This window comes from Amia ocellicauda, chromosome 12, assembly GCF_036373705.1.
Source record: "Amia ocellicauda isolate fAmiCal2 chromosome 12, fAmiCal2.hap1, whole genome shotgun sequence".
NCBI lineage: Eukaryota > Metazoa > Chordata > Actinopteri > Amiiformes > Amiidae > Amia > Amia ocellicauda.
The window spans coordinates 19001064-19287962 of NC_089861.1; the positions used below are offsets into that span (position 1 = coordinate 19001064).

General features: G+C 43.7%; 16 protein-coding genes and 1 long non-coding RNA gene across 28 annotated transcripts; 10 read left to right on the plus strand and 7 right to left on the minus strand.

The window, feature by feature from the left end:
- Nucleotides 1–5809: 5809 nt before the first annotated feature.
- Nucleotides 5810–9537, minus strand: pold4 (DNA polymerase delta 4, accessory subunit). Of its 3 annotated transcripts, none has more exons than XM_066718605.1 (5): nt 9451–9537; nt 8024–8124; nt 7773–7862; nt 7493–7604; nt 5810–6218 (listed from the first exon to the last, which is right to left on the minus strand). In XM_066718605.1, coding segments are annotated over exons 1-5 (330 nt in total). In that variant the 5' UTR covers nt 9453–9537; the 3' UTR covers nt 5810–6193. The 3 variants fall into 3 exon arrangements, with proteins under 3 accessions (XP_066574702.1, XP_066574703.1, XP_066574701.1); XM_066718606.1 differs by having other exon boundaries at nt 9395–9494; XM_066718604.1 differs by lacking the exon at nt 9451–9537 and adding an exon at nt 9191–9388.
- A 10033-nt stretch (nt 9538–19570) lies between these two features.
- Nucleotides 19571–28929, minus strand: clcf1 (cardiotrophin-like cytokine factor 1). Its single transcript, XM_066717838.1, has 4 exons — nt 28914–28929; nt 24291–24445; nt 21239–21570; nt 19571–20155 (listed from the first exon to the last, which is right to left on the minus strand). Exons 1-4 carry the CDS (start codon nt 28927–28929, stop codon nt 20038–20040), a joined length of 621 nt encoding a protein of 206 aa, XP_066573935.1. The 3' UTR covers nt 19571–20037.
- A 7373-nt stretch (nt 28930–36302) lies between these two features.
- LOC136764484 (sarcoplasmic/endoplasmic reticulum calcium ATPase 2) lies at nt 36303–51199 on the plus strand. The gene is made up of 22 exons (XM_066718607.1): nt 36303–36669; nt 38052–38174; nt 38628–38645; nt 38899–38981; nt 39110–39214; nt 39446–39584; nt 39977–40143; nt 40448–40603; nt 40699–40840; nt 43056–43222; nt 43833–43921; nt 44283–44385; nt 44552–44683; nt 44849–44974; nt 45581–45799; nt 45959–46336; nt 46460–46680; nt 47589–47791; nt 47942–48027; nt 48963–49096; nt 49203–49320; nt 49614–51199. The coding sequence occupies exons 2-22, from the start codon at nt 38057–38059 to the stop codon at nt 49944–49946; spliced, it is 3237 nt and encodes a 1078-aa protein (XP_066574704.1). The 5' UTR covers nt 36303–36669; nt 38052–38056; the 3' UTR covers nt 49947–51199.
- A 7510-nt stretch (nt 51200–58709) lies between these two features.
- Nucleotides 58710–61856, minus strand: LOC136764101 (uncharacterized protein KIAA1671 homolog). Its single transcript, XM_066717922.1, has 5 exons — nt 61737–61856; nt 59773–59911; nt 59424–59656; nt 59220–59329; nt 58710–59051 (listed from the first exon to the last, which is right to left on the minus strand). The coding sequence occupies exons 1-5, from the start codon at nt 61848–61850 to the stop codon at nt 58976–58978; spliced, it is 672 nt and encodes a 223-aa protein (XP_066574019.1). The 5' UTR covers nt 61851–61856; the 3' UTR covers nt 58710–58975.
- Nucleotides 61857–67551: 5695 nt separating this feature from the next.
- LOC136764485 (ferritin, middle subunit) lies at nt 67552–72369 on the plus strand. The gene is made up of 4 exons (XM_066718608.1): nt 67552–67882; nt 69444–69590; nt 71500–71625; nt 71737–72369. Exons 1-4 carry the CDS (start codon nt 67781–67783, stop codon nt 71890–71892), a joined length of 531 nt encoding a protein of 176 aa, XP_066574705.1. The 5' UTR covers nt 67552–67780; the 3' UTR covers nt 71893–72369.
- Nucleotides 72370–79900: 7531 nt separating this feature from the next.
- On the minus strand, nt 79901–85117 carry LOC136764486 (182 kDa tankyrase-1-binding protein). Its single transcript, XM_066718609.1, has 7 exons — nt 84195–85117; nt 83861–84018; nt 82976–83393; nt 81310–81448; nt 80961–81193; nt 80757–80866; nt 79901–80594 (listed from the first exon to the last, which is right to left on the minus strand). The coding sequence occupies exons 1-7, from the start codon at nt 84552–84554 to the stop codon at nt 80519–80521; spliced, it is 1494 nt and encodes a 497-aa protein (XP_066574706.1). The 5' UTR covers nt 84555–85117; the 3' UTR covers nt 79901–80518.
- Nucleotides 85118–86474: 1357 nt separating this feature from the next.
- LOC136764102 (uncharacterized) lies at nt 86475–90322 on the minus strand. Its single transcript, XR_010821137.1, has 3 exons — nt 87277–90322; nt 87023–87109; nt 86475–86889 (listed from the first exon to the last, which is right to left on the minus strand). It is a non-coding gene; the product is annotated as an uncharacterized LOC136764102 (long non-coding RNA).
- A 1684-nt stretch (nt 90323–92006) lies between these two features.
- Nucleotides 92007–95032, plus strand: LOC136764487 (ferritin, middle subunit). The gene is made up of 4 exons (XM_066718610.1): nt 92007–92337; nt 93899–94045; nt 94163–94288; nt 94400–95032. The coding sequence occupies exons 1-4, from the start codon at nt 92236–92238 to the stop codon at nt 94553–94555; spliced, it is 531 nt and encodes a 176-aa protein (XP_066574707.1). The 5' UTR covers nt 92007–92235; the 3' UTR covers nt 94556–95032.
- A 4476-nt stretch (nt 95033–99508) lies between these two features.
- rad9a (RAD9 checkpoint clamp component A) lies at nt 99509–109882 on the plus strand. Of its 2 annotated transcripts, none has more exons than XM_066718613.1 (12): nt 99509–99720; nt 101860–101936; nt 102048–102118; nt 102257–102379; nt 103337–103451; nt 103593–103692; nt 105710–105816; nt 107258–107364; nt 107473–107537; nt 107800–107889; nt 108008–108290; nt 109248–109882. In XM_066718613.1, exons 2-12 carry the CDS (start codon nt 101903–101905, stop codon nt 109386–109388), a joined length of 1236 nt encoding a protein of 411 aa, XP_066574710.1. In that variant the 5' UTR covers nt 99509–99720; nt 101860–101902; the 3' UTR covers nt 109389–109882. The 2 variants fall into 2 exon arrangements, with proteins under 2 accessions (XP_066574710.1, XP_066574709.1); XM_066718612.1 differs by lacking the exon at nt 99509–99720 and adding an exon at nt 99810–99856.
- Nucleotides 109883–110136: 254 nt separating this feature from the next.
- On the minus strand, nt 110137–122442 carry tbc1d10c (TBC1 domain family, member 10C). Its single transcript, XM_066717839.1, has 11 exons — nt 121324–122442; nt 119617–119762; nt 116324–116423; nt 116089–116196; nt 115887–115993; nt 115549–115663; nt 115369–115434; nt 114085–114274; nt 113836–113990; nt 112812–113742; nt 110137–111023 (listed from the first exon to the last, which is right to left on the minus strand). The coding sequence occupies exons 2-11, from the start codon at nt 119754–119756 to the stop codon at nt 110137–110139; spliced, it is 2799 nt and encodes a 932-aa protein (XP_066573936.1). The 5' UTR covers nt 119757–119762; nt 121324–122442.
- A 131-nt stretch (nt 122443–122573) lies between these two features.
- On the minus strand, nt 122574–125966 carry ndufs8a (NADH:ubiquinone oxidoreductase core subunit S8a). Of its 2 annotated transcripts, none has more exons than XM_066718615.1 (7): nt 125883–125966; nt 125035–125082; nt 124791–124856; nt 124493–124582; nt 123758–123930; nt 123534–123662; nt 122574–123424 (listed from the first exon to the last, which is right to left on the minus strand). In XM_066718615.1, the coding sequence occupies exons 2-7, from the start codon at nt 125075–125077 to the stop codon at nt 123293–123295; spliced, it is 633 nt and encodes a 210-aa protein (XP_066574712.1). In that variant the 5' UTR covers nt 125078–125082; nt 125883–125966; the 3' UTR covers nt 122574–123292. The 2 variants fall into 2 exon arrangements, with proteins under 2 accessions (XP_066574712.1, XP_066574711.1); XM_066718614.1 differs by lacking the exon at nt 125883–125966 and adding an exon at nt 125674–125876.
- Nucleotides 125967–129855: 3889 nt separating this feature from the next.
- LOC136764011 (beta-1 adrenergic receptor) lies at nt 129856–133170 on the plus strand. Its single transcript, XM_066717840.1, has 6 exons — nt 129856–130017; nt 130628–130826; nt 131114–131252; nt 132444–132605; nt 132692–132770; nt 132961–133170. The coding sequence occupies exons 1-6, from the start codon at nt 129856–129858 to the stop codon at nt 133168–133170; spliced, it is 951 nt and encodes a 316-aa protein (XP_066573937.1).
- Nucleotides 133171–134365: 1195 nt separating this feature from the next.
- On the plus strand, nt 134366–143363 carry ran (RAN, member RAS oncogene family). Of its 2 annotated transcripts, none has more exons than XM_066718617.1 (7): nt 134366–134449; nt 135217–135313; nt 135643–135727; nt 135940–136065; nt 136486–136673; nt 136809–136979; nt 143018–143363. In XM_066718617.1, the coding sequence occupies exons 2-7, from the start codon at nt 135281–135283 to the stop codon at nt 143060–143062; spliced, it is 648 nt and encodes a 215-aa protein (XP_066574714.1). In that variant the 5' UTR covers nt 134366–134449; nt 135217–135280; the 3' UTR covers nt 143063–143363. The 2 variants fall into 2 exon arrangements, with proteins under 2 accessions (XP_066574714.1, XP_066574713.1); XM_066718616.1 differs by having other exon boundaries at nt 134403–134449; nt 135246–135313.
- A 1806-nt stretch (nt 143364–145169) lies between these two features.
- On the plus strand, nt 145170–162680 carry LOC136764498 (syntaxin-3). 4 transcript variants are annotated; one of them, XM_066718623.1, is made up of 11 exons: nt 145170–145611; nt 151759–151836; nt 151957–152056; nt 153075–153149; nt 153666–153733; nt 153934–154042; nt 154141–154214; nt 154375–154509; nt 155303–155413; nt 159576–159653; nt 161600–162680. In XM_066718623.1, exons 1-10 carry the CDS (start codon nt 145582–145584, stop codon nt 159651–159653), a joined length of 858 nt encoding a protein of 285 aa, XP_066574720.1. In that variant the 5' UTR covers nt 145170–145581; the 3' UTR covers nt 161600–162680. The 4 variants fall into 4 exon arrangements, 3 of the variants coding, with proteins under 3 accessions (XP_066574720.1, XP_066574719.1, XP_066574718.1); XR_010821208.1 differs by lacking the exons at nt 155303–155413; nt 159576–159653; nt 161600–162680 and adding exons at nt 154850–154960; nt 156269–156487; nt 157419–158906 and having other exon boundaries at nt 145172–145611; XM_066718622.1 differs by lacking the exons at nt 159576–159653; nt 161600–162680 and adding an exon at nt 157419–158906 and having other exon boundaries at nt 145171–145611.
- A 1196-nt stretch (nt 162681–163876) lies between these two features.
- On the plus strand, nt 163877–185086 carry LOC136764506 (lysine-specific demethylase 2A). The gene is made up of 22 exons (XM_066718636.1): nt 163877–164758; nt 170081–170219; nt 171324–171402; nt 171678–171724; nt 172124–172302; nt 172646–172752; nt 172836–172929; nt 173404–173557; nt 175758–175873; nt 176059–176185; nt 176423–176724; nt 177792–177869; nt 177971–178225; nt 178374–178508; nt 178665–178745; nt 178858–179196; nt 179410–179442; nt 179609–181011; nt 181447–181610; nt 181690–181836; nt 181943–182158; nt 183452–185086. Exons 1-22 carry the CDS (start codon nt 164723–164725, stop codon nt 183631–183633), a joined length of 4413 nt encoding a protein of 1470 aa, XP_066574733.1. The 5' UTR covers nt 163877–164722; the 3' UTR covers nt 183634–185086.
- A 3499-nt stretch (nt 185087–188585) lies between these two features.
- On the plus strand, nt 188586–199748 carry ankrd13d (ankyrin repeat domain 13 family, member D). The gene is made up of 15 exons (XM_066718625.1): nt 188586–189691; nt 190372–190507; nt 190598–190722; nt 191168–191213; nt 191330–191473; nt 192091–192280; nt 192424–192490; nt 192702–192783; nt 192891–192952; nt 193269–193399; nt 193520–193677; nt 196656–196775; nt 197079–197251; nt 198794–198873; nt 198966–199748. Exons 1-15 carry the CDS (start codon nt 189608–189610, stop codon nt 199345–199347), a joined length of 1980 nt encoding a protein of 659 aa, XP_066574722.1. The 5' UTR covers nt 188586–189607; the 3' UTR covers nt 199348–199748.
- A 46237-nt stretch (nt 199749–245985) lies between these two features.
- Nucleotides 245986–269598, plus strand: LOC136764500 (gasdermin-A2). Of its 4 annotated transcripts, none has more exons than XM_066718626.1 (16): nt 245986–246033; nt 250695–251010; nt 251329–251536; nt 251706–251862; nt 252122–252230; nt 253107–253151; nt 253530–253580; nt 253961–254005; nt 259686–259730; nt 260903–260956; nt 262041–262094; nt 262544–262627; nt 264708–264743; nt 265595–265648; nt 269072–269149; nt 269378–269598. In XM_066718626.1, the coding sequence occupies exons 2-16, from the start codon at nt 250800–250802 to the stop codon at nt 269392–269394; spliced, it is 1248 nt and encodes a 415-aa protein (XP_066574723.1). In that variant the 5' UTR covers nt 245986–246033; nt 250695–250799; the 3' UTR covers nt 269395–269598. The 4 variants fall into 4 exon arrangements, with proteins under 4 accessions (XP_066574723.1, XP_066574724.1, XP_066574725.1 ...); XM_066718627.1 differs by having other exon boundaries at nt 269099–269149; XM_066718628.1 differs by having other exon boundaries at nt 262577–262627.
- Nucleotides 269599–286899: the final 17301 nt, after the last annotated feature.

A 286899-nucleotide genomic window follows, 5' to 3' on the forward strand; every position in this document is an offset into this window, starting at 1 on the left:
GAGTCCATACTTCAGGGTCACCGTACTTATCAGACATGATCACCTTTTATTTACTTTTCCTTTGTTCTATTATTAAGAATTTATAATTCAGCTCTGGAATACATATAGTCATAAATTAATCAATTTATACTAAGAAATCAGTGCCTGTGAGATAAAAGTAAAATATATCACTCCTTTACTATCAAGAAATTAGGCTACAGAATAGCTACTATGCATCGAGTGATTTTAAACCATCTCATCTTGATCTTGACACCATACCAAAACTGAACTGAACTAGTTATGCTCAGAATATCAAGATTACAGTCTTTCTTTTTCAATGTAGGCAAATCTAATAATCGTTCTCTATAGAAACATTATTTTTTCACTGTCTCAAATTCCCTGAAACCATGCTGTCCGAAAATATATGATATGACTGAATTACAAAAATGGAAACATGATATTCCCTACTTTTTTGTTTATTTTGTTTTAGCAGTACAGCATATACATAATTACATCATAATTAGGTGCAGTGTATCATTTATGACACTGTTGTTCAAAAATAACAAATGAAAGGGCAAAAGCCTGTCATTGACCTGTGAAGTTGAAGTGTTTTGCTGGACCAGCTTCCTGTTTGATGCTTACCACGCCAGCTTTTATTACACCATGAGTTTTTGATGAATAATGAAACATTAAATAAAGTTTTTTATAAAACTTTACAAAATACATTCACGTCACAAAATACCTGATTCCAATCAATGCTTTGCAATGGTCTACAGTATTCTCAACAGCGCCCTCTAGGGTAGGACCATAAAACCGCAGGATGATAATATCCATTTCTGCTCTAAGCTGTATTTCTACATTACTATGGAGGCTTGTGGTTACTCCTCCCTTCCATACAATTACATAGTAAAAATGTGCCTGATGGAGGATGTCCTCTGAGGCATCGACCTGTCAGATCTGTTTCAGAATTAACAGACTTATTTTCCATCCAATTAAAGGATCCAGAATGAACAAGGAGATACATATACACTCACCTAAAGGATTATTAGGAACACCATACTAATACTGTGTTTGACCCCCTTTCGCCTTCAGAACTGCCTTAATTCTACGTGGCATTGATTCAACAAGGTGCTGAAAGCATTCTTTAGAAATGTTGGCCCATATTGATAGGATAGCATCTTGCAGTTGATGGAGATTTGTGGGATGCACATCCAGGGCACGAAGCTCCCGTTCCACCACATCCCAAAGATGCTCTATTGGGTTGAGATCTGGTGACTGTGGGGGCCAGTTTAGTACAGTGAACTCATTGTCATGTTCAAGAAACCAATTTGAAATGATTCGACCTTTGTGACATGGTGCATTATCCTGCTGGAAGTAGCCATCAGAGGATGGGTACATGGTGGTCATAAAGGGATGGACATGGTCAGAAACAATGCTCAGGTAGGCCGTGGCATTTAAACGATGCCCAATTGGCACTAAGGGGCCTAAAGTGTGCCAAGAAAACATCCCCCACACCATTACACCACCACCACCAGCCTGCACAGTGGTAACAAGGCATGATGGATCCATGTTCTCATTCTGTTTACGCCAAATTCTGACTCTACCATCTGAATGTCTCAACAGAAATCGAGACTCATCAGACCAGGCAACATTTTTCCAGTCTTCAACTGTCCAATTTTGGTGAGCTTGTGCAAATTGTAGCCTCTTTTTCCTATTTGTAGTGGAGATGAGTGGTACCCGGTGGGGTCTTCTGCTGTTGTAGCCCATCCGCCTCAAGGTTGTACGTGTTGTGGCTTCACAAATGCTTTGCTGCATACCTCGGTTGTAACGAGTGGTTATTTCAGTGAAAGTTGCTCTTCTATCAGCTTGAATCAGTCGGCCCATTCTCCTCTGACCTCTGGCATTAACAAGGCATTTTCGCCCACAGGACTGCCGCATACTGGATGTTTTTCCCTTTTCACACCATTCTTTGTAAACCCTAGAAATGGTTGTGCGTGAAAATCCCAGTAACTGAGCAGATTGTGAAATACTCAGACCGGCCCGTCTGGCACCAACAACCATGCCACGCTCAAAATTGCTTAAATCACCTTTCTTTCCCATTCAGACATTCAGTTTGGAGTTCAGGAGATTGTCTTGACCAGGACCACACCCCTAAATGCATTGAAGCAACTGCCATGTGATTGGTTGATTAGATAATTGCATTAATGAGAAATTGAACAGGTGTTCCTAATAATCCTTTAGGTGAGTGTACATATTAGGAGTGTAGAGTCAGTGAAGTTGGATAGAGAGAAAGATTGACATTGAGATAATTATATATATTTATTTTTTTAGCCCTCTGATAAATTAGCTGGCTAGCTACTCCTCAGATGATCCTACCTTGTCTTGTTCATTCTTTTGATCTCTGGTGTGATTCCTCCCTGCTCAACACTGTGAGGACTCTTCTCATTTGACTGTATGACAGCATAACATTATCACGTATGTGTTGGCTGTTAACTGCACATCCTTACGGTGTGTGTCTTATAGTACTATACATTCCTGTCCTACCGCAAGTCTCCTGTCCTCCTCAGTTTTTAGAGCCACCAGCTGCCACCGATGTCCACCGTGGTATATGTGCCATTGTCTACCAACAGTCAAAGAAGACAAGCAAACAACTGCAATCGTGTTTATTTCATACATGGTGATTTAAAAAGTTTGAGAGCAACAAAAAATGTATTTTTTCTGGGTTTGTCCCATAATGCGTGCAAAGCATCATGGTATACAGGAATTGTGGATACTTATTCTGTTACAGCACCACTGGTCTGTGTGTATATGTTTGTGTCTATACTATACTTTCCCATATTTTTCCCATGCTAGACCACCAGGTTTGGGGTCAATTCCACTAATTCAATTCCACTAATTCAATTCCAATTCAATTCTTTATCCCTTTAAATTCCATCAAATTAATTCATTATCCAAAACACTTTCCTAAATTCCTTTTCAAATCAATTAATCTCAATTCCAAATTCGGATCAATTCTTCTAGCTCAATTCCAATTCAATATTTCTCCCACACCAGTTCCTTAATCCTTAATGGTTTCCTTCTTTGTACCATCACTTTTTAAAGTGATCAAACACCAGAGGCTTCTCTGACATGTGAAAGTGTTTGTCCAAATCGGTAGGCAGTGGGTCCTCAGCCAGTCCAGGTTCAATCACAAAATCAGGGTTCTCAGTAACAGTCCAAGTCAAAAACACAAACAATCCTTAGAAAAATGATATGCTAACACAGTCAAAACTCAATTCAAATTCTGAAGTATGAGATATTGACAATTACAAATTCAATTCCAGCTTAAAATGTCTAAATTCCAATTCAATTCCAATTCCAAAGACTGAAACATTCACAATTCCAATTCAATTCCAATTAGAAGAATCAGAATTCCAATTCATGAATCTGAATGACAAGAATCATTAAGAATTTAAATTGGAATTGCTCAATCATTTTTTAACACGTTTCTACTAAGATTTTACCATGATTTTATATTTGTTTATGATTATTTTCATTGTTACACTATAGTGCACTTTACATTACCATGGTACACCACATTTTACCATATTTAGTTTACCATGGTAAACTATATTTTAGCCACGTGTTCACCATCACTACAGTGCACCAAACTACAATTTTCTCCTTTAGGGGACCAATGTGACACAGCATCTTGTTTGGCCCTTGGTCCTTTAGACATTTCTTGTCCCCTTATGACACTCTTAAGCTGCCTTCTACCACACTATGTATTTTTCTTATTGGGCTGGTATTTACATATTATAAGAGGATTAGGATGTAATAAAAAAGCTTGATTACTCTTGGGGCTATCTCCATTTTATGATAAATAATAGTAGCAGTAGTAATAGGAATGATGATAATAAAAATAATAATAATACTGACATATTCTTATAGTAACTTACATACATGCCTGCTGTTATACTACAACTACTTACTTTTACATACTATAACAGATGCATATTACTTTTAACCTGAATATTACAATTGCTACTACAGCACATAACTCACTCTAATTTACATACACTAAGACAACACTGCAAATTTACTTTTAACTTTTGGCCAGCATAACGATGCCTCACGATACCAACAATTATGGGTGAATGTGAATTTATTTAATAACAGAGCTCACTAGAGCCGTGATTGGCTGATGTCATCCAAATATTGCAGATCTTTTATGGGACATCGGGTCATCTGTTGGGGCAATGACAGCATACAAGCACCAGAGGGCGCCAAAGGTCCTCTCAGGGGGCAAAGATACCAAAACTACTGAATCAAAAACTAAGTCCACAGTTTTCTTGGCAGATTTAAAAAAAAACATACACAATGCCAGGCATACAACGGAGCACACCAGAACCCTTCACCCTACCCCAATCACTGCAGGAAGTGGGCAGAGAAAGACATAAAATGATAAATTACAGGAGGAGAGAGTAAGAGGCAAAGATACAGAGAAACGTACAGATGTTAACGCACATGAGGTAGAAAAGTTTCATAGAGAGGAACGACCACAAGAATGGACAATTTCACACAGAGAAGGAGTGTAAACGATCTGACAGAAGATTATAGCGAGAGAAAGGTAGAGAGGAGGAGGGGGTGATATTTTCACACACAGAGATACTCAGTATTTACTCAGCTTACGAGGGATTAGTCTTGTTCTAACACAGAGAATGAGAGAAAGAGGGAGAGAGAGGGAGGCATGGAGAGGGGGAGAGACAGAGCAGTGGAGAGGGAGAGGAGGAAGAGAGGTAGGGAGGGAGGCAGAGAGACAGAGAGGTGAAGATAGAGATAGACAGTTGTACAATGGGGGAGAGAGAGTGTGCAAGGGGAGAAGGGGGAGAAAATGAAAGCCACCGCAGAAGACAGAGAGAAAGGGGGGAGGCAAGATGAAAGAAAGAGAGAGGATGTAGTGGAGAGAAAGAAAACCATAAATTCTAAATAATAACATACTAGACTGGTGACCAAGGGCGACAGATAGTGATTGATGACAGAGAGAGAGAGAAAAAGAGGGGGGAGATTGAGAGAAAGGGGAGGGAGAGAGGGGGGGAAGAGGGACAGGGTTATGAAGCATAGAGAGGGAGCAATACAGAGGGCTAATACAGTACAGTAACGACTGACCGACTGACTGGACACTACAGTACATTACCAGAGAGAGAGATGGAAGAGAGGGAAAGAGCGATTGAGAAAGACCAGGATGGGTGTTCCCCTGCCTCGTATAGTGTTTTTCCTTTTTTTATTGTTTTTCTTTCTTTCTTTCATTGAAGCCGTTCCTTCCTCTCCCCACCCCCCCCCTTATGAGCCATAAAGAGATAAATCTGAAGTACTTAATGAGTGCCTCGCAGCAGCACACCTTTAATACAGAGAGCGAGAAGATAGGATTACAGAGGGAGAGAGAAGGAGGGTTAATACAGTACAGACACACTGACTGACTGGACACTACAGTACATTAACACTGCACTGAGAGAGAGAGGGTTAATACAGTACAGACACACTGACTGGACACTACAGTACATTAACACTGCACTGAGAGAGAGAGGGTTAATACAGTACAGACACACTGACTGACTGGACACTACAGTACATTAACACTGCACTGAGAGAGAGAGGGTTAATACAGTACAGACACACTGACTGACTGGACACTACAGTACATTAACACTGCACTGAGAGAGAGAGGAGAGAGAGCGAGAGACAGAGTGTCCACACAGTGCAGTGTGAGTGTGTCAGAAAGAGAGAGACTGGTAGAGAAGGCAAGATTGAGGGAGGGGGGGAGTGAGTGCATTTTAATGATCGACACAGATTGTTTTCTAGCCAAGATCACATTTTAATAAGACTATCAAATACACAAGAAAGACTGCTGTAATAGACACACTCTCAAACACACACTCACACCCTCACCCTCTCTCATGCATGTGTGCGCGCGCGTACACACACACACACACACACACACTCATTCTCGCTCTCTCCCACACAAACTCAGACTCATTCTCCCTCACACACATACTCTCACTGCAGTAAAAAAACACACACAAAAATTCCCACTAAAAATAAAACATTAGTAACCTATACACCTGCGCCATCCCCCCAATTCCTTACTTTCTCTTTCTCCTATTTTAAAAGAGGGGATCACAGCAGCTGGCTAAAATTGAAAACATTCTTTCTTTCTTTATCTCTCAGGTCTTCTTCACAAAGGATAGTCATGCCACAAGCTAAAAGACAAAATCAAAGAAATATATTAATAATAATCATAACATAATCAATGTTAAAATATGGAGTTGTCAATTTGGTTTCTAAATACAATTTCTATATACAGTCTACACATTGTCTATATACAATTTATATATGCATTCTGTGCAGTATCTATATTAAGTCCATACAGTGTCTATATACATTCCATACTGTGCCTACAGACGTCTTTACAGTATCTACATACAGTCTCTATAGTGTCATTATATAGACCATACAGCATGTTTATAAAGTGTATTAATACAGTCTACATAGTCGTAATATATAGTCCAGACAGTCTACGCAGTATCACGGTGTAGAGAATTACAGTTTAGGCAGAGCAGTCAGTACTGTGTTAGTGTGTGTGCAGTATTACAGTACAGTCTTGTAGTGTGTCAAGTACAGTATTAGTATGGCTGTGTGTAGGAACTGTGTGTTGAGAGTGTGCAGTGTCGGAGAATGTTCCCGTGCTGAGTGTGAGTGTGTTTAGCGAGTGTGTGTTCAGTGAGAGACTGCTTGTGTTTATATGAGTGTGTGAGTGTGTGTGTGTGAGAGGGACTGTTTGTGTGTGTGCTCAGTATCAAGGCAGGTGTGCTCAGTGGGGTGTCTACTGGAAGGTATGCCAAAAATTTCACACAAGCAGATGTGGGATTAACTCTCTCTCTCTCTCTCTCTCTCTCTCTCTCTCTCTCTCTCTCTCAGTGCAGTGTTAATGTACTGTAGTGTCCAGTCAGTCAGTGTGTCTGTACTGTATTAACCCTCTCTCTCTCAGTGCAGTGTTAATGTACTGTAGTGTCCAGTCAGTCAGTGTGTCTGTGCTGTATTAACCCTCTCTCTCTCAGTGCAGTGTTAATGTACTGTAGTGTCCAGTCAGTGTGTCTGTACTGTATTAACCCTCTCTCTCTCAGTGCAGTGTTAATGTACTTTAGTGTCCAGTCAGTGTGTCTGTACTGTATTAACCCTCTCTCTCTCAGTGCAGTGTTAATGTACTGTAGTGTCCAGTCAGTCAGTGTGTCTGTACTGTATTAACCCTCTCTCTCTCAGTGCAGTGTTAATGTACTGTAGTGTCCAGTCAGTCAGTGTGTCTGTACTGTATTAACCCTCTCTCTCTCAGTGCAGTGTTAATGTACTGTAGTGTCCAGTCAGTCAGTGTGTCTGTACTGTATTAACCCTCTCTCTCTCAGTGCAGTGTTAATGTACTGTAGTGTCCAGTCAATGTGTCTGTGCTGTACTGTATTAACCCTCTCTCTCTCAGTACCAGTGTGTGTATTCCATGTCTTCGGGGTGATTCTGCACTAAGTGTCTGATGTCTCGGGGGGGCTGTAAGCCCCTCAGCTCCGCCCGCTCCCAGCGCTGCAGACGAGTAATGCCTAATGAGCAAGGAAAACAGAATTGATTAATTGGCAATCAGCCCCTCCTCCCCCTGCTTTTCTCTTTAAAAATCTCATTAACCAGAACTACTGTTTTATCAGAGAAAAACACACATGCATTCTGACTGGGGGGAGAGAGAGACAGAGACAGTGAGAGGGAGAAGTTACCTGTACACGGTCCATAGTGCCAGTCCAGGTCGAAGTCTCTGAGGTGCTGCAGCTCTCGCTCTCTCTGGGAGGGAGGAGGGCTGGCAGAGTCTGCAACACAGCAAAAAACACAGCCTGAGCTGCAGAACCACATACATGTGTGTGTGTGTGTGTACATGCATGAGGGTGTGTGATTCTGTGTGTTTATGAGTGTGTGTAGGAGTCTGTGAGTTTGTGTGTGCATCTGTGTCTCCCCTCATTCCCTCTCTCACCTCTTTCCTTCACGGGGTTTTCCTTCCTCTCCTCCCTCTTGAATCTCTTCACCACCTTGAAGGAGTCTGTGATCAGCCTGTGTTTGGAGGACATCTCTGACCTGAGAGAGAGAGGGTTAATACAGTACAGACACAATGACTGACTGGACACTACAGTACATTAACACTGCACTGAGAGAGAGAGGGTTAATACAGCACAGACACACTGACTGGACACTACAGTACATTAACACTGCACTGAGAGAGAGAGGGTTAATACAGTACAGACACACTGACTGGACACTACCGTACATTAACACTGCACTGAGAGAGAGAGGGTTAATACAGTACAGACACACTGACTGACTGGACACTACAGTACATTAACACTGCACTGAGAGAGAGAGGGTTAATACAGTACAGACACACTGACTGACTGGACACTACAGTACATGAACACTGCACTGAGAGAGAGAGGGTTAATACAGTACAGACACACTGACTGGACACTACAGTACATTAACACTGCACTGAGAGAGAGGGTTAATACAGTACAGTACAGACACTGACTGACTGGACACTACAGTACATTAACACTGCACTGAGAGAGAGAGGGTTAATACAGTACAGACACACTGACTGACTGGACACTACAGTACATTAACACTGCACTGAGAGAGAGAGGGTTAATACAGTACAGACACACTGACTGGACACTACAGTACATTAACACTGCACTGAGAGAGAGAGGGTTAATTGTGTGTATGTGAGTCTGTGCATGTGTGTGTCTGGCTATGCACATCTACCACCTTTGCTAGAAACTGATTCCAAACACAGAGCTCAGCTGTGAAAGAGAGGAATGTGTGAAAATTATAATACACTAACAGAGTGAGATAACATATTTATCAGACATATGCAGTCTATATATATAATGCAACCCAATGCAATTAAGTTATGTACAGAGTTTATTAGTAGTCGCAGCTACCACTGCCAGTACAACTCACAGTAGCTCCTATCTGAACTGATGTTGTACAGGGTATTAGGTTGCTCTTATTAGACTGTGGTTGTTGATGTGCAGACATTGTGAAAACTATTACGAATTTATATTATTATTAATAATAATAATAATACTATAGAAGTGCTAGTAGTCGATGCAATACGATCTTCAGCCAATTTGACGATACTCACTCGGTGCAGTTGCGCATAGCGATGCATTCAAAAATCAAATACAGCACAACACAATGCACAGAAAAACACAGCACAGCGCAGCACAGCGCTACACCGAGGCACACAATGCACAGCACGGTGCACCGATTATCGCAGGATAGGATTGGTACATTTTTTAATTACAGAACCGGCACATCGAAATTAATTCTAGACGGAGTGCCGCACCTGCACGGCAATACACAGCACAGCGCCGTGCACTATATAAACCACTGCTGTCTTACATGATCAAAGCACCGAGCCGCCGCTCACTTCCTGTTCGAACACCGAAAAACAAAACACGGAAGGGCGACCACGGCGCGGAAGTGACGTCACTACACGTCTTTAAAGAGACACCAACCGCTTTATGTTATCAGTAACAGTAACAGTACTAGCAGTAGTAGTAGTCGTACAACATATAGTGGTTATAGTAATAGCAGTACCTTCTTCCTGTCTTTCGCTCACCCTGCTTCACCCCATCTCCACCTCTCCCTCTCTTTCTGTCCCTCTCCTCCTCTCTCTTACTCCCCCTCTGTTCTTTCTACTCTCTCTCTGTGTTCCTCTCTTTCTGTCTCTCTCTCAGTGCAGTGTTAATGTAGTGTAGTGTCCAGTCAGTCAGTGTGTCTGTACTGTATTAACCCTCTCTCTCTCAGTGCAGTTAATGTACTGTAGTGTCCAGTCAGTGTGTCTGTACTGTATTAACCCTCTCTCTCAGTGCAGTGTTAATGTACTGTAGTGTCCAGTCAGTCAGTGTGTCTGTACTGTATTAACCCTCTCTCTCTCAGTGCAGTGTTAATGTACTGTAGTGTCCAGTCAGTGTGTCTGTGCTGTATTAACCCTCTCTCTCTCAGTGCAGTGTTAATGTACTGTAGTGTCCAGTCAGTCAGTGTGTCTGTGCTGTATTAACCCTCTCTCTCTCAGTGCAGTGTTAATGTACTGTAGTGTCCAGTCAGTCAGTGTGTCTGTACTGTATTAACCCTCTCTCTCTCAGTGCAGTGTTAATGTACTGTAGTGTCCAGTCAGTCAGTGTGTCTGTACTGTATTAACCCTCTCTCTCTCAGTGCAGTGTTAATGTAGTGTAGTGTCCAGTCAGTCAGTGTGTCTGTACTGTATTAACCCTCTCTCTCTCAGTGCAGTGTTAATGTACTGTAGTGTCCAGTCAGTCAGTGTGTCTGTACTGTATTAACCCTCTCTCTCTCAGTGCAGTGTTAATGTAGTGTAGTGTCCAGTCATGTATTGCAGTAATGTATTACGCTGCTATGTCTGCTATGTGTGCGTCCTCATCCAGCAGCATGGCCAGACTGTTGTCCCTGCTTGGAGTGAGGTCCAGGATCAGGCATATTGAATATTGATGTGTCAGCCCCTCCCCTGGACTGTGGTTACTGACACACTGTGTATTTCAGGGCTCTCTTGTGCACAATGAGCAGCAGTGGGAAGCAGCCCAGTTTGGTCCTGTTGGTGGCGTTCCTGTGCAGCTGGAGCAGGTGTGTTCAGAGCTCCCAGTGAGGGCCCTCGGCTGGGCTCCTGTCCCACTGGCTGTGGTCAGGGCAGGATGCTGGGCCCCACTCCGCACTGCCATACATACTTTTGTGCCAGGGCTGTCAGAGCTTGCAGGAAGTCCGCTGACTGTCAGGCTGAGGGAGGTGCAACTGTCTATGTGCTGGATTATGTTGCTGTCAAGGTTGAATTGGAATTTGTGCTCCTGGTTCTTGGCTTTCTTCTGGAAGAAAACGACCCTGGTGTTGTCCAGGTTGACAGCGAGGGCCCAGTCCTGGCATTGTTGCTCCAGGATGCTCAGGCTGAGCTGCAGTCCCTGCTGTATGCATAGAGCTGCAGTTTGCCTGTGGAGCAGTGTGGGGGGGCCAGCGTGCTGTGCACTGATCCAGCTTTGTGGACAGTTGGGTGATGTAGATGTTGAAGAGTGTGGGGCTCAGGCTGCAGCCCTGTCTCACTGCGCGGCCCTGTCTCACTCTGTTTCACTCTGCAGCCCTGGTGGAAGAATTCTGTTATTTTGTTGTCCACCTTCACGCTGCAGTGGCTGTCCTCGTACATGCACTTGATGATGTCATAGGTCTTGCCTCTTATGCCACTCTCAAGGAGTCTGAGCAGCTGGCCGGGGGTCAGATGGAGTCGAAGGCTTTTCTACAGTTGACAAAGCAGGCAAACACTTTCCCCTGCCTGGCGCCATGGATGTGGTCAGTGTCTGTCCAGCAGGCTGTGAAGGGGGTAGCTGTGATCTGTGGTGTGGTGGTTGGCAGTGGCCACTCTGGCTCTGGTGCACGCTGTACTCTGAGAGGAAGCTCATCACTCTGCAGTTGATGATACTGTGGATCACTTTGCCCCAGGCTGCTGCTCACGCAGATCCCTCTGTGGCTGGAGGGTCCAACTTGACCTCACTCTGGTGCAGGGCTGTGGTGCTCCAGCTTCTCAAGTCTCCCTCTGAGATTTCTTGATAGAATTTGGGGAAATAGATTTTCCATGTTTCCTTGCTGCACCAAGTGTTAGTGTCTCTATGTGGTGTTTGGATCTCTCCCGGTTTCCCAGAAGGAGTTTGTCTCTTCGACTGTGTCAAGTCTCTGTGTGTCGTGGCTGTTTCTCCTCCTCCTCAGGGTGTGTTTGGATGTCTCAGGGCCTGCTGGCAGTCCTGGCGCAGTGCTGTGTTGTGTGGGTCTCTGTGTTTTTGGGTCAACAGTGAATGCAGATCAATAAGAAAAGACCTGTGAATTCTGATGAACCCATTTTTCTTTCTGTTGGTTGTTTGTGCTGGTCTTCTTGGGTTTTTTTTTTTTCCAGGCTGGTTTGTGACGCTGTTGCCCCCAGTATGCAATCTGTCTGTCTGTTCTCTGCGGTGCTGTTTGCTCCGTTGCAGCTGGTTGCCAGGCTGTGGAGGTGAGAGGTAGAGTCCTGGCTGCTGCTGGGTTGTTTTGACCAGTGATGGCATAGTCCACTACACTGGTGCTGAGTGCTGACCTATAGGTGGACATGCCAAGGGAGTCCTCTCTGGGTTGCCCGGTGACAGATGTTCAGCCCCAGACTTTTGCACATGCTCAGCAGCTCTTCAGGTACCAGGATCTGTGTCTGTGTCTGTTTGCCTCTGTGGGGGCATAGTCGGGATCTTGGCTGGGCCTTGGCGTCTCCATGGATCAGCATGCCGCCCTGTGGCTGGACATGAGCTGCCTGCAAGGTGGTGAAACTCTCTGGGCTGGCAAAAGGGATTATCTGTCTCTTTCCTTCTCTTTCTCTCTTTCTCTTTCTCTCTCTCTCTCTCAGTGTGTGGTCGGCTGTGTGTTAGCCAGTCTCTCAGTGTTGGTACAGGCTCTCTGTGTGTACAGACACTAATCCAGGGCTTTGTGCTTCTATAGACACTAAAAGCTTTTCTGTTTGCTTTTGCAACTGAGACAATATTGACAGAGAGAGACAGAAAAGGAGGGGGGTTAATACAGCACAGTACAGACACATTGACTGGACACTACAGTACATTAACACTGCACTGAGAGAGAGAGGGTTAATACAGTACAGACACACTGACTGACTGGACACTACAGTACATTAACACTGCACTGAGAGAGAGAGGGTTAATACAGTACAGACACACTGACTGACTGGACACTACAGTACATTAACACTGCACTGAGAGAGAGAGGGTTAATACAGTACAGACACTGACTGGACACTACAGTACATTAACACTGCACTGAGAGAGAGAGGGTTAATACAGTACAGACACACTGACTGGACACTACAGTACATTAACACTGCACTGAGAGAGAGAGGGTTAATACAGTACAGACACACTGACTGACTGGACACTACAGTACATTAACACTGCACTGAGAGAGAGAGGGTTAATACAGCACAGACACACTGACTGACTGGACACTACAGTACATTAACACTGCACTGAGAGAGAGTTAATACAGTATGACTGTGACTGACTGCTAAACAGACAGGGAGAGAGAGACACATAGAACCACAGAGAGGCACACACACATATGTCAATCAGCCACATCAATACAGCCAGCAGACACCACAAGACTCCCCCCTCTGGGCGGTTTTAGTGGTAGCAGCCAACCTAGTGCCCTCCAGTAAAGTGAATGGAGGTGGGGAATGTTCCATTGGCAGTCAGTGGCCCGAGGCGGGGGGGGGGGGGGTGGCAGTAGCGTGAGTAGATTAGGTAAGACTTTCTTAACAGAGAGAGGGAGGGAGGGAGAGTGTGTGAGAGAGAGAAAGAGAGAACGGAATGCACAGGAAACAGGTCCCTAGGCTACTAAAAAAAACTCTCTGTCTCTCACTCCCTCTCTCTTTTTCTATTTTTTTTAATAAAGCCAAGGTAAGGAAAACAGCTGAGAAGAAACTGAGAGCTAGAATGAGTGAATGAGGACATGAAAGAGTGTGAGAGGAGAAGAGTGTGAGAGGAGAAGAGACAGCAGGGCGGTGCTGAGACAAAGGTTTTGGACGAAGACGAAGAGAGAGCGTATCAGTCAGTGTGTCAGTGTGTCAGTGAGTCAGTGTGCAGAATGCTATCTGGCTTCATTACAGCACAGATATTATTCTTATTACTGACTGACTCACCAACACACCTACTGTACCACTGACCGCCACTGGCACTCTCACATACTGCACTGTATTGTACTGCAGTGTAGTATATTGTACTGTACTTTGCTGTACTGTACTGTTACACTGTCCTTCACTGCACTGCACTGTACTGTACAGTTCTTCTAAATACAGTATACAACTATGCGGTATTACACAGCAAAGTAGTATACTGTATTTAGAACTACTGTATTTTGCTGTGCCCAGCGATGGACTGGTGTCCCGTCCTGGGTGTATTCCTGCCTTGCGCCCTATGCCTGTCAGGATCAGCTCCAGCTTCCCCACGACCCTCACCAGGATAAGTGGTTTCGAAGATGGATGGATGGATGGATGGATGGATTTTGCTGTTTTGCATTGTACTGTAACAGTTCTGTTGTGTACTTAATTGTATCAAATTGTACGGTAGTGAATATTATAGTATATTAATTCTGTGTTGTCAGACATATAGACAGACATATACAGAAAGACATATAGACAGACACATACACACACAGACATACAGACAGACACATAAACACACATACAGATACACAAACTCACACTCTCTCTTCCCAACATGATGTCATTGGGGGTGTGGTGGAGGTGGGGGGGCGCGCCCAGCAACAGTTGTGTTTGTAGGTGCGGGTGTGTTTGTAGCACAGTGAGTATGAGCTTCTGGCAGCTCTCTCTGTCTCTCTCATTCTGTCTACATTTTGAGCTCTCTGTCAATCAGTATATACAGTTAGGTCCATAAATATTTGGACAGTGACACAGTTGTCATTATTTTGGCTCTATACGCCACCACAATGGATTTGAAGGAAGCAAGATGTGCTTTAAGTGTAGACTTTCATCTTTAATTTGAGGGTAGTTACATCCAAATTGGCTGAACGGTGTAGGAATTACACCCATTTTTATATGTGCTCCCCTAGGGAATATGTGTCCTTTCAAATCCATTGTGGTGGCGTACAGAGCCAAAATGATGACAACTGTGTCACTGTCCAAATATTTATGGACCTAATTGTATATCTATTAGCCTATAATTACTACTACTACTACTAGTAGGACTTCTGAGCCGAGGGTTGTGGGTTTAATCCCATATGGGGGACTCTCCTGTTGTACCCTTGATCTTATGGCAAACAAAGTTATCATTTAGAGATATCTTCATTTGCATTTTAAGATATCTTTATATTTAAATCTTTATATAATTTATATAATCTCTACATTAATTTGAGATATTTCATTAAACTCAATTTGCAGATATCTTGAAATTATTTACAGATATCTCTAAATTACCAGGAAAGTAATTTGCAGATATCTGAAAATGATTTGTAGGTATCTCAAAATGTATTTCAAGATGCTATTTAAAGATCTGTACATTTATTTACGATATTAATTCCAGATATCTTCAAATGCTTTGAAGATATCTTCCAAACATTTAAAGATATTTGAAATTAATTTAGAGATATCTAAAATTAATTTTAAATATACATATCGTAAATAAATGTACAGATATCTTTAAATATCTTTAAATAGCATGTTGAACTGAAATTGAAACCCACTGTATAAATAGTGTGATATTGTAATTTGGCCTGGATACAGGTGTCTGCTAAGAAATGTAATAATAATATAGATAATATATAGAAAATAGATAATATTCAGTTGTGGGCCGACACCTGGCAGATGAAATTCAATGTGGACAAGTGCAAGGTATTACATGCAGGTAACAAACATGTCCACTATAATTACACTATGGGAGGAACAGAACTAGATGAAGAAACGCATGAGAAAGACCTAGGAGTCTACGTGGACTCCTCACTTTCTCCATCCAAACAATGTGGGGAAGCAATAAAAAAGGCAAACAGGATGTTAAGATATATTGTCAAAAGTGTAGAATTTAAAATGTGAAAATTAAAAAAAAAGTGAAATAATGTTAAGACTGTACAGTGCAGTTCAGAGGAGAGCAACCAGACTTATTCCAGGTCTGAAGGGAATGTCCTACTGAGAGACTGAGGAACTGAACCTTTTCACCCTGGAACAGAGGAGACTACGTGGGGACTTGATTCAAGTCTTCAAAATCATGAAAGGCATCGAACACATGATACCAGAGGAGCTTTTCCAGATCAGGAGGGACACATGGACCCGGGGACACAAATGGAAATTGGGCTTCAAGGCATTCAAGACGGAAAACAGGAGACACTTCTTCACACAGAGAGTTGTCACAATCTGGAACAAACTCCCCAGTGATGTGGTTGAAGCCATCAGTTTGGGAACATTCAAAAATAGACTGGACATCATCCTTGGATCACTAAGTTATTAATGGACACCAAACGAGCACGAAGGGTTGAATGTCCTCCTCTCCTTTGTAAACTTTTTTATGTTCTTATATTCTAATAATAATTACTTCCAATATTTCTACTATTACTGTTGTTATTATCTACTATTAACAACAACTTACTTGTTGCTATTACTACAGCTGTTATTACAACTAATTATAATGTGAAAACTACTACTACACTCAAATAATAATATAAGAAGGATAAAGACGAGTCAGAGGCAGTCAGTCAGTGAGTGTGTGACTGACGGCTGTGTGACTGGACACTGGACAAAGACTGGATTGTGTGGTCACTCTCTCTCTCTGTCTCCTCCTCTCTCTCTCTCTTCTCCTCCCCTCTCTCTGACTCACTCACGCTGGACTGTGTGGTCACACTTTCTCTTCTTCTAGCTCTTTTGCTCTCTCACTCTCTGTCTGACTCACTCTCACAGTTTTGCTGATTCAGGATTTATTTACTTGCCTGCAAAAAAAGCAATGTATATAATTTGTTGTAAGTGACATAAAAGTCTCTATCTACAATACAGCACAATACAATATATTAAATTACACAACAGTACAGTACTATAAAACACAATACAGTACAGTACAACACAATACAGAACGGAGCAATACAGTAAAATACAAAAAGAACAGTACAGAACTCTTCTGCTACGATCTCATAAGAATCTTTAACTATGGCAGGTGGCTAGGTCGCCCTGTTATGTATGTATTTAATGCAGTATACAATAATCATCATCATCCTCATGTTTGTTTGTTAATTGTGCACAGCCTGGAGACACGTGAGTGTGAGTCATTTGGTAATTCGTTTAATGCTGCAGCTCGTTTAGAGCGCCGTGTAGTTGTTCTTTGTAGAAAAAGTGTCTGTGTTTTGGCAATCAGTGAAAAGTCCCTTGATAGAGTGTCATCATTCTTTCACATAGACTGACCACAACATCACTCACTTCCTGCTCTTTCTTCTCCCTCTCTCTCTCAGTGCAGTGTTAATGTACTGTAGTGTCCAGTCAGTCAGTGTGTCTGTACTGTATTAACCCTCTCTCTCTCAGTGCAGTGTTAATGTACTGTAGTGTCCAGTCAGTCAGTGTGTCTGTACTGTATTAACCCTCTCTCTCTCAGTGCAGTGTTAATGTACTGTAGTGTCCAGTCAGTCAGTGTGTCTGTACTGTATTAACCCTCTCTCTCTCAGTGCAGTGTTAATGTACTGTAGTGTCCAGTCAGTCAGTGTGTCTGTACTGTATTAACCCTCTCTCTCTCAGTGCAGTGTTAATGTACTGTAGTGTCCAGTCAGTCAGTGTGTCTGTACTGTATTAACCCTCTCTCTCTCAGTGCAGTGTTAATGTACTGTAGTGTCCAGTCAGTGTGTCTGTACTGTATTAACCCTCTCTCTCTCAGTGCAGTGTTAATGTACTGTAGTGTCCAGTCAGTCAGTGTGTCTGTACTGTATTAACCCTCTCTCTATATTATTATTATTATTATCATCATCATCATCTATCCACGTCTGTTTGCGAAATTAATAAATATCATACTATAAAATGTATGTGTAATAATAGAGGAACACGCGGTCGTACTGAGAGGTGTTATGGGTGTAATGTACTTTCGCGACGCTCCCTTACCTCCCCTGCATCGCTATCGCCGCCGCTATTGCTCAACACAGACACTCCCTAGCGGGCGACCAGGTGCGTGTGTGTGAGGCGAGTGGAGAGGGGTGCAGGTGTGTAGCTGGGAGGGAGCCGGGCGCGTCTCTCTCTCTCTCTCTCTCTCTCTCTCTCTCTCTCTCAGTGATCTCTCCTTAATTCCATCGTATTTTACGACGTTCACACCTCTGTTATAGCCTGGGGATTGAGAGAGAGAAAGAGAACGAGAGAGAGGGAGGGAGACGAAGTAGATGAGAAAGGTGGGAGTTTCTGGCACCTTTCTTTTCATAGTTAAGTCCGTTTGTTTTTCTTTAATTCTGACGTTCTTTCTTTCTCTCTATCACAATCCCTTAATTTTTCTTTCACTCACTTTCAGTCTCTCTCCAGTTTTCTGTTTTCGTTAGTCACTTTATTTTCTTGTGTTAATCCCTTTCTTTCTTGTTTTCTCTTCCACTTTTCTCTCTTTTTATAGTTTTTTCTCCTTTAATGCTTTATGACTTTACCCCCCCCCCCCCCCCCAGTGAAAACAGAGAACAGTTTCAAAGTATCAGTTTATTGAGACTGCCTGGGATGTATAACAAATATAAATACAAAATCTTAACCACAATAATAATAACAAGAACAATAACATCAATAATAATAATAATGCAACAAAACACAAATAAATTATATTACATCATAATACTGTACAGCAATAAATACACAACACTGTTCCACAATGCACAACCTGCTACAATACACACTCTCACACTCTCTTACACACACACACACACACACTTCCCATTGACTCCCACTCTATTCTAATACATTATTTCCATAGTACAGTCAAACAGAACTAACAAAATATTCAGGCACTTGTTCTCATTATCATCATTATGATTATTTTGTTGTTGATAAAAACAGATTCAGTTGTTTAAATGCTGGTTTATAAAGTGGGTTCACCCTCACGGTGTCATTTTGGCAGGAGTCACTGTCACTGTTAGGACAATTACACACACTGAGAGACAGACAGAGACACACACACACACACACACTGACAGCAACAGAGACACGCCGATACAAACACACTTACATACACACAAAGGCACAATGACAGTCACACAGTCAGTCAATGAGTCAGCATGTGTTTGTATTGTACACAGTACTAACCTCTGGCCCACTTTCTCTCCATCTCTCTGTGCCCAGTCAGTCAATGAGTCAGTGAGTCAGCATGTCTACAGTGCCCTTTAGCCTCTGTCCCTCTTTCTGTCTCGCTCTCTCTCAATGCAGTGTTAATGTACTGTAGTGTCCAGTCAGTGTGTCTGTACTGTATTAACCCTCTCTCTCAGTACAGTGTTAGTGTACTGTAGTGTCCAGTCAGTCAGTGTGTCTGTGCTGTACTGTATTAACCCTCTCTCTCTCAGTGCAGTGTTAATGTACTGTAGTGTCCAGTCAGTCAGTGTGTCTGTACTGTATTAACCCTCTCTCTCTCAGTGCAGTGTTAATGTACTGTAGTGTCCAGTCAGTCAGTGTGTCTGTACTGTATTAACCCTCTCTCTCAGTGCAGTGTTAATGTACTGTAGTGTCCAGTCAGTGTGTCTGTACTGTATTAACCCTCTCTCTCAGTACAGTGTTAGTGTACTGTAGTGTCCAGTCAGTCAGTGTGTCTGTGCTGTATTAACCCTCTCTCTCTCAGTGCAGTGTTAATGTACTGTAGTGTCCAGTCAGTCAGTGTGTCTGTACTGTATTAACCCTCTCTCTCTCAGTGCAGTGTTAATGTACTGTAGTGTCCAGTCAGTCAGTGTGTCTGTACTGTATTAACCCTCTCTCTCTCAGTGCAGTGTTAATGTACTGTAGTGTCCAGTCAGTCAGTGTGTCTGTACTGTATTAACCCTCTCTCTCTCAGTGCAGTGTTAATGTACTGTAGTGTCCAGTCAGTGTGTCTGTACTGTATTAACCCTCTCTCTCTCAGTGCAGTGTTAATGTACTGTAGTGTCCAGTCAGTCAGTGTGTCTGTACTGTATTAACCCTCTCTCTCTCAGTGCAGTGTCAATGTACTGTAGTGTCCAGTCAGTCAGTGTGTCTGTACTGTATTAACCCTCTCTCTCTCAGTGCAGTGTTAATGTACTGTAGTGTCCAGTCAGTCAGTGTGTCTGTACTGTATTAACCCTCTCTCTCTCAATGCAGTGTTAATGTACTGTAGTGTCCAGTCAGTCAGTGTGTCTGTACTGTACTCCCTCTCTCTCTCAATGCAGTGTTAATGTACTGTAGTGTCCAGTCAGTCAGTGTGTCTGTACTGTACTCCCTCTCTCTCTCTCTCACACTCGCAGCCTCTTCTTCAGCCGGTTGAAGTCCTTGGCAGACCTCCAGAGCCAGCTTTGCAGTTCCCTCAGCACCCAGAAACTCTCCACCTTCCGGGAGAAGTCATTGAAGCCCAGGGCAGAGGGGGGTGAGGAAAGAGGGGATGAGAGAGTAGAGGAGGAGGATGAGGATGAGGAAGAGGAGGAGGAGGAGGAGGAGGAAAGGGGGGAGAGGGAGGAGAGGGAGAGGGGAGTCCCAGAGAGAGAGAGGGGCCTAATGGGGTCCAGCCTTCCCAGCCCTGAGAGTATTGTGTGGTCACTGCTGTCACTCCCTCCCCCTCCAAAGTCATATAGGGAGAGGGAGAAGGGAGCGAGAGGAGGATGGAGGGTGGGGGAGAAGAGATCTGGGGGGGAGGGGGGCAGCAGCGGTAAGGGCAGGGGCAGGGCCCTGGAGAGACGGCGGGGGGGGCGGGAGGTGGGGAAGGGATGGAGAGAGGAGGGGGGATTTGGAGAGGTAACCTGCACCGATCGGCCTTGGGAGTCTGTGCTGTTCCGTCTTCCTCCATCTCGCTCTCTCCCCTCCTGACGCTCTCTCTCCCTCTCCTTCTCTCGCTCCCCCTCCAATTCTCGTCTGCTGTGAGAGTGGGCTGGGCTCTCTCTAGTCTCCCCCCTCTCTCTCTCTGCTGCCTCAGGGCTACTGTGACTGTAATAGTTGGCAGTCATGTATGTGTCTTCCAGGCTGGACAGCAGCTCTGTGATCTCAGCCACCTGAGCGTCAGCCAACCCCCGTGAGCGCGGATTGTAATCTGGTAGGTTGACTTCGGGGTACCCCTCGCTAACGGTGGCCCATTTTTGCGGGGCCAAGCCAGGCGCTCGCTGCGGGGACTGGGAGTCGCCTGCGCTGTACTGGTGTGGCTGGGTGCCCGGGAGGCTCTCTGAGACTGGGGAGATGCTGAGCAGTCGCCTCCTTCCCCTCCCCTTCCCTCCCTCTCCCTCTCCTTCTCCCTCCCCTTCCCCTACCCCTCTCCTCCCCCTCCCCCTCTCCCACCCATCTCTCCCCTTCCTTTCGCCCCTCCCCTCCTCCTCCTCCCAGGCCCACTCCACTTCGGAATCTGGATCCCATTGTGAACGCGAGCCAAGAAGTGACTCCGGATCAGTGGAGTCCAGATTCAGGACCTGCCTTTCCAAATCCGGGGGGTGGTGCTGGTTGGTGCGGGGGGGCCCAGGGGAAGGAGCAGGGGCGGCGGTGGGGGGCAGGGGGTACCCCAAAGAAGTCATCAGCCCCGAAATGCTGCCCAAAAGCCCGTCCAGCCCAGTGCAGAAGTGGAGCAGTGACCGTTGCAGGTAGGGGCACAGGGTGGACCGGGCCAGCTCTCGCACTGAGCCCAGCAGCAAGCTATAGGCCCTATGGTTCTGGAGTAGCCGGACCCGGTTCTCCAGCCCCTTCCACAGCTCGAAGCGGGTTGCAGCACTAGGCAGGGCCAGGGCACTGCAGTTGGGCCGGGGTGGGGCAAAGTCTGGATCACTGAAGGGGGGGCCCAGGTAACTCAGCTGCAGTGCAGAGACAGAGAGAGACAGAGTTAATACAGTACAGCACAGTAATTACTGACTGACTGACTGACTGGACACTGCTTCTAGTGTTTTACAGTCCAGGTGGTAGTAGTATGGTGGAGTATTATAGTGCAGTGTAGTGGACTGTATTATACTGTACTGTACTGGAGTAGAATTGATTAAACTGCACTATAATACCCCACCCCACTCCACTCCACTATACCCCACTATACTCCACTATACCTCACTATACTCCACTAAACCCCACTATATCCCCACCTCACTTCACTCCACTCCACTATACCTCACTATATTCCACTATACTCCACTTCAATGTACTCCAGTCCACTGCACTACAAACCACAATACTCCACTATACTCCACAGTATACTCAATTTTGCTCCACTCGAATATACTCCACTATACCTCACTATACAGTACTGTGGAAAAGTTTTAGGCAGGTGTGAAAAAATGCTGTAAAGTAAGAATGCTTTCAAAAATAGACATGTTAATAGATTATATTTATCAATTAACTAAATGCAAAGTGAGTGAACAGAAGAAAAATCTACATCAAATCAATATTTGGTGTGACCAGCCTTTGCCTTCAAAACAACATCAATTCTTCTAGGTACACTTGCACACAGTTTTTGAAGGAACTCGGCAGGTAGGTTGGCCCAAACATCTTTACTAACCACAGTTTTGCTGTGGATTTAGGCAGCCTCAGTTGCTTCTCTCTCTTCATGTAATCCCAGACAGACTCGATGATGTTGAGATCAGGGCTCTGTGGGGGCCATAGCATCACTTCCAGGACTCCTTGTTCTTCTTTACGCTGAAGATAGTTCTTAATGACTTTCGCTGTATGTTTGGGGTCATTGTCATGCTGCAGAATAAATTTGGGGCCAATCAGATGCCTCCCTGATGGTATTGCATGATGCATAAATATCTGCCTGTACTTCTCAGCATTGAGGAGACCATTAATTCTGACCAAATCTCCAACTCAATTTGCAGAAATGCAGCCCCAAACTTTCAAGGAACCTCCACCATGCTTCACTGTTGCCTGCAGACACTCATTCGTGTACTGCTCTCCAGCCCTTCGGCCAACAAACTGCCTTCTGCTATAGCCAAATATTTCAAATTTTGACTCATCAGTCCAGAGCACCTGCTGCCACTTTTTTGCACCCCAGTCCCTGTGTTTTCATGCATAGTTGAGTCGCTTGGCCTTGTTGCCACGTTGGAGGTATGGCTTCTTGGCCGCAAGTCTTCCATGAAGACCACTTCTGACCAGACTTCTCTGGACAGTAGATGGGTGTACCAGGGTCCCACTGTTTTCTGCCAATTCTGAGCTGATGGCACTGCTGGACATCTTCCGATTGTGAAGGGAAGTAAGCATGATGTGTCTTTCATCTGCTGCAGTAAGTATCCTTGGCCAACCACTGCATCTACGGTCCTCAATGTTGCCTGTTTCTTTGTGCTTTTCAAAAGAGCTTGGACAGCACATCTGGAAACCCCTGTCTGCCTTGAAATGTCTGCCAGGAAGAGACATTGCTGATGCAGTATAACTACCTTGTGTCTTGTTGCTGTGCTCAGTCTTGCCATGGTGTATGACTTTTGACAGTAAACTGTCTTCAGCAACCTCACCTTGTTAGCTGAGTTTGGCTGCTCCTCACCCAGTTTTATTCCTCCTACACAGCTGTTTGTTTCAGTTAATGATTGTGTTTCAACTTACATATTGAATTGATGATCATTAGCACCTGTTTGGTGTAATTGTTTAATCATTCACCTGACTATATGCCTTCAAAATCACTGACTATGTGCAAGTGTATCTAGAAGAATTCATGCAGTTTTGAAGGCAAAGGGTGGTCACACCAAATATGGATTTGATGTAGTTTTTTCTTCTGTTCACTCACTTTGCATTTAGTTAATTGATAAATATAATATTTTAACATGTCTATTTTTGAAAGCATTGTTACATTACAGCATTTTTTCACACCTGCCTAAAACTTTCCACTCCACTCCACTATACTTCACTATACCACATTATACTCCACTATCTGCCACTCAACAACACTCCACTATGCCCCACTATACTCATCTATGCCCCACTATCCTCCACTATACCCCATTCCACTCCACTATTCCACACTCCACTCCACTATGCTTCACTATACCACACTATACTCCACTATACTTCACTGTACTCCACTCCACTGTACTTCACTATACTCCACTATTCTTCACTATACTCTACTTCACTCCACCTCACTATACTCCACTTTATTCCACTATATCCCACTATTCTCCATTGCACTCCAATATACTTCACTATACTCCAGTATATTCTACAATACTGCACTCCAGTTTATTCCAGTCCACTCCACTCCACAACACAATGCTGCACTACACTCCACACTATACTCCACTATACCTCTCTATACTTCATTATACTCCACCATGCTTCACTCTACACCACTCCACTATACCTCACTATACTCCACTGCATTCCACTGCACTTCACTATACTCCACTATATTCCACTATACCTCACTATACTTAATTATACTCCACCATGCTTCACTGTACTCCACAGTATACTCCACTCCACTCCACTATATTCCACTCCACTACACCATACTCCTCTCCACTCCAGTATATTTCACTATACTTCACTATACTATAGTATACTGCACCATAATAATTCACGCCTATCCTCTCGGACTCACGTAGGTGTGTTTGATGTCTTTCAGCTGGTGCTCCAGGTACTTGGTGAGCTCATAGGTTCTCTCGAGGGTGGAGCGGTCCCCCCCCACCCCCAGGGCGGGCACCCGCACTGCGCCCACTGCTACAGCCAATAGCAGTGCCAGCGGAGCCGGACGGACTGTGGGGACAGCCAATCAAAGGAGAGGGCGTTAGGATTCAGATTCCTGATCATTCATTCTTTCAGAGAGACAGGATAGAGAGAGAAAGGGAGGGAGAGGGAGAGGAGAGAAAGAGATGAGACAGGGAGAGAGGCAGATGGGAGACAGAGTGAGAGAGAGAAAGAGTAGGGGAGACTGAAGAGAGTGTGGGGAGAGAGAGAGTTAGGGAGGGGAGATAAATGGATATTGAGAAACTACAAAGGCAGACAGAGTATAAGGTAGAAGGACAAGGAAGAGAAAGATGGCAGAGAGGGAGAAAGAGGGAGAGAGAGAGAAAACATCCAGAAAGTGGTGGAGAGAAAAAGGGCCTGGAAGGAATGAGAAGCAGAGGGAAAGAGAGAGTGAGAGAGAGGCATAACAAGAGACAGAGATGCAGAGCGTCAGCTCCCACTCGCTCCCACTGTGACAACGATATGGCCAGTGCTGTATTAGTGCAGCCTGGCAGGACACTGTGTGAGTTATAATAGCTCTCTCATCTCCAGGGCCCCAAATCCCCATTACCTGCATTAGCTACGGGGCAGTCGGTGTGTAATACTGTGTAATGCAGTGTAACAGAGGGTAATACCACTGTTCTGACACACACAGGCTGACCCGCGCCACGATTACTTGTTCTGTACTGGATTGAATTATCACAGTGAGAATCCTCTCTCTCTCTCTTTCTTTTTCTCTCTGACGGCTTTCTTTTCTCTTTTTGTCCCCCCCATTATCTATCAAATTATTGATCTATCTATCTATCTCTCTCACTCTCACTCTCTCTTTCTGCCTTAAAATAATGTGTTAAATGTTTGGAGTCACACCCAGGCACACGCATGCACCCTCCCTCCCTCTAACCCTCTCTCTCTTTCTCCTTCCTGACAGACAGAAGGCAGGATGATTTGTAATTACTTGTCTGTTGCGTGCTGTCTGTTTAACAAGCGTGAAATATGACAACCTCATTAGTCTCTCTCTCTCTCTCTCTCTCTCAGTGCAGTGTTAATGTACTGTAGTGTCCAGTCAGTCAGTGTGTCTGTGCTGTACTGTATTAACCCTCTCTCTCTCAGTGCAGTGTTAATGTACTGTAGTGTCCAGTCAGTCAGTGTGTCTGTACTGTATTAACCCTCTCTCTCTCAGTGCAGTGTTAATGTACTGTAGTGTCCAGTCAGTCAGTGTGTCTGTACTGTATTAACCCTCTCTCTCTCAGTGCAGTGTTAATGTACTGTAGTGTCCAGTCAGTCAGTGTGTCTGTACTGTATTAACCCTCTCTCTCTCAGTGCAGTGTTAATGTGCTGTAGTGTCCAGTCAGTCAGTGTGTCTGTACTGTATTAACCCTCTCTCTCTCAGTGCAGTGTTAATGTGCTGTAGTGTCCAGTCAGTCAGTGTGTCTGTGCTGTATTAACCCTCTCTCTCTCAGTGCAGTGTTAATGTACTGTAGTGTCCAGTCAGTCAGTGTGTCTGTACTGTATTAACCCTCTCTCTCTCAGTGCAGTGTTAATGTACTGTAGTGTCCAGTCAGTCAGTGTGTCTGTACTGTATTAACCCTCTCTCTCTCAGTGCAGTGTTAATGTACTGTAGTGTCCAGTCAGTCAGTGTGTCTGTACTGTATTAACCCTCTCTCTCTCAGTGCAGTGTTAATGTACTGTAGTGTCCAGTCAGTCAGTGTGTCTGTGCTGTATTAACCCTCTCTCTCTCAGTGCAGTGTTAATATACTGTAGTGTCCAGTCAGTCAGTGTGTCTGTACTGTATTAACCCTCTCTCTCTCTCAGTGCAGTGTTAATGTACTGTAGTGTCCAGTCCGTCAGTGTGTCTGTACTGTATTAACCCTCTCTCTCTCAGTGCAGTGTTAATGTACTGTAGTGTATTGTATTGTATCAGTCAATAGTGTAGTGTACTATGCAGTGCAGTGAGCTGGATTCTACTCCTGGACAACACACAGACTGCCTGCTGTATTCAATAAAGAGCACATTCCACAACACACACACTGGCACTGATACATACACACACACACACACACATACAAACAAACACTGGCATGGACACTGACACACTGACACACATACACACTGGCACTGACACTGAGACACACACTCACACACTTGCACTGAAACACACACACACACACTGGCACTGAGACACAGATACACAAACAGACATACACACTGGCACTCACATAAAGGGCAGAGAGAGAGAATTAGCAAGCAAGTGAGGAACAGAGTGAGGGAAAGGGAAAAAATGGGGAATGAAGAAAGAAAAATCACAGATCATAAACACAGAGGGGGAGCAAAGAGAGAGAGGAAGAGGGGGAGAAGAGGAGGCAGAGAGGGAGGGAGAGGGAGTGGGAGAGGCGGAGGGATGTACAGAGGCCATGAGAGAGAGGAAGAGGAGGAAAGACAGATCGATGGGTGGAAGAACAGAAGATAATGAATAAAGCCGCATGGAAAAGTAAATTAATATTTATCTGTGTGCCTGCATTTACTGACCCTTCCCTTTCTCTCCCTCACTCTCTCTTTCTCCTTCTCTTTTCTTTCTAAAGAATTGCTCTCCATTGAAAGAGAGAGAGAGAGAGAGAGGGAGGGTTAATACAGTACAGCACAGACACACTGACTGACTGGACACTACAGTACATTAACACTGCACTGAGAGAGAGAGGGTTAATACAGTACAGACACACTGACTGACTGGACACTACAGTACATTAACACTGCACTGAGAGAGAGAGGGTTAATACAGTACAGACACACTGACTGACTGGACACTACAGTACATTAACACTGCACTGAGAGAGAGAGGGTTAATACAGCACAGACACACTGACTGACTGGACACTACAGTACATTAACACTGCACTGAGAGAGAGAGGGTTAATACAGCACAGACACACTGACTGGACACTACAGTACATTAACACTGCACTGAGAGAGAGAGGGTTAATACAGTACAGACACACTGACTGACTGGACACTACAGTACATTAACACTGCACTGAGAGAGAGAGGGTTAATACAGTACAGACACACTGACTGGACACTACAGTACATTAACACTGCACTGAGAGAGAGAGGGTTAATACAGTACAGACACACTGACTGACTGGACACTACAGTACATTAACACTGCACTGAGAGAGAGAGGGTTAATACAGTACAGACACACTGACTGACTGGACACTACAGTACATTAACACTGCACTGAGAGAGAGAGGAGAGAGAGAGAGAGAGAGAGAGAGAGAGACCCTCTCCAACTTTTAATTTAATCCAAAGGAGGAAAAAAGGAAAAAAAGGAAAGAAAAAAATGAACAAGGCTCCTCAATTCTTTCAATCTGTCGCTCCTTTTGAAAATGAACGAGGGATGGGAGGGAAGGAGGGAACGAGGGAGCGGGCTGGCCGTGGGGCCGCGCTAATTCGGCAGAAATGTAAACAGCATGTGTAACTGCTCAGACCGTGACCAGAACACACCGCAGCCCCTCTCCCTCCCTCCCTCTCTCTCTCTATCCTTTTTCAGTCTCTCTCTCTTCCTCCTTCTCTCTATCCCTTTTCAGTCTCTCTCTCTCTATATTTCTCTCTCCCCATCTGCTTTTCTCTCTTCTGCCTTCCTCCTTTCTCGTTTTCTCCACTTCTCTGTCTCTCTTCCTCTCTTTTTCAGTCTCTCTCTCTCCATCTTTCCATCTCTCCCACTATACCCCCTCCCTGTCTCTCCCTCAACCCATCTCTCTCTCTTTCCTTCTGGGTGTGTCCCCCTCTTCCCCTCCCTCTCCTTTTCCCTTCACCTCTGTCCATATCCCTTTCTCTTCAACTTTTTCCCTCTCTCATTCCGACTGTGCCACTCCTCTTTCTCTTTCCCTCTGTCTCTCCCTCCTTTCATCTCTCTCTCCCCTTCTCTCTCTCTGCCCCCCTGCCCTCTCTCTCTCTCTCTCTCTCTCTCTCTCTCTCTCTCTCTCTCTCCCTCTCTCTCCCTCTCTGTTTCATATTAAAAGATGCTTTCCTGGCATGCCTGCACTGAAGAATTTGCCAAGACCATTACAGCATGCAATCAGCCAGCAGTCTCACAGTACAGACACTGCACACGAGCACCAGCCACCTCCGAACCTCCCCCAGTCCCTGTCTGTATGTGTCTGTACTGGATTGTGCCCGACTGACACACTAACTGACTGACTGACTGTTACACTGCCTGACTGACACATAGTAACTGATACACTGACTGACTGAATGACACACTGACTAATTGACTGACTAACTGATTGCCTGACTGACTGACACACTGACAGACTGACACACTGACTGACTGATGCACTACTACTTCTGCCACTACTACTAATGCTACTGGTACTACTATTTCCAATATGACTACTACTACTGCACTATACTACTACTACTACTACTACTACTACTACTAATAGTAATAATAATAATAATAATAATAATAATAATAATAATAATAATACTTTGACCCTACCTTGTCCGGTACGCATCTTTCTCTTCAGTCCGGATCCGGATAATTAAAGTCGGGCAAGTATTGACTTTCGGTAATTGTTCGTATAACTGTAATGCGTCAATAACAGAAAACTTATTATTTATTTTTTTAATGTATTTTTCTCTTTAATGTACTAGTTATCTATGTTTCTTGTTCGTTTCTTTTTCTCACTCCGCACTACGTACGGGGACCCCCCTCTCTCCTCCGCACCGGGGTATCTGTCAGTCTCTGCCCGGGCTGGAGCGCTCCAAACCTGGCGTGAGTCGTGCTAAGGTCCCGGTACAGCGTGCGTTGTATGAGAGTATAATGCTCAGTGCGTCTTTCTCTCTCTCTGTGGACTGAGAGAGACTGAATTGGTTAAACTGCGCTCCTTCGGTTTATAATACCCGAGGGAGAGAGAGAGAGAGAGAGAGAGAGGGAGGGAGGGAGGGAGGGAGGGAGGGAGAGAAAGTTTTTGTGTATTACTCTCTCTCTCTCTCTGTCAGTGATTCAGTCCGTCAAATATCTTACAGATGGTTGACACACCGGCAGAAACCGCGCTGTGTACTGACTCGGCTCTCTCTCTCTCTCACACACACACACACACACACACATTCCATTATTCTCCTTTTGATCATTCTTTTCCTCTTTCTTGCACCCCTTTTTTTCTTTCACTCACTCTGTCCCTCTTTTTACACCCTCAGACCCTCTCCCCCCCTCTCTCGCACACAGTACACTCAACACAGTGCACTCTTGGTGTACTGTAATGTCCTTTGGTGTCCAGGCAGTGTGTCTGTACTGTTCGGTATTAACCCTCTCTCTCTTTTCCTCTGTGTCTCTCTCTCCCTGCCTCCCTCCATCCCTCACTTACTCACATCGGCAATTTGCCCTTCCTTTTGCCTGTTGATTCTTTCTTTCCTTCGCTCTCTCCATCTGTAACACCCACCCTCTCGCCCTTTCACTTACTCTCTCTCTATAATCTCTCTCTCACTCTCACTCTTTCTCATTCTTGCTCTCTTTCACACCCTGGTTTCCCATTGGATCATTTTCCATAGACCCAATTTTTATTAGTCTGTTCCTTCTCTCCATCTCTCTCTCACTCCCTCCCTCACGTCCCCTATTCTGTAATCCTCTGTCAGTGTTCCTGTTTCTGTCTTTCTCTCGTTCAGTTTGCTAAAGGACTGATGTGTCACTTAAGATATTGACTCAGTGAATCAGCCACAGCACAGTACAGTAAAATGCTATACAGTACAGAACAATAGAATAGTATACAGTTTAGTACAATCTTTACTTTACAAATTGGTACAAGACTATACAATATAATACAATACAATACCATATAATACAGTGCATTACAAACCATTACAACACAGCACAGAACAATATAATGAAATACTATACACTAAAATAAAGTACAATGCAAACCTTTACAATACAGGACAGTAAAATATAACACAATACTATAATATATAGTACAGTACAATACACAATATTGTAGAATATACAATGTAGTATGTGTATAAGTCTATCCATACAGGCTATAATACAGCAGAGTACAGACACACTGACTGACTGGACACTACAGTACATTAACACTGCACTGAGAGAGAGAGGGTTAATACAGTACAGACACACTGACTGGACACTACAGTACATTAACACTGCACTGAGAGAGAGAGGGTTAATACAGTACAGACACACTGACTGACTGGACACTACAGTACATTAACACTGCACTGAGAGAGAGGGTTAATACAGTACAGACACACTGACTGACTGGACACTACAGTACATTAACACTGCACTGAGAGAGAGAGGGTTAATACAGTACAGACACACTGACTGGACACTACAGTACATTAACACTGCACTGAGAGAGAGAGGGTTAATACAGTACAGACACACTGACTGGACACTACAGTACATTAACACTGCACTGAGAGAGAGAGGGTTAATACAGTACAGACACACTGACTGACTGGACACTACAGTACATTAACACTGCACTGAGAGAGAGAGGGTTAATACAGTACAGACACACTGACTGACTGGACACTACAGTATTATTATTATTATTTTTATTTTTTTTATTTCTTGGCAGACACTCTTATCCAGGGTGACTTACAACATAAGTGCAATACAAAGTGGAAGAATACAGTTAAGTACAAGGCATCAAACAGTACAAATTCAAATTTACATTATACAAAGCAATTCAAAATATAATACATTTTACAAATTCCAATTTACACAGGCAAGTACAGTAAGTGAGGTCATACATCCTGGACAGTAAAAGCTAAGTGCTGTCAAGATGTCAGGTCACAGTCAAGGGCTAGGGAGCAAGGAGGAAAACAATCAATAATACAAGTATTAGTAACGCAAGAAGCATGATAGAATGCTGTGAAGTGCTATCTAACGGGGATTAAAAGGACTAATATTACAAGTACTGTTTGAAAAGATGTGTCTTGAGTAAGCGCGGGAAGGAGGTCAGGGACTTTGCTGTTTTGACTTTGTTGGGAAGGTCGTTCCCCTACTTAGAGGCCAGGGATGAGAAGGAGCGCCTCTGGAGGAAGGGGAGCGGAGAGGAGGCAGAGTCTTCTGGCACTGGAGGAGCGCAGTGGTCTGGAGGGGATGTATGGAGAGACGAGTGTCTGAAGGTAGCTTGGTGCAATCTGGTCGAGACAGTGGTAGGTGAGGGTCAATGTCTTGAACTGAATGCGTGCCGCTATCGTGAGCCAGTGGAGGGAGCGGAGCAGTGGAGTAGCGTGTGTGAATCGGGGCAGAGAGACACCAGACGAGCCGCAGAGTTCTGGATGAGCTGGAGCGGCGGGTAGTAGTTGCAGGCAGACCGGCCAGGAGGGAGTTGCAGTAGTCCAGGCGGGAGAGGACCAGTGACTGGACGAGCAGCTGAGCCGAGTAGTCTGTGAGGAAGGGACGGATCCGGCGTATGTTGCTCAGGAAGAATCTACAGGTGCATGTCAGCGTGGTGATGTGCTGAGTGTAGGAGAGCACAGGATCGAGGGTGACTCATAGGTTTTTAGCGGAAGAAGACGGAGAGAATGTGGTGGATTCCAAGGGGATCGAGATGGAGAGGTCAGCAGAAGGTGAGGAAGAATGGGGGAAAAAGAGGAGATCCAATTTGGAGAGGTGGTGCGAGTGCATCCAGGCGGAGAGTACATTAACACTGCACTGAGAGAGAGGAACATGACCCACCTGCTTGAGCTCCCAGGCTGAAACTCAGTCTCCCTTCTCTGACCTCACTCCCTCACCACCGCCCCCCCACTGCCAAGATCCTGGACTCCCGGTCTGAGCCAACTGCCCTCTACACTTCACCAGCTGTGTGGACGGCCCCTCAGCACCCCATCTCCATTCGCTCTGATCTTCCTGTGAAGGACAGTTTTGCCTGGCCCAGCAGGGATTGTGCAAGTGTACCTACAGAGAGAGAGGGAGAGAGAGAGAAAGGATGAGACAGGGGGAAGGGCCCAGAGAAAGAAAGAGAGAGAGAGAGAGAGAGAGAGAGAGAGAGAGAGAGAGAGGTGAGTTTGGGGGATTAGTGTAGGGAATGTTATTGTTAGACCTGTCAGTCACACTGATTCCATTCAAACACACACTGACACTCACTCGCGCACACACACACACACACACACACACACACACACACACTGACACAGACACTCACACACACACACTGACACTGACATTCACACACACACACTGAAACTGACACACACTGACACTCACACACACACACACACACACTGACACTCACACACACACACACTGACACTCACACACATATACAAACATACACATCACACTGACAAACACACACACAGACTCCATTCAGACAGAGACACACAAACACTGGCACTCACACATTGACTGAATGATACACTGATATAGTCATTATAGTCACTCAAACAGGAAAACACAGGCAGAAAGAAAACAAGAAGGAAAGAAAGAAGGATGAGATTCTAAATGATACGGTAAATTGAAAGTGAAAGAAGTAAAAGAACCAAAACAGACATCAGGAAAGAGAAATAAAGTCAGAAACAGATCAATCTGTGGCCACAGCAGCGCAAACAACCCGCTCTTCCGGTGATTGAAATGCGGTATTTTCCGCCCCCATGCGGTGAGAGTCGGAACTGCCGCTCTGCGCTCTCCGTCAGGCATCTGCGCCGACAATGACACGTCTCTCTCTCTCTCTCTCTCTCTCTCTCTCTCTCTCTCTCTCTCTGTATGTCTGTTTTCAGAGGTATGTGTGTGTATCTCCCTCTGTCTGTACATTTCTCAGATTTTCTCTTTTTTCTTTGGTTCTTTCGTCCTTAGAGAGATATGGACAGTGACTCTGTGAGACTATGCTAATTAACACTCTCTGATAATTGACCTAATTATCAACTTAAATACAAAAAAAAAAAATCTAATTATAGAATTACTACAGAGACCAGGAGTAATTGTGTGTGTCGGTTAGAGAGGGGGTTTAGCACTACAGTACATTAACGCTGCACTGAGAGAGAGAGGGTTAATACAGCACAGACACACTGACTGACTGGACACTACAGTACATTAACACTGCACTGAGAGAGAGAGGGTTAATACAGTACAGACACACTGACTGACTGGACACTACAGTACATTAACGCTGCACTGAGAGAGAGAGGGTTAATACAGCACAGACACACTGACTGACTGGACACTACAGTACATTAACGCTGCACTGAGAGAGAGAGGGTTAATACAGCACAGACACACTGACTGACTGGACACTACAGTACATTAACACTGCACTGAGAGAGAGAGAGTTAATACAGTACAGACACACTGACTGACTGGACACTACAGTACATTAACACTGCACTGAGAGAGAGAGGGTTAATACAGTACAGACACACTGACTGACTGGACACTACAGTACATTAACACTGCACTGAGAGAGAGAGGGTTAATACAGTACAGACACACTGACTGACTGGACACTACAGTACATTAACACTGCACTGAGAGAGAGAGGGTTAATACAGTACAGACACACTGACTGGACACTACAGTACATTAACACTGCACTGAGAGAGAGAGGGTTAATACAGTACAGACACACTGACTGACTGGACACTACAGTACATTAACACTGCACTGAGAGAGAGAGGGTTAATACAGTACAGACACACTGACTGACTGGACACTACAGTACATTAACACTGCACTGAGAGAGAGAGGGTTAATACAGTACAGACACACTGACTGACTGGACACTACAGTACATTAACACTGCACTGAGAGAGAGAGGGTTAATACAGTACAGACACTGACTGGACACTACAGTACATTAACACTGCACTGAGAGAGAGAGGGTTAATACAGTACAGACACACTGACTGACTGGACACTACAGTACATTAACACTGCACTGAGAGAGAGAGGGTTAATACAGTACAGACACACTGACTGACTGGACACTACAGTACATTAACACTGCACTGAGAGAGAGAGGGTTAATACAGTACAGACACACTGACTGGACACTACAGTACATTAACACTGCACTGAGAGAGAGAGGGTTAATACAGTACAGACACACTGACTGACTGGACACTACAGTACATTAACACTGCACTGAGAGAGAGAGGGTTAATACAGTACAGACACACTGACTGACTGGACACTACAGTACATTAACACTGCACTGAGAGAGAGAGAGAGAGAGAGAGAGAGAGAGAGAGAGAGAGAGAGAGAGAGAGAGAGTGGGGGGGTAAGGAGATCTCTGAGATCAATTTAATATTTAAAAAATAGATTAATTGGAGTTAATTATATCTCCATAACTGGGTCACATCTCCCACTGAAACAGAATCACATCTTCTTCTCTCTCATTGTCTTTCATTGTTCCCTCATTCCCTCTCTTTATCTACATCTCTTCTCCTGTTGTCCCACACTCACCCTCTCTCAAAATAATATAGTCAATCTTTATATTAATAGTCTAAACAGCAGTCATAACAATATGAATACAGAATCTACACACACACACACACAGACACACACACACATATATATATATGATCTATCTTTCTATATTCAATTCAACTCAATTCAATTCGTATATAATGTACTGCCAAGCATTATGAATTGAGATATAAATTATAAACAGAAACAGGAATAATACTAATAATAATAACGTGATATATATATATATATATATATATATATATATATATATATATATATATATATATATATATATATATAACAAACATATCCTTGTAATTACAATAACAACCATAAACAGGACAGTAGAAAAACTAGAAGAAACAAGTCTTTACAATAATATTGTTGGAGGGCTCTCTTCTCCACTGTGCCCCTATGGAGGGAGCTCACTGGCACCCCCCTCAGTCTGTGGCAGGGCTGTGTGTCCCTCGCTCGCCTGTGTGAAGCATGGAGGGGGGGGGCTGCTGATTTGCTTTCCCTGGTCAGGGAGTATGCTGTGCAGTGTAGGAGAGAGTGCGTCTCTGTCTCCCCCTCTCCTGTCTCACAGTGACCGCAGCGCCAGTCCTCTCTGGGCAGCCGGCTCTGCCTGTGTTGCCCGTTTCTATAGCCAGGCTGTGGTCACTGAGACAGGGTCTCTGACAGTGAAGAGAGACTGCCAGCGTCTAATTTCTCTTCAGGGCCAGATAGCAATCCAGTTTTTTGGGTGATTTAGTTTCATTGTCCCAGTGTTGCAGATAGGAAGCTTTGGATTGGTTTATAATTGGGATGAGTCTGCTTTGTGGCTGGAGGGCAGTGCTGGTCTGAAGCTGCTTGGTGATGTGAGGGGTCAGTGCCAAGAGCTTCAGGGCCAGCTGGTGGAGGGGGCTCTGCTCAGTGCTGAGCTGTTGGTTTGCAGGCACTTGTACTCTAGCGGGGGGGGGGGGGGTACAGACATCGAGACAAATGCACCTTATTGCTAAATCATAGTAAACTCTTATTGATAGAGAGGCATGCCACTCAGGCACCGGCGACCAAGTCAGCAATCTGATTGGCGTAGTAGGAAAAGAAAATCTCCGCATTCCCATTCCCGTTCCGACCCCGCCTCCGCCCCGCCCTCATCGACATCCCATAGAATACGCCTTCTGTCACTCAAACATATCGCACCTCTTATTGGTGAGATGGCCTGTCCATCTCTTCGCTCGTCAGGGTGCGTCCTGGGAGGTGATTGGCCAGCGTCGCCAGAAAGGGGCCAAAGCTCCTCCCTCTTGCGCCAAGGCAGAGGGGGAGGGAGGAGGCGGGACCTCAGGGGGGTAAGTAGAGATCCGATTCGTCCAACGAGTAGTCGCTCACCTTTTCCAGGTCTCCCATTGGCCGCAGCAACCCCCTTCAGGTCAACAATGGCCTAGAAAGAAAATCGACTAGGTCTGTCATTCGTGAGATAACGGCCGCGCATCGGGAGCCCGGAGCCAGCGACGCGCAGACGATTAAATACAATTAAAATTAGCCCGTGTATTGGTTTAGGCTGTAGTCTTTCCTTTGGCTAGCGGAGAAAACAATACATTGCCGAACAATTTACATACATCGACAAGTATGGGTCAAAACCTGTTACAGTTATGTGACATTTAGTTAAAAAAATAATAATAATAACATCAATAGAGACGGGCTAATATGACCAGTGGACAGTAACGCGCAGCTCCGTTATCACAGACTGCCGTGTCGCTAGTGTGGCGATTATTGTAGTAAACGCGTTTACCGAGTTTGGTGCTAGAGGTGGGTGTATAGGAGTGAGGACGGACACATACCGGTAAGTATTGTTATTTATTTATTTACTGTGAGGATGCATATCTCTAACCTTGGTGTTCATTGTTGTATGCATTAGTAGTAATAGGGTACTAGTGATATGAACTAACTAGTCTGCGTTACCGCGTCATTGACACGTAACGGATCGCACACTATCGATACACTGTATTTGTATCGCTGTTATTTATGGCGGAAGTGCCCTGTGCAGAGCCCCGTTAGGCCCAGTGTGAGCCGGCTGACGGCGTGCTCAGCGCCGCGGCTGCGCCACTCCAGCGGCCCCGGCCCGCCAGCAGCGCACAGCCCGGGAGAGCCGGCACAACGCGGCACAGACGACACGCGTTTGAGCGCCATTGCTTGTGCGCTGCCGTGTGTGAAATGATGGAGGCTGTGGGTTTTCCGATGTGGTCTGTCCGTCTGTCTCTTCTCTGATCTGCGTCTCTGTCATGACGGTGTTGTGGTAGAGGGCGCTCTGTGGCAGTGCATGCGTACTGTCAGTCAGTGTGTCACTCAGTCAGTGTCAGTAGTGCATTGTGTGAACCTCTCTCCTGCCTCCCCTGCTTGATCTTTCTCTAAGCCCCACTGCCACCCTCTTTATCTCCCCCTTCTCTCTCTCTCTCTCAGTGCAGTGTTAATGTACTGTAGTGTCCAGTCAGTCAGTGTGTCTGTACTGTATTAACCCTCTCTCTCTCAGTGCAGTGTTAATGTACTGTAGTGTCCAGTCAGTCAGTGTGTCTGTACTGTATTAACCCTCTCTCTCTCAGTGCAGTGTTAATGTACTGTAGTGTCCAGTCAGTCAGTGTGTCTGTACTGTATTAACCCTCTCTCTCTCAGTGCAGTGTTAATGTACTGTAGTGTCCAGTCAGTCAGTGTGTCTGTGCTGTATTAACCCTCTCTCTCTCAGTGCAGTGTTAATGTACTGTAGTGTCCAGTCAGTCAGTGTGTCTGTACTGTATTAACCCTCTCTCTCAGTGCAGTGTTAATGTACTATAGTGTCCAGTCAGTCAGTGTGTCTGTACTGTATTAACCCTCTCTCTCAGTGCAGTGTTAATGTACTGTAGTGTCCAGTCAGTCAGTGTGTCTGTACTGTATTAACCCTCTCTCTCAGTGCAGTGTTAATGTACTATAGTGTCCAGTCAGTCAGTGTGTCTGTACTGTATTAACCCTCTCTCTCAGTGCAGTGTTAATGTACTGTAGTGTCCAGTCAGTCAGTGTGTCTGTACTGTATTAACCCTCTCTCTCAGTGCAGTGTTAATGTACTGTAGTGTCCAGTCAGTGTGTCTGTACTGTATTAACCCTCTCTCTCAGTGCAGTGTTAATGTACTGTAGTGTCCAGTCAGTGTGTCTGTACTGTATTAACCCTCTCTCTCTCTCTTTCTCTGTGTTCAGTGGAGATGGACAATGCCCACACTAAGACAGTGGAGGAGGTGCTGCAGTGCTTTGGGGTGAACGAGTCCACAGGACTGAGCTGTGAGCAGGTCAAGAAGGCGAAGGAAAGATGGGGTCCTAACGGTCAGCACACTCCTACTGTCAGCTCAAATACACTAGTAGTGGTATCGGTAGTAGTAGAAGTGATAGTAGCAGTGCTAATATTGTTAGTGGTGGCAGTAGTGCCACTATTATTTTCATAGAGGTAAAAGTGTATGTTATATTGTTTGATTTAGTGGTGGTGATTGTAGCAGTGTTAGTAGTAGTATAAATTTACTAGTCATTGTACTGTTAGTAGTTACATGATAAAGAGGTGAGGCTCAAATGTTCAGCACACACTGCCATCATTAAGTATAACAATAGTAATAGTACTGGTAGTGTTAGTAGCCTATTACTAATATTAGTTATGGTATCAACATCTTCTGTGAAGACATTCACTGCATGTTTTAGTAACCTCTCTCTCTCTCTCTCTCTCTCTCTCTCTCTCTCTCTCTCTCTCTCTCTCTCTCTCTCTCTCTCTGGGTTTCTGGTGTGTAGAGTTACCTGCAGAAGAAGGTAAGGGAGTCAGTCTCATTGGGATTTAAAGACGCACACAGTCCAGATCAATCACGTACAGTACAGACACACACACACGGTACAGATTGACAGTACAGTACACACAGTACAGTGTACAAACACACGTGCACGCACACACACATGCACACACAGTCCAGTCCAGTGCAGAGACACAGTACAGTACACATCATTTTTTAATTGGCATTAATTTAATTGTCTGCTCTGTACTGTATCAATTCTCTCTGTCTCTCAGTGAAGTCTCTGTGGGAGCTGGTGCTGGAGCAGTTTGAGGATCTCCTGGTCAGGATCTTACTGCTGGCTGCCTGCATCTCCTTTGTAAGTGTCTCTCTCCCTCTCTCTTTCTCTCTCACCCTGACTGTTGCTCTATGTGTCTGTTCTTTTCTCTCTCCCAGTCAGTGTGTCTATACTGTACTGTATTAACCCTCTCTGTCTCTCTTTCTCAGGCTCTGGCCTGGTTTGAGGAGGGGGAGGGTACCATCACTGCTTTTGTGGAGCCCTTTGTCATCCTCCTCATCCTCATCGCTAATGCCATCGTGGGAGTGTGGCAGGTACAGAGGGAGAGATTGTACACAATGACAGTCTGAGTGGAGTGTAGCTGTGTCAGTGTGTCGTGACTGTGTAGCCCAGTGTCATTGTGCTGGGACTGTGCGGTGACTGTGTTGTGCAGTGTCAGTGTGTTGTGACAGTGTGTGGGGTGTTTTGACTGTGCTGTGCGGTGCTGTGTAGTGTGCAGTGACACTGTGCGCTGTGTCCTGACTGTGTGGTGTGGTACTGTGTAGGAGCGCAATGCGGAGAATGCCATTGCAGCGCTGAAGGAGTACGAGCCGGAGATGGGAAAGGTGTACCGGCAGGACAGGAAGAGTGTCCAGAGGATCAAAGCCACGGACATTGTGCCTGGAGACATCGTGGAGGTTGCAGGTACTGACCTAAAATATTGATATTTGGATTGATTTCTCTCCTCATTATGTTAATAAATATAGTAATGATCAATAATTAAAGAGCATCCTCAATAATGGTTAATTTTTTTGATTTTATGAAGAATACGCTGAGCAAACTTCTTATTTTGTATTTTACATGACGCTAACCCAGGTGGGTTTTGAAAAAGTGATGACAGGGGGCATTGTGCTCCTGAGTGGACAGTTGTTAACACCGCCCAGAACGAAAAACAAATACTGGCGCCATTTTGGGTTTTGGAAACATTTAAAACATGCACATTTAAATGCACACTTGGGTGGATATCCATAGTTCTTGTTTCTTTTTGAACTGTTACAGTGATGCAATGTACTGTATTAACCCTCTCTCCCCCCCAGTTGGGGACAAGGTACCGGCCGACATCCGCATCACCTCCATCCGCTCCACCACACTGCGGGTGGACCAGTCCATTCTGACGGGGGAGTCCGTGTCCGTCATCAAGCACACGGACCCTGTACCCGACCCCCGTGCCGTCAACCAGGACAAGAAGAACATGCTCTTCTCTGTGAGCCACTGGGGGGGGGCTGTGAGGGAGGGGGGAGTGAAACAAGAATGTTTGCGTTTGTGTGTCAATCCTTATGCTGTTTTTCTATTTTGTCATATGTGTGTCTCTGTCTCTCTCTGTCCCCTTCTGTCTCACCCTGGCTCTCTGTGTTTGTGTTTCTTTGTGTGACTTTATTTTTCTGTGTGTCAGTCAGTCAGCCAATATACTAACCTCCCTTTTCTCCCTCACCTTCCCTCTCTCCTTCTCTCCCTCCTTTGCCCCTTCCCTTTCCTCCGCCCACTCCCCCCACCCCTCTGTGTCCCAGGGCACCAACATTGCAGCGGGCAGGGCAATGGGAGTGGTGGTGGCCACTGGGGTGCAGACAGAGATCGGAAAGATCCGAGATGAGATGGCGGCCACCGCCCCCGAGAGGACCCCCCTGCAGCAGAAACTGGACCACTTTGGGGAGCAGCTGTCCAAGGTGGGGTGTGTGTGTGTGTTTGTCTGTCTGTGTGTGCCTCTCTGTCCCTGTCTGTGTACTGTACTGTATCAACTCTCTCTCTCTCTCTGTGTCAGGTGATAACTGTGATCTGTGTGGCCGTGTGGGGCATCAATGTGGGACACTTCAGTGACCCAGTCCACGGCGGCTCCTGGTTCAGAGGGGCCATCTACTACTTCAAGATTGCTGTGGCGCTGGCTGTTGCGGCCATACCAGAGGGTAACATAGTGGGCTGGGCTGTAACTGGACTAGGTCGTGTGTGACTGGACTGGACTGTACCGTATTGTGCGTCTCTGTAGTGAGCTGTGTCTGCACTGGATTGTACTGTGTGTGTGTACTGTTTTGCATTTTTTACTCTTTAGAATTCACTTTTAAAGTACTGCTCAAAACAACTATCTGTGTAGCTCACCGTCTCTTAGGCTGTTTTGCTGCATTAGCGCTAACGAAAACATGTTACCAAACAATAATAGTAACACACCCAGGGGACAGGTACCATGGTAAATAGGTATATTATATGGTTGCATCCAGGTATGTAACAACAGCGTCTCTGCATTATTAAGGCCCTAATAAACTTAGTGAAGAAACGAGAGACAAGCTATTTTGTAGAGGATTCTTTGTGATGTGCTGGTCTGTAGGGCTGCCACCCCGCAATCCCAGGACATTGAGACAGACAACTTTAAAATTAGCTGCTAAATTGAAATAAATGAACATGTTAACTCTAGAACCACCAAGATTTCGTACTACATACAACCACCGCTGCGTTATGTGCATAATAAAACTCCTGGATAAAACTGTTGGATAAAACTTCATAGTTTTATATATCTACATTTTCAGCATTTACATCGTTCTTTCTAAACGTTCTTTCTAAACATGAAAAAACGAATAATAAAATAAACTTTACACAATAAACTGTGTAAACTGGTGTATAAATCAGTGTGCACATATCTAAGCAGACTTGTACGATTATAAAACCTAAATAACCAGTTATAAAAATAGCCTAAAACTGAAATATGACGTTATGCAACGAAAGCGCTTTGAAATGGCTCCATCTATTACAGCTGTGTATCAATGCAGAAAATGTGCTTTTCAACACTACAGTGCCCTACACTAATACAGAAGAATTCAAATTCATGATCAAACAGGTGACTGATCAAGGCATTGATCCAGAGACCTGGGTTTGCAATGAGACCAAGATTGAATTCCACAGGAAAGTTAGAAACTTGCTGAGCCGATCAGGACATACAGAGTAGAGCTATAGCGGGTATGATTCTTCAGTTGTGTACATTGTGTGACATCTGCTACAAATATAATAATAATAATTGATGAATATATAATGTGTAGAAATTCACATGTTTCTGAAGTCAATATGATTATAACTCTTTCACAATGACTGATTTTAATTACAAAGCCCAGATTATCAACTATATTATATTCAGTAGGCTAAATATCCTACCGCATAAACTGCGGGTCAGGCAGTTTGGAGAAGAAAGTATAACTTGTTAATTTTGAGAAGTTGACAGTTGAAAATTCATAGGTCCCCATATGTATTCCATTCAAATATTTAGTAACACATAAGAACGGATATGCAAGAGAAATTCATATACGCAAAGATATTTACTTGCAGAAGCCGCACCAAAAGCGGCTATGGTGGTAGTGTTAATTAAACGAACACCTTTGCTAAATTGAATCCGATTGCTGAATGACAAGTTGTTGTGATGATCAGTTCAGCATCCTGCTTCCGAACATCCGAGCAGTGTTATTGATTGGGAGAGTAATTGCACGTTCTGGCAATTTAATACAGTATTAACTTTACAAACGAAGTAAACTACTTCAACATACTCGTGTCTGCATATGAAGAAAGCACATATTATGATTAATAATAGTGAAATACAAGGTATATTGTAAATACGTTGTATCCATTATTATTATTATAATTATACCATTGTTTGCCATACATGATAATTAAGCACTTCATTAGCTCCTACACCTTCGCTCAAATTAATTATCAGGTTAATTTCTCTCAGTTAAGGAGTCTCAAACCTCTGGGATTACAACAGCGGCCCACCGCATATTAAACAAATAAAATAAAGTGTATATGTCATCCTGCTCTCCTGTATCTGATGTGGAGAACAATTCACCTCCACAGTCCCCCACACTTTCACACAAAACATCCGACCCAGTAACATTGCTTTCACTATGAAATACCTGGTGTGACAACACACTCGCGCTCTTCCGGGTACAGGAGTCGAAGGGTTGTTTTTTTGGGGGGGTGGGTTTTAAGACGGTCGAACAACAGATTCGCTTTTTTTCCATCTTATAACCAACAGATGTGAATGAAACTTTCAGGACATATTTAGAAGGTATAGGTACAACTTTTAATGTAAACAAATGAAAATAATGAAACCTTTAACCGTCTCCCTCTCCTTCTAACAAGGTCTCCCTGCTGTCATCACCACGTGCCTGGCCCTGGGGACGAGGCGCATGGCAAGGAAGAACGCCATCGTGAGGAGCCTACCGTCCGTCGAGACGCTGGGCTGCACCTCCGTCATCTGCTCTGACAAGACCGGCACCCTCACCACCAACCAGATGTCTGTGTGCAGGGTACGGCCCACCCCCTGGTGCTTCGCCCCACCAATCACAGCGCAGGCCCCCCTCTCCTCCACACTGCACTGTAACACACTCTGCTGTACTGCACTGTACTACACAACACAACACAACACCCTGAGCACTACTGTGTTCAGGCCCTTGTTCTCTGCCTGCTGTGTGGGAGTTTAACCCTGATCCCTGCATGTCAGATACTAGCACTGTTGTGACCAGGTCAGTCTAGACCGTGTCCACTGTCTCTCTCACTCCTTTCCTCACCTGCTGTTGTGCTGCGTCTGCTGAGCAGTGGGTCATTGCATAGATATTCATCAAACAGTCACTCTAATTCCCATAAACATTATTATTATTATTATTATTATTATTATTATTATTATTATTATTATTATTAAGGGACAGGGAGTGCAAGCAGGAGAGAAATGTTCACTGTTTAAAAGTCATAGTTCTTTCAAATATAGCTATTGTTATATCTGTTTTCTCAATTTGTAAAGATCAAAAACTATGTATTTCTTTGCAATTGGACCTCTGATGCATAACAGCAGCGCAGACAACACTGTGAATGCACCCCTGGCTGCACTGTTGGTAAGAGGGACTATTTCTCTGTGTGTAGATGTTTGTGGTGGAGAAGGTGTCAGGGTCGCGCTGTGCCCTGAGTGAGTTTGCAGTGACCGGATCTACTTACGCACCAGAAGGGGACGTGTGAGTGGACTAATTTCTAATTTTATTTATTAATTGATCCTACTGATTTTACTAATGACTGACTAATTAATCACCTCATTAGCTGCCCGATTAATGATTGTTTTGGAGCCTTGATTAACCCAGGTCAGTCAGTCAGTTAACCAGCCCTGGTTAGTGTTATTAACCAGTGCTCTGATTTGTCCGTTAATGAGGGAAGTTCTTGCAGGGTTAGAGGGACTTTATTGTTAATTGATGGATGGTTGGAATATATTTAATGCCCACCCCCCATCTCCTTTTCTATATCTCCTTATGGGTCTGTTTTTCCCTCTCTCTCTCTCTCTCCCTCCCTCCCTTTACCTTTGTCGCTCTCTCTCTCCCTCAGTGTGAAGGATGGTGTGTCGGTGCGCTGCTCTCAGTACGAGGGGCTGGTGGAGCTGGCAACCATCTGTGCCCTGTGCAACGACTCCTCCCTAGATTACAACGAGGTAATGAAAACTACTTCTCTCCAGCGCGCAGTAGCTCTGGCACTGTGTTCTCAGCCAGCCCCCGGGCAGTGTCGGTGCCCACAGCGTCCAGTCTGCGTCAATTCACGCCTCTGTGCTAAAACCACTCTTCCTCTCTCTCCATCCCCCCCTCTAACCCATGCTGCAGTCGAAGGGAGTGTTTGAGAAGGTGGGCGAGGCCACGGAGACGGCTCTGTGCTGCCTGGTGGAGAAGATGAACGTGTTCGACACCGACAAGACCAGCCTGAGTGCAGCCGAGAGAGCCACTGCCTGCTGTTCTGTGAGTTTGACCCTGAGAGTGTCTCTGTCTGTCTGTCTGTCTGTCTGTCTGTGAGTCTGATGGTGAGTGTCTCTGTGTGTGTCTTTCACAGAACTCATACTCTGTGAGTCTGTCTGTGTGTATTTATTTCTCTTTCCATCCGACCCTTCTCTCTCTCTCTCTCAGGTGATCAGACAACTGATGCGAAAGGAGCTGACCCTGGAGTTCTCTCGGGACCGGAAGTCCATGTCCGTGTTCTGCTCCCCCAACAAAGCCAGCCGCAGCGCCACCGGAGCCAGGATGTTCGTCAAGGTGAGCGCCTGTCAAACCCCTGATGATCCCTAGTATTGTATTACAGCTCTGACAGTCAGGGTGCTGAATGTATTAACCCTCTCTCTCATTACTTGGTTAGGTACCAAAGCAGTTCATCCATCCATCCATACATACATACATACATACATACATGTAAGATATACTTTTTCTTGGTGTTTTATAAAACACTCTGCTCGTGTGCAGTGTGTCACAGTGTGCCCTCCCATATTGAGAGCTACTGGGGCTGTGCGCAAAAATTGATTCTGTATTAAAGAATACCTCCATGTTCAGGGAGTATTCCGGGCCGTGCAGAGAAAGTGCGTCTCTGTGTCCCCCTCTCCTGTCTCACAGTGACCACAGCGCTGCTCCTCTCTGGGCAGCCAGCTCTGCCTGTGTCAGCCTGTTTCTGTGGCCAGGCTGTGGTCACTGAGCCGGGACTGGGTCAGGATCCGTATCTGCTTCGTGTCTCTGACAGTGAAGAGAGAGACTGCCAGGGTGCACTCTCTGTTTAGGGCCCGATAGCAATCCAGTTTACTTTGGGCTTTAGTTTGTGTCCCAAGGTTTTGGTTTATAATTTGCTTGACTCCCTCTCTCTCTCCCTCTCAGGGGGCTCCAGAGGGCATCCTGGAGCGGTGCAATTGGCTGAGGGTTGGCGGGACGCGGATGCAGCTCACCCCGCCTCTTCGGGAGCAACTGCTGAGCGTGGTGCGAGGGTGGGGCTCCGGCCGGGACACCCTGCGCTGCCTCGCCATGGCAACCAGGGACAGCCCGCCCCGCCGGGAACAGCTCAACCTGGAGGACTGTGTACACTTCGCCCAGTACGAGGTGAGACTGGGAGACCTGGGGCACGGTGTGTCAGTCAGTCTGTGTGTCAGTGTATCGATGTTTCAATCAGTGTGTCTGTGTCAGTCAGTAATAGAGTAATAACTCCTCTCTCTCTCTCTCTCTCTCTCTCTCTCTCTCTCTCTCCGTTCCCCCCCCCAGTCAGACCTGACCTTCGTGGGCTGTGTGGGAATGCTGGACCCCCCGCGCAAGGAGGTTGTGGGGGCCGTGCGCATGTGTCGGCAGGCCGGCATCCGGGTCATCATGATCACCGGCGACAACAAGGGCACCGCGCTGGCCATCTGCCGGCGTGTGGGCATCATCTCCCCGGAGGAGGAAGAGGAAGAGGGCGCGGCCGCCGGGATGGGCCGGGACGGGCGGCGCTTCATGGGGGGCCTGACGGGGCGGGAGTTCGACGAGCTGCCCCCTGCTGTGCAGCGTCAGGCGTGCCAGAGTTGCCGTTGCTTTGCCCGTGTTGAGCCGACACACAAGAGCCGCATCGTGGAGTACCTGCAGAGCCTGAGCGAGGTCACCGCCATGGTGAGGGGGCGGCTGGGTGTCACTCTGTGTTTGTGTCCGTCTCTCTCTCAGTGCAGTGTTTCTGTACTGTAGTGTCCAGTCAGTATTAATCCTCTCTACTCTCTCCTTGTCTGCCCCCTGCAGACGGGCGATGGGGTGAACGACGCCCCCGCGCTGAAGAAGGCCGAGATTGGCATCGCCATGGGCTCAGGCACGGCAGTGGCAAAGTCCGCCTCTGAGATGATCCTGGCAGACGACAACTTCTCCACCATCGTGGCAGCAGTGGAGGAGGGCCGCGCCATCTACAACAACATGAAGCAGTTCATCCGCTACCTCATCTCCTCCAACATCGGGGAGGTGGTCTGGTGAGTGTGTGTGTGTGCGTGTTATTGTGTCTGTGTTTCTGTCTCTGTGTGTGTTGTAACAGTTCCCTTGAAACACAAGGGTAACTCTGCCCCTATAAAAAGTGGTAACAGACACTTAAACACGGTGATGTACTTTTACCATGTTGCATCAGTGCTGTCCAGGTATTCTGAAAGAAGTGGAAACAGGTCTTTGACTTTGAGTTTTCCAAACATTAAGCTTATTGTGAAAAGCTTTCAATTTATCATGCAAAGTAAGAGTATTTGTGAGAAGTTGTTCCCTAATCGTGTGAGGTTTCTTGATATTTGCTATCCTCAACTATGCAAAATAGGATGCCTTAAACGCTGATTCTAACAGTGTTGCAGCTTTAAGTAAGCAATACTGCGGTTTGTTTTTTCCTTGCCATTTGCATAAAAAATAACTTACTGGTTTATCGGCTAAATGTGGATGCCTGATGTTCAAATGATGCTGCCATTTGAATGGCTTAATTGATGGATTTACTAATGTCTCTACAAATCAGCCACTGTGATTTTGGATTATCGACAGGCCTACAAAATCAAAACCAAATTTTACATTATCATCATACCCCCTGATTTAAGATTTTGTGCACTGGGTTCTGTGCTGGTGTGATCCGTATCGGTGGGTGGTTTACTCGAAGCAGGTCCTCTTAAGAAAACAATCCATTTTGGAAAAGGTTGTAACTGTTCAGCTGCTAGTGTTTGCGTTTAGGACTACAACTGTCAAGAAGCTACACGTGAGCAAGCGCAACAGCGCACACGAGCATTAAAGGCACAGTACAACTTTCAACACATCAAAACGATATTTTGTTCTTACAATGGCAAATTAAATATGTACATTAGAACAAATGAACCAATATGTCCGTGTGTCCTGTACTAACCCCCTCTCGCAGTATCTTCCTCACTGCTGCGCTGGGCATGCCCGAGGCCCTGATTCCAGTGCAGTTGCTTTGGGTCAACCTGGTTACTGACGGTTTCCCGGCAACGGCGCTGGGCTTCAACCCTCCCGACCTGGACATCATGAGCAAACCACCCCGCTCCCCCAAGGAGCCCCTGATCTCAGGCTGGCTGTTCTTCAGATACCTCATCATCGGCTGTGAGTCCATGTGTCTGTGTGTCTCTCTCTCTGTATCTGTGTTTGGCTCGTCGTCTCTGTGTGGCTCCATACTCTGTTAGTATTAAAGTACTGTAGTCAGTTTGCCTTTACTGTGCTGTATTCAGTGTTAACTCCCCTCTCTCTGTGCAGGTTATGTAGGAGCTGCTACAGTAGGTGCCGCTGCCTGGTGGTTCATGGCTGCTCACGACGGCCCCAAGGTCACCTTCTACCAGCTGGTGAGACAATGACACTCAGTCCCTCTCTCTCTCAGTGCAGTGTTAATGTACTGTAGTGTCCAGTCAGTCAGTGTGTCTGTACTGTATTAACCCTCTCTCTCTCAGTGCAGTGTTAATGTACTGTAGTGTCCAGTCAGTGTGTCTGTACTGTATTAACCCTCTCTCTCTCAGTGCAGTGTTAATGTACTGTAGTGTCCAGTCAGTGTGTCTGTACTGTATTAACCCTCTCTCTCAGTGCAGTGTTAATGTACTGTAGTGTCCAGTCAGTCAGTGTGTCTGTGCTGTATTAACCCTCTCTCTCTCAGTGCAGTGTTAATGTACTGTAGTGTCCAGTCAGTCAGTGTCTGTACTGTATTAACCCTCTCTCTCTCAGTGCAGTGTTAATGTACTGTAGTGTCCAGTCAGTCAGTGTGTCTGTACTGTATTAACCCTCTCGCTCAGTGCAGTGTTAATGTACTGTAGTGTCCAGTCAGTCAGTGTGTCTGTACTGTATTAACCCTCTCTCTCAGTGCAGTGTTAATGTACTGTAGTGTCCAGTCAGTCAGTGTGTCTGTGCTGTATTAACCCTCTCTCTCTCAGTGCAGTGTTAATGTACTGTAGTGTCCAGTCAGTCAGTGTCTGTACTGTATTAACCCTCTCTCTCAGTGCAGTGTTAATGTACTGTAGTGTCCAGTCAGTGTCTGTGCTGTATTAACCCTCTCTCTCTCAGTGCAGTGTTAATGTACTGTAGTGTCCAGTCAGTCAGTGTCTGTACTGTATTAACCCTCTCTCTCTCAGTGCAGTGTTAATGTACTGTAGTGTCCAGTCAGTCAGTGTGTCTGTACTGTATTAACCCTCTCTCTCTCAGTGCAGTGTTAATGTACTGTAGTGTCCAGTCAGTCCATGTGTCTGTGCTGTATTAACTCTCTCTCTCTCTCTCTCTCTCTCTCTCTTAGAGCCACTACCTGCAGTGCAGTGAGAGTCGCCAAGAGTTCGAGGGGGTGCAGTGCTCTGTGTTTGAGTCGCCCTACCCTATGACCATGGCCCTGTCTGTGCTGGTCACCATTGAGATGTGCAATGCCCTCAACAGGTGGGGAGAGGAATTGCGTCCAGGGGAATGATGATAATGATAATCTAGTCAGTCAGTCACTGCCTACTGTACTGTGTGTAACGCATGTGCTGCGCTGTGTCCCCAGCCTGTCGGAGAACCAGTCCCTGCTGAAGATGCCACCCTGGGCCAACCCCTGGCTGGTGGGAGCCATCTGCCTGTCCATGGCCCTGCACTTCATCATCCTGTACATCGACCCCCTGCCGGTCAGTGAGCCTCTGTGTCTGTCAGCGTCTTCCTCAGCAGTTTCCAGTTCAGACCAATTGTATGCATGGTGGTTGTCAAGTGTGACGACAGCTGCACAAAATACTGACTTCTAATTGGCAATGGACTAGCGGTCGGCTCTAAGCGCTGTGATTTGTTATTCCGGGGGTTTAGATTGCAGGGGGCAAAAAGTCACATAACTTTAATTGACAAGAATGGAATAAATAAACAAACCAAAAACCCCAACAGTTTTATGTATTAAATCTCTCTCTCTCTCTCTCTCTCTCTCTCTCAGATGATATTCCAGATCAGGCCCCTCTCCTGGCTCCAGTGGGTGACCGTGCTGAAGATGTCTCTTCCTGTCATCCTGCTGGATGAGGTCCTGAAGTTCCTCGCCCGCAACTACATCGACCCCCCCACGGAGCTGGAGGATGTGCCGGAGGAAGAGGAGGAGGAAGAGGAGGGGAGAGGGGCAGGGGCAGAGAGGAGCAGGGCCCAGCGGGGCAGGTTTGGGAAGGTTGGCAGAGCGCTGGCTGGAGTGTCCTGGGGGTTTGTGCTGGTGGCCACGCCCCTGCTGCTGTGGATCTATAGCCTGGACTCTGACATCACTAACATCTTCTGGACATAGGAAGGGAGGAGAGAGAGAGAACGAGCGAGTGAGCGTGAGAGAGGAGGGTAGGGTGTGAAGGAGGGAGAGTGGGACATAGAGAGGGGGTGGGGGACAGATGGGGTGGGTGGAACCGAGGGATGGGGTGGAGGGGTTTACAAGAGGTTGAAAGGTGGGGAGAGGAGGAGAGAGATAGAGGGAGAGATGAGTGTTACAAGGTGGAGCATTTGACTGGGACAGAGGGGAGGAGGGAGAGGAGAGGAAGGGGAAAGAGATGGAAGAGACTGAATAGAGACTATTACACTACACACATGGGGGGGTAATAGAGTACAGACACTGACTGCACACTACAGTACATTAACACATCTTGGGGGGGGGGGGTTAATACAGTACACACACCACAGTACATTAACACAGAGGAAGGGACCGTCTACTCTGTCCTCTCGCTGCCTCTCTCTCTCTCTCACACAGAGAGGGGGGAGAACTGGGGACGGGGAAGGTAGATTGCCCATTACACTTTCACGATTGATTCCTCAGCGCCACCTATAGGTTATATTTGAGCACCACATTCCAAATATGTATTTATTATTTGGGTATTAATTATTATCATTATCATTCTTATTGTTATGGTTTTATTTTGTTTTGCATTCGAGACACTGAATATAATTGTACATCACAACGGTCTTTTAAATTGCACAACTTTTTATTACAATTATTATTTAATAGTATTATGGGGACTAAGTGCAGATCTTTCTCTAGAGTAGATTGAGAGGGGGATTAAAGAGGGATGGGGTGAGGGGCAGTGGCTGATCTAGAGGGTGGGAGAGGAGGAGTGGGGAGAATAGGGGAGGAGAAGTGATGAAGCTTAGAATTTAGATGAGAGCAGGAGTGCTGTAGAGAAGAGGGAGGGAAAGGGGGAGTAGTGGAGGAGAAGAGGGTGGTGTGTCCCTCTCCCTCTTTCTCTCCTATCACACATTCTGTACAGTTCATTCAGTTCTTCATTAAAACCATAGAAGCAAAAAACTAAATGGCATTATTATTGTTATTATTGTCCTTTTTTGTTATTGAATTGATGAAGGGATACATTTTGTACCATTATTATTACTGCAATGATGATGATGATGATGATGAAAATGCTGATTACGATTCTTATTAATGTTACTGTTCTTATTTTCAGTCCAAAAATGAAATGTTGGTGACGGAAACAAATCTTTTGAATTTTTGGAAACAAAGACGAAATCAATAAACCTGAGTTCAATTTAAAAAAAAAAAAATCTATTGGTTCTCATTTTCATTTATTTTATTTATTTGCAAGCATTTCTGCTGCATTTTGGCATACATTGAAGACCAGAAGATAGGGTTATACTTAAGTTGTTAAGAATGATACACAAGAAAAAACCCAGCTCCTAACTGAGCAATAGCAGTACTAGGGCTTTTCAGTCATTTTGGTGGCAGGGGAACTACCTGTGTCACTGAGTACCTTCAAGAAATCCAAATGTGTGCATGAGAGCTTGAGCTTTTGTTTGTGTGAGTGTGTGTGTGTGTATTGAGTTTGTGTATATGCTGTGTGTGTGTATGTATGTAATGTGTGTGGCTGAAAGTTAGTGTGTGTGTGTGTGTGTGGAAGAGTTCATAATTGGGTGATTCCAAATAGGGGGAGAAATAATTAGATATTAATGAATGATTATGAATGTAACAAAAATAATTAGAAAATCATTTCCAAACTGCTGTTATGCTGTGTGATCTCTGCCCCTCTCCCACCCCTCTGTACACAATACATGAGAGGAAGAGCAGTGTCTTCTCAGGATTTCCTAGTTTTGTTTAACTGGATGATATTGGGAGCATGAATCCGTATCTCTTGCTTGGTTGTCTTCATGGGTCTGTCTTTCTAAGGGGTCTGAGGTGGCGAGGCAGTCCAGAACTGTGATCCTCAGAATCTGCACTGAGCTTTTTCAGGGGAAGATACAGTTATGAGAGAGAAAACGCTGTAGTTTATTATTGATTGTAACTTGGGAAGGCAACTACCTGACCAGTATCCAACAAGAGGTTTGTGAGCCACAGATTCAGTGGTCACCATTTATAGAAATCTCTGACCGCCTTCTTACACTCACATCTGAACCTTACTGTTTCAGTTTGTGTTGTTTCCTTGAGTAATTTCTGTTTGTTGGGCACAATGTTCATTTCTGTCGATTTTTGCTCGAGCTCGTCTGTTCTCTCCTGGCATTCGTGGGTTTTGGCACGGTTTCCTCGGTGGCCCGCAGAGAATTACAGACACTGCACAGGGCAGTAAATAAAACGTCTTTAACTTGAGAAGAAGACCATCCTGGTTTGGACTGTCATTTTATTTTTATTTTTTTATTACTATACAGCCCTGCGAAGACATGGATATGTGCTCCGATTACATTTTGCCGCAGGTTTTATCTGACGTTAGGCTCCCATGTGCACCATGTAGGACATATAAAAGGACTTGGAATCAAAGCACTGTCAAAGCTTGGACCAAGAAAGGTAAGTTTACCCTGCAGAAGTGGGGCCTGTACTTACAGATGTATTCTCAGTTTCTCTCTTCTATAGAGTGAACCAGAACGCATCTGTAACTACACGGCACTCTCACTCTATACAATTCATAGTTTGCTTTATTTAATTTACTTTTTGACTGCTCCATAACTAATGGTGGACACGTCACTAAGCCGCACCGCCGTGGCTCTGTGCTGATCTCCGAATTTTTAGTTTGTTGTTTGTATTTTTTTTCTTTAAAATATACACTCACCTAAAGGATTATTAGGAACACGTGTTCAATTTCTCATTAATGCAATTATCTAACCAACCAATCACATGGCAGTTGCTTCAATGCATTTAGGGGTGTGGTCCTGGTCAAGACAATCTCCTGAACTCCAAACTGAATGTCTGAATGGGAAAGAAAGGTATATTTAACCAATTTTGAGCGTGGCATGGTTGTTGGTGCCAGACGGGCCGGTCTGAGTATTTCACAATCTGCTCAGTTACTGGGATTTTCACGCACAACCATTTCTAGGGTTTACAAAGAATGGTGTGAAAAGGGAAAAATATCCAGTATGCGGCAGTCCTGTGGGCGAAAATGCCTTGTTGATGCTAGAGGTCAGAGGAGAATGGGCCGACTGATTCAAGCTGATAGAAGAGCAACTTTCACTGAAATAACCACTCGTTACAACCGAGGTATGCAGCAAAGCATTTGTGAAGCCACAACACGTACAACCTTGAGGCGGATGGGCTACAACAGCAGAAGACCCCACCGGGTACCACTCATCTCCACTACAAATAGGAAAAAGAGGCTACAATTTGCACAAGCTCACCAAAATTGGACAGTTGAAGACTGGAAAAATGTTGCCTGGTCTGATGAGTCTCGATTTCTGTTGAGACATTCAGATGGTAGAGTCAGAATTTGGCGTAAACAGAATGAGAACATGGATCCATCATGCCTTGTTACCACTGTGCAGGCTGGTGGTGGTGGTGTAATGGTGTGGGGGATGTTTTCTTGGCACACTTTAGGCCCCTTAGTGCCAATTGGGCATCGTTTAAATGCCACGGCTTACCTGAGCATTGTTTCTGACCATGTCCACCCCTTTATGACCACCATGTACCCATCCTCTGATGGCTACTTCCAGCAGGATAATGCACCATGTCACAAAGGTCGAATCATTTCAAATTGGTTTCTTGAACATGACAATGAGTTCACTGTACTAAACTGGCCCCCACAGTCACCAGATCTCAACCCAATAGAGCATCTTTGGGATGTGGTGGAACGGGAGCTTCGTGCCCTGGATGTGCATCCCACAAATCTCCATCAACTGCAAGATGCTATCCTATCAATATGGGCCAACATTTCTAAAGAATGCTTTCAGCACCTTGTTGAATCAATGCCACGTAGAATTAAGGCAGTTCTGAAGGCGAAAGGGGGTCAAACACAGTATTAGTATGGTGTTCCTAATAATCCTTTAGGCGAGTGTATATATATATTAACAAAAAGCGATATGATATGTGCGGGTCAATTGCAACGAAAGTTCAGAGTTAGTAGGGAGCTGTGGCCTAAGATGCATACTAGCCACAGTACAGTACTGTCTCAAGGTCAACCCCAGCCATGGGCTTAGTTTGAGACAGGGGGCAAGTTTTTTCAGATTTTTTTGATGAAAGTTACGGTTGAACTGCTGGCGAATTATTTAATGTGGCATTTACATTACATTTTGGTAAGAACAGTATTTATATTCAATTATTTAAAGGCCATGTTTATGTGTACACCAGGAAGATATGATTTATGATTAAAGTGCTCAGTTTAGTTTATTTAAGAAATCTTTGTTATGCTAATGTTCATAAGGTAGCTGAATAATGCCAAATTAAGTTAAAAAAAAAAAAATTAAGGGTAATTTTATGTTTTTGGGGAGGTGGCAATAGATGTTCGGTAATTCTAAGCATTGTAATCAATCGGATATGATCTTAATTTGCAACAATCTGTGCGTGACCCACCCCACCCACCTTCCACAAATCGGCAGCACCCCCCCAAACACCCCTACCACTGCACCCCCCAAAATAAAAATGACAAACCTCAGCCTATGACCCCAGCTGCCAGGTTCTTTCCAGTGAAATACCATGAGGAACAAAGATGGAGCCCCACTGATCTCCTTCTGTTGTTTCGTTTTACCATCCTGGGAATGGACGGGGTGCAAGGACATGATAATAAAATAAATGTTTAGTCATAATTATTATTTAATGCATGCTAAAATACTCCATATCAGGACACACTGACAATCTGTACCATACTGTATGACAGGGGTAATCAATTATTTTGTGTCAGGGTCCAAATTACTTGGTCAAGGTGGTCCAGACATGGGGGTCACACCTTCAAATGACCCTTTCCAACACACACACAATTCTGTGAATTAGTAATATAGCCCATTGCTTACATTTAGTACATTCATTTGACAAAGTACAAAAATAAAACGTTGAAATAGATGTAAATATAAGTATTAAATCGCTTTCAGAACACTTTTAATTGTTTTAATTATTGTAAAGATTATTGTAGGCATATAGATAAACATAATAGAAACTTCTCAAGCATTTTGTGAATTATTAGATTCAAGTCTACCACTTCTCTTGATCATTGTCCACTGTTCAAAATTAATGTTGCAAAATGAGGGCAAAGATGACAGGAATTCAGGGTCTTCTGGGTCCCCCAGAAGATTTGGACAATTGGAGACCTGAAATGCGATTCTGAGTCAGACGCGGTTTCTGGTGCTGGTCAGTCCCGGATCTGTGTCGGCGGGTCTCTGATTGAAACGGGTGAGGAGCAGCTCTCGCCGTGTCGCCGCTAGAACTGCGCGTCTGCGCCGGGATGAGCTGTTCGCTCCGCTGACGTAGGCGTTTCTAGGTGAACACGAGCTATGGCACCGCGAGCCCCCCTCCCCGCTCGTGTGCGCACTTTTATATTTTGGAGATGAGGTTGAAATATGTCCACACGTCAAACGATCCGCAGTTTAGCTGTTATTTATTTATTTATTTATTTATCTTTATTTATAGAAATCAGGAACACAAACCGAATACATGTGTTTTTGGCGAGTACAAGGTGCCCTCCTGCCCCAGTGCAGACGTGTATAGAGACGCTCCTGCCTGAACCCGGGCTCTATAGGACTCCCATATTAATACTCGCATCCTATAGGCTGACAACCAGGAAGGGCTGCTGGTTCCACACAATAACAAGCACTGAGTGCCACTCACCTCCATAACAATACATTTAAAATAAATAAATAAATAAATAAATAATGATAATAACTTAATTAAAATTATTCTCGCGGTCCAGTCAAAAGCGTCTGGCGGTCCAGATTTGGCCCCTATTGACTACCCCTGCTCTATGAGATGCCATAAAAAATGAATAAAGTGGTTTTAAATTAACATATGGCATGAAATTAAGTTAAATGACCATTGTTTGTCATTGATACGGAGACACAAACACTAGCAAACACCTTGGCAATTGGTTTTATTTGGAGTTCATGTATGTGTGTGCTATGAAAGCAAGCTTTATGGACTTTTACATGTTTTATCTGTTGCACTTCATCTGAGAATATTTGTGTATTTTTATTTTGACCTTTACCATTATAGTCTGGTAGCTGCAGGCCTTACAATTGGTGCCTGAGTTGCTTGAGACAGACAGGCAGTGGCTGGTCACTGTGGCAGCCCAGGAAGAAGTAGTATCATGCATAGCAAATTAATTGTAGTTATATATTTTATGTGTATTATTTTATTAAAATTCAAAATCCACTATGTAACATTTATTGATCATACATTTATATATTTGTGTAATTTTCCCATTGTAAAACATGGCGATACTGTCAATGTTAACCACCATGAGCTGGGCACTAATTTCACCAACCCAGTTTGTGGCAGCTAGTACTTGGGTGTAGTACAGAGCTCTGTGCTGACCGGGACCAGGCCCCGTTAGTGTACTGCTTTCAGTTAGTTGCCGTCGACTCTCTGACACACTGACACTCTGACTGTCTGATCTCACAGCACCATCATGTATTCAAAGTTTGCAAGATACATCACCAAACAGCAAGACCCCAGTGGCAGGCTGGTTCCTGTAGACTCTGCCTATGACAATGACAAATACAGTATTTTGAGGCTGATTCATATGGAGATATCACACTGGCCATGGAAAACCATCAGATACCAGCCTACATATACAATGTGTATTCTTATGAGCACAGGTGAGCAACCTCATTTAGCACTGTCATCATTATAGCTCTCTCTCTCTCTCTCTCTCTCTCTCTCTCTCTCTCTCTCTCTCTCTCTCTCTCTCTCTCTCTCTCTCAGTGCAGTGTTAATGTACTGTAGTGTCCAGTCAGTCAGTGTGTCTGTACTGTATTAACCCTCTCTCTCTCAGTGCAGTGTTAATGTACTGTAGTGTCCAGTCAGTCAGTGTGTCTGTACTGTATTAACCCTCTCTCTCTCAGTGCAGTGTTAATGTACTGTAGTGTCCAGTCAGTGTGTCTGTACTGTATTAACCCTCTCTCTCTCAGTGCAGTGTTAATGTACTGTAGTGTCCAGTCAGTCAGTGTGTCTGTACTGTATTAACCCTCTCTCTCTCAGTGCAGTGTTAATGTACTGTAGTGTCCAGTCAGTCAGTGTGTCTGTACTGTATTAACCCTCTCTCTCTCAGTGCAGTGTTAATGTACTGTAGTGTCCAGTCAGTCAGTGTGTCTGTACTGTATTAACCCTCTCTCTCAGTGCAGTGTTAATGTACTGTAGTGTCCAGTCAGTCAGTGTGTCTGTACTGTACTGTATTAACCCTCTCTCTCTCAGTGCAGTGTTAATGTACTGTAGTGTCCAGTCAGTCAGTGTGTCTGTACTGTATTAACCCTCTCTCTCTCAGTGCAGTGTTAATGTACTGTAGTGTCCAGTCAGTGTCTGTGCTGTATTAATTTCTGTAACTCAAAAGTGTCTTAATATTTTGCATTTTATTAAAAAATACAAATCAATTAAACCATAGGTGCTGCCATTTGGGTGCTTTTTTTGTTAGTGTCTGGGGGTGGGAGGAAGAAATCATATTGGTATCTTAACTATTGTATAATTATTACAGAACTTGATCTATTCCTAATAAGTTGCATTTCAGTGTTCGGGAGCGCAGGATGACGGCACAGTGAGGATGACTTCAATACGTGAGCGGTGCTCACAATGCACATGTTTTCATTACCTTCAGCTTTTAAAAATGAAATGACATCATCACTGGGACATGATTTTTCTGTCTATTAATATTCAAAAGGATGTCGCTGTGAAGTTTCAATCTAAAAATCTCTTACTGCCCAACTCTAACCATGGTGCTTCCAGTTTTTTTTTTTCATTTGTGTCAAATGCTCTTGATCTCAAATCTGAAGCCAGGACTCCTTGTGACATGATGAAGAATTATTTTTGATGTACATCCATTGGCGACATGGACATGGACAGCCACCAAGTGGCGCCATTATAAAAGCTTAATATCAGGGCAGTTTTTAACAAAACAGAGATGATTACTTTTATAACATGTACACGTGAAATCCACTATTTTTCTTTTGGTGGGTACTTGAGCGCTGGAGTACACAAAGTCAATGCCTATGATTTAAGGGCAGCTGTATAAATTGATAATTGTATGTGATATATTGTAACAATTGTAAGACATATGATAATTACGCTGATTTAAATTAATTCTGTCATGTTTCTGACATAACATGATCTGTCATGTGTCATCTGTAGTTGCTCTTGGGTCAGGCTGTTTACTGGATATGCATTCAAATAGGAATCAGGCAATGTTTTACTAACAAGTATGCAAAACTACCCATCATTCAAAGCAATGGCAACAAGAAAATAAGTTAAATTTAAGTTCTATAGGGGCTGCAGCTAAGGGCTCTGCACAGATGTAAATTAAAACACATTGCAGCATAAAACCATATTTTATTTACATCCAACATAAATGTTTAAATGACAATTAAAAAACATGTTATGACATATATATAACACATATAATATACCTAATAGAATAGTGCTGTTACAATAGGGGGCTGTAGTAACAGTGCAGTAGAATAGTGCTGTTACAATAGGGGGCTGTAGTAACATTGCAGTACAATAGTGCTGTTACAATAGGGGGCTGTAGTAACAGTGCAGTAGAATAGTGCTGTTACAATAGGGGGCTGTAGTAACAGTACAGTAGAATAGTGCTGTTACAATAGGGGGCTGTAGTAACAGTACAGTAGAATAGTGCTGTTACAATAGGGGGCTGCAGTAACAGTACAGTAGAACAGTGCTGTTACAATAGGGGGCTGTAGTAACAGTACAGTAGAATAGTGCTGTTACAATAGGGAGCTGTAGTAACAGTACAGCAGAATAGTGCTGTTACAATAGGGGGATGTAGTAACAGTACAGTAGAATACTGCTGTCACAATAGGGGTCTGTAGTAACAGTACAGTAGAACAGTGCTGTTACAATAGGGGGTATCAGTAAATTTGTGTTACCACAGTGAAATATAGTTACAGTACAGTATCAGTGTCATTGTCTCAGGGTTTCTGGGGGACAGTCGTCTTTCTCTTTGTCCTCAGTGCCTGAATCCAGTTGGGTGCAGTGGCCTGGGCCCTGTGAACACAGACAGCACCTTGTTAGCTAATTGATTCATTGGGTCTGCTGAGATAGTTGGGTGCATGAGCAGCATATTTGTCAGCAAACTTTGGGACAGAGACATTATTTCCAATCTCTCTCTCTCTCTCCCTCTCTCTCCCTCCCTCCCTATTCTTTCTCTCTTACTTGTCATCTCTCGTCTTAAAAACGGACATTGCGACCCGCGATGATGATGTCACCAGCTCTGGCGTGTCTTCAGTCAGGTCCACCTTAGACCAGTGCTCACTTACCTTCCTCTGTGAGAGAGTGAGAGAGAGGGTTAATACAGCACAGACACAGTGAATTACTAGACTGCAGTACATTGACACTGACTTACACACACAGTCTCACCTTCTTTGTTGAAGTGTCAGTCACTGCTCTTAGTCCCACTCTCCCTAACTTGATAGAGTCAGAGGGGGAGCGAGAGAACAGGCTGGAGAGAGTGAGAGGAGAGGAGGAGGTGGGGTGAAGGTGAGAGCGAGGGATGTGGTAGCCGTCTGTCTTCTCTTGCTTCCTCTCTTCTATTTCTGTTCCCTTTTCTTGGCTTTTCTCCTGGTCTGAGGATGCACCCTCACTCCCTGCCTCTGAGAGACAGAAAGAGAGAGGGTTAATACAGTGCAGACTGTGAGTTTTTAATGACTGACACACTGATTGACTGAATGACTGACTGACTGACTCTCCCTCTCTCTCTTCCTGTTACCTGTGGAGTCTCTGTACATCCAGTAGTCTTTCTCCTCATCTTCTGCCTCTCTTTCTCTCCTCTCTTTGGGTCGGTGTTGTCTCTTCCGGTTCAGTTGGGCCCGGCGCACCCAGGCAGAACTGTCTAGAACATGAACACCCTGAGAGAGAGAGAGAGAAAGAGAGATAGTTGCACTACACTTTACCTCACTCCACTATACATTTGTCCACTGTGTTATTACAAAAAATGATTGATAAAGGAAGGGGTGGGTGGAAGAAGGAGTACTACACATCTTTTCAGACAGTACTTGTAATATTAGTCCTTTTCTACCCCCGTCAGATAGCACTTCACAGATTGTTATTATGCTTCTTGTGTTTTTGACTTGTTTCCTCCTTGCTCCCTTTCCCGTAGCCCTTGACTGTGACCCCACATCTTGACAGCACTTAGCTTTTACCGTCCAGGATGTAGGACCTCACTTACTGTACTTGCCTGTGTAAATTGGAAGTTGTAAGAAATTGAAAAATGTATTATATTTTGAATTGCTATGTTTTATGTAAATTGAATTTGTAATGATTGATGCCTTGTACTTAACTGTATTTTTGCACTTTGTTTTGCACTTATGTTGTAAGTCACCCTGGATAAGGGCATCTGCCAAGAAATACAAATAATAATAATAATAATAATAATAATAATAATAATAATAATGATGATGTACTGTAGTGTCCAGTCAGTCAGTTAGTCTTCACTCTACTGTAACCCTCTCTCTCTTACTCTCCCGCTTCCCTTTTTCAGTCAATTATTTTCTGTCTCCTTCACCCACTTATCCTCACGTCTTCCATTTCTTGTCATTTTCTTCCCCGTCTCTCTCTCTTGCTTTTCCAGAAATGTTCAAACCTGTCCCGCACCCTTCTCTGTCCCTCCCTTTCCCCTCCCTGTCTCTTTCACTCCTCCCTGCAAATTCATCTCTGTAACTACAGTTAAACCATCTGTTTCTCTCTCTGTGTCTCTCAGTTTAGGGTAAATGTACTGTAGTGTCCAGTCAATCCCTGTCATTAACCCTCTCTGTATATTTCTTTGTGACGCTACAGTTCCCTGAAGTGAGACAATTTCCCCTCTTTACTATGTCTGTCAATGCTTTGACAATACCTGTTTGAACTTGTCATGCCAATAAAGCTAATTTTGAATTTGAATTTGAGAGAGGGAGGGAAAGAGAGAAGGGGGAATCCAGATTAACAGGATTAACAAGTGAAGTGGACAGACCGGTTTCATATTGTATTTTTACATTATCATATTCATTTTCTTAAGTGTTTATAGAGATGAGTTCCATAAAAATATATGAACAAAAGACACTAATATGAATTGACAGACAACATTTCCTATTAATGGAAAAACAGTTTGCTTTGGGTAAAAGGATACAATTAAAAGAATGACATCCATCTTTCAACAAACTGTCAAACTGTGTTTCTGCAGCTCACTCACTGCACAGAAGAGCAAATACAATGAGTAAATTTGTATAAAGTATTAAGTGTTGAACTAGGCGCACAACTTGCAGGCATTCATAACCAGTATTCTTGGCAAAGATGAACAGTTGGAGAGCATTTTGGAATATATGTCAGAAGAAAATCTTGAATAGCATAAATCTTCTATAGCACTTAAATGTGTTTCTCAACTTTGGAGGATATCTGAGCATATCTGACCTTCAGGAGAAAACAAGCCCAATGAACATAAGGCACACTTGTGGGATACAAAATAATTAATACAATTTGTAATTTTAAAAGTATTGAGTTTCAAACACAGTGCACAACTTTCAGTCTTACGTAAGTAGTTTTGCTTGGAGAACATTTTAGAGCATCCAGCTCAAGAAAGATCTTCTGAAACACTTCAAATGTGTGTCTCAGCATTGGGAGATAGCTGAGGTTCAGGGAATAAATGAACCCCATGAGCAGAAGGAACGCATTTGTGAGACATTTACATCCATCCAGCACCTCAGCTCCATCAATGACAATGATCACGTCGGCTGGGGTGGCACCTTCTTCTGCTGCAGTGCTGCCCAGTACAATGATCTTCATCACAAGCTCAGCAAAGCTATCGTTGATCATGTATTTGCTGACATCCTGCCAAATACACACATCAGTGCAAAGTGGTCAAAATACTGTACAGTATTAAACAGTCCCTACAGACATGCCAACACAATGCACAACTACTGTCTGAAATCACAGAAGAAATGGGAAAAATGCTAAAAGTTACCTGGTAGTCTTTAATGAGTTCCTCACATGACTCTCCCAGGAACTGAATGAGGCAGCAGATCACAGCATCTTGCCTACCGTCCTGTTGCCGTGAAACACGTAAGTGAATTACTCCAGTGAACACTATCTGTGTGCTCCTACACGTATCAACTGAGACAGGAAGCAGCAGGATGTCAGACAAGTCAAATGACCCATACCTTAGCCTACCTTGTGTCAAAAAATAAAGTTTTATGTGAAAGTACAGAAACACTTTACCTGACTGAATGAATCCAGCACACGTCTTATTTTTGTGCCTGCGAGCCCATCCTTTATCTTAAAAATGATCAGGAGTTTTGGAGTGTAAAAATCCAGCTTTGTCAGAAAGGTTCGCTCCAGGTGGATTGTGGTTATCCTCCTGAACTCATCCTTCACCTAGGACAAAGACTGAGAATGAATGTCTTGTATTAGAGTAATGAGGAAATGTTTGTGGACCTTTGAATGTTCTTGCCAACCATGTACATGTAAGCTACACTGATTAAATAAAAATATATTACTTTTCAAAAGTCTTACAGCCACTTACATAATGATCTACATATTACTATCAAGGCACGGCACATAAGGAGAACTGAGGTTTTCCTGAGATTCATAGAACAGGGCAGGCCATCTCTCCATGACATCTGGGACAGCAGGGCAGTGGTTAACGACCTCCAACCTTCGATATGAGAACGTCTTCTCCATTTTCTCACCAACAACCTTGTCATTGTCCTTCTTCTTAATTCCACTGAGTAGATCTACTCTCTCCTCTTCTAATGCTTCTTCAGTTTCTCCAAATGGAAATGGTGGCAAATAATTTACTTCAGCCTTCTTGGGCCTTTTGATGCCTTTGAGTTGGGGCTTGTCATTCATCTTCTTTCTTTTTAAAGAGATCACCTCTAGCTCTGGACAAGCAAGTTGGCGGCCTCTTAATTTTGCCCGATAATTGACCATTTTATACTTGATTCTCTGTTGCCATCCGTACATGCCATTATATGACCCCGGTTCTTTGAGGCATGGGAATTTGTCTGCCAAGGTTTCGACTCCATTCATAACTTGGATTCCTGCAATCAGATTTTACTGGTAGAGGCGAATCAACATCTGATTCTTCTGCACTGAGATTTAGAATGACAGGTTCAGTTTGTACGACTTTCAGAGTAACTTTGTACATCTTCTATTGAGCTCAAAGTGAAAAACTCTCCCCCAAACTCCATGTCTTGGTACATCAGGGTAAAGTCACCTGGAATGTTGAATGTCTCCTGCTAAATAATGCACACACAGCATCAATTAATAATGAGCACATCTAGCATAACGAGCTCCATTTAGAACACTTCATGAGCTACAACAGAACTACAAAGCCAATGTATGGATTAGTGTTAGTTGGTTAACACCGCATGCACATCTTTTGCCTGCATTGTGTTGCAATCGGCCTAACCATTCAAGTTCACCCAGTTGTACTGATACTCACTGTAAAGTAGTCATATCTACATTAAACATTTGTCAATATTATGTTGGTATTTGAAAAGAAATATTTACAAGAGAATTGTTTTCAATTTAGCAACACATTAGAGAGTTGTAGGTGTAGCTAATTAAATGTGTGTTAGTCAGCTCAGTGTCTAGGCTTACCTATTGACTCATCATCTAATGTTACATATCAGCATTCATCGTTTCTCTCTCTTTCACACAGGCAAGCAGGCACGCAGATAATGTTACAGAAGGAGAGGGCTAGAGTTGGAGTCTGGCAGCAAGTTAATGTAATGTTACGCTTGCCATCAACCATGAGGCCAAAGAACGATCTGAGAGCTAACTTAGTTTATTAGTCCATTAGTAACGTTACCTACACCAAATTAACGGTCCAACATGCGATGTCTATCAAAACATGTTAACACAGCAAAGGTTTTCAAAGACATGAGGGAATCCTGAGCTCAGATAATTGTAAATTTTACTTTGGCTTTTAGAATCAAACTTACATATGTATTTGAAGACAAATTATTGTGTGTCCTGTAAAATATTACACTGTACAATCCTCTACAACTATACAGAGACTGTTTCTATAAGACTGTACATAAGATAAGCAGTAAACAGTAAAGTGTTACACACTCTATTACAGTACAACGCATAATATTACAATACAATACTGAACTGTATTGTAGCTCTCCAGGGCCATGGCTGGAGACAGTGAGGGGGCAGGAGAAAAGTGCAAAGTCACTGTGTGTAAGAGCAATATGCAGAGTCATTGTGGGAAATACAAAAGGGCTGAGTCACTGTGGGAAATGCAAAAGTGCTGAGTCACTATAGCCTCACACAAAAACAGCTGACCGTCCTTAGGACACAAAACACAGTGTACACAGCACAATGTATTATATTACAGTACAGACCGGTATATTACAGTATAGCACAGCACACTAAAGTCACAGTACAGTGTAATACATTACACCACAGTACAAGGCAATTATAATGCAATATGGCACAGTAAACTATAGTACAGTTAGGTACAGTAAATTACAGTACAGCACATATATAGTTAATATAGTACAGTTCAATACAGAGAGTACTACAGCCATCCCTTTATCATCACACCAGTCCTTGAACTGCCACTAATGAGTGGAACACAGCAATACTCAGCAGTCAGAAGATACTTGTCCTATTAAGCCTGTCAGGGTGACATTTTAAGCAAATGTATATTATTTTTCAATTTATTTCGCTTCTTTGATTAATGGGTTTCTTGTTTTCTGAGCATTTTTGCATTGTGCTACACTACATTCTTATTAGTAGTAGTATAAAGAAGTTATTTGTCGTCGGATTATGCTATACTCTTGTACTATACTATGCTGTACTATACTTTAATGTATTGCATTGTACTATACTATATTATATTGTATTGTACTGTACTATACTGTACTAAATTGTAATGTACTGCACTGTAGCCCCTTCAATGAAATCAGTGTATATTGTACTGTAAAACATTGCACTCTATTATATAGTAGTGTAGTGTACAGTGTTGTATTGTAGTGAAGTGTAGTGTAGTACTAGAGTGTTGTATTGTAAAGTACTTTATTGTATAGTGTTGTGTTCCATAGCTTTTTGTACTGTACTATGTATACTATAGTATAGTGTACTGTACAGTGTTGTACTGCAGTGTAGTTGTAGCTTGTTGTACTGTGTTGAAGTGTATGGTATTCAATTATACTGTACAGTGTTGTAGTGTATGGTATTATATTGTACTGTATAGTTTTGTAGTAGTTGTACTGTAGTGTACAATACTTTAGTGAATTGTATTATATTGTAGTGTGCTGTACAGTGTGGTGTACTATACTGGGTGTATTGAATTATATTATATGGTGTTTATAGTGTTGTAGTGTAGTATACTCTACTGTACAGTGTCGTAGTGTAGTTTAGGTTATTGTGTTGACTGTAATGCACTACATGTCCATTAACTTCCCTATCTCTCCCGCTTACTGTTACACAATATGAAACTGCTGATCATGAATCCAGTTCTATAAGTGCGAGAGATAGAGAGAGGAAGAGGGAGAGCACTGAAATCAGCAGTTTTTGAGTCATGTGAATTTTTAGTGTTGCCAAATCTGGACCTTGCACAACACAGTGCATGTGGCACCTGAGAAATGCACTGATAACAGCACACAAACACAGACACACAGTGTGTAGTGTAAAGGTATACAGATACAGACACACAGTGTGTAGTGTAAAGGTATACAGATACAGACACACAGTGTGTAGTGTAAAGGTATACAGATACAGACACACAGTGTGTAGTGTAAAGGTATACAGATACAGATACACAGTGTGTAAAGGTATACAGATACAGACACACAGTGTGTAGTGTAAAGGTATACAGATACAGACACAGTGTGTAGTGTAAAGGTATACAGATACAGACACACAGTGTGTAGTGTAAAGGTATACAGATACAGACACACAGTGTGTAGTGTAAAGGTATACAGATACAGACACACAGTGTGTAAAGGTATACAGATACAGACACACAGTGTGTAGTGTAAAGGTATACAGATACAGACACACAGTGTGTAGTGTAAAGGTATACAGATACAGACACACAGTGTGTAAAGGTATACAGATACAGACACACAGTGTGTAGTGTAAAGGTATACAGATACAGACACACAGTGTGTAAAGGTATACAGATACAGACACACAGTGTGTAAAGGTATACAGATACAGACACACAGTGTGTAGTGTAAAGGTATACAGATACAGACACACAGTGTGTAGTGTAAAGGTATACAGATACAGACACACAGTGTGTAGTGTAAAGGTATACAGATACAGACACACAGTGTGTAAAGGTATACAGATACAGACACACAGTGTGTAGTGTAAAGGTATACAGATACAGACACACAGTGTGTAGTGTAAAGGTATACAGATACAGACACAGTGTGTAGTGTAAAGGTATACAGATACAGACACACAGTGTGTAGTGTAAAGGTATACAGATACAGACACACAGTGTGTAGTGTAAAGGTATACAGATACAGACACACAGTGTGTAAAGGTATACAGATACAGACACACAGTGTGTAGTGTAAAGGTATACAGATACAGACACACAGTGTGTAGTGTAAAGGTATACAGATACAGACACACAGTGTGTAGTGTAAAGGTATACAGATACAGACACACAGTGTGTAGTGTAAAGGTATACAGATACAGACACACAGTGTGTAGTGTAAAGGTATACAGATACAGACACACAGTGTGTAAAGGTATACAGATACAGACACACAGTGTGTAGTGTAAAGGTATACAGATACAGACACAGTGTGTAGTGTAAAGGTATACAGAGACACAGTGTGTAGTGTAAAGGTATACAGATACAGAGACACAGTGTGTAGTGTAAAGGTATACAGATACAGACACACAGTGTGTAAAGGTATACAGATACAGACACACAGTGTGTAAAGGTATACAGATACAGACACACAGTGTGTAATGTAAAGGTATACAGATACAGACACAGTGTGTAGTGTAAAGGTATAAAGATACAGACACAGTGTGTAGTGTAAAGGTATACAGATACACAGTTAAATATAGTGACATACTTCGACATGTTTTGCAACAACATACAAGAGGCATATATTAACAATAATAATAATAATAATAATAATAATAATAATAATAATAATATTACATTCATAAAGTCTACATAACGGGGAATACACTTTAAAAATACTTTATAAACTAAGATGCACAAAAGTAATAAAGAAAGAAAGAAAGAAAGAAAGAAAGAAAGAAAGAAAGAAAGAAAGAAAGAAAAACCTTGTGCGAACTTTGGTAAAAATATTTTCTCGAACAATCCTGCCGAGAGAACTTTAAACCGTGGCAGCTCTTCCGTAAATACGCGATGACGTCTGTCCCCGCCCCCTTCCTCTCCACCACCATTGGCCAGCACCACTCCATCATGCCACCCAAGCCCCGCCCCGCCCCCGCCTTCCCCGCCTCCGATTGGTTGTTACCACCCCGCCCTGCTTTCGCGAGTGCCTCTATAAAAGGCCGACTCGGGTCTCTGCCCGTACAGATCCTCGGAAGAAGTCGAGAAGAGTTCTTGCTTCAACAGTGATTGAACGGAGCCTTTCGTCTTTCGACCTCATTCTTGATCTAAAACGCATTTTAGCTTTACTATTGTATATTTAAAACCGAAGTTTTATTTTTGTACTGATCTATATATTTTGTTGTTGTTGCTGAAACTTTATTCCGTTCCCTCCGACCAAAACTAAAACCCATCGCTCGAAATGGAGTCTCAGATCCGCCAGAACTACCACCGCGACTGCGAGGCCGCCATCAATCGCATGGCGAACATGGAGCTCTACGCCTCCTACACCTACCTGTCCATGGTAAGATCAGACGCGACGGCTGGTGTTCGTTCAGTTATTCCTGTTAGTAGTGGGTCGGTATTACTGTGTGAATAATTGTCGTGGTTTGAATTGTTTAGTGCAGTTGTCCGTAAAATGAGCCTCTACAATATTGTTCGTGTAGCGCAGATCTGCACAAACTGCTCAGTTGCTCCGCTCCCATTGGCGGAGCGGCGCAGATCTGCGGAAATATGCGCGACACGAACGGGACCAGTAGGCTACGCAGCGCCTGGGAGTGAAGGGAGGTTCATCCGCTTGAAGCGCACAAGTCGCTTGTACTGCTGTTTGTAAGCTTTTGCTTTGCATAGAAACCCTCGACGTTTTACCATTTATCGCTTGACCAGTAAAACTATACTAACCGTTAACCGTCTACATCGTGTCCGTTTTACAACCCCGTGGCTGAGTGTGAAGCTCCGTTATCGTCCTAAAACCAGCCGAGATCAGTCTTTGTAATGGATGATCTGTAGAGTAACGTACGACTTCTGCCGCTCTGGCCACATATCGCAAGTTACAGCAGCTACCGAAGTTAAGCTGCTCGTATTAAATCCAAACGGCATTAAACTGCGCAGTTAAAGGCGGCAGGTGACCATGAAACGGGTCTCCGTCACACAGCGCCTTGCGATACCGGCTGATCTAATCTCGGAGCCTGATTACAGGCCTGGACTGCGTGGCCTTTGTCGCAGTTGAGTCCCACGTCCAACAATGGGCTGCCATCGTGCTTTTGCTGAAATGCACACTAGTGCACATCCGTCTTACAATGACCTTGAATTGCGAGAAGTGAAATGTGCCTGGATTTGTACAGGCTCGCGTATATAATGAAACCCACACAAGCGGCTCTCCATGAGCGCACACTGAGGGCAATGGGACCTGTACGAGTTTCTAACGCTGAGCAGTGCACGTCAAATCGGTGTCCTGTTGGTTCACTATGCAGTAACTATGTCCGCCAGGTAGCAAAACAAGGTATTTAAATGAAAACGACTACATGTGACGCATGACCTAGTTGCACATAAAGACTGACTGATATGCAGGCAGTTGGACAGATCTGTCGGTTTTGATGTACATTGTTTCAGTTTGTTTTGTACTGCACCCTTCTGCTGAAATCTGTCTTCACAGATATCCAAACTTTTAGACCTTTAAATGCGTTAAAAACGTAGATTTAATTGTTACCAGTTCTAGGCTATACATTTTGAATCGCTGGGAACACCGCACCGGTATACATTGAGTTGACTTGTTCTCAATAGACTTAAAAATAAGCCTCCCTATTGGCAGGACCGGAAAACCATTGGAGATTCACCTATGCTCATGAAACTCCTGCATGAATTTTTGTATGACATACATTTTCATAACGTACAGTACATAAATCCTCTCTGAGGACCACCTCGCTTAGAACATGCATTCTTGCTGCTCAAAGGGTTAAAGCTCTTTATAAATGTATCGCTTACTACATTAGTTTGTGTAGTCGAACTCCCTGCAGGAGTATTAACCCATCTCTCCTGTATTGTCATTGATGTACTGTATTGACCCTCTCTCTCTCTGTCCCCAGGCTCACTATTTTGCCCGGGATGATGTGGCCCTGCACGGGTTCTCCCACTTCTTCAAGGAGAACAGCAAGGAGGAGAGGGAGCATGCGGAGAAGCTGCTCTCCTTCCAGAACAAGAGGGGGGGCCGAGTGGTGCTGCAGGACATCAAGGTGTGTGTGGTCTGTGTGTGTCCCCACTGGTGTTCAGTGTCAAGTCTACTTTACATAAACCATATCCAGTCAGTGCTGATGTGCTCTACTCGGGGGATAAATTTTTAAAAAAAAATTTGGCCACTAGCCAGTGTCTGGTAGAAGGAATAAACTTACCAGCCAAAGGCAAACATCAAATGCGGGTGTATAAATGTGTTGTGTTGTGAACATGTTAAAACAAGACATTTTATTCATGTAGTTAATCCATCACAATAACAAAAGCTAATCCCACAGCTGTACAGCCTCTTAGACGGGTGCATATGAGGGGGAAAGGATCTAGATAGAAAAACATGCTCCCACACACTTTCTACTTGCAAGTGTTATAAGGTCTTTGACCAAAACATTGCATTCTATTGAATTCTAACACTTGCTTTTAGAGACGGTGTGTGGGAGCATCGTTTTCAAATTAATCGATCGCTTATGAAATAACATGGCAGCTAATGGAGATCTGTATAAACTCCCCAAACTAAGAGAAGGGGTGTTCTATGGTGACACATTGTCGCTCGACTCCTCTTCAGTCCTACTCCCTTCTCTGGGTTTCTGTGCGTCATTAAAAGTAATTTCATTTTCAAAGTATTTTCTTAAGGTCATTAAAACTAATGTCATTAAGTCATTGTTTATAAGCTCTAATATAAAAGTGCTTGTTTCTCTCTCTCTCATCTGCACTCTGACCACTGCTCTCGCAGCAGTGCATAACCTGACACCTGCTTTATCAGTTGAGAGTGCCAGGGCTTTGGATTGGGTGAAAAATATAATCTATAGGGATGATAACTGATGGTAATGTCCTTTCCATTGGTCAATACCGCACGCCAGCAAAGACACAATGCAAACAAACCGCACGTTTCTCTTCAGCAGAATTTCCGCTATGCTGCAAAAAATGCATGTCTCTATCGCAAATAGTTTCCCCATAAATGAGTACGATGTATTCGATGAATAGTTATCTGACAACAGCTTTGTTAAATATCCGGAAATGGCATAATAACGGCAGACCTGTCAACTCTCGTATTATTATTGTTGCCGACATGATCACAATTTCAAACTAACTATAAAGATTGTGACTTTGTTTATAAAATTAATATTTTGCCATTACATCTGTAACTGACCGACCAATATGTTTTGTTCAATTTTTATACTTTCATTCAGTTGCCAGTTTAACGATGTGAGCTGAAATGAAAATGTGTTGACATTAGTGTCCTTGTGGCAATATTTTCCGGTCACAACAGCGAAATACAAAATGTGTAAGACCCATCTGTCTAGCTAATTTATACAGTCTACTTGACAAAATGATTGACTCTCCATACCACACTCGGACTGCTGCTCTGCGTTTGGAAACATAACCGTGCGTTCGAGTTCCTGCAAATCCAGCATAAAGAGCAATAGCCAGCAGTGTGTGTGTTCATATGTTTGTTGCTCCCCTTTCCTTTTGTCATTGCTAGTTTTGCAGAAGGGTGTTTGGCTTTTAGCTGGGTTAACATAACTGCTGTAGATTTGTGGTAGTTTAATTGCACTGCACATATTCATGTATGTGCTCTGTAAGGAAGCCATGGGGCGCGTTGTAGTGCAGATTTCCGCAGACCTGCAGAATTCTACCGATCGTGCATGTATGAACTTTGTCGATGCAACAATAATAATTTGAAGACCCTTTGATCCAAATCAATGAAGATGCCAACACTACAACGTCAACGAATGAATTTTGTGTTTTGAAACCTATTGACCAATACACTAGGAGAAATTGTTGGATACCTGCCAAAGTGGCTGGTAAGATTGACAGATTTACCCGCCACGGGCTAAATCTACCCACATTTAGCAGGTGCTAATTTTATTCCCTGGATGTAGTGTCTGTATTGACCTGCTTGTTTTCCCTCTGCAGAAGCCTGAGCGGGACGAGTGGGGCAGTGGGCTGGAGGCCATGCAGAGTGCCCTGCAGCTGGAGAAGAAGGTCAACCAGGCCCTGCTTGACCTGCACAAGTTGGCCTCTGAGAAGACCGACCCTCATGTGAGTGCCAGTGTGAACCAACACCCCCACTCCTCTTCCCACCCTGAGTCAACCAGGGTTGATGTACTCCTGTGACTAACTCGTCTCTTTCTTCCCACCCCCCCTCCTCAGATGTGTGACTTCCTGGAGACCCATTACCTGAACGAGCAGGTGGAGGCCATCAAGAAGCTTGGTGATCATGTGACCAACCTGACCCGCATGGGTGCCCCCAGCAACGGGCTGGCAGAGTACCTGTTCGACAAGCACACACTGGGGGGCAGCAGCTAAACGCAGCCTGGGGATCTGCCCAGGGCCTCCAGAGAGCCTGATGCTCCCCAGCCTCTTCTCCCCGAGTTGCAGCCCTGTTCTTGTGTAGTTTGTAATTGTGTGTGAGGGAATGATTATGCATTCATACAGATGGGGTGGGTGAAATTCAGTGCTGCTAGTACTCAAACGCACAGATTGAAGATAACTGACACAGACTAACCATGGTAACTCGTAAATGGAAAGCAAAAAAGGGACGCATGCACTTGCAGGCAATTGGTAAAACCAATAAATGAGGCACACTGACACACCCTCAAATGGAATGGGAGGAGCCACACACTGCAACACGGCACAGAAACATGCTGGACTCCTTAACACTATTTTTCTTTCTCAGTCTGGGGCTCTTGTCAGTCTTGCTCTCTCTCTTGCTGTTCCTTGTTTTCCTGGCAGAGTTTGGGAGACTGTCTGTACCAAATGAATAAACTAATCCTTTGAAGCAGACTGGTTTGATGTCTCCTGATTCATCGGATGTCTTCTGGTGCAGTGTTTATAAGGGGTTGGGGTGGTGGGAGATCATGTTTTGCAGGGTGCTAGAACTCAATGCATATATAACTATAATGAATGTGTGGGGTGACTTGGTTTATAATGGCTGTAGTAGGAATGGTATGATGTAAGATCGTGGTATGTAGGTGGTGTGGTGCAAAGCTTTAAAGATAAGTAGTGCAATAGTTTATATATAATGGCATACAGATTAATGTGGTGTGAACTATAATATATAACGGTAAATATAAGTCAAGCTGTGCAGTTTCTACAGTGCTGTAGAATTCTAAGGTTAGGGATCCTGCTCTATGATGTGTGCCTGCAGTACCAGGCCCGCAGATCCTGCTATACTAGATTTAAGCTTTTTGTACTGAAGGATGTTTGCCCAGTTACTCATCCAAACGTGGACTTATTTCTGAGAAATGGCTAATTTCATGGTTGATTTAATAATTTAAGTTATCTTGTTGGCCTACGAAGAAATGCCAAGTAGCACACTGAACTACATGTGCTTCTGAAGTAGCAAGAGTATTTTGTAGAAAGTACTTTACTATTTACAAGTTCAAAAAATCTTTCTTTACCAGTGTACTTTCTGAAAAGATGTGTTTTAAGTAAGTGCAGTGGGAAGGTCGTTCCACCACTTACGGGCCAGGGATGAGAAGGAGCGGCTCTGGAGGAGGGAAAGTGGAGAGGAGGCGGAGTTTGTCTTCTGGCACCGGAAGAGCGCAGTGGTCTGGAGGGGATGTATAGAGAGACGAGTGTCTGAAGGTAGCTTGGTGCAATCTGGTCGAGACAGTGGTAGGTGAGGGTCAATGTCTTGAACTGAATGCGTGCTGCTATCGGGAGCCAGTGGAGGGAGCAGAATAGTGGAGTAGCGTGTGCGATTCAGGGCAGAGAGAATACCAGATGAGCCGCAGAGTTCTGGATGAGCTGGAGCGGCGGGTAGTGGATGCAGGCAGGCCGGCCAGGAGGGAGTTGCAGTAGTCCAGGCGGAAGAGGACCAGTGACTGGACGAGCAGCTGAGTTGAGTAGTCGGTGAGGAAGGGACGGATCCGGCGTATGTTGCTCAGGAAGAATCTACAGGTGCGTGTCAGCATGGTGATGTGCTGGGTTTAGGAGATCGCAGTATCAGGGGTGACTCCTAGGTTCTTAGCGGAAGCAGGAGAAAGTGTCGCAGATTCCAAGGGGACTGAGAGAGATGGGGAGGTCAGCAGAAGGTGAAGAAGAGTGGGGGGGAAAAGAGGAGATCCGATTTGGAGAGGTTGAGCTTGAGGTGGTGCGAGTCCATCCAGGCGGAGATAGCAGACTAACAGGAAGAGATGCGAGAGGGGATGAGAGGGTCAGAAGAGGGAAAAGCTAAGTAAGATCTGGGCATCATCAGCATAGAAGTGGTAGGAGAAGCCATGGGATGCGATGAGGGGGCCCAGGGAGCGAGTGTAGATAGAGAACAGGAGGGGGCCCAGGACGGAGCCTTGGGGAACGCCTGTGAGGAGAGGTTGGGGGTTGGATGAGGAACCTCTCCATGTTACTTGGTAGGTCCAGTGCAGAGGATCAAGGAGTGAGTGTTGGGACAGAAAGTCAGAGAGCTGACAGTGGACCGCACGCTCGAGAGGAGAGAGGAAGGTAAGTAGGGAGACAGGGCGGTAGTTCTGAGGAGAGGAGGTGTCAAGGGTTGGTTTCTTGAGCAGTGGGATGACAGCAGCTTGTTTAAATGCAGAGGGGAAACAGCCAGAGAGGAGTGAGGAGTTCAGGAGGGAGGAGATGAAGGGGAGAAGATCAGGAGCGGTCGCTTGGAAGAGGTGAGAAGGGAGAGGGTCCAGGGTACACGTTGTAGGTTTGTGATGTAGGAGGAGAGCAGAAACTTCAGCATCTGAGATGGGTGAGAATGAAGAAAAGGAAGCTTGATTGTTGGGAGGTTTCGGTGTGATGGGAGAGGAGGGTGGAGTATTGAAGAGCCTGCGGATGTCTGCAATCTTGGAGGAGAAGAAGGAGGCGAAATCATCAGCAGTGAGAGACGAGGGAGGAGGAGGGGGAGGGGGGGCAAGGAGGGAGGAGAAGGTGGAGTAAAGTTTGCGGGGGTTGTTGACAGTGGATTCGAAGAGTGATTGGAAGTAAGACTTCTTGGCTGAGGTTAGTGAGGAGGAGAATGTGGACAGTAGAGAGCGATAGAGGTTGAGGGCAGCAGGGAGTTTGGTTCTTTTCCACTTCTGTTTGGCAGCACGCAGACTAGTTCGGGTTGAACGGAGAACAGCAGAGAGCCAAGGCTGAGGAGGGGAGGGACGGGCAGGACGAGACGTGAGAGGACAGAGAGAGTCGAGGGAGGAGAACAAAGACTAGGGTTAAATACTCACATTCCAATCAAATTAATGACAACAGATTTTGTTTGTGTGTGTACAATATTATATATACACTGGTTTCGAATCTGCATTAAACCGGTGCATTCAGAGAAATACACATGTACAATATTTTGTATGTACAGTGAGGGAAAAAAGTATTTGATCCCCTGCTGATTTTGTATGTTTGCCCACTGACAAAGAAATGATCAGTCTATAATTTTAATGGTAGGTGTATTTTAACAGTGAGAGACAGAATAACAACAAAAAAATCCAGAAAAATCCAGAAAAATGCATTTCAAAAAAGTTATAAACTGATTTGCATGTTAATGAGTGAAATAAGTATTTGATCCCCTATCAATCAGCAAGATTTCTGGCTCCCAGGTGTCTTTTATACAGGTAACGAGCTGAGATTAGGAGCACTCTCTTAAAGGGACTGCTCCTAATCTCAGCTCGTTACCTGTATAAAAGACACCTGTCCACAGAAGCAATCAATCAATCAGATTTCAAACTCTCCACCATGGCCAAGACCAAAGAGCTGTCCAGGGATGTCAGGGACAAGATTGTAGACCTACACAAGGCTGGAATGGGCTACAAGACCATCGCCAAGCAGCTTGGTGAGAAGGTGACAACAGTTGGTGCGATTATTAGCAAATGGAAGAAACACAAAATAACTGTCAGTCTCCCTCGGTCTGGGGCTCCATGCAAGATCTCACCTCGTGGAGTTTCAATGATCATGAGAACGGTGAGGAATCAGCCCAGAACTACACGGGAGGATCTTGTTAATGATCTCAAGGCAGCTGGGACCGTAGTCACCAAGAAAACAATTGGTAACACACTACGCCGTGAAGGACTGAAATCCTGCAGCGCCCGCAAGGTCACCCTGCTCAAGAAAGCACATGTACAGGCCCGTCTGAAGTTTGCCAATGAACATCTGAATGATTCAGAGGAGAACTGGGTGAAATTGTTGTGGTCAGATGAGACCAAAATCGAGCTCTTTGGCATCAACTCAACTCGCCGTGTTTGGAGGAGGAGGAATGACCCCAAGAACACCATCCCCACCGTCAAACATGGAGGTGGAAACATTATGCTTTGGGGGTGTTTTTCTGCTAAGGGGACAGGACAACTGCACCGCATCAAAGGGACAATGGACGGGGCCATGTACCGTCAAATCTTGGGTGAGAACCTCCTTCCCTCAGCTAGGGCATTGAAAATGGGTCGTGGATGGGTATTCCAGCATGACTGACCCAAAACACACAGCCAAGGCAACAAAGGAGTGGCTCAAGAAGAAGCACATTAAGGTCCTGGAGTGGCCTAGCCAGTCTCCAGACCTTAATCCCATAGAAAATCTGTGGAGGGAGCTGAAGGTTCGAGTTGCCAAACGTCAGCCTTGAAACCTTACTTATTACTTGGAGAGGATCTGCAAAGAGGAGTGGGACAAAATCCCTCCTGAGATGTGTGCAAACCTGGTGGCCAACTACAAGAAACATCTGACCTCTGTAATTGCCAAAAAGGGTTTTGCCACCAAGTACTAAGTCGAAGGAGTCAAATACTTATTTCCCTCATTAACATGCAAATCAATTTATAACTTTTTTGAAATGCGTTTTTCTGGATTTTTTTGTTGTTATTCTGTCTCTCACTGTTAAAATACACCTACCATTAAAATTATAGACTGATAATTTCTTGACCCCCTTTCGCCTTCAGAACTGCCTTAATTCTACGTGGCATTGATTCAACAAGGTGCTGAAAGCATTCTTTAGAAATGTTGGCCCATATTGATAGGATAGCATCTTGCAGTTGATGGAGATTTGTGGGATGCACATCCAGGGCACGAAGCTCCCATTCCACCACATCCCAAAGATGCTCTATTGGGTTGAGATCTGGTGACTGTGGGGGCCAGTTTAGTACAGTGAACTCATTGTCATGTTCAAGAAACCAATTTGAAATGATTCGACCTTTGTGACATGGTGCATTATCCTGCTGGAAGTAGCCATCAGAGGATGGGTACATGGTGGTCATAAAGGGATGGACATGGTCAGAAACAATGCTCAGGTAGGCCGTGGCATTTAAACGATGCCCAATTGGCACTAAGGGGCCTAAAGTGTGCCAAGAAAACATCCCCCACACCATTACACCACCACCACCAGCCTGCACAGTGGTAACAAGGCATGATGGATCCATGTTCTCATTCTGTTTACGCCAAATTCTGACTCTACCATCTGAATGTCTCAACAGAAATCGAGACTCATCAGACCAGGCAACATTTTTCCAGTCTTCAACTGTCCAATTTTGGTGAGCTTGTGCAAATTGTAGCCTCTTTTTCCCTTTTCACACCATTCTTTGTAAACCCTAGAAATGGTTGTGCGTGAAAATCCCAGTAACTGAGCAGATTGTGAAATACTCAGAGCGGCCCGTCTGGCACCAACAACCATGCCACGCTCAAAATTGCTTAAATCACCTTTCTTTCCCATTCAGACATTCAGTTTGGAGTTCAGGAGATTGTCTTGACCAGGACCACACCCCTAAATGCATTGAAGCAACTGCCATGTGATTGGTTGGTTAGATAATTGCATTAATGAGAAATTGAACAGGTGTTCCTAATAATCCTTTAGGTGAGTGTATATGTACATCACTAAATATGCATATTCTTTTATTGTTGAACTGTCAATCTTTAAAATATTATATTTCTGTTGTATATCTAGCATGAAATTAATAAGATCCTTCATGACATGACTCAAGGGCGATTCACGCCCCCTGACAGTGCAGTGAGCTCTGTCTCTGATTGAAACGCACGTCTTTTTCACACAATGCTCGTTTGTTGTTTTGAAGCTGCGGCTGCTCCAGCGCACTACAGAGGGATCTGTGTGAGCGGCAGCATGGGGAAGGTTTTCTGCAGAATCCTGAACAGCAGAATCCTGAGCTTCCTGTCAGAGCACAGTGTGCTGAACAGAGGCCAGATCGGCTTTCTTCCCAATCACCGCACCACCGACCACATCTACACTCTGCACAGCCTCCTCAACAAGCATGTACACGGCACCAACAAAGGGAAAGTCTTTGCTTGCTTCGTCAACTTCAAAAAAGCCTTCGACTCCATCTGGCACCCCGGACTGTTCCTCAGACTGCTGGAGAGTGGTAGGTTTTCCCACCTATGACATCATCAAAAACATGTACCAGGAAAACCAGTGCAGTGTGAAGGTCGGCCACAAAAGGACAGTTCTTCCACCAGGGTCGTGGAGTGTGAGTCCTACGCTCTTTAATGACTATATTAATGAGCTGGCTTCAGTGCTGGAGCAGTCCTCAGACCCAGGCCACTTTCAAACTACTGCTGTACGCTGATGACCTGGTCCTGCTCTCACCCACACAGCAGGGGCTGCAGCAGAGCATCTATGTATCTGTGTCTATGTATCTGTATCTGCACTGTGTGTGCCTCTACACATCTACTGTACTGTGTCTGTTATTTTAGATGTACTGTCTGCCAGACACCCTGACTGACTGACACTCTGCCTGCCTGCCTGCCTGCCTGCCTCACAGTCTGTGTTGCCTGTAACCAGTGTCTGCTCTCTTCAAAGTGAGACGTATCCAGAGCTTTTGAGGGACCCAGCGTTCCTACAGCCTCTCTGAGAGACAGCAGGGCGGGAGGAGCAGGGAGAGGGGATATTATACCTGTTTAAAAATCTAAAATGAAAAGTGAAAAAATAAATGTACAGTACAGTATGATTTATTATCTGTCCCATCTCCTCTCTGCTCTTCATAACTTCATGGCTGCATCCCACAATGCTGCCTTCCTGCCTTCCCTCCCTCCCTCCCCTGACTCCCTCGCTCCCTCCCTGAAACATTTTTCAAAGTGTTACAGAATACAGTAAATAGTTACAATCGGCCGAACAGCTCGTCTGAGGGGCCGCTGGTAACACACGCTCTGATCATGTTCTGAGCTCCTGCTGCAGGTGTGTTCACATTTGATTTTTCAGGTTAAACCCTTAAAAAGTATCCAACTGAACAAAGACAGCAGGAGAAGACAGAGGAGGAAGACAGCTGAAGACTCACCCAGCTGCTCAAGAAACAGACCTCATGGGTCTGCTCAGGGCAGAGAGGAATAGGGTATCATAGATGTCCTTTTCTGTAACTCAAAAGTGTCTTAATATTTTGCATTTTATTAAAAAATACAAATTAAACATTAAATAGCTCCTCCCGACCTGCTGTCTTAAACCATAGGTGCTGCCATTTGGGTGCTTTTTTTGTTAGTTTTAATGGCTAGTGTCTGGGGGTGGGAGGAAGAAATCATATTGATATCTTAACTATTGTATAATTATTACAGAACTTGATATATTCCTAATAAGTTGCATTTCAGTGTTCGGGAGCGCAGGATGACGGCACAGTGAGGATGACTTCAATACGTGAGCGGTGCTCACAATGCACATGTTTTCATTACCTTCAGCTTTTAAAAATGAAATGACATCATCACTGGGACATGATTTTTCTGTCTATTAATATTCAAAAGGATGTCGCTGTGAAGTTTCAATCACTGCTCACTGTTCAGTCCTCTGCCTAAAAATCTCTTACTGCCCAACTCTAACCATGGTGCTTCCAGTTTTTTTTTTCATTTGTGTCAAATGCTCTTGATCTCAAATCTGAAGCCAGGACTCCTTGTGACATGATGAAGAATTATTTTTGATGTACATCCATTGGCGACATGGACATGGACAGCCACCAAGTGGCGCCATTATAAAAGCTTAATATCAGGGCAGTTTTTAACAAAACAGAGATGATTACTTTTATAACATGTAAACGTGAAATCCACTATTTTTGTTTTGGTGGGTACTTGAGCGCTGGAGTACACAAAGTCAATGCCTATGATTTAAGGGCAGCTGTATAAATTGATAATTGTATGTGATATATTGTAACAATTGTAAGACATATGATAATTACACTGATTTAAATTAATTCTGTCATGTTTCTGACATAACATAATCTGTCATGTGTCATCTGTAGTTGCTCTTGGGTCAGGCTGTTTACTGGATATGCATTCAAATAGGAATCAGGCAATGTTTTACTAACAAGTATGCAAAACTACCCATCATTCAAAGCAATGGCAACAAGAAAATAAGTTTAAGTTCTATAGGGGCTGCAGCTCAGGGCTCTGCACAGATGTAAATTAAAACACATTGCAGCATAAAACCATATTTTATTTACATCCAACATAAATGTTTAAATGACAATTAAAAAACATGTTATGACATATATATAACACATATAATATACCTAATAGAATAGTGCTGTTACAATAGGGGGCTGTAGTAACAGTGCAGTAGAATAGTGCTGTTACAATAGGGTCTGTAGTAACAGTGCAGTAGAATAGTGCTGTTACAATAGGGGGCTGTAGTAACAGTGCAGTAGAATAGTACTGTTACAATAGGGGGCTGTAGTAACAGTGCAGTAGAATAGTGCTGGTACAATAGGGGGCTGTAGTAACAGTGCAGTAGAATAGTGCTGGTACAATAGGGGGCTGTAGTAACAGTGCAGTACAATAGTGCTGTTACAATAGGGGGCTGTAGTAACAGTGCAGTAGAATAGTGCTGTTACAATAGGGAGCTGTAGTAACAGTACAGCAGAATAGTGCTGTTACAATAGGGGGCTGTAGTAACAGTACAGTAGAATACTGCTGTCACAATAGGGGTCTGTAGTAACAGTACAGTAGAACAGTGCTGTTACAATAGGGGGTATCAGTAAATTTGTGTTACCACAGTGAAATATAGTTACAGTACAGTATCAGTGTCATTGTCTCAGGGTTTCTGGGGGACAGTCGTCTTTCTCTTTGTCCTCAGTGCCTGAATCCAGTTGGGTGCAGTGGCCTGGGCCCTGTGAACACAGACAGCACCTTGTTAGCTAATTGATTCATTGGGTCTGCTGAGATAGTTGGGTGCATGAGCAGCATATTTGTCAGCAAACTTTGGGACAGAGACATTATTTCCAATCTCTCTCTCTCCCTCCCACCTTCCCTCCCTATTCTTTCTCTCTTACTTGTCATCTCTCGTCTTGAAAACGGACATTGCGACCCGCGATGATGATGTCACCAGCTCTGGCGTGTCTTCAGTCAGGTCCACCTTAGACCAGCGCTCACTTACCTTCCTCTGTGAGAGAGTGAGAGAGAGGGTTAATACAGCACAGACACAGTGAATTACTAGACTGCAGTACATTGACACTGACTTACACACACAGTCTCACCTTCTTTGTTGAAGTGTCAGTCACTGCTCTTAGTCCCACTCTCCCTAACTTGATAGAGTCAGAGGGGGAGCGAGAGAACAGGCTGGAGAGAGTGAGAGGAGAGGAGGAGGTGGGGTGAAGGTGAGAGCGAGGGATGTGGTAGCCGTCTGTCTTCTCTTGCTTCCTCTCTTCTATTTCTGTTCCCTTTTCTTGGCTTTTCTCCTGGTCTGAGGATGCACCCTCACTCCCTGCCTCTGAGAGACAGAAAGAGAGAGGGTTAATACAGTGCAGACTGTGAGTTTTTAATGACTGACACACTGATTGACTGAATGACTGACTGACTGACTCTCCCTCTCTCTCTTCCTGTTACCTGTGGAGTCTCTGTACATCCAGTAGTCTTTCTCCTCATCTTCTGCCTCTCTTTCTCTCCTCTCTTTGGGTCGGTGTTGTCTCTTCCGGTTCAGTTGGGCCCGGCGCACCCAGGCAGAACTGTCTAGAACATGAACACCCTGAGAGAGAGAGAGAGAAAGAGAGATAGTTGCACTACACTTTACCTCACTCCACTATACATTTGTCCACTGTGTTATTACAAAAAATGATTGATAAAGGAAGGGGTGGGTGGAAGAAGGAGTACTACACATCTTTTCAGACAGTACTTGTAATATTAGTCCTTTTCTACCCCCGTCAGATAGCACTTCACAGATTGTTATTATGCTTCTTGTGTTTTTGACTTGTTTCCTCCTTGCTCCCTTTCCCGTAGCCCTTGACTGTGACCTGACATCTTGACAGCACTTAGCTTTTACCGTCCAGGATGTAGGACCTCACTTACTGTACTTGCCTGTGTAAATTGGAAGTTGTAAGTAGTAGTGAATTGCTATGTTTTATGTAAATTGAATTTGTAATGATTGATGCCTTTACTTAACTGTATTTTTGCACTTTGTTTTGCACTTATGTTGTAAGTCGCCCTGGATAAGGGCGTCTGCCAAGAAATACAAATAATAATAATAATAATAATACTAAAGAAAGCAAGAGAGAGAGAGAGAGAGAGAGAGAGAGAGAGAGAGAGAGAGAGAGAGAGAGGTAATGTGAGGTACAGCGGGTGTGTCTTATTGCTGTAGGTAATTGTGTTTGGTGTGTCTGAAGTCAATTACACAGACAGGCACTGTCATGTACACTGTACTGGAATAATACTGACACAGAGAGAGAGGGTTAATACAGTACAGCACAGACACACTGACTGACTGGACACTACAGTACATTAACACTGCACTGAGAGAGAGAGGGTTAATACAGCACAGACACACTGACTGGACACTACAGTACATTAACACTGCACTGAGAGAGAGAGGGTTAATACAGTACAGCACAGACACACTGACTGGACACTACAGTACATTAACACTGCACTGAGAGAGAGAGGGTTAATACAGTACAGACACACTGACTGGACACTACAGTACATTAACACTGCACTGAGAGAGAGAGGGTTAATACAGTACAGACACACTGACTGACTGGACACTACAGTACATTAACACTGCACTGAGAGAGAGAGGGTTAATACAGTACAGACACACTGACTGACTGGACACTACAGTACATTAACACTGCACTGAGAGAGAGAGGGTTAATACAGTACAGCACAGACACACTGACTGACTGGACACTACAGTACATTAACACTGCACTGAGAGAGAGAGGGTTAATACAGTACAGACACACTGACTGACTGGACACTACAGTACATTAACACTGCACTGAGAGAGAGAGGGTTAATACAGTACAGCACAGACACACTGACTGACTGGACACTACAGTACATTAACACTGCACTGAGAGAGAGAGGGTTAATACAGTACAGACACACTGACTGACTGGACACTACAGTACATTAACACTGCACTGAGAGAGAGAGGGTTAATACAGTACAGCACAGACACACTGACTGACTGGACACTCTATTCCAATTCTTTGAACTACATAATATCCTATTACAAGTGAAATTACAGCTCCCACAATCCTCCAGTGATTCTCACCTCCAGATAGGAGAAGTCAAGGGGTGGTTCTTCCTCTGTGGGCATCTCTGGTTGGTCGTCCTCGGAGAGCACACAGCAGTGCACTGCCTGGTACACCTCGTCTGTGCTGTTCTGTGATTGGTCTAGGTTTTCCCAATCCCTCATCCTACTGGAGATGACCAGGTCTGTAGCTGAGACAGGCACACCTCTTTTCTTGATGGCAAAGTCCAATTGACTGCTTTCCCCTCGCCATTGGCCAACCGGTTCACCGCTTAAGTCCGATTGGCTACCCTTGCTGTCACTGTCCTCTACTTGGGATTCTGATTGGTGAGAGTGCTGTCCATTTGACAGTGAAGCCCTCCCTCTTGTCTCTGACTGGATCAGGATCTCGTCAACAAGGATCATTGAAGGAAGCTTGATGTCAAACTTGCTGTGGCTCCTGTTCATAATGACAGAGACTGTTATTGACCCAGCTGCTATGGGAATTGAGGGTCAGTTACTCTCTATACTACACTGCACTGTCCTATGTATATTAACCTGTACTAGACTGAACTGGACTATACAATGCATTGTACTGTACTATATTAGACTGTGTTGTGCAATTCTGTATTATATTGTACTGTACTATACTACAATACTATTGTGTACTGCATTGTACTATATTGTACTGTACTATATTAGTGTACTGTATTGTATAATAATTTAATGCACTATAGTAACCAAACATACTTTACTATACAATAGTGTACAATATTATACAAAACAATTATTTGATGTTGCGTTGTATATTACCTGTTACAGTCTGATTGAATATTGAGTCACCTGAGACAATAAAGACATCATAAAGAAATATAATAAGAATAATAATCATCATCATCATCATCATAATAACTCAAGATTCTGCACCTGACATGAGCAATCTGAGGCCTGTGCGGGCCCTCAGTGGGCGTGGCCTGTTTCACCTGCCGCGTCATTGGCGAGTGAGTGGGGGGTTCCGCCATGTCAGCGGTGAAGTCGTTGGATTTCTGTTCTCTGAGTGGCCGTCGGCTCGGTGGGGAGGGTTTCTGTGAGAATAAATGGGAACATAAGTGACTGACACACACAGACAGAGACAAACATATACACAGAATGACAGAGAAAAAGATACACAAACAAATACACAGTTACAAATGCAGACACACACACACACAAACAACAAACAAACACCATACCCTCAACCACCCTCCCTCTCCCCTCTTACCTCTCCCTCTTCTTCTTCCTCTCGTCTTTTCTCCTTCCTTTCAAACTGGGCCAACAGCTCCCCCAGTCCCGCCCCCTGCCTGCGACCCCTCCACCCTCCGACCCTCACTGTGGCGACCCCAGCCCGGCTCTGCCTCAGTCTCTCTTCGATGCGCTCCGCGACCACGCTCCCCCCTCCCCCGTCCTCCCAGGGTGTCCTGGGAATCCCAGACTTTTCCAAATCCACGTCCCCAGAGGACACCGTCCCCCCCTGTCCCCATCTCCTGCTGTCCAATCTGTCTATACAGGGCGGCTCCCTCAGGGTCAGTCTGCTCAGCATAGAATGCAGCACTAAGTGAGTGTCAATAGTGGAGGAGTCCATAGTGGGACGCAGTGAAACACAGAGACACACAAAGCCACAGAGGGACAGAGAAACAGAGTGAGGAGAGACACAGAGAGGCAGCGAGAAAGACACAGAAATAGACACAGAGAGACACAGAGGGTGTTAATGTACTGTAGTGTCCAGTCAGTCAGTTAGTCTTCACTCTACTGTAACCCTCTCTCTCTTACTCTCCCGCTTCCCTTTTTCAGTCAATTATTTTCTGTCTCCTTCACCCACTTATCCTCACGTCTTCCATTTCTTGTCATTTTCTTCCCCGTCTCTCTCTCTTGCTTTTCCAGAAATGTTCAAACCTGTCCCGCACCCTTCTCTGTCTCTCCCTTTCCCCTCCCTGTCTCTTTCACTCCTCCCTGCAAATTCATCTCTGTAACTACAGTTAAACCATCTGTTTCTCTCTCTGTGTCTCTCAGTTTAGGGTAAATGTACTGTAGTGTCCAGTCAATCCCTGTCATTAACCCTCTCTGTAAATTTTTTGTGACACTACAGTTCCCTGAAGTGAGACAATTTCCCCTCTTTACTATGTCTGTCAATGCTTTGACAATACCTGTTTGAACTTGTCATGCCAATAAAGCTAATTTTGAATTTGAATTTGAGAGAGGGAGGGAAAGAGAGAAGGGGGAATCCAGATTAACAGGATTAACAAGTGAAGTGGACAGACCGGTTTCATACACACTTGTCTCTCATCCCTCTGTCTCTTCTCAGCCTTCTTTCCCCACGTTGCCCTCTATTATTATTAATATTTATTTCTTAGCAGATGCCCTTATCCAGGGCAACTTACAAAATATAAGTGCCACACAAAGTGCAAAAATACAGTGCAGTTCAAAGCATAAAACATATTATGAATTCCAATTTACATAATACAGTGCAATTCAAAGCATAATACATTTTACAAATTCCAATTTACACAAGTGTATACAATATATGAGGTCTTACATCCTGGATTGTAAAAGCTGAGTACAGACAAGATGTTAGGTCACAGTCAAGGGCCAAGGGAAAGGGAGCATAGAGGAAATTAAAATTAACAATACGAGTACTAGCAAATAGTATGATAAAACGTTGTATCAATGCTATCTTACAGGAGACATAATGACTAAATTACAAGTACACTGAAAAAAGTTGGAGTAGGGTTTACTTAAAAAAAACCTATGCAACAATTTCCACATAAAAACTGTTAGTAAATTGAACAGACCATATCTTTAAGTAAAGGTTACTCACAATTCTTGGTGGCTTTAATTAGAAATCCTTCAGTAAAGGTTACTGTCATGGTTTTAAGCCATTACCCTCTATCTCCATTAGAAGCCGCTAGCTCCCTGTCTTTCCTTTCCCCTCATTGTTCTTTTCTCGCCTATTAACATTCCGGTCTCTCATGTGCACTTGTTCACTCTTCCTCTGTTTCCATTGGCTCTGCACCTTTCTCCCCATCTTAAACCCCTCACTGCCCTCACTCGTGGCAAAGTCTTGTCAGCTCTGCCTGTGTCCTCCGAGCATCGCCCGTGACCACGACCACGACCACGACCACGACCACGACCACGACCACGACCACGACCACTGCACCTGGGTCCCCTGTTCCCGAGCCCCCAAGGCACACTTGAGAGTTACTTTGCAACACCCTGATTCAAGTACATTTTAATCGCTCTGTCTTCTTAGATTTTATTCAAACAATGTAGCACTACATTAAGCCATGGCTTTTAAAATGTACAAGCATTTCAATGTTTTTCACATACCAGTCCTAGTTATCTTGTAGCAATGCATTAATAATGTTTGCTTGTATTTTTACATTATCATATTTATTTTCTTAAGTGTTAATACAGATGAGTTCCATTAAAATATATGAACAAAAGACACTAATATGAATTGACAGACCACATTTTAAACTTTTTTTTATTTGAATGTTTTCTTCTATTAATTGAAAAACAGTTTGCTTTGGATGAAAGGATAAAATTAAAAGAATATGGACAAAACAAATGACATCCATCTTTCAACCAACTGTCAAACTGTGTTTCTGAATGCTCACTCACTGCACAGTATTTTCTTGGGGAGAAAATTTTAGAGCATCCAGCTCAAGAAAGATCTTCTTAAACACTTCAAATGTGTGTCTCAGCATTGGGAGATGGCTGAGGTTCAGGGAATAAATGAACCCCATGAGCAGAAGGCACGCATTTGTGAGACATTTACATCCATCCAGCACCTCAGCTCCATCAATGACAATGATCACGTCGGCTGGGGTGGCACCTTCTTCTGCTGCAGCGCTGCCCAGTACAATGATCTTCATCACAAGCTCAGCGAAGCTATCTTTGATCATGTATTTGCTGACATCCTGCCAAATACACACATCAGTGCAAAGTGGTCAAAATACTGTACAGTATTAAACAGTCCCTACAAACATGCCAACACAATGCACAACTACTGTCTGAAATCACAGAAGAAATGGGAAAAATGCTAAAAGTTACCTGGTAGTCTTTAATGAGCTCCTCACATGACTCTCCCAGTAACTGAATGAGGCAGCAGATCACAGCATCTTGCCTACCGTCCTGTTGCTGTGAAACACGTAAGTGAATTACTCCAGTGAACACTATCTGTGTGCTCCTACACGTATCAACTGAGACAGGAAGCAGCAGGATGTCAGACAAGTCAAATGACCCATACCTTAGCCTACCTTGTGTCAAAAAATAAAGTTTTATGTGAAAGTACAGAAACACTTTACCTGACTGAATGAATCCAGCACACGTCTTATTTTTGTGCCTGCGAGCCCATCCTTCATCTTAAAAATGATCAGGAGTTTTGGAGTGTAAAAATCCAGCTTTGTCAGAAAGGTTCGCTCCAGGTGGATTGTGGTTATCCTCCTGAACTCATCCTTCACCTAGGACAAAGACTGAGAATGAATGTCTTGTATTAGAGTAATGATGAAATGTTTGTGGACCTTTGAATGTTCTTGCCAACCATGTACATGTAAGCTACACTGATTAAATAAAAATATATTACTTTTCAAAAGTCTTACAGCCACTTACATAATGATCTACATATTACTATCAAGGCACGGCACATAAGGAGAACTGAGGTTTTCCTGAGATTCATAGAACAGGGCAGGCCATCTCTCCATGACATCTGGGACAGCAGGGCAGTGGTTAACGACCTCCAACCTTCGATATGAGAACGTCTTCTCCATTTTCTCACCAACAACCTTGTCATTGTCCTTCTTCTTAATTCCACTGAGTAGATCAACTCTCTCCTCTTCTAATGCTTCTTCAGTTTCTCCAAATGGAAATGGTGGCAAATAATTTACTTCAGCCTTCTTGGGCCTTTTGATGCCTTTGAGTTGGGGCTTGTCATTCATCTTCTTTCTTTTTAAAGAGATCACCTCTAGCTCTGGACAAGCAAGTTGGCGGCCTCTTAATTTTGCCCGATAATTGACCATTTTATACTTGATTCTCTGCTGCCATCCGTACATGCCATTATATGACCCCGGTTCTTTGAGGCATGGGAATTTGTCTGCCAAGGTTTCGACTCCATTCATAACTTGGATTCCTGTTGGGTATGATGGGTTTCTCTGCTAGTTTCTCGAGGATGCTGCTCATCACCTTGGGATTGTTCAAGAGGGTTCCATCCTTTTGGTAGGCTTTGTCTCCTACCTCAAGCACAAGCTCCGCATCAAAAGAGAAGGTGGGTATTTCAAACTTTGTTGGCCATGGTTGAGAATGGCATGATGTGGGACTTTCATCGGAGGAAGACAGCAGAACTGTGTCCTGAGAAGATAAGGAAGTGCACGACCTGCAATCAGATTTTACTGGTAGAGGCGAATCAACATCTGATTCTTCTGCACTGAGATTTAGAATGACAGGTTCAGTTTGTACGACTTTCAGAGTAACTTTGTACATCTTCTATTGAGCTCAAAGTGAAAAACTCTCCCCCAAACTCCATGTCTTGGTACATCAAGTCACCTGGAATGTTGAATGTCTCCTGCTAAATAATGCACACACAGCATCAATTAATAATGAGCACATCTAGCATAACGAGCTCCATTTAGAACACTTCATGAGCTACAACAGAACTACAAAGCCAATGTATGGATTAGTGTTAGTTGGTTAACACCGCATGCACATCTTTTGCCTGCATTGTGTTGCAATCGGCCTAACCATTCAAGTTCACCCAGTTGTACTGATACTCACTGTAAAGTAGTCATATCTACATTAAACATTTGTCAATATTATGTTGGTATTTGAAAAGAAATATTTACAAGAGAATTGTTTTCAATTTAGCAACACATTAGAGAGTTGTAGGTGTAGCTAATTAAATGTGTGTTAGTCAGCTCAGTATCTAGGCTTACCTATTGACTCATCATCTAATGTTACATATCAGCATTCATCGTTTCTCTCTCTTTCACACAGGCAAGCAGGCACGCAGATAATGTTACAGAAGGAGAGGGCTAGAGTTGGAGTCTGGCAGCAAGTTAATGTAATGTTACGCTTGCCATCAACCATGAGGCCAAAGAACGATCTGAGAGCTAACTTAGTTTATTAGTCCATTAGTAACGTTACCTACACCAAATTAACGGTCCAACATGCGATGTCTATCAAAACATGTTAACACAGCAAAGGTTTTCAAAGACATGAGGGAATCCTGAGCTCAGATAATTGTAAATTTTACTTTGGCTTTTAGAATCAAACTTACATATGTATTTGAAGACAAATTATTGTGTGTCCTGTAAAATATTACACTGTACAATCCTCTACAACTATACAGAGACTGTTTCTATAAGACTGTACATAAGATAAGCAGTAAACAGTAAAGTGTTACACACTCTATTACAGTACAACGCATAATATTACAATACAATACTGAACTGTATTGTAGCTCTCCAGGGCCATGGCTGGAGACAGTGAGGGGGCAGGAGAAAAGTGCAAAGTCACTGTGTGTAAGAGCAATATGCAGAGTCATTGTGGGAAATACAAAAGGGCTGAGTCACTGTGGGAAATGCAAAAGTGCTGAGTCACTATAGCCTCACACAAAAACAGCTGACCGTCCTTAGGACACAAAACACAGTGTACACAGCACAATGTATTATATTACAGTACAGACCGGTATATTACAGTATAGCACAGCACACTAAAGTCACAGTACAGTGTAATACATTACACCACAGTACAAGGCAATTATAATGCAATATGGCACAGTAAACTATAGTACAGTTAGGTACAGTAAATTACAGTACAGCACATATATAGTTAATATAGTACAGTTCAATACAGAGAGTACTACAGCCATCCCTTTATCATCACACCAGTCCTTGAACTGCCACTAATGAGTGGAACACAGCAATACTCAGCAGTCAGAAGATACTTGTCCTATTAAGCCTGTCAGGGTGACATTTTAAGCAAATGTATATTATTTTTCAATTTATTTCGCTTCTTTGATTAATGGGTTTCTTGGTTTCTGAGCATTTTTGCATTGTGCTACACTACATTCTTATTAGTAGTAGTATAAAGAAGTTATTTGTCGTCGGATTATGCTATACTCTTGTACTATACTATGCTGTACTATACTTTAATGTATTGCATTGTACTATACTATATTATATTGTATTGTACTGTACTATACTGTACTAAATTGTAATGTACTGCACTGTAGCCCCTTCAATGAAATCAGTGTATATTGTACTGTAAAACATTGCACTCTATTATATAGTAGTGTAGTGTACAGTGTTGTATTGTAGTGAAGTGTAGTGTAGTACTAGAGTGTTGTATTGTAAAGTACTTTATTGTATAGTGTTGTGTTCCATAGCTTTTTGTACTGTACTATGTATACTATAGTATAGTGTACTGTACAGTGTTGTACTGCAGTGTAGTTGTAGCTTGTTGTACTGTGTTGAAGTGTATGGTATTCAATTATACTGTACAGTGTTGTAGTGTATGGTATTATATTGTACTGTATAGTTTTGTAGTAGTTGTACTGTAGTGTACAATACTTTAGTGAATTGTATTATATTGTAGTGTGCTGTACAGTGTGGTGTACTATACTGGGTGTATTGAATTATATTATATGGTGTTTATAGTGTTGTAGTGTAGTATACTCTACTGTACAGTGTCGTAGTGTAGTTTAGGTTATTGTGTTGACTGTAATGCACTACATGCCCATTAACTTCCCTATCTCTCCCGCTTACTGTTACACAATATGAAACTGCTGATCATGAATCCAGTTCTATAAGTGCGAGAGATAGAGAGGGGAAGAGGGAGAGCACTGAAATCAGCAGTTTTTGAGTCATGTGAATTTTTAGTGTTGCCAAATCTGGACCTTGCACAACACAGTGCATGTGGCACCTGAGAAATGCACTGATAACAGCACACAAACACAGACACACAGTGTGTAGTGTAAAGGTATACAGATACAGACACACAGTGTGTAGTGTAAAGGTATACAGATACAGACACACAGTGTGTAGTGTAAAGGTATACAGATACAGACACACAGTGTGTAGTGTAAAGGTATACAGATACAGACACACAGTGTGTAGTGTAAAGGTATACAGATACAGACACACAGTGTGTAGTGTAAAGGTATACAGATACAGATACACAGTGTGTAAAGGTATACAGATACAGACACACAGTGTGTAGTGTAAAGGTATACAGATACAGACACAGTGTGTAGTGTAAAGGTATACAGAGACACAGTGTGTAGTGTAAAGGTATACAGATACAGACACACAGTGTGTAAAGGTATACAGATACAGACACACAGTGTGTAAAGGTATACAGATACAGACACACAGTGTGTAAAGGTATACAGATACAGACACACAGTGTGTAAAGGTATACAGATACAGACACACAGTGTGTAAAGGTATACAGATACAGACACACAGTGTGTAATGTAAAGGTATACAGATACAGACACAGTGTGTAGTGTAAAGGTATAAAGATACAGACACAGTGTGTAGTGTAAAGGTATACAGATACACAGTTAAATATAGTGACATACTTCGACATGTTTTGCAACAACATACAAGAGGCATATATTAACAATAATAATAATAATAATAATAATAATAATAATAATAATAATAATAATATTACATTCATAAAGTCTACATAACGGGGAATACACTTTAAAAATACTTTATAAACTAAGATGCACAAAAGTAATAAAGAAAGAAAGAAAGAAAGAAAGAAAGAAAGAAAGAAAGAAAGAAAAACCTTGTGCGAACTTTGGTAAAAATATTTTCTCGAACAATCCTGCCGAGAGAACTTTAAACCGTGGCAGCTCTTCCGTAAATACGCGATGACGTCTGTCCCCGCCCCCTTCCTCTCCACCACCATTGGCCAGCACCACTCCATCATGCCACCCAAGCCCCGCCCCGCCCCCGCCTTCCCCGCCTCCGATTGGTTGTTACCACCCCGCCCTGCTTTCGCGAGTGCCTCTATAAAAGGCCGACTCGGGTCTCTGCCCGTACAGATCCTCGGAAGAAGTCGAGAAGAGTTCTTGCTTCAACAGTGATTGAACGGAGCCTTTCGTCTTTCGACCTCATTCTTGATCTAAAACGCATTTTAGCTTTACTATTGTATATTTAAAACCGAAGTTTTATTTTTGTACTGATCTATATATTTTGTTGTTGTTGCTGAAACTTTATTCCGTTCCCTCCGACCAAAACTAAAACCCATCGCTCGAAATGGAGTCTCAGATCCGCCAGAACTACCACCGCGACTGCGAGGCCGCCATCAATCGCATGGCGAACATGGAGCTCTACGCCTCCTACACCTACCTGTCCATGGTAAGATCAGACGCGACGGCTGGTGTTCGTTCAGTTATTCCTGTTAGTAGTGGGTCGGTATTACTGTGTGAATAATTGTCGTGGTTTGAATTGTTTAGTGCAGTTGTCCGTAAAATGAGCCTCTACAATATTGTTCGTGTAGCGCAGATCTGCACAAACTGCTCAGTTGCTCCGCTCCCATTGGCGGAGCGGCGCAGATCTGCGGAAATATGCGCGACACGAACGGGACCAGTAGGCTACGCAGCGCCTGGGAGTGAAGGGAGGTTCATCCGCTTGAAGCGCACAAGTCGCTTGTACTGCTGTTTGTAAGCTTTTGCTTTGCATAGAAACCCTCGACGTTTTACCATTTATCGCTTGACCAGTAAAACTATACTAACCGTTAACCGTCTACATCGTGTCCGTTTTACAACCCCGTGGCTGAGTGTGAAGCTCCGTTATCGTCCTAAAACCAGCCGAGATCAGTCTTTGTAATGGATGATCTGTAGAGTAACGTACGACTTCTGCCGCTCTGGCCACATATCGCAAGTTACAGCAGCTACCGAAGTTAAGCTGCTCGTATTAAATCCAAACGGCATTAAACTGCGCAGTTAAAGGCGGCAGGTGACCATGAAACGGGTCTCCGTCACACAGCGCCTTGCGATACCGGCTGATCTAATCTCGGAGCCTGATTACAGGCCTGGACTGCGTGGCCTTTGTCGCAGTTGAGTCCCACGTCCAACAATGGGCTGCCATCGTGCTTTTGCTGAAATGCACACTAGTGCACATCCGTCTTACAATGACCTTGAATTGCGAGAAGTGAAATGTGCCTGGATTTGTACAGGCTCGCGTATATAATGAAACCCACACAAGCGGCTCTCCATGAGCGCACACTGAGGGCAATGGGACCTGTACGAGTTTCTAACGCTGAGCAGTGCACGTCAAATCGGTGTCCTGTTGGTTCACTATGCAGTAACTATGTCCGCCAGGTAGCAAAACAAGGTATTTAAATGAAAACGACTACATGTGACGCATGACCTAGTTGCACATAAAGACTGACTGATATGCAGGCAGTTGGACAGATCTGTCGGTTTTGATGTACATTGTTTCAGTTTGTTTTGTACTGCACCCTTCTGCTGAAATCTGTCTTCACAGATATCCAAACTTTTAGACCTTTAAATGCGTTAAAAACGTAGATTTAATTGTTACCAGTTCTAGGCTATACATTTTGAATCGCTGGGAACACCGCACCGGTATACATTGAGTTGACTTGTTCTCAATAGACTTAAAAATAAGCCTCCCTATTGGCAGGACCGGAAAACCATTGGAGATTCACCTATGCTCATGAAACTCCTGCATGAATTTTTGTATGACATACATTTTCATAACGTACAGTACATAAATCCTCTCTGAGGACCACCTCGCTTAGAACATGCATTCTTGCTGCTCAAAGGGTTAAAGCTCTTTATAAATGTATCGCTTACTACATTAGTTTGTGTAGTCGAACTCCCTGCAGGAGTATTAACCCATCTCTCCTGTATTGTCATTGATGTACTGTATTGACCCTCTCTCTCTCTGTCCCCAGGCTCACTATTTTGCCCGGGATGATGTGGCCCTGCACGGGTTCTCCCACTTCTTCAAGGAGAACAGCAAGGAGGAGAGGGAGCATGCGGAGAAGCTGCTCTCCTTCCAGAACAAGAGGGGGGGCCGAGTGGTGCTGCAGGACATCAAGGTGTGTTTGGGTGGTCTGTGTGTCCCTTCTGGTGTTCAGTGTCCAATCCACTTTACATAAACAATATCCAGTCAGTGCTGTAGTGTCTGTATTGACCTGCTTGTTTTCCCTCTGCAGAAGCCTGAGCGGGACGAGTGGGGCAGTGGGCTGGAGGCCATGCAGAGTGCCCTGCAGCTGGAGAAGAAGGTCAACCAGGCCCTGCTTGACCTGCACAAGTTGGCCTCTGAGAAGACCGACCCTCATGTGAGTGCCAGTGTGAACCAACACCCCCACTCCTCTTCCCACCCTGAGTCAACCAGGGTTGATGTACTCCTGTGACTAACTCGTCTCTTTCTTCCCACCCCCCCTCCTCAGATGTGTGACTTCCTGGAGACCCATTACCTGAACGAGCAGGTGGAGGCCATCAAGAAGCTTGGTGATCATGTGACCAACCTGACCCGCATGGGTGCCCCCAGCAACGGGCTGGCAGAGTACCTGTTCGACAAGCACACACTGGGGGGCAGCAGCTAAACGCAGCCTGGGGATCTGCCCAGGGCCTCCAGAGAGCCTGATGCTCCCCAGCCTCTTCTCCCCGAGTTGCAGCCCTGTTCTTGTGTAGTTTGTAATTGTGTGTGAGGGAATGATTATGCATTCATACAGATGGGGTGGGTGAAATTCAGTGCTGCTAGTACTCAAACGCACAGATTGAAGATAACTGACACAGACTAACCATGGTAACTCGTAAATGGAAAGCAAAAAAGGGACGCATGCACTTGCAGGCAATTGGTAAAACCAATAAATGAGGCACACTGACACACCCTCAAATGGAATGGGAGGAGCCACACACTGCAACACGGCACAGAAACATGCTGGACTCCTTAACACTATTTTTCTTTCTCAGTCTGGGGCTCTTGTCAGTCTTGCTCTCTCTCTTGCTGTTCCTTGTTTTCCTGGCAGAGTTTGGGAGACTGTCTGTACCAAATGAATAAACTAATCCTTTGAAGCAGACTGGTTTGATGTCTCCTGATTCATCGGATGTCTTCTGGTGCAGTGTTTATAAGGGGTTGGGGTGGTGGGAGATCATGTTTTGCAGGGTGCTAGAACTCAATGCATATATAACTATAATGAATGTGTGGGGTGACTTGGTTTATAATGGCTGTAGTAGGAATGGTATGATGTAAGATCGTGGTATGTAGGTGGTGTGGTGCAAAGCTTTAAAGATAAGTAGTGCAATAGTTTATATATAATGGCATACAGATTAATGTGGTGTGAACTATAATATATAACGGTAAATATAAGTCAAGCTGTGCAGTTTCTACAGTGCTGTAGAATTCTAAGGTTAGGGATCCTGCTCTATGATGTGTGCCTGCAGTACCAGGCCAGCAGATCCTGCTATACTAGATTTAAGCTTTTTGTACTGAAAGAAGTTTGCCCAGTTGCTCGTCCAAATGGAGACTTTTTTTTTTTTTCTCCTGAGAAATTGCTAATTTCATGGTTTTAATAACTTAAATTATCATGTTGGTCTACAAAGAAACAGCAAGTAGCACACTGAACTACATGTGCTTCTGAAGTAGCAAGACTGCAATAGTATTTTCTTGTAGACAGTACTTTAATAATCTTCACTACTTACAAGTTCAAAAAATCTTTCTTTACCAGAAAAGATGTGTTTTAAGTGCAGTGGGAAGGTCGTTCCACCACTTAGGGGCCAGGGATGAGAAGGAGCAGCTCTGGAGGTAGAGTTAGTCTGGCACCGGAAGAACGCAGTGGTCTGGAGGGGATGTATAGAGAGACAAGTGTCTGAAGGTAACTTGGTGCAGTGTGGTTGAGACAGCGGTAGGTGAAGGTCAGTGTCTTGAATGCGTGCTGGTAGCGGAGGGAGTGGAGTAGTGTGTGTGAATCGGGGCAGAGAGAATACCAGACGAGCCGCAGAGTTCTGGAGTGGCAGGTAGTAGATGCAGGCAGGCCAGCCAGGAGGGAGTTGCAGTAGTCCAGGCGGGAGAGGACCAGTGACTGGATGAGCAGCTGAGTCGAGTAGTCGGTGAGGAAGTGATGGATCCGGCGTATGTTGCTCAGGAAGAATCTACAGGTGCGTGTCAGCGTGGTGATGTGCTGGGTGTAGGAGAGCGCAGGATCGAGGGTGACTCCTAGGAAGAAGGAGAGAATGTGGTGGATTCCAAGGGGATTGAGATGGAGAGGTCAGCAGAAAGTGAGGAAGAGTCGGGGAAAAACAGGAGATCCCATTTGGAGAGGTTGAGTTTGAGGTGATGCGAGTGCATCTAGGCGGAGATAGCAGACAAGCAGGAAGAGATGCGAGAGGGGATGAGAGGGTCAGAAGAGGGAAAAGACAGGAAGATCTGGGCATCATCAGCATAGAAGTGTTAGGAGAAACCATGGGATGTGATGAGGGGGCCCAGGGAGCGAGTGTAGAGAGAGAACAGAAGGGGGCCCAGGACGGAGGAGGAGAGGCTGGGGGTGGATGAGGAACCTCGCCATGTCATTTGATAGGTCCGGTCGTTGAGGAAAGAGGAGAACCAGGTGAGAGCAGTCCCAGAGATTCCATGGTCAGTGAGGCAGGAGAGGAGAATTGAGTGATCGACGGTGTCAAATGCTGCAGAGAGGTCAAAGAGGAAGAGGACTGAGGAGAGGGAGGCCGCCCGAGCACGGCTGAGGGAGTCAGTGACTGCCAGGAGAGCCGTCTCAGTGGAATGAGCTGTGCGGAAGCCAGATTGCAGAGGATCCAGGAGTGAGTGATGGGAAAAGAAATGCAGGGAGCTGACGGTGGACCGCCCGCTCGAGGGTCTTTGAGAGGAAGGGGAGTAGGGAGACAGAGAGGTGGCGTCAAGGGTTGGTTTCTTGAGGAGTGGGATAACAGCAGCTTGTTTAAATGCAGAGGGGAAACAGCCAGAGAGGAGTGAGGAGTTGAGAAGGAAGGAGATGCAGGGGAGAAAATTAGGAGCGGTGGGGAGAGGGTCCAGGGCACACGTCGTAGGTTCGTGACGTAGGAGGAGAGAGGACAGTTCAGAGTCTGAGAGAGGGGAGAATGAAGAAACGGAAGCTTGGTTAGTGGGAGACTTGGGTGGAATGGGAGAGGAGGGGGTACTGTTGAAGAGCTTGCGGATGTCTGCGATCTTGGAGGAGAAGAAAAAGGCAAAATCATCTGCAGAGAGGAGGGAGGAGGAGGGGTACATGAGTTTCAGGTTTCAGTGACTGCGTTTCAAGATCCAATTTTAGTGTGTAAACAATTGGGAAAAACTGTAACATCCTATCCAAAACTGTAACATCCTATCCTGCCTTGGTGTGCTGTTACCCCTAACTTGTTATCAGCAGTTCACATTCCTTTCTTGTAATGTATTATCTGCAATTTATCTTCCAATGTAATTGGCAATTTAGAGGTTAATGATTACTATTCATGAGTAATAATCATAATATTGATAAGATGGGAAGGCTTAGTTTAGAATGCCAATGAAATCACTGCTAGGTTATTAGAAATGACTATACCAATGACCAATGACCTTATAATATGTTAAAGTCTCTTGAGGGTATGTCCCAGAGGGGGTATAAAAGCTTTGTTCTATCTTAAAACTTTTGGGGAACAGTGTCCTGCTAGCTTAAATCCTTTAAGTTCTGTGTAGCTCTATTCCTCCCGTGCACCCAATAAATTCTGATTCGAACTCCCAACTCCAAAACTTTCTTCTACCACAGAACAAAGAGGAGGTAGCACAGTTGACAGATAGATGGGAAAAACAGTTAATGGAAGGTAAGAGAGTGAGAGCAGCGGAGGCCAGGGTGGAGGGGGAGACGGAGCGAAGATTACAGCAGAAGGTGACAGAGGGTAAGATGAGGGGAGTGGGACAGGACAAACAGAGAGGATAAGGCAGCAGGGGTGGATGAGTTCTCGGGGGAGATCCATGTCTCAGTGAAAGCGAGGGAATCCAGAGAGTGGTGGGAGGCAAAGGCGGAGATGAAGTCAGCCTTGTTGGAAGATGAGTGGCAGTTCCACAGGCCCCCAGAGAGGGGCGTAGACGGGAGGGGGGAGGAGGAGGAGGAGGAGGAGGAGGGGAGATGCAGGGAGATGAGGTTAGATGGTTCAGGCAGGCAATGGTATGCAGGTGCACACAGAGTGGAAAAAGAGCCGCACTGAACTCTGAGCGCTGCTCATGGCTGCCTGCTGTTGCTGTGCGGAGTCCCTGCCCTTTGGAGATGGTCCAGGGGGCTGTTAAATACTGTAGCTGTAGCTAATTAGGATGGTACACACTTGCGTTGCGTTGAATGACACAAGGCTGTCGTGATTGCATAGTCCTTCCTAGGCAGGAGTGCTAATAGTACAATTAATGGCTGCTGTAAGTCTGAATACAGACAAAGACCGTGACAGACACACGCAGTTAGACTGATCAATAGCTCCCAGCAATGCTAAATAATAACCGCTTCTGATTTACAGAAACTGCGTGTCAATCTATGCACATTGCGCTAAATCAGTCGCTAATAACTAACAACAGTCGCTGCCATTACTACAATATAGTTGCAAATATAATGTAACTCTTAGCTAAACAATTAACCACATAAACGACGTATCTCTTAACTAAACTAGAAAACACGTGACAAAACGATACTTAACTGAGGTGAGCTAGACGACTCCTCTGCTGGCTTGCCTGTACCTCCTCTACCTCCTCTCTCTTAATCTCTCTTAATCTCTCTCTCTCCACAGAATAATCATATTGAAAAATAAAACCCCAGCAAGATTGTCTGTCACTTGCAGACCCACACAGGGTTCAGTCATGTAGCTAGTAATATACTTATGTAGAGTTCAGTCAGTGTTGTTACAGCAGTACACAGATTAAAAGACACAATAGTGTAACTCAGTTCCCAGACTAAATTCTCCAGTCCTTCACCCTTTGTTAGACGCAGATTATTTTCAATCTCTTCCGCAGCTTCTGTCTCAGCGCTAATTAACTAATTAACAGGTGTATAGCCACAGTGCATCACAATAGTACATTGAAATTATGAGATACTTGAAATAATGAGATAGTAAATCGAGAGTACGAGATAATAAATCGAAATTATGAGACGGGTTTCCAAAAGTTTATAAAGTAGTCTATAATTCATAAACTTTCATTTATTTAATTAAGACTCCCACGTCATGTGGCCTGGCTCGGTTCTTCATTATGATTATCCCTAATGTGAATAGTAATGCGCTGTTTAATGCATTAATTGTTGAAGTCCTCCCTGTACAAAGTAAACATTAAAAATTAACGACCATTTTCACTGTTTGTTACATTATCGTGTGCTATGTCATTGAAAACAGTGAGACTCGAATGGTGTCATGCACACCCCCCACACTAGGCGGCAGTAGCACAGCGAGTGAGGCCGCCCGCTTTGCCGCCCCGCTCTGTGCGCATGTGCAGAGCGCCGCTGCAGCGCAGAGCCCCCTGGGAAGAAGCGCAGCTCGATTTCGACTCGTATCGTTTCTCTGGCTGCCTGACACAGACCCCGTGTCTGTCCATACAGAGCATGCTCCGGGACCGCTGTCTGTGGAGTGTCGTGACAGCAACCAATCACAACACGCTCCTCTAATTCTGTGATCCAATTGAATTAACTGTAGCTTGAGCACGACACCCGCAGGAGCCAATAGGATGCTCGGAGGCCGACAGCCAATAGGCAGCGCCGAGGGACGGGAGCGCGTAATGGCGGAATTCGAAGTAAACATTTTCCTTCTATTTTGACACTTAACTGTAGCTAAAGTAATTTGTGAGCCTTCTCTTTCAACGATAATACTCTAATATTTGTATGAAATGTTACCAGTCTAATGTGTATTTATGGCGAGTCCGTCTAGATGTAAGTGAGCTGATGGACTCCTGTCAGACTTGGAATCATTTATTCAGTCATTCCTCAATACATTTTCACAATATCTCTCTGAAGCTGCGGATACTACAGCACACACTGCAGCGCTTCACACAGTTAGGAAGTAATCGCACCTGTGCTGTGCTGCACGATATTATTATAGTAACGTGTTTCATTGTACTGTCTACTGTACCACACTGTAGCATTTATTGCACTGCACCTACAACACTGTATGTGTCCTGTACTACTATACTGGAGCAATGTAGTGTACTGTACTATAGTGTAGTATAATGTAGTGTACTACTGTAGTGTAGTATAATGTAGTGTGCTATACTGTAGTGTACTGTACTATAGTGTAGTATAATGTAGTGTACTACTGTAGTGTACTGTACTATAGTGTAGTATAATGTAGTGTACTACTGTAGTGTAGTATAATGTAGTGTGCTATACTGTAGTGTGCTGTACTATAGTGTAGTATAATGTAGTGTACTACTGTAGTGTACTGTACTATAGTGTAGTATAATGTAGTGTGCTGTACTATAGTGTAGTATAATGTAGTGTACTACTGTAGTGTACTGTACTATAGTGTAGTATAATGTAGTGTACTACTGTAGTGTATTGTAGTGTAGTATAATGTAGTGTGCTATACTGTAGTGTGCTGTACTATAGTGTAGTATAATGTAGTGTGCTAAACTGTAGTGTACTGTACTATAGTGTAGTATAATGTAGTGTACTACTGTAGTGTATTGTAGTGTAGTATAATGTAGTGTGCTATACTGTAGTGTGCTGTACTATAGTGTAGTATAATGTAGTGTGCTAAACTGTAGTGTACTGTACTATAGTGTAGTATAATGTAGTGTACTACTGTAGTGTACTGTACTATAGTGTAGTATAATGTAGTGTACTACTGTAGTGTACTGTACTATAGTGTAGTATAATGTAGTGTTGTAGTGTACTGTAGTGTAGTATAATGTAGTTTACTGTACTATAGTGTAGTATAATGTAGTGTACTACTGTAGTGTATTGTAGTGTAGTATAATGTAGTGTGCTATACTGTAGTGTGCTGTACTATAGTGTAGTATAATGTAGTGTACTACTGTAGTGTACTGTACTATAGTGTAGTATAATGTAGTGTACTACTGTAGTGTACTGTACTATAGTGTAGTATAATGTAGTGTTGTAGTGTACTGTAGTGTAGTATAATGTAGTGTACTGTACTATAGTGTAGTATAATGTAGTGTACTACTGTAGTGTATTGTAGTGTAGTATAATGTAGTGTGCTATACTGTAGTGTGCTGTACTATAGTGTAGTATAATGTAGTGTGCTAAACTGTAGTGTACTGTACTATAGTGTAGTATAATGTAGTGTACTACTGTAGTGTATTGTAGTGTAGTATAATGTAGTGTGCTATACTGTAGTGTGCTGTACTATAGTGTAGTATAATGTAGTGTACTACTGTAGTGTAGTGTAGTAAAATGTAGTGTGCTATACTGTAGTGTGCTGTATTATAGTGTAGTATAATGTAGTGTGCTGTACTATAGTGTAGTATAATGTAGTGTGCTATACTGTAGTGTACTGTACTATAGTGTAGTATAATGTAGTGTACTACCGTAGTGTAGTGTAGTATAGTATAATGTAGTGTGCTATACTGTAGTGCAATGTTGTCCGGCACCCTGTCACAGTCATCTCAAATCCACATTAATAAACATCATTCAAAAACGGAAGAGAATAATTGACAATGCTTCTGCATGGGTGTGTTTTATATGCAGTGTTGTGAGCTGGCTGTGGAGCTCATATTGTACAGGTGCTGTGTGTGTGTTAGTGTCATTCAGACTCTGTGTGTGTGTGTGTGTGTGTGTTAGTGTCAGTCAGGCTCAGTGTGTGTGTGAGTGTTTGAGAGAGTGTATGTCAGTCAGGCTCAGAGTGTGTGTGTGTGTGTGTGTATGTATGTCAGTCAATCAGGCTCAGTGTTGATGTTGTTGTTGATGTTGTGCAGGTACCGTGTCTGTGTGTGTGAGGGACCGAGTCTCAGACTGGCCATGGACTGTGTGGTCACTGCAGGCAATGTCAAAGGTATGAACAGTCCACATCATTATCACCCTCATTGCTATTGTTATTATCATGGTTGCTCTTGGTGGTTGTCCTTGTTGTTCTAACTGTTGTTGTTGTTGTTGTCCTGGCCAGTGCTTGCCAAGGCCATTCACTCTCTGTCTAAGATTGGGGAGGAGCTGTACTTGGAGCCGCTGCCAGATGGGGTGAGACGCTCACAGTGACACCAATCTGTAATAACACTGCACTGTCATGTAATAATACAATAGTACCACTGTAGTAGCATAATACTGTAATAATGTGGCACTACTGAAGTACCCTCTCTTTCTCTCTCTCTCTCTTAGTTGGCTCTCAGGACAGTGAATTCCTCTCGCTCTGCCTATGCTTGCTTCTTCTTCTCTCCTCTCTTCTTCCAAAAGTTTGTCACCACAGCAACCACAAACTTCCGCTGCAAAACACCTGTCAAGGTACAATATACTGTGTGTGTGTATGTGTCAATGTGTGTCAGTACTTGTCTCTCTCTCAGTGCAGTGTTAATGTACTGTAGTGTCCAGTCAGTGTGTCTGTACTGTATTAACCCTCTCTCTCTCAGTGCAGTGTTAATGTACTGTAGTGTCCAGTCAGTCAGTGTGTCTGTACTGTATTAACCCTCTCTCTCTCAGTGCAGTGTTAATGTACTGTAGTGTCCAGTCAGTGTGTCTGTACTGTATTAACCCTCTCTCTCAGTGCAGTGTTAATGTACTGTAGTGTCCAGTCAGTCAGTGTGTCTGTACTGTATTAACCCTCTCTCTCAGTGCAGTGTTAATGTACTGTAGTGTCCAGTCAGTCAGTGTGTCTGTACTGTATTAACCCTCTCTCTCTCAGTGCAGTGTTAATGTACTGTAGTGTCCAGTCAGTCAGTGTGTCTGTACTGTATTAACCCTCTCTCTCAGTGCAGTGTTAATGTACTGTAGTGTCCAGTCAGTCAGTGTGTCTGTACTGTATTAACCCTCTCTCTCTCAGTGCAGTGTTAATGTACTGTAGTGTCCAGTCAGTGTGTCTGTACTGTATTAACCCTCTCTCTCAGTGCAGTGTTAATGTACTGTAGTGTCCAGTCAGTCAGTGTGTCTGTACTGTATTAACCCTCTCTCTCTCAGTGCAGTGTTAATGTACTGTAGTGTCCAGTCAGTGTGTCTGTACTGTATTAACCCTCTCTCTCTCAGTGCAGTGTTAATGTACTGTAGTGTCCAGTCAGTCAGTGTGTCTGTACTGTATTAACCCTCTCTCTCTCAGTGCAGTGTTAATGTACTGTAGTGTCTGTCAGTCAGTGTGTCTGTACTGTATTAACCCTCTCTCTCTCTCAGTGCAGTGTTAATGTACTGTAGTGTCCAGTCAGTCAGTGTGTCTGTACTGTACTGTATTGACTCTCTCTCTCTCTATGTCAGTCAGTGCAGGCAGTGTTCAGGTCCCTCTCCTCTCTGGACAGGACAGTGGAGAGGTGTGAGATCCAGATGAGCACCCAGTGCAACACCCTGACCTTCACACTGCACTGCAAACATGGTGAGAACCTGACACACTGCCACTGTGTGGCACACTTACTGACACTCTGACTGAAACACTGATTGACACACTGACAGAGTGACACACTGATTGACTTATTGATTTACTGACTCTCTATCCCTCTCCCTCCCTCTCTCTCAGGGTTGAAGAAGACCCATAACCTGTCCTTCAGTGACAGTGAGAGTCTGCAGGCCATCTTTGACAAGGACAGCTGTGCCAACCAGCTGCGTGCCCAGCCCCGGTCAGTACCCTGCACTCCTTTCTCCCTCTCTCCCCAGCCCCATGCCAGCACCCTGCATTTCTCCTTCTCTCCCTCTCTCCCCATAGCCCTCTCTTGTCAGCCAGCCAGTGTGTCAGTCATAGCATTGGGGAAAAAAATCAATTCATGTTGGAATCATGATTCTATCTTTTAAGATTTTGAATCGATTTGCAAATTCCAAAAATCAATTTTTAAGGAGCTTCCAGGTTTCATGTGGTTTCAATTTTCCCCTGACAGTAGCTAGGGAGAAGCATAAATCGATGATCATTAGCTAAGACCTACAGATGGCGCTATGTCAAAAGTACAAGAGTTGTGACATACAAGACTAATTTCATGGTCAGTGGTTCCACAAATAGACCTTATTCACGCCAGCACCGTCTTAGTATGAAAACAAGGCTCGGAAAGCAAACAAACATTCTGGCAGTCAGTTTGCCTGAGACAGACATGACAATCTGGTCCAAAAATATTGAGTATTTACCAGAAATGATGCAGGTGGATACATTGGTAGATGATTATTTCCAAGGTCAAAGCAGCAGAAGGGGTACAGTGATTGGATTGAGGGTTACGTGTGTGATATCAAAGCTAATGGCAGCTGTCTTTGCCATGTTTGCTAAGGGCGAATTGGCCAGGCCAGGCAGACAATAAACAGATGGCACCGGGCCATCGTAAACAACTATACCAAAGCTCGACAAGTCTTATATTATACTAGCATATAGATCTAAATTAAAAATGAATTCATATTACAACCAGTTTATATTTTAACCAGTTTTTTAATTGTTGTGGTGGAAGAGGAAGACGGTGGTTGCAGTTTGAGAGGGCTATGTTTTTGATCAATGAAAAGAGTGCAGGTAGTAATTCAAATATATATATTTTGGTCTTTGTTTTCGTCCAACATAAGACAGCCTTCCATGACTGGTGTAATCTGGCTTGTTGTAACAGTCAGTAGGCACATTCATGTTTTAAGGCATTATTATTATTACTACATAGATTTATAATATATTGCAGTGTTCTTATAGGGATTGAATGCCCTTTTATTTGATATACAGAACATGCATGCAGCACACAGCAGTCATTATACAGACCAAACCAAAAAATAATACAGTAAATAACATTGTCCTGAAGTGTTTGCTACACACTCTTGAGCCATCGTTGATCTGTAATAATATTAGTAATAATATTAGTACTGGGTATACCAAAAGTACATAATTTGTAACATGTAGAAAAAGCCATGTCTGTTAAGAAACTTAAGGTAGATAGCCGGATAATTCAATCTGAAAACCAGCAGCCCTAGCTATATTATTAATATGCCTTTAGAACCAGCTGAATCAACATTATTATTAGGTTACTTAGGAGACGCTTTTATTCAAAGTGACTTACATGGAGTAACAAACACTAAATCACATTTTGTAAATACACGTCTTATTTTTTAATTGTTATGAATCAGTTATTAAGAGCTGGCCAATTGTAAGCAGTCCAATCAATATCAACTGAAATACTACAATAAAGTGGTCCAATGTCTCTGTGAATTGTGATCATCCAGGCTTTCCTCTTTTGTTTGTCTACTGGAAATGTGTGAAATGACAGGGCTTTCTCTCTGTCATAACGGGAGTCACTCACACGGCTAGGAACACAACAGTGAGACACTCTTGTTTATCGCACTTGATGCTTTCAGAGCCTCGTTCTCTCTGGGACCATGAATACGGTCCATTGGCGGGTGCTACTGCCTAGCTAGTTTACCATGCCAGAGCCCATGGGAATGAAAATTAGACCTGCCCCAGCTGCACTGAAACCAAATGTGTGGGCACATTTCAGCTTCTATGATATTTGCAGGGAAGAAGGAGCCTGGGGTAATTCACAATCGAATCGATAACCCAAGAATTGAAATCGAATCGAATCATGAGATTGGTAAAGATTCCCACCCCTAGTCAGTGTGTCAGTCAGCTGTGAACTGTACTATAAAAATGGAGCATCTCCCTGTGGACCATCTCCTCTCTCTCAGGCTGCTGGTGGACACAGTGGTGCACTTCCCTCCTTCCCTGGAAGAGGTGACCATGTCAGTGAGCGATGCGCGAGTGCGGTTCAGAAACCACATGGAGGAGGAAGCAGGTGAGAGAGAGGGACCTATTGTTTGTGTCATCGTTGCTGTCCTCCGGTTCATTATGATCATTATAATTAGCATTGGTATCATTCTCATTGTCGTTATTATAATCATCATAATTTCTATCATTTGTATTATTAGGGATGTGACAGAATTGACAGAAATCCACATCAGTCGAAAGCAGATTTTATGGCATTAAATCCTTGCGGATGCAGATGTAGGGTTTTTAGTTGTAGGTTTTTTATTTGCCAGTATTTTTGTATAATAATTTTGCTATAGTAAATGTATTTTATTTAAATGGCTGTAAATGTGTTAGAGCTGAAATAATCATCCGCTCATAGTCTTAAAAGTACTCCATTACATTCCATTTTATTACTTTTATTTCTCTTTTAAAACTAACAATTGCGTGAGTTATCAGGAAGTCTGAGCGTACTGTTCAGAGATACAAAAGTTACTATTGAACATGGTTTCTTAAGTTCTTAACAAGTATCTAATAGCTTTCACTAGTCACTTTACTACTTAGTACTTGTAGTTTAATTTCAAAAATACAAGCCACTCTGCATTGTTAGGCAGTAGCTGCTGCGATGATCATCGTAGATGCAACCAGCAACACTGACAATACGTTCACTTTGTACGCTTCTGTCAACAGTTGGGTAGTAAAACATTAACAGCAACTTTTTACATAATTTCATAAACCCACACTACTTCTGCCAAGTTTTACTATTTCCAAAACATGCAGATAATAAAATCCTCACAAACATGTAGTAATACATATTAACTTCGTAATCTGGTATTGTCTGCATTGTTTATCATGTTACTTTATCGGGAATCAGAATAGGTGGCAAGTCTGTACAGTACTAGCAAATAGATTTGTGTATATTTTAATAAAAATTTGTTTAAGTAGTAATAAGTATTAATTACGCAAGGATACCGATGATAATATGACATAAAATAATCACATTTGTATGCACCTATAGGCTGTTATTTTATATGTTTCAAATCAAAAATATACGAATGATAACAATCATACCACAACACAGAATATAGTGTCTAATAGATTTTGTCGAATCAACCTTTGGAAATGACTGAACTGACTGTTCCCAAGTCAACAAACGTGGCACGTGCTCAGAATAAAATTTGGACCTGCTCATGGCTGAAAGAGGGACTGGCTTTATGCATGTGCTGTTGCAATGCTACAAACTCAGATTCATCATAATAATGTAGTTTAGTATTTGACAGAGTTCGGATTTGCAAACGATGTGTGAAGTGCAATTCGAACTTCGTCACAACCCTAATTAATCTTTCTGTTCTATAAACAGTTTAAAAGCTTTGGCAAAACAGACAATTATATTGCTGCAGATATCTTTCCTGATCATCTCTCTACCTTCCCTTCCCCCTCCCCGTCTCTCTTTCTCTTTCTATATCTCCCTGTCCCTCTCCCTCTCTCAGAGCTGGGTCGGACCATGCTGACAGAGCTGTGTCTCAGTGCTGAGGAGTTCGACCTCTTCACTGTGAACCAGAGCGTGGACATCACCTTCTGCCTGAAAGAGCTGAGGGTGAGCGAGAGCGGGCGGGGGGGTTAGCACAGTACAGTACAGGGACACTGACTGTTCATGACCGGTCAGTGCTGTGTGTGTTAATGGTCCTCTGCTGTCTGTGTTCAGGGTCTGATGGCGTTTGCGGAGTCCTCGGGGCTGCCTGTGTGTGTCCATTTTGACCTTCCTGGACGGTACTGCCTGCCTGTCAGTGTCTCTGTCTGTCTGTGTGTAGATCCTCTCTGTCTCTCTCTGTCAGTTTGAGTGACTAAGTGTGTCTGAGATTGTGACCGACTGTGTGTGAGTTTGATTGTGTGATTGTGTCTCTGCCTGTGTGTGTGTCTGTCTGAGTATCTCTCTCTCTGTCTCTGTCTCTCTATGTCTGTCTGTCTGTCTGTGTGATGATTTGTTATTTTTGATTGGTATTGACTATCGGTTATTGATGACCCTCTGCAGGCCAGTGGTGTTCAGTGTGAGTGACAGCGGAGTTTTGGAGGTCAACTTCGTACTGGCCACCCTGTCCGACGAGCCCCACAAGTCACAACGGTCAGTACAGCACCCCCCCGTCCCATCCCAGTATCAGTCTGTCAGTGTATTGGTCAGTCAGTATGTCTGCTACACTGCATTAACCCCTCCCTTACCTCTCTCTCTCTCTCTCTCTCAGTTCCTCTGCTCCTCCTCCTCCTGCTCCCGTGGACGAGTTTCTAAATGACGACATGGACTCCTACATGATCGCCATGGAGACGAGCGTGTTAGACTGCGATTGGCCAGAGCAGAGAGAGCAGCAGCAGCAGTGGCTGCCTCCGCCCCGCGGGCCCAGCTCCCACCAGCAGAGGGGAGGAGAGAGAGAGAGAGAAAGAGAGAGGGAGAGCGAGAGAGAGAGTGAAAGTGACAATGAGATACAGAGCGACACAGAGAGGGAGAGCGGAGGACCACCCAATAAAAAGGTACTGTACTATATTAACCCTCTCTCTCAGTGCAGTGTTAATGTATTGTAGTGTCCAGTCAGTCAGTGTGTCTGTACTGTATTAACCCTCTCTCTCTCAGTGCAGTGTTAATGTACTGTAGTGTCCAGTCAGTCAGTGTGTCTGTACTGTATTAACCCTCTCTCTCTCAGTGCAGTGTTAATGTACTGTAGTGTCCAGTCAGTCAGTGTGTCTGTACTGTATTAACCCTCTCTCTCTCAGGGCAGTGTTAATGTACTGTAGTGTCCAGTCAGTCAGTGTGTCTGTACTGTATTAACCCTCTCTCTCTCAGTGCAGTGTTAATGTACTGTAGTGTCCAGTCAGTGAGTCTGTACTGTATTAACCCTCTCTCTCTCAGTGCAGTGTTAATGTACTGTAGTGTCCAGTCAGTCAGTGTGTCTGTACTGTATTAACCCTCTCTCTCTCAGTGCAGTGTTAATGTACTGTAGTGTCCAGTCAGTCAGTGTGTCTGTACTGTATTAACCCTCTCTCTCAGTGCAGTGTTAATGTACTGTAGTGTCCAGTCAGTCAGTGTGTCTGTACTGTATTAACCCTCTCTCTCTCAGTGCAGTGTTAATGTACTGTAGTGTCCAGTCAGTCAGTGTGTCTGTCTGTCTGTGTGTAGATCCTCTCTGTCTCAGTGCAGTGTTAATGTACTGTAGTGTCCAGTCAGTCAGTGTGTCTGTACTGTATTAACCCTCTCTCTCTCAGTGCAGTGTTAATGTACTGTAGTGTCCAGTCAGTCAGTGTGTCTGTACTGTATTAACCCTCTCTCTCTCAGTGCAGTGTTAATGTACTGTAGTGTCCAGTCAGTCAGTGTGTCTGTGCTGTATTAACCCTCTCTCTCTCAGTGCAGTGTTAATGTACTGTAGTGTCCAGTCAGTCAGTGTGTCTGTGCTGTATTAACCCTCTCTCTCTCTCTCTCTCTCTCCCCCTCAGTTTCGCTCTCTGTTCTTTGGTTCAGTCCTGCCCACTTCCTCCCAGGCAACCAATCAGACGATGAGGAGCCAGGAAGTATTGGCAAGTGACAGTGAGGAGGAGGGGCAGGAGGTGGGTTCAGAGGCAGAGTCAACACCGTGACAGCGACAATGTACAAAATACGGCCGTGTTTTACACTGGACTGAAATGTACAAAATTGATCTGCACTGTGCTGTGTTGATATGGATTGTACTATATCATATTGACATAGACTGTACGGGATCTGGTCTGGACTACACTGTATTTGTGCAGAGAGAGACAAATACAGACCGAGAGAGAGAGAGAAAATTATGAAGAGAAAGAAATCCACATTTGAAGATGCACAGAAAGAGAGGCAGACAGACAAGACACTCTGATACTGAGAATATATTCCAGAGCCAGACAGACAGACAGACCCGTCAGGGCTGTAGACACAATTATGAGGCATTGCTGTATAAAGTCATGACAACGTATTTATTTGACAAACACCTATCTATTTACAGCATACAACCTTTCAGTTCTGAGATTATGAAAAGTGATCTGTTATCATTCATTTTTTGTTTTATTGTTATTTTTAGAAAACTCAATTAAAAAAAATGCTCAGTACCTACCTACAATCTCCTATTGGGTACAGATTCTGTACATTATCACAGTCTTTCTCCTCCCTCTATCCTTCCTCCCTCACTTCCCCCTCTCTCTCACTCTCCCTTACCTCCCCCATCTCTCTCTCCCTCCCTCATATGTAACAGCTGTAGGCAGTTTACTTTCTCTCTCGCAGTTTCTGTTGTTTAAACCCAGTCAAGACTGAGAACACAGTAACACAACAACTCCCCCAGCATCACAACAATAAGAGTCGGTTCCTCCCGGACGCTCAGAAGTAGGTGTCGAAATAAGGTGCAGAGTTACGCTTGGAGCCCAGATTTTCAGGGCCCCCATTTCCGAGGGGGCCTGGGCTGGGGACGGGCTTGGTGTGCACCTGGAAACTCTTCCCCCGGGTCTGCGGCTTCCTCCTCTCCCTCTCCCTCCCCTTCTCCTCCTCCTTCTCCCTTTTCCTGCGCGCCTTCTCTTCCTCCCTCACCCTCCGCTCCCGCTCCCTCTTCTTCTTCCTCCTCTCCCGTGCTGTCATCCCTTCCACCTCATCCTCCTCCCCTCCTCCCCCCTTTGCTTTCTCTGCCTCCCCTCCCTCCAGAAGGCTGAAGTCTTCTATCACTATAGTGGGCACCGTGAGCACCACTGCCTCCTGCTTCTTCCCTTTCTTTTTCTTCTTCTCCTCCCTCTCTCCTCCCTCCTGCTCCTTCTCCCTCTTCTTCTTCTCTTTCTTTGACTTCAGCTTGCGGAAGAAGGCAAAGTGTCTAGAGGCCTCGCTGGGCTCCCCCCTCTCCCCCTCTCTCTCTTTGTCTCGCTCTATAGGCTGGGGCCTTTCCTGCAATGCAATCCTGCCCTTCTCTTCTTTCCGGCCCACATCCTCAGTACCAGAACCAACACCCTTCTCCCCGGACCTCCTCCTGTCCAGCACAACCGGGAAGGCACTGGGCGGTGTTGTCCCTGTCTCGGCCCTGCCCCTGTTACTGGCTTCTGGACCCAACCCTGGGCCAACCTTCACTGGATTCGTAGGACCACCCTTTTCTATGGCGGGGAGAGGTGCAGGGCCAGGCAGGGCCTGGGTCTCTGGTTCTGAGGCCTGGTCCTGGGGCCCGGACCCACTGGGGGCCGGCGGGGGGTCCTGGGAGAGGGGGGCTGTTGGGCCGTGTCCCTGGACTGGGCCGCAGGGAGCGGGAACGGGAGCAGTGTCCCCTGGCTGCAGGTGGCTGGCCTGTGCACGAGCAGTTGCAGCTGCAGTGTGCGTGGGCCCGGTCTGTGCTGCCTGTGTCTGGGGAGGTGGCGTGTGTGCTGTCCCCTGTGTCTGGGGGTCCAACTGTTGTGTGGGTAGCGATTCGGTGTGTGTGGCTGCCATGTGCGGTGTTTCAGTGCCTGTGGTTGGCGTGTGTGGTGTTTCAGTGTGTGTGAGTGGTGCATGCGGTGTTTCGGTGTGTGTGGTTGACGTGTGTGGTGTTTCAGTGTGTGTGGTTGGCGTGTGTGGTGTTTCAGTGTGTGTGAGTGGTGCATGCGGTGTTTCGGTGTGTGTGGTTGACGTGTGTGGTGTTTCAGTGTGTGTGGTTGGCGTGTGTGGTGTTTCAGTGTGTGTGAGTGGTGCATGCGGTGTTTCGGTGTGTGTGCGTGGCGTGTGTGTAGTTTCAGTATGTGTAGGTGCAGTGTGAGATGTTTCAGTGTGTGGTATGTGTGGTGTTGTGATGTTTGTGGGTGGGGTGTGCGGTGTTTCGGTGTTTGTGGGTGGGGTGTGCGGTGTTTCGGTGTTTGTGGGTGGGGTGTGCGGTGTTTCGGTGTGTGTGGGTGGGGCGTGTGGAGTTTCGGTGTGTGTGGGTGGCGTGTGCGGTGTTTCGGTGTGTGTGGATGGAGTGTGCGGTGTTTCAGTGTGTGTTGGTGGGGCGTGTGGAGTTACGGTGTGCGGTGTTTCGGTGTGTGTGGGTGGAGTATACAGTGTTTCGGTGTGTGTGGTTGGAGTGTGCTGTGTTTCAGTGTGTGTGGGTGGGGCGTGTGGAGTTTCGGTGTGTGTGGGTGGGGCGTGTGGAGTTTCGGTGTGTGGAGTTTCGGTGTGTGGAGTTTCGGTGTGTGTGGGTGGGGCGTGTGGAGTTTCGGTGTGTGGTGTTTCAGTGTGTGTGGGTGGGGCGTGTGGAGTTTCGGTGTGTGTGGGTGGGGCGTGTGGAGTTTCGGTGTGTGTGGGTGGGGCGTGTGGAGTTTCGGTGTGTGGTGTTTCAGTGTGTGTGGGTGGGGCGTGTGGAGTTTTGGTGTGTGTGGGTGGGGTGTGTGGAGTTTCGGTGTGTGTGGGTGGGGCGTGTGGAGTTTCGGTGTGTGTGGGTGGGGCGTGTGGAGTTTCGGTGTGTGTGGGTGGGGCGTGTGGAGTTTCAGTGTGTGTGGGTGGGGCGTGTGGAGTTTCAGTGTGTGTGGGTGGGGCGTGTGGAGTTTCGGTGTGTGTGGGTGGGGCGTGTGGAGTTTCGGTGTGTGGTGTTTCAGTGTGTGTGGCCAGCGTGTCCGCCTCTGTCTGTACTGACTGTGGATGTGTCAGCTGTGTAGAAGGTGCATGTACAGTCTGTGTTGCTGGGGGGTGCATCGGTTCTGCAGTCCTCTCTCCCTCCACCAGCCCTCCCTTCTCCTCCTCTCCCTCCTCCCTTATTCTATCCTCCCACTCTCCTTTCTCCTGTGTTCCTTCTCTCGTGCTCCTCTCGCCCACCTCCGCCATTCCGTCCTTCCCTCTCCCGCTCTCTCTCCCTCCATCTCCTCCCCCAGCTAACGACGTTCTCCCAGCCAGCATGGACATGGACGCACTCCTCCCTCTCCCTCCCTCTCTCCCGCTACCCTTCCCCCTTTCCCCAAAGCTACTCCATGAGTGTCTCTCTCCTGGCCTCCCAGCCTCCCTGGCTTCACCACACACTGCCTCCACACGGAGGCAGCTTTCTCCCTCCCCCTCTCTCTCTGCCTCTCCATTACTGGGCAGTGCCACCTCTTCCGGTCTCTCTCCCTCTCCCCCTCTCTGAGTCTGTCCCTCTCCCTCTCCACCACTGGGCATGCCTACTCCTTCCCTTTCTCTCTCCACCTCGTCACCATCAGGCAGGTCCACCTCTCCCTCTCTCAGTCCCTCTCCTTCTCTCTCACTTTCTCCCGCCTCTCCTCCACTCTTAAACTCACTGTCTCTTCCTTTCTCTGCCTCTCCCTCTACCCTTTCACCTCTGTCCCCCTCCATCTCCCCCTCTCCCTCCTTCTGGCCATTCTCTCCTCTCTCTTCTGTCGCTCCACCATCCTTCTCCTCCTTCCCAGGCTCTTCCCTTGCTCTGCATTCTTCTGTCCTGGATTCTCTCTGTCCCTCCCCCCTTTCTTTCACTCCTTCTCCTGGCCCCTCTCCCTTTCTTGCACACTCCTGTGTCTTGGACTCTCTCCCCTCCACCCACTCTGATTTCTCCTTTTCTCCATCCTTCTCTCCCTCCCTCTCCTTCTCTCTCTTCATGCCACACTCCTCTGTACTGAACTCTCTCCTCTCTCCGCCTCCCTCTCCCTCCTTCTCCCTATCCCCCTCCCTTCCCTCTCTGCACTCGTCTTTTCTTCCCTCCCTCCTCTCTTTCCGAACTCCTGCTCTCAGGAAGTCCAGCTGACTCCGGCTCCCCCCTCTCGGTTTCTTTAACCCCCCAGAAGAGGAGGAGGAGGGTTGGCGGGCGGGGGAGTGGGGCAAGGTAAGGTTCCCACTCTCGGTCTCCCTCCTTTTCCTCTCCTCCTCCTCCTGCAGTCCCTGCTCCCAAGCGGCCCGGTAGCCGTGGCAACGCCCCCTGGGGTCGAAGGGCGAGTGCGGTTTCTCACTCCGCCAGGCCTCCAGCTCCTTCTCCGTCTCCCGCTGCACCTCCCTCTCAGAGACAGACACCGCACACACCTGGAGAGAGTTGGGGGGGTTAGTATTAGCATTCTATACTGACTGACACACGGACTGTCGGACACACTCCCTCGTTCCCCTCGTCCTCCACACCTCCTCAATGAAGGCGTCCTCGTGCAGGTTCTTGACGTTTATCGTGCGCAGTTGCTCCAACGTCTCCATCTGTCCGTCACATTCCTTAGTTTTCTCAGATGAGCCCAGAGCCATCCGCACCAGAACCACTGCCACCCTGAACAGCACCTTCACCCCTGAAAGAGAGGGATAATACAGTACAGTACCAACACACACACACTCACACACTGACACACACACACACACACACACACACACACACACACTCACCCTCACAGAAGAAAAGGTCCCAGATGCGCAGCAGTGTGTTGAAGGGCAGTGTCCGGCTGTACATACACATCAGCCAGTCGGTCAGGTACATGAGCGGCTCCACCCCGTGTTTCCGCAGGTGTCTTGCAGCCAGGGGACATGCCCGTTTCAGCATGCTGGAGAAGACACGCGAGTCCAACAGCACGCCCTCCTACACAGAGAGAGAGAGAGTTTTAATACAGTACAGCACAGACACACTGACTGACTGGACACTACAGTACATTAACACTGCACTGAGAGAGAGAGGGTTAATACAGTACAGACACACTGACTGACTGGACACTACAGTACATTAACACTGCACTGAGAGAGAGAGGGTTAATACAGTACAGACACACTGACTGGACACTACAGTACATTAACACTGCACTGAGAGAGAGAGGGTTAATACAGTACAGACACACTGACTGACTGGACACTACAGTACATTAACACTGCACTGAGAGAGAGAGGGTTAATACAGTACAGTACAGACACACTGACTGACTGGACACTACAGTACATTAACACTGCACTGAGAGAGAGGGTTAATACAGTACAGTACACTGTTTGGCAAGCCAAATTATCATTTGAGATATCTGCAAATGACTTCCTTTATGTAGCCCAAGATTATCACTGTTCACTTGTTCATTAATTTCAATGTAACTGAATGAGGAAACGGGAAGTGATAATCTCAGCCAACACACAGGAAATCATTTGAAGATATCTTTAATTAAATGATCAGGAACTCATTTGGAGATATGTTTAAAAAGCACCTTAAACATCCATCTTCGAAACCGCTTATCCTGTGAGGGTCGCAGGGAAGCTGCAGCCGATCCCAGCAGGCATAGGCCGCAAGGCAGGAATACACCCAGGACGGGCAACAAACACAGACAGACACAAACTCTCACACACAGGGCAATTCAGAGTAACCAATCAACCTAAACCACATGTCTTTGGATGGTGGGAGGAAACCGGAGTGTCTGGAGAAAACCCATGTGGACATGGGGAGAACATGCAAACTCCACACAGACTGGAGCCCTGCATCTCTGGAGCTGTGAGGCAGTAGTGCTAACCTTAAACAGATATCTGAAATTACATTCAAGATTGAAATAATTTAGAGATATCTCCAAATATTTAAAAAAATCTCAAAATGCATTTCAAGATATCTCTAAATGACAATTTGGCTTGCCATAATACTGCACTGTTCAAATGTTGGTAAGATGTACACAAGAAAAAATAGTTTTTCCAGTAACAGTAACTTACCAGCAGGGGGCTGTAGTATCCAGGCAGGTAGTGCTCACTGATCTGAACCAGACACCAGAACGCCTCCTGTATAGACAGATAAGCTGACACTGAGACTGACTGATACACTCACTGATACACTGTCTCATACACGGACTGACTGACACACTGACACAAGCTACGCCGTCTCTCTCTTAGTACCTCAGCTGGCATGTTCATGAGCAGCACGGCGGCGACGGGTCCTTGTCCCTGACAGTAGCCCTCATCGGGCCTGAACTGGGTGTAGGCCTTCAGGACCCGGAATAGGCCCTGTTGACTGCCCAAGCAGAAACGCAGCATGTCATTAACAATAAATACGACCATAATAATAAAAACAACAATAATACAGTGCGAGACAGTGCCCTCTCTAATATTGCTACTGCTGACCTTACTATTACACTTTTACAAAGTGAGAGTGACACTGAAAGAGTGGCAGTGACAGAGAGCAAGTAAGAGAGTGACAGTGAGAGAGTGAGTGGTAGTGGGAGAGGCAGTGGTACCCGTGACCGTCTCTGGACAAGAACATCTCATGGAAGGGGAACTGTCTGTCAATGTCCCTCTCTATCACATCAACCCAGCACTGCAGAGCACAGGAGGAGTCCAGAGTCTGAGGGAGAGAGAGGGAGAGAGAGCGAGAGAGAGAGGGGGTTAATAGAGTACAACGCAGACACACATCACACAGTACAGTGTCATGGTCAGTACCTGGTACAGATCCTTGTTGTTGATCATCCTCTGGGTGGCACCACAGAGCAGTGGCCAGCAGCGAGCTCTGAGGGAGGCTGGAATACCCTTCCTGCACTGAGCCTTAATCTGAGAGAGCGAGAGAGAAATTAAGGGAAGGAGGGTTAATACAGTACAGTAAAAACACACTGCCTGACTGGACACTCCTGTCTGACTGATGCATTGTGACCAATCAGTTTGGCCCTTCATGCCCCACCTTGCTGGTTTTCTTCAGTAAGTAACGATCCCATTGGCTGATGATGTCCAGCCACTTCACCTCTCTCTGACGGACAACCTCTGGGGGGGGGCCATCACACCTGGTGGAGAGAGAGGGTAAATACAGTACAGACACAATGACTGACTGGACACTACAGTACATTAACACTGCACTGAGAGAGAGAGGGTTAATACAGTACAGACACACTGACTGACTGGACACTACAGTACATTAACACTGCACGGAGAGAGAGAGGGTTAATACAGCACAGACACACTGACTGACTGGACACTACAGTACATTAACACTGCACTGAGAGAGAGAGGGTTAATACAGCACAGACACACTGACTGACTGGACACTACAGTACATTAACACTGCACTGAGAGAGAGAGGGTTAATACAGTACAGACACACTGACTGACTGGACACTACAGTACATTAACACTGCACTGAGAGAGAGAGGGTTAATACAGTACAGACACACTGACTGACTGGACACTACAGTACATTAACACTGCACTGAGAGAGAGAGGGTTAATACAGTACAGACACACTGACTGACTGGACACTACAGTACATTAACACTGCACTGAGAGAGAGAGGGTTAATACAGTACAGACACACTGACTGGACACTACAGTACATTAACACTGCACTGAGAGAGAGAGGGTTAATACAGCACAGACACACTGACTGGACACTACAGTACATTAACACTGCACTGAGAGAGAGAGGGTTAATACAGTACAGACACACTGACTGGACACTACAGTACATTAACACTGCACTGAGAGAGAGGGTTAATACAGTACAGACACACTGACTGACTGGACACTACAGTACATTAACACTGCACTGAGAGAGAGAGGGTTAATACAGTACAGACACACTGACTGGACACTACAGTACATTAACACTGCACTGAGAGAGAGAGGGTTAATACAGTACAGACACACTGACTGACTGGACACTACAGTACATTAACACTGCACTGAGAGAGAGAGGGTTAATACAGCACAGACACACTGACTGACTGGACACTACAGTACATTAACACTGCACTGAGAGAGAGAGGGTTAATACAGTACAGTGCAGAATAAAGACTGGCTGCAAAAATAGTTTTTCATACAGGGGCGTGGGGTGAGACAGGGCCGCAGTCTGAGTCCAACCCTGTTCAACATCTACATCAATGAGTTGGCTATAGTGTTGGAGCAGTTGCAGCCCCTGGCCTCACCCTGTACACTGAGGAGATCAAGTTCCTTCTCTACAAAGCTGACCTGGTGCTGCTGTCGCCCATAGAACAGGGGCTTCAGCAGTAGCTGGTGCTGCTAGAGCAGTACTGCCAGACCTGGGCACTGGCAGTGAACCTAAAAAGTACCAAAGTAATGATCTTCTCAAAAAGCCCAGATGTCAGGAGAGCAGATACCGCTACACTCTAGACAACACCGCCCTAGAACACACCCTGAGCTACGAAGACCTCGGACTGAAGATCAGTGCGTCAGGGAGCTTTGTCCTGGCAGTGAAAGCACTAAAAGAGAAAGTCCAAAGAGCTTTCTATGTCATAAAAAGAAAACTATATAAAATAAACACTCCCATTAGAATCTGGACCAAGATCTCCGATAGTGTCATTCAGCCCATTGCGCTGTATGGCAGTGAGATATGGGCTCCACTCAGTGAGCAGGACTACACTAAATGGGACAAACACCCAACAGAGACCCTGCATGCAGAGTTCTGCAAAAACATCCTACAGGTGCAGAGAAACAATCTTGCATGCAGGGCCGAACTGGGCTGAAACCCACTGCTAATCCCCATCCAGAAGAGAGCACTGAAATTCTGGGTGCATCTCCAGTCGTGGGGACTTGATCCAAGTCTTCAAAATCATGAAGGGCATTGACCACATCAAACCAGAAGAACTTTTCCAGATCAGCAGGGACACACGCACCCAGGGACACAAATGGAAATTGGGCTTCAAGGCATTCAAGACAGAAACGGACGCTTCTTCACAGAGAGGCGTCACAATCTGGAACAAACTCCCCAGCGATGTGGTAGAAGCTGAAAGTTTGAGAACATTTAAAAATAGACTGGACAGGATCCTTGGATCACTTAGTTATTAATGGACACCAAATGAGAACGATGGGTCGAATGGCCTCCTCTCGATTGTAAACTTTCTTATGTTCTAAGTCCCCCAGAGTCACTGCAAAACAAGGCCCTGAGAGCCCAAGAGCTGAGCCCAAGAAAGAGCCCCCTCAGTCAGCTGGCCCTGTGGCTCACTGCCCCTAACCCCACTAACACAACCCAGCCTCAGACCAGTGCTGCTCACCCAGCTGCCCATTATAGTCAAACAACTTACTGAACAAACTAAAACCTCCTATCTGGAACATTGGGACAATTACATTAAATCCCAAAGTGAACTGGATTGCTATCGGGCCCTGGAGATAAATTACACCCTAGCAGAGTGTCTCTTCACTGTCAGAGACACGAAGCAGAGACAGACTCTGACTCAGTTGTGTCTCAGTGACCACAGCCTGGCCAGAGAAACGTGTGTCACAGACAGACCTGGCTGCTCAGAGAGGACCGGCGCGGCGGTCACTGTGAGACAGGAGAGGGTGACACAAAGACGCACTTCCTCTGCACTGCATAACATATACAACAGTAAGGGAGACATTTGCACAAAAGATCACCCATCCTGCCCCCCACTACCAACTGACAGAGACAGATACACACAGCCCCACTAGATGCAAAATATGCAGCAACCTGTCACAACGTGAGGGTCCACAGTGACCGCCGGGCACAGTGCTGCGCCAGATGGGTGCATCCGTATATCAATATATATATATCTGTGATGTATTTTATTTAATTTTACTATAATTATTATTTATATATATTTACAAAACTGTTATTCTTGTTATTCAGTTGTATTGTATGTTACATGTGAAAGTAAAGCAAATTTGAATTTGAAAGAAGGAGAATTTGAGTCAGTCACTGTGTGTCTCTCTGTCAGTGTCTCTCTCCTCCATGTGTGTGTGCGCGTCAGTGTCTCTATCTCTACCTCTCTCTCTCTCTTTCATCTCTTCTTCACAAACAGGAAACAGGAAAACCGCAAACTCACAAGGTGCAGGCGTCACCATGGCAACACAGCAGGAAGTACAGGAGGAGTGAGCGGAGAGGTAGAGAGAGAGATCGAAGGGGGGGAGATTACCAAGAGATAGGAGCGACAGATAAAAAGAAAGTTAGGCAGTTAGTCAGTGTGTCAATCAGTCTGTCAGTCTGTTAGTCTGTCAGTCACTCACTCCGCAGTCAGTCCGGTCCCCAGTATGAACCCGAACCGGTCTGTCTCCCTGGCCGGTACTCCGGTGCTCAGTTGGGACACAGCATCAGAACCTGACCCAGAGTCACAGTCTTGGTCTGCCTGGACCCAACCCAGCTCCATCACACCCTGAGAGAGAGAGAGAGAGAGAGAGAGAGAGAGAGAGAGAGAGAGGGGGTTAATACAGTACAGCAAAGACACACTGACTGACTGGACACTACAGTACATTATCACTGCACTGAGAGAGAGAGGGTTAATACAGTACAGACACACTGACTGACTGGACACTACAGTACATTAACACTGCACTGAGAGAGAGGGTTAATACAGTACAGACACACTGACTGACTGGACACTACAGTACATTAACACTGCACTGAGAGAGAGAGGGTTAATACAGTACAGACACACTGACTGGACACTACAGTACATTAACACTGCACTGAGAGAGAGAGGGTTAATACAGTACAGACACACTGACTGACTGGACACTACAGTACATTAACACTGCACTGAGAGAGAGAGGGTTAATACAGTACAGACACACTGACTGACTGGACACTACAGTACATTAACACTGCACTGAGAGAGAGAGGGTTAATACAGTACAGACACACTGACTGGACACTACAGTACATTAACACTGCACTGAGAGAGAGAGGGTTAATACAGTACAGACACACTGACTGACTGGACACTACAGTACATTAACACTGCACTGAGAGAGAGAGGGTTAATACAGTACAGACACACTGACTGACTGGACACTACAGTACATTAACACTGCACTGAGAGAGAGAGGGTTAATACAGTACAGACACACTGACTGACTGGACACTACAGTACATTAACACTGCACTGAGAGAGAGAGGGTTAATACAGTACAGACACACTGACTGGACACTACAGTACATTAACACTGCACTGAGAGAGAGAGGGTTAATACAGCACAGACACACTGTCTGGACACTACAGTACATTAACACTGCACTGAGAGAGAGAGGGTTAATACAGTACAGACACACTGACTGACTGGACACTACAGTACATTAACACTGCACTGAGAGAGAGACAGACAGACAGACAAATAGTAACAGTAGTTGTAACAATAGCAGCAGAAGTAGTAGTAATTGCAGTGGCAGTAGTACAGTCAGTATTTCCATGTTTACAGCAGTAGCAGTTATAATAAACATATTAATATCCGTAGCACAGGTAACAGCAGTAGCAGTGCTCTGTGTACCGCAGTAGTAGTGAATTATAAAGGCATTCATGATAGCAGCAGTAACAGTAGCAGTGCTCTGTGCACAGCAGGAGCAGTCATTATACAGTCCTTACTAACATACACCAGAGCAATGCACTGTCCCAGTCTGTTCAGGGAGGCTTTTACCAGCACAAACCCAGCCAGAGCAGCTACCAGACAGCGTAGGTGTATTAGCAGAGTAACATTAGGAGTATTATGACCAGTAGTATTCACACCAAAAGCAGTAGCATCTCTTATAATTGATGTATGTATTTATGTATTCTTTTCAGCAGCAGTAATAGTTAAAGAGCTGTTGAGGTGCGTTGAGAAACACTCAGCTGTTGGCAATAGTTATAACATCACAGTAACAGAATAGTTATCAAAACCTAATCACAATTAATGTCTTCTTGGTCGTGGTAATTATTATTAATATTATTGTGCTCAGATTACCTTCAGGTGTTGGTTCTCTGTGTCTCTGTCTCTCTCTCTCTCTGAGTCCGTTACAGATGAAAGAGGGAGGGGAGAGACAGAGAGAGACACTTCCGCCCTGACAGAACAAGAGAAAGGGTGAGCGGGAGGAGGGGTAGAGAGCAGGATTCAGAGAGAGAGAGGGGTTAATACAGTACGTGTGTGTATATAGTGTGTCTACAGTGTGTGTATAGTTTGTCAGTGTGTATAATTCATATTCATGTGTATACAAGATGAATGCATCATGTTTCAGTTGTGTATAGTGTGTCAGTGTACGTAGTGTCAGTGTGTTACAGTCAGTTGAACATATAGTGCATCAGTGTCTGTGTATGAAGTCTCAGTTGTGTAGTGTCAGTGTGTACTGTGCCAGTTGTGCAGTGTCTTGTGTGTATACGGTGTCAGTGTTCTCAGTTGTGTTTACAGTATCAGGGTGTAGTGTGTTATTCGTATCCTCCTCTATCTCACTTCCTGCAAAAGTGCATCAGGTTTTGCTGAGAGCGGATGCCTCAGTATCAAAAACCACACTGACACCCACAGACACACTCAGATACTGACACACACACATAGACACACTATCACAACTCACAGACACACACATACATACATATAAACACACTCACAGATACTGACACACATTCACACACTAACACCTCTCACTGACATACATACACACACACACACTAACACTCACAGATACTGACACATTCACACATTAACATGACTCACTAACATAGACACACACGAACAGATGTTAACACCACTCACTGACATACTGACACACATTAACACCACTGACACACACACACACATTAGCACCACTCACTGACACACACATTAGCACCACTCACTGACACGCACACACACACACACGCATTAGCACCACTCACTGACACGCACACACACACGCATTAGCACCACTCACTGACACGCACACACACACACGCATTAGCACCACTCACTGACACGCACACACATTAACACCACTCACTGACACGCACACACACACACACATTAACACCACTCACTGACACTGACACACACACACACACACACAAGGGGACATTAACTGAATTCTGACCTATACTTTAGTGGGAATAGCATTAGACGGAGAAGGAAGTGCATCACAAGAAAGTGGAGAAACCGCACCCCCTACAGACAGAGCACAGCACATCAGCTGGAACTAAATAAAACCCATCAGGTTCCAATGAAATAACGGACACGCTTTCTGGGAGAAGATTTTAATGAATGGTTTTATTTATTTATTTAAGATTATATTTCATTTCTACAAGTCTGGATTTTTGTACAGGGTTCAGGAGTCCGCCTGGGAGAACTCAGTGGAGATTCCCTACAGGCTCAGCATTGAGCACTGACACACACAGCCTGTGGGGGCGGGACAGTGACAAAGGGGGAGCGAGGGAGCAAGGGAGGGACAGAGTGACAGAGAGAGGGAGCGAGGGAGAGAGTGAGAGAGAGAGTAGTTTGTTCACAATGAGGAATTTTTAGATCCCAGTGAATTGAACCGAGTCAAGCCAGGTGTGTGCGTCTGTGTGTGAGTGTGTCTGTCAGTCTGTGTCTGTGAGTGTCTCCTAGTGATTGCTGGTGTACACCTTCAGCTTGCCTCTCCATAGAAATCAATGGATAGAAACTGGTCCCAAAGTTTTCACACACAAGACCACCAACCCCACCCCACCCCACCCTCACTCGGTCCCTCGCTTGCTCAGTCCAGTCGGCTGGGATGTGTGCAGGCCCTCTCTCTGGGTCAGTGTTTCAGCAGGAGCTCCAGGTGCTGAGGACAGTGGACAGTTTCCTTGCCACCAATGGGCTACAAACACTAGCCGATGGCTTAGGGAATGGGAATCGACTAAACAAACGCAGAGAATGACATCGCCGTCCAGGGCTAGGAGAGGACCACCACCATCTGGACCCGTACACCCCCCCCCCCAGCATGTGTCTATCTGTACAGGTAGTCAGCCTGTATGTTGGCTGCGATCTCGGCCTCCCACTTGTCTCCATTGTTCAGCAGCTTCTCCTTGTTGTAGAGAAGCTCCTCGTGGGTCTCTGTGGAGAACTCGAAATTTGGGCCCTGAGAGAGAGAGAGAGAGAGAGACGGGGGGGGGGAGAGGAAGAGAGTTAACACAATCCAGCACATACAGTATAGGCCGACACAGACACACTCACACTCTCTCTCTCACCTCCACAATGGCATCCACGGGGCAGGCCTCCTGGCAGAAGCCGCAGTAGATACACTTGGTCATGTCGATGTCGTAGCGCGTCGTCCGCCGGCTGCCATCAGAGCGCGGCTCGGCCTCGATGGTGATCGCCTGAGAGGGAGGGAAAGAGTTATCAGTGCTGTAGTCTGTGTATCTGACTGTGTATCCCAGTCCATTCCTGTGTCGTACAGCCCGGTGGTCAGTACCTGGGCGGGACACACTGCCTCACACAGCTTGCAGGCGATGCAGCGCTCCTCTCCGGACGGGTACCGGCGCAGTGCATGCTCCCCCCTGAACCGAGGGCTCAGGGGCCCCTTCTCAAATGGGTAGTTAATGGTGGCCGGCTCCCTGAATAGGTAACTGAGAGTCATCCCCAACCCTGAGGGAGAGAAAGGGGGTTAATACAGTACAGCACAGACACACTGACTGACTGGACACTACAGTACATTAACACTGCACTGAGAGAGAGAGGGTTAATACAGCACAGACACACTGACTGACTGGACACTACAGTACATTAACACTGCACTGAGAGAGAGAGGGTTAATACAGCACAGACACACTGACTGACTGGACACTACAGTACATTAACACTGCACTGAGAGAGAGAGGGTTAATACAGTACAGACACACTGACTGACTGGACACTACAGTACATTAACACTGCACTGAGAGAGAGAGAGAGGGTTAATACAGTACAGACACACTGACTGACTGGACACTACAGTACATTAACACTGCACTGAGAGAGAGAGAGAGAGGGTTAATACAGTACAAACTGGACACACTGACTGACTGGACACTACAGTACATTAACACTGCACTGAGAGAGAGAGGGTTAATACAGTACAGACACACTGACTGACTGGACACTACAGTACATTAACACTGCACTGAGAGAGAGAGGGTTAATACAGTACAGTACAGACAGGCAGTCTCACCTCTGAACAGCTCAGTCCACAGCAGGGTCTGTGCTGCTCTGTCTGTGATGGACTTCATGTCAGTGGACACCTCCTGAGCATTGACATACTCTACAGTGAGAGAGAGATAAAATGTATTACAATAGTACAGTCAATGTAACAATGTAGCCACACACAGTGTTTCAGTCAGTCACATACACACACTGATTCACAAGAGACACTGTCACAGACAAACACAGACTGCACACTACATCCCAGAAACAGTCAGTCACAATCAGATAGTCAGTCACACACACACTCAGTCAGTCAGGGTACTCACTGTATCCTTCTCTCTGGACGGACAGGCTGAAGGGACGCACCAGCCCACGACAGACTGACATCCCACCTGCAGGACAGATGCCATCAACAACGGCAATTACAATCATAACTAATCATAATAATAATTGCATTGCTCCATTACCTCCCTTCACTCACTACTCCTCTCACACGGAGTATGGCAGTGTGTGAGAACGTGCGAGTGTGTCTGTGTTTGTGAGTATGCGAGTGTGTAATGAGTGCCTTACCTGACCGGGAGACAGAGTAGAGAACACGCAACGTCGAGGACATCACGCCTGGAACACGCGAACAACAGGGAGACACAGAGTCAGCAACACAGAGCACCTTTATCATACTAATCACACATCTGCTCTCTGTCTGCCACTCTGTCTGTTAAATACTACTCTCTGTGCTGTACTGTATAATCTCATCTGTACTGTCTCTCTGTCTGGGCTGTATAATCTCAGTCTGTGCCAGATTATACAGCCCAGACAGAGAGACAGTACGGATTGAGATTATACAGTACAGAAAGAGAGTATAGCACAGTCTCCCTCTCTGTACTGTATAATCTCAATCCATACTATCTCAGTCTGTGCTGTACTGTCTCTCTCTCTCTCTCTCTCTCTCTCTCTCTCTCTCTGTGTTGTATAATCTGTCTGTCTGTCTGTCTGTACTGTCCCTCTGGGCTGTGCAGTCTCTACGCCCTGCCTGTCTGTGTAGTGTCGGCTGCCGCTCTCTGCTCTCTACTCTCTCTCTCTCTCTCTCTCTCTCTCTCTCTCTCACACACACACATTTCTTCATGCCTAAAACCCAAATGCACACACCAAGCCACACAGCGGTCCACACAGGCCTGCGCAGTAGTAAAGCGCTCACACACTGCCATGTACCTCTGCAGCCGCTCATGCTGTCAAGGACTGTTCAAGAACTCGCACAGCTCAAATGTCACACGCGAAAACGGCCGTCATGTGTCACATTCATGTTTCTAAACGCCGTCCCTGCATCGGCCCAGCCCGCCCCGCCTGCCCACCGTAGTTTGAGACCCCATATACTGCTACATTGGGGTGGAAATCCTGCTTATTCCCAATCAGACACTCACCGACTCGTCGCTATTTGGCCTTCTCAACCAGAACAGCGGTCACTACCGGAAACACTACCCCGGAGCAGCACGGGAAGTGATTGGGGCGGGGGCGTGGCTAGTGAGCGCGGTGAAGGGGCGGGAGAAGACAGAAGGGCAGCCCAGTCCGCCATTTTGGATGTGGCGAGACACACCTAGATGAGGTCAAATTAAAAATAGTTTAAAAATAGAAAGTAAACACTGCCAATGTTGTCGTTTCGGATGCATCAATATGTCTGTACAGTGTATTATTGAAAGTGTTATAATGGCATGGTGCCATTTAGTATAGCACAGTTTAGTACACTACAGTGTCACGGAATAACCTGTACAGTGAGGGAAAAAAGTATTTGATCCCCTGCTGATTTTGTACGTTTGCTCACTGACAAAGAAATGATCAGTCTATAATTTTAATGGTAGGTGTATTTTAACAGTGAGAGACAGAATAACAACAGAAAAAATCCAGAAAAACGCATTTATAAATTGATTTGCATGTTAATGAGGGAAATAAGTATTTGACCCCTTCGACTTAGTACTTGGTGGCAAAACCCTTGTTGCAATCACAGAGGTCAGACGTTTCTTGTAGTTGGCCACCAGGTTTGCACACATCTCAGGAGGGATTTTGTCCCACTCCTCTTTGCAGATCCTCTCCAAGTCATTAAGGTTTCGAGGCTGACGTTTGGCAACTCGAACCTTCAGCTCCCTCCACAGATTTTCTATGGGATTAAGGTCTGGAAACCGGCTAGGCCACTCCAGGACCTTAATGTGCTTCTTCTTGAGCCACTCCTTTGTTGCCTTGGCTGTGTGTTTTGGGTCATTGTCATGCTGGAATACCCATCCACGACCCATTTTCAATGCCCTGGCTGAGGGAAGGAGGTTCTCACCCAAGATTTGACGGTACATGGCCCCGTCCATCATCCCTTTGATGCGGTGCAGTTGTCCTGTCCCCTTAGCAGAAAAATACCCCCAAAGCATAATGTTTCCACTTCCATGTTTGACGGTGGGGATGGTGTTCTTGGGGTCATTCCTCCTCCTCCAAACACGGCGAGTTGAGTTGATGCCAAAGAGCTCAATTTTGGTCTCATCTGACCACAACACTTTCACCCAGTTCTCCTCTGAATCATTCAGATGTTCATTGGCAAACTTCAGACGGGCCTGTACATGTGCTTTCTTGAGCAGGGGGACCTTGCGGGCGCTGCAGGATTTCAGTCCTTCACAGCGTAGTGTGTTACCAATTGTTTTCTTGGTGACTATGGTCCCAGCTGCCTTGAGATCATTAACAAGATCCTCCTCCCGTGTAGTTCTGGGCTGATTCCTCACCGTTCTCATGATCATTGAAACTCCACGAGGTGAGATCTTGCATGGAGCCCCAGACCGAGGGAGACTGACAGTTATTTTGTGTTTCTTCCATTTGCGAATAATCGCACCAACTGTTGTCACCTTCTCACCAAGCTGCTTGGCGATGGTCTTGTAGCCCATTCCAGCCTTGTGTAGGTCTACAATCTTGTCCCTGACATCCTTGGACAGCTCTTTGGTCTTGGCCATGGTGGAGAGTTTGGAATCTGATTGATTGATTTATTGCTTCTGTGGACAGGTGTCTTTTATTCAGGTAACGAGCTGAGATTAGGAGCAGTCCCTTTAAGAGAGTGCTCCTAATCTCAGCTCGTTACCTGTATAAAAGACACCTGGGAGCCAGAAATCTTGCTGATTGATAGGGGATCAAATACTTATTTCACTCATTAACATGCAAATCAATTTATAACTTTTTTGAAATGTTGTTGTTATTCTGTCTCTCACTGTTAAAATACACCTACCATTAAAATTATAGACTGATCATTTCTTTGTCAGTGGGCAAACGTACAAAATCAGCAGGGGATCAAATACTTTTTTCCCTCACTGTAGTACAATAGAGTAGTAATGCACAGTATACACTATAGTTTTATAGAGTATCAAAAAGTATCAGTGTAGGATTGTATAGTTTTATTCAGTACAGCATAGTAAAATACAGTATTGTGTAGTGTAGTACAGTACAGTAGACTGCAGAGTGGTGCTTTATTATGTAGCACAGTATAATACAGTGCATTAGAATAAGGTAAAGTAAGGTTAAGTGTGGAAATAAATTCCTGGATCTGTCTCAAAGTGTACCTTTCCCTCATAGAGAAACAGAGAGAATGAGCACCCATGGGAGCAGCTGACAGAGAAGGATGAAGTCAGAGACAGACCCAGTGAGGCCAGTTTCCCCTCTCTCTATTTCTGTCAGTTTCCCTCTCTCTGTATCAGACTGCGTCACTGTTGACGGCTGTTTGTGAGCAATTAACCTAATGAAATGAACATTCCGCTGATTGGGAAAAAAGCAATGTGGCGCTTTATATACACCTCACTGCTCTCCATCCTTTATCTCCCACCCCTCCCCCCTCTCAGTGCAGTGTTAATGTACTGTAGTGTCCAGTCAGTCAGTGTGTCTGTACTGTATTAACCCTCTCTCTCTCAGTGCAGTGTTAATGTACTGTAGTGTCCAGTCAGTCAGTGTGTCTGTACTGTATTAACCCTCTCTCTCTCAGTGCAGTGTTAATGTACTGTAGTGTCCAGTCAGTCAGTGTGTCTGTACTGTATTAACCCTCTCTCTCTCAGTGCAGTGTTAATGTACTGTAGTGTCCAGTCAGTCAGTGTGTCTGTGCTGTATTAACCCTCTCTCTCTCTCAGTGCAGTGTTAATGTACTGTAGTGTCCAGTCAGCCAGTGTGTCTGTGTGGACTGTATTAACCCTCTCTCTCTCAGGGTGTGATGGAGACCAAGACTGTGACTCTGGATCGGGTTCTGATGCTGTGTCCCAGCTGAGCACCAGAGTACCGGCCAGGGAGACCAGTTCGGGTTCATACTGGGGACCGGACTGACTGCGGAGTGAGTGACTGACACACTGACTGACACACTAACTGATACATTGATACATTGACACACTTGCACACTGACTGTAGCCTATAGTAATGTGCTATAGTGTAGTAGACATAGATAGATAGATAGGTAGATAGAGGAATGGACAGACAGACAGATAAATAGAGAGAGACAGATAGAGATATGCAGCAGGACAGAGAGACACAGACAAACAGACAAATAATGAGTGAGCCCTAATTAAGCTGCCCTCGTTAATGAGCCTGGGTTCATTAGTGAGCACTGACTGATGCAGCGCTGGCCCCGCCTGATTAGCCTTCCTACCTGAGTAACAAGGGAGAAGTGACATTACACTAGGACAGAGAGAGAGAGAGAGTAGGAGAAGAGTGTGCTGTACTATACCATAGACTAGTGTATTATACTGTACTGTATTATAGTATAGTGTATTTTACAAATACATTACCGTAGACTTTACCTGTTGTGTACTTTACTGTAGCATACTGTATAGAAGTGTAGTGTATTGAGCTGTATTACACTGTACTGTTCTGTGTTGCAGTGTGGTGTAGTGTATTGTATTGTGGTGTGTTGTAGTGTGGTGTAGTGTATTGTATTGTGCTGTAGTGTATTGTCCTGGGCTGGGCTGTATAATCCTGTACTGTAGGCTTTTGAATATTGCTGTTTACTGCGCTGTGTTATACTGCAGTGTATTGTAATGTAGCGGACTCTACTGTACTGCTGTACTGTGCTGTGCTGTGTTGTATTGCAGTGTAGTGTTATGTGTTACACTGTGGCTGTGTGTGTTATACTAGGCTACGCTGTACTGTAGTATACTGTATTGTGTGAGTGTGTAGTGTACTGTGCTTTAGTAGTTTGTTGTTATACTATAGTGAAGTGCAGTGTAATACAGTGTACTGGGCTGTATTGTAGGGTTTAATATTGTGTACTAGAGAAGAGCCAGGACAATATACCTGTAAGAAATTTATTATTATTATTATTACTGTTACTATTTTAATTATTATTACTGTATTCAACATTCTCTCTTTCACTCTCTGGTTGGCAGGTGTAGCAGGATGTCTCTCCCCCCCACCTTCCTCCTTACTGCCAATCAATCTAGCAACGAGTCAGACCGGGCTGTGCTGGGAGTGGAGAGGTTAGTGCTGGTGGCAGTGCTGGGGTCAGAGGTCGTGCTGGGAGTCACTGGGAACAGCCTCCTTATCTACACCAAGATCAGGGTACAGATTATTATTATTATTATTATTATTATTATTATTATTATTATTATTATTATTATATAATATGAGAAACCAGCCAATCACACATCAGAATTTCTCAAAAATCCTATGCCTCTGTCTAGTGTATAAATGTCATCTCGTTCATAGAATTATCAGTGTTTAAAAACTCTTCAATAAACAGTGATGATTCAGGACACTTAATCCAAGTGGTACAATAACCAGCAAGAAAAACACAACACAGATCAGCGATTGTAGGTCAGCTACAGTGCATTCTGGACCAAAACATTTTTAGATGGAGAGAAAGGGGCTTGATTCTTATATTTAACCAAAATAAATAATTGTTCCTCTCAATTTAAAGATATTTGTGTGTCTAATCCTGACATGTGTGTTTTATAATAAGTTAATAAGTTGTGTTAAGGGTGTGTCTTGTTGTATACGATACATTATTTCACACTGTTTATGCTGCCAGAACCACTCAGCTTTGCTTCACAATCCTCTTGCCCAAACTGTGCAAGATAACATCTGTTATACAACAAAAGACACCCTTCAGACAACCCATTCTCTCTCTCTCCCTCTCTCTCTCTCTCTCTCTCTCTCTCTCTCTCCTACTCTATCTCAGTGCCGGCGGGAGCTGCACTCTCAGTATGTGATCGCTCTTCTCTCTCTCTCTGTTTCTGACCTGGGCTGCTGCCTCCTCATCATGTCGAGCTCCCTCTTGGCTGTGCTGATGGAGGGTGAGAGGTCACCCTGGTGTGAGATCGTCAGCCTGCTCAAATTCGCCTTCATCACTTCCTCTCTAGGCAGCCTGGGTACAACATCACTTATTGTGGACCAATCTGAGTGTGTGTTTGTGAGTGTAGGAATAGCTGTAGCAGGACAGTAGTAGCAGTACCAATACCAATGGCACTAAAAGCAGCAGCAATAGCAGTACCGGTAGTAGCAGTAACAGTAGTAGTAGAGACAGTAGTAGTAATAACAGTAGTGACAGTGACAGTGAGTTGCAGTTCTCCTGCTGTGCCTGTATAGAAAGAGCAGGCACCATCCCCTACGTTCTTTATTAGCTTTATGCTATTTTAAATTTCTCATTGCTTTTCAGCCATTCTCTGTGTGCAGAGGTGTGTGGGTGTAGCCTCCACAGGAAGCTGGAAAACTGTCGTCGTGGTCATTGCGTGCATCACTTCCTGGGTGACGGGGCTGGTGTTTGGGAGCGTGCCTGTGGTCTTTCAGTGGATCAGGTGTGTGTGTGAGTGCGGGTGTCTCTCTCTCACTCTCTCTCTTAGTGCAGTGTTGCCAAAGCAGTTTACATTTTAAAATACAAATGAAACAGGATATGTGTGTGTGTGTGTGTGTGTACATCATAATCATAATACAGTACGACAATCACAGCAGGAATAAGAGGTGAGCAGGTGTGTAACTGGTAATGATATAGAATACATAGAAGAGGAGAGAAAACAAGCAAATATCAATAAAATAAAAACTGATAATACTTAAATAAATTATAAGTAAATTAAAGAATGAATAAATACAATAATAAATACATAATAATAGTAATAATAATATATATAATATATAAGAAATATACATATGTACAGACAAGTGCACACATATACTTGCACATGTCTTAACCCCCTCTCTCTCAGTGCAGTGTTAATGTACTGTAGTGTCCAGTCAGTCAGTGTGTCTGTACTGTATTAACCCTCTCTCTCTCAGTGCAGTGTTAATGTACTGTAGTGTCCAGTCAGTCAGTGTGTCTGTACTGTATTAACCCTCTCTCTCTCAGTGCAGTGTTAATGTACTGTAGTGTCCAGTCAGTCAGTGTGTCTGTACTGTATTAACCCCCTCTCTCTCAGTGCAGTGTTAATGTACTGTAGTGTCCAGTCAGTCAGTGTGTCTGTACTGTATTAACCCTCTCTCTCTCAGTGCAGTGTTAATGTACTGTAGTGTCCAGTCAGTCAGTGTGTCTGTACTGTATTAACCCTCTCTCTCTCTCAGTGCAGTGTTAATGTACTGTAGTGTCCAGTCAGTCAGTGTGTCTGTACTGTATTAACCCTCTCTCTCTCAGTGCAGTGTTAATGTACTGTAGTGTCCAGTCAGTCAGTGTGTCTGTACTGTATTAACCCTCTCTCTCTCAGTGCAGTGTTAATGTACTGTAGTGTCCAGTCAGTCAGAGTGTCTGTGCTGTATTAACCCTCTCTCTCTCAGTGCAGTGTTAATGTACTGTAGTGTCCAGTCAGTGTGTCTGTACTGTATTAACCCTCTCTCTCTCAGTGCAGTGTTAATGTACTGTAGTGTCCAGTCAGTCAGTGTGTCTGTACTGTATTAACCCTCTCTCTCTCAGTGCAGTGTTAATGTACTGTAGTGTCCAGTCAGTCAGTGTGTCTGTGCTGCAGTACTGTATTAACCATCTCTCTCTCTCTCTTTCTCAGGTATGACCCAGCTGAGATGCTGTGCGCCGTGTTCTGGCAGGACAGTTACTCTGACATGCTGCTGTACATCCTCAGCGCCTTCTCCCTCTGCATCTTCACACCCTTGCTCATCATCATTGTCTGCTCACTGCTGACCTCCGCAGGCTTGTCTCAGAACTGCGGGTAATACTCAGAGACACACAGGACTGGACTGTATATGTCTGTATTTGCTAACTGTGTATTCATGTGCTGTTCTCTCACTCTCTTAGTGATGAGGATCTGTCCTCCGTCACTCCTCTTCTTGTCGCTGTCTATTTCCTGTGCTACACCCCCTTCGTCCTGTCAGAGGTAAGAGTGTAAGAGAAAGACAGAGGGATAGACAGCTACAGTGCTCCCCCAAACTCTGTACAGGCTTATCAGGGGATTTGCAACCCACTGTCACAGTACTACTTCTACTACTACTACTACTACTAATTATAGTATATATAATTGTAATAATAAAGATAATAATAACTCCCAGTGTTGTCTGTTCTGGTAGTTGATCTTGCTGGGGAGGCTGGACTTGTCTCCAGCTCCTGATTGGCTGAGGACACTGTCGTCAGTGATGGCCTACCTGGACTGCGTGCTCAACCCCTTGATCTACTGCACCAATCAGGATTTCCGGGAGGCCGTGCTCGGCGTTCTGTGGACCAATAGGAAGGCCAAGGTCCAGCCAGTGCTGACCTCTGTGGTGAGGCTGCAGGTGTGAGTGAGAGCTCAGTCGACCAAATGGAAGTAGTGTGTGTAATCAATAAAGTTGATTAATTAGGCTGAGGGTGTCTGTCAGTGTGTCTGTCTGTCCATCTATGTCACACTGGGGCTGCTTCTTAAATGACACACTTTCTCCCTACCCTACATCATTCGACAAGCGTACACGTTGCATGATGTTGCGCTGGCGTCTCTGAGGCTGTACTGGAGTGAGCAAGGGCGAAGGGTGCAAGGCGCAGCTGAAAGAGTTCAATAGGACACACTTCAGTGTCATCATTCAGCGCAGATTGCAGTTTGAAATAATGGAGACTGCTGTAGCATTTGCACTGTTCCTCTTCCAAAGAAGATACAATAATAATAATTTGGCAATGCATTGTTCACTTATATAATCTCCTAGTTTTATACTACTTCAGTAATTAATTAATTGATAGGTCCTGAAAAGTTTTTTCGCTGTACTCTCTAATCATATTGGGGGTTTCTGGTCCACTGCCGGGAGCAGGGACTCAAACCCGGTCCTCCTGTGCCACACACAAATCGCCTACCTCTTAGTGAGGCATCAGAATTGCTACAATACATTTATATCATGATTATAGATTAATTTAATATTATTTATATTGTAATTGCCTTGATAAATAACTTAATGATAACAGATAGAACTGTCTAGCTAGCTATATTTACATTACATTTGTATGCACCTGCCACTGTAATATTTTCCTACTTTAAATTTCTCCGCCATAAACGCAAAGAGTTCTGGGACTTCAGCACAAACAATTTAGTGTAAGTGTACTGTTTTGTTCACTCCATCGAAGAGAGCAGTGAAGGGCACAGGAGCTTGATTAGGCTCCTTCACTCATTCCCTGAAGTATTGGGCAACCCCTTAAGATGTCAACCATAGTACATCCTCGGCACAGTGGAAGGTATCGAGGTAGCAAGTGTGCGATTGGAGCCTCAGTCAGTCAGTATATCAGTCATTGTATCAGAAAGTCAGTGTATCAGTCAGCCGGTGCATCACTCACAGCCATTCTCATTTCCTGACAAAAAACTGTGAAAGTGCATTGTACACACAGAGCCAAAATGGCGCCATGTGACAACACCGTCACAGCAGACGCCTTTCACGTATGCTGTCTGTCAGAAAGCATTTGTCAGCTGACGATGGAGTTCCTTCCGCCACTACAATAACCCCCGTCACATGACCACGGGAAAGGCGGCGCTCGGAGCGGATGAAGCCGTCACGCAGGCCGCCATTTGCTCCTTTTTTCCCTGGGTTCGTCTGTCGCCGGGTAAGTGCGGATATGATACAGTAATGTTTATAAGCACGATTTAAAATAGGCACTTCAGTAATTATAACTGCAGCAGTAATAAGCAGCACAGTGCAGCAGAGCCATTATAGCGGCGGCCTGTCTTTCGGAGTGCAGTTTAGACATATGAGCGACAATGTTTTGTTTTCAGCTGACATACCAGCCATCATAACTTAGTCGCTGAATCGCACATGTATAGAGAAATACCTGTATATTTGTATGGCGCACTTCGCGTAACGTAACGTGTAGCGTTTTGTGAGACACGTTTCATGCAGTCCAGTCGTGTGTGACCAAGATTATTATTACCATCAGTGTCTGTTACATTATACATTTACACTGTCAGTTGGTGCTTTTTGAATATGCAGTGTGTTTAGGCTAATATAGCGCCATTCCAAACTGGCAGACTGACTGCGGATTGGCAAAAATGACCCAGTAACTGCAAACAGTTATTACCGGGTACTATAGTTATTATTAATAATAATGTAATATTTGTATTAGTAGAGTACAGTGGGAATGGAGTTTAATGAGAGGATGGGAGGATCAAACTGGGACACTTCACATCTCTCCTCTCAGGCAGATAGATGGACAGACAGGCAGAGACGGGTAGATAAGTCACTGCACTGTATTGCCCCCCGTCTCAGTGCAGTGTTAATGTACTGTGGTGTGGGACAGTGTGTCTGGTTTTATACTTACTTAGCTAATATCTGCAGCTCTCTTTGTTTCTCCTCTCTCCTCTGTGACTGTTACAGCAGTGTGTGTGTTTGCTGCCCTCTCTCAGTACAGCGTGCTGCAGTGTCCAGTCAGCGGTCAGCGATGGCAGAAGGAGAGCCCCAGGTCCAGTTTAAGGTCTGTCCACTGTAACAACTCGCATATTCTGTACTGCACAATGCTATAGTGTACTGTGCTGTATTCATTGTACTCTACTGTTATACATCCCTCACAAGATCTTCTATCTCTGCCTCATATCTGTCTTTCTCCCCCTTTCCCCCACCCACCTCTCTCATCCTCTGTCCCTTTCCCCTCTCTCTCATCTCTCTCCTGTCTTCCTCTCTAATCTCCTTTTGCCCTCTCCTGCTTTCTCTCTCTCTCTCTCTCAGTGCAGTGTTAATGTACTGTAGTGTCCAGTCAGTGTGTCTGTACGGTACTGTACTGTATTAACCCTCTCTCTCTCTCAGTTGGTGTTGGTCGGTGATGGAGGGACAGGGAAGACAACGTTTGTGAAGAGACACCTGACAGGAGAGTTTGAGAAGAAATACGTCGGTAATGATAGTTTAATCCCACCATAATCCCACTGTAATCCCAGTTTACACGTTACCTTCCAGTCCACACACCACACTGACTCCCTGACCCCCAACACCCTCTCTCCTGCAGTCTTAATATACTGTAGTATCCAGTAACAGTCAGGCAGTTTGTGTGTCAGGCAGTGTATTATTTTAACTCTTCCCACCCCCCCCCCCCTTATATCTCTCTAGCCACTCTGGGTGTGGAGGTTCATCCCCTGGTATTCCACACTAACAGAGGAGCCATCAAATTCAATGTGTGGGACACTGCAGGCCAGGAGAAATTCGGGGGCCTGAGGGATGGATACTATATACAGGGTAACACTGACTCTGTGTATGTGTGTGTGCATCTGTGTCAGTGTGTGTCTCTGTGTCTGTGTTTGTGTGTGTGTGTCTGTGCATCTGTCTGTGTTTTTCTGTGTGTGTATGTATCTGTCTGTCTGTGTTTCTCTGTCTGCGTGTCTGTCTATGTTTGTTTGTGTGTGTGCCATCTCTCTATAGATCTCTGTAATAATGTGGCAGTGTGTGCTGCCCTCTTGTGGCCACTGTGGCAATGGCAGAGGGCAGGTCCGTCAGTGTTTCTAATGGGCTGAGCTGCGGGTGTAACACTGACTTGCTGTCATCATATTATCACTGAGTGTGCTGACCCACTGCCCTCCTCTGGGCAACACTGGCAGCACAAGGCCAAGAGCATCGTGTCTTCAGTTGGTCAGTGTATTATTTTAAATTCCCCCCCAGCTCAGTGTGCCATCATCATGTTTGACGTGACGTCGCGGGTGACCTACAAGAATGTGCCCAACTGGCACCGAGACCTGGTGCGCGTGTGCGAGAACATCCCCATCGTGCTCTGCGGCAACAAGGTGGACATCAAGGACAGGAAGGTCAAGGCCAAGAGCATTGTCTTCCACCGCAAGAAGAACCTGCAGGTGAGAGACAAATTCAGAGACACTGAGTATTGACCCCAGCCTGGAGATCCTGAGAGAGACTGAGACACTGACTGGCTGACAGTGAAATAAATGTGTTCACTGTACTGTACTTCATGAACCCTCTCTCTCTCACAGTACTATGACATTTCGGCCAAGAGTAACTATAACTTTGAGAAGCCGTTCCTGTGGCTGGCCCGGAAGTTAATCGGTGACCCCAACCTGGAGTTTGTTGCCATGCCAGCGCTCGCCCCCCCCGAGGTCTCTATGGACCCCTCCCTCGCTGCCCAGTACGAGCACGACCTCAAGGTACGACGCTGCAACTGTTATTCATACTGTTATTAACGTGGATATGAATGTTGTCATTCATATTATCCCTGTTATTAATACTGATTATTGATATTGCCATTATAACTACTGATATTTCTGTTTTTACAATTACAGATTTTACTGATATTACTACAGATAATACTGATATACTATTGTTTTTTATTTTACTGGTGTTACTACTAATATCAGTGATATTTCTACAGTTATTGATAGTAAGATCAGTAAGGATCTGATAATTATATATCTGTTGCTACTGATATTGGTATTGCTGTTATTACTCTATTATTATGACTACTTGCTGTGTGATTACTATAAGTATTGGTGCTGTAATGAATAATCGTGGCAGGAGTCTCGGCACTAGCTCATGGAGTGCTGTCTTTGCTGTGTGAGGGGTGTTTTATTTTAAAAGTTATAATAGCGGTAGTAGTATTATTGGTAGTAGTAAAATTAGTTTGTACAGGGTTCTAAACTGAGACCAAAACACATTTGTGACCCTTTGATTTGACAGTGCAACACCAATTTGTTATTGGTCGCAAGGGTGCCAGTGGGAAAAAAATATTTTATATGATTGACTTGGGCTGTGGTAAATGGTATACCGAAAACTAATTTATTGTCAATACAGGATCACAAGACGCTTGTCTTTTTCTAAAAGTCTAATACATTCTCCCATGATTGACTTTGTTGCATTTTTCTAAAACATCGATTTGCAGACAGTTAAACTACGTGGGGCTATTTCTTGTTACTCAAAATACTGAAAAATATACAAAACTTTTTCTGTCACATACAGTGGCTCCCAAAAATATTTACCCCCCTTGGACTTTTCAGGAGTTTTTGCCACTGATCAACACAGAAAATGTCCATAATGTCAAAGTAAAAAGTATAATCTGCAATTGTTCTAAATTAATTACAAATACAAAATCGAAAAGAATTGAATGCATACATAACCGCTCCCTTTGCTATGACACACCTGATTGAGCTGTGGTGAAACCAGTTGTCTTTAGAAGTCACATAATTGGTTGAATGGAGTCCACCTAATGGAGTGCAATTAAGGTGTGTCACATGATTTCAGGTTAAATAAACCTGTCTGTGGGAGGTCCAACATTTGGTTAGTACAATTCCTAACAAAAACTTAATGAATCATGAAGATGAAGGAACATTCAAATCTAATCAAATCCGGAGTAAGGTTCTTCAAAAGCACCAATCAGGGGTAGGATATAAGAATATTTCCAAGGCTTTGAATATCCCCTGGAGCACAGTAAAGTCCATTATGGAGTCCAAATGGAGAGAATATGGCACAACTGTGAATCTGCTTAGATCAGGCCGTCCTCAAAAACTGAGTATTGGGAAAGAAGGGCACTACTCAGGGAGGCCACCAAGAGGCCTATGTCAACTCTAAAGGAGTTACCGTCTTCCACGGTTGAGCTGGGAGACACCGAGCATACTGCAACAATAGCCTGGGTGCTTCACAAAAGTGGCCTTTATGGGAGAGTGGCCATTGTTGGAAAAAACTCACAACAAATCTCGCCTAAAGTTCGCCAGAAGGCATGTTGGAGAATCTGAGACCAAGTGGAGGAAGATTCTATGGTCTGATGAGACCGAAATAGACCTTTTTGGCCTCAACGCTAAGTGCTACGTTTGGCGCAAGTCTAACACCTCACATCATCCTGAGAACAACATCCCTACCATGAAGCATGGTGGTGTCAGCATCATGCTATGGGGATGCTTCTCTGCATCAGGGACTGGAAACCTTGTAAAGATAGAGGGCAAAATGGAAAGTAAGGATAAAATCCTGGAAGAAAACCTGCTGAAGGATATTGCTGCTCTAGAGGCAGTTCAGAGGAGAGTAAACAGACTTATTCCAGGTCTGAAGGGAAAATCCTACCCGGAGAGACTGAGGGAACTGAACCTTTTCACCCTGGAACAGAGGAGACTACATGGGGACTTGATCCAAGTCTTCAAAATCATGAAAGGCATCGACCACATCAAACCAGAGGAGCTTTTCCAGATCAGCAGGGACACATGGACCCAGGGATACAAATGGAAATTGGGCTTCAAGGCATTCAAAACAGAAAACAGGAGACACTTCTTCACAAAGAGAGGTGTCACAAACTGGAACAAACTCCCCAGCGATGTGGTAGAAGCTGAAAGTTTAGGAACATTTAAAAATAGACTGGATAGGATCCTTGGATCACTTAGATATTAATGGACACCAAATGAGCACGATGGGTCGAATGGCCTCCTCTCGTTTGTAAACTTTCTTATGTTCTTTCTTAAGTCTGCAAGAGACCTGGATTCATCTTCCAGCAGGACAATGAGCCCAAACATACAGCCAAAGCCACACTGGAGTGGCTTAAAAACAAAAAGGTCTATGTCCTGGAGTGGCCCAGTAAAAACCCAGACCTCAATCCAATTGAGAATTAGGGCTGTGCGATATGATGATATACACTCACCTAAAGGATTATTAGGAACACCTGTTCAATTTCTCATTAATGCAATTATCTAACCAACCAATCACATGGCAGTTGCTTCAATGCATTTAGGGGTGTGGTCCTGGTCAAGACAATCTCCTGAACTCCAAACTGAATGTCTGAATGGGAAAGAAAGGTGATTTAAGCAATTTTGAGCGTGGCATGGTTGTTGGTGCCAGACGGGCCGGTCTGAGTATTTCACAATCTGCTCAGTTACTGGGATTTTCACGCACAACCATTTCTAGGGTTTACAAAGAATGGTGTGAAAAGGGAAAAACATCCAGTATGCGGCAGTCCTGTGGGCGAAAATGCCTTGTTGATGCTAGAGGTCAGAGGAGAATGGGCCGACTGATTCAAGCTGATAGAAGAGCAACTTTGACTGAAATAACCACTCGTTACAACCGAGGTATGCAGCAAAGCATTTGTGAAGCCACAACACGTACAACCTTGAGGCGGATGGGCTACAACAGCAGAAGACCCCACTGGGTACCACTCATCTCCACTACAAATAGGAAAAAGAGGCTACAATTTGCACAAGCTCACCAAAATTGGACAGTTGAAGACTGGAAAAATGTTGCCTGGTCTGATGAGTCTCGATTTCTGTTGAGACATTCAGATGGTAGAGTCAGAATTTGGCGTAAACAGAATGAGAACATGGATCCATCATGCCTTGTTACCACTGTGCAGGCTGGTGGTGGTGGTGTAATGGTGTGGGGGATGTTTTCTTGGCACACTTTAGGCCCCTTAGTGCCAATTGGGCATCGTTTAAATGCCACGGCCTACCTGAGCATTGTTTCTGACCATGTCCATCCCTTTATGACCACCATGTACCCATCCTCTGATGGCTACTTCCAGCAGGATAATGCACCATGTCACAAAGGTCGAATCATTTCAAATTGGTTTCTTGAACATGACAATGAGTTCACTGTACTAAACTGGCCGCCACAGTCACCAGATCTCAACCCAATAGAGCATCTTTGGGATGTGGTGGAACGGGAGCTTCGTGCCCTGGATGTGCATCCCACTAATCTCCATCAACTGCAAGATGCTATCCTATCAATATGGGCCAACATTTCTAAAGAATGCTTTCAGCACCTTGTTGAATCAATGCCACGTAGAATTAAGGCAGTTCTGAAGGCGAAAGGGGGTCAAACGCAGTATTAGTATGGTGTTCCTAATAATCCTTTAGGTGAGTGTATATCGTGTGACGATGGAGCATAATATGAAACGATAGATGTTTTTCTATCGTTTATTTCGTGGTGTCGCAAATCGCACCCTTTACGGCAATATTTTTCGTCATTTGTACGACACTTTGCGTTCTTCCCGGTTCTTCCACACGTGCCAGATGTAGGCAAGAAATGTGCATCAGAAACGCAGACATAGATGGAGGAGAGTGAACTCGACACAGAAAAAACAAAATAACCAAAAGATACACATTCCTAAACCCCCGACAATACGCGATCGCACCCCCAACCCCCTCGAATTTAGATGTATATAATTTGTATAAAATTAAAGAAAAATAAAGTTTGTTTGCATTTTAATACATTGGAAAGCAATACAAACAGATGCAGAAAGTTTCATGAAGATGGTGAAGTGGTATAACAGTTTGTATTATAATAATATTATTATTATTATTATTATTATTATTATTAACTATTTTGTATTAACACGTGCTGTACCGGTAAGCAGAATCGAAACGCGACAGTCAGAGAAGAAATGCACCTGTCTAGCAGATGTTAAATGTGCCACTACAAACCCGGATGTGGGAAATCTACCTGAATCTATACCTTTTACAGCGCACGTGTTGTGTGATTACTATTACTTGTGTTATTGTTATGTAACAGTAAATCATACTGTGTATATGTGTGTGTGTGTGTGTGTATATATATATCCCATAACAACATAACACACGTAATAGTAATCACACAACACTTGCACTGTAATGTGTTGCATTCTGCATATAATTACCGTGACAGCCTGCATGTGGTATTTGTTAGTTTTGCATATTTAATGATTAACAAAATACTTGTAGCTTTAATGTCTTTGGTCTTATTTTGTAGTTTGATTGGATAAAAACAAGAAATATTGAGATATATATCATTTATCGCCCAAACTTCTGAAAATAATCTCTATTTTTAGAAGTCATATCGCCCAGCCCTATTGAGAATATGTGGAAAGAATTGAAAATTGCTGTTCACCAAAGGTCACCATCCAACTTGATGGAGCTTGCAAAGAAGAATGGGCAAAAAAAATGCTGTGTCCAAATGTGCAAAGCTGTTAGAGACTCATCCACATAGACTGATGCCTGTAATTGCTGCCAAATGTGCCTCTACCAAATATTGACTGAAGGGGGTGATTACTTATGCATTGAATTCTCTGATTTGTATTTGTTATTAGTTTAGAACAATTTGCAGATTATATTTTTCACACTGGGTATTTTCGGTGTTGATCAGTGGCAAAAACTCCTGATTTAAATCCATTGTAATTTCATGTTGTAACACAATGATGTGTGTAAAAGTCCTAGGGGGCTGAATACTTTTGAGAGCCACTGTAAACTAATTGAGATGTGTAATTATGGTCTGTCCTTGGCCAAGTGCTGCGAGAATAGTGTTATAGCTCATTGACCAGGAAAATAAATTTGGGGATTCTTCCCCCTGTTATATTAGTCTTATATTTTATCATTGTAGGCTGTTTTAGTTTAGTTTTAGTATTTAGTATTGTTATGAAAGGATGGGATGCTTTTTTGGGCTCCTTTTTTTTTTTTTTGATAATGTGATCGGGTAGGCTCCACTTGAAGACTTTTTTAAAAAGAGCAAAACATTTCAGCTCTCGTGCAATAATCATTAAAGCCGGACAAAGACGATATCAACTTAAATCTGTTGGTGTTTTTGGCACAGAACATCCATACACAACATAACTGAAAGCACAAAAAAGCAACCGAATCACACATTTGTTCATTTAAATATTTATTTGAATCTAAAAGTGTAGGCCTATTTCAAATGCTGGTTTTAAAATCAGGATTTTAAATCCGCAGCTTTATAACAAAACTATTTGCAACTTCATAACACTTTGGGTCATTGTAGTTTGGTTTCCTTCTTATTCAATTTGATTGTGTTTTTGGTATGCATTTTGTTTGAATACCTCAACCAATTGCTGCTGATGATCTGTTGTTTTATATTATTGATAAATTCCATGTATTTTATTTTACTAGTTAGAGTTCAGGAGATTAACTGTGTCAGCCCATCTCAAAAAGACACATGCTAGACTGACACTTTGACATCTGCAATAAATACATGTGCACTTTATTTTAACAGTCTCAGTATATCTATCTGAAGCAGTGTATATAAGATGGCAAGTCATTCTCCTGGTTCTGTTTGAGATGGAGGTACAGAACGGGTCTGTTACTATGGATAGTAGTTTTCTGAGTATAATATTACAGCTGCAGTCCAGGAGTGACAGTGAGTCAGGGGGTGCTGTCACTCTCTCGTTGATTGGATTATGATGAAGATTCATATTATTATTGTATTAATTGTTTTATTTGACTTGCAGGTGGCGTCAGAAACAGCACTACCAGATGAAGATGATGACCTTTAACCTGTGACCTCCCCTGGGGGCTGGTGGGAGGGGGGGCACTGCTGTTGACCTTACACCTTTACTGTAAAACCTGATCTCAGATTATTTTTTTTAACTATTTTATTTTTTTCATTTTGAACAATGGACATCCTGTAATACTTGTACTGTCCAGTACAGTACAGAAACACACAGTGCAGTAAAAACCCAGTACAGACATACAGTACAGTGCAGTACAGACTCGCACTCAGAATGATTTAAAAAAAAAAAAAGCACTTATTTGACAAAAAACAGAACATCTTTGAATAAAAACTATCTGAATTTAGATGTCTAGTCTTTTAATCTTCCTTTGTACTGTGTGTGTCTACATGTCGGTGTGTCTTCATGAGCCTCTGAAAGTACAGGCACTGGAGAGAAAAATTGAATCGCCAGTGTAAAGTCACTTAAGAGGGCATTAGACCACCATGTGAGGCCAGTAGGGTCTGCATGAGTCTACCAGCATCTGGAGCCCTGCAGGAGGCAGGCAGGACCATTCTTCCATGAGCAAGTCAATCTGCGCACGCCTGTCTGATGGTGGTGAAAACGTCTCGAGCGTTGTTCCAGAATATCCCATAAATGCTCAGTTTGGTTCAGATCTGATGATAGAGAAGGCCATGTCATACGGATAGCATCAGAGTCCTGTTCATCAAACCACTGGGCGACCACACGTGCTCTGTGGCAATGTCATCCCGGGAGACAACCTTCTCGGCAGGGAAGAAATGCTGCAACACAGGGTGGAGATGATCATTCGGTACCATTAAGTAGCGATTAGCACTGACCTGGCCTTCTAAGGGAATGAGTGCAGCCAAACCATGTCTGGGAAACGCACCCCCCCACATTACGGACCCACCAGAACCCTTCACTGTTGGAACCAAGCACTCTGGGCTGTGGAGGTCCTTAGGTTGCGCTAATCCATTTGTCGAGAACATCACGAAGGATTATTCATCTGACCATCGCATCTCTCCACTGTTCCATAGTCCATTGCCTGGGCTCTTTGCACCACTGACGTGCATTGCCAGGTGGGGCGAGTGGTTTTACCCCAACAATCACAGTCACTGAGGTCTGCTCTTGCAGATATGCTTGGCCAGCTGGATCTCGGTTGGAACAAAAACCAGCAGGACCTCCAGGATCAGTTTGGGAACCCCTGTTATAGGCAACCAGGCCTGTCAGCATTCTGGGATGTTATTTGCGTAATTAATGCAATGACCCCACCTGTGTGGAAACCCTTGCTTTCAATATACTTTGGTGTCCCTCATTACCCAGGTTTTTTGTGTATGATATACTCCACTGTGCAATATGGCCCTACTCTTTAGTGCAGTATACCACACTGCATGTTATTGTACCACAGCGCACTGCTCTGCAGAAAATTCTGACATTTTGAGATTTCTGAGTTCAGGATGTTTGAATGTTGCAAGAAGAGAAGAGACCGACATGTCAAGATTAAAATCTACAGCACACTGAAAATGTCTTTATCTCTTTCCCCCTCTCTCTCTCTCTCTCTCTCTCTCTCTCTCTCTCTCTCACTGCCTTGCACTCTCTCTCCTTCTGCTCCCCTCTTTCCCTCTGCCACTGTCTCCTCATCCTAAGGGACTGTATCTCCCCCCACCCCCCTTCCCTAACCCTTCTCCCCCACACTGCCCACCCCACCCCCGTCTCAGCTGGTATCTGTTACTTTCACACATCTGACCACAAGACTCATGGTCATATGACTGACTGTAGACAATGACTCACTACACATGATACACTGCACTGCATTACAATGTACTGTGTTATACTACAGGCCACTATTCCACATTGTACTGACCTACACTGCACTATAAGCCAGTTTACTACACTGTACTGCACTACAGTATACAAACTGAAAGAGAGAGAGGGGGGGGGGATTCATACAGTACAGTACACACTGACTGGGCTGTACATTGACAGAGAGAGGGACTAATAGAGACGCGTCCCCTTTAAGAGTCCAGCCAGGTCGGCTCAACGCAGGTATTAGCGCTGAGGGGCGTGGTGGGCGCAAACGGGAATTAAGACCTCTGGCGATGGGAGAGCAGCGCTGGGGCGCATGCGCGGACGCTAAAGTGCGTTTCTCTGGTGGAGTGTGAACAGAATGAGAGAGAGAGAGATAGAGAGAGAGAGAGAGAGAGGAGGGAGGGGGAGAGAGATTAAAGTCACTGTACACAACTGCCGTCTTAATCCCTTTTGAGCGGATAGAGTCGGGAGCTAGTGGGCTACGCGAAAGACACAGACCTCCATATTGACCGTGCAGCGCTGAGTGCGGACCGCGGCTTTGATCACAGTCTCCGCACAGCGCAGGCTGGTCTGCAGTCCGGACAGCCGGAGCTGGGTTTTTCTTACTGAGGAGGAGAACTAAGTTTTGGATGAAAAGACCGTCTGCTGTCGTGGATTACTGATTTATTTACATAACTAGTTATTATTGTATTTCTTTATTTTAATATTGTATATCCTGGTACTGGTATTCATATCCGCCTGACTCGCATTTCACCATGAAAGATCGACTGGAGCAGCTCAAAGCAGTAAGTACGGCAGGACAATCAGCTTATTTTACAAATATTTGTATGTATTATTTTTTAAAACCGTCCAAACGACACAATGAAGCGTTGTCGGTCAGCGCCGGGGGGGTCATGTGATGTAGATAGATACACAGATGTCTCACGTTTGTGACAGATTTCCCTTTTCCCCAAAGCACATTTGAACAATAATAATAATAATAATATAGATTCCAGCTATGGACTCTTCAGTATTGCCAGTCGTGGGGTCAACTACAGGGAGTCCAGCCATGATAGTAATGAGGCGTTTGATAATGAGCGCTGTGTGCACAGGTAGCCGGACTGGCGCTTGTGACTGCCTGGTCTTGCTGTTGTGCAGGGAGCGTATTTACACACATCTTGTTTATTCGCAGAAGTCTTTCTTTCCCGTCTCTCTCTCTCTCTCTCTCTCTCTCTCTTTCCCCGGTGTCTGTCTCTTTAAACCGGCACCTGTAAACCCAGGGTGTCAGTCGGTCAGCTGCTCCATAGGGGGAGGGAGAGAGATAGAGGAGAGAGACGGCGTTTTTTTCCTTATCTTTTCTTCTCGACCCCTCCATCGGTCCGCTCAAGGACGGCGGGACAGCCGCTGCTTGTTGCGATACTGCAGCAGGACTGTTATCGTTGAATAGTGTTTTGATTTACTGCCGTCGGGGGAGATTACGTTACACCCCCCCCTCCCTCTTTTCTCTCATTTTCTCATGCTGTCTCCTCTTTCTTCCTCTCCCCTTCCCTCTCTGTCCCTCCTTGCCATTTTACTTTTCCAACTTTCTCTCCCTTCCCCCCCTCTCACTTGATCTCTTCCCCTCTCTTTCCCCACCTCCCATTTCCCATGTTTTCTTCTTTGTGGTTCTCTCGTTCATCCACCATCCACCTTTCACTGTCCCCTTCTGTCTTTCTCCCTCACCCTTCTGTCCTCCTTTTATACCTCCCCCCCCCTCTCTCCCTCTCTCTCAGTGCAGTGTTAATGTACTGTAGTGTCCAGTCAGTGTGTCTGTACTGTATTAACCCTCTCTCTCTCAGTGCAGTGTTAATGTACTGTAGTGTCCAGTCAGTGTGTCTGTACTGTATTAACCCTCTCTCTCTCAGTGCAGTGTTAATGTACTGTAGTGTCCAGTCAGTCAGTGTGTCTGTACTGTATTAACCCTCTCTCTCTCAGTGCAGTGTTAATGTACTGTAGTGTCCAGTCAGTCAGTGTGTCTGTACTGTATTAACCCTCTCTCTCTCAGTGCAGTGTTAATGTACTGTAGTGTCCAGTCAGTCAGTGTGTCTGTACTGTATTAACCCTCTCTCTCAGTGCAGTGTTAATGTACTGTAGTGTCCAGTCAGTGTGTCTGTACTGTATTAACCCTCTCTCTCTCAGTGCAGTGTTAATGTACTGTAGTGTCCAGTCAGTCAGTGTGTCTGTACTGTATTAACCCTCTCTCTCTCAGTGCAGTGTTAATGTACTGTAGTGTCCAGTCAGTCAGTGTGTCTGTACTGTATTAACCCTCTCTCTCAGTGCAGTGTTAATGTACTGTAGTGTCCAGTCAGTCAGTGTGTCTGTACTGTATTAACCCTCTCTCTCTCAGTGCAGTGTTAATGTACTGTAGTGTCCAGTCAGTGTGTCTGTACTGTATTAACCCTCTCTCTCTCAGTGCAGTGTTAATGTACTGTAGTGTCCAGTCAGTGTGTCTGTACTGTATTAACCCTCTCTCTCTCAGTGCAGTGTTAATGTACTGTAGTGTCCAGTCAGTCAGTGTGTGTACTGTATTAACCCTCTCTCTCTCAGTGCAGTGTTAATGTACTGTAGTGTCCAGTCAGTCAGTGTGTCTGTACTGTATTAACCCTCTCTCTCTCAGTGCAGTGTTAATGTACTGTAGTGTCCAGTCAGTCAGTGTGTCTGTACTGTATTAACCCTCTCTCTCTCAGTGCAGTGTTAATGTACTGTAGTGTCCAGTCAGTCAGTGTGTCTGTACTGTATTAACCCTCTCTCTCTCAGTGCAGTGTTAATGTACTGTAGTGTCCAGTCAGTCAGTGTGTCTGTACTGTATTAACCCTCTCTCTCAGTGCAGTGTTAATGTACTGTAGTGTCCAGTCAGTCAATGTGTCTGTACTGTATTAACCCTCTCTTTCAGTGCAGTGTTAATGTACTGTAGTGTCCAGTCAGTCAGTGTGTCTGTACTGTATTAACCCTCTCTCTCTCAGTGCAGTGTTAATGTACTGTAGTGTCCAGTCAGTCAGTGTGTCTGTACTGTATTAACCCTCTCTCTCAGTGCAGTGTTAATGTACTGTAGTGTCCAGTCAGTCAGTGTGTCTGTACTGTATTAACCCTCTCTCTCTTCCATCCCTCATCCTCCTTCTCCTTTACCTCATTGCCCCAGTTATCCTTCCTTCCTCTCTGGCCTCTCCCAGCCCTGCAGCTGTAGTCTATATGTAAAGCACAGTGAGGTGTTTCTTCTCTCTGATTCTCTCTGTAATATATTTAAACTGCTGCAGCACTGTACTGTTTTTACTGACACACTGACTGACTTGCTGACACACTGACTGTACTATTCTGTTACTGTAGCCCCCTATTGTAACTGTCTCTGCACCTCTGTCACACAGTCTACCCCTCCCTCCCTTCCTCTTTCTTTCTCTCAGTGTTTGCATTGAAGCAGGTGCTCTATGGAAATAGAGTGGTTCTGCAGGTTTACCCTGAGTTACTGTTACTGCGTGGAGTGGAATAAACAACACACAGACTGACTGACTATGAGTGAGTGAGTGAGTGACTGACTGACATGCTGACTGACTGACTGACTGCTTATGACTCAAGAAACAAACTGTGGACTTTGTACCCTAGGCCTCCGTGTGACCACACACACACTGACACTCACGCCCCCTCACACTCTCATTCACACTCTTGCACTCACACACATACATAGCTGCTGTCTATAGGCTGAGTTAGACAGAAATACAGAACTAAAAATACCAGTTGAGTGTTGTGTTGAGTCGCTGCTCTGCTCTCCCCTCGATGTGAGAGAAACCCCTGCCAGTGGGAGAGGCTGTCTTAGTCTTTTGATTCTGGTTATAGCTCCAGTCCTGCTCAGTCTCATTAAGTTTGAATTGCCCTGCATGTTAAGTGTTGTGTGTTCAGTGTATTCAATGTGTTCAGTTTGCTCAGTGTGTTCAGCATCAGCGTGTCTTTCATCCTTTTCATTCAGACACTGTTCGAATGGCCCTGCGTGTTGTGGGTGACAGTGCACTGCTGTTTTTTGTCATGTTGCCTGATTGGTACATGGCAGCAGTGCATGACCCTTGACCCCACAGGACTGGTCATGGGACCCCACACTTCCTGTCTGTGGCCCAGCCCACACTCGCTAGCTTTTCTTGGCTGCTGTGACCATTCAATCTGTTACAGTGATGCTTAACCTGCTGACACACTGACTGACTGACAGAATTACACACTGACTGACCCACTGACTGACATGCTTGCTATGTCTTAGTGAAAAGTGATGACATCACACAAGCAGTCTGTCAGTTTGCCCCCAGAATCAGCCCTTACATCCATGACTCCACAACTGTAGCACATTTTAAACCGTAAAGACCCGTGCGTGTGTAACCTGTGGTAAGAGGGCGCCCTGTCGCTTTTTTCCAGTGCGTCAGTGTAGTGGCAGTGGATCTTCCCAGCTGCTCCTCTCTGGGCTGGATGCAAACTGAAAGCTGTGATAAAAGGAAGTCCCCAGATTGTCTCTCCTACCAGCCAGAGGGCTCCTGGGAGAATCAGGGGAAACAATGAAAATGATAAACTGGGGCTGAATCTCCACAGTGCACTGCCTGTACTGGTGTTGCCGGGGTGCACATATTCTTGATGAACAGTACAGTGGCTGCAGTCACTGCAGAGGCCAACTGAGGGTAATTGTTCGTGACCTTTGCCCTGACATGAGTAAGCTGTATGACCTCGTTACATGAGGTATGGCAACTGCTCGGTTTTGGGGATGGAAATGCATAACAGCCTCACGTTTTGATTGGTCCATATCTGTCAGAGGTATATGATGTTGGCAGCCTGTTTAGCGCCTGAGAGTGAGAGATGCAGACACAGATGGTGAATACAATATGGTTTGCCATCATTAAATAAAAGTAGAAATGGATAAGGTTAAATAGATCTATATATTGATATATAGAGATAGTTGTTTATAGCTACATGGGGAGAACCTCTTCTATGTAAAGGGTTAATCTCTTAATTAAACCATGTGGGAGCACATTACTGAGTTTAATGTATCAAGTTATTGACAAATGTTATTATGTTTATAAATAACTTTCTGAGATGCCCATATTCTTGGCCAACATTGTGGAAATGTTAAAGTGATAGTGGGTTTGCCACTGAATTGCATTGTATAAGACCTTAAAACTGTGTATGTTGCCTAGCTTACAATCAACGGATATATGTAATGTTTGATATTTAAATAAAGATCACTGATTTTATCCCTTAGTGAAATGGCCCAGAATCTGGGCTAACTTTATGAAATGTCTCAGAATATTGGCTGAATTTGCAAGTACAGCATTTTAAAGTATTTTGTAAGCCTTTTTCCTCTTTATTAATACAATATATATTTATTAATATAATATCTAAATAGAATGGTTCCTAATCCAAACCCTAGGGACCCCCTCACTCTTCTATGTTTCTTCCTTCCAAATTAGCTCAGTTACTTAGTTTAACTATCAAATTGATTGTGTGTGATCTATCTATCTGTCTATCTATCTGTATAATATAGATATGGATATGGATATATATTAATACAAGGTGTGCATTGTATCTTGAAATAAACACAGCTTTTGAAATTGATTTAAACTGTTGTATATGCATTGTTTTGTTCAATTAAGTAGTTGAACACAAACCAAAAAAATACAGGGGTTTCTCTACAGGGGAGCCACTACATTAATACATTCCTGATAAACATTATTATTCATCAGTGTTACTTTGTAAACCATCCTAACAACCAGACTTAAAAAATGTGCTGGAATAAATGACAGAGGTGTGGTGAACGAGTTCTGTTGCTTGCTTTAATTAACTTCCTAGTCTCCTCCTGACAATGTTTCACTCTCGTTAATTCCTGCAAACTTGGAAACAAAAACAACCTCCTTTTGTACTGTTACAGCAGTTCACTTGCATACAAATCCGCCCTAAATACAGAAGGATTTTGTCACCCTGGATAAGAATGTCTGCCAAGATACAAATAATAAGTATAATGAATAGGAATCTGAAATGTCTTTTTAAAACTTACTTGTATCAGGTGACACTGTATGACCCCGGGGGAGAAATACTGTAGTTCATGATCTTGCCTCTCAATGATTATCTGATTGATCTTAAGTGCCCCACTAAGGAGGCTGGGAGATAACTGGCTGTAATTGCAGTGTTTCTTGCCTTATTCTGGTCTTCTTGTCCCACAATGTGTATGCCTCTCATATACGAGAGGGAAATACTTTATTGTGATTTAACTGCAATACTTTAAATTACTCAAATCATACAATATAACCTATACATCTGTATTCCTATTAAATAAACCCAGTGTCTGAGAGCAGAAAGTCATTATTTTATGTAATTTTAATGATAGAGTGCTGTTACAATACACTTTCTGTCACACGCTGTTATGCGGTTACATCCCAAAACCCAATCTGTTGTCATACCTGTGTGTAACATATAAGTGTGTCGGCCCGTCCCATCCTGTCCCATCCTCTCCTGTTCCCCCGACAACATAACTGTTGCATGGGATACAACTTGCACTTGACCTATGCCCCTACAACACCGATATATGACCTTTGAATTTGGAACCAACTTGTACTTGACCTCTGGCTTGTGGATGCAGTGACTTTGTGACCTTTAACCCCCCAACATCGTTTTTTTACATAACCTTTGACCCCAGAAAACAGCCACATGGTCTGTGACACCAAGTAACATTTTAATCTTGATTTTTGACCCCTACTCATAACTTACATAACCTTTGCCCCCAGACAAAACGGCTATATGACCTTTGACCCCATTCATTTTAAAATTATTTATTAGCAGAGCAAGTGCAGTAATACAATCAGTGCAAAATAACAGGGTCAAGGCAGTGTGTTTAGTGCAGCCCTGACTGATCTGTTTTGTGTGTTATTGTTTTGTGGCTTGTGTCTGTGCAGACGTGTGACACGGATGATGTGGACGATGTGGAGATTGCCATTGACAATGGAGCCTTCATGGACGAGTTCTTCGTTCAGGTGAGAGAGAACTGCGTGCATGCGTGCATTGATATGTTAGTGTGTTTGTTTGTGTTGTGCTAAATGTGTGCGTCCGTAATTGTGTTCAGTGTGTGCTCAGGATGTGTGCCTGTGTTTCAGATTGAGGAGATCAGGAACAACATTGACAAGATTGATGAGAATGTGGTCGAGGTCAAGAAACTGTACTCCATCATCCTGTCCGCCCCCACCACCGAGCAGAGTAATTACACAACTGCACTGTACACCCACTCCTCTGTACACCCTGTCCACCCTCCCCACCGAGCAGAGTAACTGCACTGTACACACTCCTCCACAACACATACACTGTACATATACACTAATACGCTCCTTTCCGTCTCTGTACTGCTGCACTGATCTGCTACACACCTATGCACTGTGATGAAATGTCCTCCCTCAGTAGACAGGCCTACAGGAACAATCAGGACCTGATTCATTAGAATAATACCAAAGCAGTTTATTCAAACATAAAGTGCTCATAAAGGGCCTTTCTGTCATATATAGCAGTGGTTATCGATCCTGGTCCTCGAGGACCCCCCCTACCCTGCTGGTTTTTGTTCCAAACAAGATCTGTTACTTAATTGAACCCTTAATTTAAGAAATCATTTTCTAAATCAGAGCCTTTTAATTACTCTAAACTGTAGGGGTTTTAAGTTAAGTTCCTTATATAATTGTATACTTATCTTATTAAGGAGACCAACTTTTTATCAGTTACACATTAAAATGCAAGCAAATTATTACTTCAGTTTAGGGTTCAATTAAGTAATTGAGAGCTAGGTTGGAACAAAAACCAACAGGGTAGGTGTTCCTCCAGGACCAGGATTGATAACCACTGATATAGAGGATTACTCCCTTTGATTGCCGGACATTGTGTCAGTGAGGTCACTAAGGTACCCCAAACTTTAACACAGACTCCTCCTTTATCGTTTGTTCTCTGTATGGCATTGAGTGAAAATGTTTTTTCTAGAAATCGGCTGCACAGACACAGAACCTGGCCTGCCTGGAGTACAAAGCTGAAGTATATACATCGGTTACACAGTCTTGCTGCAATAATAATACAAGGAGAATATATTTGGCGTCTAGACAGGGCACTGCCCCGCATCACAATGTGATACACACTATACACTCCTGCACTGATCTGCTGTACACACTGTACTATACACTCCTGCACTGTACTGTATACACTGCACTGATCTGAACTGTTCTCTTTCTCCCCCCAGAGACCAAAGATGACCTGGAGACCCTGACCAATGACATCAAAAAGATGGCCAACAGTGCTCGGAACAAACTGAAGAGTCAGTCTGACTGAAAAACACACACTCTGACACACTTACTGCGTGATGCACTGAGACACTTACTGACTGAGAGGAACACACACACTGACACAATAACTGACTGCCTGACATACTGACTGATACACAGAGAGACTATACTTTACTGCAGTGGTTATCAATCCTGGTCCTGGAGGAGCCCCTACCCTGATGTTTTTTGTTCCAACCAAGCTCTGAATTACTTAATTGAAGTAATTTGCTTACATTTGACTTTTTATATTGTGTAACTGATAAAACGTTAGTTCCTTAATAAGATAACAAGTTCCTTATATAATTTTATACTTAAAACCCCTACAGTTTAGAATAATGAATAGGCCCTGATTTAGGAAATTGTTAAATTAAGGGTTCAATTAAGTAGAGAGCTTGGTTGGAAACAAACCAGCAGGGTAGGGGGTCCTCCAGGACTAGGGTTTGGAACCACTGCTTATTAAATACACTTTAGACAATGGAGATAATTGACTAATTTATCTCATTACCCAGGCATCGAGCGCAACATTGAGCAGGATGAGGAGCGGTCGTCAGCTGACCTTCGGATACGCAAGTCTCAGGTAATTAGTTAATTATCTAATCAGCCTAGAGGCTAGTAATCACCCTGAAGCTAGTTAGGCAGGGACTGTATGGGTCTCTCTCTTGCTGTCTTTACATTGTTCATGTACTGTAGTAGTCAAACAGTCAGTCAGTGATTCAGTGTTGCTAATGCGCTGTACTGACTTTTCTCTCGTACCCTCTCTCCCCTCTCTTTCTGCAGCACTCTGTTCTGTCCAGGAAGTTTGTGGAGGTGATGACCAAGTACAATGAGGCCCAGGTGGACTTCCGAGAGAGGAGCAAGGGCCGCATCCAGAGACAGCTGGAGATCAGTGAGTGCACACTGGACTGGCCAGTGTGTGAACCAGTCAGTTAGTGAGTCTGTGTGAGTGTACTATACTATATTAACCCTCTCTCTCTCTCTCTCTAGCTGGTAAGAACACAACAGATGAGGAGCTGGAGGAGATGCTGGAGAGTGGAAACCCAGCCATCTTCACCTCTGGGGTAAAACTGCCTCTCTGTGCCTCTCTGTCTTCCTGTCTCTGTCTCCGTGGATGTACAACATTAACATTACTATCCCTCTTTCTCTCCTACCCTTACCCTTTGCCTCTCTTCATCCTCTCTCCCCCTTTTTCTCTTCTACTTTCTCCTTGTCTCTGTACAGATAGTGGATTCCAGTATCTCTAAGCAGGCCCTGAATGAGATCGAGTCTCGACACAAAGACATTGTGCGTCTGGAGAGCAGCATCAAAGAGCTGCACGACATGTTTGTGGACATTGCCATGCTTGTGGAGAACCAGGTACTGACTGACCACTCTGGGCTTCGTGTCCGTGGACGTGTCCCTCTGCGTGTCCGTTTGGTGGTTACTTGTGTGTGGGTTAGCGGTTAGTTGTGTGTGGGTGTCTCTCTCGGCAATTTTTGTAAGAATGTTTTTAACCCTGACCTCTCCCCTCACTGCTCACTGCATTCTGAGGAGAGCCAGAGACAAGGTAAGAGCTCTTCTGTCTTACACACCAATACTCACCTTGTGTCATTCAGTGTGTCATTCAGTGTGTCATTCAGTGTGTCATTCAGTGTGTCATTCAGTGTGTCAGTACTGTATTAATCCCCCCTCCCCCCCCCCTCTTTCTCTCTCTCAGGGTGATATTGTAGATAATATAGAAGCTCAGGTGTCTAAGTCAGTGGATCATATAGAGGTGGCCAAGGCTCAGACCAAGAAAGCCGTCAAATACCAGAGCAAGGCACGCAAGGTACTGTACTCACACTGTACAAATGCACCACAACACTGGACAACACACTGTACTTTCCCTACACAACACACTGTACAATACTGTACCCCCTGTACAGCACACGGTCTTGTCTGTGTCAGTCCCATTATCACTTGTGTCCACTTTCTCTCCACTAACACAATCTCCCTTTCTGTGCCTTCCTGTCCCTCTCTCTCCCTTTCTCTGTACCTCTCTCTTTCTCCCTCCCTCTCCCTGTCTCTATACCTCTCCTTCTCTATCACATCCTCTCTGTCCCTCCCTCTCTCTCTGCTCAATCCTGGTGGTCCCGGCCCCGGCCCCCTCCCCCTCCCCGCTCTCTGTCAGGGCGGTATGATTGACAGGATCGAGAGCAATATGGACCAATCAGTGGGCTTCGTGGAGCGTGCAGTGGCTGACACTAAGAAAGCTGTCAAATTCCAGAGCGAGGCTCGCCGGGTGAGTCGCTGGATTACATCGAACCCCTCCCTGGAATCCCCTGCCTCCACCCTCCCTGGAATACACTGACCCCCTCCCTTGAACACACTTACTTCCTCAATGGATTATACTAGCCCTTTCCCTAAGATACAATCTCCCCCTCTTTGCATTACATGGACCCTCTCCCTGGAATACACTGCCCCCCCCCCCTCTCTGAATAACTCTGAACCCCTCCATGGATTACACTCAGCCCCTCCTTGCAGTACATGGACCCAATCACTGGAATATACTGACCTTCCACCCTGGAATGACCTCGTATCTAGCCCTGACACTCTCCCCAAACATCTGCCCATCAAAAACTGCCCCAAACCCCCCTGGAATAACCAGAGCTGCCCTGGAGCTGTCACGCTGAGAAACAGGGTCAGCGGTGACTCAGGCTGAGCTAGGTGTGGAGACCTTCCCTGTTACTGATCACTGTCACTGTGGACAGCACCCACAACAACGGTCCGCAAACCGCCAGGAGCACATCCACCCTCTATTTCTCTTTTATTTTCATATTTTCTCCTTGTCTCTTGCTCTCTCACTGTTCTTCTTTCTACTTTCCTCTGCTTTTCTCTGTTTAGTATGTCTTCCACTGTCTGTCTGTCTGTGTGCTCCTCAGACTAACTGTGTCTGTCTGTCTGACCACTACAGCTCAGACTGTAGAAGCTGTGTGTGTATGTGTGTCTGAGATGCCGTGTGGCCCAGCAGGAGGTTGTGGTTGTTGTGTATGTCTGCTCCTGCACAAGTGGAGTGATACAGTGGAGCCTATAGATCCAGTACAGTGGTGTATAGTGACAGTGATGCAGTAGTACAGTAGTGTCTCCTCCCCTGCAGAAGGTGCTGCTGCTGACACTCATAGTGCTGTGTGTACTGGCCGTGCTGGCGCTCATCGTGGGGCTGTCAGTGGGGCTGAGGCGGAGCTGATCCCTGGAGTGCCTCCACCCACCCACCCACCCAACCTCTCTCCCTCTGTCCCTCCATCTCTCTCCATCTCTCTGTCTCCATCTCTCTCTTTCTGTTTCTCTCTGACTGGAGGGGAGGGCAGGGTCACCTGTGAGTAGCAACAGAAAACTGCAGCACCCTGTGTTCCATTACTGGAGAGACTGAGAGAGAGAGGGTTAATACAGTACAGACACACTGACTGACTGGACACTACAGTACATTAACACTGCACTGAGAGAGAGAGGGTTAATACAGTACAGACACACTGACTGACTGGACACTACAGTACATTAACACTGCACTGAGAGAGAGAGGGTTAATACAGTACAGACACTGACTGACTGGACACTACAGTACATTAACACTGCACTGAGAGAGAGAGGGTTAATACAGCACAGACACACTGACTGGACACTACAGTACATTAACACTGCACTGAGAGAGAGAGGGTTAATACAGTACAGACACACTGACTGACTGGACACTACAGTACATTAACACTGCACTGAGAGAGAGAGGGTTAATACAGTACAGACACACTGACTGACTGGACACTACAGTACATTAACACTGCACTGAGAGAGAGAGGGTTAATACAGTACAGACACACTGACTGACTGGACACTACAGTACATTGAGAGAGGGAAGAGAGATGCTCTTTGTTCTTCTCCAGTAATGGATCACCAGTGACTGTGTGTGTGATGAGGTAACTGGTGTTTACAGGTGTGGTATTGCTGGTCTGTACTGGTTGCTGGCCTGTACTGGTGAGCTGAGGTAGCTGGGATGGTGTGTGGAGCTATTTTGGTGATACTGGGGTCTCTTTGCATTAATCTATATTGATACAGAGACTGACTGGACTGGACTGTCACACTGGACTTTACTGGACATTAACACATTGGACTGGACTGGCCTGGCCTGGCCTGTAATACAATGGCACAGTTTTGCATGCGGTGTGTTTGCTATGCCTCTCTGGGAGTAGTGGCTGTGACTGTGTGGGAGTGGGTGTGGTGTGACTGTGTCTCTCTCTGTGTCTCCTCTACAGAAGGCTATTGTTCTGGGAGTGGTGTGCACTGTACTGGCCCTCCTCATCCTGGCCATTGTATTGGGCACCACACTGTCCTGACCAGAGGACTGCATCCCTCCTCCATACTTCCATCCCTCCATCCCTCACTGGCTTTTCATCCAATGAGAAGAGGGAGACAAAGAGTGAGAGAGAGAGAGACGGAGTGAGAGGTGGGGGGGTGGAGACAGAAGGGCCAAGAGAATTCGCAATGAGAGAGAAACGCATACAAACAGAGACGGACAGAAATACAGTCCAGTACAGACACGCATACATGTATTCCAGTACACACGTGCACAGAACAGTACACTGTGTGGTGTAGTGCAGTCTGTTTTTCTCTCACTCCTCCTTCTTCCCTTCCTACCTCCCCGAGCCAATGAAGGAAGCTGTCCTGGACTTGTCCTGCCTCCCATCTCTCCAATCCCTGGCAATCCCTGCCAAGATTGTGAAGACTGATCCTCGCTTCTACCAATCGAAGATCTGCACCTACCACCACCCCTCCTCCTCTGCCACCTTACTTCCTGTTTGGGTCCAATACTCTGCCAATCAGAATGTCTGAACGTGCAAATCAGAGACCCACCCATCTACTGCCTCCTCTTCTTCCTCCTCCTACTCCAGTGAATATTCCTTCCTGTTGGCCCAACTTCCTGTCTCCCCATTGGGCTCAACCAATCAATGATGCAGGTTGAATGTACTTCCTTTTAGAGGTCCTGCCTCCACTGCTCAGGATTTTAACAAATGAGATTAGGGTTGTGTAAATCATGTGACTTTGATTATTTTTATTCCAAATGTATTTTTAGTATTGTTATTATCAAGTTCTTCTATTTTAAATGAGGGAGTTCAAAGATTTTTATCTTAAGTATTTTATACAGTTCTGGGGTTGACACTCCTTCCTATCTCCTATCCCACCCTCCCTCCATCTTCCCCTCTCCCTCTCCCTGCCCCCTTCTTCTCCCCTTCTCTCTTTATATTTAGTCTCCCTTTCCCTTATTCTGCCTCCCTCCCTCTCACTTTCCTCCTCCCCTCTCTCTCTCTCTCTCTCTCTCTCTCTCCTCCCTTTCCCACTGTGCCCTTTCCCCACCCTCTTCCTCACTCTGCTCCTCCTCCTCCGTCTGTGTTTCGCCCCCCTGCACAGTGACGGTTCACTGTTCACACTCCAACAGGACACCACTGCCCAGTCAGCCCTCTTTAAAGACTCTGGGTCTACCTAAATGTCTGTATATAGCTAAATCTATGTCTTTATATTGTGCACAGTCCCTTAAGCCTCCCCCCCCCCCCCACAGAGATCCACTCCAGTCATCATACCAAAGCCCCTATGACCTCCCAGTAACCACCCAACCTCTCTGTGACCCATGACCTCTTATTGACCCTTGACCTGGACGTTTCCTGCCCAATGTTGTAATATTTGTGTACATTTCTAAGCCAAAGACTGTATTTTGAATTAAAAGGTTTTGATTATTGCCTTCCGTGGGAACTGGTTTGTTATCAGTAATTTCTGTCTGTGCATTTCATTAACTCTACCCCATAAATCTGTCAGTTTCTCATTGTGTCTATCTGTAAGTGAGTCTCTCTCTCTGTCTGTCTCTCTCTCTCTCAGTGTGTATGCATTTATCTTTGTGTCTGCCTGTCTAAGTGCTTTCAAATATGTGTGTAAGCCTGTCTGTGTCTGTCTAATGTAACTTGTGTATCTGTCCATCTTACTGTTCTATACGTGTCTATGTGTGAGTCTCTGTCTGCCTCTCTTTATGCTATCCTCAGTGTAATAGCACACAGGCTTTGGCATCCCTCCTGCTTTCAGAACTACAGCTCCCATGAGCCCCATTCCATCATGGTAGCTGTTCTTTTTCTTCAATGTCCAACTGATTTTGTTTTGCAGTCTTCCTCTTTGCTTTCCTCTCTTCTGACGTTTTTCTTCTGCCCGGTTTTTCTTTTCTTTCTTTTCCTTTTTCCTCCATTCCCTTCCATTGGGTTCTATCCCTCTCTTCTCCCTCTTTCCCTTTCTTTTTTGTTCTTCTGTCTCCTCCCCATTATCCTCCCTCATCTATCTCCACCCTCTCTTGCTCTCTTTTTTTTTCCCTTTTGTTTTTCTCTCCCCTTCCTCTTGATTTTGCTCCCTGTCCCCTCTCTCCCTCCCTGCAGAAGAAGATAATGATCATGGTTTGCTGTCTGATTCTGGCCATCATCCTGGCCTCTACACTGGGCAGCATGTTCACATAGGTGAGAGTCAAAATACACAGTTCACCTCGAGGTGAGGCACAATACACAGAGAGTCAATATTCCGTTCGAAAACTATGGTCACCTAAAATGACTGCCATTGCAGTGTTTGCACTTGATACCTAGTAAGTTGCTTGTGCTTTCTTTACTGGATATGTTCAATGATTATTCATTCATAATCAAATCATTTTTTTTAAAAGGATTGGATTGTTCAGACTGTCGCTCCTGGCTCAACTAATCGTGACACAGTGTGGTCCATATTGCACTGCAGTATAGAACTGAGCTGGTTAGAGATCATTCTACAGCTGAACTGGCCGTACACGGCAAATGGCCTCCGAGCCCAATGAAGCCGTTTAAGCCATAACTCCTGCAATATGCACATATGAAAGAAAAAAATGCATACTACCCTACTACACACTGCATTCTGTTTAAGTATAACTGCATGCCACATACTGATTTTCTGACCAGTATGTAGTATAAAGATGACTGATTCAGTGTACTGTATATGTCATGTGATCTCACGTGACATGGAACATCAGCCAACCATGCAGCATGATGGGATGCAGGATTTATTGTAGTGAGCTCTGGTTGTATACTGCATATTTTGGCAAATGTAGCAAACCATCTGGGTACTTTTACCATACTACAATTCACATACTACGCCCAATACACATACTGCATACTACTGAAATGTTGGAATATACAGTAGTACGTGTAGTATGGTGGTACATGGTTTTGAATACAGCCAGAGAGTGTGGTACAGGACAGACAAAATGGGTCACCGGGGAGCAAAAAATGTCATAAGCAACAAAAATATTGTTTATGTGGGCCCATGATCTAGCCTGCTATACTCACTGTATTCTGGGGAGGTGAATGTCTGATAGTGTCTATGAGCAAAAAGACAAGACACACACATTGACTGACGAACAGAGACAATGATAAACACACACACACACAAATGTAGTGGTCATTTAATAATTAAGCTATAGGGCCCACATATTGTCCTTTTGTCCCCTAAGACACACCATTGTCCCCTATGACATGAATGACTGAGACACTGATCGCTGCCTGCATTGCCTGGTCTCAAAGCAGATCTCTTGCACAATGATGATGATGATGATGATGATGATTAATTACATTTGTACAATAACTCCCACAGTTTTCATGCTTGACTTACAGGCCATTTTGTACAGTGACACGACCTCATCAACCAATGCATAAAAACCAATGTGCCGGATTTATATATAGCTCATAGCTGAATGTTTATGTGGCTGATGTGAGCTGCAGGTGTTGCTCGGCTGTGTGTGGAGTGAAGCTGGAGAAGTGCCGGTTTAGGCTGTTGATGTTTTGGGGGGGTGGTGAGAAGTCTCGGTTCAAAACAAAGCGCTGCATTTCAATATTTGCGCTCTTGTGGTCTGTCCGCTGTCAGTGCGCTTATCTGAAACTAACAGCGCCTGCTACACAGGCGACTTGCAGAAATGATGCTGGTAACCATATTCCTGTCCCTGCTTGGTGTATCATAACCCCCGCTGGTCACAGGAGGACAGGGGAAGTATACAGTACTGCTGTATTATTGCTGCCTCTGACGTGCATATACATATACTTACTATCATGTACACTAACATGTCTGCTTTTACTACTGCTACTAACCTACTTAATGTAACGTGTAACATTTGTTATGTTAAATTAATATCACTGGTGAACAATACGCCTAAACTAAATTGTCCTACAAATGTGTACACTAATCTACAAACTATCACTGATTCTAACCTGCACACTACCAAACACAATACATATTCGATTGTAATTTATGTAACACCTACTGTCACATGTAGACAAATTACTCATCAGCAGGGGCTCTCATGGGGGTTGTAGTTTGCCTGGACAGCTGCGCAGTGCTAGTGATTTTGAGAATATTGTTATTAATGATGGTCTCTGTTGTGTTTCAGGTGGACAGAAGATTCTGGTGTTGCTATTTTAGGGTGTTGCCAGGACACACCCTGACAGTCTCTCGGTCTATCCCTTTGTCTGCCTGTCTGTCTGTCTGACTGACTGACTGTAGACATTACTGGAGTCACTACCACACAAATGCTGCCCTCTCTCTTACCTTGCTCCCTGTCTCTCTCTGTTACTCTCTCGGTCTCTCAGTCTTGCTCTGTCTGGCTCTTTCTCTCGCTCCTTCTTTCTCCCCCTCTTTTTCTCCATATCTGAATGTCTCCTTTTCACTCTCACCTTCTCTTTCGGGTCCAGACATCTCTCTTCTTCATCGGTGCTTCTCTCTCTGTCCTGTACTATATTGTGTTGTCCCACCCTCTCTCTCTCTCTCTCTCTCTCTCTCTCTCTCTCTCTCTCTTTCTCTGTTTCTGTTAAGGTGTGTAGTGGAGCTCTCCTCCATCGAATGAACACAAACACCCTTTAAGTGTTACCTTTCAGTAATACTACTAATATCGATGCTAATAATAATCAATATAATAAAAAAAAAACTAACTCCCATATACTGCTAATAATGATAACAATACTGTTAGTACTACTATTCCTATTATTTCTATTTTATTATTATGGTGACAGTGAGCTGCAGTTCCCTGCTGAGCCTGCACAGAGTGAGGGGGCACTGTCTCCATCTCTGGATTATTATTATATTATTATTATCATTATGTCTAATATAATGCTTACTATAATAAATATTCCAATTTATCTCAGTGTATCGGAGTCGTTGTTAGCTGTTGTCAGTATGTCTCTTAGCCTGTTCACTTTGAAGTGAAGCCGGTATTGCTGTTATTGATTATTGATGTATTGGTTGGTCGTCTGTTTTTGACCCTGTCTGTCAGTGCAATCTGACCCAACAGATGTGTCTGTACAGTCTTACACCACACCCCTCCCTCTCTATCTCTCCCCTGTTCTTTAAGGTTACGGTCTGTATAAGCTGCTCTATTCCCCTCTTCTCTCCCCTTTTCTCTCTCACTGTTTTTGTTTCTCTGTGTCACACAAATTCAGTTCTGTTTTCCACTGTGATGTAACATTAAACTCTTTGAAGGAAAAAATAAACATTTTCTGGTTGTATCTGAGAGAGAGAGGGAGAGAGAAAGAGAGACTATACTACACTGCATTTTACAATTAAACTAACTGGGTTCTTACTATACATCATAATACAACACAATGCTATACTATATTGTAACATACTCCACTGCCATACTACAATACACTATTATTGCTATCCCTCTTATTATTACACTATACAAAAGTTCTGTATTATACTTTTCTATACTACACTACAATGTGCTACACTATAATGTACTATTTCTAGTCCAGTCTTCCTATACATTATTGCACTACACGTTATTCCAGGAATTCCCGTACTGTGCGTGTCTGTGCTTTACTATTATGTGTAAGTCATTGTGTTAGGCTGATGTACAATATTATACCGTGTAAGCTTTAACAGACTATATATACTGTATTGTACTTGTGTCTCCAATGTACTGTGCTGTTCATGTACTAATACTGTACTGTACGACCAAGCCGCCCGACATTTCGCGTAGCCAGCTGTACAGTGTACACCAATCGCTCTTTGACCCGCGTCCCTTTCCGTCCGTTGGCCTCCGGCTGAAGTTTTGTTGACAGACTTCAGCGACCAATCAGTGTCGCCGGTTCCGCTTGGCATCCAATCCCCGGCCGCGCCCTAAATTTAAACTCCCAATAAAGGGACAGGGCCGGGAGCGGGGAGGGCGGGGCTTCTCTGCTAACGGGCGGCTTAAAACGCCTCGGCGCCCAATCCCGCGCTGCGGTTATGATTTATTTTTTTTGCCTCCACAGTCCAACCAATCATAGCCCGCTTGTGTTCGCTCTGATTGGTTAGTGCCGAGACTGTCGAGGCGGCATCTCTGTCAAGCCCGGATAAAATGCTGGCGAAGGCTCCAGCCCATTGGCCAGCTCCATGACCCCTTTTTGTCGTCTTTAGCCAATCGGCTCTTTCCTTTCCGTGAGCGACGCCAACTTCTGAGCAATGGGAGCGCCGCCGCTCTCTCCCATTGGCCCGCTTCCTTCCCCTGACCCCACGTGGGGTGCGGCTCAACTTTTTGGCAAGCCTGTCCAATAGCGTTCGGCCATTTCCCCCTCCTGAGCGACATGCACCACATCCAATCGAACCCTAGCCGGCCGCCGCTTTCCTGGTTCCTATTGGCTAGCGAGAGCTTGCGTAGGCGGGTCTTCCCGGGCGCCCAGCCGTGTGTGTGTTTTGTGACGAGTTGAAAATGGCGGAGGGAGAGAGAGAGCACACTAACTTTATCGCCTAATAACAGCGAGAAAGGCAAATACCTGGTCCGTGATACACCCGCACGGTGTCAAACTGTACCGGTGAACTCATAACGCTGCCCGGGCCGCCCTCACGGAGCTCGTCGGCCGCACGGCCGCCGGCGATAGACCGAACCGATCGCACAAAGTTGCGGAGGAATCGCTGCCGTCGGATCTTAAACTTGGACGGGCGAACAATTCTGCCCAGCGTCTCCGCCTCGCCGTGCGGACGCCCGGGCTGCTGTGGACGGGAGCCGCGCCGGTTACGAGCCGAAAGAGGACGCTCAGCTTCGCCAAGGACGGAAATAAACCCCCAAAATAAACCAGCAAAACAACAACAGCAGCAGCAGCAGCAGCAGCAGCCGGAGATCAAGACCCAAGAGCTGCAGCCCAGGACTTCCTAACTCGCGTCTCTCCATGTCTGTACAGATGTATATAGTGGCTCCACGTAGTCCGGCTGCACACGGGGGGAACCATCCTTACATCCAGTTCTGTCTATAAAAATACATTGCTTTTCTTAATAATTGTGAGGTTTGTTTTCCCTACACAATGTAGCTATTTGTACCAAATCCGCGACCCGGAGTTTCAGATGTGTGCGCGTCCGTGGGTGTAGATAGACGCGCTGCTGTGACACGGCTGCCTTTTTCTGCTTCGCGTTACAAGTTGTGCAGTTCATTTCCTTCATTGAAATCGCTCAGACTTTAAATCCAAGGCCATTACAAAAAAAAAAAAAGACAATTTAAATCTATATACAGGAAATAATTGGGAGATCCCTTTGGGATACAATGGAGGAGTCGAGACTGCGTTATAGTAAGAGACTGGTAAGTGTTACACACCCGTTTACTGTACGTGTATCTGGATTGTGTGTGATAGAGATGTTATAACTTAGTACCATGCTCATCATGATTACCCCCTTATTTGTCTACAGCTAACGAGTTTGCATCCCTGCTTATTATACTGTAGTAGTTATGAGTGTGTGCACTGTGACAGGACTGGGATGCTGCACATAACCCAGTGTGCTTGGTCTGAGTTTAGCATTATTAATATCAGTAATGGTACAGTGCTGTGCATGGACACTGGCCTGTCTCCGGCAGGGGTGTGAGCGGGTCCATGGCTTGTCCTGTGCCGGTGGCCGGTGCTTTGACACGGACAGCCTGCGGGCGATGTGGCGGGACGGGACCTCAAGTGGGTGCAACATGTCCTGCGAGAGCAAAGCGCCACTTTCTCCACCTCAGTGTGCGTGTCTGTGTCGTTTGCACACTGAAAAGTGCTTTGACAGGATGGACATACCGTATTGTCAAAAACTTCAATATCCTTTATCATTACTACAACATTGTATAAAGACCCCTGAATTCAATTTATATTGATCGTTGTCTAGTAGAAAACGTATGTTCTGGACACTTTATGATTATTATTATACCTCAACATTTGATAAAGACGTCTTATGTTGTAAGTTGTGTAGTAGGAAACCTGTATTATTATTGTATTTCTATTATGTCTAATGATAGTGTGGTCGTCAGGTGTTATTAGCATCACTGCAGCCGCTCTGTGAGGCAGGGGAGCCGGTCCTGTGCGGCCCGGAGCAGCAGTATCACCCCCTCAGTGCCAGGGCTGTCAGGGGCTCCGGGTCGTGCCCAGTAGCCGCTGCCAGTTGAGTGCGGTTCACACAGCGCCAGTGTGGGGCCGCCTGCCTGACCGTGCCATGTGGACCTGATTTATTAATGCCAGTCCTGAGGAGGTGATGGTCTTGTTTGGGTTGTGTGCTTGTAGTTCAGTGTCATTAGTATCTGAATTAGTGGTAGTGTGGCTGTAGTAGCTGTATAAGAGGTAGTAGTGGCAGTGTCTGTAGTAGTGTGGATGTACTAGCAGTAATTATAGTAAGACATATTGGTGTTAAAGGGTATTAATGCGAGTCGTGTTAACAGTTTACAGTATTATAACTGCAGTGTGATTAGTAGCTGAAGCAATTATTATAAGTAGTGTTTTAATTGGCTTGAAACTATGTTCAAAAAGCAGGAAGTGAAAGTAGTGTGGAGTTGGGCGACTAACCCTACACAGGACATTTCAACACAGGGCCAGGAGCTGTGCAGTCCGGCCAGAGAGGTGGACAGGGCCCAGAAATGCAAAGCAACGGGCACACACAGGCTGCAGGACCTGTACTGCATGTGAAGTGTGTGCTCCATTTACTGATGTTAATAATACCGGGTCAGGTGTGATATGGCCAATACATATGTGGTGGTGTTGTAGATGTACCAGTCCATAGTATCATCATATAGTGACATTTTATGTGTTTGACTCCTTTTGCTGCCACAACTTTCAGACATAGTTTACCCTACACTCACACTACACACTACTGAAGGTGCTCCTTTACTAGTGTTTAGCTCATATCCACTGGCTTGAGTGACGTTTCACCGCTGTGCTCTTCCACTGTCACTCACTGCTTGACCAGCTCCTTCTGAGTGAGCAGCCAGCACGGTCCAGGTGTGAACATCTGCGCTGGCTAATAGGGAAGGAAGGAAATCCATGTTAGGATATATGCCTATGACAGAGGCTTTCAATTGATCAGATTAACACACCGATGGTTTTTCTTCCTTTTAGACACCTATGATAGTTCTTGATCTGTGCGCCAGTGGAAATGGTGCATTAAAAATACCCCTATACTTTCCCCATTATATTTAATCACTGTTTAAAAAACACACAAAAAGATTAGCAGTGCAGCTATGATAGGGGTATATGGCCCAGCCCTACTAATGCGTAGTTGAAAGGGGGGTGTGTCTCTCACATGCAGTATAGTGAAACCGTGGTTATAGTGTACTGTAGGGTAATGCACTATTGCACAGTGTGGCAGTGTTGAGTGAGTTCAGTAAGGGATTAACCATGGTAATTGTTGTGGATTATTTGTACTTGATTCAACACCTACCGTCGTTTATCCCACTAAAAACATTTCTCCCCCATTAATATGGGAATTGATTAATGCTATTCAGTTGATTTGGTAAAGAAGTGATGGTAATTGGATTTTATTTTTTTATAATTGCTTCTGCTGTGCTGTTCTCATGCATCCTCCAAACCTGAACCCCTTTTAACACAGACATCATCTTCTGTTTGAAGTAAAGACAGCTGCAGTGAGGATTATATATTAAATCTAGAACATGAAAAAGGCATTAGAAAGATAAACACAAAGACATAAACTGAGGACTGTAATGAAGTGGAAAGTAACCCTGTTATTGATGAGCTAAATGCCACTACCAAGGATCGGCTTTTGGAAAAGTATATGGGCTGTGCACTTATTTGAACTTTAATGAAACCAATGCAAATGCTGGGTTTGAATCTAATGATCATGTAAGTCTCAATCAATTACTAATGATGAATATTGCTACCTTGTCATTTAGCCTTAGTTTTGTTGTCAAAGTAAGAAAAAGTAAGTAAAATAAATTGGTGGCATGTTGACCATTCCAGGGGATGTTTGTAAACAAACTGAATTTGCAGGATTTTATTCAAACCACAGTTTGAGAACACATAGTGACTTTATGAAACAACTGGGCATGGATTGAATGCTGTACGTGCGCATAACAGGATAAGTGATTAGCAAAACCGTGATTTTGGAAAACTGCATGGAGAAAACCCTGAGGGGAATAGGGTTGAAATAATAATATAAACTGTTCATGATATGGAAATTGTGTGGTGATCCTCAACCTGTCCAAAATAATTTTGAAATAAATTTCAGAAGGGATAATGTTGATGTGGGAATTTGTTTTGCAGTTGTGTATATGTTTGGCAATACGTATGTAGTAGGTTATGGGATACAATTTATCAATAGCAGATGGTTTGTGTAACGTGTTACAATTTGTAATAGGTTTGTTTAATTGTTCGGCCAATTGCTGTTTGATTCCCATTTAACTTTTCTAATTGTTGTGACTGGACTCCTAAACTCAATATGTGGATTAAATCAACAATACATCTGGCATTATAATTAGATGATTTGTAGGTATAATTAATTGAAAGCTAAAAAGATGGCGTAATGTTTGAAGTATGGTGGCAATATCTGTCGGTGTGAACGGTAGGGTGGCAGTGTGGGTGTGTCCAGTAGGGTGGCAATGCGAATGTGGAAATCTGTCAGTCACAGTGTAGATTTCAACATGTGCATTACCACACCAGGCAGAGTCACACAGTGAAGCTCTGAGACAATACAGCAGCTACAACCAATTAGGGGTATTGCAGTATAGGTCAGCAGTCAGTGCAGTACACATCAGTGGAGTATGTTTTGGTACATCTTGTACACTGTGCACAGCATTATAATGCTTACAGTAGTGCAGTACTGGGCAATAATCCATACACTTCTAAAGTACTGAGTTCAGTACATGCAGTATTGTACAATTGTTGGTACAATACAATATTCACTATAGTACAGTGCATTGCAATAGTATCACACCTGCTGTGGAAACGGTTGTTTTTGTGCTTGGGTCTCCATCAGTGAATGTTCTTGTGTTGAAATGTGTGTTCTAATAGTATGTGTGCATGTTGTGACTTATTGGCCATGTAGATGCACGATATCCACAATTCCTGTAGATGTAGTTGGAGCATTGGGAGTCCGTATTCCAGCTAATTAAACTGAATACGTGTGCCGTGGGAACCCATAGATTGAGCTTTAAGTGTGGTAGCTCCACATGTATTGAGATCCAACATCCTGTGTCTGTCTGTCTGCCCATCTTGTATTTCTGGGCCCATTTTTTAATGGATAAAAAGCAGAAGTGGTGACTGGGTGAGGGGATTTGGGGTGGGGTATAGACGGTGGAATAGGAGGCAGGTAGGGTGCAAGAGCCGAGGGAGAGAGAGTGGACTGAGGAGAGGGAGTCTGTACTGAGAGTAGAGGTATAAGGGGAGGGGAGACAGATGGAGGGAGATGGTAGATAAGGGAAAGATGGTAAATTGGTGAGAGTAATAGTGGTGGAACAGATAGAGGAGTGAATTTGTTAATGACAAGGGAAGTGAGGAAGGAGGAGAGAAGGAGGGGGGAGTGTGGTTTAAATGAATGGCTAGAAACTAATAGGTAGAGGGTGGATTGGGGAAGGAAGTGATGGAGAGAAAAATCATCAGTGGGGGGTTGGGGGTCAGGGGCCACCGATGGAGGGATTAACCCTCTTTCATCTGTCGATCCCTGCTGGGGGTTGGGGGTGTCTGGACAAAGGACAAGGTCACCCTCCCCCACCCCCCCACCACCTAACCGCACAGAGAGCGGAATGTGGCTTAGAGAGATGGAATTGAACACTATACACTTCCAGGGTTAAATGAAAACTCTTCCACCCTGTCTGGCAGTGAGAGCCCAGTGCAGGATCAGGCAGGCAGGATCTAGTATAGCGCCCCTCACAATCAGTCTCCCCAGAACACGTCACGCGTTAAGGCAAGAACCGAACGCTGTGAAAGTAGCTCGGCATTAAAAGTAACAGAAAGGCATTAACTCGTTAGTCATTTAATAGAACAAAGCCACGAGAGCAGTACTGCACTGAATCAGGGTCAGCATCCACAGTTTGAGTCCAAGGTGCGGCCCAGGGTAACCCAACACACTGAAGGCAGTGCAGTGGACAGTGTACTACTACACCACCACCGTACAGTTGAGCGCAAGACAGTACTGCATTGCAATGATGTTGAATGTTACAACGGTTCACAAAAGAAGTACAGTGCGTCACAGTCCAGAGAGTACAGTGCACTGTGATACACTTACAGCACAGTATGATTCAGTACACTGTAGTAAAGTATAATGGTGCACTACAGTATAATATAGGAAGAGATAATACTATACTGCAGTATAGTACCCCATAGTACGATTCAGTACGCTACAGTACAGTGCACTGCAGTATAATAGTTAAACTATAATTCACTGTACATACTCTAATACACCCCAGTACATTTGAGTAGAGTATCACACCTGTTGCCTCCTCCCCATCCAATTCAGTCTCCTTTTCCTCCTCTCTCTCACATTCCGTACATTTGTATGCTATTCCTGTGATTTGTTTCCATATTGATAATGTATTGTTTGTCATGTTAATGATAATAATAAGTATAATAATTCATAAGTGTGCCGCTGTTAACGAGAGCGATTTGACATTATGGATCTTTATGTATTTTTTTTTTTTTTTTTTTTGCAGCGTTCCGGCACACGCAGGCGCTACCAGGATGACGGGATTTCGGACGACGAGATCGAGGGGAAGAGGACCTTTGACCTGGAGGACAAGCTCAGGAGTGACCGCTATGGGGCCTCATTGGTCAAATGCATGGAGGGCAAAGGTCAGAGTTCACCACTGACATGCTACCACTCACACTGACTGATGCACAGACATAAGTGTAGACGGACGGACCCATTGACACTTGTAGACCCAGAAATAGACCTAGAGAGAGGACAGACAGCCAGACACCTAGAGACAGGACAGATTGACATTAAGTGTGTGTGTGTGTGATGTCAGTGTTAGGGATGGGACAGTATACAATTTCTACACTGATAACCTCCACATGATGGTATTAACGATGCAACTTAATTCTCTCCTATATTTAAGAGAATAAAATTTACTCCACTTGTTTAATAGGTATTTTTATTAAGGAGCTGTCACTTTTTGAACATCAGATTGTTTTGTTACGATGTAGATAAATCCAACAAAGAAATGTATACATACTTAGTTTTTTGCTGGTAAACTGAATCAGGAAATCAGTAATACTACTTAAAAAGCTAATATTGATGATTTAAAAATGCCAGCACAAAAGACTTTACAGGTATTCCTTGCTTTGCACGATCCAGAGGTTCAAGTTTGTGCTAAACAACAAAACTATTAAAATCCACAAAGTGAGTCAAAGATTATGCTTTTACATTGTGTAAGGTGACACTGGGACATTTTTAAATGGCTGCCGTCTCTCTGTGCATGGCAAGAGTTCTAGTTTTGCTAACGTTTGATATTGTAATGATTTTAAAAATGAATTTACTTAATCCATTCATGCTACCATAAATCTGTGCATAGCCTGTACTGTATATGTTACTTAGATGGCTACATAAATTACAGGGTGCTGGATCTTGAGGTGTGTATATAAGTTGTGTGTTTGTGCTGAAACATATTCCAGTGTTCTGCCGTGTCAACAAAAATAAACTGTCTTCAGACATTGCTCCGTCTGTTTTTTCTCATTTTCAAAACACATCCATGGAGTTGGCCTACGTTTAATACTTTTTGCGATTTGGAAAACACCATCAGCTGATTTGCCAAGACTTTAATTATCATTGCTCTACCTAAATTCTGCTAAACCATTATATGGCCCATCACTTTTGTGTGTGTGTATTGTGTGAAGACATGGATATGATCGTATATACCATTTATTGTGCTTTATCTCTCTCTCTGTGCGTGACAGACTTCACCTATGAGTACATACAGAGGGAAGGCCTGAGGGATCCGCTGATCTTCGAGAAACCCGATGGCCTGGGCATCAAGTACGACCCCTAGTGTCCCCATCCACCTCTCTGCACATCCACCTGTGCTGTCTCTGGCAGTTCTCTACAAACTCTTTTCTCCTTCATATGTTTTTTCTCTCTTCATTGCTCTGCTAGTCTCTCTCGCTTTCTCTTCCCTTTAATTATTTCTATTAATGTTAATTTAACACGGTATCCAGTCAATCTGTACCACTACTGTACTGTATTCTCTCTCTGTAGTGTTAATGTCCTGTCAGTCACACTGCTGTATTAAATTGAGTCTTTCTCTCTCTCAGGATGCCTGATCCAGATTTCAGTGTGAACGACGTTAAGATGTTTGTTGGTAAGCCACTCTGTGCTCTCATGCCCTTCAATGTAACACTTGCGTAGTCGACCGATCCAGTCAGTCTGTACTGTATTGTCACTGTCACCTCCAATGTCCAGTCAGCCTGTGCTCTGCTATATTAACTGCATCATGCCTGTACTTGTTAGCTCTTTGAACTACTGCACCTTTGTGGTGCTTCAGTTGTACTTTGTATTGTTTATACTATTGCATTTTGTAATGCTTAATTTAAATTTTGTATTGATTTGTATAACTGCAAGTTTGTAATGCTTGTGTAAACTATAACTTGCCCTGGATAAGGGTGTCTGCCACCAGATAAACTAATCAGTGTGCAGCCAGTTAGCTTGTTTTTGCTGTACTGTACTAACCCCCCCGCCTCTCTCTCTTTCTGTCTGTCAGGGAGCCGCAGGGTGGTGGATGTGATGGACGTGACGACGCAGCGGGGCATCGAGATGTCGATGGCGCAGTGGAGGCGCTACTACGAGACGCCGCCCAGCCAGAGGGAGAAGCTGTACAATGTCATCAGCCTAGAGTTCAGCCACACCAAGCTGGAGAACCTGGTCCAGCGGCCAGCATCGGTCAGTAATGCTGACCACTGGACTGTGTGTGTGCGTGTCTGTGTGCGCCTGCGTGTGTGTGTGACTGTATTGTAGTGGACTGGACTGTGTCTGTACTGCCTCGGTCAGCCTCATTGCACTTTGGCTGTCTGTCTCTGTCTGTCTGGACTTTGTATTAGTGTGTACTGCCTTGGTTAGTGTTCACATAGCAGCTGGACGGTGTGTTTCTACTGTGTTGCACTCCTGTATAGACTACTTGTGTACACTGTACTGTAAGTGCTTCTCTGTACTGTACCTGTGTTTACTGGATTAGTGTGTTTTGCACTATTGCGTCTGCATTAACTCCACCCCCCTCTCTCTGCAGGTTGACAAGATTGACTGGGTTGATAACATGTGGCCTCGCCATCTGAAGGAGAGACAGAGAGACTCCACTAACGCCATCATAGATATGCAATACCCCAAAGTGCAGAAGTAAGGATGCTCACACCCTAGTTCGCTGATGTAGTGTCCAGTCTGTACTGTACTCTTTTAACGCCCCCCCCCCCTTCTCTCAGGTATTGTCTGATGAGTGTCCAGGGATGCTACACAGATTTCCACATTGATTTCGGAGGCACTTCAGTCTGGTACCACATTTTGAGAGGAGGGAAGGTAAGGCTGTGCCTCCCAGGCTGCATTGCCCCTGCTCATACACAGTGCTTGTGCAAGAGAGGCTCATGGGATATGTAATCCCACTGGCTTCTGACACTCTGTGACCTGAGGGGTGGGTGCAATGGCCAGCTTTCACTAACTCAATCTAAGGGTTGGCGATATGAACTGAAATAAATATCACAGTGTTTTCCTCTGTCCTGATGATATATCGCCATATACACTTTTTTCTTTGTGACTGTATGTTTATATTAAAATCAAAACATGTAATTACTGCATCACTCAACTGAAGTTTTGAACAAAACAATTTAGGCCTTAATGCCTTTATTCAAACTATATCATGGCGCAATGTCATACCGGCATACCTCCCACCCCTACTTCACCGACACGGTCAGCCTGTCTCAGTACAGTATTGGAGTGTCCAGTCAGTGTGACTGTACTGTATTAAATCTCTCGGTCTCTCTCTCTCTCTCTCAGGTGTTCTGGCTGATCCCACCAACCCCTCAGAACCTGGAGCTGTATGAGAACTGGGTCCTGTCAGGCAAGCAGGGTGACATCTTCCTGGGAGACAAGGCCAGCGACTGCCAGAGGATCGAGCTCAAGCAGGGCTACACCTTCATGATCCCCTCTGGTAACACATCAACCGCTGCCGCACACGGACTGAACACACTGACTCCGTACCGACACATAGGGCGGGGGCGGTATACCATAGAAAACTATATACCGGTATTCATTTACGGACCGGTTTGGACTTTTACTATACTCTCATATTGGTATTTTAGTTTTCTATGATAAATTGAATAATTTACTAATTACCGTGTCATTCAGTCATAGCTATCAGCTACCAATAAACTTGATCCTGGTCACGTATCCCACAACTTGCTGCACTGGCTACCTGAAACTGCGCTGTCTGACATGAGATTCATCTGATCAAAGAATGCAGATGTAATGCAAATGTCCGCGGATCTGCACGGCTTCACCAATGGGATCTTTTGGATCCTGCTGATCTGCGCAGAACTGCACAAGTCTACACTACAAGAACGCGACCACCTTTCTTCAGAAACCCTGCAGAAATTGATGTCATTGGATGACTTAATTTGTTATATCTATATTATTTTAGTTTTTATTTTAAAAGATGGAATTGGCAATAATTAACTTAATTATTGTGCATCATAGATTTACATTATATTTTTGATGTATTTGATTGTAATTATTTAATAAAGCATTGACAATGCTAAAGTGTCGATCTAGAATTCTATATCTATGGTTTTGATAGTGCTGTTCACAGCTTCATTGTGTAATGAAAGTTGATATTCGCCTCCGATAACAAGGGGGCAGCAGTAGTTTTCATTCAGCTTAACACGTCCCTCTTGATTTCTGCATAATCTTTTATCTCACAGTCACAGCTCACCTTCTGCAGCAGCTTCTCAGAGCTGTGCTGGGCTGTGATTCTGTGCAGATTTGTGAAAAATGTGAAATGTGAAAAATACTGTGATAAAGTATTTTGGCCATATTGCCCAGCCATACAGACACTGAACACGCTGCCTTCGTATTCGGGCCTAGTGCCACGGGGTGGGGGGTGCTGCAAAAAGGGGCAATGACCCCTCAGTTGGAATATTGTGCTCCCTTAGCTTTGTATCCCTATCTTCCAATATGCCCTCTCAGTCACGCCCACACGATTTGCAGCATTGATGATTGTGCTGTGTAGTTTTCAGTGGCATAAAGCTCACTTCTGGTAGCTAATTAATATTAAACAGTCTAAATGATTAATTCATGCAACTCCCTAGCACCATTCATACGTAATCACTAACATTTTACCAGTTGGAAAAAAAATCTGATTTTGATAGGTCTTCACACAGTTGAAGGGCGAGTCAAGGACCCGTGCCAAGTAAACGGCAAAGAGTAGCGAGTAGTGATCTGAAACTATATGTGTAGCTGTATCCGAGACTACTGATAAGTCATGGTATAGTGTTGTACAGTATTGTTTCCTTTTGGCGATTGGAAATGCATTGTATTGGCAAGGGGTTGTTTTTATTATGGTAATTAACAGCTCGTTTGCATTGCATAGATATTGTGCATGTAGCTGTGTAGTGTTTTTCATAACTTGCATTTTTTTGAGCCGGCTATGAATTGTCCATGTGGTAAAGCGGTGCAGTGACCTGTATTCTTGTGGCAAGACAGCCATGCGTGGCTGCAAATACATTGTGAGTAGTTGTACTATTGATTATTATCCATCCTGTTTTAACATCAAGAGCAAATAGCATAGCCCTCAAGTCTTATGCATTGAGGCTGCACCTCATGCATTGTTGCTAAAATCTCACGCATTTCCCCCAAAAGATTGTGTGTGCGCCCCACCACCCCGCTCATCAAATACCTGCACCCCACCTCAGGCTGCTAGCAGGAGCAGTTTCTGTCACCACATTTTGTTTTTTATGTGAAATCTCGTACATTGACGTTTTGAAAGCTTGAGTTATGAAATACTTGTGCCCCTACCGAGTTCATTCTACCGCCGGGCCTGTCCATACTGACACGGGTCAAGTCCCCAATTGGGTCTCGCACAGATGAAAGTCTATATCCAGGCAATGGGTCAGTGTCGCGCCACTCTCACCTCTTGCCCGCCTGGCTTTTCCACCCCAGGTGCTAGAGAGGGGCTGTTTTATAGAGTACTGGTCAGGACAACCTGCAGGTGTGTTCCTGTTACTAACCATAGCTCAAGCAGGGGGAGCACTTTCTTCCTGGTACATACTCCCTCCTGCACCCATAATGCACTGTTTTGACATTATCCCGCCACACTGTGTTGTTTCCCCAATGACCCGGTGTTGTTGCCCCAGGCTGGATCCATGCGGTGTACACCCCTGTGGACACTCTGGTGTTTGGAGGCAACTTCCTGCACAGCTTCAACATCCCCATGCAGCTGCACATCTACAACATCGAGGACCGTACCCGAGTGAGTGTCTGTACTGCCGTGTGTGTGTATCTGTAGTGTGTGTGGACTGGACTGTGTTTGTCCATACTGTAGTGTGTGTGTGTGTAGGGCAGGGGGAGGACTGTACTCCACTGTGTGTGTGCACACTGGTATGGAGTGCACTGCAGCACAATCTAAGCGCTCTGTGTCTCTCTCTTGCTCTCTAGGTGCCATCGAAGTTCCGGTACCCTTTCTACTATGAGATGTGCTGGTATGTGCTGGAGAGGTACCTGTACAGCCTGACCAAGACTTCTCACCTCACCCCTGAGTTTCAGAGGCACTCGCTGGGCATCGGTGAGTGTCTGTCTGCACTCTTTCAGTGCAGTGTTAATGTACTGTAGTGTCCAGTCAGTGTGTCTGTACTGTATTAACCCTCTCTCTCTCAGTGCAGTGTTAATGTACTGTAGTGTCCAGTCAGTCAGTGTGTCTGTACTGTATTAACCCTCTCTCTCTCTCTGTGCAGTGTTAATGTACTGTAGTGTCCAGTCAGTCAGTGTGTCTGTACTGTATTAACCCTCTCTTGCTCTCTAGGTCTGAAGCGTGAGGACTGTTCTCCTTCAGAGATGCAGCCCCTCAATGGCCACACCCCCAAAGAGGAGGAGGAGGAAGAGGAGGAAGAGGGGGAAGGTCACGAGGGGGAGGGGGAGCAGGAAGAGGCAGAGTCGTCCTCCCCCGCCCCCTCTCCTTCGATTCCAGGTGTCAAAGTTCACCTCACGCCCTTCGAAATTGAAGGACTCAGGAACCTGCTGGGCAAACTGGAGTCCCTGCCCTCTCACAAGAAGTGCGTCCCAGCAGGCATTCACAACGCCCCAGCACTACTGCATGACATAAGGGTCAGTCACTGCTCTGGTGTGTGTGTGTGTGTGTGTGGACTGGACCAGTCTTCTCATCAACTGAAATTATGAAAATATTTGTTGATTACTTGTTTTTTTGATGACAATGAAGACGATAACATGACTAAAGTAATGGGGATAATATGACTCATTCATTTGAAAATATGTTCAAGACTTGCATTTCTTTTGATTGGATAATAGGGATGTGCTGGTTGGTGCGCATTTTGTACAGACTGCTCAACCAGAAACATAATTGTAGTCTTTTTGGTCATTAAACTCTGAAGCTGTCATTGGATGCAGTGCCATAACACTACTCAATTGACCATGATCCTTTGCTATTGTCCCGCCTCCTACATTAATCACAAAGAAAACTGCCACACTTGATGTGTCCCCTAGGAACATACACAGTAATTAGACAGAGATTGCAGAACAAAACACTCACTATTTTATGCCTTGCCAGCGCATCCTGCCCAATGGGTCAGTTTTTGGTATTGCATATAGTCTACTTTATGGGACTCCATGTGATCATTTGAAAGTATACATTAACTAGTCTGCTATTAAGAAGCAGACGATGTTTCAAGTTACCTTCGAAGTGATTTCTCTTATTAAAAGACTTGAAAATGCAAACGTTAATGGTATCCATAATTAGTGTTTTGAGCCTTCATTTCTAAAGCTTTCTGTCATATTTTGGCTACTACCCTCTGAGCCTTACATAAATGTTAATGTAGCTTTGTGGAAATATTTTGAAACTTGCCCTCAAAGTAAATGTATCTATGATTCTACTTGTTGAATCAATTTAATTTTAAATTAGTAAAAATAAAGTTACTTTGTTTTATTCACACAGCTATCCTGTTTATGACTGTTATGTTATGACTAAAACATGGTAATTTTTGTCTTGATGACGAAAGTTATTTTGGACTAAAATGTGACTAAATCTTATGTATTTTAGTCTGAAGATTAAGACTAAATCAAAAACAGGTGGCAAAAACACTGCACTGGACTGTGTGGGTCTTTGTCTGGACTGGACTCTGAGCTCGGTTGTGTTGCTGACTGTGTCTGTGTTGCAGACTCTGCTGCAGGAGCATGCCAATGACAACCCCATGCTGTCCTACACAGGAGTGCCCATCGTCAAGTGGCCAAAGAGGGTGAGACACGCACGTGACTGTTAGTCTCCGTGCAGGTTTACAGTAGTGAAGTCATTCTGTGCTCTTCTGCATTAACCTCTTTCCTTCCTCTCTCTGTTCAGCCCTCCTGGTACCGGCCCTGCCCCCCTCCCCCCCTGTCGGTGGGCCGCTCCCGGTTTTACCCTTCGTGCCCAGCACCTCCCCGCCCCACCCGGCCCACCTCTGTTTCGGCGCTGCGCAGGCGGAGGGTGCGGTGCAAGCGCTGCACCGCCTGTCTGCGCCGGGAGTGCGGCGCCTGCAACTTCTGCAGAGATATGAAGAAGTTCGGAGGCCCCGGGAGGCTGAAACAGACCTGTGTGCTGCGCCAGTGTCTTGCTGTGAGTAGTGGGAGTTGAGGGGGGTGCAGACAAGGCCTGCCCCTGTCTGAAGTGTGCGGCGAGGCCAGTGTGTGTGTACAGTGTATTAACTGTCTTGCGCTCTCTCTCTCTCTCTCTCTCTCTCTCTCTCTCTCTCTCTCTTTCTCAGCCGGGCCTGCCCCTGTCTGCGGTGTGTGAGGTGTGTGGCGAGGGCACTCAGGACCCCGGAGAGACGCCGGTGTTCTCGTTCACCCTAATGGAGTGCACAGCCTGCGGACAGATTGCTCACCCCGACTGCATCAAGGTGCCTGACTGTGCCCCTGCACTGCGTCGAGACACTGCCCACTGTATACAGACAGATCGCACTGACCATCTGTGTGACAATATTGTGTATTTCTCTGACCTCGTGCTCTCGTTTCTCCCCTCCCCTTCCCCCCCTCCTGTGTCTCGTTCTCTGCAGGTGGCTGGAGAGGGTGTGGTGAATAAAGACCTGCCCAGCTGCTGGGAGTGTCCCAAGTGTACCATGGGCACCCACACTGAGGTAACGCAGAGCTGTCTGTCAGATACTGTGATGTAATAAATCTCAGTACAGTTTTAGTCAGTGTGTTTGTACTGTACTGTATTAACCCCCGCCCCCTGGTCTCCCCCTCCAGTCCTCTGCCAGTGATGATGACAGTGTGGCCTCCGCCGGCTCCCTCTCCCCGGCTGCACCCCCCGCAGAGAAACGCTCTCTGAGGGAGGGGGTGGGGGGGGGAGGAGGCGGTGAGGGTGATGAGGGTGGTGGTGAAGGGGGGGGGGGCCGGGCCAGCCGTCACAGCGGTAAACCCCCCCTCCCGCTCTCTGCCCTGCCCCTCTCCCGCCGCCAGCCCTCTGCCTCCTCCCTAAGTCAGCGGCCACGCAGGGTGGCGCCCTCCCCCTCACACAGGCTGCTACTGCAGCAGCAACAGCAGCGAAAGAGAGCCGGGGCCCTGGAGCTCAAGCTCAGGAAGAGGGTGAGTGTGCCAGGGTGGGGACTAGGATGGGGCTGTGTGGCCAGGGTGGGGGCTGCGCGGGGCCACTGTTGAGGTAATGTTGGGTGTGCGTCTGTTAGATGCGTCTTGAGACCCTAGTTCTGGAGAGCTATAATACACAGTCGTTCAGGCAGTGCTGTATTGCCAGTGTGGTTCTGATAGTAAATGCCAGTTTTTTGTTTTGTTTTCATACAGATTAAATTGGAGCGGGATAAGATTTTGCAATCCGTAAGTATACTGGCACTTATTACTACTATAGCGAGCCGCTCTCCTATTGGAGTAGCAGATATTGTGTATGTCCCTGTGCAGTGTCAAAGTACTGTGGAAACTCACTCTGTCATTGTGCTGTAGTGTCCAGTGTCTATCCTTAGTAACGTTCTCTCTCTCCCTCCAGAAGAGAAAGTCCTCTCCGGACCCGCGAGCCAAGCTCCTCCGACCCCTTCGCCGTCGCCGAGGGGTCGACCAGGACCACAGTGAAGACGGAGACTCTAAGACCGGGGACGGCCCTCAGACCCGCTCCAACTCCTCCTCCTCTGCCTCCTCTTCGTCTTCCTCCTCGTCCTCCTCCTCCCGCCTCTCCCCCTCCCCTGACGCCCGACACCAAGGGATTAGGAGGCGGGGCTCCTGGGGAGTAGGAGGTGGGGCCAGAGGGCCAGGCAGACGGGGGGCATGTTCTGACTCCAACGCCGCGCTGGTCTCCCGCAGGAACCAAATGAGCGGCCGAGTGAGGAGGGGGGTGAAGAGAGAAGGAGAGAGGGAGGAGGAGACGAGCCAGAGAGGAGTGCGGTTCCGAAGGAAGCAGCAGGGGAAGACGGGCCGGAGGGGACGGGCAAGGGATGAAGAAGAAGAGGAGGAGGAGGAGGATGAGGAGGACAGCGAAATGGAAGAAGAAGAAGAGGAGGAGGAGGAGGAGGAAGAAGAGAGGGAGCGGAGGGGCGGAAAAGAGAACCGGCCTCACAAAGGAGAGCGATTCCACGACGACGACAACCAGGAAGAAGGTATGGAGGAAGAGGAGGACGGAGGAGGAGATGAAGACCAGTCGGACTCCGATCCTGACCCCCCAGTCCTGCTGGTGTCAGACCTGAGCGATGACCCACTGCTCAACGGCTCCTACCTGACGGTGACCCTGCAGCGACCCACCCGCTCCAGGCGAGACCCAGGCTCCATCGTGCCCAAGCTGGAGGCTGTGGCCCCTAGGAGAGGGGGAGGCGGTGCAGGAATGGGAGGGGCCTCTTCCCAGGCTTACATCCAGAGGAAGACCCTGCACAGGCCCAGAACCCAGCCTGGGAGAGGGGCAGGGGGCAGGGGGGAGGAGATGGCAGGGAGGAGAAACTCGAACTCGCACTCTAATTCCAACTCCCACTCCCACTCCCACTCGGACCTGGGCATCTCCGAGGCCAGGGTGCTGGTGTCTCGGCTGGACGAGGGCAGAGGAGAGAGAGGGTCGGGGGGGGACTCCCGCTCGCTCTCTCGCCCGCCCCCTTCCTCTCTCCCCCATCAACGCCACAACAATAGCAGCAGCCACCACCACCGCCACCACCACCACACCTCGTCCTCCTCGCCCTCGCCCACCCCACAGCCCTCGCTCTCTCCCTCGGCTGCCAACGTTGGTGGGCAGTCCTCCCGGTCTTCCCCCAACCCCTCTCTCCTGCCCTCCTCCTCCTCTGCCTCCTTCCTGCCGTGGGATGGAGGGAACGAGCAGGGCTGTGAGAAGGAGGTGTGGGTGGCGGTGTTCCGGTACCTGACCCGGGCCGAGCTGTGTGTCTGCATGAGCGTCTGCAAGAGCTGGTACAGATGGTGAGTCGCGGAGGGAAAGAGGGAGGTAGCGAAGGAAGGAGGGAGGCAGGGAAGGAAGGAAGGAAGGGAGTGAGAGAGAGAGTGACAGTCTTGAGAGAAGGAGACGGGGAACTGGAGAGTAAATAGCTTTCGGAATTTGACTGTGTTATTACAATAGTAGTGTATTGATTCAGTGCTGTGCTGCATTGGTTCTGTACTACATGTTATTACATTTTCTGTGTTGATTGTTATACCTGTGCTATTGAAGCTGTGTTGGCTCCGTTATACCTGTAATATAATTGTAGTAGTGTGTTAATTCAGTGTGTTGACTTGTCGTATTGCTGTTACAGTAGTATATTGACTGTGTGTTACAGTAGTGTTAACGGACTCTGTGTGGTATACTGTATTATACTGTGTGTGCAATACGCTGTGTGCTGATTCTGTGTGTCACTGCAGGAGCTGTGACAAGCGCCTGTGGACGAGGATTGACCTGAGCCGCTGTCGCTCAGTCAGCCCGCAGGCCCTGTCTGGCATCATCAAGAGACAGCCTGTCTCCCTCGACCTCAGCTGGACCAGCATCTCCAAGAAGCAGCTCACCTGGCTGATCAACAGGCTGCCTGGTACGACATGGGATCTCTGTGTGCATCTGTGTTCCTCTCTGTATGTACTGTATTAACCCTCTCCCTCTCCGTCTCTCAGGGCTGAAGGACCTCATGCTGTCTGGCTGCTCGTGGTCGTCCGTGTCGGCCCTGAGCTCGGCCAGCTGCCCCCTGCTGCGCACGCTGGACCTGCGCTGGGCCCAGGGAGTCAGAGACACGCAGATCAGAGACCTGCTCACTCCCCCTGGTAAGGCCCTGACTGACTGAGATGCATTGACCCTTTGACTCGGTGTGCGTGTTCGTCCTGTCTCGTATCTGTACCATATGAACCCCCCTCTCTCTCCCTCCCCTAGGCTGTGACAACCGTAGTAAGCTGAGGAACGTGGTGTCGTTCCGGCTGGCGGGGCTAGAGGTGACGGACGCCACGCTGAGGCTGCTGCTGCGCCACACGCCCCTGCTGGCCCGCCTGGACCTGGGCCACTGCCGCCTGCTGACCGACCACTCCGTCAACCTGCTCACCGCCGTGGGCTCCTCCACCCGCTCCACCCTCACCGAGCTCAGCCTGGCCGGTACTGTCTGCCCGATTTAGTTTTTATATATTGTGGTGATTCGTGCATTTTATTTCTTATATTCTTGTCTTGTATGTTAATTGTTTAATAGTTCTATCATTGGTTTGGCAATATTGTCTCAATCAGTCATGCCAATAAAGCACTTGAAATTGAATAGTCACATTTTAGTTGCACTTTATTTTTAGTCGACTAAAATACTTGTTGGTTTTAGTCATGCTGTTCATCATATTGAACTAAAACCTGCATACATTAATATTCCAATGACTAAAACTGAATTCAAACAAATTAGGTTATATACAAATGTACCTTTTTAACTTCAGAATTAAGACCATACAATATTTGTGGCAACTTATTACTTGCCAAAACAATGTAAGCAACATACAAATTAAACATAAGGAATCTTTAACTATTACTCTTAAGAATATATAAGAATCACGGACTGACTTGTATTCAAAATCATTTTACCTCCAAAGCCTTCACATGTATACACATCTTAAAAATGGATTTTGATTGGTTTCACTCCGATATCGCATCAAATTCGTTGTTTTTTCCTGTCATATTGTAGCCACATTCGGGTTTTTCTTTTTCTCATTGTATTTTAAGTACTGCCAGACTGCAGGTTTCTTCCAAGTACTGAATGAATGGCTACTCACAATTTAGGAACTATCAACTGTGCAACCGTTCCGTAGCCTAGATAATTTTATTTAAAATCAGTTTGCATATGATGATAACAACAGTAACATTATAGATAAAGATAATGTAACTAGATTTTATAGTACAGACTTTTTGATCAAATATTTGTATTTTATTTTTGAGGAAATTATTGCACTCTCAAAACTCTTGGGTCGTGTTTGTGTATTGCGGATCTCTGCACAGATCTGCGGACATCTGTGCTACAAGAAAGCGACCTTGATTCTTCTGAAATGTCCCTGCTCCTCCTTCACCAGCCCATTAAAAGCTGCACTGCATGGCAGCAGCAGTTATGCTGCTTGGGATTGGGTGCTGCTATATGACACAGACAGGCAGGCTGTAAAAGCGCAATCTGAGTTTTATTCAAACTGACGATTTTGTCTTGTTATATTTTCGCAAATGAAAATGCAAAATAAAATTGTCATTGTCTTCATTTTGGAAAATGTTTGTCCGATTTTAGTCTTCGTTAATGAAATTAACACTGCGCACGTCTCTGGATCTTTCGCTGACCTCCTCTGTCTATCTCAGTGTGGTTTTAATGTACTGTAGTGTTCAGTCACAGTGTCTGTACTGTATTAACTCTCTTCTCTTTATCTCTCTCAGGCTGTAACAAGCTGACTGACCAGTGCCTGGTGTACCTGAAGCGGCTGACCTGCCTGTCTCTGCTGGACCTGCGAGGCTGCAAGGGGGTCACCCGGCGCGCCTGTGAGAGCTTCATCTCCGAGCTGTCGGTCAACGCACTGTACTGCCTGTCAGAGGACAAACTTATACAGAGGATCAGCTAGAGAGAGGGAGGCACTGTACTGTACAGAGAGAGAGAGAAGAGACTGCTGTGCACACAGGCTGTGCAGAGAGAGAGAGGCGGTACTGTAGAGTACTCACAGAGAGTCTTCCAGCCAGTCGGACCAGCAGTGGCTGTAGGTGTGAGAGAGAGAGGGGGAGAGGTTGACCCCCCCCCCCCTCCAGTCAGTCAGGGGCTTGAAGGCCTCATGACAACTGGGCTGGTCCACTGGTCCAGTTAAGTCCATTAACTGTTATTTAGCTTGTTATGGGGGACTCGGAGGCAGGTGAGACACAGTATATTGGAATAATTGAGATACAATTTAATGGGAGCTGTATAGCAGAGAGAAGGGTTGGGGGGTTATACAGTACAGAATGAATGAGGGTCTGGATAGAGTACAGACATGACAGGAATACTGCCCCTCCAGACAGAGAGTTGAGGGGAGGGGGTCTTTTTTTGCAACGCTGAGATGTTGCACACTTGAAAAGACGAGAGAGATGAGCCCACAGGACCACAGATGACCTCCCTTAATCCAGAAGTGAATGGGACTAAATAGCCATCAGACTGGCACTCGCAGGTCCTTCCGCATTGATGACCAGTGACCGGGTTTCCCCATCCACGTCTCTCTCTCTCTCCTAGAACGTCTCCTGATGTTGGTACATTCTAGATCAGGGGCTTGCTATTGCCCTACGGCTAAGGCCAGTCGGGTTTACATTGGGGACTGTATTACTGATGAAACTGACGTAGAGATGATTGGATAGTCTGACTGCCCTTGACTGGACCGGACTGTGCTTCAGTGTACCGAGTTGTAGTGGACTTCACTGGACTGTAATGGACTATACAGTACTTGACAGGACTGGGCTGTAACAGATTGTCCTCCAGTGGATAGGACTGTACTATCCTGGACTGGACTTCACCATATTGGACTGCGCTGGCCTCTGATGGACTGTCTCTCTCTCTAGCCCTTCTCTCCACTGACCTCCAGAGAGACCGCCCCTGTGTGTGCAGTAACTGAGTGACAGCAGAGCCGCCCCAATCACAGTGGACCTGCTCTTTCCAGGCCCAGGCCTGTACTATAGCAATCAGACTAGCTGAGTCACAATGAGCGGATATCAATCTCAATCTCTCTCTCTCTCTCTCCCCGCCCCTCCCAGTCTCTGGCATCTCTCGTTCTGTGTCTCCCATGTTCACTTTCTCCTCTCTCCATCCCACTCCTCTGTCCTTCCCTTCTGTCTCAGCGCTCTGTTCTTAAAAAGAGGAATATAATTGATTTTGTTGAAACCTTTTTCCTTCGTCTCCTTTCACTCTCCCGCCAGACTGACAAATCTTGTAGCATTATAATTATTTTTCTGATACTTTTTTGTTTTTGTTAATTTTTTTGTTTTGTTTTCCAAAAAAAAAAAAAAAAAAAAGAGAAAATGCGTCAAAAATAAAAAGCTTTGCATTTGATAAAGACATCCGGTCCTTGTCTCCATTGTGCGGTTTGAATATCTGACTGACGCAGTGTTTTGATTGCAGGGCCCTGTTGTGATAGGTGAACAGGGCCCTGCAGCAGCGTGTGACATGCACACACACAGTAGAGTAGTACTGTGTATATATACTACACCACAGTCCAATACAGCAGGATAAACTACACCAGGCATTACAGTACACTGCACTATAGTATTAATACCCTACACTACTATTGCAGTATACTGTGCTACACTGTAGTACAATACAGTACAGTTACGGTACAATACATTCCACTACAGCGCAGTCATTGTGTTACAGGGTCCCAAGCTATGAACACAGTAACAAGTTCTCCACCTCTGCTTAAGCTTCCCTAGTAACCAGCACCATTTGTACTGAAAGTTAACTGCAACGCACTCAAGTTAATGGTCGTAGATGTCTATTTTCAGATCGAAGTGCATATACAGCACCTCTTGCTCCTTCCATATAAAGTATAGTAAAGCCTATCTGCCCTCTTCTGCTGCAGCCCTGGGTTTATTCAGCAGGTAACAATTACAATCGAGGCTGGAAAGTAATGCACTGTAATGTGGCGAGCTGGAGGACTGAAGCCCCCAAACTGAGGCACTGACCGATGGTGCAGTGGGGAAATATGTGCCTGTACTATATAGTCCAAAGATGAAGCTCTACCATAGAAGACTAATGCTGTGTAGTGTGGTGTAAACGGTTAATTGTGTGGTTTACTGTGGTATAAACACTGTATGGTGTCGTGTGGCATACTTTGAATTCTGTATCTACTTGAGACTCCACATTATGTATTGACATTAAACTGCAACAAATAATTGTAAATTGACTTTTAATTATAACGTATTTGTGAAGAAACAGCCAGGCAGCCAGCTGTGCTCTAGGCAGTCCATCTGAAAATGAAGATGACGTTATTGGTGGGTTCTTATCGTTAGTCTTTAATCTGGCTACTTGTGTTGGTGTCTGTGCCATTGCAGGTGACTGTAAAGTCCAATCCTGGAGCCACAGGATGTGCCACATGGGGGGCATGTAAAGGCTGGGTCTGGGGATTGGGATGATTTTGCACAGAGGTGTCTATGCTGTCTTTTTGCTCTCCTTTGGTGGGTACGTTGTTTTACAAGGACATCAACTCCCATCATACTAACTGAGTGCAATAATGAATTTGCAATAAAGTCGCAGGACTTAATGTTACATCTCAATAGTGTTATATTGAGCTGGTCCTTATAACGCAATTTGTGCCCCCCAGGTCTTCTACTGGCAGCTAGTAATTGTCTGTGTAACACTTGCTGCGGTAGACAGACTTCAGGCATCCCTATCACATGCCCTACCCAACAAAGTTGACGTTTTAAGGAGGATGTCAACTGGGTGGGTACGGTCCTCCCAGCTAATGCCAAGGATTAATTGAACGCATTTTTTATTAAAGGCTTGCAGGTGTCTGATGTGGCGGTGATGTTGTCTAGGATTCACAACCATATAGAAGTGTAGAGACACAAACTGCCTGGTAGACTGCAACCTTTGTAGATGTTTTAAGGTTGGTGTTCTCAAATACACAGGTGTGCAGCCTACTGAAAGCTGATGAGGCCTGGTGGATACGGGCCTGATTGTCATCATCTATGAGGCATGATGGAGTCAGTATGCTGTCGAGGTAATGGAACTGCTGGACGACCTTAGTCCTTAGATGAGTAGTTCCATCTATGGCAAACTGTTGAGAATTAGTGGATATGGACATCTGTTGGGCAATGATCTCTGATGATGATCCATAATATGCTGCATATGAGTTACAGAGTGGGCCACTAGTGCACAGTCATAGGCATATCGCAGCTCATGGATGGCTGTGGTCTTGGTTTGAGTGAGGGTTTCAAGACGTCTGATGTTAAATAAGCATCAAGGTGGAATTGAAGTTGTATTCCATCATCTGCATGCAGTGAATTGTGGGAAAGGATTGTGATGGCCACCAGGAACAGACTGAAGATCACTGGGGCCAGAATGCACATCTACATTGAAAGGGAAAGGGGAGACTGCTGCCTGCCTACAATTACCCATGCCTCCATGCTGTCATGGAGCCGTTTAAGGATACTGACAAATGTTGGGGGAACACCAAACTTGACCAATACTGTCCAGAGGATTTCACGATGGACTGTATCAAACACCTTCATAAGATCTATAAAGGAGATGTAGAGATCTTTTTGTTCCCTACATTTCTCCTGGATTTTCCGTAAAACGGAGATCATGTCTGCTGTACTTCTGACTTTCCTGAAGTCACACAGTTTCAGTGAGGTGGGATGTAAGGTGAGACAGCATGGCACGTCAGTACTTTCCCAGTGACGGAGAGCAGGGAGAGGCCGCATCTGTTTCCACACTCAGATTTGTCTACTTTCTTTATAGTGACAATTTTACTATCTTTCCATTCTTGGAGAATGGCTTCTTTGCACCATACTTTTTGAATTAATCTATGCAGACCACTTGAAAGAAGGTAGCTACCTTTTTTAAGGGCTTCAGCTGGGATACCATCGGGACCAGGGCTCTTGTTTCTGACAGCCGAGAGGATGTCTGAGAAGGTGGGGTGATTATCCAGTGCGTATATTGTAGGCAGGTTTGGAAGTGTGTCCAAGATTGTGGAATCTGTTGGGTTTGTTTGAAAGGGAATAAAACAAACACAATTCACTACACTATTAACCAATCATTCCATATAACACAACCCATTGTTATTATTATTATTATTATTATTATTGGATGAATGAGATTCTCACTGTCCCTACCTACTGTAGCCTACCTGAGCCAAAGGGAACGGGCTTGGCGGAAGTTTATGATTATTATCATTAACAACAATAACAATAAAATTGGATTGTGCTATAGATAAAAACAGAATTTATTTAGAATGATCATTATTATCATTTAAAGATTAATTCTGTCGACCCAGCAAGTATGTTTCTCTCTACAAATGGTTGAAAAGGCACAAAGAATCTCAAAGCTCAGTCTGCATTGAGAGCCAGTAATTAACTTCTCTACTGATGATCTCAAAAGTATTATTGTTTTAATTAGTTTTTGTGTAACAGGTTGTTTACAGGGGTTTAACATCTTCTGTTGACTTAATGTCATATTGAAAAAGTAAGCAGATAATACAATTAGACCTGTCTGAAGCCTTGGGCTGCAGGTGCTGCTCAATGCATGTGAGTAAATGTGGAGAAGCACGGTTGATGCATGAAGTTTTTGGAGGTGTCTGAAGTGCATTATTGTTCTGATATGTTATTGTTAAAAATATTATTATTTATTATTATCATCATCATCATCATCCTCATCCTCATAAAGGCTCTGGATAAACAGGCATACTATTTAATCTTTAAATCTGCACTCCATAAATAACTACCGCCTCGCCTCGTCCACGAAGTAAATAAATAAATAAATAAATAAATAAGAGATAAATAAATAATGTATTCCCCCTCTCTCTGCCTGCACATCCCGACGACAAACTCCCCGGCTCTGTCTTATAACCTGGAAGTTAATATCCGCACAGGGACGAGACAACGGGTAAATACATTTGATAAAAAACGAAAGAAATGTAGGTTTTAAACTCCCTCCTGTTTGGGTGAATATAAAATACAGTATTATTATACGTCTTTACCCAAACAAATATGGTATGTTTAAAATAGTGCTTACGTTTACGTGTGTTTAATTGTCAAAAGGGCTCTATTTATTTATTTATTTATTTATTTATTTATTTATTTATTTATTTATTGCCCGAACACCGCGGGCCTGTATTGACACCCCCCTGGCCGGCCCGACTCGACACTCGAGCTCCGTGGATGTGACACGCGAAGTAGGCCGCACTGTTTTTCAGCACCGCGCAGGGTAACAGCGTATCAGAGAGAGAGAGAGAGAGAGAGGGGGGCGAAGAGAGGGTTAGGCAGACCAAGAGGAGGAGAGAAAAACAGACATCACAGCCTGTCAGCCGTGCCATCCGAATCAGTAACAGCAAAACGACAATAATAATAATGATTTAAGAACAGGACGGTTGCAAATCTCGAATTGATCCGGTACCGTTTGCACGGAGGCGGCGCAGAACTAGACGCCTGTGGTGTTTTTGCGGTGCGGGCTGCTTTCACGCCGCATCGTCCTCACGCTATCTGCCGCTGCTGTATTCGGGGCATTTATTTATTTATCGTTGTCTTAATATATTTATTTATTATTTATCTATCCGATTCGTCCGCTGGCTGGTTATTGTTATTTATTTAAATACTATAAAGCGGCACTGAGCGAGAAAGAGAGAGGCTACACATAGGCTAGCATTTCAATAGAAGTGTGTCTTTATTGTCACGATTATATTATATATAGACATATATGATCTGTTTTTCTCCACACATTCGGGCGGTTTGCACACAATGGTCCCACACTGGTAGTCTGGGTGGCGCCGCTGTCTCGCTGGCCGCTGGACCGGAGCTGCTGCTGTATCGATCCGAGCGATTTATTCATTGAGAGCTAATCGATATTTGATAGTATTTGGGAACACGATGGCCAAGGAGGCTTATCCGCTGCACTATCTCGTCTGGCACAACCAGTACATAGAACTGGACCGGGAGCTGTCGAAAAACAAAGTAAGTATTATTGTAGTAGTAGTAGTAGTAGTAGTAGTGGTGGTGTGATGGCGTGATGGCTTGTTTCTGTTGTCATTTTTACTAGTATTATTGAACTCGTCACTGTACTGTACAGTCTGTATAACTGCATAACTGTATACTACTGTGTGACTGCACTTACTGTCTGAACTCTACTATAACTGTGTGTCTGTCCTGTACTGTACAGTCTTTATCTTTGTGTGTAGTGTATATCAGTATGACGACCTCTCTGTCTCTCTCTCAGGTCAGTGTTAATGTACTGTAGTGTCCAGTCAGTCAGTGTGTCTGTACTGTATTAACCCTCTCTCTCTCAGTGCAGTGTTAATGTACTGTAGTGTCCAGTCAGTCAGTGTGTCTGTACTGTATTAACCCTCTCTCTCTCAGGTCAGTGTTAATGTACTGTAGTGTCCAGTCAGTCAGTGTCTGTACTGTATTAACCCTCTCTCTCTCAGTGCAGTGTTAATGTACTGTAGTGTCCAGTCAGTCAGTGTGTCTGTACTGTATTAACCCTCTCTCTCTCAGTGCAGTGTTAATGTACTGTAGTGTCCAGTCAGTCAGTGTGTCTGTACTGTATTAACCCTCTCTCTCTCAGTGCAGTGTTAATGTACTGTAGTGTCCAGTCAGTCAGTGTGTCTGTACTGTATTGACCCTCTCTCTCTCAGTGTGATGTGGAGGCTCTGGATCCTCGGGGCCGCACCCCCCTGCAGCTGGCGGTCAGCCTGGGGCACCTGGAGAGTAGCCGTGTCCTGCTGAGGCACCAGGCCGACCCAACACAGACCACCTCGCAGGGCTGGACCGGTGAGCCTGCACTGCACTGTCTCTGTACTGGACTGTATAGTGAATCAACAGTGTGTGTATTAACTGTGTGTGTGTGTGTGTGTGTGTCAGTGCTGCAGGAGGCGGTCAGTACAGGTGACCCAGAGCTGGTCCAGCTGGTGCTGCAGTACAGAGACTACAAGAGAGCCACTGAGAGGCTGGCCGGCATCCCAGAGCTACTGAACAAACTGCGCAGGGTACTGAACACTGCTGGGAATTGAGACCCTGAACCACTGAACACTGCTGAGACATTGAGAAACACACAGATTGAATCACTGGGACACTGAACACTGAGACACTGAGACGCACATTGAATCACTGAACAACTGAGACACACACTGTGACACTGAGATACTGAAACACACATTGAATAATTGAAACACTGAACAACTGAGACACACACTGAATCACTGAACAACTGGGACACACTGTGACACTGAACACGGAGTCACTGACACACACATTGATACACACACTGTGAAACTGAACACTGAGACACTGACACACACATGGAATCATTTAGACACTGATACACACACTGAACACTGAGAAACTAAACACTGGACTGGACTGTGTGTTGTCTGTGGAGTGCACTCTGTGATTTCCCATTGCAGGTAGTAAGTCAGTGTGTTGTTGTTTCAGGCACGTGATTTCTACGTGGAGATGAAGTGGGAGTTCACCAGCTGGGGTGAGAGAAAGTTGTATACCTGTCTGTCTGTACACCTGTCTGCCTGCCTGCCTGCCTGCCTGCCTGTCTGCCTGTCTGTTATATATTAACCCTGTCTCTCTCTCTTTCTCTCTCAGTGCCCCTGGTATCTAAAGTGTGCCCCAGTGATGTGTACCGCGTGTGGAAGAGTGGCTCCAGTCTCAGGGTGGACACCACGCTACTTGGGTTCGAGCATATGACCTGGCTGAAGGGCAGACGCAGCTACATCTTCAAAGGAGGAGGTAAGAGAGGGAGAGGGGGAACAGGGGGAAGGAGGGGATTCAGTCTCTCTGTCTTGGTGCAGTGTTAATGTACTGTAGTGTCCAGTCAGTCAGTGTGTCTGTACTGTATTAACCCTCTCTCTCTCAGTGCAGTGTTAATGTACTGTAGTGTCCAGTCAGTCAGTGTGTCTGTACTGTATTAACCCTCTCTCTCTCAGTGCAGTGTTAATGTACTGTAGTGTCCAGTCAGTGTGTCTGTACTGTATTAACCCTCTCTCTCTCAGTGCAGCGTTAATGTACTGTAGTGTCCAGTCAGTCAGTGTGTCTGTACTGTATTAACCCTCTCTCTCTCAGTGCAGTGTTAATGTACTGTAGTGTCCAGTCAGTCAGTGTGTCTGTACTGTATTAACCCTCTCTCTCTCAGTGCAGTGTTAATGTACTGTAGTGTCCAGTCAGTCAGTGTGTCTGTACTGTATTAACCCTCTCTCTCTCAGTGCAGTGTTAATGTACTGTAGTGTCCAGTCAGTCAGTGTGTCTGTACTGTATTAACCCTCTCTCTCTCAGTGCAGTGTTAATGTACTGTAGTGTCCAGTCAGTCAGTGTGTCTGTACTGTATTAACCCTCTCTCTCTGTGTCAGAGGGCGGTGCTGTGGTGATGGAGATTGACCATGACAAGCAGCTGGTGTACACAGAGTCCCTGTCTCTGCCCCTCCGTGACCCTGAGATCTTGCTGGCCGCCATGACGCCCAGCCAGGACAGTGTGGCCCAGAGACTGACCGCACCTGTGGTCAGCACACACCTGGACACCAAGAACATCGCCTTCGAGAGGTACAAAGAAGGGAGGGGGAGGGAATGAGAGGAATGGGGTTGAGGAGGAGATGGGAACCAGTCTAGGCCCTTTACTGTAGCCCAGACAGCATTTAATGCATTAATGATGATGATGATAATAGTAATAATGTAATTTATTTCAGGAATAAGTCGGGTATCTGGGGCTGGCGCTCGGAGAAGTCTGAGTTTATCAGTGGATACGAAGCCAAGGTGTGTATGTATGTGTATCAGTGTGTCCATCTGTTTGTAGGTGTGTCTTTGTGTTCAGCTGTACTGTGAGTTTGTGTTTGTGTTCGGCTGTATTGTGTTCAGTGCTGTAATGGGTGTGTGTCTTCAGCTGTACTGTATTCAGTGCTGTAATGGGGGTGTGTGTGTCTATGTTCAGTTGTACTGTAATGGAGGTTTGTGTGTCTGTGTTCAGGTGTACAGCGCCAGTAACGTTGAGCTGGTGACCCGATCGCGAACAGAACATCTGTCTGACCAGGACAAGAACCGCAGCAAAGGTACCAGAACCGCAACCAGAACCACACTGTGCCTTAAGCTGTCCAGTGCCAGTGAGCCAGTCGGTATGTCTGTCTGTATTGAAGTCTCTCTCTCTCCCTCCCTCCAGGCTCCAAGACTCCCCTCCAGTCTTTCCTGGGAATTGCAGAGCAGCACGTTTCTCACAATGGGGTAAGCCTTCAGCCCCGCCGTCTTCCTCATTAATATCATTATTATTAATATTATGAGCAGCAGCAGTCGCTGCCATAGGCCTGGTTTGACAGACTCTGATTAGCCTGTATATAATCCTGCTGTTAAACCTAATCCTGGTATTGAACATAATCCCCAGTCTTAATTGTAATCCTCTCCCCTCTCCCTCCAGATTCTAATCATTCTCATTCTCTCTATTTTATTTTTGTGTGTGTCTGTGTCTTTCTCACTGTGTGTGTGTCTCTCTCTCTTTGTGTCCGTTTGTGTGTGTTGTGTCGTTGTGCTGTTGTGTGTGTAGAGTCAGGTGTCTCAGTGTGCCAGCCCCACTAACCCCAGCGCCCTGACTGCGGAAGAGTACTTTAGCCCTGACCCCACGCTGCCTCACCGGGATATCGGCCGTCCCTTGGAGCTCAGCAGCAAAGTGCAGAGGTACTGACCACTGACTACTGTCCACAACACTGACTGACTCATACATTGACCAAGAGACCCGTACGATGATTGACTGGCTGATGGAGACACTGGCCTTCCTCTCCTCTCTCTCTCTCTCAGGTTCAAGGCCACTCTGTGGCTCAGTGAGTGTCACCCCCTGTCTCTGGGGGAGCAGGTGACCCCCATCATTGACCTCATGGCCATCTCCAATGCCCACTTCGCCAAGCTGAGGGACTTCATCACCCTGAGGCTGCCCCCCGGCTTCCCTGTCAAGATCGGTGAGGGGGAGTGAGGGTGGATGGATGGGGAGGGACAAAGATGTAGATGGGGAGGGATGGAGGGAGAGGGAAGAAGGGGATGAGGGGGGAGGAGGAGGAAAGGGACAGGGAGAAGTTTAACCCTTTGCAGCGTGAGTGTTAAATGCTGCCCTTCATCAGTGAGGTGCTTAACTTTTCTCTGCATTTTATTATTAATATTGTAGAATATCACCCATTTTTATATGTGGTCCCCCCAATTTTAGGGACTCGAAAGTATTTGGACAAACTAACATAATCATTAATTAAATTATGAGTTTCAATACTTGTTGGAAAATACTTTTCAGTCAATGATTGCCTGAAGTCTGGAACCCATAGACATCACCAGATGCTGGGTTTCTTCCCTGGTGATGCTCTGCCAGGCCTGTACAGCAGCAGTCTCTAGTTCCTGCTTGTTCTTGGGGCGATTTGCCTTCAGGTTTGCTTTAGAAATCAAAACAAACTAAGTGGATTCAAAGAGTGATTGGAAGTAAGACTTCTTGGCTGAGGTGACTGAGGAGGAGAATGCGGACAATAGAGAGCGGTAGAGACGGGAAGATCTTGGCATCATCAGCGTAGAAGTGGTAGGAGAAACCATGGGATGCGATGAGGGGGCCCAGGGAGCGAGTGTAGATAGAGAACAGGAGGGGGCCCAGGACGGAGCCTTGGGGAACGCCTGTGAGGAGAGGTTGGGGGGTGGATGAGGAACCTCTCCATGTCACTTGATAGGTCCGGTCATTGAGGTAGGAGGAGAACCAGGTGAGAGCAGTCCTAGAGATTCCAAGGTCAGCGAGGCAGGAGAGGAGGATGGAGTGATCGATGGTGTCAGATGCTGCAGAGAGATCAAGGAGGATGAGGACTGAGGAGAGGGAGGCCACCCGATCACAGCTGAGGGAGTCAGTGACTGCCAGCAGAGCTGTCTCAGTGGAGTGAGCTGTGCGGAAGCCGGATTGCAGAGGATCAAGGAGTGAGTGATGGGAAAGAAATGCAGAGAGCTGACAGTGGACCGCCTGCTCGAGGGTCTTTGAGAGGAAGGGGAGTAGGGAGACAGGGTGGTAGTTCTGAGGAGAGGTAGGGTTTACCACAATATGTAAACAGGAAACAGGAAGACCAGATTAGAGTTTGCCAAGAAACATGTAAAGAACCCTGTACAGTTCTGGAAAAACATCCTATGGACAGATGAGACTAAGATCAACTTGTACCAGAATGATGGGAAGAGAAGAGTATGGAAAAGGGAAGGAACTGCTCATGATCCGAAGCATACCACCTCATCTGTGAAGCATGGTATGATATGGGCATGTATGGCTGCCAAGGGAACTGGTTCCCTTGTATTTATTGATGATGTGACTGCTGACAAAAGCAGCAGGATGAATTCTGAAGTGTTTGGCTATATTATCTGCTCAGATTCAGCCAAATGCTTCAAAATTCATTGGACAATGACCCTGACGGCAAAAAAATGCTGAAGGCAAAGCGCCCCAAGAACAAGCAGGAACTAAAGACAGCTGCAGTGCAGGCCTGGCAGAGCATCACCAGGGAAGAAACACAGCATCTGGTGATGTCTATGGGTTCCAGACTTCAGGCAGTCATTGACTGCAAAGGATTTTCCACCAAGTACTGAAACTCACAATTTAATTCATGATTATGTTAGTTTGTCCAAATACTTTTGAGCCCCTAAAATGGGGGGGACCACATATAAAAATGGGTGTAATTCCTACACCGTTCACCCAATTTGAATTTAAAGATGAAAGTTTACACTTAAAGCACATCTTGATTGTTTCCTTTCAAATCCTTTATGGTGGCGTACAGAGCCAAAATGATGACAATTGTGTCACTGTCCAAATATTTATGGACCTAGCTGTAATAGTAACTGTGCTTATACCCTTGTGAAAAAGTAGTATACTAAAAGTATACTTGGGTTGAAATACAAATACCCCTTTTCCACTGAATATCTGACTCGACCCGGAGCCAGGCTGGCGCAGTGCGGCACGTTACCCACTGGCAATCTTGTCGCACCAACCCTGAACCAGTCCTGCTCCTTACTTAGTGCTGCCCGGGGGCTGAGAAGCCATGCAGGTCCAGGGGGAGGATTTTAACTGAACCCGTCATCAAGTAAAAGCTATCAGTTTTGCACAGATTTTAATAATAATTGTAAATGTTTCTCAATTACATTCAAAAATCCACAAACACGGCTGGCACTATTAAAAATAACGAGTTACAAATTAAAGAATCAAATATACTGCTGATAACCCTAGGTTTAAATACATTACAAATACTTAATGTACTACTGCTAATTTATATACTGGTAAAAATCATAGGATTGATGTGCCAGTGGGAAAGGGGCATAATAGCAAACTAATAGTACACTATTTTGTACTATTTTGACCCTTTAGTATAGTACTTTAGTACTTTTTCACAAGGGTATGTCTTGTAATGATCACTTAAAAAAACATTTATTGATGGCAATAAAATTACTAGAAAGATGGATCAATAAAAAACAAATTCCAGGTCCGCACAGCAATAAATACATCCAGAGAATATAATAATAACTGTGCTTATGTGTATTTGCGATTACTATAAACAAAACACAGAATAAACATTTATTAATGACAATTAAATTACTGGAAAGATAGAAAGATAGCTTTTTCAGACTCGCACAGCAATAAATGTACCGATAGAACAACCACAAACAAGAGAGAAATGCTGATTCCTTCACAGAGGAGGAGTGTAATTCAGCTCTGGCACAAGCCAAAAGAACAGCAGGAAACAAAAACAAAAAAAACTGAGCTTCTGAAATTAGGTTATAGTTTAATATAGATGCACTGCGTGAGGGACAGGAAGAGAGTGTGTACAATGTAGGACAGGACATTGACACAGAGGGAGAGAGGGTTAATACAGACTGACTGACTGACTGTCTCCCTCTGCCTCCTCTACTCTCTCTCTTTCTGTCTCTCTCTCTCTCTCAGAGATCCCCCTGTTCCATGTGCTCAATGCCAGGGTGACCTTTAGTAACTTGTGTGGTTGTGATGAGCCGGTCAGCTCCGTCACTGTCTGCCCCCCGCCAGAAGAGAGTGACGCAGACGCAGGTGAGCCCACTGTCTCTATACTTGCAACACTGACGCTCCACTGCACTGTCTCTTCACTGCGTTGACTTCAACAACACTGACGCTCCACTGCGCTGACTTTAACAACACTGACACTCCACACTGAAATGTTACTGTACTCGGATGACTTTAACAACAAGATGTACTAATATTGTAATAATGTACCAGATTTTTTTTATCAATGTGTTCACTGCTGCTGACTAAAATGATTTATATCCTGTTTAAAATCTCTTGTTCTTCCCTCTCCCTCCCCCTCCCTCTGTCTCTTTCTTTGCATTTTGCCAGGTGGTACCCCCCCACCACTGCAGTGCGAGGTGGACCCCTCGGTGTTTGAGCCTCCCCCAGAATACACCACGCTCGGCGCGGGCCGCAGCGAGCCAATGAGAGACGAGGATGACAACCTGCTGCAGTTCGCCATCCAGCAGAGCCTGTTGGACGCAGGGACTGAGAGTGACCAGGTGAGGCGCTCCTGTCTCTGTAATATAGGCACTGTTAATAAGAAGCTCACACTGATACTGATGCAGTACTGAGAGCGACCAGGTGAGGGTGCCACTGTCACTGTATTATAATAGACACTGTTGAAGGGAAACTGTATCACTACCCTAGCCAATAAACCAAGCCTATTATACAATTCCATTGTATTACAAAATAAATATACAATTACAAAAAAAAAATCAAAATTTTGTACACATTTCGGCTTTCGACTTTTTCTCTGTATGTGCTGTGCCATGTTGACAGTATCCAGTTGGGACTGCTGACGTTTCAAAACTTGGTCATGTAAACAAACTTGATGTAGTTGCAGCCCTATACTCTTGAGTACATGCACTTCTGATGCCACACCATGCTTACAAAGCACTACCATTTGAATAAGAAAGCTCTATTGTTATTGTTGATGTGAGCGCTTCATTTGGCATTTGGATGCAAGTGGTCGTGTTTGGTGAATGATAAACCGACACCATAGTTTCATAGCTGTATATAAAGCAGTATATAGGTGTCTCTTCCACAGTAATTATTGATCCGACAGCACTGTGGTGAGCTACTGGCAGTGTGCATAGACCCCCGACTTTGTGCTAATGCATGAATACATAAATTAACACATACATGTATAACATGCGAGAGAAAGTGGACACAAGAGTATTTGATATATAAGTATGTGCACATTCCTATACATTGCAAATGCATTGAAGGGCACGTGAAGGTTCCACGACATGCTCACGATAAACCCGGCTGTCAGATTGGACTGGATATTGATTATATAGGGAAAGGTTAGTGGTGGAGCCTAATCAAATTTCAAATGCCTCAAACCGATTCCTGCTGCTTTACACAGGTCTTCCTGTCTTCTGGTAAATAATGCCATTTCACAGGTACAGCTGGAAGATATGGTGATTATTATTAATATTATGCTTGGACTGGACTAGTACAGTTGTCAAGTGTTAGACACACACCCAGCCTCACCACGTGCTTCTTGGCGGGGCCACACAAACGTCACTGATCTCGTATAATCGCACTCTCGTCTTGCCATGAGATTGTTACTGAGCGGTCTGCTAGAGAGAAAATGGCGACTACCTATTCGTAGGCCCCAGCCCAGCCCTTGTCCGACAGCTTATCACAATTCTCGGCCCGAGTCCGACTGGCCCGCGTGTGAACTATGACGTGAAAATTGTCCCGAAGCCCGGCCCTAGGGGCGTAAATAAGTCGGGGCCCGTCGGGCTCGGGCTGAAATGCAGGGCTCTACTTCAGACTATATGCAACATTGACATATTTAAAACAATAAATACAGCTATCCGAATTAAGATAAAAACAATTGTGGTGCAGTTCCCCAGCATGGAGATATCAAAGCCATTAGTCAAATTACAAGAACCTACTAGGACAAACTTGGCCAGCCTCAAACAAAATCACAATTTTTAAAGCTATACACACCCAGTTATATGGATAGCAGTGTGAGTACTGTCCTGAATTAACCCTCCCCCTCTCTCTCTCTCGCTCTCTCTCTCTCTCAGGTGACTATCTGGGAGGCTCTAACTAACACTCGGCCCGTCTCTCAGGGTCACCTGTATGAGGAGGACAGTCAACTGGAGAGGTAACCACTATACTGTACCCCCCCCTTGCATAGTAGTCTTATCAGTGTGTCTGTACTGAACTGTGTTAATCCTCTCTTTCTCTCTCTCTCAGGGCCATACAGGAGTCCCTCTCTCTCTCTCTGGCAGGAGGTAATGGCGGTGGGGGGCGGGGTGTGGCCAGCACAGTCACATCCACAACTGAAGGGGAGGAGTCAATCGATGAAGGGGTGGAGCCTCCTCACTCTGCCCCACCCCCGACTCTCCCCCTGTCCCCCTCTGACCCTGCCCGCTCCCCGCCCTCCTACAGCTCATTGTCTGACCCCAGCTACCCCCCCAGGGTGTCTGGGGCCTTTGCTGTGGCAACCAGCTTCGACGAGCAGCTCCGTATCGCCATGGAGCTCTCCTGCCGGGAACAGGAAGAGCAGGACAGGAGGAGGCGGGAGGAGGAGGAGGAGCTGGAGAGGATACTACAGCTGTCACTCACTGAGAAGTAGAGCCTCTGATTGGCCCATGAGTTTTTTTATTTTGTTTACATTTATTTATTTTTCCTCCATGCAACAGACTCTGTTGTTCATGAAATCCAACCTCTTTCCTAATAAGAAATACTGAAACACACCTCTCTCTCTGTCTCAATAAAATGCAGTGCAGTACAGACACACTGACTGACAGACACTACAGTACATTAACGCTGCACTGAGAGAGAGAGGGTTAATACAGTACAGACACACTGACTGACTGGACACTACAGTACATTAACACTGCACTGAGAGAGAGAGGGTTAATACAGTACAGACACACTGACTGGACACTACAGTACATTAACACTGCACTGAGAGAGAGAGGGTTAATACAGTACAGACACACTGACTGACTGGACACTACAGTACATTAACACTGCACTGAGAGAGAGAGGGTTAATACAGTACAGACACACTGACTGACTGGACACTACAGTACATTAACACTGCACTGAGAGAGAGAGGGTTAATACAGTACAGACACACTGACTGGACACTACAGTACATTAACACTGCACTGAGAGAGAGAGGGTTAATACAGCACAGACACACTGACTGACTGGACACTACAGTACATTAACACTGCACTGAGAGAGAGAGGGTTAATACAGTACAGACACACTGACTGACTGGACACTACAGTACATTAACACTGCACTGAGAGAGAGAGGGTTAATACAGTACAGACACACTGACTGACTGGACACTACAGTACATTAACACTGCACTGAGATTTTTGTTTTTGTTATTTGTTGTTTTCCAGAGACTCTGTTTGTTAATTTATTTGAATAAGAATGATACCTAGACGTTGGACCTGAAGAAACCTTAAATATAATAATAATAATGATATTGATAATTACAACAATATGAATATTAATATTTATAATGATATCTGAAGAGAATGATCTTGTCTGAAATTGAATGGTTATGGTGAAAAACTGTATTATAAAAATTATAATAATTAAAAAAAACGTTTAAAGTATTTAACTGGCCTTTTGTGAAATACTGTCTGTGTCATCGACTCATACTGTCTGTGTGTCTGACAGTCTGTTTCTGTGACTGTCAGACTGACTCTGTATGACTGTGTGTGTTTGCTGATGTAACAGGGCTCATAGTGCACATGAGCTCCTTACAGCTGACGTAATCCCTGTGTAAAATCAGGGCAGTGTTAAGCCTCCTGCGTCAGGACTCGGGAGACTCGGTCTTTTGGTGTAGTGGACTTCAGTTTGGCTGTTCTTGTTATTCTTCTATTAGACAGATTGTAATTGGATTGATATTTCAGTCATTGAGCCCTAAGTTGCTGAAGAATTAGTTTAGCTAGCAGACTAGTCCTCAGTCCAGAGGCGTAGGTTTAATTTCAGACTTGGGGGGGACACTAATTAGGGTTATGGCGGGGTCTATAGGCTGTCTTGTTTGAGGTGACTGCAGAGAGTTCGTCTCTTGTTCACAATCTGCCAATCATGCAGTATGACAAGGGCCCGGTTTTTGGGATGAGACTGCGTAACAGCCTCATGTTTTGATTGCTACAGCCTGTATATCTGCAGAGAGTGAGTCAAGAGATGCAGACACAGTTGGTGATTGCGATATTGTTAGTCACAATAAACAAAATACACAGTAGAGATGGATAAGGTTAAATAGAGATCTAGGTGTTTATTGGACAGTGAGAGAGAGAACCTCTACAGTTTAAAGGGTTAATCATTCAATGGGGAAGCACATTGAGTTTAATGCAGTAAGTAATTCATGTAATTATTGGTTGTTTTGATTGTTTTAGATATGCATCAGTGCATTTATTGGGTTTATTTTAAAATAACTTTGAGAGTTCAAACTTTTAGAAATGTCCCACATTCTGGCAAACGTGAAAAGCCGAAGACGCAAATACAGCATTTAAAGTTTTTAGCTGTTGCATATTTATTTAGGCCTATATATTTAAATTGCCTATATATACACACATATGTATACATTATATTTACAACTTCACTTATCTGTCCTTTTGCTATGTTAATCCAATAATATTAGCAGGCAAGTCCACAGTGTTAAGGAATAACATACATCATCATCATCGCAACATCTTTATCATCATCATGGTGAGTACAGTATTATTATTAATTTTATTGTCCTACAATTACAGCAAAGCAAATTACAGTACCTATACATTAATGCATACGTATACAAACTATATATTTTACTGGGGTATACGTAGGGTAAGATTGACAGAGATTATAAGAATGGCCTTGCCTATATGGTGTAAATGCTTATTAACGTGGTTTATTAACATTCATACTACTTGTTTGATGTTAACTGTTCCTGAAGTGTTTTATTGGCACTAGCTGTTAACAGATTAAAAAAATCATGTTTATTAATACATTTACTAATGTTTAATGTTTTTCAAAATACACCCCTTAAAATAAAGTGTGACCGTTTCTGGAAGCATTCAAGTTTTCTTTTGTTTCTGTTTCAGCCCCATGCATCAGAAACCATCACTTTCTCAGTGCTTTCAGTAAGTAGCAAAAATGCAGAGCAATTGAGTTGGATGCTGCCTTTTGAAGCACACCCCAGACTGAGTTAAAGAGGGAAGAATAAACCATTGTTTTACACTGTCTGCAAAAAACTATACAACCTCTGTACCACATCAAAAAACCGGGACATTTGCTTTTTAACAGCTACCGTGTTGATATTCTAGTGAGCGCCTAAACATTGGACGCTTGAGTTTCTAATTATAATTTATTACGGCACGGCACAAATACACTATAACAGTGTGGTCGGGGGGCCCCTGGCGGTTGGAGGCCCCTGGGCAGTTGCCCCACTTGCCCGTGAGGTAATCTGGCTTTGGTAAACTGTCATCACATCATCCAGGTGGCTGCTATACAGTGGTGGTGGGACCCTATAAAACACTGGGTGTCTAGATAAAGTGCTACATGAGTGTAATTATTATTATTCCTTATTTTTCAAAAAGTAAGTAATGACTAATTATTTTAATGTTTCCCTGTTTTTCAAAAAATAACTAATGGGTACTAATTTATTGTTACTGTTTTCAGTTTTTCATAATTTAAATAATGTTTTACATTTTTTTTAAAATTCATTTATGATTCTTTTTTTGAAAATTAAGTACTTTTTTCAAATGTTTGTTTTTTAATAAAATAAGTAATGTTTCCTTATTTATTTATTTTTATAAGTAATGATTACGCCCCACTTATTTTTACTTTTTCCTATTGGGAACTATTTTCTGTTTTCCCGTTTCTAGTTTTTTCAAGAAATAAGTAATTTCTTGTATCTCTTTTGAATTTTTTAAAATAAGTAATGGTTACTCATTCCTTATTTCGGTTTCCGACAAAATACCTCGATTACTTCAATCAGTATGTCTTCCACTGACTTTTATAGGGGGTTGTCTGAACAACCGAAATAAAACATAATGAAAGTGCACATCATAAATTTTTTGAGAAAACAAACTTCAAGCACTATGTCTCTCTGTCACCCGAAGCACATCTTTGTCATAGTCTACCTTTATTAAGTGTCAGGGCCAGACCAGAGGGAAGACCTCAGTCAGCAGCACCATTTAACAACTTCCTGATCTCCTTGCTGCTGTAACAACTATACTGTCTGGAGGGGTGGCAACCATTAGGCCTAGGCCTTAAATCATGGACCCCCAGAGATTTATTTTCTCCTATAACAATCTGCCATCCATAGGAGTTTTTGTTTTTCTCTCCTCTGTGTCTAATGGTTTATTTTATGTTGGTTTATTTTATTTTATAAATTGTCCAAGGTTAATTTTATTTATTTACCCTGTGAAAGGCACTATACAAATAAAAATTGATTGATTGATTGATTTTATCAACGTATAAAGAATAGGTGATGGGAAGTATTGTCATATGATATTGTATCAAATGTTCTTATGTGTCCCAAAATACAGAAACAGGGAAATAAGAAATAAGTAACATTTACTTATTTAATAAAAAACTGGGAAACAGAGTGACCATTACTTATTTATTTGAAAAATCAGAAATAAGGAATGAGGTGGTTTTGGAAATGGTTCAGAAATTAGAACTTAGGAACCATTACCTGTTTTATTGAAAAACTAAAAACAGGAATATGAAATAAGTATCCATTACTTATTTCTTGAAAAACACAGAAAATAATTAAAATAAGTTATCATTGCTTATTTTCTGAAAAATAAGGAATAAGTAACCATTACTTATTTTAAAAAGATAAGGAATAAGGATTCAACTTCAGGTCTGTGGGTCCAGGTTCTCAAACTTGTCTTTCACCTCCTCCCTCTCTGAGCTTTTGCACTGCTCCCCTTCAACGGTGCATTCACCTCTGGCCACTTTTATTCTGAATTAAGAGCTGATGGGTGATTGAACAAAAACACTGCCTGTCATTTTTGCTGAGCTGTGTATAAAGTGCTTACTGGCATTGTGTTATTTTATTTGAAATCTGTGTCTTTGTATTGTGGACGTCAAGACATTTAACTACTATGTTTTCTCCAGTGCTGTAATTGTGCACTAGACCTTAGGGTGGCAGCACTACAACACAAATGCACATTCCGTAAGATACAGAAGCCCCATTAATTCAAACTTTTTTAAACAAGTTTGTGTATCTTGGCTGTGTCCTAGTGCTAATAAAACATGTTTCCTGAGCTGTTCAACATAGCTCAAACAGCACCATATATATATATATATATATATTACACACACACTTACTCTCACACAAACACAGTCAATCTCAACACCACATACCAGATCCCTGGATTGTGCACAGTGTTCTACTGAAGAAACATTGTGCAGATCAGCTAAATCCCGGTACAGAACCCCTGTACATTGTAAACCATGTGAAGCTAGAAGACAGATACATTGTTTAATTACCTTTATTATCAGATTTTATAGTTATTTCCTTTGATACAATTTTGCTCTGACAGTGTTAAATCACTATATATATAATATAAAACTTCAAAACATTGGAAGCATTGTCTACTTAAAATATCCTTAATATCCTGCAAAAATATAAATCCATTTATTCATTACCAAGACTCTGGTAGTGCTGTGTGAGGTTGTGGTTTGGTCGTGTTTTGTTGTGACAATACGAGAGAGGCATGTCGTAGTGGTATGAATGCAGACTGCGCTGTGGCACAATGTCACAATGCTGTGTGGTCAGTGTTTTTCTGCCTATCTCCCCTTTCTGTATTAGAGCAGTGTGCTGTACTGGGCTCTGGGTGTGACAGTGTGTTGTACTGGGCTCTGGGTGTGACGGTGTTGTGTGTATCTAGGGCTGTGTGGTCCGGGGCTGCGGCTGTGGCTCAGTGTGCTGTAAAGAGCAGTCAGGGGCAGCAGCAGCAGCAGTAGCACTGAACTGGGAGCTGCAGCTGCAGAGCTTCCACTAGTGGTGATGGCTGGGGCAGGAGTGGTGATGTCTTCCCCTGGCATCACAGAGAGGACAGAGAGGCAAGAATGGAAGATCACAGTTGTGGTGATAATGGGAGCTGTGGTTGTAGTTGTAGTGTGTAACTGTGCCAGTTAGAACTGTAATCATACAATCAGGACCGAGCTCTGTACGTTTCTCTCTCTCTCTATACTCACGTGTGGCATTGACACTGTTGGGAATCAAATTGAGGAACACCTGCAGGTAGGCCACTCCAGTCTCAAGATCCTGCACCACAGTGTTGCTACTGGGCACCACACTGGGGCTGCTGAACACCAGCTGCACATCTGTCCCCAATGACCCATTCCTGAACACACAGTCACAGAGACACACATTCAGACAGACAATCAGTAATTCTGTCATTCTGACATTGAACTGAGACCCATCTGCCATGAACCAGCATTCCCAAGTCTGAGACACCACTACTTGAATCTAAGATACTTCAACTTGAATGTGAGGCACTTCTACCATAAAACAACAATCTTTAGTTGTATTAGTTTAAACTGAATTCTGGGACCAGTAGTATTTTACAGATCCAATCCTGGATCCAGCCTGAGGGCTTCTAGTTGATCCCAGCGTTCAGCCACTTTGACCCTGTGTTAGTGCAGTGTGCTGGAGGGGTGAGGAATACAGCCAGGTCATGTGCAACATATACTCTGCTGCATGACCCAGCACCAGTGAGATCAGATCCAATACCAATTTATGACCTAGTTAGTGCAACTGGCCACTGATTCTCTAACTTAAGGCAATATCCTTGAGCTGGAGTCGCTTCTGCTTTAATCGAAGATCATTTCAGTAGCAAAGATAATTCTACATGAACTAAAACACTTCCACTGTAAACTAAGGTTCATAATTTTAAACTGAGAGATTCCCCTTTTTATACTAAGAAATGTAATCTTTCAGCCAAGATCTCCACAGTGTCCCCATGGCTACTCACCAGAATCTCTCCAGGTAACACCTCCTGTAGGTGCTGGGATTCCTTCTGCTGTAATACCCATTGAGCTGCAACACAGCACAGCAATACAATCTATGCACTTAGCTGTCAAGCAGGATGCAGATCATTGATTTTACTACATGGTAATAGTACAGTTATAAAATAGCTATAACATTAACATGAGTAGTAAAACTGGCAGTAAATGTAGTAGTATATGTATTTTTTTTACGTAATAAATATTAACTGAAGCTTTACTCAACTGATTTTATGGCTGGGTCAAATTGGATCGGTACCCAGTACAATCAATACCTGTGACGTTAGACCAGCTCAATCAATGGCAGATTCCTAATTAGACACCAGCTTAGTGCACAGCAGAGCCACAGAGACGCAAACACTGACACACTCATTCATACTCGCTTACTCTCAACAATCGCACACACACACACAAACTCATTCATAGTGGTGAAAACGAATAGAGGTACCTCTGTGGTGACATTCTGCTCCAGGTTCATGAAGAGAGAAGACATTCTGTCTGTCAGCCTCTTGTCAAACTCCCGATTCATTCTGAACTGCATGAGGATTGAGCCCTCTCCATTACTGGCAGAGGAGGCCAATGTGATCTGCTCAGGTGTTGTGCCAGTGGGAGTAGTGGGAGCTGCAGTTGTGGTTGTAGTAATAAGAGCTGTAGTGGTGGTTGTAGTGGGAGCTGTAGTTGTGGTAGTAGTGGGAAATTCAGTTGTGGTGGTAGTGGGAGCTGCAATTGTGATAGTAGTGGGTGTTGCTGTTGTGGTGGTTGTGTGAGCTACTGCTGTTGTGGAGGTTGTATGAGCTGCAGTTGTGTTGGTAGTGGGAGCTGTGGTTGTGGCACTAATAAGACAATAAAAGGCTGTTGCTGGACAATGGCCTTCTCCACTTGTGATGTCAGCATGTCAGTTGCGGTATAATGGCCATCTCCATCTGTGATGACAGCATGTGTAACTCCTGCATGAGGAGAGAACCAGACAAGGTATTTTCCCACAGTTGTTTTTGGGTGTGGCTTCAACAGCGAGCATAGGATAGGCTGGACACAAATGTGTTTCGGCCACAGCTCAGCCAGTCAGAGGAAGTCAGTAATGACAACAGTTCAGCTGCAGGCCATGTACCCAGTGTTACAGGTTGCTCACACTGGATGCAAGGCGGCAGGTAAGTTAGTTTGGCATGATGGTGTAGCGGCCAAAGACTGCCAGCTTGGCTTCAGCAGGTGAGTGAATATTACATTTGTATTTATTACAGCTAATAATAATAATCATAACAACAATTCAAGCTACACTGTTTTAAATTGTCTTTTATTGTATTTTCAGGATCATCCTTCAAAACGTTTTTTTTTGCAAAGCCTGAGAATTACTATGTGGTGGTAGTGGGAACTATATTTCAATCACCTATTAAATATATTATTTTGTGGAAGGCAATTCGAAAGTACTTGCTAACTCATATGTGTTCACAGTATAAATGTGCATATTTCACTAAACTGCGGGCATCAGAGATGAGGTTGGAAGCCTGAGGAATGCCCTGTGTCCGTCGTCTCTCTCCAGAAGCTTCTGTACTTTAAAATCTTGAAATCTTGGATGGATTAGGAGTAAGGGCTCTTATGGAGCTCTTATTAACCCTACAAATGGAGTAGGGTTGTGGCTTTTTGAACTAGACCACATCATTTTCTGACATTAAACTAAAATATTATCATTATTATTAATAATAATGATAACAATAACATCATCAACAACAACAACAACAATAAAAACTATAATAATAATCTCTTTGTAATCTATCTCCAGAATGTTGAACCTGCGTGTTATAGTTACATTATAGTCTTCCCAAACTATTCTTTCTGAGAGAAGAGAGAAGAGGAGAGAACAGGACAATAAGAGAGAGGAGGAGAGTGAGGAAGAGAGGAGGCGATGGAGAAAACTTTAAAGTGAAGTGTTTCCTCATCTCCTCCCTGCCTAGTACTCTCTGTTCTCTCTCTCCCTCTATCTCTCTGGCCACTCCTTCTCCTTTCTCTTATCCCTCTATATACCGATCCCTCTTCTCTCTCTTTCCACTACTCACCCCCATCTCTCTCTCACCTGCAAGGAGGAAGAACCAAAAGATGTCACCAGCTCTCATCCTCCAGTCTGTACCTGAGAGAGAGAGAGAGAGGGAGAGAGGAAAGATAAAGGAAAGTCAACAGAGCACTTAGAGAGAGAGAGACTAGGTAACACAGTGGATAAGCCCTCAACTTACAGTCATATACAAAAGGGAGAGGGAACCAACAGGGACCCACCCACCAACAATCAGGGAAGCAGGAACACAACCACAGGGCCAAGCTCTAGTGAATGAGAATAAACTGTAACAGACGGGCAGGACGAACAGAGACCTGCACACCTCCGCTATCTAAAGACAGGAATGTGACAACGATCACGGTCATGCTGCCACCACGCAGCCTCCACATCATCAACAACCATTGCCTCCAGTACAGGGTCAGTGAGCCGGGCACAGAGTGCCAGGAAGAGCACGGCCTTGATGTCCAGTCCATGGCGATCCAGCGCACACAGACATGCATGACAATCCAACAATGAAGAGTCACCAATGGCAATTCATGGCAATAGACCCACAAATAATAGCAATAATAGAAACAACAAGAAGAAGAATATCAACAGTAATATAATAATATAAATAACAATAACTTGACAACTAATAATAATGAGTAATAGCAATAATAATAACCATTATGAATAATGTAATAATATTTGAGCTTGTGACTCACCAGCTGTGTTGTAGTTCTGGGGCTCCCGTCAGTAGCAGGGGCGGTGTATCACAGCCTCATCAGCAGCATCAGTACTTGCTCAGTGCCCCTCCCTTATAAACCTCAGAGTCACAGTGACGCTCTCTGACTGCCATTGGGCAACCAGCATGACGTTTGCCATGACGTCCCCACCTCCCTCCGTTCCAACTGGAAATTTGTTAAATTCTGCCCTGTCAATTTGCACACAATTTCCCACCTTTGTTCCTCAAGGCACTAACGAATAGCATAACAAACATATTCATAGAAAATCTTAAATTTGGCAAACTCAGACCAGATAACCTTCATTCCTTTTTCACTCTGTGTCTTTATTAGTCTTCATCTCACTATCCATCTGTCTGTCTGTCTGTCACAGTAAACTCACATAGCACCATTTATAGGAAAGTGCTTTACAAGGAGGAAACAAAAATAAAATTCAAATCAAAACATGAGTTACAGGCTGGGGTTCTGAGTTTCGGGTTTTACCCAGTTGTACCCAATAATTAACATTAAACCTGAAAAACTACCTGACCCTTAGGGCGCTGTCAGTGATGCATGCCTGTACACCTGTAATGCAACAATTGAACAACTGAAGGGGGCTGGCTGTTAAGCAAGTGCCATCTAGCTATAGTCCCTCTTTACTCTCTGTGCTGCAGTTAAATACCCAGAGGTCTGATTTTTATACAGAAGCAATTTACCCCTTTATCTACTCGAATGGATAGTTGACATTTGGGTTTGTGAAATTCGTTTCTTGCACGTATGATTTCCAGCCAATCAGCAATACAGTTTAACTGAATCTCACACCATCAGCTCTTTCAGGTTATTTCTATCTTCTCTTTATTATATGATAGAGAGAATACTGTGGTCACAAGTGTGCAATTATCGTTTATTTCTGGCAGATTTAATGGGAAACTAATATAATTTGATTATATTAATAACATATTCAATATTAAGCTTCTGCAGAGTCACAGGAAAGGAATATACAAGATCCTATTCCTCCCTGCACACCGTAGACAGTCTCAGCTAACAGTGTACTGGACGATTATTTTAATAATCGATTTATTTTTTATTTATTTTTTAATCAATACATTGAATTACTTTTCATAATGGCTTCCTTAGAAGATGGATATTTTTTAATATTAGTGTCAGAGAGGGGGCTGTGACTCAAATTATTCACTAATTATGTTATTATATTATTTTTATCACTATACATGTTGCTTTATATTTTTTTATTATTATTATAATGATCATGATTATTATGGTGTTTTATTTATTTGTCCTTGTTTGGATTGTGTGTTTTCCTGAATTAAAGGGTGTTTTTTGTTTGTTTAATTGTGTTTGCACTGAGCACGCTCCTCTGAGATGCATATTCACCTGCATTAACCCGCATTCCTTCCAATCAACCAATTCACATGCACCCCCGATCACAGCTCAAGCTTTTTAGGCTGCTGCTATTGGCTAGAAGGCAGTCAGCTTGAGATTCAGGACTGGTGCAGCAGTTCGCTTCAGCGGAGGGGAAGCGGAGTGGAAGCGGAGTGGAAGCGGAGTGGAAGCGGAGTGGAAGCGGAGTGGAAGCCCTGCATTCAGCATTACGGATCAGGCGAGAGAGGACCTGGGTGTACGGAGCCATTGGCAGTGGATTTAGCAGTGGAAGATTGTAGGAGACAGACGGGGCTCCTAGCTTCAGAGCTAAGTACCTCTAGATTGACTATTCATTTCACCATTGGAGAGTATTTTAGTCAAGTCAAAGAAAAGACACACAACTTGGATTATTAAGTGCACTTTATTTGTCTCTGTCGCTGCACAGTTGCCTTCCCCTTTTGCAAATTGAACATTTATCAAAGTTAAGAACTTTATATTTATTGACTTCCTTTCCAACTTGCCTTCTGCATTACTTGCCACGGATCATTTGTGGTAAAACCTTGACCTGGAAAGGAGGAATTGAAGACAGATTAGCCCTTAACTAACAAGAAGAAACGAATAATATTCGAGACAGTGTTAAACTTACCTTTTTGGGGGTGGTTCTGCAGAGACCTGGGAAAGAGGAGAGAGAGAATTTACAGTGAACATTATTAAACTCGCTTACCTTTCCATTCCAGGAGACTTGCTGGGTCTACGGGTGGTGAGTACTTTGAATTAAATTAGTGTTGGCTAATTACTCTGTTTGCAGCTGGTGATGCCACCTGGAGGGAAGAGAGATCACATAGAGTATTGTTAGATAATGATGATTATTAATAATAATAATAATAATAATAATAATAATATTATTATTATTTATGTATTAGCAGACGCCCTTGTCCAGGGTGAGTTACAAAATGTAAGAGCAATACAAAGTGCAATAATACAGTACAGTTCAAGGCTTAATGCAATTTACAAATATGGTTTATATGGTGAATGATCAATGCAATTGACGCTTTATATTGTTTAAAAGGGGGGAATTGCTTGTTGCTGACATTAGTGGGGAGGGTTGCATTAAGGGAGATTCTTGTTTTTTTTTTTATAGTGCCCAGTTTCTTGTTATTGATTTCTTTTACGGGGTAATTTAGTTTTTTTGTATTTAGTATTCATATGTACCCAGGCTATTAAAGGTATTTTAGTGTTCTTAATTAGAATAATTAATTATTACCCTCAGACTTGTTATATTTGCATTGTGGTGCAGTCTTCATGCCCTGCCCATCTGTATAATTGTGGTGCTAATAAATGTAATTGTTACAACTTACTTGTCCTTGTCGTGGTGCCCTGGGGTCCTGAGCAGAAACCTGTGTGGGGAAAGAGTTGGGTGTGTCGAGCCCCTCACTCATTAACTTGAGGTGGCGTAGTTGATTGGAAGAGTGTCAAGCTATACACCCATAGCATGTGACCCTAGCTCTGCAGTATTAATTTGATTGTCTTACTAGCAAGTAGCAAGTATTCACTCTTCACAAAAGTTGATGTATTTCTTGTTTTTCAATATGCAATCTCTAGCTCCATGCATTTACAGTAAGGTACATTTGATATACATTTCATACATATTTTAAAGTGTTATGTGATAAGGGTGAGGTGTGAGAAAATAAGTTAAAACCCCTATCAAGTTGCAAATGTTCTGGCACTACTAGAAATAGAACATAAATGACTTCTCTTGAGTTCAGTGAACTCCTTTTGACCAGGGCTTTTTGGTATGACAATAGATGTAGCTGGTTGTTATTTTACAATGATTAAGAAACTGCTCTGAGTGACCATTTCATGTCAATTAACTGGATAATGAACAAAACATCCAGCCCAGTCTCTGATTAAGGCTACAAGAATGATAAAACATCCAAAGTCTTTAATCAAGACAGTGAAATGCAAACAATGGAACAAAAGCAGCTATGAATTGCACTACTATATAATAATGTAGCAGCATTTGAATAAGGATGATCTATCATTAATAGTGTGGTGCACCTGGGTGGAGAAATGGTAATAAGATCAAATGTAACTATAAAATATGATCAATTTTATGTACAATTGGAGAAATGTGATCAACATTAAGACCTCCCTATCCTCTCTGAGGCTCCACTGTAGAGGCTGGGCTCACGTGTTCTCACAGTAGTTTCAGGTTAACGGGGTTTTTTGTACTATTGGAAATGATAGTGATGATATTTGACATTTTCCACATATTATTTTATATAATTGTAGTGACAGATATACCCATTAAATAGCAAAAGATTTAAAATGTATTACAAATTACAGAGGAAATTACAACACCCAAAAAGGACAGTTGTAAGAGTCCTAGCAGAGCCCTTTGCAGCCAAGGGTATAGGACCCAAATGCGGGGCGAAAACAGATTCAAGGAGACAGACAAAAAGGTCAGAAATTGCAAAGGGAACAATAGGAGCTGGAGGAGTGGCAGAAGCAGGGGCGATGAAGTGAGCTGGATCCGAATTCGAACACCCTACAACATAGCTTTAACAACATCCAGCACGACCTTCTGACCTTCACATACTTCTCAATATCAAGAAAACTAAATGCATGCTCTTCAACAGGAATCTGCCCCTACATGTTGACACTTACAAATACCTTGGGATATGGCTGGACTGCTCACTCTCATTCCATACTCATATCACCCATCTTCAATCTAAACTAAATCTAGAATTGGTTTCCTGTATCGTAACAAAGCATCTTTCACCCACTCTGCTAAACTCACCCTTGTAAAGATGACTATCCTGTCAATCCTGGACTACAGTGACATAGTTTACAGGATTGCCCCTAAAGCCTCCCTCAATAAATTAGATGTAATCTACCACACTGCCATCCATTTTGTTACCAGCACCTCTTTAACACTCATCACTGTGACCTATACTTTGCTCAACTGGTTCTCATTGCATACATGTTGCCTGATTCACTGGTATCAATTTATTTATAAGTCCCATACAGGCAAGTACCCTCTCTACCTAACCTCACTCCCCAATATTTCTACCATCAAAAGCGAACTGCACTCTGGTAGATTTATTAAATTGGTCATTCCCAAAACCTGCACTTCCTTTGGCCAACACTCTTTCCATTTATCTGCTGCTAATGACTGGAATGAGCTACAAAAGTCCCTTAAACTTGTTACATTCATTCCTCTGCATTCCTTCAAAAACATTTTGATTGATCAATTATCTGACAAATGCACTAGCTTTTTATGCATATACGCTCAATGTTTTATAAATTTGCATCCCAATTTTTACTTTTATTGTGCATTGATGTATTTGCTTTGTATATAGTGTGTTGTTTATTTAAATGTGTAGTGGTGTTGTGTGTTGTTTATTTTTTGCAACGTTGCACCTCTTGGCAACGTTATTGTAAATGAGAATTGGTCCTCAATTGACTTATCTGGTTAAATAAAGGTGAAATTAAAAAATGAAATTGAATGTGTCAACAATTTTCCTAAGCATCTTGTTGTGTTCCCTGAGGAGGGAACCCTGGACTGACATAATGTGATGCAGAGCTATGACCTCCACTGGGTCCATTGCTGGCAAAGTCTTCTGTAAGAGGCCCAGCAGAGCCCTTCAAAGCCAGCAGTATAGGACCCAAAAGCGGGGTGAAAAGAGAGTCAAGGAGATGGGTAAAAAGGATAGAAATAGCAAACGGAGCAATAGGGAGAATCCAGAAATTGTAGTGTAGAGTTGCAGAAAATAGCACGAGACTCAGTGTGTGGTAGAAGGTTGATTCTTTATTCTGGCAGCTGCAGGGGAGCCTGACAGGAGATGTTTTCTGACAATCTCATCAATTCTAAGTTACATTTGGTATTTATGAGTTGTGTTCAAGGCAGAGAAGACAGTTCTTTCTTTCTTGATTGTTGCAAACAAGCTTACTAAGCAAATTGTAACTAATTAACAAGAGACATTTAAATTAAAGGTCCAAAGAGTAACAGAGAAACAGAGTGAGCTTTAAAACTCTTGGAATGTGAAATGTGTCTAGAAATGTGAAGTTTAGTTATTTAGTAGTCAAGGAAAACAAGCAAATGGTCAGGGAACAGGCAAACAGTACAAAGCAGGTGATCATAAATCGGTAGTCAGGAAACTCGGATAGACAGTAACAAAAGGAGAAACGCTCAATTGAAGTGCAATATAGATGAGCTGAGTGAGAGACAGGGAGAGAGTGTGTACACTGTAAGACAGGATATTGACACAGAGGGAGCGAGGGTTAATACAGACACTGACACTCCAGTGTGCTGAATTTAACAACACTGCACTGCCTTTAACACTGACACTCCACTGCGCTGTCTTTAACAACACTGACACTCCAGTGCGCTGACTTGTTGAATGTTACTGTACTTGTCTAACTTTAATGGCACCAGTGAATCCACTGACTCAGCATTGTGTTAATAACACAAGTAATAATACTGACTTTAATATTGTACCAGAAAAATATACATCATAATGAATTCACTGCTGCTGACTAGAACTATATATATCCTATTTAAAATGTATTTAGCTTTCCTCTCCCTCTCTCCCTCTCCCCCTTTCTCTCTCTCTCCCCCTTTCTCTCTCTCTCCCCTTCCCCCACCCCCTCCCCCTCCCTCTCTCTCTCCATCTTGCCAGGTGGTACCCCCCCACCTCGGTGCGGGCCGCAGCGAGCCAATGAGAGACGAGGATGACAACCTGCTGCAGTTCGCCATCCAGCAGAGCCTGTTGGACGCAGGGACTGAGAGTGACCAGGTGAGGGCGCTCCTGTCTCTGTAATATAGACACTATTACAGTTTTTTACGATCACTATGACCATTTTTTCAATAGTTTTAACAATTGTCCTGTTGTTAGCACAACATCTGTCTGTGTAGGCTATAAAATTAACAAATTTCTTGTTGCTTTGACACAAAATGCATACAGTTAACACAAATTTAAAATGCTTGAACTTATTTTACATACAAGCTCAACCAAGACTAAAACAATGGATTTTTACAGCCAAATTTACAAATGTTTTCACACTGTATGTCAGAACAGATAACATCATGTTCTAAACCTAACTTGTAGGATAAAGTCAAAGTGAACAGCTGTTCATATTGTGAATTGAAACACAAATATATCCCCTGTATTTTATTCCATTGCTACTGAGAAACAGCTGATTGAAGTTATGCAAATAAATCACAGCTGATTCCCATCTAGGAAACACACTAATGTGTTGAGGTTCTTTCAATCGCATGACCATATAGTATACAGTAAAAGAGGACCTCTTTGGGCTGATCTTGTGTGGAAAAGGAACAATATAGAGTAACACAAAGAAAGTAAGAAAAATGCCTGCACGAGGGAGAGGAAGACGTGTACCAGGACAAGGGAGAGGAGTGGGGCAGGGGCAAGGGAGGGGGAGAGGAATACAAGTACCAGGACAAGGGAGAGGAAGACAAGTACCAGGACAAGGGAGAGGAGTGGGACAAGGGCAAGGGAGAGGGAGAGGAAGACAAGTACCAGGACAAGGGAGAGGAGTGGGACATGGGCAAGGGAGAGGGAGAGGAAGACAAGTACCAGGACAAGGGAGAGGAAGACAAGTACCAGGACAAGGGAGAGGAGTGGGACAAGGGCAAGGGAGGGGGAGAGGAAGACAAGTACCAGGACAAGGGAGAGGAAGACAAGTACCAGGACAAGGGAGAGGAGTGGGACAAGGGCAAGGGAGAGGGAGAGGAAGACAAGTACCAGGACAAGGGAGAGGAAGACAAGTACCAGGACAAGGGAGAGGGAGAGGAGTTAGAATGCGTGGTGGCGCTCAAAGAAGGGCCAGAGCTAGGGTAACTGATGAAATAAGAGCTACTATCATAGACCATGTCATAAACCACGGCCTATCATACAGAGAGGCTGGTGAATGAGTACAGCCAAATCTCAGCCGGGACACAGTGGCATCCATTGTCTGGATTTTTCGAGAAACCAACAGGTAAGATATTGTATAAGGGCTTCTCCTACTGCAAAGTGTAAATAATAAAATACAAAGTTCCTTTTGAAAGGAATGGTGAGCGCATCAAAGAACTCCGTCGCCAAAATGTCCAGGTAAGGTTATGCAATACAGTCATTACCATACTATATGTAGTGTGTTTTGCAGTAAACTACTCTATAAACCTGGAGTACAGTAGGACATACAGTAGGTATACAACAAAGCATTTACACACACTGTGTCTGATTACTTTCAGAGAGTCATGGATTTGGAGGCCAATGAAGTCACACATGAAATGATCTACGTTGACGAGGTTGCTTCAATTTGGCAAAAAGCCGTCGGCGCGGAAAAGAAACATAATTGGCAAAAGGGCCACAGTTACCGTGCCGGGCCAGAGAGGAGCCAACATCACCATGTGCGCCGCAATCTCCAACAACGGTGCACTCCTGCATAAATGTGAGATTGGCCCCTACAACACCGACCGCCTTCTCCTGTTTTTAGAAGACCTGCACGAAAGACTGGTGCCAGAGGTAGAAAGGGGACAGGTGGGAGACCACTTGCCAATATATGTGATCACATGGGACAATGTGGCATTCCACCATTCCCGTGCAGTCACAGCCTGGTTTGACGCCCATCCGAGGATGATGTCCCTGTTCCTTGCCCCTTACTACCCTTTCCTCAAACCCATTGAGGAGTTTTTCTCAGCCTGGTGATGGAAGGTTTTTGACCATCATCCACAGGACCAAATGTCCCTCCTGGATGCAATGGATGCTGCATGCCAAGACATCACAGCTGAACACTGCCAGGGGTGGATAAGGCATGCCAAAAGATTTTTCCCAAGATGCCTTGCCAGAGAAGATATCAGGTGTGATGTGGATGAGAACATGTGGCCAAATGCAGAAGACCGGGCAGATTATTTTATTCTTTTTTTTTAATTCTTCTGTGGCTTTTCTGTTTGTATATTTTGTATTTTCACATAATAAATGGCAGCTATATTGCATATTTTTGTTATCTTGCAGTAATGTCCTGTTGCAAATAAAGCCTTTACTTTAGCAATTCTGTCTTCTTTTTTTTCTTAAACCATGCATTCTATAAAGCTACTCTGAGATGGGTCATTCATTTGTTGTATAGAATTTCTGCAGCAAAAAAATAAATAAATGCATGCATTTTACTAAACCCAACAAAACAAAAATGTAGAGAGGCTTCAAAAGAAACTGCAGTGCAAAATACAATCTATGATCAATACAATATACTGTCTATTGTAAAAGGGCAGACCCGACACATATAAAATAATGCAGTTTCTGTAATTCCATCTGATGTTAGTGTTTTTATGACATTGTGCTATGATTGACTAAATGTTCCTGTTGGAAGAGAACATGTGTTAGTGTTTTGGAATAATTATTTGATGTTATTTGAGACATGTTTGCAGTGTTTTGGTAGACATAGTGTATTGTGTTAGTGTATTATTGTATTTTGAAAATTAGTGTTGGAGTTTAGTTTATAATGTGTGATTTTGAGCATGAAATTAACCGTTTTGCCAATTGTGTGTTGAAGGTGTGTTGGTGCGTTAAGAGTTTAGGAAAATTGATAAAAGTATTGAAAAAATTGTCATAGCGATCGTAAAAAACTGTAATAAGACGCTCACACTGAAACTGATGCAGTACTGAGAGTGACCAGGTGAGGGCACTATTATATGTCACTATTATAATAGACACTGTTGCAGGGGAACTGCATCACTACCCTAGCCAATAAACCAAGCCTATGATAAAACACAATTAAATACTACTAGGTGTCTGACCCAGTATATGTTACATTTTAAAGAATTTCACAATTTTGTACACATTTCGGCTTACTTTTTCTCCGTATCTAGTTGGGGCTGCTGGGTTTCAATTCAAGGTTATTTAAACAGATGTGACATAGTTGCGGCCCAAGACTCTGTCTTTAGGATAGGCTCGAGCACAAAACACATTTGTTGCCACACCACGCTTACAAAACACTACCATTTGAATAAGAAAGCTCTATTATCATTGTTGATGTAAGCGCTTAATTTGGCACATTAATTATTGATCTGACAGCGCTGTGGTGCACAACTGGCAGTGCGCATAGATCACGTCTCTTCTGCTTGTGCTAATGCACAAATACATACATTAATAAATGCATGTATTGTATAACATGCGAGAGAAAGTGTACACGCCACTATGTAGAAATTGAAATGTGCATTTTGATTGATATTGATCTATATGACACATAGATAATATACAGAGCTGCACACACACACACACACACACACACACACACAGAAAAAACATAAGTATTTGATATATAAATATGAGCACATTCCTATACATTGCAAATGCTTTGAAGGGCACATGAAAGGTGCCACTCACATATGTGATAAATCCAGCTGTCAAATTTGGTGAAGCCTATTCGAATTTAAAACATCGAATATGGGGGGATTTGTCTGGCACCCATTTTCCGACCTTAGCCTGGTTTTCTTGTGCAATGACACTTAAAACTTTGAGATGTTCATTTTTTTTTTAAATGGGCCAGATTCTTTGCAAACTTTGTGAAAAGCCCATAATGGATTGGACCACACGGGCCAGCCTTCGCTCCCCACGTGCATCAATGAGCCTTGGCCACCCATGACCCTGTCGCCGGTTCACCGCTTTTCCTTCCTTGGACCACTTTTGATAGGTACTGACCACTGCAGACCGGGAACACCCCACAAGAGCTGCAGTTTTGGAGATGCTCTGACCCAGTCGTCTAGCCATCATAATGTGGCCCTTGTCAAAGTCGCTCAGATCCTTACGCTGCCCATTTGTCCTGCTTCTAACACATCAACTTTGACAAAATGTTCACTTGCTGCCTAATATATCCCACCCACTGACAGCTGCCATGATAACGAGATTATCAGTGTTATTCACTTCACCTGTCAGTGGTCATAATGTTATGGCTGATCGGTGTATCACATATTCTGCGCACAATGGGTCAATTGCAATGAACTCACAGAGTTAGTGAATGAACTCACTATCTTGGGATCAGTTAGTAACCATTGCAATGAAAAAAGAGGCAGAGCAAAGTTGTGGACTAGCTGATCCCCAGCTTTAGTACCGTACTAAGGATTAAGTGTGTTGTTATGCTCAGTGTTCGAATTGGGTTAGAGCCTATGGTGGGTCTCCTAATCCTGGGGGTGGGGTGGGGTGGCAAAAAGAAAAAAAAAAAGTTGTTAAAACATTTCTTTGCAGAGCGCAAACAGACGATGTGCAAATAGGCTGACATTAAATTTAAGATTAGTGTCTAACTGTTTAAGCATTCTTTTCTCTTCAATCATAATGAGGATAAATTAATATTTTGAATAATTTAATTGAGAATGATGAAGTTTGCTCCATGTAACCGTGTTTTTCAGAGTAACGTTAGCATAGCTAGCTACAACTGTCTGATAGGTAAGGTGCTGGATTAAATCAAAACTTTGACTTACTATCATCTTACTAAAAATGAAGCCGCAACTGAGTACAGTTCTGTAGTAATCCATTAGCGGGTGGGTCAAAGTTTTGATTTAATCCAGCCCAATATAAAACAGCTAGCCGCTATGTTACAAACTAGCTGCTGTTCATCACGAAGGTGAAAAAGTCGATAGTTATAGTAACTAAAGTGTAAACAATCCTAAATCAGAGTAGAATTATATGTTTACACTTACTTAGCTGGTGAAAACTCAAGCAGCCTCCACTGTGTCAGTCGCTGCAGTAACTGATTCACAAAACCGCAAGTTCTCGCATGTGCGTGGGTCTGTGGCGGGGACGAATTGACGTGCTCCCCACGTGTGCATGTTTAGAATGTCACTGAAGAAAATAAATCTAATCTGGAACACTGATGGACATTGGAAGAAGCCGACAAAGTTGTCTCGTGTCAGAGCATTCATTTCGACAAAAAATTATATTTTTATTCAATGAAATATTGGGACCCCCCCAAGTTTTCTCTCTTATGGGGGGTCCAGGTTATGTGAAAAAAAATTGTCAATTTGTACATGTTTTAAAATATGTAGGTTTAGGTTACCAAAAACTTAAAAATAATGTACATTTCAGAGTAATATACTGTGTTACTACACCCTGTTAAGCATTATCTGGCAGTGTTACACGCAGCTCCTGTGCATAGAAGTTACAGTGTATTCCTACAATGCGCACATTGTTTGAAAGCTTATTCTCTTGGCTACCAGCGTGTTTCATTCTCAGACACATCCGATTCACAGTGTCCGTGTCGTCCACCATCATTCAGTGCCCAGGGGGTAAATGCACAGTCTGCTCCGAGTGGGGGGTCTCATTCAGACGGTCACAGATCACTCAGTTTCGATCGGATTTCCTTGCAAATAGGCTTTTTCTGTTCAGAACAACCTAACGATTAATCAGGTATATATTATTTGATGTTCTATCAAACACAGAGAAGTTCAGATCCAATTATGTAAAATCGTTGTGTATTAGTACAGTGTAAACAGAGTTTTCCATCTTGACATTTTGAACTCTCTACAGGTGTGTGTTGCTTCTACCAGAACATTGATGGTCTTGTTTTGATCAGTAGGCTGTCTGGTTCCAGAATATGTCATAATTGTCAATATTTTCTGAGATTTTTTACTCCTACTCAGACCAAGTATCCCCCCACCCCCCCATTTCAGGATCTGGGGGAGGGGGCGGGATACTTGGTCTGAGTAGGAATACAAAATCTCAGAAAATATTGACAATTATTATATATTCTGGAGGAAACATTTTTTTCACATCAGAGAATGCTTCACATCGTTAGAAATCTGAGAGTCTCAGCTTTCATGGGATTCCAAACACTTGGCAAACAACACAACAGTGAAGAGTACACATGGCATTAAAGGGAAGCACACGGATTTGGTGCCCCTTTTGTTAAACAAAACGATTCCATGATTTCTTATTATCTCCAATTGTTTATTTATTTGTTTAAGTACATTGAGACATTAAAAACTGGAAAAATCAGGGCTGGCCCTGGACATTCTGCTGTCCTAGGCACTAGTGGCCCATAGCATTTGCCTATTGCGTCTATGCCACGGGCCGGCCCTGGGAAAAATGGAGGTGTTCTAAAACTTTTTACCGGTAGTGTACATCAGTAATTTGATAAAAGTTTCTGTGTGACTGAAGGTATATTGTTACACCAGTGTATCATTAAAATTAAATACAGTAATAAAAACTTACAATAAGTGATATTTATTTAAACAATATAAAAAATACATTACTAGATTTTAGTGTAATATTAGTCCTCTACCCCTGCTAGATAGTATTGCAGCTTATTATGCTCCTCACGTTCTTGATTGTTTTTGCTCCCTTTCCCATAGCCCTAGCCTGTAACCCTACATCTTGACAGCACTTAACTTTCACCGTCCAGGATGTAGGAAGTCTCTTACTTTACTTGTATAAATTGTAAATTGGAATCTGTAAAATGTATTTTGAATTGTTATGTTTTAGCTAAGTTGAACTTGTAATGATTTATGCCTTGTACTTCTCTGTATTTTTGCACTTATGTTGTAAGTCGCCCTGGATAAGGGCGTCTGCCAAGAAATAATAATAATAATAATAATAATAATAATAATAATAATAATAATAATAATAATAATAGTGGATCAGTGGATTTTAAGATATAACATATGCAACATATACAGTTTAAAGGTCTTACACAAAGTTAAGCATACTTGCTGGCACTTTCACAAATGAGTTTAATAGAGTTTTGTTGGAGGAAGTTTTGATTGAGGGAGTTTTGTTGGAGGAAGTTTTGATTGAGGGAGTTTTGTTGGAGGAAGTTTTGATTGAGGGAGTTTTGTTGGATGAAGTTTTGATTGATGGAGTTTTGTTGGAGGAAGTTTTGATTGATGGAGTTTTGTTGGAGGAAGTTTTGATTGCAAGAGCTTTGATTGAGAGAGCTTTGATGAAGGGAATTTTGTTGGAGGATGTTTTGATGGAGGGATGAGAGATTTGTCAGGGAGCAGAGGTTTTGGCACAGGGGAGCAGGCATATCCTAATGCTCACTGACTGGGTGTGGATCTGTCTGTCTATCTTTTTGTCTGTCTGCCTGTCTGAATATCTGTCTGTACAGTTTGTCTGTCTGGCTCTCTATATCATCTGTCTTCCTGCCTGACAACCAGCTGATTTTCTGCTTGTCTGACTGCCGGTCTGTCCTGTCCTGTCCTGTCCTGTCCTGTCTGTCTGTCTGTCTGTCTCTCTCTCTCTCTCTCTCTCTCTCTCTCTCTCTCTCTCTCTCTCTCTCTCTAATTGTGGTCGCAGATTTTAACAGGCACTGTGGACCATTGTGCCCAGACTGGAACCAGAGCTGTATACCATACCACCCTCTTCAATAATCATACATACATAATATCCCACAGGAAAACAAAGGCATGCTCATGCTGTAAGACAATTTTTTTGCCTGCTGTTCCCAAACACTCCTACACAGATGGTACTGTGGGTCTTCAGCCCAGAGTGGTCACAGTTCTTCAACAGTAAGTTTGGTGACCTTAGCAAAAGGCTACCACCTGCACAGGAGGAGGACGCTGTGACAGACAGTGAGAGTCTATGTTATACAGTGACAGACAGTGAGAGTCTATATTATACAGTGACAGCGATGGTCTATATTATACAGTGACAGACAGTGAGGGTCTATATTATACAGTGACAGAGAGCGTCTAAATTATACAGTGACAGCGATGGTCTATATTATGCAGTGACAGTGAGGGTCTATATTATACAGTGACAGACAGTGAGAGTCAGGGTCTACATTATACAGTGACAGTGAGAGTCTATATTATACAGTGACAGACAGTGAGAGTCTATATTATACAGTGACAGTGAGGGTCTATATTATACAGTGACAGACAGTGATAGTCTATATTATACAGTGACAGCGATGGTCTATATTATACAGTGACAGACAGTGAGAGTCTATATTATAAAGTGACAGACAGTGAGAGTCTATATTATACAGTGATAGTGAGGGTCTATATCATACAGTGCACACTAAGGCTGAGAGGAGTGTGGGGGGACTCTGAACTGGGGGCAGATTGCAGTCATGTTGAGATGGAGTTTCTGATTGTCTCCCTGTCTTGTCTATTGACACTAAAAACACATTCCTCTGCAGCTGGTTCCAGGGAAATTGGCTGAAAGCTGCGGTCACTCCTGTTTGGACGACATCCAGTGAAACCTGCCCAGGGCCCGTATTCATAAAGCGTCTGAGAGTGAGAAATCAGTCCTAAGTGCCTGAAACATCTGAGAGTGACTTCAGTTTGCTCCTACTTTTGCTCCTTGGAGTAAAATCTATTCATAAAGATTATTTAGACTTAAAAGTACTCCTAACTGGACCAATATTTAGGAGACCTCACGAGGTCCCTTAACTAGTTAGGAGCTGGGAGATGGCAGCACTAAGAAGATGACTGAGCGCACCTTCTGAGAAAGGAAAAGTGTTACAGCAGTGTGATGATGAAGAGTTATTGTGATGATATAGATTGGACAGAAATTGAATATTCTTGGTACTGAACAAGTCAGAAATGCAGTTTCTTCTGCCACTCTCAGAAATGTGGCACTGTCAGCAGAGATACAGGTGACAATGTTGTGGTGTCTGGCCACAGGGAAAATGAAACAATGTAGCAGTGATGATTTGGCACCATCATCACAGCCGTCAATAAGCAAAATTTCCCATCAGACCATACTGGCATTAACAGCACCCAAGATCATTGACAGTTTATTGATTTCCCCACCACCGCGCCTCAAATATCCCCAAAACAAGCCACATTCATAATCAATGATTATCCCTATACACTCACCTAAAGGATTATTAGGAACACCTGTTCAATTTCTCATTAATGCAATTATCTAACCAACCAATCACATGGCAGTTGCTTCAATGCATTTAGGGGTGTGGTCCTGGTCAAGACAATCTCCTGAACTCCAAACTGAATGTCTGAATGGGAAAGAAAGGTGATTTAAGCAATTTTGAGCGTGGCATGGTTGTTGGTGCCAGGCGGGCCGGTCTGAGTATTTCACAATCTGCTCAGTTACTGGGATTTTCACGCACAACCGTTTCTAGGGTTTACAAAGAATGGTGTGAAAAGGGAAAAACATCCAGTATGCGGCAGTCCTGTGGGCGAAAATGCCTTGTTGATGCTAGAGGTCAGTTTTGTTGGAGGAAGTTTTGATTGATGGAGTTTTGTTGGAGGAAGTTTTGATTGCAAGAGCTTTGATTGAGAGAGCTTTGATGAAAGGAATTTTGTTGGAGGATGTTTTGATGGAGGGATGAGAGATTTGTCAGGGAGCAGAGGTTTTGGCACAGGGGAGCAGGCATATCCTAATGCTCTCTGACTGGGTGTGGATCTGTCTGTCTATCTATTTGTCTGTCTGCCTGTCTGAATATCTGTCTGTACAGTTTGTCTGTCTGGCTCTCTATATCATCTGTCTTCCTGCCTGACAACCAGCTGATTTTCTGCTTGTCTGACTGCCGGTCTGTCCTGTCCTGTCCTGTCTGTCTGTCTGTCTCTCTCTCTCTCTGTCTCTCTCTCTGTCTCTCTCTCTCTCTCTCTCTCTCTCTCTCTCTCTCTCTCTCTCTAATTGTGGTCGCAGATTTTAACAGGCACTGTGGACCATTGTGCCCAGACTGGAACCAGAGCTGTATACCATACCACCCTCTTCAATAATCATACATACATAATATCCCACAGGAAAACAAAGGCATGCTCATGCTGTAAGACAATTTTTTTGCCTGCTGTTCCCAAACACTCCTACACAGATGGTACTGTGGGCCTTCAGCCCAGAGTGGTCACAGTTCTTCAACAGTAAGTTTGGTGACCTTAGCAAAAGGCTACCACCTGCACAGGAGGAGGACGCTGTGACAGACAGTGAGAGTCTATGTTATACAGTGACAGACAGTGAGAGTCTATATTATACAGTGACAGCGATGGTCTATATTATACAGTGACAGTCAGGGTCTACATTATACAGTGACAGTGAGAGTCTATATTATACAGTGACAGACAGTGAGAGTCTATATTATACAGTGACAGTGAGGGTCTATATTATACAGTGACAGACAGTGATAGTCTATATTATACAGTGACAGCGATGGTCTATATTATACAGTGACAGACAGTGAGAGTCTATATTATAAAGTGACAGACAGTGAGAGTCTATATTATACACTGACAGCGATGGTCTATATTATACAGTGACAGACAGTGAGAGTCTATGTTATACAGTGACAGACAGTGAGAGTCTATATTATACACTGACAGCGATGGTCTATATTATACAGTGACAGACAGTGAGAGTCTATGTTATACAGTGACAGACAGTGATAGTCTATATTATACAGTGACAGCGATGGTCTATATTATACAGTGACAGACAGTGAGAGTCTATATTATACAGTGACAGAGAGCGTCTAAATTATACAGTGACAGTGAGGGTCTACACCAATCAGCCATAACATTATGACCACTGACAGGTGAAGTGAATAACACTGATAATCTCGTTATCATGGCACCTGTCAGTGGGTGGGATTTATTAGGCAGCAAGTTAACATTTTGTCAAAGTTGATATGTTAGAAGCAGGACAAATGGGCAGCGTAAGGATCTGAGTGACTTTGACAAGGGCCAAATTGTGATGGCTAGACGATTGGGTCAGAGCATCTCCAAAACTGCAGCTCTTGTGGGGTGTTCCCGGTCTGCAGTGGTCAGTACCTATCAAAAGTGGTCCAAGGAAGGAAAAGCGGTGAACCGGCGACAGGGCGACAGCGGCCAAGGCTCATTGATGCACGTGGGGAGCGAAGGCTAGCCCGTGTGGTCCGATTCAACAGACGAACTACTGTAGCTCAAATTGCTGAAAAAGTGAATGCTGGTTCTGATAGAAAGGTGTCAGAACACACAGTGCATCGCAGTTTGTTGCGTATGGGGCTGCGTAGCCGCAGACCAGTCAGGGTGCCCATGCTGACCCCTGTCTACTGCCAAAAGCACCTACAATGGGCACGTGAGCATCAGAACTGGACCACGGAGCAATGGAAGAAGATGGCCTGGTCTGATGAATCATGAGTTCAAGGTGTTGACTTGGCCTCCAAATTCCACAGATCTCAATCTAATCGAGCATCTGTGGGATGTGCTGGCCAAACAAGTCCGATCCATGGAGGCCCCACCTCGCAACTTACAGGACTTAAAGGATCTGCTGCTAACGTCTTGGTGCCAGATACCACAGCACACCTTCAGAGGTCTAGTGGAGTCCATGCCTCGACGGGTCAGGGCTGTTTTGGCAGCAAAAGGGGGACCTACACAATATTAGGCAGGTGGTCATAATGTTATGGCTGATTGGTGTACAGTGAGGGTCTATATAATACAGTGACAAATATAGTCTATGTTATACAGTGACAGACAGTGACAGTCTATATTATTATTATCATTATTTATTTCTTAACAGATGCCCTTGTCCAGGCCGACTTACAGAATACAGTGCATCCGGAAAGTATTCACAGCGCTTCACTTTTTCCACATTTTGTTATGTTACAGCCTTATTCCAAAATTGATTAAATTCATTATTTTCCTCAAAATTCTACAAACAATACCACATAATGACAACGTGAAAGAAGTTTGTTTGAAATTTTTGCAAATTTATTAAAAATAAGAAACAGAAAAAGCACATGTACATAAGTATTCACAGCCTTTGCCATGACACTCAAAATTGAGCTCAAGTGCATCCTGTTGCCACTGATCATCCTTTCTACAACTTGATCGGAGTCCACCTGTTGTAAATTCAGTTGATTGGACATGATTTGGAAAGGCAAACACCTGTCTATATAAGGTCCCACAGTTAACAGTGCATGTCAGAGCACAAACCAAGCCATGAAGTCCAAGGAATTGTCTGTAGACCTCTGAGACAGGATTGTATCGAGGCACGGATCTGGGAAAGGTTACAGAAACAATTCTGCAGCATTGAAGGTCCCAATGAGCACAGTGGCCTCCATCATCCGTAAATGGAAGAAGTTTGGAACCACCAGGACTCTTCCTAGAGCAGTGCCGTGACTAGTTAAAATAAACTGAAGGATAATAATGGGATCGTAGCAGCCGATTAATATTGTATGAACAGCTGGCCGGTGTTTCAGGCTGTGTTGTGTGAATGGTGTGCAGGACAATCCGCAGAGACAGTATGAAGGTGAACACGATTCAGTTAACATGTGTCCATTTACAAGTTAAATTAATGAATAAATAAATACAGCAGATCTGGGTTTCCTCTAAAACATAAGGACTGGTTTAATAAATGCATCCATAAATGCCATGATTTAGTTAAATTATAACCTGCTATATGAAACGTGTGTATTTTGTTTAAACTGTAACTTGCGCTGGTTAAGTACGTCTGATAAGTAAATTATAAATAATACGGCAAAAATTATTGTTTGCAGTTACAAATCTGTAGTAAGTAATAAATTAAGGGAGTCACGCTGTGCCGTTTAAAATACATATATACTAGCACAAATGATGACGATAATAATAATACATATTTGCTATTTATTTTATTGTTGCACATGGAAACATATTCTTATGAGGACGTGCTTGTCTGAATATAATGTTGTCTATACACGTTTAGCTCTTCCTAATATCTCTGAAAAGAAACTAATTTATTACGCTGTTTACAATCATGTAAAGCAGAAAGAATAAAACACACAAAAGTCCTCTCCATGGCAGGCTGTGTCACTCGTAGTGTTGTTCTCTGTCTCTGTTTTTAAAACGAAATAAACCAAACCCACAGTCGCTGCTCCTCCCATCAGAGGGACGGACTTCACAACGGCCTGGTTTTGCAAAAAAAGCTCTGGGACGCGTCCGGCACGGCATGGCACGACATGACACTTAAGCCAGTGGAACCGAGGCCTTAGTCAGGGAGGTGACCAACAACCCTAGGGTCACTCTGACAGAGCTCCAGCATGTCTCTGTGGAGAGAGGAGAACCTTCCAGAAGAACAACCATCTCTGCAGCACTCCACCAATCAGACCTGTATGGTAGAGTGGCCAGACGGAAGCCACTCCTCAGTAAAAGGCACATGACAGCCCGCCTGGAGTTTGCCAAAAGGCACCTGAAGGACTCTCTGGTCTGATGAAACAAAGATTGAACTCTTTGGCCTGAATGGCAAGCGTCATGTTTGGAGGAAACCAGGCAACGCTCATCACCTGGCCAATACCATCCCTACAGTGAAGCATGGTGGTGGCAGCATCATGCTGTGGGGATTTTTTTCAGCGGCAGGAACTGGGAGACTTTTCAGGATAGAGGGAAAGATGAATGCAGCAATGTACAGAGACATCCTTGATGAAAACCTGCTCCAGAGCGCTCTGGACCTCAGACTGGGGCGAAGGTTCATCTTCCAACAGGACAACGACCCTAAGCACACAGCCAAGATAACAAAGGAGTGGCTACAGGACAACTCTGTGAATGTCCTTGAGTGGCCCAGCCAGAGCCCAGACTTGAACCTGACTGAACATCTCTGGAGAGATCTGAAAATGGCTGTGCACCAATGCTCCGCATCCAACCTGATGGAGCTTGAGAGGTCCTGCAAAGAAGAATGGGAGAAACTGCCCAAAAATAGGTGTGCCAAGCTTGTAGCATCATACTCAAAAAGACTTGAGGCTGTAACTGGTGCCAAAGGTGCTTCATCAAAGTATTGAGCAAAGGCTGTGAATACTTATGTACATGTGCTTTTTTTTTTTTTTTTAAATAAATTTACAAAGATTTCAAACAAACTTCTTTCACGTTGTCATTATGGGGTATTGTTTGTAGAATTTTGAGGAAAATAATTAATTTAATCCATTTTGGAATAAGGCTGTAACATAATAAAATGTGAAAAAAGTGAAGCGCTGTGAATACATTCCGGATGCACTGTATACAATACAATTCAAGGCATAATACATTTTACTAATTCCAATTTACACAAGTATGTATGAGATATACAGTAAACAATATATGAGGTCTTACATCCTAGATTGTAAAAGCTGATCAGTGCAGACAAGATGTTAGGTCACAGTCAAGGGCCAAGGGAATGGGAGCATAGGGTAAATCAAAATAAACAATACAAGTACTAGTAAAGCAAGGAAAGTAGTATAACAACATGTTGTATAAGTGCTATCTTACAGGAGAGTAAATTACTGAATTACAAGTAATGTCTGAAAAGATGTGTCTTGAGTAATCACTGGAAGGAGGTCAGGGACTCTGCTGTTTTGACTTCAATGGGAAGGTCATTCCACCACTTACGGGCCAGGGATGAGAAGGAGCGGCTCTGGAGGAAGGAGAGTGGAGAGGAGGCAGAGTTAGTCTTCTGGCACTGGAGGAGCGCAGTGGTCTGGAGGGGATGTATGGAGAGACGAGTGTCTGAAGGTAACTTGGTGCAGTGTGGTCGAGACAGCGGTAGGTGAGGGTCAATGTCTTGAACTGAATGCGTGCCGGTATTGGGAGCCAGTGGAGGCAGTGGAGCAGTGGAGTAGCGTGTGCGAATCGGGGCAGAGAGACACCAGACGAGCCGCAGAGCTCTGGATGAGCTGGAGCGGCGGGTAGTAGATGCAGGCAGGCCGGCCAGGAGGGAGTTGCAGTAGTCCAGGCGGGAGAGGACCAGTGACTGGACGAGCAGCTCATGAGGAAGGGTCAGATTTGGTGTATGTTACTCAGGAAGAATCTACAGGTGTGTGTCAGTGTGGTGATGTGCTGAGTGTAGGAGAGTGTAGGAGAGTGCAGGATCGAGGGTGATTCCTAGGTTTTTAGCGGAAGAAGAGGGAGAGAGTGTCATAGATTCCAAGGGGATTGAGATGGAGAGATGAGCAGAAGGTGAGGAAGAGGGGGGAAAAAGAGGAGATCCGATTTGGAGAGGTTGGTGCGAGTGCATCCAGGTGGAAATAGCAGACAAACAGGAAGAGATGTGAGAGGGGATGAGAGGGTCAGAGGAGGGAAAAGATAAGTAAGATCTGGGCATCATCTGTGTAGAAGTGGTAAGAGAAACCATGGGATGCGATGAGGACATAAGAACATAAGAAAGTTTACAAATGAGAGGAGGCCATTCGACACATCGTGCTCATTTGGTGTCCATTAGTAACTAAGTGATCCAAGGATCCTATCCAGTCTATTTTTAAATGTTCCCAAATGTTCAGCTTCAACCACATTTCTGGGGAGTTTGTTCCAGATTATGACAACTCTCTGTATGAATTCTTGAAGTGTGGAGCCCAGAACTGTACAGACTCCTAGGTCTTTCTCATGCAATACTTTTTCCAGGTCTATTCCTCCCGTAGTGTAATTATAGTGGACATTTTTGTTACCTGCATGTAATACCTTGCACTTGTCCACATTGAATTTCATCTGCCAGGTGTCGGCCCACAACTGAATATTATCTAAGTCCCTTTGAATAACCTGTGCTGCCAAGATTGTATCTGCTGAGCCACCTATTTCAGTATCATCTGCAAATTTGACAAGTTTGCTAAGTATCCCAGAGTCCAGATCATTCATATAGATTAGAAAAAGCAAAGGCCCTAGTACTGATCCCTGTGGAACTCCACTAACAACTTCACTCCAGTTAGAAGCAACTCCTCTAATCGACACCCTCTGTTTCCTATACATCAACCAGTTCATAATCCATCTACTTACATTACCCTGAATGCCTACAGCTTCCAATTTGAGGATCAGTCTTTGGTGTGGAACCTTATCAAAAGCTTTTTGAAAATCTAAGTATATCATATCATATGCTTTCACATTATCTACAGCCACAGTTGCATGTTCAAAAAATTCAAATGAATTAGTAAGACATGATCTGCCTCGTCTGTCATGCTGTGGGGGACACAGGAAAAGGGGACCCACTTGCAGTGCGTGGAAAGGGTGGTTGGACAGGCGTGGTTCGGGTGCTGGCGGATCAGGGCAACGAAGGCAATGCCCAGACGTGGTCGTGGTCATGGGCAATGGTCAGGCGATCAGGCAAACAGAGTAAACAAGGGAGAGACCAAGGAAGAGTCGTGGTCGAGAAGACAGGCAAGGGTTCAAGGAAACAAGGAAATCCAAGGCATGAGGAAACAAGGCTACACCGAGTGGGCACAAGGCGAATGCTGGATGAACTGACAAAACTTCGCCACAACTGAGGGAAGTGAGGGGATTATAAGGGGAACAGGAAACTAGGTAGGGAGGTGCAGGGTGAATGGGAACAGAGGGTGATGAGGTGATAGTGCTAGTCGCAGCCATTTCCCTGCCTTTCCTAGCACTCTCCCAGCAAGGGAGACATTGACATTGTCTAAACCCATGTTAACTATCGCCAATAATATGATTTTCTTTAAGATGCTCCTCTATTTTCTGTCAAATAATTAAGTAATGCAGGTGAGACTGATTGGTCTGTAATTTCCTGGCTCAGTTTTGTCCCCTTTCTTGTGGATTGGTATGCCATCTTTTAGTCAAGTGGCACATCCCCTGTTCTAAGTGTCATTTCAAATATTTTAGTTTGCGGCCTCAAAATAATGTCCCTCATTTCTTTAAGTACTGTTGGAAATATACCATCTGGCCCAGGTGATTTGTTTGTTTTTAATTCTGCTAATCCCTTTAGTACCTCCTCCTCATTTATCCTGATCTCTCTTAGGGTTTGACTGGACTGGTTGTTAACCTGTAGCATGTTATCTGTTTTTTCTTTTGTGAAAACCTCAGTGAAATACTCATTTAGAACATTTGCCACATCTTGTTCATTTTCCAAGATACTTCCATTTTTGCCCTTTGCTCTTTGCATTAGCTTTAGCTCCAAGAGCTATGTTTCTTTCTATTTCCCTCTTTGCTTTCCTGATCCCTTTCTTAAAATCTCTTTGCAGTTCAATATATTCCTTGTATTTTGTTTAGTCTGTATCCCTTTTATATGCGCAATACAATATTTTCTTTCTCTTGATATTTTTTTGCATACTTCTATTAAACCATTTTTGCCAATGTTTCTCAGTCCTCAATTTGCTAAGTTTTGGTACAAATTTCTCTTGAGCCTCAAGTAGTGTATTCTTAAAATATAAAGATTAATTTTCAACTGAATCTGTATCCAGTGTGCTAAAAGTCTAACTCTTCTAAGTGCCGCCTCATACCTTCAAGCTTTGCTTTTCTAAAATTGTAGATCATTGTTTTTGACTTGGTCCTGTTTTTTTGAATGTATGCCTCGAAGCTAACCATATTGTGATCACAGTTTGCCATTGGTTCTCTAACTAGTGTCCCTCTGACTCTGTCTTGGTCATTTGAAAAGATCAGATCAATGCATGCAGTCTCTCTGGTTGGTTCCCTGACAAATTGAGTTAGAAAGCAGTCATTTACCAACTCAACCATTTCTATTTCTGCTTCTGTAGTCCCAACTGGGCTTTCCCAGTCTGTGTTTGGGAAATTGGAATTTCCTGTGATAACAGCCACATCCTTGCTACATGCAGTCCTGATTACATTGTACAATGCAACCTCTTTCTGAATATCTGAGTTTGGTGGTCTGTAGCACACACCTATATCTAGTCCTCTGGATCTTTAATTCAAAAGTTTAACCCACAAAGACTCTGTTTCATTACTAGGACATAATTTGAGTTCTTCTGCCTCAATATCATTTCTGACATATAATGCTACCCCATCACCTCTTTGATTTTGCCTGTCTCTCCTAAAACTGTGTGTATCCTTTCAACTTGTATTCATCCCCATCATTTTCTGTAAGCAATGTTTCTGTCACTCCATCAACATCATAGTCACCCCTCAGCACTGTGGCTTCTAGGTCTAACATCCTGTTCCTTATACTCCTGGCATTGATGTACAAACATTTCAGGACTTTCCTACTAGCAGTTTCCCTTGGTTTTCTTTCCTTACGGATCATGTCCCATTGTCAGAGCTCCCTGCCCCCCTGGTCCCTAGTTTAAAATATCCTCAATTACTCTGCACATACGCTCTCCCAATGCATTAGCCCCCTTCTGTTTAGATGTAGACCGTCCAGTTTGTACAGGTCCCATCTATTCCAGAAGAAAGACCAATGCTCCATAAACCTAAAACCCTCTTCCCTACACCAAGATTTCAACCATGTGTTAAACTTTCTAATCTCTGCCTGTCTTCCTGGCCTGGCACGTCTTTAAAATTGTCTTGCAGAACCTCTGTCCTAACTTTTCCTATATCATTGGTTCCAATGTGGACCATGACCAGTGGATTCCCCCCGACTTTGGCCAGTAGCCCGTCTACTAGTTTAAGGAGATCTGCAACCTGAGCACCAGGCAGGCAAGATACCATGCGGGTCTTCTTGTCACTAGAACACACTGTGTGATCTACACCTCTAAGGATTAAGTCTCCTACTATAACTACCTCCTTCTTCTGGGGGGGAGTGGGCACCATGGTGCTCTAGTGCTCAACTGCCCTCCCATCACCCTCTGAACTGTCACTGTCCAACTCGGTGTCCAGCAGTTGGAACCTGTTGGGCAATTCTAGCTCTTGGGATGTCTCTAGAGGTTGTGCGCGCCCTTTTCTGCAGTTACGACCTACTGTAACCCAGCAGTTCTCTACGCTGTCCTGCTCTAAGGTCTCAACTCTCCTAGGTTTTGGCGTGCACACCATCTCTCTCATGGGCTGATTGACCAATTCTTCTATATCACTAATACAGCGCAGATCAACAAGCTGAGCCTCAAGATCACGAACCTTGATCTCTAGGATTTCAACATGCTGACAACTTTCACAGATGAAATCTTCTTGAATGAGTTCATCCAAGAAGGCAATCATTCTGCAAACCTGACACTGTAGTGGCCACATGCTTCTAAATTTTGCAAGTTTTTTTTTTTTTTTGGGGGGGGACTCTTGGTTTCTGTCCCCTGGTCAACTGCTTGACTTTTTTTTCTCACTGAGAAACAGCCCAACCTCTCACCTGTACTGTCCTGTGTCTGTCTATGGCAACTTGTAAATCCTTCTGTTTACTTCTTGGTCTCAACAACAGTTCTAAGTACCCTTCTGTCTAGCTGACCCCAATTCTCACCTAACTGGATCCAACTGGTTACACCTGCCTCAACTCGCTTCACTGAAATCCTGCTAGTCCTAGACTTTCACCAATTTTCACCAACTCAGCAGCTGTACTGAATTGACTTGATTAAGGTAAATTACACAGAAGATTAACTTCAATGACGGCAGTTAAAACTAAATATATTATACAGTGACAGTGAGAGTCTAGATTATACAGTGACAGACAGTGAAAGTCTATATTATAGTGTCAGTGAGAGTCTATATTATGCAGTGATAGTGAGGGTCTATATTATACAGTGACAGACAGTGAGAGTCTATATTATACAGTGACAGTGAGAGTCTATATTATACAGTGACAGACAGTGAGAGTCTATATTATACAGTGACAGACAGTGAGAGTCTATATTATACAGTGACAGTGAGAGTCTATATTATACAGTGACAGACAGTGAGAGTCTATATTGTACAGTGACAGTGAGAGTCTAGATTATACAGTGACAGACAGTGAGAGTCTATATTATACAGTGACAGTGAGAGTCTATATTATACAGTGACAGACAGTGAGAGTCTATATTATACAGTGACAGCGATGGTCTATATTATACAGTGACAGACTGTGAGAGTCTATATTATACAGTGACAGACAGTGAGGGTCTATATTATACAGTGACAGTGAGAGTCTATATTATACAGTGACAGACAGTGAGAGTCTATATTATACAGTGACAGTGAGGATCTATATTATACAGTGACAGACAGTGAGAGTCTATATTATACAGTGACAGACAGTGAGGGTCTATATATATATATATTATATAGTGTGATTGGAAGCAGTCAAGTTCTCTGCATGTCAGACTCTTATCAGCTCTGCAGTGGGAGGAGGGGACTGTGCACTGGGACACCTACAGTCTTTAGGCTGTGCTCATGTGTGAAGGGGGAGTGGTTGTGAGGAGGTGGAGAGGGGCAGGTATTTAATCAGCCGCTCTTTGAGGCAGGGTGAGATCTGCAGGGAACCAGGCGGGAGTCTCCACACACAGGTAGGCACCTTCACCGCAGCCCGTTTCATAGCTCTCAGAGTGGACCCAGGGCCACTCATCTGCATGATTTAATCTGTCTCCTGCTTGACCCTGTGATGCTATATCACATCTGAGATGCCTACCATTCTGACATTCATTTTATTGAGATATTTATTTTTATTATTATTATTATTATTATTATTATTATTATTATTATTATTATTATTATTATTATTATTATTATTCCATGTGTTTTGTACCATGATCTGAAAACTCATAATAATTGCCTTTGTCCAGATAATTAATTTGATTCGTTCAATGAGTTGTAACGTGCATGGCCCCGGCATTGTCGTTATAAATCAAGTGCATTTGTATTTAACAGCTCTCAGTCCACTTATTTTTCAGATAGCCATGAAAAAGACTTACTGCCATTTCCACAAATACCAATGCAACGCGCAATCAGTCCTGTGCCCCCAGTGCAAAATAGTGCCCCCCAGGAGAGGAGTGCAGATATTGTGACATTCGCGGAGGGATATTTCCCCCCCACAGTCAGTGATAGTATTAATCAGCAGTAGTGGATCTGTTGTGAATTCATGCACAGATTTTAAGTTAACTGTGACTGCCTGCCATCGTTTTCCAAAGCTCTTGCAATGTCGCCTATATGCGCAAATACACTCTGCAATGGATGTAACGCCAATACACCCGTACAATTTTACACATTCTGAGTTAGTTCAAGGACAGTAGAAATTTGTGTTAAAATTTACCAAATTACAATACAATAATGTGTATTTTTTAACACAATGTGAGACAAGCTTATGTTAAAAATACACATTATTGTGCTGTAATTTGGTAAAGTCCTTGAACAAACATAATGTGTAAAATGTAACACATTGCTAAGAGTGTATGCATACCTATACAATTAAAAACATTGAAACTTACATGTTTAAAATGTTTCGAACTGCACAGCCCAGATAATCTAGGACAAACAGAGATTTTCACTATTATAATGATTTTAAAGGCAGAGGGGATAATGGTCAAAGCCTAATTCCCATTCACACACACACACACACACACACACACACACACACACACACATACAGTACTGTGCAAAAGTTTTAGGCAGGTGTGAAAAAATGCTGTAAAGAATGTTTTCAAAAATAGACATGCTAGTAGATTATATTTATCAATTAACTAAATGCAAAGTGAGTGAACAGAAAAATCTAAATCAAATCCATATTTTCTTGTGACCACCCTTTGCCTTCAAAACAGCATCAGTTCTTCTAGGTACACTTGCACAATGTCAGGGATTTTGTAGGCATATAGTCAGGTGTCTGATTAAACAATTATACCAGACTGGTGCTAATGATCATCAATTCAATATGTAGGTTGAAACACAATCATTAACTGAAACAAACAGCTGTGTAGGAGGAATAAAACTGGGTGAGGAACAGCCAAACTCAGCTAACAAGGTGAGGCTGCTGAAGACAGTTGACTGTCAAAAGTCATACACCATGGCAAGACTGAGCACAGCAACAAGACACAAGGTAGTTACTGCATCAGCAAGGTCTCTTCCAGGCAGAAATGTCAAGGCAGACAGGGGTTTCCAGATGTGCTGTCCAAGCTCTTTTGAAGAAGCACAAAGAAACGGACAACGTTGAGGACGGTAGACGCAGTGGTCTGCCCAGGAAACTTACTGCAGCAGATGAAAGACACATCATGCTTACTTCCCTTCACAATCGGAAGATGTCCAGCAGTGCCATCAGCTCAGAATTGGCAGAAAACAGTGGGACCCTGGTACACCCATCTACTGTCCGGAGAAGTCTGGTCAGAAGTGGCCTTCATGGAAGACTTGCGGCCAAGAAGCCATACCTCCAACGTGGCAACAAGGCCAAGCGACTCAACTATGCATGAAAACACAGGGACTGGGGTGCAAAAAAGTGGCAGCAGGTGCTCTGGACTGATGGTCTCCTCAATGCTGAGAAGTACAGGCAGATACTTATCCATCATGTAATACCATCAGGGAGGCATCTGATTGGCCCCGAATTTATTCTGCAGCATGACAATGACCCCAAACATACAGCGACAGTCATTAAGAACTATCTTCAGTGTAAAGAAGAACAAGGAGTCCTGGAAGTGATGGTATGGCCCCCACAGAGCCCTGATCTCAACATCATCGAGTCTGTCTGGGATTACATGAAGAGAGAGAAGCAGCTGAGGCCGCCTAAATCCACAGAAGAACTGTGGTTAGTTCTCCAAGATGTTTGGGCCAACCTACCTGCCGAGTTCCTTCAAAAACTGTGCAAGTGTACCTAGAAGAATTGATGCTGTTTTGAAGGCAAAGGGTGGTCACACCAAATATGGATTTGATGTAGTTTTTTCTTCTGTTCACTCACTTTGCATTTAGTTAATTGATAAATATAATCTACTAGCATGTCTATTTTTGAAAACATTCTTTACAGCATTGTTTCACACCTGCCTAAAACATTTGCACAGTACTGTATATATAAAATAAGAAACACAAAGCAGAGTATGCTAATCCTTGAAAAATATTTTGTGAGGCCTATTTTATTAACTGAATAAGTACACTTATTAGTAAACTTTTCTGTTCAATTTCATGATGTGTGAGTCTCTGAAACCAGTGCTAAAGTAACTTCATAGAATGAAAGTGCGTTGTTCAAGCTGACTGCCATGTCTATCTATTTTGGAATCATTGCAATGCTTTTCCAATTTTCATAAATTACCCATAATAATTTCACAGTTACATTAAAAGCTTTACAAGCCGCCTGCTGCAAATTCTCATAGGTTTTAATAATGTGATGCGTATTTTGAACAGAATTGCCATTTTATCAATTCCAGAGCATATTTGGGCAAATGCAACAGTGGGAGAGCTTTCACAAACGACTCAGGACATATCATGTGTACTGTGCAGTTGAGAATATAATTGAGAAAGCGAGTGACTGTATTCTTTATCCAGGTTTTTAGGTGTTGAATTCTGTATTTAAAAGTCACGTACAAAAGTGTATTGGAGGGGTGGGCGGGGGATGTATTGCAGTATTGTGAGAGTGAATTCTCGGAAAACAACATATTGAAATTTCTGATTCTATTCCAAAAACAAATAACGTCATGTACTGAAAACACGGTTTGGGAAAAACTATCCATGCCAAAATGTAAAATAAATACAAAGAGAAATTAATAAGTGGGGTTCCTGTTGGGTTTTAATTGTTTCTGTAGACGTTTACATTACTAAACAACTGAAGCGTATCTTTTGGAATGAACAACAATACATTTCCAAACTCGATTGAACCTCACGTCACACATTGTACTAGCTGTGATTGACAGAAGGGGTTTTGTCAAATTGAAAAATAAAAATAAATAAAGAAGGCTCTTTGAAATGAAAAAGCACACTGAAAAAAATAAATAGCAAAGCAGCAAAACGGGAAATACATCAATACATGTTGAAATAAATGAATAAATATTGAAATAAATAAATGAATATATAAATGAATAAATACACGCTGAAATAAATATATGAATAAGTAAATAAATGTTTAAATACAGAAATATATTAAGATTAATGTACATTTATTTATTCATTCACTACTTTCTGTATTTATTTCCACATTTATTTATTTATTCATTTATTTATTTATTATTTGATCTGTGTATTTATTTTTTAATTATGTCCATGGATAGTCCTCCATAATACCCAATCTGACTGTGTGCACAGAGGCGCGCTGACCTGAGTTCCCACCAACCTGCACTGCTCGTGCCTGACGCTTTCTGAACAAGACCTGTGTTTGACCGCAACACAGCTGTACCTTGTTTATCATGTAACCAGAAGAAATATCCATCTTGCACAATTGTAGGTGTCAGACTTTGAAGTATTAGTTCCTGCCACTCACACTTCCTGATAGTTACTGGGTGATTAATTCAGTTAAATAAACAGTTAAATTCTACTGATTTATGGAAACCGTGTTTCCAGTGCTGGTCGAGGCAGGAGAGAATGCTGTCAGGATTTCCGCTCGCTGCACTGCACCGAGTCCTGTGGAGTGGCCTACAGACTTCTGTGAGGTGTGGTCAGTGTGACATTTCCACAATCCAGGAAGCTCAATGACTATCCCTCTGCTTTTGATTGCATTTCAGGTTTCTCTGTGAATCTGATTGCAGGAGGTTAGAGAGAGTTCAGAGAGAGAGAAAGAGAGAAAGCGAGAGAGACACACTTGCACGCAAATTCTCACGGAGATTGACAGGGAGATAGCCGGAAAGGCCGAGATGGCAACGTTTCAATCCGCCACCAGTGATATCGTCAAGGAGCTCTGCTCAAAGGGAGACCTGTTCCCGCTGACCAATGCCTATGAGCCCGAGTGCTTCAGACCCCTGTGCCTCGTCACTAAGACAGTGTCAATATTCAAATCTAGGGTAAATCAAAATAAACAATACAAGTACTAGTAAAGCAAGGAAAGTAGTATAACAACACGTTGTATAAGTGCTATCTTACAGGAGAGTAAATTACTGAATTACAAGTAGTGTCTGAATAGATGTGTCTTGAGTAATCACTGGAAGGAGGTCAGGGACTCTGCTGTTTTGACTTCAATGGGAAGGTCATTCCACCACTTACGGGCCAGGGATGAGAAGGAGCGGCTCTGGAGGAAGGAGAGTGGAGAGGAGGCAGAGTTAGTCTTCTGGCACTGGAGGAGCGCAGTGGTCTGGAGGGGATGTATGGAGAGACGAGTGTCTGAAGGTAACTTGGTGCAGTGTGGTCGAGACAGCGGTAGGTGAGGGTCAATGTCTTGAACTGAATGCGTGCCGGTATTGGGAGCCAGTGGAGGCAGCGGAGCAGTGGAGTAGCGTGTGCGAATCGGGGCAGAGAGACACCAGACGAGCCGCAGAGCTCTGGATGAGCTGGAGCGTCGGGTAGTAGATGCAGGCAGGCCGGCCAGGAGGGAGTTGCAGTAGTCCAGGCGGGAGAGGACCAGTGACTGGACGAGCAGCTCATGAGGAAGGGTCAGATTTGGTGTATGTTACTCAGGAAGAATCTACAGGTGTGTGTCAGTGTGGTGATGTGCTGAGTGTAGGAGAGTGTAGGAGAGTGCAGGATCGAGGGTGATTCCTAGGTTTTTAGCGGAAGAAGAGGGAGAGAGTGTCATAGATTCCAAGGGGATTGAGATGGAGAGATGAGCAGAAGGTGAGGAAGAGGGGGGAAAAAGAGGAGATCCGATTTGGAGAGGTTGGTGCGAGTGCATCCAGGTGGAAATAGCAGACAAACAGGAAGAGATGTGAGAGGGGATGAGAGGGTCAGAGGAGGGAAAAGATAAGTAAGATCTGGGCATCATCTGTGTAGAAGTGGTAAGAGAAACCATGGGATGCGATGAGGACATAAGAACATAAGAAAGTTTACAAACGAGAGGAGGCCATTCGACACATCGTGCTCATTTGGTGTCCATTAGTAACTAAGTGATCCAAGGATCCTATCCAGTCTATTTTTAAATGTTCCCAAATGTTCAGCTTCAACCACATTTCTGGGGAGTTTGTTCCAGATTATGACAACTCTCTGTATGAATTCTTGAAGTGTGGAGCCCAGAACTGTACAGACTCCTAGGTCTTTCTCATGCAATACTTTTTCCAGGTCTATTCCTCCCGTAGTGTAATTATAGTGGACATTTTTGTTACCTGCATGTAATACCTTGCACTTGTCCACATTGAATTTCATCTGCCAGGTGTCGGCCCACAACTAAATATTATCTAAATCCCTTGGAATAACCTGTGCTGCCAAGATTGTATCTGCTGAGCCACCTATTTCAGTATCATCTGCAAATTTGACAAGTTTGCTAAGTATCCCAGAGTCCAGATCATTCATATAGATTAGATAAAGCAAAGGCCCTAGTACTGATCCCTGTGGAACTCCACTAACAACTTCACTCCAGTTAGAAGCAACTCCTCTAATCGACACCCTCTGTTTCCTATACATCAACCAGTTCATAATCCATCTACTTACATTACCCTGAATGCCTACAGCTTCCAATTTGAGGATCAGTCTTTGGTGTGGAACCTTATCAAAAGCTTTTTGAAAATCTAAGTATATCATATCATATGCTTTCACATTATCTACAGCCACAGTTGCATGTTCAAAAAATTCAAATGAATTAGTAAGACATGATCTGCCTCGTCTGTCATGCTGTGGGGGACACAGGAAAAGGGGACCCACTTGCAGTGCGTGGAAAGGGTGGTTGGACAGGCGTGGTTCGGGTGCTGGCGGATCAGGGCAACGAAGGCAATGCCCAGACGTGGTCGTGGTCATGGGCAATGGTCAGGCGATCAGGCAAACAGAGTAAACAAGGGAGAGACCAAGGAAGAGTCGTGGTCGAGAAGACAGGCAAGGGTTCAAGGAAACAAGGAAATCCAAGGCATGAGGAAACAAGGCTACACCGAGTGGGCACAAGGCGAATGCTGGATGAACTGACAAAACTTCGCCACAACTGAGGGAAGTGAGGGGATTATAAGGGGAACAGGAAACTAGGTAGGGAGGTGCAGGGTGAATGGGAACAGAGGGTGATGAGGTGATAGTGCTAGTCGCAGCCATTTCCCTGCCTTTCCTAGCACTCTCCCAGCAAGGGAGACATTGACATTGTCTAAACCCATGTTAACTATCGCCAATAATATGATTTTCTTTAAGATGCTCCTCTATTTTCTGTCAAATAATTAAGTAATGCAGGTGAGACTGATTGGTCTGTAATTTCCTGGCTCAGTTTTGTCCCCTTTCTTGTGGATTGGTATGCCATCTTTTAGTCAAGTGGCACATCCCCTGTTCTAAGTGTCATTTCAAATATTTTAGTTTGCGGCCTCAAAATAATGTCCCTCATTTCTTTAAGTACTGTTGGAAATATACCATCTGGCCCAGGTGATTTGTTTGTTTTTAATTCTGCTAATCCCTTTAGTACCTCCTCCTCATTTATCCTGATCTCTCTTAGGGTTTGACTGGACTGGTTGTTAACCTGTAGCATGTTATCTGTTTTTTCTTTTGTGAAAACCTCAGTGAAATACTCATTTAGAACATTTGCCACATCTTGTTCATTTTCCAAGATACTTCCATTTTTGCCCTTTGCTCTTTGCATTAGCTTTAGCTCCAAGAGCTATGTTTCTTTCTATTTCCCTCTTTGCTTTCCTGATCCCTTTCTTAAAATCTCTTTGCAGTTCAATATATTCATGTATTTTGTTTAGTCTGTATCCCTTTTATATGCGCAATACAATATTTTCTTTCTCTTGATATTTTTTTGCATACTTCTATTAAACCATTTTTGCCAATGTTTCTCAGTCCTCAATTTGCTAAGTTTTGGTACAAATTTCTCTTGAGCCTCAAGTAGTGTATTCTTAAAATATAAAGATTAATTTTCAACTGAATCTGTATCCAGTGTGCTAAAAGTCTAACTCTTCTAAGTGCCGCCTCATACCTTCAAGCTTTGCTTTTCTAAAATTGTAGATCATTGTTTTTGACTTGGTCCTGTTTTTTTGAATGTATGCCTCGAAGCTAACCATATTGTGATCACAGTTTGCCATTGGTTCTCTAACTAGTGTCCCTCTGACTCTGTCTTGGTCATTTGAAAAGATCAGATCAATGCATGCAGTCTCTCTGGTTGGTTCCCTGACAAATTGAGTTAGAAAGCAGTCATTTACCAACTCAACCATTTCTATTTCTGCTTCTGTAGTCCCAACTGGGCTTTCCCAGTCTGTGTTTGGGAAATTGGAATTTCCTGTGATAACAGCCACATCCTTGCTACATGCAGTCCTGATTACATTGTACAATGCAACCTCTTTCTGAATATCTGAGTTTGGTGGTCTGTAGCACACACCTATATCTAGTCCTCTGGATCTTTAATTCAAAAGTTTAACCCACAAAGACTCTGTTTCATTACTAGGACATAATTTGAGTTCTTCTGCCTCAATATCATTTCTGACATATAATGCTACCCCATCACCTCTTTGATTTTGCCTGTCTCTCCTAAAACTGTGTGTATCCTTTCAACTTGTATTCATCCCCATCATTTTCTGTAAGCAATGTTTCTGTCACTCCATCAACATCATAGTCACCCCTCAGCACTGTGGCTTCTAGGTCTAACATCCTGTTCCTTATACTCCTGGCATTGATGTACAAACATTTCAGGACTTTCCTACTAGCAGTTTCCCTTGGTTTTCTTTCCTTACGGATCATGTCCCATTGTCAGAGCTCCCTGCCCCCCTGGTCCCTAGTTTAAAATATCCTCAATTACTCTGCACATACGCTCTCCCAATGCATTAGCCCCCTTCTGTTTAGATGTAGACCGTCCAGTTTGTACAGGTCCCATCTATTCCAGAAGAAAGACCAATGCTCCATAAACCTAAAACCCTCTTCCCTACACCAAGATTTCAACCATGTGTTAAACTTTCTAATCTCTGCCTGTCTTCCTGGCCTGGCACGTCTTTAAAATTGTCTTGCAGAACCTCTGTCCTAACTTTTCCTATATCATTGGTTCCAATGTGGACCATGACCAGTGGATTCCCCCCGACTTTGGCCAGTAGCCCGTCTACTAGTTTAAGGAGATCTGCAACCTGAGCACCAGGCAGACAAGATACCATGCGGGTCTTCTTGTCACTAGAACACACTGTGTGATCTACACCTCTAAGGATTAAGTCTCCTACTATAACTACCTCCTTCTTCTGGGGGGGAGTGGGCACCATGGTGCTCTAGTGCTCAACTGCCCTCCCATCACCCTCTGAGCTGTCACTGTCCAACTCGGTGTCCAGCAGTTGGAACCTGTTGGGCAATTCTAGCTCTTGGGATGTCTCTAGAGGTTGTGCGCGCCCTTTTCTGCAGTTACGACCTACTGTAACCCAGCAGTTCTCTACGCTGTCCTGCTCTAAGGTCTCAACTCTCCTAGGTTTTGGCGTGCACACCATCTCTCTCATGGGCTGATTGACCAATTCTTCTATATCACTAATACAGCGCAGATCAACAAGCTGAGCCTCAAGATCACGAACCTTGATCTCTAGGATTTCAACATGCTGACAACTTTCACAGTTGAAATCTTCTTGAATGAGTTCATCCAAGAAGGCAATCATTCTGCAAACCTGACACTGTAGTGGCCACATGCTTCTAAATTTTGCAAGTTTTTTTTTTTTTTTGGGGGGGGGACTCTTGGTTTCTGTCCCCTGGTCAACTGCTTGACTTTTTTTTCTCACTGAGAAACAGCCCAACCTCTCACCTGTACTGTCCTGTGTCTGTCTATGGCAACTTGTAAATCCTTCTGTTTACTTCTTGGTCTCAACAACAGTTCTAAGTACCCTTCTGTCTAGCTGACTCCAATTCTCACCTAACTGGATCCAACTGGTTACACCTGCCTCAACTCGCTTCACTGAAATCCTGCTAGTCCTAGACTTTCACCAATTTTCACCAACTCAGCAGCTGTACTGAATTGACTTGATTAAGGTAAATTACACAGAAGATTAACTTCAATGACGGCAGTTAAAACTAAATATATTATACAGTGACAGTGAGAGTCTAGATTATACAGTGACAGACAGTGAAAGTCTATATTATAGTGTCAGTGAGAGTCTATATTATGCAGTGATAGTGAGGGTCTATATTATACAGTGACAGACAGTGAGAGTCTATATTATACAGTGACAGTGAGAGTCTATATTATACAGTGACAGACAGTGAGAGTCTATATTATACAGTGACAGTGAGAGTCTAGATTATACAGTGACAGACAGTGAGAGTCTATATTATACAGTGACAGACAGTGAGGGTCTATATTATAGTGTCAGTGAGAGTCTATATTATGCAGTGATAGTGAGGGTCTATATTATACAGTGACAGACAGTGAGAGTCTATATTATACAGTGACAGACAGTGAGAGTCTATATTATACAGTGACAGTGAGAGTCTATATTATACAGTGACAGAGTCTAGATTATACAGTGACAGACAGTGAGGGTCTATATTATAGTGTCAGTGAGAGTCTATATTATGCAGTGATAGTGAGGGTCTATATTATACAGTGACAGACAGTGAGGGTCTATATTATACAGTGACAGTGAGAGTCTATATTATACAGTGACAGAGTCTAGATTATACAGTGACAGACAGTGAGGGTCTATATTATACAGTGACAGACAGTGAGAGTCTATATTATACAGTGACAGTGAGAGTTTATATTATACAGTGACAGAGTCTAGATTATACAGTGACAGACAGTGAGGGTCTATATTATAGTGTCAGTGAGAGTCTATATTATGCAGTGATAGTGAGGGTCTATATTATACAGTGACAGACAGTGAGAGTCTATATTATACAGTGACAGACAGTGAGAGTCTATATTATACAGTGACAGTGAGAGTCTATATTATACAGTGACAGAGTCTAGATTATACAGTGACAGACAGTGAGGGTCTATATTATAGTGTCAGTGAGAGTCTATATTATGCAGTGATAGTGAGGGTCTATATTATACAGTGACAGACAGTGAGAGTCTATATTATACAGTGACAGACAGTGAGAGTCTATATTATACAGTGACAGTGAGAGTCTATATTATACAGTGACAGTGAGAGTCTAGATTATACAGTGACAGACAGTGAGGGTCTATATTATAGTGTCAGTGAGAGTCTATATTATGCAGTGATAGTGAGGGTCTATATTATACAGTGACAGACAGTGAGGGTCTATATTATAGTGTCAGTGAGAGTCTATATTATGCAGTGATAGTGAGGGTCTATATTATACAGTGACAGACAGTGAGGGTCTATATTATACAGTGACAGTGAGAGTCTATATTATACAGTGACAGACAGTGAGAGTCTATATTATACAGTGACAGTGAGGATCTATATTATACAGTGACAGACATTGAGAGTCTATATTATACAGTGACAGACAGTGAGGGTCTATATATATATATATTATATAGTGTGATCGGAAGCAGTCAAGTTCTCTGCATGTCAGACTCTTATCAGCTCTGCAGTGGGAGGAGGGGACTGTGCACTGGGACACCTACAGTCTTTAGGCTGTGCTCATGTGTGAAGGGGGAGTGGTTGTGAGGAGGTGGAGAGGGGCAGGTATTTAATCAGCCGCTCTTGGAGGCAGGGTGAGATCTGCAGGGAACCAGGCGGGAGTCTCCACACACAGGTAGGCACCTTCACCGCAGCCCGTTGCATGACTCTCAGAGTGGACCCAGGGCCACTCATCTGCATGATTTAATCTGTCTCCTGCTTGACCCTGTGATGCTATATCACATCTGAGATGCCTACCATTCTGACATTCATTTTATTGAGATATTTATTTTTATTATTATTATTATTATTATTATTATTATTATTATTATTATTATTATTAATATTATTATTATTATTATTCCATGTGTTTTGTACCATGATCTGAAAACTCATAATAATTGCCTTTGTCCAGATAATTGATTTGTAATCCCTTGTAAAATACATAAATATTAACTTTATCATTTCAGCAGTAACTATTCCGAATTAAAACGTCTTCAAGATTCTTCACCTTTTGACCGTAGCCCTGGAGAAATGCCCCCCTGGAAATAAATAATTGCACTCGGGGTCCAATGAGATTTTACTAACTTTGAATCCCAGAAGCAGTGAGTGCAGAGAGAGTGTAGAAGCCGCTCCCAGATGTGCTCGGAAAACCATGCATTCGTTATAAAGTTCATGTGCAGCGTTACATTTGGGTAACTCTGGATGACAGTTTAACATACCGTTTTCAGCTTCTGCACCCGTATGCCCAGACATGTGCACAAGGACTGAATAAACATCTCGCAAATAAGTACCTGTAAATACATGTACTGTGTTGCTCAAGATGTTAATCTAGGCAAATTGCGCGGCGTGTGTTTACAAGACTACATTCCTGTCTGTCAGTTCGCGTCCTGCTCTTGTTGCTCGTATTTCCGCAGCATTTGAATTATTGAAGACTGACGTGCTTCGTTCAATGAGTTGTAACGTGCATGGCCCCGGCATTGTCCTTATAAATCAAGTGCATTTGTATTTAACAGCTCTCAGTCCACTTATTTTTCAGATAGCCATGAAAAAGACTTACTGCAATTTCCACAAATACCAACGCAACGCGCAATCAGTCCTGTGCCCCCAGTGCAAAATAGTGCCCCCCAGGAGAGGAGTGCAGATATTGTGACATTCGCGGAGGGATATTTCCCCCCCACAGTCAGTGATAGTATTAATCAGCAGTAGTGGATCTGTTGTGAATTCCTGCACAGATTTTAAGTTAACTGTGACTGCCTGCCATCGTTTTCCAAAGCTCTTGCAATGTCGCCTATATGCGCAAATACACTCTGCAATGGATGTAACGCCAATACACCCGTACAATTTTACACATTCTGAGTTAGTTCAAGGACAGTAGAAATTTGTGTTAAAATTTACCAAATTACAATACAATAATGTGTATTTTTTAACACAATGTGAGACAAGCTTATGTTAAAAATACACATTATTGTGCTGTAATTTGGTAAAGTCCTTGAACAAACATAATGTGTAAAATGTAACACATTGCTAAGAGTGTATGCATACCTATACAATTAAAAACAATGAAACTTACATGTTTAAAACGTTTCGAACTGCACAGCCCAGATAATCTAGGACAAACAGAGATTTTCACTATTATAATGATTTTAAAGGCAGAGGGGATAATGGTCAAAGCCTAATTCCCATTCACACACACACACACACACACACACACACACACATACAGTACTGTGCAAAAGTTTTAGGCAGGTGTGAAAAAATGCTGTAAAGAATGTTTTCAAAAATAGACATGCTAGTAGATTATATTTATCAATTAACTAAATGCAAAGTGAGTGAACAGAAAAATCTAAATCAAATCCATATTTTCTTGTGACCACCCTTTGCCTTCAAAACAGCATCAGTTCTTCTAGGTACACTTGCACAATGTCAGGGATTTTGTAGGCATATAGTCAGGTGTCTGATTAAACAATTATACCAGACTGGTGCTAATGATCATCAATTCAATATGTAGGTTGAAACACAATCATTAACTGAAACAAACAGCTGTGTAGGAGGAATAAAACTGGGTGAGGAACAGCCAAACTCAGCTAACAAGGTGAGGTTGCTGAAGACAGTTGACTGTCAAAAGTCATACACCATGGCAAGACTGAGCACAGCAACAAGACACAAGGTAGTTATACTGCATCAGCAAGGTCTCTTCCAGGCAGAAATGTCAAGGCAGACAGGGGTTTCCAGATGTGCTGTCCAAGCTCTTTTGAAGAAGCACAAAGAAACGGACAACGTTGAGGACGGTAGACGCAGTGGTCTGCCCAGGAAACTTACTGCAGCAGATGAAAGACACATCATGCTTACTTCCCTTCACAATCGGAAGATGTCCAGCAGTGCCATCAGCTCAGAATTGGCAGAAAACAGTGGGACCCTGGTACACCCATCTACTGTCCGGAGAAGTCTGGTCAGAAGTGGCCTTCATGGAAGACTTGCGGCCAAGAAGCCATACCTCCAACGTGGCAACAAGGCCAAGCGACTCAACTATGCATGAAAACACAGGGACTGGGGTGCAAAAAAGTGGCAGCAGGTGCTCTGGACTGATGGTCTCCTCAATGCTGAGAAGTACAGGCAGATACTTATCCATCATGTAATACCATCAGGGAGGCATCTGATTGGCCCCGAATTTATTCTGCAGCATGACAATGACCCCAAACATACAGCGACAGTCATTAAGAACTATCTTCAGTGTAAAGAAGAACAAGGAGTCCTGGAAGTGATGGTATGGCCCCCACAGAGCCCTGATCTCAACATCATCGAGTCTGTCTGGGATTACATGAAGAGAGAGAAGCAGCTGAGGCCGCCTAAATCCACAGAAGAACTGTGGTTAGTTCTCCAAGATGTTTGGGCCAACCTACCTGCCGAGTTCCTTCAAAAACTGTGTGCAAGTGTACCTAGAAGAATTGATGCTGTTTTGAAGGCAAAGGTTGGTCACACCAAATATGGATTTGATGTAGTTTTTTCTTCTGTTTACTCACTTTGCATTTAGTTAATTGATAAATATAATCTACTAGCATGTCTATTTTTGAAAACATTCTTTACAGCATTGTTTCACACCTGCCTAAAACATTTGCACAGTACTGTATATATAAAATAAGAAACACAAAGCAGAGTATGCTAATCCTTGAAAAATATTTTGTGAGGCCTATTTTATTAACTGAATAAGTACACTTATTAGTAAACTTTTCTGTTCAATTTCATGATGTGTGAGTCTCTGAAACCAGTGCTAAAGTAACTTCATAGAATGAAAGTGCGTTGTTCAAGCTGACTGCCATGTCTATCTATTTTGGAATCATTGCAATGCTTTTCCAATTTTCATAAATTACCCATAATAATTTCACAGTTACATTAAAAGCTTTACAAGCCGCCTGCTGCAAATTCTCATAGGTTTTAATAATGTGATGCGTATTTTGAATAGAATTGCCATTTTATCAATTGCAGAGCATATTTGGGCAAATGCAACAGTGGGAGAGCTTTCACAAACGACTCAGGACATATCATGTGTACTGTGCAGTTGAGAATATAATTGAGAAAGCGAGTGACTGTATTCTTTATCCAGGTTTTTAGGTGTTGAATTCTGTATTTAAAAGTCACGTACAAAAGTGTATTGGAGGGGTGGGCGGGGGATGTATTGCAGTATTGTGAGAGTGAATTCTCGGAAAACAACATATTGAAATTTCTGATTCTATTCCAAAAACAAATAACGTCATGTACTGAAAACACCGTTTGGGAAAAACTATCCATGCCAAAATGTAAAATAAATTAAAAGAGAAATTAATAAATGGGGTTCCTGTTGGGTTTTAATTGTTTCTGTAGACGTTTACATTACTAAACAACTGAAGCGTATCTTTTGGAATGAACAACAATACATTTCCAAACTCGATTGAACCTCACGTCACACAGTGTACTAGCTGTGATTGACAGAAGGGGTTTTGTCAAATTGAAAAATTAAAATAAATAAAGAAGGCTCTTTGAAATGAAAAAGCACACTGAAAAAAATAAATAGCAAAGCAGCAAAACGGGAAATAAATCAATACATGTTGAAATAAATGAATAAATATTGAAATAAATAAATGAATACATAAATGAATAAATACACGCTGAAATAAATATATGAATAAGTAAATAAATGTTGAAATACAGAAATATATTAAGATTAATGTACATTTATTTATTCATTCACTACTTTCTGTATTTATTTCCACATTTATTTATTTATTCATTTATTTATTTATTATTTGATCTGTGTATTTATTTTTTAATTATGTCCATGGATAGTCCTCCATAATACCCAATCTGACTGTGTGCACAGAGGCGCGCTGACCTGAGTTCCCCCCAACCTGCACTGCTCGTGCCCGACGCTTTCTGAACAAGACCTGTGTTTGACCGCAACACAGCTGTACCTTGTTTATCATGTAACCAGAAGAAATATCCATCTTGCACAATTGTAGGTGTCAGACTTTGAAGTATTAGTTCCTGCCACTCACACTTCCTGATAGTTACTGGGTGATTAATTCAGTTAAATAAACAGTTCAATTCTACTGATTTATGGAAACCGTGTTTCCAGTACTGGTCGAGGCAGGAGAGAATGCTGTCAGGATTTCCGCTCGCTGCACTGTACCGAGTCCTGTGGAGTGGCCTACAGACTTCTGTGAGGTGTGGTCAGTGTGACATTTCCACAATCCAGGAAGCTCAATGACTATCCCCCTGCTTTTGATTGCATTTCAAGTTTCTCTGTGAATCTGATTGCAGGAGGTTAGAGAGAGTTCAGAGAGAGAGAAAGAGAGAAAGAGAGAGAGACACACTTGCACGCAAATTCTCACGGAGATTGACAGGGAGATAGCCGGAAAGGCCGAGATGGCAACGTTTCAATCCGCCACCAGTGATATCGTCAAGGAGCTCTGCTCAAAGGGAGACCTGTTCCCGCTGACCAATGCCTATGAGCCCGAGCGCTTCAGACCCCTGTGCCTCGTCACTAAGACAGTGTCAATGTTCAAATCTCCGGAGTTCTGTGCCACCGAGTACAAAGTGACCAACCTGGTGAGGAAACCGCCCAAAAAGGAGCTAGGTGAGTCACCTGTGCACCCCCCCCATCTTTATATAGATAAACAATTAAAAAATGCACTCACATACACACAATGACACACTCTCTCTCACAAATAAACACTGATCACACAGTCTCTCACTCTCACAAACACACACACACACATACATGCACTCTCTCTCACACACACACAAACATATGTGTGCACACTGTAACTTACACTCACAGACACACACACACACTCACTCAGATGCACACGCACAGACACACACAATGTCACACACACACAAACACACTCTGACACACACACTCTTACTCTCATCTGCTTCTTCTTTGCTGCAGTCCCAAAGACCATGGACTTGCCCACGGTGACAGCAGGCAGTGCCCTCGAGCTGGGGGGCAGTGCTGGGGCTGGGCTGGGGGCTGGCATTGTTGCTGTGGATGGGTCCCTGGGCATCAAGGGGTCCCACCAGTCTGGTGTGGAGGATGCTGAATTATATAAGACGGTCATCACCAAGTCAGACTTGAGAGCGTTCCTGGAGAGCAGTGGGTGAGGGATGGCTGGGAACTGGGAGTCAGTCCACGGGGTCAGTGTAGGTGTAGTGGTGCTAATAATGTTAATATATTTGATCATATATTAATGAATGGAGAGAATATGTTCCTGAAAGGGTCACAGATTGTCCACTGCCTGTCCAGTGACTGTGTGTCTGTGCTCACAGGGGTATTAACATGGACAGGCCCATGCCCAGGGAGCTGCTGGACTCGGACGGGGTGTGTGTGGTGCTGGAGAACGTTATAACCAGGAAGCAGCTGACCATGAAGGACTGTAGCAGCAGCGGGGCCAACCTGGGGGTGAAAGCCGGGCCCGTCGGGAATGTAAGAGTTACTGCCTGGATACGAACACTCAGAGTCACTGCTGAACCCGGTGTGAACAACAGAGTGTCCAGCTGCTCTGTCTGACACTATACTAAACTGTACTATAGTCCACACAGTGCTGGCTCCAGTCTAGACTCTTATATCTCTCACCTTAATGGTGAAAGAAGTACATTTTCTGGTCAGTGGGTTAAATAAAGATAAACAATTAATCTCTCACACATACATACACACTGATACACAGTCTTTTTGTCTTTTGTAGATGGCACTGTCAGGGTCGAGCAATAAGTCACACATAGTGTGTGTGAAGGCTGGCACTGTGCTGGCCTACAAGGTGTGTGAGATGTCGGTGAGGCCGGACGGCAGTGTGGGTGAGTGTTTCCACAATGACAGAGCTGTCCAACCCCAGCCCCTCTGCTCCTGCTGCACGTCTGTTTCATTTCATTCTGCCAATAGTGGTGGCAAGATTGCGCTGTACTGTATTGAAGTGTACTGCACTATGCTGTACTGTAGTGTGCATTACTGCACTGTACTGTACTTTACTGTATTGTACTGTGCTGTACTGATGGAGTTTAATTTGCGGTACATGTCACAGTCCAGTAGAGCAGCATGTGTTAACAGCCCCCAGTCACACGGGGTGGGGGGTGGATCACAGCAAGGGGTCAGGAGCTGTGCAGCGCTGGCCTATCTGCCTCAGGCTGTAGTGAATCCAGGCAGCATATGTGCATTCAGAGCTGTATGTAACTGGGCAGCACACAGAGAAGCTGGGCTCTCCTGTAGGGCAGCAGCACCAGCCCAACAACCAGGGGACAGTGTGTCACACTAACACACTTCTGCTGTCACCAGCAAACACATTCAAGAAGGGAAAAGAGTTTCTGAGCAGACAGCAGAGTACAAGTAATTAATGCTCAGCCCTAGACTCCTGCCTTCCCCAACATGAGTATAGGCAACAAACACACTTTCCCAGCATGCCTTGCTTTGCCTCCCTCCATAACCCTACCTCTGCAACGGCTGCAACCACGTCCTCATGGCCAGGTCATCATCCCCTCAGGCAAGTGAGTCAAGGTCAAAATAAACTCTGTTTACCTTCTGTTATATTATATATGTCTTTTGGGCTTGTCTGAATTCCTAAAAATGATTTTACAAGCTACATTGGTCTGCCTGGGGATGAGTGAGCCCAGCACTGTTGTGGTGGCCTCACAGTTAGTCTTGGGCCCTGACAAGTCTCTGTCCTTGCTTTCTGACAGAACTACTGGTGCTCTCCAAGGACAAAACCTCCTTCATTCAGAAAGGTAAGGCCTGGAGCTTACTAACCAAACATAGATTTTTGACATCTGCATTGATCTAATTATGAATCTAAATAGTCTAGATTTAGGATTTAAGATTTAAGATTCAAGATTAAGATTTAAGAGCTAGCTTTAAGTGATTTACTTTTTTAGATTTTAGATTAAGATTTAGAGTTCAAAATGTAGGTTTAGGTTTACATTTTAGAATTAGGATTTAAGATTTATGATGTAAGATTGAGGCTAAAAAGAGATCTAGTATCTATCTCAGTATATGTTGTATTTCAGCACACTTAAAATCTAAATTATCATAAATGGGGACAAAATTGATTCCTTATTTTTTAAATGTGGAAAAAATAAAAAGTGTCTGTTCCTCATCTGTGACAGAAATCCAAGACCTCCCCAAGGAGATCACCCTGATCAGTGAAAAAGCAAAAGGTAAGACACGCCCCTGCATGTGCCGCGGACACATCTGAGTGTGTCGACAGAGACCAAGTGTGTCACACAGCAGCACTCTCTTGCCCATCAGATCTTGTGCATTAGAAGGTGTATGGGGGAAGTGGGAAATAAGGGTTGTGTTCAGGAGGCTCTATATCGGCAGTAAAGGGCAGTTTATCAGCAGCCTTTTCATTGTGCTGTCAACACTTTCTAAGCTTCTCCTACTCTCCTCATCCTCTCCTCTCTTCTGTTCTGCTCTCACCATCTCCACCTCTCCTCTGCTACTCTCCTCTCCACCTCTCCTCCCCTCAGTGCTGTGAACAGGTACTGCAGTGCTCTGTTAATCAATCAGTCTGTTGACCTGACCTCTTCTTTCACAGAACTTCAAGAGCTCCCCAGAGAGAAAAGCCTCCCCAGAGGGAAAGGTAAGCCCCGCCTGAGATTGAGAGGCACAGAGCAGCACTCCCAGTGGGCACAGCATGGTCAGTGCAGCAGAGCCAGTGTGTCTGTACTGGACTGTTTCTAGGGCCAAGAATGTTGACCACAAAATTACAAAGCCAACCCAGCCATCTAAAGGGCAGATATCAAACCAATAGGCCAAGTTATAAGAAATGATTGGGGCAAACTTCTCCAACATGGAAATATCAAAACCATTAGTCAAGTTACAAGAAATTATTGGGCAGAATCGAGCACAATTGTTAAAGCGATGCTCTATAGCAAAATGTTTATGTTATGTATGCTGTAGTTTGCTTTTTTAACTGTGATTTATAAGGAAGGAAGCTTTTTAAAGCCAATAAAACTTTAAGAAAACTCTGTATACTTTGATTTAAACTAATTGTGAGTGTTTCCACCCTTTTGCTTCAAAAGCATAGTAATTATTGTTTTGGATAAAAATAATGTTGATATAAACACAGTGTTCATTGGTTCTTCCATGACCCTGTAAAGAGCTTCTACAATGCTGGGATTCAGGTTAACCTCTTCTTGGTCCAAACAATTCCACGCAGCTTCAGTGTTTGAAGGAGCCATTCTAGTCATTCTGTAACTTGTAGTTTGTCACAATATGTCTTGCACCACCATGGATACTGTGGTTGCTTAAGAGTTGTTTATCCAGCAAAAGATCTGTTTGGAATTTAAAACATATTTGTTTTAAAAAGAAAACACATTATAAACCAGAGTCTGTTCAAACCAGAGTAATTCACTATATCAAAACCCTGTATTGTATGGTTGGCACAAAATTAAATGGCTGGCGCATTTTCACTACGCTATTAATGGAAGGTGAGTGCAAAACAGATCGGCTCTACGTCCACTAGATTCCATGAATGCATATAATTTTTCAATACATACCCTTTATAGGTAATTATTTATTAAAGTAAAGTATATAATTAAAGAAGAAGCCGTGATGTGCAGTTGGATGGGATTTGACAATTCCACCTGCTAGACATGGCACCTTGTCTCAATACAAAGTTTCACCTGTACATTTGTATCAATTGATTATCTATTTAATATTAAATTGGGACACAATCTAAAGCATTACCCTTAATTTTGACTCCTTCAATCGAACATACAATCCACATACCACATATCCACAAATACACTCACCTAAAGGATTATTAGGAACACCTGTTCAATTTCTCATTAATGCAATTATCTAACCAACCAATCACATGGCAGTTGCTTCAATGCATTTAGGGGTGTGGTCCTGGTCAAAACAATCTCCTGAACTCCAAACTGAATGTATGAATGGGAAAGAAAGGTGATTTAAGCAATTTTGAGCGTAGCATGGTTGTTGGTGCCAGACGGGCCGGTCTGAGTATTTCACAATCTGCTCAGTTACTGGGATTTTCACGCACAACCATTTCTAGGGTTTACAAAGAATGGTGTGAAAAGGGAAAAACATCCAGTATGCGGCAGTCCTGTGGGCGAAAATGCCTTGTTGATGCTAGAGGTCAGAGGAGAATGGGCCGACTGATTCAAGCTGATAGAAGAGCAACTTTGACTGAAATAACCACTCGTTACAACCGAGGTATGCAGCAAAGCATTTGTGAAGCCACAACACGTACAACCTTGAGGCGGATGGGCTACAACAGCAGAAGACCCCACCGGGTACCACTCATCTCCACTACAAATAGGAAAAAGAGGCTACAATTTGCACAAGCTCACCAAAATTGGACAGTTGAAGACTGGAAAAATGTTGCCTGGTCTGATGAGTCTCGATTTCTCTTGAGACATTCAGATGGTAGAGTCAGAATTTGGCGTAAACAGAATGAGAACATGGATCCATCATGCCTTGTTACCACTGTGCAGGCTGGTGGTGGTGGTGTAATGGTGTGGGGGATGTTTTCTTGGCACACTTTAGGCCCCTTAGTGCCAATTGGGCATCGTTTAAATGCCACGGCCTACCTGAGCATTGTTTCTGACCATGTCCATCCCTTTATGACCACCATGTACCCATCCTATGATGGCTACTTCCAGCAGGATAATGCACCATGTCACAAAGGTCGAATCATTTCAAATTGGTTTCTTGACCATGACAATGAGTTCACTGTACTAAACTGGCCCCCACAGTCACCAGATCTCAACCCAATAGAGCATCTTTGGGATGTGGTGGAACGGGAGCTTCGTGCCCTGGATGTGCATCCCACAAATCTCCATCAACTGCAAGATGCTATCCTATCAATATGGGCCAACATTTCTAAAGAATGCTTTCAGCACCTTGTTGAATCAATGCCACGTAGAATTAAGGCAGTTCTGAAGGCGAAAGGGGGTCAAACACAGTATTAGTATGGTGTTCCTAATAATCCTTTAGGTGAGTGTATAACATGCTATACATATGGCACTTGGTTACTGGATGCTTTTTGTTTAATATTGAAAATGGTTTCTACCTGGATTTAGAGCAGCTGCTTTCAAGTATGTATTGCTGCAGACCGGAAGACCATGGAATGTTGGAGGAGTAACTGTCAATAATTTGTTTATGCAACTAATAACTTTGCAGGAAATGCTTGTCAATCTTTTTTTTATGCTGCCAATCATCTTTAGAAGATGGTTGTCAATATTTCTTACTTTGCAATTGGCCGCGAAATTATTATCTTCAGCGCCTGTTTGTATAATAATGTCATAGGTCTAATTGTTGACTGGGCTCCATACTGTAACAATGAGATAAATGTAAGAATACCATGGCATGCATGAACTGAGCTGCCTTAAAAGGGTTATAGTTATCATTCAAAAACAATTTAGATTCGTTTTGACAGTTTTGCAGTTTCTCAAATTTCAATTGAAAGTCGAAAATGATACCCAAAGATTTTAAATCCTTTACCTCCTTTATCCCCACTTGGTCAGTCTTGACTACAATGTTATTGTTTGTTTTCTTTCATATGGAAAAGCATGACACTGTTTTTCTATGATTCAGAGTAAGATCATTATTTTTAAGCCATTGAGCGACCCCATCCATTTGCTTTGTTAACGTTTCCAATTCCATGTAAGGGGTCTTTGCTGACACATATATAACAGTGTCATCTGCATACATTTGGCAACTAACTCCTCTACAGCTACATGAAAATCATTTATATATAAGGTGAAGAGCATGGGGCCCAAAACCGAGCCTTGTGGAACACCCATTCCACATCCTTGGATGAACGACCACTTAGCATTGATCTTAACACACTGCTCTACAATTGAGGTATGATGCAAACCAGCAAAACGCCTGTTTGTTCAGTTTACTTAGCAGAATGTAATGATTTGCCATATCAACAGATTTTCAAGATCTTAAAACACTTCTCCCACTACATTTCCCTTGTCTAATGAGAATTTAATATTTTGGTCAAACAGTTTTTCAGCAAAAAAACAAATACAGAATATTTGAGATCACAGGAAGAAACAAGATTTGTCTATAATTGCATGCTTGATCGAAAAAAAAAACATGTTTATCTTACCATTTCCAGTAACAGACTCATTTATTTAAGTTGTTTAGTATTTACTCACTTACTTATGAAAATACTTGCTAACTTAGCTATATTCATTTAGAAATTGACTTAAAGAACTTCAGTGGTTTGTGTGTAATAGAAATGTGTGCACATACAGATAGGTACAAAAGTCACACTGGGTAAGTCCACAATACCACAACATTACACTTAGGACAATATGGTAGTGCTTTCTGCTTCTTTGCTACCTGCATCCACTGGGTCTCATAAAACAAGAAAAAACAGATCAGCTTAAAGCAACAGGTTTATTTGCAGAAGTAATCAGTGGTACTGACCTAGCATTAAATCTCTCAAATTTCAATTCCAATTGAAAGTGCTTTATTGGCATGATCGGAATAAATATTGCCAAAGCATTAGTAATAAATGTCAAACAGTACATACACACACATTTACATATATTTATGGTCAACAAGTAAAACGATAAACAGGTAAATTGATAGAAATAACAGTAGATACTAGTATATCAAGTAATACATGATTCAATAGGTAAATAGCAAATCATATTCAAATTACAATCAAATATAACAGAAAAGAGTAATTACTCTTTCTTCTGAATTAAATATTATGAACTCTCTCACTTCTCTAAGCCGAGTCTGAATCGGCCTACAAGCAAATTTACATACCTTACAAATGTGATATAATGCTTTCTCATATATAGTCACCTGGTGGTACAAATGCGTAATCAACACTGTTCCAGGCCAATTCTTAACTTTTATAGTTTACAGTCCATTATATGTATTCTGGACTGGGTCAGCCAAGAGTCGGCTACATTACTTGGCTTTTGCTGCATGTTTGTAGAAATTTGCAGCTTCCCCCTATATGTAATACAGAAAGGGGGAGCAAACACTCTGACTCTGACCACTGGATTAAATCAGAAGCTTTATGAGGAGCAGTACTAAAAGAAATCTTTATAATAGTGACAGTAAAACCACAAACACTCAAATACATTCACAGTCTGAAGAGTGGTGCCTGAGGGTGCATCTGGTCCAGATCAAGAATGTTACTCCACCCGTAGGAAAATAACAGCTTCACTCCACTCTCAAAAATACTGAAAATAAAAAAATACCCAAAAACAAACGCATGGAATAAAAGTCCCTAAAGATAGTGAAGAGGCATAATTAGTCCATGCCAAACCTGCTCGGTGCCATCTCGGTCACCGAATAGCACAACCCAGCCATCCTCTGCTCATCTCCAGACAGCACCCCACAGCCCACAGCCCACAGCCCACAGCCCAGATCCCTCTGTAGTTGTCTGACTGAGGCGACAATTGCTTTGAGCACAATTACTGACAAGAAGATTGATATATTTCCACTCTTCTTTAAATGTGTATGCTTTGCACAATATTTATTGTGTTGTTGTTTTTTCTATCCAGTGTATTTATTTTATAGGCTTTATTTTGTGTTATTTATCCTATTGTTGTGTCAAAGAATACTGCACAGCTTGAAACATGGACTTGTAAACTTAGAGAAAACGGGTGTCAATCAAGTAGTAGGGGAATACCATCTTCTTAAAGGAAGCAAAACTATTTTGTGCAGGAATTAATCAATTTCAGGGGAAATGGTGAAAAGTGCAGACTACAGCCTTAAAAATAAGGGCATTTCCAATGGTGTAACATATTGGTCAGATTCTCTGGCCTCGGACTCTGTGGCTGATTACAAGAGGAAATCTGATACATTTTTTGTTTTTCCTTGAGAGCATACGCTCAATTTTAAAAGACAAAGAGATCGACTGATCATACTGAATTTTTAATATTTCTGTTCTACAGTTTATTTTGACAAAGAACTGAAATGTCCTGAAAAGTGCTTCATTTGTGTTAAAATGGCACATTCACCTTCATAAAATAGGAAAATAACATTTTAAAAAAGGAGACAGAGAAGGAGAAATATCCCTTAGTTTGGTGACTTAGTACACAATTATGGAAATGATTTAGTCACATTTCAGCCTGAAAATGTTGCAGACTATAAGATGCCTAAGATTACTATAAGGTGCCTCTGGGTGCTTTAGTTTAGCTGTTTAGCCCCCAAACCCACAAATGCAGCTCCTCTTTGTAACTTGGTGGTGCACTGTTGTGTCCAGGCAGTCAGTCTGTTGACCTGAATAGAGTCTGTTAATTTGTCTTATTTGGCAGAACTTCAAGAGCTGTCCAAAGAGAAAAGCCTCCCCAGAGAGAAAGGTAAGCCCCGCCCCTTTGTGACACTGCCTAAATATGGCCTCTAACACCTCTGACCCGGATGGGAGTTATGCATCCTGAGCAAAAGGCCAGGGCACTAACAAAAGTCAAGGTAATCTATCAAACGTTAGATCCCACATCCAGAGGGCTTTATTACTATTAGAAAACAATTTATGTGTTTATTTTTTTATTTAATAATCTTAAAAAATATATATTTACCTTGATATTCTGATATTTTGTGCAGTAACCTTCCTCTGAGAAAAATAGTTCCCAACGTAATTTTAATGAAATAAATTACACATAGGCCTACACATACAGAAAAGTATTATTTTGATTTGGCTAAAATATATCTTTATTCATTTTAATTATTATTGTGTTGTTAGTCTTTCTTATAGTTGATCTGGACATTGCCAGAGAAAGTAATGTTACAGTTACTGGACAGTCCCTGTAGTATTCAGTCACAACGTGATGCTGGAGGCATCATTCAAGCTGCCAGGCAGTGGATTGACTGGAGCTGAAACAGTGCAGCACTTTGACTGGCTGGTGACTTTTGGATCGATTTATTTGTTTTATTTTATTGAATTTATAGTTGGGCATTTCACCATTCTAGTGGGCATTATTGTTTGATAATGTCTGCTAGATCTGGAAGCTGACTGACTGTTGGCACACAATCGTTTTCTAATGTACTGTAGTGTCCAGTCAGTCAGTGTGTCTGTACTGTATTAACCCTCTCTCTCTCAGTGCAGTGTTAATGTACTGTAGTGTCCAGTCAGTCAGTGTGTCTGTACTGTATTAACCCTCTCTCTCTCAGTGCAGTGTTAATGTACTGTAGTGTCCAGTCAGTCAGTGTGTCTGTGCTGTATTAACCCTCTCTATCAGTGCAGTGTTAATGTACTGTAGTGTCCAGTCAGTCAGTGTGTCTGTACTGTATTAACCCTCTCTCTCTCAGTGCAGTGTTAATGTACTGTAGTGTCCAGTCAGTCAGTGTGTCTGTACTGTATTAACCCTCTCTCTCTCAGTGCAGTGTTAATGTACTGTAGTGTCCAGTCAGTCTGTCTGTGCTGTATTAACCCTCTCTCTCTCAGTGCAGTGTTAATGTACTGTAGTGTCCAGTCAGTGTGTCTGTACTGTACTGTATTAACCCTGCTTCACTCTCCTCTCCTTTTCTCTATCAGGAAGGGATACTGATGAAAAGGAGAAGAAGAAGAATGAAAAAGACCAGAAGAAAGGTAAGAGAGGTCTCTGAAGAAATAATAGTTTTGATGAAGAGACATGTTTCAGCTCAGCTATATTAACGATATATTTGAAATGCCCCACATGTCTGGGTTTTATACATTTAGAATACATTTGCAATTATATTAGACATTTCAGTTGTGCTATACTAAATTAATAAAATGCAATGTATTTAATACACATTCAACACACTATTATATTATTATATTTATCCATGTGAATGACCTTTTGTCAATGGTTATACATTTAAATTATATATTACAATGTATTTATCTCTCTCAGTGCAGTGTTAATGTACTCTAGTGTCCAGTCTGTCAGTGTGTCTGTGCTGTATTAACCCTCTCTCTCTCTCTCTCTCTCTCTCTCTCTCTCTCTCTCTCTCTCTCTCTCTCTCTCTCAGTGCAGTGTTAATGTACTGTAGTGTCCAGTCAGTCAGTGTGTCTGTGCTGTATTAACCCTCTCTCTCTGTCTCTCTCTCTCTCTCTCTCTCTCTCTCTCTCAGTGCAGTGTTAATGTACTGTAGTGTCCAGTCAGTCAGTGTGTCTGTACTGTATTTACCCTCTCTCTCTCAGTGCAGTGTTAATGTACTGTAGTGTCCAGTCAGTCAGTGTGTCTGTACTGTATTAACCCTCTCTCTCTCAGTGCAGTGTTAATGTACTGTAGTGTCCAGTCAGTCAGTGTGTCTGTACTGTATTAACCCTCTCTCTCTCAGTGCAGTGTTAATGTACTGTAGTGTCCAGTCAGTCAGTGTGTCTGTACTGTATTAACCCTCTCTCTCTCAGTGCAGTGTTAATGTACTGTAGTGTCCAGTCAGTCAGTGTGTCTGTACTGTATTAACCCTCTCTCTCTCAGTGCAGTGTTAATGTACTGTAGTGTCCAGTCAGTCAGTGTGTCTGTACTGTATTAACCCTCTCTCTCTCAGTGCAGTGTTAATGTACTGTAGTGTCCAGTCAGTCAGTGTGTCTGTACTGTATTAACCCTCTCTCTCAGTGCAGTGTTAATGTACTGTAGTGTCCAGTCAGTGTGTCTGTACTGTACTGTATTAACCCTGCTTCACTCTCCTCTCCTTTTCTCTATCAGGAAGGGATACTGATGAAAAGGAGAAGAAGAAGAAAGAAAAAGACCAGAAGAAAGGTAAGAGAGGTCTCTGAAGAAATAATAGTTTTGATGAAGAGACATGTTTCAGCTCAGCTATATTAACGATATATTTGAAATGCCCCACATGTCTGGGTTTTATACATTTAGAATACATTTGCAATTATATTAGACATTTCAGTTGTGCTATACTAAATTAATGAAATGCAATGTATTTAATACACATTCAACACAGTTGGGTATTATATTTATCCATGTGAATGACCTTTTGTCAATGGTTATACATTTAAATTATATATTACAATGTATTTATCTCTCTCAGTGCAGTGTTAATGTACTGTAGTGTCCATCAGTGTGTCTGTACTTTACTGTATTAACCTTTTATCACAAACACACACACCCACACACACACACACAAACAAACACAAACACACAAACACACACATACACAAACACACACTCACACACACTCACACACACACGCACAGACACAGACACATTCTTCTCTTTCTCTCTCCCAGGAAAGGAACCTGATAAAATGGAGAAAAACAAAGCAACAGGCCAACAGCAAGGTAGGAGTGACCCCTACAGTATGAATAAATAATATATATATGTACTTTAAAATAATATGACCATTATATTACAGTATATTCTAATCATGGACGAGAACAGGCTGAAGTTTGTTGATAGTCATTTCAGTGTGTCGAAGCAGACAGTGAAAGTGACAATGCAAACTTCTTCAGTGATGTGCAGATGGTGGGGCTCAACTCTTAGTATGGGTCTGGTCAATCTGTCAGTCTGCTGGACAGCCAGTCCGTCTGTGTCAGTCAGATACAGATACAGTCGGTGCCAACTTGCAACTGTTTTGTTAATGCAGGTCAAGCTGGCCATCCAGAGCAGGAAGCGTCAGGCGGGGCAGGCAGTGGGCAGCAGCGCAGTGAGCGTGTTCTGTGCCCGTATGCATAAAACATCTCAGAGTTACTCATAGGAATCACTCTAAAAATTAGTCTTGGTTTAAGATTACTCCTCACTCAGAGTAGGAGATAGAAGTTAGTCATAAAGTCTCTTACACCTACTTTTAGCTGGGAGTAGGATCCAATTATAGGACAAACTTTAAGCACATTTTCACGACAGTTTAGGTTAGAATAGGGCCCACTGTGAAGTATTTTATTCATTTTGAAAAAAAAAAAATGTGTAGACAATCAGAAGCGAAAAGACAACTTTACAAATATGCTAACCTAACTCAGCCTTTATTTGTTTATAAAGAAATTCAAATGTTAGATTAATTTCACATTCATAATCACAATCATAAAATATACATAAAACATCTTAAATTGAACACTATTTATCCTTCCGTAGTACATAGGAAATTATCCACAGGTAGAAACACTGGGTTATATTCATGAAGGGTTTTACACTGATTTGCTATTTCAGACACTTTTTCTGTATTGAATAAAATACAAATTAAAGTTAACATGCATTTGTCACCGATACAGCTTATTATGAATATGCTTTGTATGAGTGGATAATTTTTCTTTCATTTTGTGGCTTATTTTTTACTTTTATTAATGTTAAAAATAGTCAGATATAGAATTGGTGTAAAGTAAAGCCCTTGAAGAATATAGGCTACCATTGATTTTGAATTGATTAGGCTAGCATTGATCATATAGGCATAATCATTGATTAGGAATGCGGCTTGTTTTGGTGGTATTTGCCTCGCAGTGGTGGGGAAATCAATAAACTGTCGACAATCTCGGGTGCTGTTAATGCCATTATGGTCTGATGGGAAATTCTGCTTATTGAAGACTGTGATGATGGTTCCAAATCATCACTGCTACATTGTTTCATTTTCCCTGTGGCCAGACACCACAACATTGTCACCTGTATCTCTGCTGACAGTGCCACATTTCTGAGAGTGGCAGAAGAAACTGGATTTCTGACTTGTTCAGTACCAAGAATATTCAATTTCTGTCCAATCTATATCATCGCAATAACTCTTCATCATCACACTGCTGTAACACCTTTCCTTTCACGGAAGGTGTGCTCAGTCGTCTTCTTAGTGCTGCCATCTCCCAGCTCCTAACTAGTTAGGATACCTTGTGAGGTCTCCTAAATATTGGTCGAGATAGGAGTACTTCTTAATTCTAAAGAATTTTTATGAATAGCTTTTACTCCTAAGAGTAAAAATACGACCAAATTGACGTCACTCTGAGATATTTCAGGCACTTAGGACCGATTTCTCACTCTCAGACGCTTTATGAATATGGGCCCTGGTCACTCATGAAGTCCAGTCTGGCTGGACTTCAGCTACCACAGTCTGCAGTGCCATCATGACACATTGGGGCTGGTCTGAGGTGTATGGGGATTGTTGTATATTGTTTTTATTTTAATTTGTACTTGTTTAATGTATTTATGTTCGTAGATTGAACAAATATAAAAATATAAAATATAGCAAAACACATAATTTTTAAGACTGGAGGGATTCATGCTGTTATGTGACAGGAATTGTGTTATGTGAGAACTTTCATTTCAGCTCATGAAACATGGGACCAACACTTTACATGTTTGATTTATATTTTGTTCAATATATTTGTTTGTTTGATTCTTTACTTATTTAATTAGATTATCTTTATTTTTCTCTTATGTCTGTAGGTTGTCTTGGCATTATCCCTTCACGCTTCCTATCTGGTGAGTAGCTGTTCTCTATTTATTTGATTTATTTGTTTTATTCTATTGAATTTAAAGTTGGGCATTCCACCATTCCAGTGGGAATTATTGTTTGATAATGTCTGCTAGATCTGGAAGCTGATTGGCTGTTGGCACACAATCATTTTCTAATATACTGTAGTGTCCAGTCAGTGTGTCTGTGCTGTATTAACCCTCTCTCTCTCAGTGCAGTGTTAATGTACTGTAGTGTCCAGTCAGTGTGTCTGTACTGTATTAACCCTCTCTCTCTCAGTGCAGTGTTAATGTACTGTAGTGTCCAGTCAGTCAGTGTGTCTGTACTGTATTAACCCTCTCTCTCTCAGTGCAGTGTTAATGTACTGTAGTGTCCAGTCAGTCAGTGTGTCTGTACTGTATTAACCCTCTCTCTCTCAGTGCAGTGTTAATGTACTGTAGTGTCCAGTCAGTCAGTGTGTCTGTGCTGTATTAACCCTCTCTCTCTCAGTGCAGTGTTAATGTACTGTAGTGTCCAGTCAGTCAGTGTGTCTGTACTGTATTAACCCTCTCTCTCTCAGTGCAGTGTTAATGTACTGTAGTGTCCAGTCAGTCAGTGTGTCTGTACTGTATTAACTTTCTCTCTCTCAGTGCAGTGTTAATGTACTGTAGTGTCCAGTCAGTCAGTGTGTCTGTACTGTATTAACCCTCTCTCTCTCAGTGCAGTGTTAATGTACTGTAGTGTCCAGTCAGTCAGTGTGTCTGTACTGTATTAACCCTCTCTCTCTCAGTGCAGTGTTAATGTACTGTAGTGTCCAGTCAGTGTGTCTGTACTGTACTGTATTAACCCTGCTTCACTCTCCTCTCCTTTTCTCTATCAGGAAGGGATACTGATAAAAAAGAGAAGAAGAAGAAAGAAAAAGACCAGAAGAAAGGTAATAGAGGCCTCTATGAAGAAATAATAGTTTTGATTGTACAATGAAAACCCAGTAAAGAATTGAAGTCTTGAATTACAGAGGATAACATATTTATTTAACATGCCCAGCCTGGAAGGCCCTGACATGGAAGCTCTCCACATGAGCGGAGTCTCTCTGAACAGCAAAACTTAACATCTTTTATACAATGCATGACATGTGGTTCTGTGGGCAGGGTCACTCACATGCTTCCAAGAAGTGTTGCTTTGAGGTCAGGTCACTGACCTTTGTAATGTTTGTGGTTGTCTTCCTGTTCTGGCATACAAACTGTCCGATCTCTATTTTCTTTAACAATGGACAATGAGGTAATCAATCACTATAATGTAACATATTCACTCTTGAGAGAAGAATAGGAAATCCACAAACATACACTAAGCAAACTGGCAAACATATGTGGGCTGTACATCTGTGGGTTGTTCTCTTATCATTGAAAAACAGAAGTCATAGTGGAGAGAGGGATGTCTAGAAGGTATGCCCTGAACAGCTGCCTTAGTGGCTGTTGCAAGCTTGATACATCTAATTTGCTTGGTCTGCATATTATTATTAATATAAAACATAATACAGTCTCTTCATACAATATTTATGTTGAGACATGTTTCAGCTCAACTATATTAGGGATATACACCGATCAGCCATAACATTATGACCACCTGCCTAATATTATGTAGGTTCCTGTTTTGCTGCCAAAACAGCCATGACCCGTAGAGGCATGGACTCCACTAGACCTCTGAAGGTGTGCTGTGGTATCTGGCACCAAGACGTTAGCAGCAGATCCTTTAAGTCCTGTAAGTTGCGAGGTGGGGCCTCCATGGATTGGACTTGTTTGTCCAGCACATCCCACAGATGCTCCATTGGATTGAGATCTGGGGAATTTGGAGGCCAAGTCAACACCTTGAACTCGTGATTCATCAGACCAGGCCACCTTCTTCCATTGCTCCGTGGTCCAGTTCTGATGCTCACGTTCCCATTGTAGGCGCTTTCGGCAGTGGACAGGGGTCAGCATGGGCACCCTGACTGGTCTGCGGCTACGCAGCCCCATACGCAACAAACTGCGATGCACTGTGTGTTCTGTCACCTTTCTATCAGAACCAGCATTCACTTTCTCAGCAATTTGAGCTACAGTAGCTCGTCTGTTGGATCGGACCACACGGGCCAGCCTTCGCTCTCCACGTGCATCAATGAGCCTTGGCCGCCCATGACCCTGTCGCCAGTTCACTGCTTTTCCTTCCTTGGACCATAGTCGTCCCAGTCGACTAGCTATCCCAATTTGGCCCTTGTCAAAGTCGTTCAGATCCTTACGCTTGCCCATTTTTCATGCTTCTAACACATCAACTTTGAGGACAAAATGTTCACATGCTGAATAATCCATCCCATTTACAGGTGCCATGATAACGAGATTATCAGTGTTATTCACTTCACCTGTCAGTGGTCATAATGCTATGGCTGATCGGTGTATAGTTAGGGCTATAAATATTTGGACAGTGACACAATTGTCATCATTTTAGCTGTTTTACGCCACCACAATAGATTTGAAAGGAAACAATCAATATGTTCTTTAAGTGTAGACTTTAAGGGCAGTTACATCCATATTGGGTGAACGGTGTAGGAATTACACCCATTTATATATGTGGTCCCCCCAGTTTAGGGGCTCAAAAGTATTTGGACAAACTAACATAATCATGAATTAAATTGTAAGTTTCAATACTTGGTGGCAAATCCTTTGCAGTCAATGACTGCCTGAAGTCTGGAACCCATAGACATCACCAGATGCTGGGTTTCTTCCCTGTTGATGCTCTGCCAGGCCTGTACTGCAGCTGTCTTTAGTTCCTGCTTGTTCTTTGGACGTTTTGCCTTCAGTTCTGCCTTTGCGAGAGCAAAAACATTAGGTGTGATCAAATCAACTATTTGGTACATTCTTACAAAGAAAGAACGCACTGCTGAACTCAGGAACACCAAAAGGCTCGGAAGAGCATGGAAAACAACTGTGGTAGATGACAGAAGAATTCTTTCCCTGGTGAAGAAAAACCCAAACCCCTTCACAACAGTTGGCCAAATCAAGAACACCCTTCAGGAGATAGGCATATCTGTGTCAAAGTCAACAATCAAGAGAAGACTTCACCAGAGTAAATACAGAATGTTTACCACAAGATGTAAACAGGAAACAGGAAGACCAGATTAGAGTTTGCCAGAAAACATCTAAAGAACCCTGTACAGTTCTGGAACAGCATCCTATGGACAGATGAGACAAAGATCAACTTGTACCAGAATGATGGGAAGAGAAGAGTATGGAGAAGGGAAGGAACTGCTCATGATCCGAAGCATACCACCTCATCTGTGAAGCATGGTATGATATGGGCATGTATGGCTGCCAAGGGAACTGGTTCCCTTGTATTTATTGATGATGTGACTGCTGACAAAAGCAGCAGGATGAATTCTGAAGTGTTTGGCTATATTATCTGCTCAGATTCAGCCAAATGCTTCAAAACTCATTGGACAATGACCCGAAGCATACTACGAAAGCAACCCAATACTTTTTTTAAGGCAAAGAAGTGGAATGTTCTGCAATGGCCAAGTCAATCACCTGACCTGAATCCAATTGAGCAGCATTTCACTTGCTGAAGGCAAAACTGAAGGCAAAACACCCCAAGAACAAGCAGGAACTAAAGACAGCTGCAGTGCAGGCCTGGCAGAGCATCACCAGGGAAGAAACCCAGCATCTGCTGATGTCTATGGGTTCCAGACTTCAGGCAGTCATTGACTGCAAAGGATTTGCAACCAAGTATTGAAAATCACAATTTAATTCATGATTATGTTAGTTTTTCCAATTACTGAGCCCCTAAAATTGGGGGGCCAAATATAACAATGGGTGTAATTCCTACACCGATCACCCAATTTAGAACTACCCTCAAATTAAAGATGAAAGTCTACACTAAAAGCACATCTTGATATTTTCTTTCACATCCATTGTGGTGGCGTACAGAGCCAAAATGATGACAATTGTGTCACTGTCCAAATATTTATGGACCTAACTGTATTTGAAATGCCCCAAATCTCTGGGTTTTATACCTTTTAGAATACATTTGCAATTATATTAGACATTTCACTTGTACTATACTAAATAAATAAAATGCAATGTATTTAATAAACATTCAACACAGTGGGATATTATATTTATCCATGTGAATGACCTTTTGTCAATGGTTATACATTTAAATTATATATTACAATATATTTATTTCTCTCTCAGTGCAGTGTTAATGTATTGTAGTGTCCATCAGTGTGTCTGTACTTTACTGTATTAACCTTCCTTCACAAACACACACACACACACACACACGCACGCACACGCAACACACACACACACACACACACACACACACACAGACACATTCTTCTCTTTCTCTCTCCCAGGAAAGGAACCTGATAAAAAGGAGAAAAATAAAGCAAAAGGCCAACAGAAAGGTAGGAGCGACCCCTATGAATTAATTATAAATATATTTACTTTAAAATGTTGCCACCACTATATTACAGTATATTCTAATCATGGACGAAAACAGGCTGAAGTGTGTTTATAGTCATTCCAGTGTGTCGAAGCAGACAGTGAAAGTGACAATGCAGACTTCTTCAGTGATGTGCAGATGGTGGGGCAGGACTGTGACACCAGAACTTATTTGATTTTTTTCTCACAAGGGGGAAAAAAGAAATAAGTACAGAAGACCAACGCACAATACCACTTGAAGACTGGAGACAGAGTTGTTCAATATACTTTCTTGAACTAAACAATTAAATCAAAAACCATTAAGTCAACTCCCATGAATTTTTACCATGAAAAGAAAAAAGGAAAAAGCATCCCAGGGTGTATGTATGTCCTGAATGTATGTTTCTTATTAAAACCTTTCTTTACGCTGGGATTACGTCTTGTCTGGTATTTTCAGAGACGTATCCAGTCACGTGATTAAAACCCATTTCGAATGTGTTTAAACATTACACAGTGCCCTGTCCCACTGATTAGTAATTCAGAATGCAGACTGTGTGTTGTTGGGATGTTAAGTTTAGGTTTACTCTTGCCTCTCAATTATCGTCCAAAGGTCAACTGCAGGTTGTGCAAAGTTAGATATAACACAGTGTACAGTACATCTGGTGGATATTGTTGCAGGGATTCACTGAATCAAATGCTCTCAGATATAGTCCGCACAACTATTTTTGAGCTTCTCCGCACTTTTCATTGTAACATTGCACCAAAAAGCACAGCATGCTTGCTGTCTCCTTTTCTAATGAAACACTGCTTCTGTGTTGATTTTGCATGTTTATTAGATTAGTTTTATCTTGAGTGGCTACAGTGATGCTTGGAGGAAAATGATTGATTTACAGGTTACAAAGCCAAACCGAGTCAATGAAACACCCTCCTTTTACTGTTTTAATCAGGAGTGATGCCAGGAGATAACAATGGAGGTTAAAAAGTCATGTCTAGAAAAACACAATGCCCAGTTTGTGATGGCGTTCTTCAGGAGCTGACGTTTGCTTCTCCTGGCTGAATCTTGTTTGCTTACACTGTGTAACAATTTTTTTTGTTCCTGGGTAGTAAGTGTTATTTCCTAATTGCTTATGCCTCAAAAGTGTAGAAAATGGCTATTATTCCCCACAAACTTTGCTTTTGTGACTAGGACAGTGATATTTTGAAATTTACCTATTTCCAATTAGAAAACTGGCGAATTTGCATCTTTTTGTTCACATAAAGTCAGAAAAAAACCCACATGAATCCAAATTAACATGTATTTATACTAAAGTAATACAAAAATGACTACAAAAGATGTAGAAGTGAGTAGTGTTTCAGGATTTACGATTATACTGTAAATCACTTGAATCAGCCCCCAAATGTAGTCTCCCATCATGTTCTCGTTATACAGTCCTTGCTGGCGGCATTCAAAGTCCAGTATATCCTGGTGGAAGCGCTCGCCTTGCTTCTCCGAGTACGCTCCCATGTTCTCCTTGAATTTATCAAGATGAGCATCAAGGATATGGACTTTGAGGGACATCCTACAGCCCATTTTGCTGTAATTCTTCACCGAGTCTCAACCAGCTCCACACAGTCCCGAACCACTGCGACAAAGCTGTTCCAAGTCACTTTCTCCTTACTAGTGAGCTTCTTGGGGAATTCATCTTGCTACTTCTGCATGGTGGACCCTTCCAAACGTCGGACTGGCAATAATGCACCTGCTATCACGTGTCCGCACATCAAATTGGGCCTTATGAAACAATTTGTCAGAGCTCTAGATAAGGAGTCAGCAGCCTTCAAGTACCTTCAAGACTTCTTCCCTAAGCTGTCTGAGGCAAAGGTCAAAGCCAGTGTCTTTGTCGGACTACAGATAAAGAAGATCCTGGAGTGCAATGAATTCCCCAAGAAGCTCACTAGTAAGGAGAAAGCGGCTTGGAACAGCTTTGTCGCAGCTTCCTGGGCAATCACAAGGCTGAAAACTGTGTGGAGCTGGTTGAGACTCTGGTGAAGAACTTCAGCACAATGGGCTGTAGGATGTTCCTCAAAGTCCATTTCCTTGATGCTCATCTTGATAAATTCAAGGAGAACATGGGAGTGTACTTGGAGGAGTAAGGCGAGCGCTTCCACCAGGATATACTGGACTTTGAACGCCGCTAGCAAGGACTGTATAACGAGAACCTGATGGGAGACTACATTTGGGGGCTGATTTGTGAAAGTGATTTACAGTATAATTGTAAATCTAGAAAAAACTACTCACTTCTAAATGTTTTGTAGTCATTTTTGTATTACTTTCGTATAAATATATGTTAATTTGGATTCATATGATGTTTTTTTCTGACTTTATGTGAACAAAAAGACACAAATTCGCCCGTTTTCTAATTGGAAATAGGTAAATTTCAAAATATCACTGTCCTGGTCACAAAAGCAAAGTTTGTGGGGAATAATATATCATATATATAGAATTTTCTATACTTTTGAGGCATAAGCAATTAGGAAATAACACTTACTACCCAGGAACATAAATTGTGTTACATAGTGTTATCAATGTCTGCCCCTGTTATAGGATGCCCTGAACGTTTAGATGTTTCGGGGCTCCTCTGTAGGACTCTGTGAGTTGTATTTTGTATTCTGTAATCCCATTATATCTGCTTGTTCGTCTTTTATTTTGTTATATTGTTATACATGATTAATCTTGAATAAATTCTCATAGCTAATCTTGTCAGTTCCTGTTATTTTTTCTCTGCATCGCTGGATAAGAGATCTCTGATGTGGGCACTAGTGTCCACACAGCCCTGCTTTCTTGTAGTGTCCGGCATATGTGAATGTACCATAGTGTATTATAGAGAGAGAGACAGACAGACAGAGTGAGCGAGTTGACTGTTTTTAGGCAAGATCTTAACCTGCTGCTACTGTCACCTGATAAGGAGTGGATCTGGAATCACAAGAACACTAATTTAATCTCTGTTGATATGCCATATGAAAGCTACACTGATATGCAATTTTGGAAGGGACGGATATCACTGATTTAAACACCAGACTGTATATTTCATATGTACACCAACACAATAAAGACACTACTTAGATATATAACTGCAACATCAACAGATCTGTCCTGAAAAGTCATTCTGTACTCAGATTAGCCAGGTCCTTTTCTACACATTTTCTTCAGGCCATGCTGAGAGGAGATAAGTGAATGTAGACAGTAAGAGGAGGACACAGTGGGTGATGCAAAAATACAACAAAACACCTTACATATCACTTGACATTTGACATAGGGAGACAAAAACATGTCTCCCTAATAATTCAAGTAGCCTTTGCTATTGCATAATACTATTAAATGCTTGAAATAAGGTGTTAAGTTGGAGATGTATATAATATTTGTTTTAAAGCATATTTTTAAAACAAATAGCCCCTTTGAACTGCAGTGATAGCTTCAGTAGTTTTAAAAAAGTACATTAGTAAGACAGCTATTTTTGATGATTTCTTAATATATATTTTTTACTTTTATCTATTTATTCATAATTACAACATTTTGTCACTTTACTTTTGATATAGTGCTTGTCCTCAGTAGTTGGCCTGATGTCTGATGTATGGGCATAACGAGTATTTCACAGAGGTTTTTACAAAAGAAAAAATTGATAACATGTCACAGGTTAACAACCAGTCCAGTCAAACCCTAAGAGAGATTAGGATAAATGAGGAGGAGGTACTAAAGGGACTAGCAGAATGAAAAACAAACAAATCACCTGGACCAGATGGTATATTTCCAACAGTACTTAAAGAAATTAGGGAAATTATTTATAGACCGCTAAGTCAAATATTCCAAAAGGCAATTAGAACAGGGGATGTGTCACCTGACTGAAAGACAGCAAATGTCATAGCAATCCACAAGAAAGGGGACAAAACTGAGCCAGGAAATTACAGACCAATCAGTCTCACCTGCATCACCTGTAAAATGTTGGAGAAAATTATTAGACAGAAAATAGAGGAGCATCTTAATGAAAACCATATTCTTGGAGATAGTCAACATGGGTTTAGATGAGGCAGATCATGTCTTACTAAGTTATTTGAATTTTTTGAACATGCAACTGCAGCTGTAGATCATGTGAAAGCATATGATATGATATACTTAGATTTACAGAAAGCTTTTGATAAGGTTCCACACCAAAGACTGATCCTGAGATTGGAAGCTGTAGGCATTCAGGGTAATGTAAGTAGATGGATTATGAACTGGCTGATGTATAGGAAGCAGAGGGTGTCGATTACAGGAGTTGCTTCTAACTGGAGTCTACGTGGACTCCTCACTTTCTCCATCCAAACAATGTGGGGAAGCAATAAAAAAGGCAAACAGGATGTTAGGGTATATTGTCAAAAGTGTAGAATTGAGAACAAGGGCAGTAATGTTCAGACTGTACAATGCACTAGTTAGAGCTCATCTGGATACTGTGTGCAGTTCTGGGCTCCACACTTCAAGAAAGATATCGCTGCTCTAGAGGCAGTTCAGAGGAGAGCAACCAGACTTATTCCAGGTCTGAAGGGAATGTCCTACTGAGAGACTGAGGGAACTGAACCTTTTCACCCTGGAACAGAGGAGACTATGTGGGGACTTGATTCAAGTCTTCAAAATCATGAAAGGCATCAACCACATCAAACCAGAGGAGCTTTTCCAGATCAGCAGGGACACACGCACCCGGGGACACAATTGGAAATTGTGCTTCAAGGCATTCAAGACAGAAAACAGGAGACACTTCTTCATGCAGAGAGTTGTCACAATCTGGAACAAACTCCCCAGCAATGTAGTTGAAGCTGAAAATTTGGCAACATTTAAAAACAGACTGGATAGGATCCTTGGATCACTTAGTTATTAATGGACACCAAATGAGCACAATGGTTCGAATGGCCTCCTCTCGTTTGTAAACTTTCTTATGTTCTTATGTTCTTATAAGATGTTTACACTGGACAAGCCTTACTGGTTGTATTTAAGTACTGTTTATGAACTGTCATGCTGTATGTTGTGTCTGAGATCTGTTATGTTGTGTGCTCATCTGAACATCGAGACAAATTCTTAGTACATGCAAATGCCAGCCTCTGATATTCTGGATCCAAACCTCCTTACAGACTTCCATCGAGAGCACCCAACAGCTCCTGCTCCCCATTCCCAGGGGAGATCCCGCCGTAGGGGGTCTCGGTCTGCAGGTGCAGTCCCTAGGGAAGGGGGTTCTGTAAGGCCCACAATATGGCAGTTCCTTAGATCACCACCAGATATCTCTATCACACCAGTTCTAATCTCCCCTTCTCTGGCTCTTTGCTTCCCCGCACCTCATTTTTTAATCATTGCCCAATCTCTTCTAATAATTTAACTCACCACTGTCCCCAGTTACCTCTCCCCTTCCCTCAGTATATATACAGTATACAGTATATATACAGTATATATTGTGTTTTTTAAGGACACAATCAATAGTGGTCAAACTCACACTGTTGACATTTCCAAACATGTTGTGATCTTGGATGACTGCTGTGTGGATCTCTCGCAATCTTATTGAATTGTTGGCGACAACCATATCCACTATGGCAGCCTCCTGTGCCGCAGGGAAGACTTTACCTCTGCCACCAGTGTGTGGTTGTCTTTGAATTCTATAAATACAGTACATATGTACAAACTGTGACATTTTGATGGTCACATGAAGGGCATTGAAAGAATAACTGTTAATTGTGTCACAAATTTAATCTGAAACAGTAGCTCTTTGTATTGCTCTTTGAGCTACTCCACTACCACGCATCTGAACCACCTCTTCCACTATTGGCTCCTATACCTCTCCATTGTCTATGTCCTTGTCCTCATCCTCGTCCTCTTACTTGGTCCATTTTTGCGAGGTGAGCTCTTTTACACATGAATATGGACTGATTGCAGATTGAATAATTGTGCAAAGACATTTTGCACATGTGCAGTAGAGGTTAACATTCATGGCAGTAATTTGTATCAGCAGTGACCAAATTTTTAAAATTAGTTTGACTGAGTTTTGTGTTTTCTGTAGAGAGTCGTGTTTACTGTTTTGCAAAAATGTGCATTGTGAGTGAAAGCAATGAAACAGGGGGAGCAAACATCAATATACCTAATGTATGTAAAAATACATTTATTTAAGACCTCAGTTCAAACATGATCTTGTTCTCCTTTGGTTTTCTTTCCATTGATTCTGCCTGGTGGCACCGAACATTTCGGTCACACCCCTTCATTGAGAGGCTGGGACAGGCACTAGTACTGCGATGAGACAAACTGCCACTCAGTTTGAAGTGGACAGATTCACCAATATGGCGTCTGTGTCATGGGCGGTGCGTGATTGGCCATTAGCGTTAATTGATCACTTATTATTTATTTACTTATTATCACTCTTTTTGTGATGTGCACTGTGTTTATTATTCAAGATTGTTTTATTTACGAAGTATGTTTTTTTTTTACTTACTTATTGTTTCTATTTTTATGGTTAATTTGGTATTTGGGTTGATTATTTGGTTTCATTGATTAATTGCTTTTGTTGCCAAACGCAAGCTGCCGGACCACATTCCCACATGGACTAACCTGCACGCTTTCTCATTGGTCGCTTTTTCCTGTGCCCTATTTCTCTCCTTAGTATTTAAGCCCAGAGAAATGGCCATTCAGGTGAGAGCAATGGACTACTGAGCAGGACATCTGGCGGAGAGGGGAACCGAGGCGCAGTGAGTGAGTGAGTGAGTGAGTGAGTGAGTGAGTGAGTGAGTGAGTGAGTGAGTGAGTGAGTGAGTGAGTGAGTGAGTGAGTGAGTGAGTGAGTGAGTGAGTGAGTGAGTGAGTGAGTGAGTGAGTGAGTGAGTGAGTGAGTGAGTGAGTGAGTGAGTGCGTGCGTGCGTGCTGGGAAAGCGGTGAACGGCGCGGATTATAAAGGGATCTTTGGAAACCACGGACACTGGATTGCTGGAGATGACCGCGCAGGCTACGGAGCGTTAAGTACCCGGTTGTAATGCTTCAGAAGGGAATAATTGGAAAGGAGAAGCCACACGTTGCAGAGGTTGAACTTTCTTTATTGAGACTTTGTTGAGATCTCTGCCGGTTTGCTTTGTGGAGAGGGTTCCCTGTCCTGGGGCTAGAGACTTACCTGCTGTGATTCATTTTTCGGTCTTTGTGATGCAGACGGGTGACTGCGGGATGGAAGAAAATGCATTCATTAATTGCATCTGAATTAGTGCAAATGGAGACGTGCTAATACTCGTTCCTACCTGCAGTTGTTGGTCCCAGTTGGCCGACGGGGTTCCAGCTCCGCTGCACAGAGACTCGTTTCCTCCGAGAGGAAGGGGATCCTTCCTTGTGGTGTCGCCGGTTTTGAACAGAAGACACTTTAAAACCTTGTCGTTGCTTTCTGAATTGTATATTAGCAATTTGGGTTTTATTTATTCTATTCAGTCTCTTCTCTTTTTGTGTTCTCGGTAAAACTTTAATTTTCCTTCGTGTATTAGGATGTGGCTAATTTTCACAGGGTAGATTGCTGTAGTGCTTTTGAGCCAATTCTCGTTTACATTTTAGTTGTATGCATAGAAATAAGACCCTTAACTGCTGTCCCATCTTCGCTTTTAGCTTCGGGACGGGTAGTATTCGTACAATTTGACTTTCTACAAGGTCATCAATACAAAGTAGAGATTTTCACCTATACAGGGCTGTCGGTGTTCGTAAATCCATGCTGTGGTGTAAGAGTTCCAGGCATGGGAATTGTCTGAACATCTACTCCGCTCTTGTTCACGATGATTCCATCGGGAGAAATTTAAAAATAAAAACAATCCTATACCAAAGTGGATAGATCATCGCAGAAAATAATTTGCATACCGAAATGGATATATGGTATAGTAGAAAAACAAACGATCTATCCCAAAATATAAATGGTATACCAAAGTGGATATTTCTTCTAGCATAAAATAATGAATATACCAAAATGGATATATCGTATGACAAAGTGGATTTTCCATATACCAGAAAAGTAATTACTCGTCTCCCATCGATCAGATCCTCTCCTCTCTCACACTTAATTCAGCCTATTGGGCTGATTTATATTCTGCAGGCACTTCTCACATTCTGTTTGTTTATCATGAGGAAGCTTTCATCTCTTTCCAAACACTGTCCTAGAAGCTTGGCATCAGTCCTTGCTCCTGCATAGTTTCCTGCTGTTACAAATGTTTCCACTGTCACTTGGGATCCTGTGTCCAACAAACCGGGAACCCTTATACCTTCCATTTGTCCTTCTATCACTGGAATGTCTCCTAATAATAGATTACTTTCTGGTGGACCTTTGTCAACCGCTCCAACCAGTTGGTCCATAACAGCTAGGCATATTAGTTTAAAGATGGCTGGTGGCCTGCTGCTTCCCTGTACAGTGGCGTGCATGTCAGGTTGCTGACAGTGAAGACGGATGGATCTCCCTGTAGAATCAAACTGGTCTGTGCCTCCCCAAATGGCACCGTCCTCTCCAGGACTGGAGTGATCTGGTGATGGCTGGTGGAAAAACTTGCTGCTGTGATTGAATTTGGATCTCCCTCACCCTGCCATACTTGTATATATGGTCTAAAGGTGGGTGTTTAAACAAATGGGTGTTGTGGGACAGGTAACCCCAAACCCTGCTGTTATCCCACCTGCAATTCTTTCAACAAGTTATGTGCCATACTTGCTAGCTGTTTCTTTACTGTCCCCATTAACTCTACACACATCTTCTCAATTTCTGCACCGCTTCTTGCCTGCAATTTAAATACAGGGAGTGAAGAACTGAGCACCATATAACTCATCCAATCCATCAAACACATTCTCTACACTATTATAATCTTTCTCTACTAAACTCAAAATCTCTCTTGGCTCTTCTCTTGGGGATTGGTCTTAATTTGCACTTTACCAAACACCACACCAACCGTATGCAAACAAATCATTGTTTAGTGTCAATAACCATTAAAGCAAGCAAGAATCAAAGAAGGGTATCAACAAGTACTAAAACCCTAAGATTGCAATCTCTATTCCATTAAATTAGCACATTGAAATCAAACTCCAGTAATTGGCAGCTGTCAATATCACTCCCATCTCCTATAAGCGAATAGTATTCCACTGAAGAAAGTGGCTAAAGCTTCTGTTCCCTGCTGTATTTGTATTTCGTTTTAATTTTAATATATATGTACCTTGAATGTCTGTTACAAAATCTTGCAGTGCTGACTTCATTTGGCATTGTAGCTGTCTGTCTTATTTCTGTGGTGTGCCAATTTGTCAGTGACGGGGTCTGGCCTTGTGAAGACTATCATAGAAGCCTTAACTGTTGTGCTTTGGTGAGCATAGGCATATATTGTAAAACACATAGAACTTCAAAGTTGTTTCCTGTAATATTGAACTTTACTGCCACAAGCCTACATTTCTCAAGTAGAAAGGTACAGTGAGGGGAAAAAAGTATTTGATCCCCTGCTGATTTTGTATGTTTGCCCACTGACAAAGAAATGATCAGTCTATAATTTTAATGGTAGGTGTATTTTAACAGTGAGAGACAGAATAAAAAAAAAAAATCCAGAAAAAACGCATTTCAAAAAAGTTATAAATTGATTTGCATGTTAATGAGGGAAATAAGTATTTGATCCCCTATCAGCAAGATTTCTGGCTCCCAGGTGTCTTTTATACAGGTAACGAGCTGAGATTAGGAGCACTCTCTTAAAGGGAGTGCTCCTAATCTCAGCTCGTTACCTGTATAAAAGACACCTGTCCACAGAAGCAATCAATCAATCAGATTCCAAACTCTCCACCATGGCCAAGACCAAAGAGCTGTCCAAGGATGTCGGGGACAAGATTGTAGACCTACACAAGGCTGGAATGGGCTACAAGACCATCGCCAAGCAGCTTGGTGAGAAGGTGACAACAGTTGGTGCGATTATTCGCAAATGGAAGAAACCCAAAATAACTGTCAGTCTCCCTCGGTCTGGGGCTCCATGCAAGATCTCACCTCGTGGAGTTTCAATGATCATGAGAACGGTGAGGAATCAGCCCAGAACTACACGGGAGGATCTTGTTAATGATCTCAAGGCAGCTGGGACCATAGTCGCCAAGAAAACAATTGGTAACACACTACGCCGTGAAGCACTGAAATCCTGCAGTGCCCACAAGGTCCCCCTGCTCAAGAAAGCACATGTACAGGCCCGTCTGAAGTTTGCCAGTGAACATCTGAATGATTCAGAGGAGAACTGGGTGAAAGTGTTGTGGTCAGATGAGACCAAAATCAAGCTCTTTTGGCATCAACTCAACTCGCTGTGTTTGGAGGAGGAGGAATGACCCCAAGAACACCATCCCCACCGTCAAACATGGAGGTGGAAACATTATGCTTTGGGGGTGTTTTTCTGCTAAGGGGACAGGACAACTACACCGCATCAAAGGGACGATGGACGGGTCCATGTACTGTCAAATCTTGGGTGAGAACCTCCTTCCCTCAGCCAGGGCATTGAAAATGGGTCGTGGATGGGTATTCCAGCATGACAATGACCCAAGACACACAGCCAAGGCAACAAAGGAGTGGCTCAAGAAGAAGCACATTAAGGGCCTGGAGTGGCCTAGCCAGTCTCCAGACCTTAATCCCATAGAAAATCTGTGGAGGGAGCTGAAGGTTCGAGTTGCCAAACGTCAGCCTCGAAACCTTAAGGACTTGGAGAGGATCTGCAAAGAGGAGTGGGACAAAATCCCTCCTGAGATGTGTGCAAACCTGGTGGCCAACTACAAGAAACGTCTGACCTCTGTGATTGCCAACAAGGGTTTTGCCTCCAAGTATTAAGTTGAAGGGGTCAAATACTTATTTCCCTCATTAACATGCAAATCAATTTATAACTTTTTTTTGAAATGTGTTTTTCTGGATATTTTTTTTTGTTATTCTGTCTCACTGTTAAAATGCATCTACCATTAAAATTACAGACTGATCATTTCTTTGTCAGTGGGCAAATGTACAAAATCAGCAGGGGATCAAATACTTTTTTCCCTCACTGTATATGAATTGATTATATTTGCCAAAATAAGGTTACATGTACAATACTTCAATAAATCATACAGTGTGGTGCAATGTAATATCATACAATGTGGTGTAATAAAATAGTGTGATGTAGTGACTGACTCATTGATTTGAGGGATTTACTGAGTGAGTGATTGATCCACTGATGGCTGCTGTGGCCCCTCTGCGTCCGGTCTTCTCTCAGGGCTCTCCCACCATCTCAAAGGAAGGAGTCGTGTATAAGCTGCCCAGTCTAGAACTGCAGGAACTGGACCCATTATAGAGGGAAATGTGTGCAGTACTTTGGGACACCTCAGGAATTCCTGCAGGTTGTGGTATCCACAGATTATTCTGTGATTGGGTTTCACTCATCTGGGGGGATCGTCTTTTTCATTGTGTATTTTTGTGTCATCTTCATGAACCTTCCTGAGTCAAAGCTAATCTTCTGCCAGATCATACTGCATTAACAAAGTGGTGCACATTTTTACAAGGTACATCTAATATAAAACAATCCTGCAAAATACTTTATTGTAGATCAGTGTTGTGTAGTGTACTATTGTTAGTCTTTGAGGAGCCTTTAGATGCCAGGGGTCTACTGTCCAGTGGCCTCCAACTGCCAGTGGCCCCCCGACCACACTAATATAATGTATTTGTGCCACACTGAAATAAATTATAATGAGAAACTCTGTGTCCAATGTTTAGGCGCTTACTGGAATAACACGGTAGCTGTTAAAAAGCAAAAGCAATGGATCAATGTACCCCTAGCAAGTACTTAAAGTGAAAACAAAAAAGCTCTTCTCCAAAGTGTATGGTCTATAAATTCTTTTTTAATGGAGGTCGCAAGCTGTTCGTCCGATGATGCACCTGTTGCTAATGCCAGCTCTGCTGTGTCTGCTAACATTAGCAACACACTCCCTTTCGCAAATGGGAAGAATAAAAAATGAACTTGGGACACGAGCATGTGTCAAGTGCCTCCGTGCGCTTTTGTTGATGGCTGAGAGCTGGAATTTGATGACCTACTAGTGACTGAATTCTTGATTGAAGAAATCAAGAAAGAGGATGATCTAAGGTAAGATGCACAAGTTTTTATTTTGATATGCTGTTATGCTATCTGCTGGTAAGTAGTGTATGATTTAATTACATTGAGACTGGGTTGAGTGTCACAAATTGATCTTATTATTGAGTTGTTGGTCCAGTGTTGTATCCTAAGACATCCTGCGAGTCTGTAGTTGTAGTTCCATATCAATAGTGATATTGGCCTTCGTTAAGAAAGTGATTATATCACTTCCTGGTAAATGTTACTTTGGCAGGGCACTAATTTGTGTTAATTTGAACCCATAGACCTCTGCAGATGCTGGGGTTTCTTCCCTGGTGATGCTCTGCCAGGCCTGCACTGCAGCTGTCTTTAGTTCCTGCTTGTTCTTAGGGCAACCAAGTATTGAAACTCTCAACTTAATTCATGATTTTGTGAATTTGCCCAATTACTTTTGAGCCCCTAAAATTGGGGGTGGGGGGCACATGGGTGTAATTCCTACACGGTTCACCCAATTTGAATGTAACAACCCTCAAATTAAAGATTTAAAGTCTACACTTAAAGAACATATTGATTGTTTCCTTTCAAATCCATTGTGGTGGCATACAGAGCCAAAATGATGACCAATTGTCACTGTACAAATATTTATGGACCTAACTGTATATCTGCTGTACACAAGAAAAACTATAATTTATTTTAGAATAATGTATAGTAGCAATGTTAGTATACACTTCATACATTTATTTTGCTTGTCTATTTTATGTAAAGAGAAAGTTATAGTTTGTTTAATGTATAAACCTTGGTGGGTTTTCCTGTTGGGTCGTAGAGGGGAGAACCAAAATGTTTTTGACCCAGGTCTGACACACACACACACACACACACTCACACACAGACTGGTGAGAAATTAAAGGAAAAACCAACATAAAGCGTCTCCGTAAGGTGCTGGGCACCACGAGCCGCCAGAACCGCTTCAATGCTCTTGGCACAGAGTCTCTGAAATCTTCTGGAGGGATGAACACCATTCTTCCAAAAAATATTCCCTCATTTGGCGTTTTGATGGTGGTGGAGAGCGCTGTCTAACACATCGGTCAAATCTCCCATAGGTGTTCAATTGGGTTGAGATCTGGTGACTGCGAAGGCCATAGCATATGATTTCGTATAATTTTCATACTCCTCACACCATTCAGTGCCCCCTCGTGCTCTGTGGATGGGGGCATTGTCATCCTGGAAGAGACCACTCCCATCGGGAACGAAATGTTTTGCAGTGACCCTTCTCTCTAAGGGGATAAGTTGATCTGAACCATGCCAGGAAATTGCCCCCTACAGAATAAGAGCCTCCGGACCCCCTCACTGTAGGGGTCAAACAGTCGGGCCCATACCGTTCTCTTGGTGTAAATGCCAGAGATGGCCCTTAGAATTTGTTAACTGTTCTTGACTACACCTTTAGTGAGGTAAGGTCCTCAATATATTTATTAATTTAGCAGATTCAGTAATCCTCATAAAACACCATAGTAGAATGGATTTGAGATTTTAAAAGCAATGTTATTAAACAAGAATCTTGACCGGAAGCAGTGGGGTTTAGAGGAGAGCAAATGGGGATGTCAGCCTAAGACTAAGAAATGCACCCCCTTAACGACTGTTCCACAGGTGCATGTTCATTAATTGTTTATGGTTCATTGAACAAGCATGGAAACCTTTTTAAACATAATAAAGATCTGTACAATTATTGGAATTTTTACAAAAGTGTCTTTAAAATAGTGTCCTGAAAAAGGGACATTTCTTTTTTGTGTGTGTAAACTAGCAGAGGTGGAGTTTGGGGGAGGAGGGCCCATAAGGCATTCTTGCCCAGGGGCCCAGCATTTGTTTATCCAGCCCTGTCTAAGCCGAGTCAAGAGCCAGCAAACGGAACATGAAGGGTAAACCAAGAATTGTAGTAGAGGAGACAAGGTAGGTAATCGAGAGCTAAGTAAATGGGACCGTCAGAGTTCAGAAGCACGGGAGATCAGAATTCGGGAAATGTCGTTTCAAAGCAAACGAGACTTCCAAATTAAGTGAAGCTAACAAAAGGGGAAAAATATACATGGAGCAGTGGGAAGCAGACAACAGTGGATTGGTGTGCTGAGTGAATGGGAGAAGAGGGTCAATCAAACTAAATGTACATGATGCTTAGAAAGACAGAATGGCTAGAATTCAAGAGATGATGACCTCTAGTGGTGAAGTATGATGTATTTTACTATTCTATGCTGTGCTATAGGACATGGGCTCTTAATGCCATAAAACCCAACTCAATAGAACTGTCATCAAACTTTCTCTTCTGCTTTTAAATTGACCCTCCATTATCCACACCGTCTGCACAACCAGCACCACATGGACGCTTTAAATACTTCTTAATATTTACACATTCCCGCTTCTACCCTCCAGATAAGTCTTGGACTGACGTCACTCCTGAGCTGCCATCGTCAAGTAAATAATTCATTTACGTCTGCTTTCGAACAGGCTGACCACAGATCCCACAGTGACCAGGTTGAGGTGTGTGATAGTATAGGATAGTATGTGACATTCCAGCAGTCTTCATTTATCACTGCATTGTGAATCCGTGCCCATTACTTTAAAAGGTGACCTCCCCAAAACAATATGATGGCCCTGCTGTGTACGGAGGTACACCGGTTTAATACTTAATTGACACATTTATTTCCATAGGGCAGCATGAAAGGATGGGGATTTTCTCCTCAACGTACCGCAGTGATAGGACACTGTGCTTCATTACTTTGTGCTATACTACACACAGTCCTGACTACTGTATATTGTATATTGTATTGACATTTTCTAATCTTCTCTCTGTCTTCCTCTAGGACAGATATCGGGTGAATAATGGTCACCTGGTCTTTGTTCACTCCCCCTCTGAGAACCAAGAGGTGTTCCAGCTCAGGCGTAGTCAGGACATCCATTAGGTAAGAACTGTTTCTGTTCAGAGACCCTGCTGTGCTGTACGGTACTATCACTCTCCAGGTCCAGGGCTGGAGACCATGTTACTCTCTTCCTCTTGTTCCTAGGCGGAGACCTTTTTGTGGATGGATGGGACCACCTGGGGCTTGAGAACTGAGCCCCTCATCAGCCCAGTAAGGACAAGGAGTATTGAATTGAGTCTTAATGGCTTTGTGACCTTCTCTTGTGTCTCTGTCTGTGTGTCCATCTGTATATCTCAGACTGTCTGATTGTGTATTTCTATTCATCCATTGGTGTCTGTTCCTCTTTGTGTGTGTGTGTGTTCCTTCCCATTTGTCCTTTGCATTTACTCCTTCACATCGTCGCCACAAGGACAACGAGAGTGTTATTCATACTGTGTTGGTTCTACTACCACTGAGGAATCTTCAGAAACACAACTGCTGATATTGTTCCAGCTCCTATTTTTAGGTAATATGGCTTGTGGCTTGTGTCTATCACTGAATAATGGTGGTAGAGGATCCAGGCATGGAGCAGATGCAGGGCAGGGATCAATGTCAAGGGCAAAAGCAAGAGGTCAAAGAATGGGCAAACGGGGCAATGTAGGGAATTGAATACTTGTGGGTCAGGGGGGCAGGCATATGGTGAGAACCGTAGGCTTACAGGGTAGAGAGGGCAATCCAAACAAGACAAAACCCAAAGAGCCAGGCACAGGGTCGGTACACAAGATATCTTTCACTTGATTAAACTGGCTCAGGATGTCGCTCAAAGAGAAGACGAGGCTTTGCAGATTACTGAAAACCCTGGGGTTTAAATACTCTGTGCTGATGTGCCAGGGTTGATGAGAAACGGGTGGGCTCATGGGTCGATCAATTAAGCAAATTACTAGTTTATATACTGGAAGTCGGGAGGGAGAGGATACTAAAAGAGGTTAACACTACCATCTGGTGGAGAAATGAGTGGTCAGGAGGGAAATATAATGGTACCCCTTGTTGAACCCAGGTAAAGTCTTGAAGTCTTCAAGCACAGAGGATAATGTATTTAACATGTCCGGCCTTGAAGGCCCTGACATGGAAGCTCTCCAACTGAGCGGAGCCTCTTTGAACAGCAAAAGTTAACAGCTTTTATAGGAAGCATGACATGTGGTTCAGTGGGCGGTCAGTCACATGTTTACAAGAAGTGTTGCCTCAAGGTCAGGTCTCTGGCCCTTGTAAATGGTTGTCTTCCTGGAGAAGGCGTGGGATGTGGAAATCAGATGGCTTCCTTTGTTATACTGGGAGAGGGGGGTCCAGAATATTCATGGCTGGCACCCAGGAACGTGTCCCTCCCAATCTACCCGGTATTGAATATGACCTCTCCTATGATGTGATTGAAGCGGGGAGTAAAACGCAAAGCCAAGACTGTCTTCCAGGTCCAAGGGAGGAGCAGGAGGAGATGAGAGAGGGTCAGTGGCTGAACCAGCAGGCTGAGTAGGGTACAATATCACAAGTTTCAATAGGGAGACATGGAATTTAGGGGATATCTTGTAATGTGGAGGTAATTGCAATCGATAGGAAATGGGATTGATTTGTTTGATTTTGAATAGTCAATGATTTTGACTACGTTTCTACGAGGGGAGCCAGAGCCACATATCCTGGGTGGAATGCCAGACCTCCTGCCCAGGCTGGTATTGTGGAGCCGGTTGCCGATGATGGTCTGCCTGTGTCTTCTGGTGGCGGACTGCTCGTTGAATGCGTAAGTGGGCTGTCTGCCAAACAGCGTCACTATGGTAAAACCAGTCATCCACTGCAGGAACATCTGATGGCTCTCTGGACCTTGGGAACAGGGCTGGCTGGTATCCAAGGATGCATTGGAAGGGGGCAAGACCTGTAGATGTGCTGATTAATAAGTTCTGGGCATATTCCGACAAAGGGCAGGAAGTGCTTTCAGTCGTGTTATGAGTGAATGCAATTTGAACGTAGAAACCGGCCAATCTCCTGATTCATGCACGCGGTTTGACCATCGGATTGATATCCGGACATGAGACTGATGTTGATGTTCAATGATTTGAAAAAAGCTGACCAGACTCTGGAGCTAAATTGGGGACCCCTATCAGATACTATGTCCTCTGGTAGCCCATACACTCTCTGAAGACATGTGAATTAAGCCTCTGCAGTTTGTAAGGCGGTGGGATGACCCTTAAGGGGAATGAGGCAACAGGCTTTGGAGAAGCGGTCGACCACGACCAACACCGTGGTGAAACGTTGAGAGCTAGGGAGGTCTGTAATGAAGTCTACGGCGATGTGTGACCAGGGTCTGTATGGTATAGGGAGGGGTTCTAGGAGACCTGTGGGGTGCTGATGTGAGGATTTAGACTGTGCTTAAGTTGTGCAGGTTTTAACATAATGGGTAACATCGGGATTGAGGGTTGGCCACCAGAATTGAATCTTGTTTTTAAGTTTGCCTTAATTGAAGTTAATTCAGTCCAGTTGCTTTGTTGGTTAGACTAGATAGAAGGAAAGGTGCCCTAGTTTAGGAATTTGGAGATGAGTCAGTGAGGTGTCAATTGCATTGTTTCTCCGGAACGCACAAAAAAGGTAAAGCATTTGAATTGAGAGACCAAAAACAATAGACAGTGTTTAGGGTACTAGCAACTTACTACATTTAGAAGCATGTGGCCACTACAGTGTCAGGTTTGCAGAATGATTGCCTTCCTGGATGAACTCATTCAAAAAGATTTCATT

Bases quoted from the DNA above. Each gene is read 5' to 3' on its own strand.
- pold4 (XM_066718604.1), bottom strand. The intron at 7,863-8,023 runs GTGAGAGAGGGA...GCTGTGTTGCAG, and splicing joins AAACCCCGTGAAGGAAAGAG to ACTCTGCCAGCCCTCCTCCC. The intron at 7,605-7,772 runs GTAACTTCTCCC...CTTGCTCATTAG, and splicing joins GCACTATGGACCGTGTACAG to GCATTACTCGTCTGCAGCGC.
- clcf1 (XM_066717838.1), bottom strand. The intron at 21,571-24,290 runs GTGAGTCCGAGA...TCTGCACTGCAG, and splicing joins AAGACATCAAACACACCTAC to CTGAGTTACCTGGGCCCCCC. The intron at 20,156-21,238 runs CCCCCGCACCAA...CCCCTCTGCCCT, and splicing joins CCTGCTCCTTCCCCTGGGCC to GGGCTTCAATGACTTCTCCC.
- LOC136764484 (XM_066718607.1), top strand. From the start codon at position 38,057: ATGGACAATGCCCACACTAAGACAGTGGAGGAGGTGCTGCAGTGCTTT. The intron at 47,792-47,941 runs GTGAGTCCATGT...CTCTCTGTGCAG, and splicing joins CAGATACCTCATCATCGGCT to GTTATGTAGGAGCTGCTACA. The intron at 48,028-48,962 runs GTGAGACAATGA...TCTCTCTCTTAG, and splicing joins AGGTCACCTTCTACCAGCTG to AGCCACTACCTGCAGTGCAG.
- LOC136764101 (XM_066717922.1), bottom strand. From the start codon at position 61,850: ATGATCAACGATAGCTTTGCTGAGCTTGTGATGAAGATCATTGTACTG. The intron at 59,657-59,772 runs GTAACAGGAAGA...TCTGTCTCTCAG, and splicing joins GATGTACAGAGACTCCACAG to AGGCAGGGAGTGAGGGTGCA. The intron at 59,052-59,219 runs GTAAGAGAGAAA...CTGTGTTCACAG, and splicing joins TTTAAGACGAGAGATGACAA to GGCCCAGGCCACTGCACCCA.
- LOC136764485 (XM_066718608.1), top strand. From the start codon at position 67,781: ATGGAGTCTCAGATCCGCCAGAACTACCACCGCGACTGCGAGGCCGCC. The intron at 69,591-71,499 runs GTGTGTGTGGTC...TTCCCTCTGCAG, and splicing joins TGGTGCTGCAGGACATCAAG to AAGCCTGAGCGGGACGAGTG. The intron at 71,626-71,736 runs GTGAGTGCCAGT...CCCCCTCCTCAG, and splicing joins CTGAGAAGACCGACCCTCAT to ATGTGTGACTTCCTGGAGAC.
- LOC136764486 (XM_066718609.1), bottom strand. From the start codon at position 84,554: ATGGACTCCTCCACTATTGACACTCACTTAGTGCTGCATTCTATGCTG. The intron at 81,449-82,975 runs GTGAGAATCACT...TCTCTCTCTCAG, and splicing joins TTGACTTCTCCTATCTGGAG to GGTGTTCATGTTCTAGACAG. The intron at 81,194-81,309 runs GTAACAGGAAGA...TCTGTCTCTCAG, and splicing joins GATGTACAGAGACTCCACAG to AGGCAGGGAGTGAGGGTGCA.
- LOC136764487 (XM_066718610.1), top strand. From the start codon at position 92,236: ATGGAGTCTCAGATCCGCCAGAACTACCACCGCGACTGCGAGGCCGCC. The intron at 94,046-94,162 runs GTGTGTTTGGGT...TTCCCTCTGCAG, and splicing joins TGGTGCTGCAGGACATCAAG to AAGCCTGAGCGGGACGAGTG. The intron at 94,289-94,399 runs GTGAGTGCCAGT...CCCCCTCCTCAG, and splicing joins CTGAGAAGACCGACCCTCAT to ATGTGTGACTTCCTGGAGAC.
- rad9a (XM_066718612.1), top strand. The intron at 102,119-102,256 runs GTGAGACGCTCA...TCTCTCTCTTAG, and splicing joins TGGAGCCGCTGCCAGATGGG to TTGGCTCTCAGGACAGTGAA. The intron at 107,365-107,472 runs GTGAGCGAGAGC...GTCTGTGTTCAG, and splicing joins TCTGCCTGAAAGAGCTGAGG to GGTCTGATGGCGTTTGCGGA.
- tbc1d10c (XM_066717839.1), bottom strand. From the start codon at position 119,756: ATGGAGCTGGGTTGGGTCCAGGCAGACCAAGACTGTGACTCTGGGTCA. The intron at 115,664-115,886 runs GTACCACTGCCT...CTGCTTGGGCAG, and splicing joins TTGTCCAGAGACGGTCACGG to TCAACAGGGCCTATTCCGGG. The intron at 113,743-113,835 runs GTGTGGAGGACG...AACTCTCTCCAG, and splicing joins AGGACGCCTTCATTGAGGAG to GTGTGTGCGGTGTCTGTCTC.
- ndufs8a (XM_066718614.1), bottom strand. The intron at 124,583-124,790 runs GTGAGTACCCTG...CTCTCACTGTAG, and splicing joins CGTCCAGAGAGAAGGATACA to AGTATGTCAATGCTCAGGAG. The intron at 123,425-123,533 runs GTGAGAGAGAGA...TCTCTCTCTCAG, and splicing joins CCGTGGATGCCATTGTGGAG to GGCCCAAATTTCGAGTTCTC.
- LOC136764011 (XM_066717840.1), top strand. From the start codon at position 129,856: ATGTCTCTCCCCCCCACCTTCCTCCTTACTGCCAATCAATCTAGCAAC. The intron at 130,827-131,113 runs GTACAACATCAC...ATTGCTTTTCAG, and splicing joins TTCCTCTCTAGGCAGCCTGG to CCATTCTCTGTGTGCAGAGG. The intron at 132,771-132,960 runs GTAAGAGTGTAA...CTGTTCTGGTAG, and splicing joins CCCCCTTCGTCCTGTCAGAG to TTGATCTTGCTGGGGAGGCT.
- ran (XM_066718617.1), top strand. From the start codon at position 135,281: ATGGCAGAAGGAGAGCCCCAGGTCCAGTTTAAG. The intron at 136,066-136,485 runs GTAACACTGACT...ATTCCCCCCCAG, and splicing joins GGATGGATACTATATACAGG to CTCAGTGTGCCATCATCATG. The intron at 136,980-143,017 runs GTACGACGCTGC...TTTGACTTGCAG, and splicing joins AGTACGAGCACGACCTCAAG to GTGGCGTCAGAAACAGCACT.
- LOC136764498 (XM_066718622.1), top strand. From the start codon at position 145,582: ATGAAAGATCGACTGGAGCAGCTCAAAGCA. The intron at 145,612-151,758 runs GTAAGTACGGCA...GTGTCTGTGCAG, and splicing joins GACTGGAGCAGCTCAAAGCA to ACGTGTGACACGGATGATGT. The intron at 151,837-151,956 runs GTGAGAGAGAAC...CCTGTGTTTCAG, and splicing joins TGGACGAGTTCTTCGTTCAG to ATTGAGGAGATCAGGAACAA.
- LOC136764506 (XM_066718636.1), top strand. From the start codon at position 164,723: ATGGAGGAGTCGAGACTGCGTTATAGTAAGAGACTG. The intron at 176,186-176,422 runs GTGAGTGTCTGT...CTTGCTCTCTAG, and splicing joins GAGGCACTCGCTGGGCATCG to GTCTGAAGCGTGAGGACTGT. The intron at 177,870-177,970 runs GTGAGACACGCA...CTCTCTGTTCAG, and splicing joins TCGTCAAGTGGCCAAAGAGG to CCCTCCTGGTACCGGCCCTG.
- ankrd13d (XM_066718625.1), top strand. From the start codon at position 189,608: ATGGCCAAGGAGGCTTATCCGCTGCACTATCTCGTCTGGCACAACCAG. The intron at 191,214-191,329 runs GTGAGAGAAAGT...TTTCTCTCTCAG, and splicing joins GTGGGAGTTCACCAGCTGGG to TGCCCCTGGTATCTAAAGTG. The intron at 196,776-197,078 runs GTGAGCCCACTG...GCATTTTGCCAG, and splicing joins AGAGAGTGACGCAGACGCAG to GTGGTACCCCCCCACCACTG.
- LOC136764500 (XM_066718626.1), top strand. From the start codon at position 250,800: ATGGCAACGTTTCAATCCGCCACCAGTGATATCGTCAAGGAGCTCTGC. The intron at 253,581-253,960 runs GTAAGACACGCC...CTTCTTTCACAG, and splicing joins GATCAGTGAAAAAGCAAAAG to AACTTCAAGAGCTCCCCAGA. The intron at 254,006-259,685 runs GTAAGCCCCGCC...CTTATTTGGCAG, and splicing joins AAGCCTCCCCAGAGGGAAAG to AACTTCAAGAGCTGTCCAAA.